Here is a 250764-nt window from a genome sequence, read left to right as displayed (position 1 = left end):
GAGTTCAGTAGCTCACCTGATATGCTAATGTGTTTTGGAAAAAGAAAATATTTTAAATATCAACGCCGCTTTAGTGAAGCAGCGCACCCCAAGTTGCCAGTTTAAAGCTGGCACATGACAACAACAACAACAATAACAACGCGGCTCTAATATTTCTCTAATCTCTAACTGATGAACAATTAACCAAATTTTTATGCCTGTCAAAACATGACAACAGGGTACTTGTTATATTTTTAAATTGAAGGATAATAATGAGGAGTATTATGTTCCACCTAAAAATCTGAAACTGAAATTCTTTCCGGCAAAATCAGTAACTCTAAAGTACGGAATCGTTAAAAAGACATTGCATTTAATATCTATAGCGAATTTATTGTCCCAAGCTCTTTTTTTTAATTATTAAACACAAATAGTTGAAGAAAGGGGGTGTTTGAAATAGCTCTACATACCTTATCTGTGTGTGTGGGGGGGGGGGTCAAACCCATTCTTTCGCGAAACATAAGCTTTTACTTGTTTCACAAAGAATGAATAGTGCAAAATATAATAAAAGAATAACAAATAGACTCGCACTACGCATGGCATGATTTATTTTTCATCAGTACTGCATCATGTAAAAAAATGTCGAAAAAACATTCAGTCTCGGTGATCTAATTTTCAAAATATTATTGGTTTGTGGATTGTTTAACTGATTTATGTTTAAGATTATGAAAAAAAAATACTTTTAACTACTGATAAATGGTTTTCCAAAGACTAGATATATTTGTCTAATAACGTAGTAGACAAAAATAAAATCATATAACTTATCTGTTGAAAAATAAAAATCTTTGCTGGGAGTTTTAGAGTAACTGATCCTTTTCTAACAGAATTTTATTATTTTGGAAAACGAAATGAAATATTACGTAAGAATAGGGGAGAGGGATTTGAAAAACCTTACGTACTTTTACATGGGGGTGGGGATGGGGGTCAAAAATTGCCCTTACGTTATTAATGAATGGCCCCTTAGTTTTTATGAAAATCTATTTTTTAGATCGGAGGATTTTTCCCCTATTTCGAACATCTTTGATCGGTAGAGCTCGGCGTCTTTTTGACTCTGGTTCCGTCGTGCGCAGCACGACCTTTCACATACAGGGTCCGATTTAGATAGCATTGGGCTCTAGGTCAAATTGTTTTTCGGGGCCCCTCTGTAGTCAATCCTCACTAAGTGATAAGAACAAGGGGACTTCGGGGGTTATGTTATGTAGTCAATCCTTACACTTTTAACCATTGACTAAAACAGTTTAGGTCATTTGGGGACTCCTAAAAAGCGGGGGCCCTATAGACCATGGCCTAGTTGGCCTATTCAGTAATCAGGCCCTGTTCACATATGGACGGCGTGGCCCTGCATGCATCTATTCTTTTGAGTTATCAAAAGGACATCCAATATTTGACATGGGAGAAGTTATGCAGTGCACTAATCGAATTTTTTTTCTTCGATTGATAGTTTTGACATATTTTACATTTGTTCATGTTGGTATCCTTAAAGCAGCACTCCCTTATTTAAATAATCTATTGTAATATAAATCAATTGAATATACGATTGAAATCAAATTTGATTGATCAAAGATCATACAGATTGCTAAAACTCTTCCTGAAACAAGGCCCGACTAGTATAATTAAATACTTTAAACTTCAGAGCTTTTTTTTTTGATAGAAATCAACATAGTTCAAATTCTGCTAGATAGGTGGCGTTGCAAACTGAAAATATTTTTCCATTTCATTTTGCCCCTCTAGTTCCCTCCATCCCACATTAAATACACTTAAAAATAAATAAATAAATAAATAAAGTCTCTAAACAAATTGGTAGGAAGTTGCAATTAGTCACTACCAAATAAACTGCATCAAATCTACTAAGAGCAACAGTAAGACATCTAATCCCAGGTAGCACAAACCATCGGATTTACGTTGGAGAAAGGTTGAAAATGCATCGCAATGGTTGGAAATATGTTTTGGTTAGATATTGGTTTTTTTCATACGCTCATCCGATCATTTGAAGCATCGGAAGATGGTTTAAAACCAACCTATATCCGACTAAACGCATTCCCAACTTATTTCTAACCTTCAAACCTGTTTCACATTTACGCCCGTTTATTGCAGGCTCGTTGCTGATTTGCACGTTCAGCGAAGCGTGCGTAATGCGTTCCATAAGCCCCCCCCCCTCTGCAGTTTTGTTAAGACCCCAGGACTTGAAAGGGGTGAGAGAGGGGTGCGCCGGGGCATAGCCATTTTCTTCTTCATTCCCAGGGTCTCATACACATTCACAATCACACGTGTCGTACTTGCTAACGGCGAGTCGTGTTGAATCCTCGCAAGTACTCAAGTCTTTCAAAGTAAATCAATTCATTTTTCCAACTATTTTTCTTTCTTTCAATAAATTTAAAACTGAGATAAAACATTGTTTTTTTTTTTGTGTGTGTGTGTGTGAGTGTGTGTGAGTGTGTGTGTGATTATTAAATGCATTTTACATTTATTTATTTTCCAAGCACGACAAATCATTGTGGGTGTGCAGGCCCAGATTTTTTCGTTTTAAACTACTTGAATTTTTTCTACAAATTCGTTTTGGCAGGGGTTTTTAGGGGGAGGTTGTTTCTAGGGGAATTTTCTCTTTTCGAGGGAGGGGGGTCTTCGATGAATCAAAATTCTTAAAATTTTTGCGCATATTCAAACTGTTTTTTTTTTTTTTTTGATTGATAGATGCTGTATCTAGTTTTCTGGAGAATTTTGTGAATGCTTTGAATTCGTTTCAGAATTTCGTGTTGTTCTTTGTTTAGCTTCGGTAATTTTAAACGCATAATATTTAAAAATAGTTTCCTCATCATACAAATTACATGTGCAATTTACCATAGAAATAAAATTGTGTCTTTGAATGAGCTTTTCTCGTTGATGGATAAAATACATTAAAATTCCATCCCTAATAATAAAAAAAAAATAAAAAAAAAATCAGTGAACTTGAACTTTTGAATGAAATGGGAGAGTATAATAGTTCGGCAAAACAATAAAATAAGTACTTTTCATAATATTCAAGTTTTACCCACGTCATTTTAATTGGCTATGAAGATTTACTAAATAAATGTTTACGCGTATATGTTTTTTTTTTTTTAATTTTTATTCTTATTTCAGGTCAAAGCAAAATTGAACCTTCAAACAAGCTAGGTTATTTTTCATGGCAGAATTTTAAAGTCAAAAATTTTATTCTGTCTTAAGAATAACCTTGCTGGTAATTAATATTTCCTGAAAAAGAAAAAAAGAAACTTATGTATGCTTATGAAGATAATTTTGGAGTAATTATTCAGAAAAATAAAAGGTAAGAATTATCAATATCTTAATTTTTGTTCATATTTTATTGAAACGTTTGTAAATGATAGGGAAATGATAAATTGTATTAAATTCAGCCATTTTATCATTTTATGTTAATATGACTGAAAATTATTCTTTACACTCGTTCTTCTAAGAGCACAATACTTATTTTATTAATGAAATGCTACAGTTAAAGTAGATAACATTGGAAGATAGTTGGTTTAGCGTTGAAATTCAAAGTGGAATAACGTTAGAAAATGTAGGTTAAGCGTTGTTTTTTTTACATCGAAATTACGTTTGGAAAGTGTTAGTTTACTGTTGTGTTTTACATTGGAACAACATTAGAAAATGTTGGTTGAGTGTTGCTTTTTACATCGAAATTACGTTTCTAAATGGTTAGTTTACTGTTGTATTTTACATTGGAATAACATTGGTTGAACGTTGTATTTTACATCGAAATTACGTTTGTAAATGGTTAGTTTACAGTTGTATTTTACATTAGAATAACGTTGGAAACTAACCAATAACCAACCGTTGGATAACCGTTTTCCGACGTACCGTTTTAAGGTACGTTCCGACGTAAGATGCCGACGCTGGTCCAATGTAATATGATAACGTTGGACCAATGTTCGTGTGCTAGCTGGGATACCAGGATTAACAGTAAGATATCCTACTGTTGCTCTGAGGCGACGATGTGGGACCTTGAATCTTTTGAAAACAAAGTATTATTCTGTGTTTTATAGCAATGAATTTAGGTTGCTTGATTTTCTCATGTTCAATTTTTGATTTACTGTCATTGCATTTCCATTAATAAATGCTTTTCCTCAGTACGTCAGTCGGAAGGATTTTATGATGTTTTCCTACAAATGGAAAATCGCTCGTAAATCTGTATCATAAACTATTAAAATCGAAAGCAATTTCAAATTCAAAAATGGACAATTTTGTTGTTACGTGAATCTGGAATGTCGTGAAAAACATACTACCCAGCTAGCACACGAACATTGGTCCAACGTTATCATATTACATTGGACCAGCGTCGGCATCTTACGTCGGAACGTACCTTAAAACGGTACGTCGGAAAACGGTTATCCAACGGTTGGTTATTGGTTAGTTTCCAACGTTAGTCTAATGTAAAATACAACTGTAAACTAATCATTTAAGAACGTAATTTCGATGTAAAATACAACGTTCAACCAATGTTATTCCAATGTAAAATACAACAGTAAACTAACCATTTAAAAACGTAATTTCGATGTAAAAAGCAACACTTAACCAACATTTTCTAATGTTGTTCCAATGTAAAACACAACAGTAAACTAACACTTTCCAAACGTAATTTCGATGTAAAAAAAACAACGCTTAACCTACATTTTCTAACGTTATTCCACTATGAATTTCAACGCTAAACCAACTATCTTCCAATGTTATCTACTTTAACTGTAGCATTTCATTAATAAAATAAGTATTACGAGGTGCTCTTAGAAGAACGAGTGTAAAGAATAATTTTCAGTCATATTAATATAAAATGATAAAATGGCTGAATTTAATACAATTTATCATTTTCCTATCATTTACAAACGTTTAAAAAAATATGAACAAAAATTAAGATATTGATAATTCTTACCTTTTATTTTTCTGAATAATTACTCCAAAATTATCTTCATAAGCATACATTAGTTTCTTTTTTTCTTTTTCAGGAAATATTAATTACCAGCAAGGTTATTCTTAAGACAGAATAAAATTTTTGACTTTAAAATTCTGCCATGAAAAATAACCTAGCTTGTTTGAAGGTTCAATTTTGCTTTGACCTGAAATAAGAATAAAAATTTAAAAAAAGAAAAAACATACGCGTAAACATTTAGTTAGTAAATCTTCATAGCAATTAAAATGACGTGGGTGAAACTTGAATATTATGAAAAGTACTGATTTTATTGTTTTGCCGAACTATTATACTCTCCCATTTCATTCAAAAGTTCATGTTCACTGATTTTTTTTTTAATTATTAGGGAAGGAATTTTAATGTATTTTATCCATCAACGAGAAAAGCTCATTCAAAGACACAATTTTATTTTTATGGTAAATTGTACATGTAATTTGTATGATGAGGAAACTATTTTTAAATATTATGCGTTTAAATTTACCGAAGCTATAAACAAAGAACAACACGAAATTCTGAAACGAATTCAAAGCATTCACAAAATTCTCCAGAAAACTAGTTACAGCATCTATCAAAAAAAAAAAAAAAAACAGTTTGATATGCGCAAAAATTTTAAGAATTTTGATTCATCGGAGACCCCCCCCCCCCCGAAAAAGAGAAAATACCCCTAGAAACAACCTCCCCCTAAAAACCCCTGCCAAGACGAATTTGTAGAAAAAATTCAAGTAGTTTAAAACGAAAAAATCTGGGCCTGCACACCCACAATGATTTGTCGTGCTTGGAAAACAAATAAATGTAGAATGCATTTAATAATCACACACACACACAAAAAAAAAAAAAAAAAAAAAAAACAATGTTTTATTTTAGTTTTAAATTTATTGAAAGAAAGAAAAATAGTTGGAAAAATGAATTGATTTACTTTGAAAGACTTGAGTACTAGCGAGGATTCAACACTCGCCGTTAGCAAGTACGACACGTGTGAATGTGTATGAGACCCTGGAATGAAGAAGAAAATGGCTATGCTCCGGCGCACCCCTCCCTCACCCCTTTCAAGTCCTGGGGTCTTAACAAAACTGCAGAGGGGGGGGGGGCTTATGGAACGCATTACGCACGCTTCGCTGAACGTGCAAATCAGCAACGAGCTTGCAATAAATGGGCGTAAATGTGAAACAGGTTTGAAGGTTAGAAATAAGTTGGGAATGCGTTTAGTCGGATATAAATTGGTTTTAAACCATCCTCCGATGCTTCGAATGATCGGATGAGCGTATGAAAAAAACCAATATCTAACCAAAACATATTTCCAACCATTGCGATGCATTTTCAACCTTTCTCCAACGTAAATCCGATGGTTTGTGCTACCTGGGATAGAGCATCGTTTTGAGATGGTTTAGGATACTACTCTGTTTTTCAAAATGGTGTCTACAGAGGCACCCCAATGGGAAGTCGAGAGAGGTCACAGTGACCTCCCAATTCTTTTTCTCAATCTGCAAACTTTTTCAGCAAATCTGGAACCAGTGTTGCAATACTGCCTTTTTTTAAAAAAATGTCTAATTGTTTTTTCTAATTATGCAAATAGGAGTGTATATTCGTGGCAAAAGCTTTTGTTCGGTGCGCCCTTGGATGTCTCCAACCAGAGAAAAAAGGAACAGTTCGAAATCACGGGACGCGGGAGCTTCCCGGCCGCCAAGAAAACCAAATGCCTACCGCCAAGAAAGCCAAATGTCAGTCTCCAACAAAGCCAAATATCCACCGCCAAGAAGGACGAAAGAAATTAAACACGCGACTAAGGACAGTATACAAAACAGAACAAGTTGGGGTTTTCATCCCTCTGTATCTCAGCCCCATGAAGACCTCCGGAGTTATTTTTGGTACACTCAATCTCTTGTGCCTTCCGACGAAATATACTAAAATACAATCTGTAGGACCATCAGGGGGAGGAGGAATTTAAGTTAGAAAATCGCTATTCAAAAACCTTTTCGTGTTCTTTGACAGAGCTACAGCCCAGACGAAAAGAGGGATTGAGCTGAAATTTCGCACACAGATTCCTTCTGCCCTACTGATGTGCCATTTGACCCCCCTCCTCCCTCCCCCTCGTTTCTATCCCCCCAAATCATAAATTTCTGGAGATCTGTAACAGCTCCCGGGGGTCTTCGTTAATGATTTTTTGAAAACATATTATTGGGGGGCCATTGAGGACATGTACAGAAATTAAACCCCCGGGGACATCATGAGTCGGAGTAATTAAAGTTTGAAAATCACTAATTTCCCCTAAATTCTTGTGTACTCTCATCTATAGGTTTGTTAATCTCTGACTGAAATTGCAAGGCTGAAACAGATCTAACAATTATTCGAAAGTTGTCTTAGGAAATGAAATTCAATCAAGACTAAAACAGATCCAATAGTTCATGGCCCCACTAGATGGCGCTATAAGCTTAAGCAAAATTTAGTGGGGCCATGAACAGTTGCATAGATCTTCTGACGCATCCAAGTTTAATATTTCGCAAAATAATTAATATAAGCAGTTAAAATGTAAAATAATCCGCCATATAAGAAAATAAGTCGTTAAGTGAAGTGAAAAGTTCAATTAAAATAACCCCCGCCAGTATGAAGACTGCTTTGTACTTTTCCGCTACAGGTACTTGATGTGGCTTATTTTTAACCTTTTGAAGATTATTTTTATTTTACTCATTGCCGCCATTACTTGTTTAGAGATACCATACGTTATTTTGTCTTGAACTTAAAAAAAAAAAAAAACAAAACAAAGACGTTAAACAAGACTCAGAACTGCTTTAAAAAAAGATAAATCACCAAAACAAGTAAAATTAGCCAATAAAATGTTAAATTTAAGAAAAGAAGTCACTGAATAAAGTGGAAAACCAGCTTAAAATCGCCCGCAAACTGTAAAACATTAAAAAAAACTTCATGTAAATTTCACAACTTTTTAGTTCAATTTTTTTTTTTTTTGCATTAGAAAAAGAAAAGCATGTGTTTAAAAACTTTTATTTATTTATTTTATTTTTGCAACAGAGAAGATACAAAGATTGCAATAAAATTTAAAACGGCTCACTTCTCGCGGAACGAACATAGAATCTAGCTGACAGGACGATAACATGACGTAAAATTAAGCTTGCCATTATTGTTTCTTTAAAACACAAAATACGTTGTTTCAACTGAAAATTTATGACTTGAAATTCTCAATTCAGAAAACACAGACAATGTAATAATAGCTTTGCAAAAAGATGTGATATCTCATCAAAAACAATCCTGGTGTAAAAATTTTCCCGCCAAAAAAACCTTTACCCGCTCCCCGCTCCCTACGAAAAAAAAAGCCTTCATCCTAAATCCAAAAACTCTCAGCCTTAAAAAGTTATGATATCTAGTTTTAACGCCAAGTATCTGCCGAACTTCCATCCTCCCTGTTTTCCTTTTTCATCACAACTATTTTCGCTAGAACTTGCCCCCATCACCAACTGCTTGCCAGTGATGATAGATCCTTTAAATTGTTTTGATGGGGGGGGGGGGCTGTTTGGCGGGAAGCTTTGTAAAGTGAGGCAGTTGCTTGGTGAGCAAAAAGCTACCCGTTAAACAGGATTGAAAGCAATTAAGTTATGCACTTGTATTAAATCTAGCATATTTATGGGAAAAAATCATCTTGTATCAATTACTATAATGTTAAATACTTTTTTGTTTCAGATTAAAAGTCAAGAGCATGCCCCGATCTCCGTACTCGCAGACCCCGCAGGGCGGCGGGAGGTGGAGGGGGCACGTCCTTAAAAGAGCCCAAAGTTAAAGAAATTGAAAAAACTAGCACCAAGACTTATTAACGTTGTAAATATATACACTGCTGGCCTCTGGGGGATTTTGTTGCAGGGGGACCCAAAATTTATATCCGGGCCTGATCAAAAGTCATCAAACGATTAAGCTAAACATTGTTTAGTTTTTGAAAAATTGCTTTTAATCAATTAACATAACAGACGCACACCCCCTAAATATCGCGAAGACCCCCCAAAAGCAAGAGCCCCCAATAGTGAAAAATATCCCTCCAAACACCCTCCCCACTAAAACTTTCAGTTGCGCAGTCTGCGTTATGACAAACCTTCCCCCCCTAGGCGGGCACCCCTGTGCATCACTTTAATTCATTAATGGAGCTTTTTTGTAAGAACATTATATTTATTTCTATAAGTAATTGTTTTGCTAATTTATTGAAAGCATTTAACAGTCAATATTTTTATAATAAAGAGTGTTACTTAAAACAATTACAATGTAAAAAGATACGATTTTGTTTTCGATTCCGTTGGCAATAAAAATGCTCGCCAAGTGAACAATTTATTCGCGATGAAAAATAATAAATGTCAAAAGATTAATTCATCTTCAAAGGTTTTCAATTAGTAAAACTTTCAAAATCAATCTTGAAACCAAAACAATCGCTAATTAAACAAGGATAATTAATCATTTAATCTAACAGAGCATAATATATCATCATGTGGGTGAGTGTTGATGCATTTAAAAATATCTTTTAATGGAAAAAGCAAGTATAATTGTCGCCCTAACCTGTAAAATTCTACAGCACTATCTTGTGTATACTTTTCATGGCATCCGAAGGCCCAACAGTACTGTACCATCCTTGAAGAGCTCTTAAAACAACAGGAACAGTTAAAATTTCTTAGTACTCGAAATCATCACAACGCAAATCCCATGCAGTCGACGGAACCGGTTACGGTTTGCCAGAATTTCATCCACAGGTCACGTGATTTCATCTTGGACACGACTTAGGGGTTGTACCACGCTCTCTACCCAAGTATCTCCCCTCTACGAAAAGACTCCCTTAGGAACATCTGAATGCAACCAAAAGGGAAGTGCACAACTAGACCCCACTAGGAGTCTACGTACAAAATTTCAACTTTCTAGGACATACCGTTTTTCAGTTATGCGAGATACATACGCAGATAAGCAGATACTTACATACACACAAACGCATATGCATACATACATACGGACGTCACGAGAAAACTCGTTGTAATTAACTCGGGGATCGTCAAAATGGATACTTCGAGTGTCTATACGTTCTTAGGCATATATCCACGTGTGGTCCGATTGAAAAAAAAAAAAAAAAAAACTCAACATTCATTCGGGGGCGAGGAAAATGGAAATTAAGGCCGATTTTTGAGTGAAACCTTTTTCGCGAATACAATACTTCCTTTTTTGTAAAAGGTGGTAAAAAATGAAAATGATTAAAATTTGCTCCTTCTTTAATGTTTAACAAATAGATATTTATCAAATCGGGTGCTTTCAATTTTTGAAAACTTAACTTTAGAGAAAAAAGCTTTCTTGCAAAAGTCAAAAACCTTTCTTGCGAGAGGACGGTCCGCACTGGATGATATTCACGAAGGAGGGGGGGGGGGGATATTCGGTAAAATTGTGGGGAAGGAGGATGCTATTGCATTTGAAGAAGATGGGTATGAGTCGACCAGGGGGAAAAACAAAAACAGAATGTCTCTCTTAGTTTCTGCCTCACCCCATCGTCAAAAGACAGATAATTGGAGCAAAAGTACAGTGCTGGTTAAAAAATATTGCATCACCCTCGCATTTTCACGACACTGGGATTATGTGAGAAGTTTTGGTCGACCGATTAACGATGAATGTATGTGAAATTCTGCAAAACTTATGAAATAAATATTTAACAGCAGGAATCCGATAACTATTTACGTAGATCGGGGCTGTTTCCGGGCCAAGGTAAACTGCTGACCCCATGCTCATTTTTCCATTTCTGAACCTGCGTGTGAGTTTAGGGAAAAAGATATTACTTAACCCCCATGTCAATTTAAGTCTAAAGGCAGGATAACGGTTTTAAAATTGTTACTTACCAGTTCTGCCCTATGGCAAGGAGCAGAATCAACCTGGAAAATGACGTTTGGATCTGAAGTCAAGTGATCCCGGATTGTATATATATACTCGTAGGAAGCAATTTCTCCTCCAAAATGCCAATATACACCTGAGCGTTTACTGTTCCTTGCACAAAGTGAAGCCCACCAACTCCTTGATCAGAAATACATCCCCAAATCACCTGGGATACGGGATGCTTGACTGTGTGTTGAATGCAGTTGGGATGATATTCCTTTCCTTTGTGGCGTCTAACTGTGTGCTGTTCGTCGGACCCATGTAGATTGAATTTGGACTCGTCCGAAAACACAACTGATTTCCATTGATGGACAGTCCACCCTTGGTGAGCTTTTGTTCAGTCTAGACGCTGTTTCTTAATTTTTTTTGGTCAACAATGGCTTCTTTCATGGTCGACGTACCACCAAACTCGCACCACACAGTTGTTTTCGTACAGTAGACATGGATGCGTGAACACTCGATTCGTTTTCCCATGCTGTTCTAAGGTCTGTGGAAGATATTTGTCTGTTCCGAAAACTGAGTCGTATCAAATACCTGTCCTGCGCTGTACCTGAGCGTTTACTGTTCCTTGCACAAAGTGGAGTCCACCAACTCCTTGATCAGAAATACATCCCCAAATAATCTGGGATACGGGATGCTTGACCGAGTGTTGAATGCAGTCGAGATGATATTCCTCTCCATTGCGGCGTGAGTGGTGCAATTTTTTTTTACCACCACTGATTATCCAGTGCATAATCTCCCCCAAGGACGATGGCGTCTCCCTTCAATTTTTACGGAGCACCCCTAAGAACAAGATGATATAAAAATGAGATAAAAAAACCCTCTAAAATGATCCCCTAATGGTGTAGTCTGTGCCATGACCCCTCCCCCTCGTGGGCTCTCGGTTTAATGGTTCTTCAGGTCTTAAGCACAAAACAATTCTTACATTAATTAGTAATATCTCAAACACTTGGAGGACATACTCTTTCAGTGACCGGATCAAGACCGCGCATCGCTGAACTCTAATAACCTTTGACGACAAATAAATCATAACGAAAAATATTTTAAATTTTGTCATTCAAAAATATCTGTTGATATACAGTCGAATCCCGCTACGGCGCAATTCGACTAACGCGAAATGGCTATAACGCGAGTTTTTCGCCAGTAACGAATTTTAGAGCTAACGTGAATGCCCCCTTGAGCAACTAAAAAACGCGTTGAATGCAGCATGACAATAGGTGTAAGTGAAACTTCCATGTTCAATAAGTACAGTTTTAAATCAAGAAAAAGGAAATTCGTAAATGTTCAGAACTTATTTTCAATGTTGAAACTAGCAGAGTAATGTCTATGAAAATGGAAGATGCTCTTGTATTGAAGGTTAAAGAGACCAGGAAGAGAGGTGTTGTCATAAATGGAAAAGTTACAAAAGAGAAGGCGAAGCAAATGTATTTAAAAATTTGGTTAAAATAATGATCTGGTTCTGGTATAAAAATCATCATCATCTTCATTTTTAATTCATGAATTTTACTACTGTATCTACTGAACAGTACTATTATAGTGCAGCGTTTAATTATTACTGCATACTGTATGTTCCGTGCTGTTTTATTTAATATGTTTCTCCCTCCTATTAATCATTCATTTTGTGCATCTTCGCAGTATTTAATGTTGAATAAAGCAGATATTTTTTATTTTTAAATATACAGTAAAAGTTCGGTTATTTATGTAAGAAACTGTAGTGTATAGTTGAGGAATGGTTTAAAGCAGTTTGAGGGGTGTTTATAAGAGCTTAAAAGAACTTAATATGTTTCTAAAAAAATCGTATACATTCATATTTCTACAACGCGAAATTTTGACTTACGCGAGGGTTCTTGAAAGGCATCCTTCGTGTAAGTCGGGACTCGACTTAATGAAAAATTTCACGTGATTCTCACAGAATTACACGACGAAGTTATAGATAGTTTCACAACTATCACGAGCTTGAGAAACATCTGAAATGTCTTCTTCAAGGTCGACACTCAAAATGCGAATTATCTCTTAACATTCAGCATTGTCACTGTTCATGTCGCAAAATAAATTCACACATTCTATGACACTTGAGGCATCGGTCTGAACCGCTTTTTACTGGGACTACTTTGGATTGACATCAAGGAAATGTTGATGGGCTTATTTCTGGAATGGGCATACTGACGGTGACATGGTCGGGTCGGGACGAGTTTTCAAAAATTTTGGTGAAACAGCCATTCTGAAAATTCCGTCAAAATGTAAAAATTCCTCCTAATAATTAAAATCAAAAACTGCGAAATGTTATAACAATCCGCAAAATAAATAGTAATTAAAAAATGAAATGACGTGAATTGACATTAATTAATCCATTTGCATGCAATATGCAAGATATTCACTTAACTAAATTAAACAACATCAAAAATTCCTTTATTTATCGGCAGTTTAACCAAACGACCAAACCCACCATTTTGGAGCTAAACGCCACTTCCTTCCCATGTCTGCTATGATAAAATAGAGTGTTTTACTTTTTGATTTTGGTTTCTTGTTAACTTAATCAGTCAATAACAGATTTTTTCTAAAAATACTAAGCACTTTTCAAAATGCACTCAAAGGGACAAAATAACTTTTCATGATCAAAAAGGACAATTTAAGTATTCCTTTAGTTTTCGAAAATTCCAAGAAAATGACACCACAAACGAATAGAAGTGCGGCTCAAGTCACGAAGAGAATTTTTTATCTTATCTTGCTTCCAATCATAACTTTGAGTGTTGAAACAAGCATATTTTTCTTATTGGGAACGTTTGGTTTAAAATGATTAGAAATGCACTTTTCTTCGTTTGTGGTGTCATTTTCTTGGAATTTTCGAAAATTACAGGAATACTTAAATTGTCCTTTTTGATCGTGAAAAGTTATTTTGTCCTTTTGAGTGCATTTTGAAAAGTGCTTAGTTTTTTTTAAAAAAATTCTGTTATTTTATTATTTTTAGCGTAAATGTATTTCAGAAATAGAATATTTTTACCATCACGAAACTTCACCTTATTTTTTCATACAAATGCTCGGTACTAAAAGGGGAAAAACCTATATACGTGTCAAAAACTTTAAGTAGTCGGCACTAAAATTTTATCCTTGTTCCTCTCTAGGATTTATGATTGCTAATTTCCTGCTTGCTTCAGAGAAGCTTTGGTTCAAAATTTTCATTACGATTGGTTTTTAACATTACTGTAGCAAGGCAACGAAATTTGTAACAATGGGTTTTATATTTAAACATTTAATGGGGAAATTACATGAAATTTGGTATTTTCCATCCTAACCGAAATAATTAGTTTATTTCAGAATTTTAATTTTTCAGCTTTTAGTAGTACCTTAAGATTAAGTAAATCATTTAGTGAAATCCAGAAGTCTCTAAGTAATCTAGTTGCTGAAATATAAGCAAAATCAAGCCTCAGATTACTCCGTGACAAACAGGCCAAGTATAATAAAAGTGCTTAAAAAGCACCACAATCAAGAAGAAAACACGCTATTGTCCGTTTTCCACTAAAAGACACTTGTCTCCTCCTTCGTCTCGTGGTATCCGAAGATTCTGTTTCGCTGTTTTCGGCAGAAGGTATATTCGGATCATAACATTTTGTTATGAAAGCAGCAGTTTTTAAAATGTAAGAATGATTAACATAACAACAGACTGAAGCAAGTGAATTAAAGGACACTAAGACTTTTTTGCTCATTTAGAAGCACATGGATTGCTTATTGATCACCCCCGCGTAATTCTGCGTTCGAGGAGACGTGGCGAAGTGCCCTCGTGAAAAACGGGCAATACTTCACCACAGCAAACATAGGAAAAAAGCGATGTTTAGCCCCAAAGATGGGCATGTCGTGTAGATACTTTAGCTGCGATTTAGGATCTAGGGCTTTGCTTTGAACCATTGGCTCTCGAACTTTTTTTGTTCCTTTCTGTTCCCTTGCTGATCAATTCTTTTTTTTTTTTTTTTTTTTTTGTGGACCCCCACCTAAGGCTAGTTCCGAGATTCTTAAACCAGTCGCAGAGAGATATTTATGTTTGTTGAACGTTCCAAAGCCAAAACAATGAATCAGGCGGTAAAATCCCTAAACAATTTTCACAACTGGCTGAGCGACTGAGTTTGATGGGGTTTACTCTGGTGTGGAAAACTAAAAAGAAAAGTAAGTAATATTTTTATTTGTATGTTTTTTCCAATCAAAACGCCACAAAATGCAAATCAGGTACGATTACTACAGAAAATAAACATGCAAAATGAGAACATTGACAAATAACATCACTGTAAATCTGCATCTTCAACGAAGATGCCCTCCTAAGGGATTCAGAAATCATGTAAGTGTTCCCCCCCCCCCCCAAAAAAAAAAAGATTTCTAAGGAAAGAACTGTAAAGTTTTGAGTCCTAGCGTGTATGATGACTTAAAACAACGCGATTAAAATTTTTTCAGTGCGTTTGAAATAGTTTTAAGTACTAAAATAAGCATTTTACAAAAAAATCAATGATTTGGTCAGTTTTTGGGTAACCCTACAAAACTTAAATCTCCTGCTCTGTTGTTATGGCCGGTATTCTGTTGTGAACGACACTGCATTTCATGGCACGAATGGATATTGAATATAGAAAAAATTAACTAAAATAGAGATAGAGAGAGAGAGAAAAAGAGAGAATATATTTTTCCTCAAAGAGAAAGAGAGAGAAAGCCTTATTTTCTCATCTTATCAACGCGGATACAATTTTTTGTGCACACTTTCACCAACAATTAAAATTTATCCCCCCTTCCCCGAAAAAAAAAAGAGCAAAAATGGAAAGGCCATTTGTGCGTTTACGTGATTCTTTTTTACGTAAATAGTAAAAAAGTGCATTTAAAAAATTTTTTTTTATAGCATTTAAAAAAAAAAAAAAAAAAAAAGAAAAAAAAAACAGGAGTTTTCAGCAAATTTGCACACATATTTTTATGATCTCAGTGATGCCCATTGCCCCTAGAGCAAAGCTACATCTCCCAAACCGTAAAGACCACCCAAAGAGCAAAAGTTCCCCCCTCCAAAAAAAAGTTAAAAATACCCCCCAAAACACTCCCTTTTGAAATTTAAAACTCGCAGTCTGCGCCGGTACAACCCCCCCCCTCCCCCAGGTGGGCACCTTTGCTTGTTGTGCATGTAATCCGGGTCCTACTCAAAATTTTTGCCGTCGAAATTATCTCTATAATACACGGTGAATGCAAAACCGACATTGAGCAATACTAACTGCTTCCAGCTAGAACAGAAACTGAAATGAAACGTTCCGCATGGACAGCTACTGTTTCGTTTCACCTGGGCTGACGTCACGTTTAGTGACATCACGCTGCGAGCCGCAAAGTTTTGCAGACGAATTTTATCGCAGTTATTTTTATTGGGATATAGAAGCAATTGGTCGCGTGTGTTGCCGTGTTTGGAGAATTAGCTCCATGTGGTGAAAATGTCTATCGGTGGGGGACTTTGTTTTTTAATTCGAGTGCCAACAGAAGAATACGAAAAGGAGGCCTTCGATTTTCGGAGAAAATCACCACAAATACTTACACCGAGTACAGGTAATTTTTCATTTTTAATACACCAATTAATTGAAATTTTGTTTAAAAATTTCAATTTTATAAGCATTTTTTTTTCTTTTACTAAAAAATATTTTATTCTTCTTATATGTAGCCGGTGCTCTGGCTAAAGTCACCAAGTTCAAAACTCTAGTTTTGAGGCATTGTTAACATTCAAATCTTTGGGGGGAAAAAAGAAACACACCATTAACTCGAAGAGTAAGTTTATACATGTAGCTTTTAATTAATACACTTGGTTTACATCAACATCATGAACTAACTAACTGTAAAGTCTAATTCATTACAGGTAGACATCTTTTTTTTTTTAATGCACTTAGTGACTTTTGCCAGAACGCTGACGATGTAATGATAAAAATGATACTCAAATTTGAAATTCACAAAGCAAAAACGGTTTTCAAATAAACTCTGCTAATTTTGATTACGTGTCGAAAAATAAAATGAAATTCATGCTTCATGCAAAATGGAAGGGATTATATTGGAAGTGAGGTCGCGTGGGATAGTTATATATCCTGTTCAATTGGTAAAATTCATAAAATTAAATTTAAAAATGACTAAAATAATAAATTGTTATCAGAACAAGGAGGGTAGAACATTGGCAACTTAACATTATGATGAATGATAAAACATGAAAAAACTTATGCATTTTTGTTTCTGCGTGAAAAATATTTTTACAATTAGGGGAAAAAAAAAAAAAAGCTGATTTTAATTCTAATATATTGTTTACAGTTTTGCTTGACAAGGCAGGTTTACACATTAACACTCTATAAGTGTACGAAATATATTCAATTTGACACTTTAAGAGGAATTTTACCTAAAAGATATAAATAGTAATAATATGTTCATATTTCGTGACAGTAGGCAATAGGATAACAAATTTAGATTCCGATGAATAACAGCATGGCTGTGTTGAATCCACTGTGTTATTATGAATATGAATTTTAGTTTGAATTGTGGCTCATCAATTGTGTGAGCAAAGAACCCTTGGCGAGATTTCGGATGTCAGCTGTAAATCATTTTTATTTTTTTATCATGTGTGGATTAAAATGGTAGAAAGATTACAGAATTCGATACATTTAAAGAAATAATGGAAGATCAATTAAAAAGAAAACTACCACCATGTATCCGTGAGAATTTTATTGATGATGTATGACAGAATTAAATCATAATTCAGAAATTAGAAACATGCGAAACAGAAAAAATCAAAATTTACTGATTCGGCAATTTGAGAAATAACTCAGCTACAAATGTAAAACAATTAGCGCTGCTGGCCAAACAAGACAAAGAAGTATCATCTTCCTCTTTTGATGTCACTGGTAAACATAGGTTTTGTTACGTGAAATATTTACAGTGTTCTTAAGGCCACAATGAAAATGTAGTTTCATCAAGAATTGATAAATATCGAAATCAACATCGGAGAAATGGCTACTTACAACTACGAACTACGAAATTTGCATTGATTTCTAACGTTTAGTAATGCTTCTTGAATTCTCATTTCTTTCCTCGTGGGTCAGAATATCCACAAGACTTTAAAAATTAATTTAAAAAGAATAAAACAAAAAAAGTCATGCATACAAACAACAATTACTAGGCTTATTGCATTTTCTACGCGCGTACGTTTGTTTTACCTTTTTCATCCACCGTTAGACGGTGACTACAGTGCCCCCTATAGTTTGTTTGAGTTACGAATTACAAGATCAATAGAATTTAAATGAAATCAAAAAAGCGGACGATTCTTTAAAACGTTGAAAAAATGTTTAGAATTTCCTTTTTGATGAGGTTTGCCGAGTCTAAAATTCAAATTTCTCTACACAACTAAAAAAGGAAAATATTTTTTTCCTTTCAAGCTTTCTAATGAAATGTTTCTCAAAATTATTTGGTCCTATTTCAAAGGTAACATTCTTTCTTGGTTATATAATGTTATATAACATATATACAAATTTAATTCCAAAAATTGAACAAAAATGTTTGAACCTATTACATTCTTATTTCATGATTTTTCTGATCAATTATATTGTGTGTTACATACATATTTTCAAAAAGTAATTTTAATTATACTTGTTATTTAAAATTAGGAAAAACACTTTTTAAAATCTAATTAAAGAACTTGTCAAACATTTAACACTACTTCGTTCGTTTCAACATGTTTTAGTTTGCTTTTGTTTATTAACACTTTTAAAGATAGTGAAATCATTTTTAAATACATTTTACATTGTTTAATAGGGCAAAGAGTTGAAACAAAAGTAAGAAACCTAAACATTTTTCGTAATTTAAAATGTGCACCAATAAATCACTGTTTAAGTGAGAAAAATTAAAAAAAATATATATATGAATTTTTTTAAAAAAAGAAAGAAAATGTGGGGCCGTTTTCAAAATTTTAAAAGTGTTTCTCTGAAAAAGCATGCTTAAAAACATAGGATTTAAACACTTTTTAAATAGTTTGACAAAGTTTAATATTTTTTAACAATAATTTTAAATGGTGCAATTTCATTGCTTACGCTTCTGCATATGACATCACAAATAATGAAATGCTATTCACTGATGCTATTAGCGCAAAGCGCAATATTTAATTCGCATCTTTATTCACGTGTACTGGCAACGATATGGTTGATAGCAAATATATATTATGATATTTAATTCGCTACTGAATTATCATAACCTGGAAACACGGTGGAAATGAAGCGTAAGCATTCAGCGCGCCAGTGGAGATGCGCCAAAGTACATCATTTATGACGTCATAAAGACCACGCATTATTTTCAAAATCGGAAATTTAAAAAAATTAATTAAAATCTAACCGTTGCGAAAATAAGAGTTTTTCCTCACTCCATGTTATTTTTTTCGCTCATTCTATCAATTTCAGGGACTAAAAGTAGTACTTTTTTGACTGAAGGAAACAACCCCATTGTATGTTATATTTATTACTAATCTAAAAAAAAAATAATGGAGCGCCTTGCGTTTTTAGATATAGCCTATTTGTTCCTTAAACTAATCAACCCAAAAATGTGCCTTGCTAGTCAATTAATTACTTACTTTTCGAACAACATATAGTTTGGAATTCATTACTCCTCGTTGTAACGTCAAAGAATTTTAAACTGTTTGAATCTACTGTTATACTGGAGAGTTTCATTTCCGCTTTCTTGTTCACAATTTTGAAGACAATCACACTTACAATAAAACATGCAGACGCACACACACCACATACAGACATTTTCCAAAAATGGTCAAAATGGGTTCACCCCACCTCAAAACGTGCAAATCTGTCAAAATTCGAAAATTTTCACGAATTCATTAGTTTCTTCCATATATTAGGATGAGAAGCAAGTATCAAGTTGAAATAAATTAAAGAAATATACAAGTTATTACACAGTAAAAACATATTATTTTTTTTCAAGCAGATTGTTATGAAATGGGGAAATGTGACTGTTGCCCCCTCCTCCCTGCCAAATGATTATTGAGCAAATACTCTGAATAGATCAAAAGATTTTTAGTTTAAGTATTTGTAGATTCATGTAAACTTCCTACTTTTTCATTGATATGTATTTTTTTATTTTAATATCTTTTTTTTTCGGAGGAGGAATGGTGCAGTCCGTCGCAATGTTGACAAAAAACAAAGCACATGTTCAAAATAATGGTGTTTATTTCTTGTTAATGTTTGATATTTACTCTCCTAAAAATGTCCTAATATTTTAAAAATCCCCACTCCGACCCCTGACTGAAACACTTCTGACACACTATGTTAAAAAGCCGAAAATAATGAATGAAATAAAAAGTTTTAATGTACCATCTCTTTCAAATGAACTAAAAAGTAGAAAATAATTTATTTTAGCTTCATGTAGATTTAAAGCCCTATACAAATTCAGACTGTCTTACAGCTTATCTGGAAAGTTTGAGATTGAAAGTTTTTAATAGCTACCAAAATACTTGTAAGTTTTTGAAGGAAAAACTAGGGACCCTTGTACTGTAGTGTAAAGGATAGTTATCAATGAGAAAACTTACACCTTATTTTATACTATTAGCAGAGCGCTAAAATTGTTAATTAAATTATAAATGCGTCAATTGTCTGTTGCGCGTGCGCCCTATAATTTTTTCCTTTTAAAACTTACAAGTATTTTGACAGCTATTAAAAACTCACAGTAACCAATTTTCAGACAATCTGTAAGAAATTCTGAATCTGTATGAGGTTTTAAATCTATATGAAGCTTTGAGAAATTAGTTTCTACTTTTTAGTTCATTTTATAAAGTTGGTAAAATTAAAATTTTTTTATTTCATTAATTACCTACTGTACAAAGCAATTTGTTGATTTAAAAAAAAATAGTTTATTGTTTTAGTTTTCTGCACGATGTAGGGGAGACTGGGCCAGTCACCTAAGGGGAAAAAAAAATGTTTTAAATTTAAAACGCAATCATGCAAAATTGCTTACATATAGTATATTTTACATATTGCAGACTAAAATTGAGCCTTAATTAATATTAACTATTAGAAAAATAAAAAATTTTGCAAAATCAGCTTTGACCTATATTACCCCTACTCTGGGGTAATGGCAATCAGTAATGTCATTTACTACTTAATGGTTGTAAAATAAGAAATATGAGGATTTTCAATGACATAAGCACGTTAAACTGAAATCTTTATGCTTATTTTGTTACATAATTCCGCTTTTTAGATATTGAAAACAAGAAATTGAAAACATATTATGAAGTTAATGATTTAAAAAAAAAACATATTTCCATGGTAAAAAAGGGATTACGAATACAAGGGCAATGCCAATATGTTAACACAAGTTAATGAGCTTTTAGAAGCTCAAGTTAATTTTACTTTCCTGAGCACATGTCACATAAATACCTCTCAGGAGCCGCAGCCATTACCCCCGAGTGTGGTGACCATCATTACCCCAACCGCATGTTTTCATTCAACTGAAATACCAACGCTTAAACGTTAATAAGGCACTACGTGGTACAACAATATGCTTACCAACGTCAAAATAGTATTTCTTACACAACAGGCTAATGACGACTGGCAAGGTGGCCAGCGCTTCAGTTTAAATCTGAGTTATTTATTTTACGCGAAATCGTAGTGACCGCCATTACTCCAATCTCCCTTACGTGTTATTTTAGCATTCTCAAAGAGTTTGACAATCTGATCACTTTTTTATTTCATAAATGGGATTGTTTTCGAAATTTTAAAAGTATTTTTTTCGGAAAGAGCATGCTTAAAAACTTAGGATTTGATCAATTTTTAAACAATTTAACAATGTTTACTATTTTTTAAAAAATATTTAAATTGTTACGCAGATTCAATTTTATTTTTGACGTTTCTGCACATGACATCAGAAATGATGAACTGCCATTCACTGATGCCATTAGCACAGAGCACAATATTTAATTCGCTTCTTTACACATATGTAGTGGCAACGATAGGGATGATAACAAGCGCAGAGTGCAATATTTAATTCGCTTCTGAATTATCATAATCTGGAAACGCGGTGGACAGCAAGCGTAAACATTCAGGGCGCCAAAGCAAAGATAGCCAAAGTACATCGCTTGTGACGTCATAAAGACTACGTCTTGTTTGAAAAATCAGACATTTTAAAAAACTAATTAAAAAATAATTGTTGAGAAAAATGAAGTATTTCTGATCCATGTTATTTTTTGCTCATTCTATCAACTTCAGTGACTAAAAGTAGTACTTTTGACTGAAGAAAATAACCCCATTATGTTATATATATGTATGAACAACTTTTGTTTATCTCAAAAAAAAAAAAAAAAAAAACCTACGCATTCAACTCTAATTGCTCAATAGACGATAAAGCGTTAAAGATATTCTTACTACGTTAAAAATTTAACCTGTTTTCCAGCGTTTGAATTTTTTAAAGCGTTGAAAAATTTTGTATCCTTACTATTATGTAAAAAATAGCTTTAAAATAAACCTAATTTAAAGCTGTGTGTTTGAAAATGTATGAACTTGAAAGAATAGAACGTAAGAAAATGAAAGTATAGCTACTTACACTATAAATTTAAATATTGAACGCTTCGACGCTTTGTAAGAACACTATGACTTCCGAACATTAATAAGAGACATCAGACGATTAAGGAACGGATCTTGAAAGTTTTCTACCTATGACTTCCTAACGTTAATAAGAGACATCAGACGATTAAGACACGGTTCTTGAAAGTTTACTACCTATGACTTCCGAACGTTAATAAGAGACATTAGACGATTAAGGCACGGATCTTGAAAGTTTTCTATTTATGACTTCCGAACGTTAATAAGAGACATCAGACGTTTAAGGCACGGATCTTGAAAGTTTCTATCTCTATTTTATAAATAGAATCTCATCAAAAACAACCCTGTTGTAAAAATTTCCCCGCCAAGAAAACCTGTATCTGCCAAACTATCATCCTCCCTCTTCTCCTTTTTCATCACAGCTACTTCCATTAGAACCTCCTCCCACCTTCAACTCTTCAGAAATATGGGTAGATCTTTTAAATTGTTTATCTTGTTTGGTGGGAAGCTTTTCAAAGTGAAGTGGTTGCTTGGTGAGCAAAAAGCTTCTTGCCAAACAAGATAAACAATTTAAAAGATCTATCCATATTTCTGAGGAGTTGAAGGTGGGAGGAGGTTTTAATGGAATTATCTGTGATGAAAAAGGAGAAGAGGGAGGATGATAATTTGGCAGATACTTGGCGGGCAAACTAGATATCATAACTTTTTATAGCTGAGGGTTTTTGGGTTTAGGATGCAAGTTTTCTTTTTTGTGCGGAAAAGTTAAACGTTTTCTTGGCGGGGAAATTTTTACAACAGGGTTGTTTTTGATGAGATATCATATCTTTTTGCATTGATATTATCACTTTGTCTGTATTTTTAGAATTGAGAACTTCAAGTCAGAAAATTTTCAATTAAAACAACGCTGTTTTGTGTTTTTAAGGAACAATAATGGCTAGCCTAATTTTACATCAAGTTATTTTCTGACTATTAAGATTCTATGTTCATTTTGCGAGAATTGGGCGGTTTAAATTTTATTGCAATTCTTGTATCCTATCTGTTGCAAAGAAAACTTCTTGGATAATAAAATACTAGATTTTAAATTACATTGTTTTCGAGTATTTTACAACTTCGCAATAAATTGTATTAGTTTTTTTATTTGACAGATTATTCAACATTTTCACGAAAGTTTCTTTAAATGTTTTACAGCTTGAGGGCTATTTTAATATAGCTTTTCACTTTTTGTTCAATTACATTTTTTCTGAAATCGTGGATTATTTTACGTTTTATGGGATAATTTTAATTGTTTGGTGATTGATCTTTTTTCTTTATAGAAGTCTTTGTCTTGTTAAATGCCTAGTTTTGTGTTTAAAAGTACATATAAAAAACGAAATAACGCATGTTATCACCAAGCAAAAAAAAAAAAAAAAAAAAAAAAAACTGAGCCATTAAATATTTTAAATTTGAATGTGTCAGAAGATCTATACAACTTTACTCGATGTCAAATCGCGGATATCCCAAATTTGCCATAGCGAATGCGCATGTTGCGCACGGACTAAGCTCATTAAAAGTCTTGCTTAAATTAATTGCAAAATTTTTTTCAGCTAACAAATTACTTCAAAGCACGGATATCCACACACATATTTCAGATATTTTCAATTCATTATGTGTTGTTTGTGAAAATTCCATTATTTTAGAAAATAAACAAACCAATAAAAAAATGCTATTTTTCGCTTTCAATTAAAAAGTTATATGTGCCGTATTCATATGCGTACAGTTTCATATAATTTGTGACGTAAAATATTGTAATGGTTTAACCCCAGTTTCGCGCCGACATTTAAAATTTCTTTCCTCCATAAATATATCAAAACTGAAAAACAGGGGGAAGGAAATTTCGTATCGGCAAAACTTTGGGGGGGGGGGGGGGAGGACAGCATTCTAATCTCATTCATAAATTTGTTTCTCTGCTTAAGTTTCTCTGCTGCTGTTCTCTTAACAAACAACATAGAATCTGAAAACAGAAAGCCCAATGAGCTATCTGCGCGCACGCGCAGTCGCTGTGGCAAATTAGTGATATCCGCGATTTAACGTCTAGTTGCAATTGTTGGATATGTTTTAGTCTTGATTGAATTTCATTTCCTAAGACAACTTTGGAATAACTGTTAGATTTGTTCTAACCTTGCAATTGCAGTACGAGATAAACAAACCCTATGAGCTGAGAGTAAGTACATAAGAATTTAGGGAAAATTAGTGATTTTCAAACTTCAATTACTCCGGCCCATGATGTCCCTGGGGGTTGAATTTTTGTATATGTACTCAATGGCCCCCCAAGAATGTGTGTACAAAAAATCATTACCGTAGCCCCCAGGGGGCTGTGATAGAACCCCGGGAAGGTATAATTTGGGGGGTAAAAACGAGGGGGGAAGGGGAGGGGGGGTCAAATGGCACTAAAGGCACATCATTAGGGCACAAGGAATTTAGTGCGAAATTTCAGCTTTATTCCCTTTTCGTCTGGGCTGTAGCCCTGTCAAAGAAAGCGAAAACTTTTTTGAACAGCGATTTTATAACTTTAATACCTCCTCCCCCTGATGGTCCAGGGGATTGTATTTTGGTTTACGGCGTCAGAGGCCACTAGAGATTGAGTGTACCAAAAATCAACTCCGGGGGTCTTCATGGGGCTGAGATACAGAGGGGTGAAAAACCCAAAAAACCCCAATTTGTTCTGTCGTGTAATCTTGTTCTTGGTCGCTTTTGTTTTCTTTCGTCTTTGGCGGTGGATTTGCTTCTGTTGGCTGCTGACGTTTGGTTTCCTTAGCGTAATTTTATTAAATCATTTTATTATAATTAAAATGATATTATAATTACTTAGAAGAAAGGTATAGTTAGAAATTAAGATTTCTCCTCTTCCCTCATCTCAAAAAGTTCGCTGTATAAGAACAAATCAAACCAAAATCTTTAAAATACCTGAGATTTGTCTGAAAACTAAAGTTATGGAAATTTCAGCTTTAAAAAAATCTACAATTGTCATTATTATATCTTTAGACATCTTTGCCGTGTTTTCAAAGTACCTGATTTTATGTTAGTTAAGCATATTTAGGCCTAAATTATGTAGATTGAAGACTAATACCTAGGTTCATATGAATTTCCAATGTAGTCCTGAGTTGCTGTGGGGAGATAAAATTCATTATCTGCAAGAATTTATTTTGAGATAGTTGAAGAAACGTTTTCAGGATTCCATACTAAAAATAGGGAAAAGTTGGAATTAGACGTTTTTTTTCGTACATTATTTTCAGCGAAAACCATATAATCAAGCTTATATAATAAAGCAAAAGTACAACAGATGAAAAAAAAAAATAAAAAATCAAAACAATTGCTGATACTGCCTTTTACCTTCCCACAGCAGTAAAGCTAGTTCTAAATTATTCAGCAGATTTAAATTTGTTAAATTTGTGCATATTTCAATAATGCTAAACTTGATAATGAAACGTAATAAGTACACTGAATTAAATTTTGGAATAATATAGTAAAATTGAAACAGTTCTTGTGTACAGAAGTTGACCTGTCTGCTTGTAAGAACATATAAGGCAATGAGAAGCAAAGGGATGTAAGTGGACATTTTCAAGTTTTGAGTAAAACGGGTTTAAAATTTTTGTCCTAGGTAGGCTTTCATTGAAAAGTTTTTCAAAATCATGATCTATAGCAGCACCTATCAGGGCTACTGGTACTGTCTTTTGCACAAAAGAAGAGGAGAGGTTCTCCTACCTTTTGTACTGCTTATCTCCAAATTTTTAATTTTCTCACTTACATCCCTTTGCTTCTTACTGCCTCATATGGTCTTGTACTGTTATCAATTTTACAAGTGTAAAAGTGCCATTGGGCGGGAAGGTAAAGGGAAACAAATCCTTGCTTTGGTAAAAACAATTATTTCCACGAGTAAATTTTAAGAGAAAATTATGCTTTTACTTATGTGTGAATTTTTAAATATAGTTTTAATGTAGCAATGCAAAATATAACTAGTTGATTGCTGCCAATGTTTCTGAAGATTTAAGATAGAGGTATACATTGAAGCTTGTTCATTGTGCGCTGTTGGAAGAGCAACATTTGTAAAAAAGTTAGACATTCACAGTAAACTTGCTCAATTAGTCCTTTTTTCCTTTAAGGGCATGAAATATAGATTCATCTGGGTATAATCCTTATGGTTGTGACACTGTTGTTATAGTTTTAAAAACCCGACATCAATTTTCTTGTTTAATGTTATGCCAAAGTGCAATCAACAAATCATAGTTGTCAGGGAAAAAATTATTTTTAATGATGAAATAAACGACAGCTAATCAGTAAAAAAAAAAAAAAAAACCCAAATTGTGGTAATTAAATTATGTAGAGCCAACGAGCAGAAACTTTGTGACTAAGGTTTTGCCGCTGTCTCAATTGTCATTTCATCTCTGCTGAACGTCCCAAACAAAAATCTTAAGAAAACTTGGATAATTTTAGTGTACTTTGATATTCAAAACTATTTATCATTCCCCAGGATGAGGAACACAATTAATCATTGAGAGAAACATTTTTTGTTCTTTTTTTTTCTCGAAACAAAAAGCTGCAAAAGTAAGCAAGTTCTTAGGTAAAGGAAAGCTCTTGGAACATTTTTGCTTTGTCATGTTTTGCCTCAGAATGTAACATATTTATCTGCTTCTAAGAATCAGTTTAGTTTTTTTTCCCTCAATGTCAACACCAATTGTCACATGAGTCAGTAGGAAACACTCTCTCCCGCTTCTTCCTTTTCCGTGCTCAGGTTAAATAATGACATAGTGAGATAGATGACCGGTTGAGTTGTTGTCCTCGGTTTCGTATTGACAAGGTTCAGACTTTCGCTTTTATGGAGGGAGGATCTGGCATTCTTTTTCTGGGATTTAACAGAAGGTTAAATCATTCAGATAGATGATATCTCTTATTATTGTTAGTCTTTGATCCGTACATTGCGAGCTCTGCTCAATACCGTTTGAAAGTATTTGAGAAAAAACAAAATCTTCTCCTTTTGTGGAATTTGAAAAACGATATCATGCTTTTGGGACATTTTGGACAATCCTTGAGCTTATGAAAAAAAAAAAGGTAAAACGTTAAATAAATAAATAAAAATTGGAAGGTTTTCTATGCATAAAACTGTTAGAATTTTAGCCTTGCAGTCTAATTTTTGCATAAAGTTAAAAATTTAACCTCAATACCATTTGAATGTATTTGAGAACAAACAAAATTTTCTTCTCTTGAGGATCTTGAAAGTCGAAATCATACTTTTGAGATATTTTGGACAACCCTTGGGTTAATGAAAAAAAGTATAACAGCAAATAAATAAATAAAATTTAGAAGGTTTTCTAGGTATAAAATTGTTAGAATTTGACTTTGCAATCTAATTTTTGCGTTTTTTTTTGGTATAAAGTTAAAAGTAAAAAAAAAAAACAAAAACTTCAAAGCTAAAAGAGAAAAAATAGGTATTTCGAAGAGCATTATGGGGGCTAATTCTCGAATTTACGCTAGTCACTGTCTTGGGCGCCTCAAAACCACACCATTATACTGTGGTTCTGGCATTCAGCACCATTTGAAACACAATGTAAAAAAAGGCAGAAAAAAAGTCTCAAGTCTGTTGTAATTTATTTCACTTTCAACTACGACACAAAAATTCGCTACCTCAGCAGGTTCACGTGCTCGTTACATTCTGTTGTTTCAAAGATTAAATCTCAGTCAGTAGATGCACAAGTTATGCACTTTTTATTTTCTTTGAAGTCCGCTGTCAGTTCCCGAATATTTATTAGCCATACAGCGTGGACATGAAAATAGCAATTTTTGCCATAAAACCAAAGTTGTTTCTTTCATTCCGCAAGAATTAATCTTTCATTGCATGTGCATGTACAAAGGAAGTATAAAACACGTTGGATTTGATTTTCTCTTTATTTATAAGCATTGTATAACATCTTGATGGAATTCTTTTTTATTCGGATGAACCGAAACATAAAAGAACATGGTTCAATGGGGGTAATTTAACTGTCATTGTTCAAAATCATTCAATCAGTTTAAATCGCACATCTAGTACAACACTGCTAGATCTGAAAAAACTACTTTTCGAGAAAAATCAATTTAAATGTAATGCGCCTTAGCTTAAATTCTCTTATAGAAACCTACTGCCACATCTCAAAAATAGAATTAAAATTACTTTTTTCGTTTGTGGCTGTCTTGCACTTTAATAACTAATAAAAATGCACAAGGACATGTATATAACTGAAAATCGACAATTTTTGACTTATGACGGTGTTGTATTAGGTACGCAATGCAACAACTTACCAATTTTTGAATTGAAGCACAAATTCATTTGCGTAGCGCGACAAAAAATCCGCGTACTGAAGATTCGTATATTTAATGTTGAAACGATCTTTTTCTAATATTCCAATTATTTAAAAAATTATCCCGGTTGTTGGAAGTTATTTATCAAAATAATTTTTGTCAAGTATTTTGTTGTTCCATGCTCTTCTACTTCAGGGTTGATTTGCAGCGTTTTTGTTCAGAAGCATTAAATTTTCGGTCGCTCCTGTGACTTGTAGCGCAGTGTATCAAAAACACATTTTTGTCTAAAAAAACACTTCAAGTAGAATAACTGAATAGGTTTTAAGCATAAGCAAGTTTTCTAATCGAAAAACCTAATTAAATTGTTTTCCAGTGCTACTATGGAATTTTCAATGTACCTACTTTTGTTTTATAAACTTCTGGATAATTATCATTTAATGCAGTGGAACTGGGGCTTCGACAGAGATTCAGAAAGTGATCAGTATTTGTTTACTAAAAAAGCTCATTAATTTTAATTTGAAAAATCGAATTCTCAAAAGTGGTTTGCTCGTAAAAATAAATGCGAGTAAATATTTTATTTACTGATTTTGTTTTTTATTCATAAAATGTGTTTTAGAAGAGCTACAACCCCCCCCCCCCCCAATAGCTACTTTATCATTTAGTAGCTTATTAAGATGTTTATATTATGATGGAATAAAGATCCAATAATACTTTTGCAAATTTGAGTGTGATAAAGCTTTTATACCCTATTTTTTCTTCTCTTTGATCCAGAGGTTCTTTCAAGAAAACGATAAGCTTTAAGGATTCCCCTAAGTGTAAATGTTCAATATCCCTGATTTAATGCATGAACTGTGCCATGATTGCTAAAAGTACTGCTTGGCTCTCTGCAACTTTTTTTTTAATAAAGATTTTAGTTTCTAAAAATACTGTATTAAGATGTCAATGTTAGTAATTAGTGCAGAGGTATCAAGTATTCCGAAATCAAAGGGTGGTAAATTGACAGACTGGATGCACAAACTAGATACGGCACAACATTTCAGTTCCTTTTTTGAAACTTTTCAAACTTAACTTTGTGGATTTATGACGTATTTTATCCTTTGCTTACACATATTTTTGGGTGTCAGGTAGACAGTTATCAGGTTTAATAATTGCTCGAATACAGATTATGATCATTTATAATTTCTAGATCAACACTTTTCCTTCAGCTTGAAGCAACACGTTTCGAGATAAGTACAGAAAGTTTTTCCGCTAGACAGGGGCGACAGTATACCTCTTTGTGTGAATCTCTGTATTAAGCATAAAAAGGTGCGTATTTGCACTCGAGAGAAACAAAATTTTATCTAATCTACAAAAGATCCAGTTTTTTGCAATAATTCCCTCTATCCATAGGTAAAGATGTGAGGTTTTCAATAATTCCTTCTATCCATGGGTAAAGATGTGAGTGACGGGATGATCGTAACGCACGAACTTGCGAAATCAAGTCCATTCACGTGTTTCGAAGTTATGGAGGATCCTTTTGTCAACGCGTAAACGATGAAATTTCAGGAATGACTTACATTCAGACGCTCACGTAATTTTACACTAACCCCCTTGACATACAATGACGTCTATTGTACGTGAAGTTAATGACATCTCGAAGACATCATTCTGCAACGAGACTTCAAATGAATGACATCTCGGAGAACATCACACGAAGTCTGCAAAGCCACGTGGAATAAATGAGATCTCCTATACGCCATTGCATGTTAAGAGATTAAAAATATTGTAAAGGTGTCATAACTGCAAGTGGTTTTACTGGTTTACCCCACTTTCGCCGACATTTAAAATTTTCACCCTCCCTTTAGTGTATCAAAAGACATGATTGAAATTGAAAAACAGGGGGGGGGGGAGGAAATTTCGTGTCGGCGAAACTGGAGAGTACTCTTTTATTAGTACACTGAAGAGCTAACAAAACTATTTATTGTTGGACCTAAATACGAGCATGCAATTAATTTTACACGTTGTACGCAGGGGTGCCTCGATGGGAGGTCACTGTGACCTCCCAAAAATTCCTTATTCGGCTATCTTTGCTGACGATATGACAAATTTTGAGACACTCTATTTAAAACTGAAATTCTTTTTTCTTTTTTGCTTTAAATTTTTAAATTGATTTCTAATGATGGATAATGTTCCCTCACATTAGATGTTATGCATGTATGATAGATATATGTGCATCATCGTATTTTATCATGCAGTAAAATTGGAATTTCATTCGGCAAATTGAGAATCTTCCCCTTCCCAAAAATTTTAGTTCGGGGCTCTCCTGGTTGTACGTCATCTTGTTCTCTGCTATTTCGAATTTTATGGAAAGACGAAATGTGTAAAACGTTTTTACGTTAATGGTATACTACCAAGTGGTACAACTGGTTATTAGACTCCTACATTTGCAACGTATTTTTTGCCCTTACATAAAAAAAAACTTCACATTTCTGCTCGTCATCGTTACAAATGAAATTCATCCATTCATCAGCCTTGAAACTCCGACTAAAGTTAACACCCTTACGCATGTGCATTCATGGTAAGTAGTACTTTCTATCGTGACCAACACTCCAAATTTTGCCAACCGTGAAACGGCACGTCAAACTATGATCAACTTATTTCGTGCCTAGCATTGAACACTTCCCGCCTAACTGTACTCTCTCGTCGCTTTAGCGTTCAGCTTTGACAGGATTTTTGAAGGACAAGCAAGAGTTTCAAAGTTTATTTCGCAAACATAATTGTCACTATTGATTTAACTGGTTACCAACTGATACAAAGTAAAAACATAATTATGATTTTTTCATAGCTGTTAAGAAAATTTTGAAAACGCTTTTCATGATGACGAACTTGTCTGTCTTTGTTTTGAATTGTGTTGTGCAAAGGATGTTGACGGCATGACGATGCATGAACTTAATTTATCTAAGCCAGTGTCGCCCAACCTACGGCCCGCGAAGATGATCCGTGTGGCCCCGTTGTTTGTTCAACGTTACAAATCGAAAAGCATGATTTGTGACAATGTCACATTTGGAGCCATATATTCAGAAATTGGTTTATGAAAAACATGCATTTAATAAAAGAAGCATCAAGTAATTGATAACAACAATTACTGATTTGTAATTTTCTTTTCTTTTTCATATTTTTCTTTGTTATTTAGAAAAGAGCAAAATATTTTTGAACTTGGTTTGTGTTCTGGCTCGCGAGAATGATTTCAATATGAGGTGCGGTCCTCGTGCAGAAAAAGGTTGGGCACCGCTAATCAAAACAATTGGAGTAGAAAACAATGCTTTTTCGGTTCAAGATAATTTTCAAATAGCGTTTCCCCGGATCAAAAAAGTGGTAAGGTACTTCTTGATAAAAGTTCAATTCCATCAAAAGGGCACTTTTTTTATTAGAATATTACTACAAAAAAGGTGGTTGTTTGTATATTTTTCACATATTATATATTTTTTATTCTGTTTTATTTATTTATTATTTTTGTATGCTTTTTAATGATAAACGATTTTTAATTTTTACTTAAAAAAACATTCTAAAAACAGTATTGACAATTATCCCACTTCGTTCTAGTGCGTGAGAGAATCAAAGGAGCTACATTTCATGGCCAGGATTACGTGTATTCCTTCCGAAAAAGCTTTGCTTCTGTGTTCAAGTTTTGTTTAAACTTCAAAGGGGCAAGGATTGAGAAATGCCAAAAAGAGGACAGAGCGCAACGAAATTTAGCTTAAAAGGTTCCCGAAGGGCAGCTCCCTCCATAAAATGATTAAGCAGAACCAGTGGCGCCGACTCCATGGGGCCTGAGGGGGCCCAAGCCCCCTCAAAAATATTTTTGAGGGGGCTGAGCCCCCCCAATAAATCAAGAAAATTATTAGTTATATTATGCTTTCTAAACTCATAAATTTAACTTTTATTTTCTTTCTTTGAAGATAGCTTTTCTTGTAAAATACATTCAGTAACAAGTTAAAACAAATAATTATTGCGGTAGTAAGCAGGTTAACTGAAAACGAGTGGAATGAATAATGATAGTGTTACGGTGCTGCAAGCACACTTAGAATTTGTCTCAGTGCGCGAACTTACGGGTCAAGTCTGTTGCTGGTGGGCAGCGATGCGACGCGCTCATCTAAGTGTTGCTGATCTGGAAAAAATATACGAGGGTTTGATTTGTATATTAAATGAGAGGCGTGATAGTTTTGAATACTTTTGAGTATTGTGTTTAAAAGAAAAATCTTCGCAAAATGAACAAATTCAACATCCTTCGTTTCCTCAGAATCGACGGATACCAAAGAAGTATGAAAACAACGAAGCCACACTTTCAAAATCCCAAAGGGGCCGTGGTAGCCCGATCGGTAAAGTGTCGGATTCGGGGCCGGAGGGTCCTGAGTTCGAACCTCGATGGTCGAAGATCCACCGTCGTCATTAAAGGGGACTGGGCGACGTTAAATATGCTCGTAGTCTCAATGTCCTCCAAGTGAAACAATACCTCTGGGGGTGCTAGCACCAGGTAGCTATTAGCTCCTGGACTAGTTCTAAATTCTCATTAACTGTTCAATCCGGTGATGGTGCTGCCATCTATCGGTATATAAAATAATGGAGGCAAGGCACTTAGTATGCAATCCTCGACATAAATACAGTTGTAGTCAGTTGTGACTCTGAATAGGAATAGGAAATCCCAAAGCACTACAAGGCAATACATTGATGAGGTTTGCGAAATGGCGCAATCTTGCATTATTGGGCGGTTTACATCAACTGAACTCCCACAGGTTATTGCAGTTGAACAAGAGTGCTTGCTTTTGTTAAACAGAGGTGAAACAAATTTTGAAAAATCAACTGCTTTTCAAAAATGACCTAGACATTGAGAGACTTGCGTTTACATATGAGTATGTTAGCCGATATCACTAATGAAAAAAAAAAAACTGGTCTTAAAAAACATGTGTAAATTAAATTACCTTTTTACAAAAAATACTGTGCATGTTTGTATTTATTTTTTCCTTTTTTCAAAGCCAAAAAATGTTTCAGGCTTGTCGAGTTTTCGGGGTTCTAATGTTCATTATATAACTTTGAAATGCTTTAAAATTCACTATTTTTCATCTCAATTTTAGAAAATTTCCCGCTGCAAGACCCTCCGGTATGCCCCCCCCCCCCACACACAATATATTTTTTTTAGTCCGCGTCTCTGGGAGTGCCCTTCTATGCAAGTCAAGTGCCCTACCTTTTTCAATGCCTAGCTACGGCACTGCATGACTCCCCGTAAAAATGAACAAAAAAATTTCTCTTACTAAGACAAGTGACATGATCTAGTTGAAACAGAAAATTTGTATACCAATTTTTAGATTGTTTTACTTTGAAAACGCCATGTCACATTTGTTTGTTTAAATTATACACACCAGAAAATATGTAAATTGGCATTTTCAAGGAACAAAAATCTGACCTTTATTGGGGGGGGGGGGGAACCTCCGTGGAAGTACATAACCCCCTAAGCCCCCGGTGATGTCTAGCCCCCTCAATAATTTTTGCAAGTCGGCGGCCCTGAGTGCAATTATAAAATTAAAAGTAGAAATAAAAAGTTTTAAAGGTTGGAGTTTCAAAACATTAAAATCATGTTAAAAAACATATCCATAAAATATGTGAGTACATAAATATTTTACTACGGGGTGACATCAATAAAAACTCAAAAAATATAACAGTTATAAAATATTTTTCGTCCATAAATCTTTGCTTTGTATGTATGTCTCCAAGCATTTCATTTGACTTTCCCATTGAGTTTATTTTCTACTATTGTATATAATAGTCTAATCATGCCCAATAGCATATTCACATTGTTAAATTTTATTACTTTTAAGTAAATTATGATCAAAAATTAGCTGCACCAATGTGCAATTAATTTTTCTTTTTTAGATTTATGAAATTCTAAAGCTAATGATCCTATTTTAATTATATTATATTCAGAATAGAATATTTATTAGAATAATATACTAATATTATTACACCATAACAATAAATTTATGTATATATAATCAATTTATTTTTCATTTCGTCTATTTTGTCCAGTTTCTTCCAGCGTCCCAGACTTTTTACAAAAATGTGGACAAAATAGCAACCCTAATCAAGATGTGTCCTTTTATACTTATTCTATTATGTTATGACAATAGTTAACATATGTCACTAATAAAATCTTGAATTTCGTGGAAACTTTTAAAATTTTTGTTTTCCCATAGCAATAACATGTCTACCCGGTTTAACCCCACTAGTAGGCACAACCGGGTAAAATGACTTTTTTTTACAAAAAATATTAATAAAAATTAAAAAAAAAAACATATGTTTTTGAAACTTTGGTTGCATTAATAGATAAGCAGTGCATAAAATTTTTGTTCCTCTATACTAAAAACTGTGATTTCTGAAAGCCTGCAAACCTTAGGGTCCCGGTTTTACCCCACTTTCCCGTATGCGTAGAGCTGAGGTAAAATTACGTGTGCACTTTTTTTATTAACGAAACAGAACATTTTTTTCTTATTTCAGAGTGGTAAGAAAAATTTACATAAGCCCAAAGAAGTTTTTTCGAACCTCATAGCACGAGCACAGCAGTGGGGGTACAGCTAGTGCAGTATAAAAGAGGGAAGAATACATATTTCCAAATAATGCAGATCTTTACCACTTACCATGACTCCTAATGTCTCATTTCCCCAACAACCATACTCAGATAATATGTCACAAACTTCTGGAAACACATACACAGCATCCCCATGTTGTATAGCACGGTTGCTTAAGGTGCCACCCTTAAACCTGAAAACGCAATTTTTAAATCATGATACCGCAGTAATAAGCAGTAAGTTACCACCCCTAAGACAGTGCTGACAATATGCAAAATACCAACAGCATGGTTATATGATACCCAGACTGCAGTTTTGTTCTTAACATGCAGTCTCTCGCTGGTGTGCTAAACTAATTTCAGCTGCTAGTTTGCTGCTAATCTCAGCTTCATTGAGAGAATAATTGCCTCCAGCTGGGTAATTGACTATTCCAGGCTAATGAGTCCATAACAAGGACAAAACATGCAGTTTCTGAATGTCAAAACCAGGCTGTCAGTATTTTCCATGAAGATACTCAAGTAGTTGTAATATTATTTTGGGAACATAATTCAACAAAGACAGAGGTTTCATTCTATGTCTGAGTCAGCTTCTGGGACAATATAAATGAGCCCATGAAAGAAAAATAAGCAACAATCTAAATTAAAATGCCATTGAAGTTTTGTTAAATTCAAAAATGATGATTAGCAACAGGCTCTGGATTCAACTAGACTGGTTCTAGGCTTTGAAGGACAGCAAATTCAAAACTGAATTTAAATATATGTTTTTTTTTTTAAATCTGCCTTTCCTTCATGTTTGGGCAATTTAAACTGTTTGATATTAGACTAAACATGTAAATTTAAATTATAAAAAAGTCCTGGTCTAACAGGAGCAATTTGTTTCAAATAACCTTAATTGTTAAAGATATTTTAGCATAGTAGATGTACGAGGGCTGTTCAATAAGTAATAAGACTAAATTAATAAAAAATACAGAACAACTTTAATCGTCATAATTTACATGATTCTTTTAAGAATAACTTCTGCAGGACTAAATGCATTTATTCCAACGTTCTGCCCACGTCTTAAAAACTTGTGAACGCTAAGTTTGTGAGAGCTATTTCAAAGCCGCCTCCGAAGAGTTTAGACATACTTTGTTGCTTTCAAAATATTTGCCTCGTGATAGTTTCTTAATTTGAGGAAACGGCCAGAGCTGACTGATGTAAAATAATTCTGAGATTCCCCTTGATTATAATAGCAGCAGTGTTAATCATTGTCTCTGTGATGGACGTTGAATGTTGTCCCTCACGCTGAATATCTTCCATACTCGGTCTGCCTTCTTAAAAGCTTTTTGCCAGCAAAGAGTACTTACTCTAAACATTGCTTCATTGTTAAAAACTTCACGTATCATATCAAAGATCTCCGATACTGATTTTTGAAGACGAAAACAAACTTTAATTGCATAACTTTGTTCCAACGACGCTTCCATTTTGACAACTGGCTGCGTCTTGTAGGCGAAGGCCAACAGGCTTCAATTCAAACACGTGATACTCAGGAACATGAGATTGTACGCGCCAACTATCAGTAGGTTTTGTTAATACAGACAACTGACATTTCTCATGCCACAGGAATTAACATTCCGATGAGTGGTTTGGCCACAATAAAATTAGTCTTATTACTTATTGAATAGCCCACGTATATCTAAATATTTTTCAATTTGGTTATTTCAAGAGCATTTTTGAACAACAATTCTTTTAACCATTAGTTTATATGGAAGAAATTCAAGGTGTTTTTATTTAGCAAACCACTAATACAAAAAATAAATCTACTAAATTTTCAGAAATCTACTTTATCCCCCTGAATAAAAAAGAATCTTTTAACTTTTGAATGGGGAAATAGTAAAAGTAGTGCATGAAAAGGGATCATTAGATGAACCTTAATCAACTCATTAACAATAACAGAATTACCACTGAGTCTTACTCAACCGGAGACCAAAAATCTCCCATCCTACTAAACCTAAGTCTTTTTAAGAAAAAGTAGGATGAAAAAATTAAAACAAAGGGGGTGGGGCGAGGCGGTTATAAAAAGTTTGGAATATATAATAAAAATGCATAACACGTAAATACAAGATAATTTTTTCCTTTCAATTAAATTAATATTAATTGCTTAAATTAATTTAAAACACTTAAATCATTTTACTATATTTATTATTAAGTCTTTGCTTACATGTTACAAAGGTTCCAATTTTATTAAGTAAATAAAAGTTTCACTAGATATTTTATAGTTTAGTTATGAAAGTAAAACAAAATCATCAAATACAATTTTATAACAACCCACAGAATTTAAGATCAACTCTTCAACTTAAATTTAGTTTCATAAAATATTTAATTTTGCCATTACATTAAAATATAAAAAGATAAATCTTACACACACATTTAATGTTTGCAATACTTCTGCACCAGCAGCAGCCCTGTGATAAACAATACTCAAATGGGGGAAGGGGGGGGGAAAGATTGATCATGGTTAAAAACTTATGGAAAATTTTCGTTCAGAACCACAGCTACAATAAATAATTTTCTTATTTACTCTAAGAATCAGTTGTCTGACTCCTACGATTTTACAATTTTTGGCAGTCTCTGCTAATCGGGAAGTACTGATATACAGTCGAACTTGCGCATAAAGAACACGAAAGGGCCAAGATATTGGCTCGTTATAACTGAGTGCTCGTAAAAAAACAGGTTCGTGAAAAAATCATAAAAATTTATACACGCTTGCTTTATTATTTTTATACTTCTGTATAGTATAAAAAAAATTGTTTTTTTTTTTAACTGTCTTATTGTTTCTTTCTTGTTATTGTGTTCCAGGAACGTGGGGTCCGAAAAACATCTTCATTTGCATCCGTGGCTTTTGGCTTCAAAATAGTTTGAGGTTTTTCTGCACTTTAGAAGAGAAGTATGTCGAGGAATATTCAACTTCAAATCCTTTACATTTATGGTGGTCACTTTCATTCTTTTTTTCTCTCTATTGTATCCTCGGAAGTACATCTCAGAAATGAGAACATTCTCTTCAACAAATACATAATTTTTAAATACTCATCTACTCTATGAATTTCAAAAAAAGGGTCTTATCGGCACTTTTTCTCATGATTTATATCTTATATCTAACTTTCGATTGAATTTAAAATTTTAATGGATTTTTGCCAAAAAAAAAATCCGTGAAAGAAATTAATAGACATTTTATGAATTGCAAAAATACTGCTTGTTTTAAACGGAGTTTGCTCATTAAAAGCTAGTTTTGTTCCCATAGACTTACCATTGTACCAACCAAATCTTTTTGATTTTCTCACTATACAGGGATGTGCCAGCTGCGCCAATTGCACCAATCGCCGATCCTGCGCCAAACTGCTCCAAAAGACCGCCAAATGGACTTTTCTGTGCCAAAATCGGACAAACTTGTGCCAAAACTGCAATTTTGCATTTAATGTTGCAGTTCCTTTAGCATATTTGGCAGTTTTTGCAGAATATGATAACTTACAATGTTTAAACGAAAAGCCGAAAGGCTAAATTCCGTAAGTCAGTCAACAATGTTACATGCTTATACAAGCAGAGATAATACCACACAGTGGAAGATGCAGAATCAAATGTTAATGTGAAGAAATGAACATTGGAAACTTGTTTAAAATCTTACCAAAAATTTATTGGTCCATAGAAACTAAAATAAATAAACTAACAAAATAAGTTTATAAGAATAAACCCTGGCCATAAGCGGAGGTGGAGTTCACAACTCCCCAACACCTACAAGAACCAACACACAAGAGACTGGCGAACACAAAAAAAGAGAAGAGAGAGAACGATTGGAATCATTCACTATTTATACTTGCCTCATTTGCATATAATTGGGCATCAAAGGATGCCAACCTAAAACTGAAACTTTACACGTGCCTAAAGAGTTGAGAAGTTAATCTAATTTGAATAAAGTAAATTTTATATTACATTACATTAGGAATGAGAACAAGGTTAAATATCGTTTACCGATGTCTATCAGAATATCATCAAGTTAATGCATTTGGAGCTTGTTTTTACCATTTTTCGGCCTAGTCCCGATTTTTTGCGCATTTCAAAATTCGATTGCATCCGCATTTGAAAACCTCGATCGTTTTAATTTTTTATGTGATTCTGTTCCTTTGACTAAAAAAATTTTGCACTGATCATTATTTTCAACCTTTGTTATCTTTTGTTTTCAGTATGAGGACTTGTAAATTCGTCTTCTTGCCACGCCCACTCGAAAATGTCAATCCAAATGCATCCAAATTGATTTAAGTGAATGCCATCTGTAAAAATTAATATTATTCACCAGTTTTAAATCTTCGGTTTCTTAAGATTTTAGGACAGAAAATTGATCTCTAGTTTTGGTTGGAGACACTTAAGATAGCAAAAATCTGGGAATTCTAATGCTTTGGGGTAATGAATTTGCAGACATTTCAAGTTTCTCACATTTAGGCATTTTTCCCATATTCTTAGTCTGTCTTAAAATTTTTATTTATTTCTTTTTTCACATTTTTTTCACGTGTATTTAAAAAAAATTTCCCATGACATCATTTCTCAAAATAATTTTTTTTCATTGTAATTTCGTTATTAATTTTGTGATTAAATATCAAACAGGTAAAAATAAAAGGTTTTAATGCTGCCTCTGCTTGATCTTCAGATTTGTTAATCAAGTAGTTCAGTATATAAACATATATGCCAATAATAATAATAATAATCATAATGAGATCAAATATAAGTAAATAACTTAAACATACCAAAAAAAAAAAAGAAAGAAAGAAAGAAAGAAAAAAAAAGAAAAAATCTAATAGCTCTTCAAAACTCACTTGTGTTGTTGTTGAGGTAAAGTTTTTTAATTCAACTATTCTTTTGTGCTTTTTTAAAAGCTTTTTTGAATATGTTACATAAAAGCAAACAAATTTTAAAAATAGGTATCAAAGCACTCTAACTTAAATGTGCACTAAAGCAGTGATGTATTACACAAAGTAAATGTGTAAACTAAAGCAAAAGAATTGTAAGAAAAAAGTAGAGCAGGACAGGACTTGTCTTTTGTGAAAAATACGAGACAAAAAAAAAAGTACTAAGAGAGCTTCAATTTGTAGTTGTAGTTATGGTGTTTTTACATCCTTAATCTCTTTTTTTATTATTTTATCATGTCACATGTGTTTCTGTGTGTTAAATATACATGGTTGCTCTAAATTGATGTAAAATTTAAATTTTTGCTGCTGCAAGCTGCTCCAAATTTGCAATTTTACTGTTCCAGGCTGTTCCAAATTTGCAATTTTGCAGTTTTACTGCTCCAGACTGTTCCAAATTTACCGGTTTACTGCTCCAAGCTGCTCCAAGCCCAAAATTTTCCTGCTCCGCAGATTGCTCCAAAAGCAAGTTTTGGTGAGCATATCCCTGGCTATATATCCAAGTGGTTCTCCTTAAAACAGGTTTCGAAATAAGCGAGATCGACTGTACATGTTACAAAAAAACATACTCTTCATTAACACTCCCAATGCAATCAAAAAATATTATGCTTCTACTTAAAATTGTAATACAGTTTAAAATCAAAACTTACATTGATATCGTAAAACCAAGTCCACTTGGTGCTATAAATTCCATTGGTTTTTCCCCAACAATTATATTTTTCAACATGGCCAACACCAGCTTAATGGTAAGATCAACAATGGTTCGAATGCTTCCTTCAGCCTAGAAGTAAAAAATACATTTCAGGTTTAAAAGAACTTCAATGAAAAGATCTAACTCTACAAGAAATAAATGTTGCGTCATACTTGTTCTCTTTCATGTTTTATAACAGCCTTTGTTAAAGCATCTTCTAATGGAATTGTTCCATCAAAAAAGCTATCTGGAAGAAAATTAACATTTACATAGAAAAAGAGAAAAAAGAAAAACAAAAAAGAAAGACTCCAGAACTAAATCCATGGAAATAGGAGTAAGAGGAATAGGCCTAGTGAGTTTTTTCTGAACTCTGAGTATTCATCTGTTGTTACTCTTGTAGTGTATATCCATACAAAGGGGGAAAAAATTTTGGAAGCAAGGTCTCTAGTGAGAACAATTTTTGCTTTCTTTTCTACTCATTGCATTCCCACCAAAAGTGAAGGTTTTTAGGTAATGTTTCCCCCATGACCAAAAAAAAGGGGCAGGGTGCTTCTAGATAAAAGGACACCTTTTAACAGGAAAGTTGTTTAATTATAACTTATTTTGTATACTATTTGCATACAAAACATAAGTATTTTTCAACAGTTTTTTCTTCTTTAAAATAATAAAAAGCTTTTTAATGCCAAAGGCTATTTAGTGTTAAAAAATACGCTAAAAAATACGAAAATTCAGATTCTCTCATTTCCAAATCAAATTTTAGTAGATAAGGGGAGGAAAAGACAGAGTTATGTTTCAAAGTCGGGCTTGGTTAATTTTGAGCAAACTGCTCAGATAACAGAACAATACTGCCGTGCTAAGCACAAAAGTGGTATTTGCAGCTGAGCTGTAAATGAAAATTGCGTTTTAAAGTTTCGCGCCTCCATATAATTGATTCAGATGCCACTTTTTCAGAATTTTTAAATAAATATTTCCCCATTCACAAATGGTCCCAAAACATTGTATCTGGCTAACGTATCTTACAAGAAATCACCTGCTGACAAACGCAGTTTTGCTAAAAAGTGCAGATATGAACGACTTTTGTGCTTTGAATGGCAGAATAGTTATGTAGCTTAGTTTCTTTCACAACCATACTTTATACAACAAAGCATTGTGGTTGGATTTTAGTTGCACAAACTAATACAACAAAGTGCAATTTTGAATAACACTGAGATTCAGTTCTACAAAAAACAAGTTGCCAGACGCCAAGTCTCCTAGTTTCTTATCTTCGTGTTTTTACCTCCCTTTAAAGCCATACCTCTTATCTTCTTTCTCCAGAGCTAAACTAAGAATAAATTTTCATACCTTTTTCTTCTTCGCCATAAAGGGGAATTTCAACATCATACTCAAAATCTAAAGCTTTGGCTCGATCAGTTGGTAAAACTACACCCGATATCAGCTGTTCTGTCATTCTCTGAAACATACAGGCAACATTAGTACTATGTGTACAACTGTAAAATACAGTAATCCCTCGTTATATCGCGCCTCGTTATATCGCTCATTCGGATATATCGCTCCTTTCTTCTGTCTCCCAAAAAATTAAAACCTAAAACAAAACCCTTGCTTTAAGCTTGAAACCATTCATGAAAACATATGGTATTACTCAGAAAAGGTCTTTATCTTCTTTATTTTGTCAATGAACAAAACGAAGATGCTCTTATTCTTCTGAATTCGCTGGAAAAGCAGCGGCAAACTTTTACTTTTCACATCCTTTCTACTGCAAAATGAAGGGATTAGAAAGTACTGGGAATAAGAGGGTGTTGAAATGCTCACTCTTATCACATTGTGGCTAATGAAGATAATCTTTATTTGCCATTTCATATTGACGCTGAAAATTTACTTTAATTTAAATCTTGTACAAGTTTCTATACGTGTGATAGTAGATTCGTGAACTATATCGAAAACATTTGAAAATCATGTCAAAAAGAGTGAATGCTAATTTACTTGTATGTGTTGGATGGATAACTATTTTTAATGACCTCGGTTACATCGTGCTTTCGGATATATTGCTCTTTTTCTTATTCCCCCGAAAAGCGCAATATAACGAGGGGTTACTGTAGTTTTGTTTCAATAGTCAACAGTAGTGTAACTATGGGGTCTAGCTAAACAAAAAACTAAAGAAATTGTGCCCCCCTCTCCCCAGAGTCGCCCATGTGGGAAATCACCAGAGGTCATTGTGACCTCCAAATTTTTTTTTGGACCATTTTGATCAGTTGATTCGACAAATAGGAGTCAGCATTGTAGTTTTTTTTCTTATTTTCTTTTTTAGAATTGTTTTCAATGATACTAATGTTCCTTCTCAGTAGATGTTATGTATTTGTCTCTAGCTCTTTTTCTTGCGTGTTTTTTTTTTTTTTTTCATTTTTTAAAGCATTTTTAAAATTCTACGATAAAAAAAAAAGAGAGAGAGAGAGAAAAAGAAACTCATAAATTTTTTATAAATCAGTTGAAATGCCGCCCCAATGGCTACTACGCCCCTGGTGAGAGCCACTTCTGCCAACCTCTAGTTACACTACTGATAGTCAATTTTACAAGCATTTCAAACAAAATCCTTAAGCTCCATTGCAATGCATATTTTGCTAACAAAAATAATGATTTAAAACTAACTTACTGCAACTATTCCACCCATAGTGCCGACTGCATACATGCAAAAATCTAGAAGTTGTTGTGGTGCTTCCACTTCCATATTGTATGCTAACTGTACTGTTTTATTCAGCAAACGAATGATTTCTTCCTAAAGGAATGTATATCAAAGACACATAAGACACAAATATCACCTACTATTCAGAATAATTTTAAAAGAAAAATAGAAGAATAAAAACATATTATGTAAAAAAAATAAATATAGTTCAAGCCGAAATAAAAAGACGATCAAAGATGCTTTATGCTAAAATAGGATTGAAATGAAAAAAAATTTTGAATTAAGCAAAGTTTTCTTGATAATCTGTGCTTTACTCAAATTGAGTTTTCATTTTAATCACAGTTCAAGTCTGATTATGACAATCTAGAATGTACAAGAAAACTTCTTCTAGTCATACCTTGTATGAAAAGTCACTGATTTTATTTATTTATTTATACCTCTGCCTAACATTTCATTTTCCTTCAACCTCTCAGTAATAAAACCTTATATAGTTATCATGACATAACAATTAACTTTAATCCTTTGACTTATGACATCTAGGAGACTTCATTAATTTCATGTGCCATTTCACTCATTGTACTAGCGTAGATAGAATGGGCAGTTACGTGTGTATAGTTGTGTATGTGTAGGCTTGTGTGTGTGCGTAGATTTGTATGTATGCACATTGGCCTGTGTGTAGTATGTATGTGTGTGAGTGTGCATGAGCATGCGTGTGTGTAGGACATGGACACCAGGGACCAGGAGAAGAGGCTGCTGGGAGGACATTGCTCAGGGCCTGAGGAGCTGCGCCTGCAGAGGACAGTGGGGCTGAAAAAAGAACCAAACACCAAGGACGGTCAAATGAAAACAATAAGCAATTGTGATTGCTCAAAAAAAAAAAAAAAAAAAACTGACTAGTGGCTGATTTTATCTCACAAAGTGTTCTATTAAGCTCAAAAAAAAAAAAAAAAAAAACTATTTTGAGACAGATAGTGGGCTGTATTTTATCTCACAAAGTCTCGTTACTTAACTTTCCCTAAAACATATAGGGGAGGGTGGGCCACAATGAGACAAAAACACATTTTTCTCATTTTTCGTATATTGGTGGGTTCTAAAGCACAGAAACATATTTGATTACATGAAAGGAATCAAATTATAGTATAATGCACCAAATTTAGCCCATTTAATGTTAGAAAAAAAAAGTTATGAGGCTTTACAAATTTGATGAAAAGTCTCATTGTGGCACAGTTATGGTAACAACATAAACTACAACACTTAGCTTAATTGTTGAAGTTTTTCAAGATTATGATAGATGCAAGAAATTATCCAAATAACTTTCAGTGTGTCCAAACAGTAACTAATTTTTTTCTACAAAACAAAAGCATAGAACAGCATGGAACTAGGAATTCTGGGAAGCATTTTGGTTATGTTTACTCCTCCTAGGTGGTGGTAGCTGTCAGAATTGTATTTATTTTTGAATTTACAATGTCTCGTAGCCCATGTCTCCCAATTGTGGTCCACTCACCCCTATATATATTCTTTTAAAGGTTTTTTTTTTCATGCAAATAGTTTTCAAAATGCTCCATAAAAATGGAAACCTTCTCAAAAATTTTTTTTTTTATTTTCATAATTTAAATTAAAAAAATTATCAAAATGTAAGAAAGCAAGACAATGCTGATAAGAATGCATAAACAATCTTGTTTGCTGGTGTTGTATTTTGTAGGTGGTTATACTTTAAAAATGAATTTAGTAAATGAAGCATCTTGAAGATTATCAAGTTACTCTTACATTTTGTTAGTGCAGAAAACAGCCTACTAATTACCTTTAAACCCGTATTAGGTACAAAATAATATCAAGACCTTGACTTCAGTGAAACTTTTCATCTCAAATTGGGATGACCATTTCAAAGTTTGAAACATTTTAATTAATTAAACATGAATTCAAAAAATAATAATAATAAAAAAGCTAACATCATTTCACATATGTACTATGCTGCTCACACAGTTTTGTAGAAATTATTGGGCCATTTGAAAATAATGAAATTAAAAAAGTTTATAACATATAGCAGGATCTGAAAACAAAGGTTTACAGTAAATTTTGAGGTAAAAAAAAACATGTGTTCAGGAAGAAGCCTAAAAAAGATAGTTAACAAAAACTCACCATTCCTTCATTGTCTATTCCATCGCCTTCTCCAGAAATTGCAGTTAAAGCACTTCCGATTTGTTCCAAATGTCCTAAAGTATCAGTATTCATTACACTGCCAACTGAACGCACCATTTTTAAACGTGTCTGGGCTTTTTGCTCGGCTTCCTTGTCCAGAAGACCTGGATCAGCTAGAAAAAGAAAGACTCTTTTAACCTTTAATGCAAACATCTTTGTAAAATGTAACACTAGCAGGGTTGGGGAATTGTACGATTTACTTGCCACTGTGAGTATAATTTAGTTCTTGATAAAAATTACAGATGCATTTTAATGCTATTTTAAGTTAATTGACTTTTGGTTCATCGATTCACACAATCATGGAAAACAAGGAAATAGTTTTCAAAGAACATGATAATTTGTTTTAAAGTAACTTCTGAGCGTTCCACAGATGAACCTGTAAATGTGAACAGAAAGCTGACGAAATCAGAATTAAGGGTTATTCGCAAGAAAAAGTTTTCAATGGTTTTTATCTCAGCATATTAGAAGTGACCTGGATAAGAATGGAAACATATGCGTCAGGATTGACCAGAAGCCACAGAAAGCAAAACACATGGATTAGGGTGTGAAGTTAATGATGCCGCGTGTTCTGTAAAAAAGTTTAAACGGAACTGCGCCATACACCTTGCCAGAAAATACGATCATAAATGGACAACCAAAGTGCTACATTAGATACTGGGAGTAATAAATGGAAATGCGCTACAATATTAATTCTTCACAAAATTGCAGACAGTTAAAAGTTCCCTGTAATTTTGTGTGAATTAACATTGTGATATTTCCTTTTACTTTTCTGCACAAAGAAATTTCTTTATTTCTTACTGAGAGTAATCAAAGATTGGTCAAAAAAAAAAGAGAGAGAGAGAGAGAGAAGAAGAAGGATTTAGTACTAAACCTCAAAATTTCATTTAAAGAAAACATTCAATATTTCTCACCTGAAATAATGTTTCAGAACTTTTTCAATACTTACAGGCAAAGAGCAGGGGGGGGGGGATATGGTCAGCCAAAATATTTGTTTTTCAACAGTAAAAAAAATGCAAAATGCTTTAAAGCCACCTTTTCTTTAGCTGAGTTTCCCCAAGCGATTTCTCCCAAATTTTTTTTTTTCTAAGTACAGCGCTGTCTACAGGCATTAAGCTCTACGAGAAAAATAGATTGACTTCCCATCGTAGGCGGCTTGTATGGGGGGGGGGGGGGGCAAGGAGGGCTCACTTTCAAAAGCAAAAGAGCCTTGCCCTCTAAATTAATCATTGATTGAAAAATGATTTTTTATAGGGTGGATTTATTCATTTCACGAAAGTAAAGACTAAAAATTCCAAACAAATGAACTCTTGTCATCTTATTTCATACTAGTGGTACCCGCACGGCTTTGCCAGTAATAGAAAAATTAAAAGGTCTTTTGGTTCGCCTGTATATTTACAAATAATGTATGATGAATTTTCTCACCAATTGGCTTGTACCCATGTTACGGTTCCACGTTATGATAATTTCGTATATCGCCAATTGGCTTGTGCCCATGTTACGGTTCCACGTTATGATAATTTCGTAATTTACTCGTCCATCTTATGATAGTTTCGTTCTTAAAATTGGAATAGAAAAAGAACCACATCGAATTTTCGAAAAATCGCTAAGAGGTGCACACCCTCATGCTACAAACTAACTTTGTGCCAAATTTCATGAAAATCAGCCGAACGGTCTAGGCGCTATGCGCATCACAGAAATCCAGACATCCTACAGACGTCCTCCGAACAGAGAGACTTTCAGCTTTATTATTAGTAAAGAAGAATGCAAATTTAAAATGGAAGAAGAAAGTCTACAGTGGCCATCCGTTCCGATTTTGTATGCCATATTCCAATTTTAGAAGTTATTAAATCAGTAAATTTAAAGCCAGTATTGAATGTAGCCCAATTTTACAAAACAGGCTCAGGGACCATGCCTCCTAACCCTACACTTCTTTTGACTTCCCACTTTTTTCCTGCACCAGCCGCCTATGCTTTCCATCCAAATTAATTTTAATGAACATTCAAGGATGAACTCTGTAGCAACATTGATCCAAAGAACTTACTTGTAGTGACTTCTTCAAAAGTGCTGTTATCATCCAAAGGCAGTCGGACGTTCATGAGCGAAGATAGTGCTTGAGACACTTGATTCATTCTGGCTTGATCACCAGATGCTTCTACTTGCTCCAATTGTCTGTTATTGATAAAGTTGTCATAATCTTGCTTGAAAGGAGGTTCAAGCTGTTTAAATTAGAAAATAAAAAAAACTTTCAAGGAAATTATTAACTATATAATTACATACATTTTATAATTAGAATATTGAGCGTGTATTCAAATGTGCTTGAAAATTACCTAAGTTTTACATCATTGGAATCACAATGAGACACTTAATTAGATTTTTTTTTAATTATGTGACATACATACACTAAATCCAAACCAAATTAATCTCAAATTACATTTCTCAAACAGGAGTTGCGCTTGTTTATAGCAAAAGGATTTATAGTAAATTCATGGCTATAACACAATAGCATCAATTTCACTAAACGTTTTAACTAGTATTATTTAACTTTTGATAACAAAGTATGTAGATGGCAAAATTTTTATTTGGTCTCTCTGACTTGACTATAAATGGATGTAAATGTACAATGCTACCAGAATAGTTAACATAGATTTGGTAATTTACACAATGCCTTATGGCTCTTCCAGAATTTTTTCGTCATTATTCAGTCAGTATCAAATTTACTAAAGTTCCATAAAAAAATTATTATTCCTTTTTGTACTTGAATCAATGGAGCCAAAGACAGTAAGAGGGGACATGATTCAGTTGCTTAAATTTATCAAAATGGAAGATGTTAATGTGTTAAATTTTTGCCTGATAAGCAGGACAAGGGGTCATTGTTTTACGCTATTAAAATCTCAGATTAACCTGGAAATTAGGAAAAATTACTACTTTAGTAGAGTTGTGGGTACTTGGAACAGCTTACCGGAAGAGGGGGTAATGAGCAAGGGGGTGGATAGCTTTAAGAGGGCCATTGATTTTATTGAGGATTAATAAACTAACTAGGACCACCCTAGCTGGGCCCCGAGCCTGTTGCTGGTCATCACATTTGTGTTTGTAATTGTATTATTGTGTTACAGAAGCAATTTCAAAGATAAAATGAAAAATGTAACTACCATCATAGTAGTGATATTGATTCTTGCCAAAGCACCTTCTTTATCTTTTATGTCCACACCTAATTCAAAAAGTCCATATGGTAGAACAAGAGACGCTTCGGGATCTGGACCAGCACTCAGATAAATCAAAGCAGCAGTGTCGTTATGAATGGCTAAAATAAGAAGTAATTGAAAATAAATAATTACAAAATAATATAAAATAATTACAAAAAATGTAATTATGGATGAGTTTCTCAATTCGCAAAGCATTTAAATTGTATTCTTTTGAAAATTTAAACAAAAAACCATAAATCAACACTATTTATTACAATTGATCTTGAATTAATTAGCCAAATTAAAAGTAGAATTTTGAGCCATCTTTTGGTTTATATATCTGACACTCAAGGCTGTACACATATCCTTTCTTTTACATCGCAATGAAAAGTTTCCATTAAATTTAAAATGGATATTATCTATGGGGGTATGAACATGGAAATCATAATACAGTAAAACCTGTCTACAACAATACTGTTGAGACCTAAAATTGTTATAGACAGTTTGATTATTCATGCTGACATTTTGCTGGGGCCAAAAAAAAAAATTTTAGACAGGTTATTGTTATAGACAGTATTGTTATACACAGGTTTCACTGTATGAACATGGAAGTCATAATGCAAAGAAAATTGAAAACACAATGACATCATAATGATTTGGGAAAATTCGAGCATACTTTGCAAAACTTTTACCTCGTATACCCTGAAAATAATTTTTGTCTAAAGCTTTCCAACGAAATAAGGAAGAAATTTGCATTAAAAATAATCACAGGACATTACAAAGAGATTATTACATTATGATTTGCTAATTTGCCCTGAAAATATCCATACTATACCACTTTTTACACTTCACTCATTATAACGACCTTCCGAAAAGTTTGAAATTTAAAAACACAATCTTGAAGTTTGGGTACAAGGTGAAAATTTGCTCACTTTTCTATAAAGTGACTGCAAAATTGAATGTATACATGGATGCATCAAACAACATTCAATAATTTTAGATATTAATAGACAAAAGTAAAAACCAAACATAAAACACATGTGCATTAAAATATTACTAAAAAGGTGAATTTGCACCAGTGCACATTAGGAAGCTCTCAATAACTGTAGACAAAAGTATAGATTTATTTAAATAACTAGCTGTTACACATAATACAAATATGTTTTACTATATTAGTATAAGAAAAGTATGCTCTTTTTTATTTTAAAAATCCTCTTCTATTTTTACCTCCAGACAGTAGCGGATTCAGACGATCCTGTTGGGAGGGGTGATTGAGTAATGCATTGGGGGGGGGGGGGGGAGAACTAATGAAAATAAAATTTAAAAAAGTTTAAGAACTGAAGCATGCTTTTTTTTTCGAATAATGTGTATTGTTTAAAGAGTTTGAATGAAAGCTATAAGTGTTTCAAGTACCAAGAAAAAAAAATTGAAAAAAAAAAGAGTTTCTATTAATGTTCTGGATCTATTATCTAAATTAAACCCTTCAACTTTTGATTTGTTTGAGGACTCGTGAAGTTTTTTCAGTAGCTATTCAGGTCCTCAATTGTACTTTTTTCCTTATCGAAGAAAGGTTGCTGTATTTAGATGGCATATCTTTTTACCAGTTTTCATACAGAACATAATAAAATATTAAAATTGCATTTGTAAATAAAATTTGAAGATAGTTATGGATTTGTTTGTTGATTGAGTTGTTTCATATTCGTGCAGAAGTAGGAGTGTTTGCAGGCTCTCCCCTGAGAAATTTTTTTACGAACACATTTTTAGACTATTTGGTGGTTAATAAGAGGAAGGGAGGTTTGGAGGTCCCTTTCCGGTTTTTTTTTTTTTTTTTTTGAAATTTAGGGGTATATTTTCGAAAACACAATTGTTTGCTACCTTTGTTTTCTTGAAGGGAAAGGATGAGATTCAGGAGTGTTCCCCAGTCGTTTTATGATATTAGAGCTTCAAAAATGCAAATTTGAGATATCTTCAGTATTGCTAAAAACCAGGGGGTTCGGGGGCTTTCCCCCAGAAAATTTTTTTGAATTGGAGTCCTAAAAACACAGGACATCTTTGATAACTCAGCAGAAGACATGGGGTTCCTCGAAACTTTTTGATGTAGGAGTTTCAAAAACTCTGTTTTAGACGATCTTTGAATGATGTTGAAAGATGAGGAAAGAAGGACATGGGGGCTCTTCTCCGGAATCCGGATATTTTTGGAAATTGAAGTCTCAAAAACACAGTTGTAAGCCATCTTTTATGACGTAGGGGAAAGGAACGGGGTTTGGAACGTTGCATTGGAAATTGTTTGAAATGGGAGCCTTGAATTGCAATGGTTAGACATCTTTGGTACCGTTAAGGGAAGGGATGGAGTCAAGAGTTATCACTCAACTTTTCAATATTGAAAGTTGAAAAATGCAATGCTAGTGGGTCTTCATTGATGTTAGGGGAAAAACTCAAGATTGAGGGCTCTCCCCCACAATTTTTTCGGAATTGAAGTTCTAAAAAAGTAATTGAAGGCCCTCATTAACGACATTTTCGAAAAAGGTTTCTATTGCAGAGATTTTTTTGAAAGTAAAGCTCCAAAAATTCAAAATTTATGACCATTTTCCATGACATTGGAGAGAAGGGGTCGAGAGACTCTCCCCTGAAAAATGTTTGGAATTAAAGTAAAGGCGTAGAAATACAATTGTAGGCAATTTTTTGTATTGTGTTGGGGGGAGAGGATTTTTTGAATTTACAAACCTTTTTTTGGGGGGGGGGGGGGCGATCGCACCAAACGCCCCTTGAGTGGAACCGCCACTGTCTCCTGATTTGTGGCATGCAATGTAAATGATAAAATATAAATTCATGTCACCGGGTTAGAATTGCCTTCCTTGATAAGACTCATGAATTCAACTCAACATGTTTGTTTGTATTCAATGGCTCAAGAATTTCAATATGTAAGAAAACACCAGGGGATGTATATCTTGTGATTTAAAACAGAAGAGAAGTTGCTCATTTTTTAAAGGTGGATGTCTGCATCTATGCCTCTGAATGTGTGCTTTACTTTTGTTTTAATAATATTATTTTAAAGTTGATTGGCTTGATTGGGCTTTGTGGTGCGAGAGCCTAAGTAGGCTATACTGCGCCAAAAGATTGTTCAAGTCCAAAAAAGGAGACAAAAAAGATATAACATTTAAGGAACAAAGGACATTATTGTAAAGCAATTCTATGCATTAAACTATACAATCTCGAGCACACAAATAAGGAATCTTGCTATGCCTTAGGATTTCAATGAAAAGAAATGCTTATACGGGTCATTACCATTATTAAAATACTATTTTGACTAAAATAAAATTTTTTAAATAAGTTATGAAATTAAATAGTAATACATACTCCAAAATGCAAAATGTTCTATTTCTTTTCCTTCGGGATCTGCCCAACCTAAACAACTAACGGTAAATACATCAATCAGAGCTCTTCCACTTTCTGGCACAATTGTACAATTACCACCTTCAGGGGGCTGGTTAATATGGAGGAAAAGATCAGCTTCACCACGAAGTCCATACTCATTTTCAGCAATCAGTTTTGCAATAAAATCACCATAAGTTGGATAATACTCTTTGAAAAAATCCTCACTCAAAGCCATTTTCTTTTCAGTAGCACCTGAAAAATAGATAAATATGCGGTGAAGCAAAATCAAATAAAAATTGCTGATTGGATGATGTATAATAGAACTGGATGAGCAACCAATGAGTTTTTTTTTTCTTCTTTCAAGCATTGACTCTTGTGCACATTATTTGCAAAATAGTATATGGTAACCCACACTTTATTTTATGCCTCATATTGCACTAGAACTAATATTACAAAAAGAGAAGTACAATACCATAGTTTTTTTTTTTTTTTTTTGTAAATTAATGGCAGCGATAGATTATCACATAGAATTTTATAAAGATTTTGTTCAGCAATTTATATACCAAACTTCTTCAAGCTTTTTGAAATTTTCAAGTATACTACACTGATGGTTGACAATTTTATTTGTTTTTTGGTTGCTCTTATCTTAAAAATATATTAGCTTTTAAATTTCACTTTAGTTTCTAGGTAACAGCAGAGTAAAAAACCTGAAAGTATATGAAATTGTCCATGGTCTATTATAAGACTAATTAAAACATCAGAGCTAAATAAATGTAACTTTGAATTGGCTAAATTTCAAGGTATATATTCATTTATACAGAATGTACAATAAAATGTACACATTCACTCTTTGAAAGAATATAGGAGTATATCTGAGGGTATACTCCCACTAATCCATTATGCACAATACGTGTATACGATCATATACGTAATATGTCATTATATGAAAATTTTTGAAGCTTGAGGGTATATGCTCAGTGTCTAAAAAATATTTGAGAGCATACGCCGTATGGGGAGTATACACTATGGGAACACCCCTTTAAATTTATTCATTTAATACTACTGCAGTTGGCTCTCAGTTTACCGACGCTCTATTTAACGACTTTCTCTGTTTAAAGACGGCTTTTTACGGCCCCAGATGGTCCACTATAATTTTAAATACATCCTATTTAAGGACGATTTTTGTGGTCCCTTGAAAGTCGTTAAACAGAGAGCCAACTGTATATACATTTAAACTTGTCTTCTGCAGTTCAAAGATGTTGCAGAAACCAAGTAGGTTTACTTACCAACAAGGAACTCTCCTGCTTCGGCTAAATATGTTTCATTTCCTTCAGAATCTACTCCAAAAACCTGCCATTCATATAGAAGTTCAGTGTCACATCCATCTTTACACAAACCAATCAAACCAACTCTAACCGGATTAATCCGTTGACCAATGGGGTCGTTCGGATAGCAGAGTTTCTCTGTCTGACACCTAAGTTAACAAAAAAATAAAAATTATGAAGATTAACATCACTATAAATGAATTAATATAAGAACATTTGAAAACAGAACAGAACCTTAAACTAATTTCCTTTGAAGTTTGAATAAAACAAATTTTTATAACAAAGAATTTTATACACTTGCAGTATATCATACTTAGCAGAGAATATGCCATAGTTACCAAGTAAAGCAATTTTCAAGCAACAAAAGAGTGCAACGAATAAGCTAATAATCTCAGTTGTTGGTAAGCAACAATTGCCTCCTGGTTAAAATTCACAAAAGGTGAGCACACTACATTTTAATGCACATAATAAATAAGACTAAAGGTAAGTACTGTTTTTACCCATGAATTTACCTCCATTTTATGAGTCACTAAGTTTGCGCATCCTCAGTAAAATGCTAAATTTAAATTTGACTTGCCATCTTAGAAGCTACCAATTTAAGTGGATTATCAGGTTTAAATGTCAGGGCAAGCCATGGTAAGAGAGTCACTGAGGTCTCCACAATTTTGAAAGGGCACTGCAGGGGAGCAAAGGGCTGCAATGCCTAAGTTAACTAATAGTGACTGACACCAGGATTTTTGGACCCACAGATTTTACAACCATGTTCTCTGTGGGTGTTTGGCTATGACAGACTCTGAACCCTCTTACTTTCAAGCCCAGCGCTATATCCATTAGCCTCCTGACGGCCTATTTAAACTTGGTTACCAGTGTGAAGGTAGTCTTAGCTTCAATGAGAAATTTACTGTGTCCAGCCCTGTTATGGCTAGAGATGAAAAAAATTCGGAAATTTTGAGGCCAGGGGAAAAACAAAACAAAAAACAGTTCTCTTATATTTTTTTTCCTCAAAAAAAAAAAAAAAAATGAAATTTTTGCAAATTAAAATGCATGTAATAGCTATGTTTTCTGAGAAAACATAAAAAATTATGAAGCTATAAAAGATCTATGCAATCCATGTTATTTTTTCCTTAAAACATTTACACAAAATGTTTACCATTTAAAAAGTAAAGTCAGAACCTTTTTTTGGTTCAGCACACCACAAATTATCTAAATTAGTGAAATCATCAATCTAATTGTAACTTTGAGTGAAATGTGGTTTCTGTCAATAGTAAAATGAAATTTTTTGACAGAAATTTCCTTTTCATCTTTGTTTTTTCTTTTGCAAATTGTGAGCTTTTAAACTTTTTTTTTCAATTAGTTCCATGCATTTATATGTATGTGTGAACATATCCCTGGTTTTGTGGAAAAATTCATTAAGTGCACTTTGATTAATTTCTGGAAATGTTGAAAAAAAAAAAAGGAAAAATCTGGTATTTAAAAAAAAAAAAAACTATGGGTGAATTTTTGTTGCAATATTTTTTTCTCTCGATGTTCAAGTTTTGCTTTAAGCCTGCATTATTGTAACTTTGGATTAATCATCCCAGCTTTTAGTAACCCAATGTGCTAACGCCTAAAATCGACTTAAAATGCACTTAGTGAGTTTCTCCTCTAAACAGAAGGTATTACACACATCAACTGAAAATATGTCAACATTTTTACTTAAACATTTCCACTAACTGATATTATATACTAATTATGTTCTGTATATACATTTAGTCATAATAAGAAAAGTAGCAAATAGTATTTTGCTGCATAGGGAAATTGTGTTATCTCGGAGCTTGCACTGAAGTTAATGTTTTCATGTGGGATACTGAACACAAAAAAAAAAAAAAAAAAGTATTCAAGTGTAAGTGTTATAAATTTCTGAATGCATGATTTTGTGTTAGAAATTTCTAAAATTTTCCCGAGTGAAGATAAACATTTCAAAAAAAAAACCCGGGAAAAAAACCATATTTTCCCCAAAATTTCCGTTCCCCCCCCCCCCCACCATTTCCATTTCTAGTTAATGCTTTTCTAGGTTGAGCACTCCTATCAATGGTGAAACTGTAATCTCTGGATGCTGTAAGGAGCAGTTTAGCACTTGCTCGTAGCTCTGCTTGAGCTCCAGCTAAATGACAGTAATTTTCAACTTATAACAAACATGCATAAAGTGAAATAAGAAATAACAACATCAAATAACACAACTTGCAGATTACTGCAGACATGTATTACGGCACTACAAGAAACGCCTTTTTCAATGCAAAAGAAATGAGCTTATGGATAAAAAGAAATCTGACAAAAGCGGCTTTTGACTTTCGTCGGATGTCTTTCCATCCATAAGCTTATTTCTTTTGCATTGAAAAAGGTGTTCCTTGTAACCAAGAAACAGGTGCCTGCAGTAATCTGCAATTTGTGCTATTTGATGTTGATATTTCTTACTTTACTTATTAGGCACAAAGGTATTTATTTAACTTATGCATAACGTATTTTATATATGTCTGTTTTTTAAAAACTTTTGTCTATGACCTCATATTTTTTGAGTACTAAATCATAGCCTAGGACCATTTTGGACCATTAATTTCATTGCTAGTATTTACCATACATTTATCAATTATTTTAATATAGACAGTTTAAAAGAAATGTTAGTTTCTAGATTTAGCAATACGTTGATTCAGTAAGAGGTTAACACTTCGCCAATTTTTACGTAAATACAACAAAAACATTTTAAATATCTTTACAAGTTAGTGCACATGATAATTATCATAAAAACTCACTCAACACTTATAACTGGTGGTATATGCTCCAGCAAGACAATTTGTAGACCACCCCAACATGGATCTCGGTCAGACATCTCTAATTTAACAATAATCTCATAGGTTACATTGTATTTTCTGAAGACTGTAGTATTCCAGTTGACATATCCTTCTGTGACATTGATCATACCTAAACAATTACAATGATTTTAGTGAGTAAAATTTGAAAAACTTTGAATTTCAAACATGACATTATTTTTCAGGATTTGAAAATATATCTTCCTCTCGAATAAGTGGAGATTAATTTGTATTAATTGTTTTTATTTCAAAATAGTCCTTTAAATATCTCTGATAAAAATAGTTTCATTTTTATTTGAGAATATTAAACAAATTTTTGAACTTGGCATGTTAACATTAAATTAACAACCTAATTCTGCAGATTATAGCTCTACAACATCAAAATATTTGAAACCTCAAATTAACAATGATTTGTTTTCTAATAAATATTTTTTGAAACTCCAATGAAATTCTCACTTTAATCGCATGAAATATAAAGCAACACAGCCCTCTATTTAAATTGCTAATTTTGAAAACTTTTTATTAATTGTTCAAATGTTTAGGAAACAGAAAATTATTATATTTGATATAATTACGGGTTTTTGCTAAGACATCCTTACAGTCTTTATAACTTGATATAAGAGCAGAAAGTGGGTAATATTTTTTTCACCAAATCAGTGACATTTGTCACATATTTTGTTCTAACAAATTTCTACATCAATGTCAACATATGGATACACAAGAATAATAATTTAAAGGATATACCTCAAATACTCATGCTGCACAAGTCGATGCATTTTTGATAAAAAATAGAAGCTAGAAAAGGGTGTAGACAAGTTCTCAAGTTCAAAAAACTTTAATGATTTCATATCAATATTTAAAATCTCACCAAAAATTATTGTTTTGAATTTTGAATAGCTTCGTTAATTATGAATCTGATATTGTTACTTAGACCCGAAAATCCACCACTTGCCACCTGGAGACTAAATAAAATACCTAAGTGGGCCACTTTCTAAAAGTCCTACCGGCATCAGATAATTATTTTTTTTATTGTTTTCTATTTTTTACAAGTCATTTCTCACTTGGTTTGAAATTTAGAAACCCTCCAAATTTTCATATGCATTCAAATTGCCGGACGGATAAAAAAATTTCACATAACTCCTAGTTTGCATACAAAGAATGAGGGTTGAAGCAATATTAGTTCTTAAATTTCCATTATCCCATTTTTTTTACAAAAACAGTGAAAAATGTTTAACATGAAAATGGGATAGGGGGAGGAAGGCAAACAAGAAATATTTTGTAACACAGTATACTGACCGTAATACCATTTTCTGGTAACCGATTCTTCATGTTAAGCGTTTCTAAAGTTAAACGTATTTCACTGTATTCATATGTATAATATTGCAGTTAGGTCTCATATTTACTAATGCTTTCATTAAAAATGTCCTGGATAAAGAGCTACTAATGATTAAAAAAAAAAGTGCTTAGTAAACAAAAAGTGCTTACCAGCCACTGGCAACTAACTGAAAACTTGAACTTTCAGGTCTATTGTTTCTCTGTCAGCATTGATCATATCTTCGGATTTCATGTTTATTAGCAACAATTCATTAAAGTTCGAGGGGGTGAAGGAACCTTCGTAGAAATGTAATTCCACTCAAATAAAGTTTTTTTTACCATTTTCCACCACCCAGCTTAATTTAGTGGGGCGATTTATATGTAAGTTTATACGGTAGTAACGAACAAAAGATTGAGCTTCCACATACCTGGACCTTTGCCAAAACATCCACCTAAATCTGGTTCTTCGAGCAAACCATCCTTTGGTTCATCTTCTTCACTACTTTCTTCAGAGCTGGGAGTTGGAAGACCAGTAGGACGCTCTCTGTACAGTACGCTGCGATCGAATATGGGGTCTGAAACATTTTGCATGTCTTCTGTCAAATTCCTGTTGATAACTTCTCCAGGCAACCGTCGACAGTACCATTTTACAGTAAAGTTCTACAAAATATACAATGCATATTAGTAAGAGAATATAACCTCAATACTTTTATCTATTAAATTCAAAATAAACAACGCTGTACAGGACAAGCTTGCAAAATAAATTGCATGCATGAACATTGTTTTACATATTTTTTTAAAAAATGCTTACAACATGTTATAAAATACAGGGTATTGACAAAATTCAGCCACCATAGATTTTCCCTGCTGCCTATGTACACTAACACTATGTACCTACCAGGAACTATAGTATACCTTAACCACTCTTCAGTTGAACATAATCTTACTTTATAATATTAAATCTTGAAACATACATAAAAATATGCAAATAGATTTTTTTTAATTATGGAAAGAAACGTAAAGAAAAGCAAAACTCTTTCTTTGGCACCTATTGGCTGTTCATTACCGAAGGGAAAAGCAGGCAATTTCTATTCTTTTACACTGCTCCCCATAATATTTGGGAGTTTAAATTGATTGACATGATATCTACGGTTAAAAACAGAATTGTTTAAAGAAATGCATGTTTAAGCTGTCAGCCTGAATTAAGTACAGGCTTTTAGATATCTTTAAGGTCCTTTGTAAGAAAATAAGGTGTTGTTAGGGAACCTTAGTTTTTTCAAGACAAGTACAATGTCTTTTTAATATTAGTCTCTGCTGTGGGTTGCCTTTATGGTTGGGACTGTTGTGGCTCACATCTTATACAGCCGTGAAATGTTTTCCGCCCATAGACATAAACACCTGATTTGTAATATTATAGAACCGTGGAATGTTTATGATATTTCCACACGTTGTTAACTTCCTTAAGTTTCGGTTAAGTTTGCAGTTCAGTTTCCATTATTAAAAGTCTCTTTTAGAGACTTTTGTCTGAAGTTGAGTACATTAAAACCCTATTCACAATGCTTGACTCTCTTGAGCTCCCATTTCTCTCATTTCTCACAATGTAAATATATTTTGCTTTCATTTTCATCATTTTTTCTTTCAAGGGGAAAAAAAAAAAGCAATAAAAAGTAAAAAAGAAAAAGTCAAAACAGATAAAGAAAACCATTAAAACCATGCATTATTAATAAATGTTTCCATTCTTAAAAAATGCTTATGCAAAACAATGAAAGTTAAATTTTGCTAAAATTATATTCAGTTCTTCAAATTAATTTCAATCTACATCAAAAATTATCAGAAAAATTAAATGTTAAGATGAGACAATAAGAAACAAATGGATGTAAGTGAACTTCTTTAAGTTTTGAGCAAAACTCGCGAAAAGTTCAAATCGTACGAAGGCTTTCATTGAAAATTTTCTGAATCAGGCTGTATAGCAGCACTTTTTTGAGCTACTACTAACATGTCCCCCCCTCCCTAACCGCAAACATATTTCAGTAACAAAAGAGTTTCTCCTACTAGGGAGGACTGGGTCCTCCAAAAGGGTGCTAACCTTGAATTTAAAAAGGGGGGGGGGGAATAATACAACGCACAGGTTTGAGGGCGCATAAAAAATAAAAAAACACACACACACACACAAAGGCGCACAGGTTCGAGGGAGCAAAAAAAAAATAAATAAATAAATAAAATAAAAAAAAAATTGTAGGCACCTAGGTTTGAGGGTACAAAAAGAAAAAAGAAACAAAGGCGCACAGTTTTGAGGGCACAAAAAAAAAAAAGTATATAAATAAAAGAAAGGAAAAAAAAAACAAAGTCGCACAAGTTTGAGGGCACAAAAAAAAAGGAGCACAGAGGGCATTTGAGGGCGCATTTGCCTGTAGGCCAAAGGGCCGACAGGCTAGTCTGTCCCGGTCTCCTACCATTTATTTATGTTAGCTATCTTCAAATTTTTCATTCAAGCACATACATCCTTTTGCTTCTAGGTGCTTCAAATAATACCTTATTATTTTCATCATCAGGGTCAATAGAATTTTGCGCTGGATCAAGAATTATTCCCTGTCCCCAGCCTCTGGTAACACGAGACTGGGCTCCCTCTGTAAGTCTCACAATCACAGGAGAAGGTACCACTTTTATATAAGTCTCCACGGATCTAACAAGCACTAGTGGCGGATTTTGTATGAACACTAAATAAAAATTAGAAAAATTAGGAATTATTTTATTTACATATTTAGTACAAGAAACTACATTTTGAAATCTTATTTCAATTTTTTTTTTCAACTGAACATTTATGTAGGGTTCTTGAGACAATTAATACAGTTAGTTACCATTTAGTTAGTTACCATTTACAGTTGTTACCATTTAGTTCTGCAATGGCAACAAGAGATATTACTGTGATCATGGCCCCCACTTGATTCTTATGGGCCGTGACAGTCGCTGAAACTCATGGCAACAAAGAGAGAGCTACAGGCAATCCTTGTTTTCCATTCTTACATTTAAAATGTCCATTGATTGGTGGATACACATGATTGGGTTAAGCGCCTGTTGCAGTCAAAATGGGCGACATGCCATTGATTGGTGGATACATAGGATTGGATTCAGTGCCTCTTGTGGTCAAAATGAGCGACATATGAAGTATTGCATTTTTCGAGAATTTCAAGAGTAGCATCTGTTTAACACGGAAAAGTCATAAATTGTCAAGGTCCGTAAGATTTAAGTGGGGCCATGCTGTGATCTAAATTGAAATAAATTTATTTTAATTAGCAAATATAAGTACCAAAATGTACTGATACTGACATATATACATTTAGTTATAACATTAAAATAGGTATAAGAGCTTATAAAGTAATTCTTCAGGATACAACTTTAAGAACTCAATCAGCTGATTTCAGCCCATATGAGATAACATGAAAACAGAAAAGATTCACCATCAAGAAGCGCAGAGCTCAATTAAACTGGTGCATATTTCCCAACCTAACAAATATTAAGTGTCTTCTTCTTTTTGACATTGCTTATCTCATTTTAAGTAATCCCAATTCAGCAAATTATTCTACATGCTTATAACTAATGCTACTCAGAGCATCCCAGCATTGCTATATTTTTCTTATTGCAAAAAAGAAAATTTATCTATTTCTTTTCAAATCAAAGTACTAATAAAAAGTACATATCCTCCAAGGTGTATCACTGTTAACTGCCTTAATGAAAGTAGTTTTTTTTAATAAGTTTGAAGATAAGCATTATAATCTTTTGACTCCCATGTGGTACAATGTAAGGAAGTACTTAAAAAGGTTAATCTGTTAACTCTAAATCTATCATTTCTGACAAAACTTTCTCACAATCATATATTACACTGCCAAAGATAATGTACGATTCTTGTAATTTATAGATAAGCTTATAGAGGTTCTTGCATTATGCGCAACCTCTCCTCATCCCACCTCAACAAACTCAGCAATAGCAACCCATGAAAATTATGACAAGCATTTTTAAGACACTTCAATATCATTGTCCACCCTCTGTACACAAGAAAATTTTGAACCTCAAGATATCTGGAACTCGGATAGGCTCTTTTACACATTGTTTGGCTTGATTCATTGAGAATTACATGACTTAAGCAGAGGAGATTGTGACCTCAAAGTTGAAAAATCTTGAAAACTGCCAATACTTTGCTACAGTATAACCTTGTTACATATATAACTCATTTTTCTTCCCATTGCCCTTCCTTTTCTAAGAGAGCAAAAAATAAAGTGCCTAACTACATTTTCTCAACAACCTTTATGATTATCCTGAAATTTTTAGAATCCAAATTGCAAAAAAAAATTTTGAAAAAAAAAAAAAAAAAAAAATAGAACCGACTTCAAAATTTTTCTAAAAAGGGAAAAATAGTTTTATTCTTTAAACACCATCGATAATACTTTCAAACACAATTTTTGAAGTTGACGCAAAAACAAAAAGTAAAATCCAGTGTAACCATGCTTCGTTCATATTTTTTCAGAAAATCATCCAAAGTTAGGAAAGAAACTTTTACATAGGTACTCACATATGCTGTCATCAATACATAATGTATGTGGTAGTGACGAAACTGGGCCTGGTTAAATTTATAGTTGTAGTTGAGTTATATCGTTGTGAATGATTTTATCAATCGTTTTTGCGATGACTTCAAAAATTGTGTTTAAAAGTATTATCAATGGTATTTAAAGAATAAAATTATTTTTCCCTTTTTAGAGCAATTTTGAAGTCGGTTCTATTTTTTTTTTTTTTTTCAAAATTTTTTTATTTCATTCTTTTTAGTGTGAATGCTTCAGAATTAGTAAGAAGTTACCGTTATGAAACTTCACCTTATTTTTTGCATAAAAATGCCCCATACTAAAAAACAAAAACTATGAACATGCCTTAAACTTTAAGCGATTGGCACTAAAAATTTATCTTTGTTCCTCCCTGGAACTCATTTGTGTGTTAATTTAATTATAATCATTTAAATATTACGTTTTCCCTAACTGATTTACATTTCACAGCATACAAGTTACTTGTGATGCAATCCTATATCTCCTTACTTAGCCCAGATCATCTGTTATTGGCATAGATGATAACGATAAAAATACTTCTAATAGTTCAGGCAAACCTAACCTGGTAGCATTGTGAAGGCTAAGCAGATTTTAATCACTGCATTATCTCGCTTCCAGGTTAGGTTTACCTAAAGCCGCTATATAAATATACCCCCAACTCCCCCTCTAAAGCAATGACACTGAAGAAACTTGATGCTTGCTTCAGAAAAGCCTTCATTCAAAATTATCACCACAATTACTATTAATATTATTGTTGTATGGTACCAAATTTTTGAAACAATGGGCTCGATATTTAATCATTTAATAAAGAAATTGCATGAAATTTACTGTTTTTTGACCATAACTTTTTTTCTAAAGAGCAAATATGGTCAAACAAAGTAATGGGACCGAAGTTGAGCCACCCCCTATCCATTAAAAGAAGAATCATCAAAATTGGTTCACTGGGTGAGACGCTGTGAGTGGACCAAAAAAAGAAAAAAAAAACATACATACGGTATGAACTGATAACCGCCTCCTTTTTGAAGTCGGTTAAAAAAAGCTAGAGATCTGGGTTTTCTCTGGAATCCAAACACTAAACACTACTACTTTATTTTATTTTAATAATAGGTAAACCTCTTTAATGAAAAATATTATGAAATATAGTTATTTTTAACATAAAAATTTGCTCCAATAAACAGAAAACTTATTCAATATTTTCTCTTACCTGTCATGTTAACCGTAAACTTGAATTTATAAAGGCCACCTTTTAATAAAAAGGGTTTTAAATAAAGCATGGATTTTCTGTAAGAGTCAACCATGGTCAAGTCTATTTCTTCAATTACTTGACCATTAGTTTCATTCAGTCTGTAACCACTCCAGCTTCTAACAGTTTCACTGGAATCATTACACTTCATTGTGGTATACGAGTAAAGTACAACTGGTATGGACCTATCAAAATAAAATACAACATTTAGAAAGACCTAACAACAATCAAATTATCAATCTTCATAATGAATATCCTTTTTCAAAATAAAAACATCAACAAGAATCAAATCTTAATCAGTGGAACTAAAATTGATCATCTTTTAAAGAACCTTATGCAATAACATAATCTTGCATAAGTAAAATTATCAACTATTTATCTAGAGAACATATGGATAGGATTTAGGAGAGGGTGTTCTTATTATTTTTGCTGACAAAAAAAAAAGAAATCAAACATTAATTCAGTTTTGTTTAACAATGAAAGATTACTAGCTGGAAAATATATATTTTCTTCCTCTGTTAATCGATTGTCACATATGAAAAAATTCCAAGCTTAGATAATTGAATTTTTTTTAAATTGTCTAGTTCCTCCTAATAGCAAAGCAAATGAAAAGCAATATCATGGTTTTAAGATTGGAAAATGTAAAAATTGTCTTGTTCTCTATTAATAGCATTAACACATGACAACCAGTTCTCTCCCTGTAAAAGAGAAACCTTTACTTATTTTTACTTTGTTTTATATCCAAAGGATGTTGAACAACGAAAAAAAAATTGTAAAGTTCAACAACATGCATTAATCTGTCAGTGACAAAGCATAACAAATTACAAGTCTAACTAAGAAAAAGTAATTTAGGGATGAGCAGAATAATCAGTAGGGGGACCAGAGACTCACAAGATTTTAATTAAAACATTTTTGATATATTTGTTTCCCTATATAGATGAATTTTTAGTGTCCTGACTATTTCAACATTTATTCATTGTTACTTTCTTTAAATGCATCCATAGGATGTCTGTGATTATCAAACATAATGCCTAAAACAAGAAAGGAAGTTAATGCACAAAATGGTTCAAAAACGGACAGAAGAGAGAATAAAGGTTTCGGTAACTTTGCCGCCAATTTTTTTTTTCATCCTCTTCATGGATGTTTGGTTACTTTGCTATAAAATGCTACCCCAAGATAATTTTTTACCAGAAACATTGCTCTATTCCATAAAAGTTTATAAAATGGCAAGAATCAAGTCAAAAACAATCAAGTTTTTGGCATAATTTAAATTGCTGTTGTTTATCATTTCAGCAAATGTTTTCTACTTTGCTTTGGGTCAATCCATTAGAGATCACCCAGGCATTGTTGCTCGGCATTTTTGATTTTCCTTTTTTACCAGTTATTTCTCACTACTAAGTGAGTTCAAAAGTGTTGAAAAAATTTTTTTTAGACTCATACTTTTTTTTTATGCACCATTTTAAGTTTGCTTAGTAGTCGTTTTTGAACCAAAAACAAGTTTTACGTAAATGCATCTAACTCGGTTAATTTAACAGCTATCAAGACAAAATAATATCTTACATCATCAGAATGATCAGGCCCGTGTCCAGGATTTCATAAAGGGAGGGGTTTTTGCAGGCCTGTCACTTCAAAATATTTTGTTTTGAAGGGGAGGGGCAAAGCGTTTGATCGATACATTTTATCTGAAAAAACAACAAAATATGTACAAAAATGCTTAAATTCATTATGTTTGCAGGGATGTGCCAGTTGCGACAAACTGCTCCAAAAGACTGCGAAATGAACTTTTCTGCTCCAAAATCGGACAAACTTGCGCCAAAAATGCGATTTTGCATTTAACGATGCAGTTCCTTCAGCATATTTGGCAGTTTTTTCAGATTATCATCAAGTTTAGGCATTTGGAGCTTGTTTTTACGATTTTTTTTATATAGCCCCCGAATTTTTGCGTATTTCAAAATCCGATTGCATCCGCTTTTGAAAAATTCAATCATTTTAATTTATTATGCGATCGTTTCCTTTGAGTTGAAAAATTTTGCATTGACCATTATTTTCAACCATTCTTATCTTTTGTTTTCAGAAGAAGAGGACTTGTAAGTTCGTCTTCTTGCCACGCCCACTCAAAAATGTCAAATCTAGTTGCATCCGAATTGATCTAAGCAAATGCCATGTGTGAAAATTAATATTGTTCACCAGTTTTTAATCTTGGGTTTCTTAAGATTTTAGGAAAATTGATCCCTAATTTTGGTTGGAGACACATAAGATAGCAAAAATCGGGGAATTCTAATGATCCTGCGATGAAAAAGATGAATGATTTAAAGTTTCTGAGACTCAAGCATTACTTTCCATATTCTGAGCCTGCCTCAAAATTTTTATTTTTATTTTTTCACATGTATTTTAAAATTCCTTTTCTTATGACATCATTTCTCAAAAGCATTTTTTTTATTGTAATTTCATTATTAATTTTGTGATTAAATATCAAATAGTTAAAAATTAAAGGTTTTAATGGTTTCCTTTGCTTGATCTTCAGATTTGTTAATCAAGTAGCTCAGTATGTAACATATATAACTATGTGTATAAGGTCAAATGTTAGTAAATAACTTACAGGTACGAAAAAAAAAAAAAAAAGATTAATAAATAGCTCTTTAAAACTCACTTGTAATTTTTTGAGGTAAATTTTTTAAATTTAACTATTCTTTTTTGCTTTTTTTTAGCCTTTTTGAATATGCTTTTGAGTTTTGTGTATATATATCTTGTGTCTTTTACATATATGTATGAACTACATAAAAGCAAACAAAATTTAAAAATAGATACCAAACACCAAAACTTAAATGTGAACAAAAGCAGTGATGTATTAAGCAAAGTAAATATGTGAACTAAGTTTAAATCAGTGTACGAAAAAAGTAGAGCAGGACATGGCTTGTTTTTTGTGAAAAATATTAGACAAAAAAGAAAATAAATAAATATAAAATAAAATAAAAATAAACAAATAAATAAATGTAACTAATATACAATAAATAAATAAATATAAAATAAAATAAAAATAAACAAATAAATAAATATAAAATAAAATAAAAATAAACAAATAAATAAATGTAATTGAGAGAGCTTCAATTAGTAGTTGGAGTGTTGGAGTTACGGTTTTTTGCATCCTTATTCTCCTTTTTTATCATTTTATCATGTCACATGTTTCTCTGCCTGAAATATACATAGTTGATACAAATTGATGCAAAATTTAACTTTTCGCTGCTGCAAGCTGCTCCAAATTTGCAATTTTACTGCTCTAGGCTGCTCCAAATTCACCGTTTTACTTCTCCAAACTCGCCATTTTCCTGTTCCCAATATTGCTCTAAAAGCGAGTTCAGGACGGCATATCCCTGTGTTTGTAAAATCCAGGGAAAGGGGTAGCAATTGACCCCCCTGATCTCCCAAATGACGGGCCTGCTTTTGGCTTCAATTATTTTCATTCTTACCAGGAAACATCACGATCAAGGAAATTCAAAAAAATTCCAAATTGGTGGCATTCGAAAGAGCATTGGAAAACATGTTTATGGCACTGAAACTACGTGCCCTCGTGACCACGTTATCGAAATAGGATGTCTTAAAAATTGCCGAAATTTTTAGTAAAGTCGCCAAATTTAGCGAGTTTTGTTCAGAAATGGAAGGTACGGCGCGAATTCAACATCTGCATCTGACAAGACATTTCACTTCCATATTTGGTCACTGTTCCGGGATATTAACGTGCAACTGTATAGGGGAAAACGCCACAGCCCGAAATATTTGTTTTATTTTATTGTAAAAACAATGGAATTTTTGGTTATTCTTAAGACTGTCTGTTAAAAAACTGATGTTTAAAATTTTTATGCTTCTGTGGGTGAAATATTTCCACTGAAAGAGTTTATTCGATGATGAAACTGTTTTGAAAAAAATATGATAACCGTAGAGAAACGGTAAACACACTTTAAAGTATTTTTTTTTTTTTTTGAAAAGTCGTAAATCTGAAGTCTTCAACAGTATCTAAATACGAAGAAAACAACATTTTTAAAGATTTCAAACCATGTTCTCAAATTAAAAAAAAATGATTTCTGTCAGTTATTTCCACTGTGTTTTTCGTTATGTGTATCGTTTTCAAGTTATGTGTAAACCCTCTAACAAGTCAAATAAAAAAAAAAAAAAACTGTATTGATTTTTATTTTGCTCGTATTTGAATTCCCTTTTAACGTGAAACATAATTGGTAAAAGTGACTTCAGTATTTTTAAAAATGACTAAATAACATGCAATATGATGTGCATTTACGTTATAGCGACTTTCAGTTGCAGTGACAGACTTTTTCGAACTACAGGGGTTGTTGTAATGAACGTCGACTATAAAATTTTTGATAAGAATCTGTTATGAAGTAATTTCCGACATCGTTAGTTTTGCTGTGCAAATTTTTGACATTTACTATCCGTTGTTTTCTTTTTTTTAATTATTATTTTTTTCGATATTAAATTAAACATTTTCGCTAGCAGTGGTCAGACAATAAAACTTCATGAATGATAATAACTTTTGAAAAAATAAATAAGAGCTGGGATACTACAATCCATGATCATGTTCTTTCAACATCAAAAACTATCCATTTTATTTTCAATATATAAGCTTTAATAAGCATGTTTTTTTTACTTATTCATATTAATTCTCGTACATAATTATTAATTACTTACAACACATTTCATTACAAGAGTACAAACTTAAATTAGTTAAGTAAAACACACTTGAAATGCACTTAAATTCTGAAATGCATTATTATCACGATTACAAAGTTAAATCCTACGTTCAATTTCATTATAAAGTTGTAGCTCCTCTGGATAAAGCTCACTAGTTTCCACTTCACAGGCTCCATAGTTACTTTTTAATTTTACCCACACAAGTAAAGGGTTAATTCGAAACATCGTTTACGCGCTTTGCAGATGACCAGAAATGGAAATGAGAGTCTTGCTAGACGCAGGCGATGAAATCACGTGGTATTTTCCATTTCTTGCCAAGTCTTTAAATTTGGCGAATTTTCGTAAGATTTCGACAGACTTTGACCCCCCATATCTCAAAAACAAAAGGACGAGGGCACACAATATTTGGGTCAAATTTTTTTCTAAAGATACTCTTTCGAATGCGACCCTTTTTAACTTTTTTCATGATTACTGAACTCGTGATGTTTCCTGGTTAGTTGCATTGTCAGGAAAACATACTTCAGTGTGCAAATAATTCTTCCCTGTTTAAGGTCACAATGAGGGGCTTAGCAGTTTGGAGGGGAGGGGGGATGGTTCAAATTCACAGAAGATTAGGTTTTAAGTAATATACTACCTATTCTATTAATGTATTTTACACACAGCAGAACCTCGTTTAGCCAGCGCCTGTTTATCCGGATCAAATTTGTAGAAAAAATATATTTACGTAAATAATAATTTAAAATTATGATTTCAAGTTTAAATGCGCCAAATACTCGGTTTCATTTCAATTAAGCATACTACTCCTGCAAAGGACGTGCAATAAAGTATAGTACTAATTTAGCAAACAATATGATATACTCTTTGGATGTCAGCCCAATACTATTGCAGCTGAATAATAACTGATGAAGGAATTGAGAAAAAATGGTATGACATAGTTTTGTTAGAAAGCATTGTTTTTTGGTGCAATAAAAGATACGTCTGCATATTTAAGAATATTATTGATTATTATCAGGACTTTCGTTTATTTGGATTGCCTTTGGTCCTATCTAGTCCGGATAAATGAGGTTGTATTGTACATGTAAGGATCGTTATAAACCCCACCTTCCAGAAGGAAATTTCTGGTTGGGCAAGAAAACCTCAGTATTTATCCATTTTACTGCTTGTTTAGATTCAAACCTATTATCTGTTTACAGTGCAATATATTGCAACAAGTACTGAGAAAATTTCACAAACTCTTTTATGTTTTCAGGTTTTAATATTGTAAGATAATGCTTAGCAAACTAAATAGGAAGAGTTTTGATGCAGATGTAAATTACATTAACAAACGCAATTACTATGCATCTACAGAGCGGCAACAGTTATCGCTTTTTGTGAAACGCCTCAGATCAAAACCCTTTATGAGAAGCAATATTAAACAAAGTATTGACAGCCCATTCAACTGTTCCAAAATATGATTTTAGTTGATTAAGAGAAGACAGTGTCGTAAGTTACCAGGCAACTTCAAAGAGAATGCTTTTTAAAAAAAGTTCTGTACACAAATTTGAACATTAAAGCTAATTTTAAGTCAAATATGCACAATTCTTCATTTATTTTTTTATTATTTCTCCAATGGGAGGGGTTTATCCCCTAAAACCCTCCCCTTGGACACGGCTCTGAGAATGATGCCCTAGATATGGTTTGTTTGCAAAATATTATTTAAATGGTGAGAAAGGGGAAGAAAAAAATTCACAAATTTAATGACTGAGACTCAACTGGTACTAGAGTTACAGTGCATCAAAGTTGGCCAAATATTGGATTACACTTACAAAGTTTAACATTAATTCATAGAAAAACTCTACTTTCCAAACGTTTAACAGCAACAAGAGTTCTTCTCATTTATTAAATTAAATTCATTCAATAGAAATATGTACAAAAAACAAGTGAATGAAATAAGATGGATGAGCATTGTAAAGAATATATATAATAATATAATGGGAAACATTATATTTTTAAAAAATCATATTGTTTACCTTTCTGTGATTCAATAAATTAAATTCAGGCAACAGAAATTTGTGTTAAATAAAAAAAAATAACAAAATAATTATTCAGTCTTGAATATAAGAGATAACTTAATTATTGTGCCAGTTCAGTTGACTTTAACAAATAGTTTATTATTGTCTCCCATTTTAATTTATAGCCTGTGACAAGAGTTTATCTATAGTTGCTATGGTAACAAAATTTCTTTTAATGAGTTAAACCATTTTTTTTTGGGGGGGGGGTTGAGTTACTGTTAATTTAAGTGTTTGGTGTATTTGACATTAAAATTGATCTCAGTTGCTGTAAGTTCTTTTCTGAGTATACAAATGGCAGTGTTGTATATAAAGTTTTATATTCAGCATATTTTTCAACTTTTTATTTCAAAAAGTATTTTTATATTTTTATTGCGAAATGTCACCCAATTAATATAATTAAAGTTATAAGCGAGATAACTTCTTAATGACTAAGAATGTTTTCGTGACAAAAAGCACAAAAAAAAAAGAAAAAGAAAGAAAGAAAAGAAAAGAGAGAGAGAAACTGAGCACCGAAATTTCAACATTTTCAATACTTTGAGAAAGTTATAAATTTAACATATTGACTGATTAAATCAACACGTACTCTACTTTTGTCACACTCAGATCCAGTGATATTGAGTTAAAATGTGCATTATTACCATTAATGACGCTAAATGTTATGTATATGTAAGATGCAATATTTGACCAAGTTTAATGTACTATAACTCTAGTACCAGTAGAGTCTCAGTCATCAAATTGCTATCATATTTTCATATCAGTAAAAAGTGTTATCTGAGTTAGTTTCATTATTTTTCACTTAGTCCCTTTTGAAATATGTCACTTTAAACTTTGCGAAAGTGCAATATTTGGCCAACTTTAATGCCCTATAACTCTAGTACCAGTTGAGTCTCAATCATGAAATTGTTAGCATATTTTCACGTCATGAAAAGGTGTTACCTGTATCAATTTCATAATTTTTCACTCAGTCCCTTTTGCGATATTTTACTTTAAACTTTGCCAAAATACAATTTTTGCCATTTTTGAAAAATTGTACAAAAAAAATGGACAAAGTTCTCAAGCTTAAAATTTCTACAACAAGTAGTCCTATATTATATCTACACAAGAAAATAAAATTAGAGCTCAGACACACCTCCTTTTACTAATTTTGCTGCACTAAAACCTCGTATTTTATCCTATTTTTCGCTTTGTAGTTGTGAATTTTTTTTTCCTCTTTCTCACCATTTAAATAATATTTTGCACACAAACCATATCTAGGGCATCATTCTGATGATGTAAGATTTTATTTTGTCTTGATAGCTGTAAAATTAACCGAGTTAGATGCACTTATGCAAAACTTGCTTTTGGTTCAAAAACTAAGCAAACTTAAAATGGCAAGTAAAAAAAAAGTATGAGCCTTTTTTTTTTCCCAACACTTTTGAACTTACTTAGCAGTGAGAAATAACTAGTAAAAAAATTAGGAAAATCAAAAATGTCAAGCAACAAATTTTATTCTTTTTGAATGATTTTAAATGGATTGACCCCTTTTTGAAATTTTTGGTATATTTTCAAGATTCTTTTCTTGCTTTTTGCTTTCAAACTATTCTGGATTCCTTTATCCTGACAAGAATAAACTACAAACCAGCATTTTATTTTTGATCATCAAAAATGAGACTCTTTAACTTTAATCTGCTTAACTCAGTAGAGAGTTCAAATTAAAGTAACATTGCTCATTTAAGCTATACCAAAAATCAAGTTAAGATGCTGATGAGATAAACTTTTTTTCATAAATACCTATATGACTCTGGAGCTAAGTAATAATTTGGAATCCTATTTCTGATTGAAAGATCAGGAGCTTTACAGGTTTGGTTTGTAATGAAAAATCTAACAGTTGTGTTGACTTCAGAAATGGCATTGAATGCTTTAAAAAAAGCATCCATGTATCCCTTGGATATGTAAGTGTGCCGAATGATGAGCGGATTTTCCAGTTCACCTTCCCACACTACTTCCTCGGCTGTATCATTGCATGTTTCTCCATTGCCAAACGCCCTCAGTACTGTACCATCATCATAATCTACCAAGAGGCAAGTATCTGTACCAACACGTTCAAGATATACCTAAAATAAATGAAATTTTTTAGACAAAACACTGTAGTAAAAAAACAAATAACTATTTGAGAAGCAAATGGTAACCATAATTGGAAGTTCAAGGAAAAAAATCCCATCAGCCAAAAAAAGCTATTTTTGAGAAAAATGCATTTAAATGTTTAACTCACTGGATTTTCCCAGTACTGCATTTTTTCAAAAAAATATTTCAGCTGACTTATGGGTTTTTGTACAAAAGATAGTAGACTATTAAAAATGAATACTTCAGCACATAGGGAACTCGTACGAGGGGGCAAGGGGGGGGGGACTGCCCCCTCACTTTTAAAAGTAAAGGGGTCTTGCCCCTCCACTTTTCTAAGTTCAAAATTAACGATCAAACAAAAATGATAAAAGTGATCAACTCATGGGTTTAAAGAAGGAAGAACTGACTTAATAAGTGTGGATATTTTTATTTTCTCAAGTTATTATTTCATAAAAAGTAACATGGTGCTTAAATGAGACAAAATTAGTTTACTGTGGAAATCCATCCCGATTTTAGAGGTCGCGTTCCTAATTTTTTAGAGATCATTGAATCAGTAATAATGTTAAACTTTAATTCATAAACAAAAGTCAGCAATAGGGACACCGCCCATCTAACCTCACCCCCCGCACATCCTATGACCCCCCTCCCTTTTTTTTGGTGCACCAGCCACCTATGCTTCAGCAACTACAAGATAGCAAAAACTGACTAGTGGGGTCCTTCCCCTGTGCCCTTCAACTATCAAAAACAAGTAGGGTTTTCATGCTTTTACATAATTCTTGCACTGAAGATAGCAATAAATTTACTAACACAAAACAAAATAATTCTAATTACTTTGTAATAAAATACTTATCTTTAAACAAAAAATTTCATTTACATTTCCAAATTTTACTTTGTTATTAAAAAATATCGATCATTTGTCTGGTATGATAACAGAAAAAGTTTAGCTCAAATTAAGCATCTAATCTCTTATGAAAAAAAAAAAAAAACATAATATATTTTATAATTATCACACATTGGTAATTAAAATCATATTATTGATTTGAATGCAAATTAAATGACAATTCCACGCAAAATATTAAAAAATAAATAATTTTAAAAAAAAACAGTAAATCTTAAACAAGATGTATCTAATGGTCTTCAAGCGAAATTTACTGTTCATACTAGCAGAAAATGCACCATTTTAAATGCCTGACTAAATAATTATTACCAATGGTAAATCAAGTTGCAAGGTTGAGTATTGCCAATCATTGCAAGATATGGAATGAAAACCTATGATGAACAAGACTCCTTATTTTATTGCAAGGAATTAGTAAACTAGTTTTAAAAGCATTTAACTCAAAAATGATGTGCCACATGAAAACTGGATCAACATCTCCATTTTTTGTTTTAAATTGCACCAATGAAAAATATTCAAACTATTTCATCAGTTCTTAAAAACTGCTATTTTTAGCAGCACAATATATTCCTGTAAGTTATTATAACAAGTTATATAAGTTATAACTGCAAAGATAATTGTAAAAATAGTACCATATATAAGTTTTTTTTTTTAAATATTTTTTAATTACAACATAATATTAGAAAAATTTTATGATCAAAACTGAAAAGAGAAAGGGTAGATAAGGGTTAATGAAAAATAATAGTTTTAAATTTTCAAAGCTTTAAAATTTTACTATAAATAAAAAATTTCAAAGTTTAAAATTTTTTGTGAAGGATATCATCACACTGATACATATACCTATACATTTTTAAAGTTTTATTTTTTATTTTTTACTTTAAAACATTTTAAATAGTTTCCAGAATCAGAATATTGGGAAAGACATTCTGCTCAATCAATAGAAAGTTTTCGATTGCAAGATTTCTAAAAGTAATAATGAAATGCTATTCTTACTCAAGCATAGGATCACATTAAAAAAAAAAAAAAAAAAAAAAACTTATAACCAGCAGCATGTTTTAAATGCAACACAAATTTAACATTTCACAGAAAAAACTGCCATCTTTTCTCTGTTTTATGTCTCATTTTGCCATTGAAAGAATTTTTTCTTTGTCCCCTGTATCATCCAGTCTGCATTGCTGCATGTATGTACATGAAATGTTTTTAGCAATTATTAGAAGATGTGTGTGAAAAAGTACAAAAAGAAAAAAAAAGACCAAACCTCAAATTCCTTATCCTCTTCTTCTTCTAATGTAGCATTAACATTATCAATAGCAATCAGTCCTTCTACAGGTTCCATCAAATACAGGAACAGGAAAACAGGGTCTGTTGTTTTTTGGACATGATTGTATGCTGACACAGTGAAATTATAATATCCAGGCTAAGGGAGAAAAAGTACTGGATTAAGCAAAAACAATTTTCACATTTTATCATCATCTCTGACTAAAAAGGAAGGTTTAAAAATGTAAATTAAATATTTCAAACAGAATAAATTAAATGATAAATCAAATATTCATTTTTAAAAAAAAAAGAAGTATTTTAATAATATGCAAATTCTGTGACACATACCTCTTGAAACATCATAGTGTAAGTTGCATCAGAGCTATTCATCAAAGTTGTACCATTTGCCATTTGTACAATATACAATTCAACCTCACCTAGTGATAGAAATAGAATACATTCAACAATGGACTATATATAAGGAAATAAGACAATTTTAATGAAAATTACTAATGCACATCACAGGCACATTTCTATGCAATTGAAGAAGCTAACAGCTTATTAAGCTCAATCAACGATTGCTCAATTACTTTACGAAACGTGCAATACAATAAAAGAAAACTTTTCTCCGCAATGCCGCAAAATGGCCATATTTTCCCAGAAACAATTGTTCTCAACAAAGAAACAACATTAAATGAGCTTCCATTTCATAGTCAGCTGGTCAACAACTTTCTGGTCCAGAAATACTGAAAAAAATCATTGGTGACCGATACAATGGTCAAAGGAATAAGCAGACTCATCAACCAAAGAATGTTGTAATTAAGTCAGAAAGTTCAAACAAGATGGAATTTCTGAGTCATAGGAAAATAGGAGAAGACAGGGCAGAATGGAACAATGTGAGGCAGAAAAGAAGCAACCCTTTATTTGCACTAAATGATTTAGCCAATTGGTGAGACATACTGGAACTAATAAATAACATAATGAGCAGGGCCGATCCTAGCAGGTGTGCAGGGTGTGCACCGCACAAGGGCGGCCAAAGCAAGGGTCATCAGGAATTTCTGAGAAGATAACTTTTAACTAGTCGAATAAATATGCTGAATTTTAAATGCTCAATTATCAAAGTAAGTGTCAATTTCCCGACAGCATAGCATAGTTTAGGAAAAATAAAATGTTAGGGAACATTTTGTTGGTTCATTGTCCATTAATATCTACTCTTTACACACATGCTTCATTTGGTTGCAAAATTTGTGACAGAACCGCTAATCAGGCATGGATACAGGGGAGGAGAAATGAGGGAAATGGCCCCCCTCCTGAAGCATGAAAGTTGCCTTCTAAAAGTAGCACCGAGGGCGGTCACTAATGTTTACCCCACAAACTTTTATAGACCTAAACAATGAAGACATATTTTATTTATATAAAAAAAAGAAGCTATACTGATTAGATACCCTCGCAAGCATTTCAAACAACAAATTATGTGTTCAACAATCGCGGATGCGTGAAGAGAAAGTGGAAAATTGCGACTTCCCTGAGAGTCAAACAAATTTGAATGATGAACTAAAATTTTGTAACTTTCCCCCTTTACAGCATTTTTTTCTAATTAAGATACCAAATAAACTTCCCGAATTCTGATCAGGTAGGAGGACAGGACTCTTGCACTGGGAAGTAAATTTAAATGTAACTCCAAAACGAAGATCCAAAAGGATGCCATGACCTCCTTGACGAGACTAAAGAAGGCTTGAAATTTTGTTTCTAAGACTTAAATTTCGGAAAATTTTGCTGGTTGAACCACCGATCTTAAGGACCCAATTATGTCTCTGATTCACCCTTTCCACCTTAACTTAATCAAACATAGCCGAAAATGTTGGCTCTAAAATCCAAAATGTGTTTTCAAAGGACAGCTTTTTCTAATGTCATCAAAAATTGCTTAATGACATTTTTCGGATTTCTTTTTCTAAATTTTTGCGATGGAGGGCCTCGAAATCCATTCCCAAACATTACTACCAAAGACCGTCTCAATTAACGTCATTAGAGAGGCCTCTAATCCCACCCCCTCTTACTTAACGTATTGAAAAACAAACTAAAATTGCGTTATTCAAACATCAGTTTCAAGAACTTTCGGAGAAGGACCATTTTTTCTTCAACCCAACCACTATATACCTCAAAATTTCGTTTTTAGACGGTTCCGTGGAGCCACAGAACCCATCCTGCCTAAACTAGCCTGAAATTGATTTCAGTTCCAAAAAACAGTTTGTGAGGGCACATTGAACCCCCGTCCGCTCTTAGTCTCATCGTTCTCAAACAATGCCTAAAATACGATTTTGAGACTTCAATTTCTAAGAAATTTCGGATTAGAACTGTCTGACTTGTATAACTTTTCACGGCGCTAGGGCATACCCATCAATGATCGAGGTAAGGTGGACAAAAGTCAATAGTTGTATTTTTTTAATATTAATATCGAAAAACATCCGAAAGATCCGCCGAAGCTTCCCAGTTTCGTTAACGTGACCAAAGATTGTATATAATTGCGCTTTTAGAAATATCCGCTTGGGAGCCCCAAAACCCTTCCTTCCCAAAAATAGCCCATAATGGATTTTAGTTCCGATTCAGAACATTTTCACGTTACCCGTATCGTTTTCAAATATAGCGAAAAATGGGTTTTTGGAACAATAGTGCCCAGAAACTCCCGGAGGAAGGCCCCCAGATCCCCTACTGTAAGCAAAGACAGCCTAAATTTCCGCTTTAAACTTCAATTTCAAGAACTTTCGATGGGAGATGATTGAATCTCCCTCCCTCTAGTAACGTCAACAAAGATAACCCAAAATTGCGTGTTTAAAACTTCAGTTTCGGGAAGAGCGCCGATCCTTCCTAAGCTACTCTCACCAAAAATTGCTTCAAATTGATTAAAATTTTGAATAAATTTTAGGAAAGAACTCCAACATTACTTTCCCCTGAAGTCTCGAAAAACTTCCTGAAATTGCGATAATTTGATGTCAATTTTGAAAATTTCTCCATGTACCCGCCTCTTTTGTCCTTACACCGAACACAACCAAAGATGAATTAAAACTATTTTTCACACCCCAATTTCGATAATCTTCTCGGAGCAATCCCCCCTCCTCCGTCCTTCCTTTGATGTCAACCAAGACAGACTATAAAATGCGTTTTTACAACTAGTAAGTTTTGGCATCTATTACTTTCTTCAAAGATAAAAATTGTACCTAAGGAGTACAATAAAACTTTTCTTCCTTCTTACAAGTTAATCATTCTTCTGCGTTTTTTTTTTTTAAATTAAAACTTGGTATAGAAATTTGAAGAAAGATTTATATGGATGTTAAAGATTAGTCAAAATATGCAAATTACTCTTGAGGGGCGGCACATTAGTTCTTTGCACTCGGGCGGCCGACACCCTAGGATCGGCCCTGATAATGAAACTTGCTTAAGAGAGGTTTCAACATTTTGAGAAAATCCTGTACTAGATTTATTGTGTTTCTGCAAGATTCCCCTGTTTTCTTTTTTTTTTTTGTAATTATTTAATTTTTCAGAATCTATAGTAAGCATTATGTATCTTGAGCATAAATAGTTTTCAAATACAAAGCAGCATATTGTCGAACCTCGTTATTGCGACACCTGGAATTCACGACACTCCGGATGTCACTCCAATTTTTCCAAGTCCCGAACTTCTGCTATACAATCTTAATAATAAGTTGCTCCGGATCTTACGACAGTGTTTCATGGTGAAACTCCAATTATGACGACATTTTGAGCTACTCAAACAGGATTGAAATTTTCTCTGCAATTGAAATATTTTTAGTAAAATAATGAAAAGATCTGGAAAAGTTTATGGTAGGAATTTCTGACTCTGACAAGAGAAAAGAGACAAGTGTTAGATCTTATAGACCAAACATGCGACCTCAAGAATAGCGGGGGGTGAGTAAGATAAGTTCTGAAAGCTACAGACTTTAGATTTTGACAGAAAGGACAACCAAAAGGTGCATTTTAATACTGGACAAGGGAAGCAGCAGGAGATGAGAAAGATCATAGCTGTATGTGGTCATAGCAAGCTTCTCCCATTAGAGAAAAAGAGATAAAAGCTCCGCAATATATTGAAAAGGAACATATAGCTGCCAACCTCAAGATAAAAAAAATAGGAGCACTTAAGGGAAAAAATAGGAGCAATGAGGGTTAAAATAGGAGCACCAAATCGTAGTCCTATTACTATTAATATATTATAATCCTATTAGTAGTAAACCTTCTGTACCGTAAGCTTCTATAAATTCTAAGCACCATTACAATGCGTTTCTGAATTTTCATGTTATATTTTCAACAAAACTACAACCAAGTTTAAAATAAAATTATTTTACATTAAAAAAGCATCATTACGTAGGTACATATTGAAAAGTAAAAAAAAAAAAAAAACAAGATTACTGTTTGATTTAATAAAACTGCAACCCTTTTTAAAAATATTCTTCTTTCATACATATCCTACATGTATTGAAAATGCATTGCATAAGAACATATTGAAGATTTTAAAAAAAAAAAAAAAACATGATTACTTCTTATACTTGGAAGTAAAGAAAATTCATAGTAAAGGTAAAGACTCCGAAACCTTCTAAGTGGCCAGTGGCCACTAGACTCCAAAAACTTAGTGGCCACCACTGTCGCCAAGTTTTGAAACACAAACTGGGGGGAGGGGGCAGTTTTTACAACTTTCATTAAAAAAATAGATGAATAGGACTTTGCACATTCTAAAATAGAGTTATTCAATACTTTTTTTGTACATGGAAAATTCAAGTTACAACAGGTTTCTGATTTATTTAAAAAAATAAATAAATAAATAAATACATAAATGAGAAGTCAGCAGGAACTTTCATTTTAGATGAAATAGTTTCAGTTTATAACAAAGACTCCGAGACAATAAGGATCAAACACATAAAATTTCCGTTTCAAAAAAAAAAAAATAATAATAATAATAAAAACATAACTTTTTGCCTTTTGTTATTTTTAATAGTTTACATTGAGACAAACAATCAATTCTGTTTTCGGAAACTTAGGCTAATAATAGTCTTGTCTACTTCCATGTTACAAATGACCAAACATGGCAACAACGCGAAAAATTTAAGATGATAGATTTTTGAATTTGTTGCATTAAAAGTAATTATAAATAATTAATAATCCTTAAAAACTAAAATTTAGATGAAATAGACAGTTTTTAGCACATTAGCATCTAAACCAATGAGGATAAAATAATATTCTGAAGAAAAAAAAATTTGCATTTTTCAAGAAAAAAATTAAGAATTTTCCGAAAAAAGAAAAAAAAAGCCCATTTTGCATTATTTTCAATAGTTTGCATTGCAATAAACATCTAATTCCGATTTTGAAAACTTGGCCACTTTAAGAGTCTTGTGTACTTAAATCTCGCAAATGACCAAATATGGCGACTAAGTCAAAAATTCAGATATAAAATTTTGAATTTGTTGCATGAAAATAATTTAAAAATAAAAAATCCCCATTACACTACAATTTAACTGTGAAGTTTTAGCACATTCGTGTCCAAAGCAATAGGGATAAGATGAAATTTTAAATAGTATAATTGTTTTCATTTCTCAATAAAATTATTTAAAATAACCAGAAAAAAAAAACATTTTGCAGCACATTTTGCTTATTTTTATTAGTTTGCAGTTAAAAGAAACCCCCAATTCTGTGTTGTCTTTGAAAACGAAAGCACTTAAGCATCGTCTACATCCATCTTGTGAATGACCAAACATGGCGGCTACGTTTTGCACGTAACTGAAATACTCGATGAAAAAACGATGTTCTCCGATCGATCAAACGCTCCCGCTCAATGTTTATCCTACACTAATGCTTCCAGAGCATCAAATTGCCTCCTTTTTTGTTGAGTTTGTGCACAATTCCTGCCTTAAGGAAATTTCTTCTTTTTCCTCAGAAATCGAAAAGTGTACAAGCAAAGTCAAAAAAACGGAGTTTTTTGGAATAAATCGGATTTTCGGAGTACGCAATAAAAATCGGAGAAACTCCGGGAAAAACGGAGCACTTGGCAGCTATGGACAAACAACTTAACAATGGAGAAAAGAATTAGAAAGTGTTTTTCCACTTGCAAAAGGTGGAGTTTAGCTGTCAAAAACTAATACAATTGCGACCAAAAGTGGAAGTTTCCTTCTTGGTTTCTTTCTTGCTGATAATTGCAGGAAATCTTTCTGTTATTTACTTAATAACCAACTTTGTGGAAAGTAGGGGTGTTAAAAATGTTATTCAAAAACAAAGTAAACCCTTATTGGACAATATTTTCAAATAAAAAAAAAGTGAAGTATATTCTTGTCTTACAATTTTAGTTATACCTGCCAATAATTCAAAACTACATAAGTTAAATCAAATTTAAAAAATGAAAATATTACTTTTTTTATTAAATCTGTAATTTTATAACAAACTAATGTTTAATTTTGAATTTTTAAACTGTTCTGGTTATGAGGTCGCTCTCCGGCTATGACGACACTTTGTTGACAGTCCCCATAACGAGGTTCGACTGTGTGTGTGGTTTTTTTTTTTTTTTCATGACTGCACATTCAAGCTGAACTGCAATTTATCAAAAAAAAAAAAAAAAATGTATATGCTGTTACAGAAATTAAGAGTGAAGTTTTTAGAAATTTGAAAATGGGATATCAAAACAATCTTACCTGTTGCTACGCTCATATGCATTGTAACGTTACGGTCTATTGGGAATTTATTTTTTTCAGAACCATAGCCAGCTATTTGATCATGACTGCTAAGTAAAGGACTGTACAAAACATTCACAGCAAGATCTTTAATACGGACAGCAGTTTCAACCTTCAGAAAAAAAAGCTCAACTTTAGAAACAAAAGTATGTATTTAATTACTCTTTTAAACAAATTACACAATCAAAATACAAATAAATTTTAATGTTATTAACTCAGATACTGTAGACTATAACTTCAACTGAAGTTCTTCTACACGACTTGCTTTTTACTTATTTATTATCTTTTTTTTTTCTTAGAGTTGTACACTTATTTTTTATTTTGCACATTCATTTATTTTTAAATTCCTCTATTTAATTTAGTTGATGTATGTATTATTTATCTATGCATCTTCTACTTTCACACATTTTAAAGTTAAATTATGTAAATTTGCAAACTGTGACATTGATAAAAGTTAACTACAATGAAGCACCATTTATATGTTTTTAAAGGGTATGAAAACAATGTGCAGGTCTGATCCCAATTCAACGAACCTCTATTTAACGAATTTTGAGATTTAGCAATTTTTATTTTTCTTCAACTAAAATGAAAGCAAAAACAAATATTTAATGAATAATAAACCCCGCATTAACAAATCATTTGAACAGTGAAAAAAATTTTTTTTATTGATTTGATTTAGGAAATATTGTTTTCCAAATGACAATTCCATATTGTCAGAAAACCACTTTTATTGGAATCTGCAATTTTTGACGAGCAAGGGCGCAACCAATGAATAGCGATTTCGATGCAGAAAGCGATAATGACACTTCCATTAAAAATTACTTTTTCAAATGCCTTATACTACCTGGAAATTAAAAACGTTCATGCTTCATGCAGCAGGTTGTAAATGACACAGTACAGTGTCATTTACAACCTGCGTGTGGTTTCCTGTTACAGTACCCTGCTAACACGAACTCGCTTAACGCAAAATTTCGCTTAGTGGGAAATAAATGCCGTCCCCCGTCAGATAAAACTGCAAATTAGGTTTAAAGAAATCGCTTAACACAAAGAGGATTTAAACGAAACCCTGAATAAGACAAAGAAAATTTTAAGGTCTTGAAGAAAAAAGGGGAAAGAAAAAATAAATCCCCATACTTTTACATGATATTACTAACGAAAACCAAAAGATCTGCACTTAAATGCAAGCAACATGGATGTTAGTGAGAAAATTCCTCTCCTTGTGAAGGAAAATCAGGAAAATCACGTTGCTTCAAGAAAGTATGAATTTTAGTTGTAGACTATGCTTACAGTAAAAAAAGCTTGGATGAACAGTGAAATCTTCACCAAGTGGCTGAAAAACTAGATTTAAAATTTCCTCGTGAAAAGAGAAAAGTATAATTCTGAACACCTGTTCTACCCATGTAGAGGCTCAAGGTCTAAAAGAAATAAAGTTTTTTTCTACTCGCAACACTGCAGCAAAAATACAGTCTTGTGTTCAAGAAAAAATGAGATGTTTGAAAATGCAGTCGTAAAGAAATGGTTCCTATAGCCACTGAATGTTTTGAATTACTTGTGTTTCTTCCTTAAACTAAAAATTTGAATGCTTGGGTGTACATTTTTGTACAAAAGTAATTTGGATTCTATATTCTCTGAGACACAAAAACAAAAAAAAAATTGTCTGCTAAAACGAAATCCGGTAAACGTCGAAATCGGTTAACACGAAATTTGGTTAACATGAAATATTTTGGTGTCCCCTTGGAGTTCATGTTAATGAGGTTTGACTGTATTTTCTTCTCTTCATAGAGTCAAAAGCAGGCCCGGACTGGCCATAGACTTGACCGGGACATTTCCCGGTGCGCTTTCTCGAAAGGCGCCCTTCTGTTGCTTTCTTATTTTCCAAAACAATGTTTTAGCAATATGGCAATAAATTATGTAGATTCAAGAAGTGATTTTGCATGTGAATATTTTCACATGCAAAAGCAATGTTCTTCTTCTTTATATAAATGTTCCCTTTTATTACCCTCATAAAGGCAATCGGTCCCCCTTCGTTTCGTAAACGGTCTGCTCCCGTTTGTGTCTTATCTTTTGCCCCAAGGTTCAGTTCTGAGGACAAAAGCGGACCCATGGTGTTTCCTCAATAAAAAAGGGATGTGAGGATGAAAGTGACAGCACACATATCTATGGTCAAGAATGATTTGATTTATTGACTGTACTTAAGTTGCTGTCAGAGCGGATAGCTGGCATGACTCCTTGTTCTGATGACGATCATGAGTGCAATAGAAGCAAGTAAGATTAAAAATTATGTTAATTTTGGAAATCGGCGCACTAAAAATAGTATTATGTCGAAAAAGGCCGCACAAAATCAATATTTTAGTGGATGGATGCACACAATGACAGATGTCGCATTTTTAGTCACTTCAAAAAAAAAAAATAGGACAGAAGTGTTCGGTGATTCCTAGGCTTTTTGAGTCAAGGCGCCCTTTTCAGAACTTGGATTTTTGCATGGCACACTTCTCAAAATAAAAGTATGACTCGTAACTGACAGTCAAAAATAAATATGAGTCTTGTGTCTGCATTGAATAGCCCTTATTTATCCTGCAGAGGTTCTGCAAAACATGAAAAAAATGTTTCATAAATAATAAGTCTAAATTAGTTGAGAAAAAAATAGTAAAATTTCAAAGTGGTCCTAGGAGAACTGCAGGGCTTCTCGGGGCACGTTTGGGGAATTACTGGACTAAAAACAATAAAGATGCCGGAAAGTTTTTAATATAAAGCATTTTTTGATTTTAAACTAAGTTTTGTCAGTTAAAATCATAACAAAAGTTAAAGTTCATTGCCGTTGGCAAGCTTTGTGTTCAAAACATATTCCAGTTTTTGTAACTGGACTTAATTCCTTCACTGTCTTAGTCTTTTTAGCCAGAGGTGTGCACAAAGGAGGGGGGTCATGGCATAACCTTTGGCATTGAAATTTTTAGGGGTTCACTTAAGATTTTTTAAATCTCATGTTAAAGGTTACATTTTCGGGGGAGGGGAACGCTGCGTAGCATTTGCAGGGAGTTCGTCATTGCCCTGGGAGGGGGGGTTGTTGCCCTTGTGTAAGCTACAGTACTAACTTAAAAATATTTATATTTGAATTTCTGCATAAAATCGTTATATTATTGCATTTTATGCTGCCTTTCTTTAGCTATGTCATTTTGAGACGTTTTTTAATCTGTGATTTCTCCTCATATATGAAGCTCGACACCCTCCTCCCCCTTGTGAAGGTTATTACTAAGAAATTTTGCATCAATGAAACAATACAAATCATTATGAGTGAAACGAAATTTGAGTTTGAAGAAGGAATGCATAACGAGTAAAATGCAGAGGTATTACTAGTGGCGTCGCTAACGGGCGCGAAAGGGGGGGGGGGTGTCCACTCTGGATGTGATATGTCTGGGGGGTGACACCCAAAGTGTAATTGCAAGTTTTTGAAAAATACGAAGCTGAAATGCACTTTCAATAGTACTAATTTGAAAATTTTCCAGGGGGTGGGACCGCCCGAACCCCAGTATTTCCCACCTCACATCATGGAATTAATACTACTATACTCAGAATTAGGTTCATGTTGTCAATACTTAGGCATAGTAGTGACCTCTTATACCAACAAACTGAAAACCCATTACGTTGTGTGTGTGGGATACGTTTAAAGTAATTACGGAGCCAACAATTTCATATAGACCCCCTCACATTTTAGATCACTCGACGCCCACATGCGTCTCGGGCAAGTTACATAAAAAGCAGTCATAGTTTTTATTTGTCTTCTGTATATTATCCCACTAAGAACACTTTGTTTTTCACAAATGCAGTTGTTTCCAAAAATTTTAAGATTTTCATATTTACATAGAATTTAAAAACTTTTTTTTTTCATTTTAAAGGGGGGGAGGGGGGTGATATCACAAATTACCGCTCCGAGTGTCACCCATGCTCAAATAGTAAAACAGATTTAGATCAAGTGTGTCCCTCTGAACTATTTTTTTTTCCATTCTCCCTCTCTTTTTAATATCATTGGTTTATTTCATGATGGCTCTTTCTAATTCGCGTCAGTTTTCTAAAACAAAATTTTACACTCAAAAAGTTTTCCAAACTTCAAGACAACAATGCCATAAAAATGAGTGGAAACGTTTTAAAAATGTTCGTTTGCTATTATGTACTTTTAAAATATAACACTTTGGATAGCGAGAATTTCTGAAACTAATTTTCAGAAATTAGATCCTGTTCTGAGAATGGGGGGGGGGGGTATCATCACGAAACACCCTCCTGTTTTCTTACCCTGCGGAACAAAAAACTTGTAATTTTAATTTTACGTCGAAGAAATTAAGGAATTCTTAAATGAAAAAAGGTGGCAAGGGGAAAATTAGACAAGATGGTCAAGAAATTTATTTGTTCTTTTAAATTGAAATCGTTGAGTTTTCTTGCAAAAGTTTTATTAATTAATTTATTTATTTTATTAATTCATTTATTCCTTATTATGGAATAAACAACAATAATAGCAATTTTAAATGCATATCCATACATAAAAAAAATGATTCAAGCTTTTCCCAATAGTTGCAGTGTTATCAAAATGATATTATTTAATACGTACTGCAAAGAGGCAATCAGGTGCATTGGATGAGTTTAAAGTTCGATTGGTTGTATTTTCTTGTAACTTTGACCCAAGATATTTGCTATGACATTGTCATGTTCATAGCATAAATGAGCCGATTTCATTACAAATGCATATTTCGTATCAAATTTGAGGTTTGAGATGCAAAAAAATAATATTATACTTTAAGTACATTTTTTAAGGGCTGAAATTAATTAATCACTAGTGTCATTTCTCATGTCATATCCCTACTAAAGTCTTCATCTTAATTACTCTTTATTAATTTTCATTTTTGATAAATTATAATATTTTTTGACTTACCCAATTCGTAAAATCATGTTTTCCCTTCATGACTGAATGCCTTTTTTGTAAAAAAAATATATTTTAAAACAGTCTTTGAAAACGGACAACAGTTTCAAACGTGATATACATCTCTTTTTAATTTTGAATTGCAGAAGCATTTTGTCGAAAATGACAAACTAGCATATGCTGGAAAAAAACGAAAAAAAAAAAAAACCTGGGCATGAATTTTGATCGCACGGAGAAAAAAAAGCTCAACAGCTTTAAGAATTGAAAAATTTAGGTGAAAAAATGACAGCATCATGTTTTAAAACGGCAGCAGATACCAGTGAAAAATGTTCAATCGACAACACAAAAAATAATGTATCCCGGCAAGAGATGTTGTCTCCTAATGCTATTGAACTAGTGAATGATGCATTTCCAGAAGAAAGATGAACAAGCAATGAATTTTCGGAAGAAGTGCCTATTGATAACTTTTAGCAAAACTTCTCATTCTTAGAAACTAGAAAATATCCCCCCCCCCCCCAGCGTTCTTCAAATTTTCAGGAGGTATTTTGGGGTTTTTCCTCTCTTTTCTAGAGAGGGTCTCTTTCTAGGGGGTAATCAGTAATATTTAAGGGAGTGTGCTAACACTTTTGGGGGGGAGGAGGCCTCTCCTACTATTGTTGAACTTGCAAAAAATATGACTTCTCTTTTGGACATTTTCTGTAACAAAAAGGGCTTTATTTACTTCTCAATGATTTTTTTATCCCCTTAAAATATCCGCACTATCTCTTAAGTCCTTAGATATTGAGGCAAAATCGGCGCCCTTCAACTTCGCTTTCCCGCGCCCTTTTGACCACCCAGTCCGGCCCTGGTCAAAAGAGAGCTATTTCGATTCAAGTATGGAGGAAATTGTCAAACATCTATTACTCAGTACTTTAAAATTTAAAATTAACTAGCGTGCAATGATTCATGGAATTCTGAACAAAACATGCACACTTTCTTCATTTTGGACATTTATGCTCAGTTGCTTATTATGGCTTATAGATAAAGTAAGTGCTTTTTTTTGACACCCCAATATTACGAATAACCCTGATTTAAGGTATAAAAGTTTTAGTCACAATGAATTCGTTAAATCGGGGCCCCACTGTATGTAATATACAAACATAGGAATACATTAATACCTATTGGACTCTGCCGGGACCGATTCAAAAAAAAATGCAAATGATAGAAACGTATAAAAGAGAAACATATAAACGGTGCTTCGCTGTATTTGTTTTTTTCTGCAAAAATAACACTACAGTTTAAATAAAATCATTCTTACTTCAGTTAGAAGTGTGTATGAAGAGACAATGTTTGATATCCGAATATTGACAAGATAGACTCCAGCTTTTCTGTATTTATGTTCAAATGTTTCCTGAATGCCTTCTCCTTCCTTTGGAATGTTCCACTTCCAAGTTTTCTTGTCACCAAATGTAAAGACAGCAGTTGCATTTGTTGGTAGTAATTCAGAAGGTGGGTAAGTCAGTTCGAATATGATAGAACCTAAAAAAAAATTGCTCAATTTAGTAAAAATATATCAACACATACTTCCAAACAAAAATACCTTTTATCTTAGGTAGGCTCTGGTTCAAAATTTATTATTTAGTTTTAATTTATAATGGAGTATTGATCAAGTACAATACTATCCAATTTTTAGTCCAACAGTTAGTTTTAGGTTTTTAAAATAATAAAATGTTATGGCACAGACAAAAATGATCATACTTACTGATATTATAAATGCGAAAGTAACTTTGTATTTTTGTTTGTTACCTTTTCACGCCTTAACTGCTTAATGGATCATCATGAAACTTTGTATACACGTTGTCAGGGGTGCCTTTCATTTAGAAAAAAAAAGTATTATTCTAATTGAGACTTTTGAGGAACTTATTCAAAGAAGAATTTTTTGACACTATTGCTCTAATTCTGAAGGGGATTATAAGAGAGAATGTTTATGTTATTTTGAATTTTTTTTCGCATTCTGAAAGGGGTTTTTAGAACTATTTTCCTAATCCAGATATTTTTAGAGGGGCTGTTAACTTTATTTGAAAACTGTAACCCTTATTTTAACTAGGAAATTTTGACACAGATGCGTTTTCATAATATAACGAATTTTAAGGAATGTTTTTCTTCTTCTAATGGAGAGTTTGGGAGACCTTACTCGTATAAGAATCTTTAAGGACTGATGTCCTCACTCAATAAAGGATTTTTAGAGATTAATGTCAAAACTGTACTGGAGATTGGGGGGGGGGGGCTGTTGTCCTAATTTCAATGAGGATTCAAAGTTCTGTTGATGCTATTGTGAGACTGTTGCCTTTATTCAAATATTTATCATTTGTCTACATTTATCTTTATCTTCATTTTGGTATTTTGATTTTTTAGGGGAACATCAACTTTATTTATGCAGTTTTCTAATTTGAATGGGAATTCTTAGGGACCAATTTTAATGGTATTTTTCAAACTTTCACCATTATTCTGTTGGAATATTTAACAGTGTTTTTTTATTATTATTTAACACTGATTGTTGAACATGCGTCACTTGAGATAATTTCATTTTTGAATAGGCCGCACAACCCCGGGCGATGCAGCCAGTTGTAAATACATTTCATTGTTACCAAAAAACATTTGAGCATTTTCACACACCAACATGCACATATATAGGAGAAATAACATATACAACATACTAGGAAGTATTTGAGGAGTATTGGTGGTGACTCCATATATAGGAAGAACAGGTCTTTGAGCTTTTAATATATGAACTTGTGAAAAATTTGCATGAGGATTAGATGCATGCACTCGAATAACATAAACTCCAGGCTGTGGGTACTTGTAAGTTTTCTCATATTTTCCGCCTTTTTTCACCTCTGAAAAAAAACATATTTCAAGTAAACCAAGTTAAAACATTTTTGACCACAATTCATAAAATAAAGCACATCAAAAAACATCAGAACTTTACAAGAATAGAGAAGGTTTATTACAATATAACTTTTATCTTAAAAATATAGATTTAAAACCATGGGTCAAAAGGTAAAAACCAAGGTATTAAATTGTGTAGTACAAAACATTTATGAAATCTCTGAAGCATTTATCGCGACAGTGATGTTTGTTCATTAAAATTGAAAGATGTGACAGTTTAGTACTATATTTACTTTTCAAATAATATTTCTCAAGAAAAAGAAAATCAAAAAATAATTTAATTAAGTAATTTTGAAGAAAATCTTTTTATGTTATGAAATATTTTGAAAGAAAACAAAGAAAAAAAAAGAAAACAAAATGCAAAAAAGAAAAAGAAAATAATAATAATGCATTAAAAGTCTCCAGATTCAAATACATAATATTTCTTCACAAATATTTATAATTATATTTTATAAATATTCATAAAATGACAAAGAATCATTACCTGCTAAAAATTCTTTCTTAGTTTTCCCATCACCAAATTCCCATAAAACATCGACAAAAGTACCACCACTTATTTTTATTTCAATGGTTACTTGTTCTGTAGTTGAAGCATCTGGAGGATTAACACTTAACTTCAATCCAGCAAGAGGTCTCTGAGAATCGACTTTTTGCTGTCGAACAATGGGCACAGTAGAAAATTTGTTTGATAGCTTCATAACAACATCATGCATACCTGGGGGAAAAAAAGTCATGAGTAACTAATTACGAATAATTTTCGAACCATTGTCACAACAACGCCATTCGCGTTTGTCAAGTGACAAACATAAATTGAGAGAAAGTGAAATTCTTATCTTTTTCAAATAAAATAGCAAATAACATCAACCCAATTATTTATGAATGGCATCACTATTTACATTGATCGATCAAAATAAGAAATGATCTTGAAAATTACTTTCCAAGCAAAGTGAAATTTAACCTATTTTATTTTTAAAAAAGTTTTTGATGAAACTCAGATCTTTTAATTAGACTAACATATTCAATCTTTTGATCCTTATGCACACATAAAAGTTATCTTTAAAAAATATATTATTTGTTTGTTTACAGGATTTTGTGTAAAGGAGCTTTTGTTTTTCATGAAAATATTGATGTCTATTTCAAAAAGTCAAAAGTAAACTTTATGAGTTTTATTACGAATTTTTCAAAAACAAAAGCAATTCTTTTTAATGTCAACAGTGGGTTCAAGTATAAAATAGTCAGATACATGTAATAAAAATTTAAAAGCTGCTTTAGATTAGTAATCAAAGATAAGTTGCCTAAAGGCATCCTTTAAACAAATTAAGAAGCAAACTTTTCTTATTACAAGACAAAGCTATAAGCAATAGCGTTAATTTCAAGAATGACATCTGAATTTAATAGTGAAATGAACTCTCAATATAAACTAATTATGTTTATTTATGGTCTCACAATAAAAATTGAAAATAATTATGAAGTAAGAAAAGTCACAGACACAGTATGAAGATTTGTTGTTCAAAAAATAAAAACCTAGTTTGATGGAAATAGGAAAATGGAAGGTAAGTAATAAAATCACAAAGAATATGGGGTTAAGAAACGGGGAAGAGCAAACAGTTTGCTTAGATTATGATTTTTATATCTACTTAATTACTTGTAAATTAGAATTACATTAATTGATGACCATTTATAAAAGAAAAAAAAATCCTTAACTGTTTTTTTTCTTTTCTTTCTTTTTTTTTTTTTTGACAAGAGGTTTCAACCTAGTTTGAAAACTAACATCTACTGAAACAAAAATATATGTGCCTTAAAATAACTAATCACTTTTATTAATTCAAAATGTATGTTTTCAAAAAAAAAAAAAAAAAAATCAACAGCAATTACTTGATTCCTCTCATCTTCTTTTTGCTTTATTTACTTATTAAAGCAAATCATTCAAACATCATAAAAACCTTCAATCAAAAATGCTTTAATTGATTTTGCTTGCTGTGTCATAGCTATTAACACATTACTTTTTAATTTCAACAATAAATAAACTCAGTAACTTACCAATTTTTTTACTAAATAAATATTGCACTCCCATTTCAATTGGATTATTAATTATTGCTTGAAAATAATGCACTTTTTGTGTGTTAGATAAAATGTCTTGTGGGATAACAGTTTCTTGCATATCGAATGTTATTCCTCCTAAATCAGTAGGTTCCTTCAGAAATGGTTTTCTATAGGGAAAAAGAACATTCATTAAAATCTTAGAGACACTTATTGCATATGAATTTTACAAAAACTGCCAGCAGTACGAAAAGCTTGTTTTCTAATTTAGAAAATACTACACATTGATTTAACAGCAAAATGCAGACTAGCACGGGAAAAAAATAGTTTGGATTAATTGTGAATATTACTCAGTGCAACTATTATTGAGTGAAATTTAATATTGTTGTTTTAGGCTCAAGTGACAGTAGGGGCGGGTACAAAAAAGGGGAAAAGGGGGGGGGGGAGGGTATGCTGAAGAATGACCTCCCCCCCCCCCCCTATGAACGAACCTATGGTTTAAGGTACGAAAGATTTTCTGAAACTGTTTGGTGGTCAATTAAAAGTACCAAATTGGAAAGGAATAAGGCACTTAATTGGGGATAAACATTACAAATTAATTTTATAAGCAATGAAACAAAGTAGTAGTCCAAATATTTACTTCCAAAAATAACTAATGAATTGAAAAGATACTGTAATCGCTTATATTTTATGCATAAAGTGTTTGAACGCACTGAGGACGTATACTGTGGTCAACAGTTTAGGGGGATCATGTAATACTTATGAAAATGAGCCAAACAACATAAGATATTCAAAATACATAAGGATCAAAAGTCACACATCAAGGGCATAAAATCTAGGGATAAAAATTAAAATACTTTCAAAAAAGCATAAAATGATTTATGCAGTGGCAAACTAGTAACTTAATAGAACATTCCGTCACTTGAGAAAAATTGTATGACAGACAATTACAGACAGAACAAAACAGAAATTAACTTTTTTTTTCTCACTAAATTAAAGAAATAATACAAAGAAGTTTGCATATGAATTGCTTAACTTGATATCTTTCTACTGCTAAACTAATAAATAATTTAATTTAAGGTAGATTGTTGAAAAGAGGGAGAAATTAATGAAAAACCCTTCCTTCTACATATATTAATTTGCAACCTACATTTCAAGTTTGTGTACTTGATCACAAAGAACCTGTTTATGAATTCATATCCAATTAAACATATAGTACGTAAGGTTCATGGTGTAGGACAGAATTTACAGCAGAGAAAAAAATTATAACCAGGGCGAGACAGGTCGGAATTGAATCCACCATCTTGGGATTATGAGACTGACATTCTGCCAAACTTTACTACAGAGGCCCTCAACCACACATAAATGCCATACACATACAGATAACAATACAGAAATAATCAATTTCATAACTCACCGATAGGCAACCTTAGCCATTGCTGATATGAAAGCAATTATGTCACCAGGATAAACTTCAGGTGTATCTGTTAAAGAAATGTACTGGTGGCCAGTTTCAACTGTTATTTGTACAACATGAACAATTTCAAACTCTAGGACTTTGGCAAGGTTGTGGTGTGGGCACTTAATTATTTTGTTGCTGGTGCAAGTCTGTAACTGAGCACAGAAAGATTCTTCTTTGCTGCAAGTGCGAACGTCCCGTATGACAGGACAAACTGACCCTTCTGGGCATTTTTTTCGAAGAACCTGAAGAACAAGAAATCCAATATTACACAGATATTAAAAATAATGTACTTAGTTCAACAGCTCATAACAAAAATTTTTTTTTAGTCAATAGGTATATCAAAACTAAGGTGAGCACATCATGAAATATTTAAGCAATGTGTTAATGTTTGCTTGTTGAAATTCCTTAACAAATACATGCGCAAAGTAACAATTACTAACAATAAAATCCTTTTTCCCCTTTGTTAATAGGCAGCTAAATAAAATTTTACAGCCAGCTTTCATTCAGTTAAGCAATGTAAAGTGCAATTAGAATAATTTCAGTTTAAAATATGATCATCTAAATGGAATTGAAAAGTAACAATGATTTCATCGGAAATCCATAAATGACATATGGGTGATTGATTTTTGAGAAAGCATGATTTTATCGGGATAAAAAAAAAAAATTCAAGAGGAAAATTTCCTGCCATGTATCATAAAATTTAGGCAATTAATGTTTATTTGAAAAATTGTGAAGCATAAAGGAAGAGTTATTTTTACAGTAAAACTAATTTTAACTAAGAAATAACACATGAACTTTAATGAAAAGGGTGATCTTGATGTTGACTTTTCAATAAAAGATATATTTATTTGAAGTTACTTAAAATTATTTGCAAATCACCTTATTCCAAATCATTTACATTTTATTTATTTCTAGATTTTTATAAGTAATTATTTAAATGACTAAACCCCGACTTCACTAAAAAAAAAAAAAAAGAGCCTGGAAATTCAACAGGTAAAGCAGTTCTCAATGTATGAGACTTATTGAGAATGTTTTTTTCATTCCGAAAAATGTTGGTCTCTTCGTTCAGAGACTACTGAAACTGCGACAGAATCATAACAGAGCCATTTTTTAAACAAATCTACAGCAATCTCGGATTTCTTTTCTGCATGGGAGCTATTACAGCTGGATCATGGTTCTAATTTCTCAATAAAACACTAAGTTCATTTGACCTAAATTTGCTTTGTATTTGGACTGGACCACCCTCAGTGAGCCCTATCAAACCCCTAAAAATTTACCAACCCCCTATAAACCCCATTGAAAATTTCATTGACCCCAAAGGGATTGGTATCGATCGCTTCAGGGAAACCCTGAGGTAGATGGAGCACAAAACCTTTGTATTAATTATATTCTTACGAGCTACGTACCATAACAGCCATTGCTCCCGATTCCAAAACCCACAAACGAACAGCCGAAAGTCTCCCCTCTGGTGTCGACTGGCTCAAGCTGAGGAATGACGAGCATATAACCTGATTCTTTCGGTGACATATCAGGTGTCTCATGTTGAGGTATCAATGGTCCAATTGCTTGAATATTGGTATCTTAAAAACAAAAATCAAGTTAGGCAAAATCAAATAAAACTTAAAAAATTGCTTTAATTTATGGGATGGAGTTGACAAAAGAACATTTAGATTGATGTGAAATAATTGAAATTTCAATTTTGGTGGCCACACATTTTGCAAGTGCCATTTTCCGAACTTAAATCAGGGCAGTGGCAGAGTGTGAAATCCCCTTAAGTTTAATATGCATTACCAATCCAAATGTAGGAGTTTATAAACAGGTAAGGACTTTTATCACATCCATGAGGTGGATTCTAGCTGCACTATGAATTAGGGCAACAATTTTATGCCTGCTTATGCTCTTTAATTAAACCTGGTCTCGATTTATCTTAATAATGATATAGTTTTTGACCTTTTACATAAGGTTATAAGCATAAACTTGCTTTTATTTGTCAGAATTAACAGTCAACAAATAAAACTAATGAACAAAGATGATACAGAAAAAAGTAAATATGAAGATCCTTAAAAGTAAGAACCATTATTTTAAAGAGCACTGGCATGTCCTCTACAGCTAATCACTGAGCCCAACAAGATGCCAGTGTGGTACTTTCAGAAATTAAAGATGTAAGTAAAAATAAGATGAAGGCAAGTAAGTGGATCCAAAGCTTTAGTTCAATGAGTATAACTGGTTTAAAAGTAAATCAGTAAGATCAATATGGATATTTATTTTTATATGAAGAAATGACAGATGCAACAATATTCAACATTTTGTTTAAGAATGCGTATGAGTTAATTACATACCAGGTAATCCCATCATAACTTTAGATTCATCACCCCAGTCTATTTCCATGGTAACAAATCCACCAGTCATTGTCGTCAAATTGCATGTGACTACAACAGTGGGTTTTACAACGGGCGGGCAGCTAAACACAACTGTCTTATTTTCAATACTGTCTGTAATTGTCACCTCAGTACTTGCCAGTACTCGATAACTCTGAAAATATAATGATTTGTTAGAGAAATCTTGAATGTACACAAGATTATGAATTCCAATTTTCTTCAAAGGCAATTCAGATTTTCCAATTTCTATCTATCAAATCAATTTTAAAATTTTGAACAGTGTACATGAAAGTTAATGATGCTTTTATTTTCAACATTATGCTTTTTGCTATGAATGAATGTTATTTAAAAACAATTTTATGTTATTTTTTTTATTTTTTTAAATCTACAGGTCTGCATATTATGACATAGGATTCTTCTTTTTTCCTATTAAATTGCACTTTTTGAAAACAATATTCTGACTAGCTGTTAGGACTTTTTCCTCAGTCATTAGGTCTTAATTAATTTATTTTAGAATGCTCAATTATTTATTTTTATTTATATATTTGCTTAATTCATTCTTTTAACTTTATCTTTCATTTTGTTATTTTATTTATTTTCAGACTTTCTCCTAAGTTATTAAAAACTTTCATGTGTTCAACATAATTTGTCTGAGGTAATACAGACTGTTGTCCAAGGTAATACAAACGCACACACATACTCTGTGGATGGATATTCACTGCTGTGCAGATACATTCGCAGCAGATATGTGTATTGCTCGATAATTTTTAGCTAACATCAATGTTAAACATTAATTAATGATTACCTTCTAAGTTTGCAGAAAAATTAATGCAAAACTTATTTTTATGGAAACATGACTGAAAACCAAAGTCATCTTAGAAGATGATTTATCTACCCACTTTTTGTGTTTTTTATACCTGCAGATAGTTTTGAGTTGCATGAGCAGATACTTTATATTTTTATTTTACTATGGTGGTCATTTCTGAACCTTTTGCTCAGACATTTTCAGTTTAAACACAAAAGAACATAAGTTACTAACTATATTCAATAATAATTATTATTACAATTGTATGAAAAGTTGTTCGTGTAATGGAAAAGAACTTATCTCGGGCACGGGGCCCGTTGGTCCTCATTACGAAGTTCTGTTAAAAATTTAATCTAAAAAAAGTTAATGAATAGAAAATTTTAAAAAGAAATCTGGGATGACAAGGGATATTTAATGAAATTTATGGTAGGAAATCAAACAAAAATAGTAATTTCAAAATGGAATACCTCAGGTGCACCCCTGGGCTTTGCAGAAACTTGCACCCAATATTTCCCGGGCACAAAGAACTTATGAGCTTGAACGTCATGAACATCATTAAAAGCTCCAAAACTACCATCACCATAGTCAATGGTAAATTCAACATCATCCCCAGTCTCATAGCTGACGGAAAATACAACATCTGTAGCTGTCTGAGAAACATCATCTGATGGTTTAACAGCGAGCCCTGTAACTGATATAATGATGTTTGACCTGTAAAAAACTAGAAGATCTGGATTTGTTCCACATTCACTTGCAGGTGCAACAGGTACACTTTCGACTAAAAGATAAAACAAACAATTAATAATTATTTGCTTCTATAATTACTATTAAATAATACAACAGCAGCATTAATACATTCCAAATTTTAAAATCAAGCAAATAAAATATTTTTTTAGATTACCAAAATTTTTATTGATTGAAAATAAAATATATGAAATATTACATCATTCAGCAACTTTCACCAAATAAAACAAGTAAATAAATTATGGGTTATTTTCTTCCGCATAAGTAGAACTATTTTATTGCAGAAATGAGTATCAAGCGAATATCATGCTTAAAAACAAAAATGAAAAATGCGCTTTCACAACAGAATCTCGAAACCAAAAATAATAATATAAACACAGTAAACACATGTTTTCATTTAGTCCCACAAATAAAAACAAATCGGTACATGGGAATAACAACAATGAAAGTCACAAAAATCGTCAATCAGGAAAAGAAACTATAATTTCTTAAACTGTATTTGCTAAACTAGAGCACAAAAAGATCAAAATAAGAATGTATTTGCATTTACTGAAATTACGTTGAACGGTAAAGCTGAGGAATTACTTCTGGAAGTACTAAATATTTCGATGAAAAATATTTTTATCGTGAAATTCTAAACTAAAGAGAAAACGTGTCACTCACTACTCACTTATGAAATGAACCGCTTGAAAATCGTACACATTGATTGTTTACATTTTTCCTACTCGCAGTTAACAGTTTATTTTTGTCCTAGAAACTGAGTAGGAAAGGAGAGGCATTTCAAAGCCAAGTTTTCGGAGACAATCCTGAATTTCAGATTTTCTTTTGACGTTATGTAACCAAAATAATATTCGCTCCTGGTTCTTGGGGACGCAAGACATTCCCAAATTAAAACCACTGGCATTTTTTTCTGCCGATTTTTTACGCTATACGATTATTTGTGCTGCTATGGATATATTTGTAACAGTAACCGGTCGACCGCGATTAACCAAGCGCATTCGAAATCAGCTACCGGCAAATGAAACCATCCCAGAATAATAAGGGCACCACCTCCTATATAACTGATCATAGAAGGTGGTGGGAAGGCCCCTCGCATATTGACCGTTCCCAAGCGGTAATTCTGTAATCCAGGCTATGGCTTGGTTTCTTCAATGCTCGATAGATGCCGCCACTACCTTTTTCATGATTTTTTTTTTTTTTGCTTCTTTTTAAAAATGTCTTGTGTCTTTTGAAGTTTTAACCATGGATAGCTTATCATCCGGCTTTACTATTCAAATATTAATATTACAAACGATCAAACGAAAATTTAACTTACAGAGTAAAGAAATCACTGATGAAAAATGCTGCAAATGTAAGTTTTAAAATTTGCGGATTTAATTTAATTGCGGATAATCACGAAAAAAAAAAAGATGTTATTAAAGGGACAGAACAGCCGATTTAAATTATTGGAATTAAAAAAAAATGTGAAAATTCATATGCCTAAAGGTTTATCGTTGTAATTAATAATTTAATCAACGGTCTAATTGATACAACTATATCAATTAGATAACATTATATGCAGTATTCGGGGGGGGGGGGAGTACATGTATATAGTGTGAAATGTAAGTCAGAACAGCTCTTTTACAAAAGTACTCCAATAGGCTTTCTAGTTTTTTATTTATTTATTTATTTATTTATTATTTTTTTGAAAAACACAAAGACACACATATATATATATGCCAATGATTTTTTTTGTGGTGGGGGGGGGGGTGATTGCTTCCTTTTGGGGGGGGGGGACACATTCACCCTTAGTTTTATTTACCCATGTTTTGTAACACTTTTTAAAATTAATTTTCTGTTCAGTTTGTTCTTTAAGTTTTGTTGTTTTTTTCCACCAGTACTTACATGTTCTTTACTTAATTGCTATGTTGGGGCCTTTTTTTGGTTAAAGATTTTTTAGATTGTATTTGTGTTTTAATAAAAATTGAATTAACTTCTCTTTTGATTGCTTATACAGATTTAACTTAAATATGCTTGTTAATTTTATACACAGAACTGGTTACAGCAACACAGTGAAGATACAAAAAGTACTTGGCGTGTTGCAACAACATATCCGAAATCAGGGAGATTTAATAAATACAAAATCAGCTATCGCTGTGTGCATGACAGACAGAATAGTTTCTGGGGATGTTCCTTCAAAGCTTATAGGATGCACTGCCAAATTGACAATCACAATACAAAGGCAAGTACTTTCAATTAAATGTATATATAACAGAGTTTGAAATAGGGTTCAATTTCTAGAAGGGGAATGTCCCCCTTTACTTCAGATTCCAGGGGGGGGGGGGACTTTTTGAATTTCGGGGAGAATTTTTATAAGTTCTGAAAATTTGTTTACATTTTTTTTTTATAATTCATTTTTATTTCATTTTTCTATTTATTCATTTTTAAATTATAATTTTTTTGGTGTAATATCAGTCCCCACACATTTTCAAATAATTATTCCTTAATTTTGCAATTTTACTTTATTATTTCATTTTCAATAAAATATTTTACAACTAAGTAACATCACATACACTCAATTATTTTTTTTAAATAGAACATTTTCTGGTTCTAATTATCCGAATGGGGTTCGGTCCCGATTGTTTAGAAAAATATTTCTACTGAACAAAGATTTTTTTACTGGCGATGAAAAAGTTAAAGTAAATGCTATAATTTTCCAAAACGGACTGTCGTTTCCACAGTTTTCGGATCGCATTTCGACCGGCGGATCGGAATTAGTTGATATTGACGGATCGGAATCGGTTGATGTAACCAGTTCTGTGTATAAAATTAACAAGCATATTTAAGTTAAATCTGTATAAGCCATTCAAGAGAGAAATTAATTCAATTTTATTGAAACACAAATACAATCTGAAAAATCTTTAACCAAAAAAGGTCCAACATAGCAATTAGTAAAGACATGTAAGTACTGGTGGAAAAAACAACAATCAAGTTCAAAGAACAAACTAAACAGAAAATTAATTCTTTAAAAATGCTACAAAACATGGGTAAATAAAACTAAGGGTGAATGTGTCGCCCCCCCCCCCCCAAAAAAAGGAAGCGATCACACCCCCACCACCACCAAAAAAAATCATTAAAAATCATTGGCATATATATATATATATATATATATATATATAATATATATATATATATATATATATATATATGTGTGTGTGATGTGTGTGTGTGTGTGTGTTTTGCAAAAAATAAATAAATAAATAAACTAGAAAAGCCTATTGGAGTACTTTTGTAAAAGAGCTGTTCTGACTTACATTTCACACTATATACATGTACTCCCCCCCCCCCCGAATACTGCATATAATGTTATCTAATTGATATAGTTGTATCAATTAGACCGTTGATTAAATTATTAATTACAACGTTAAACCTTTAGGCACATGAATTTTCACATTTTTTCTTAAATTCCAATAATTTAAATCGGCTGTTCTGTCCCTTTAATAACATCTTTTTTTTTCAGGATTATCCGCAATTAAATTAAGAAAAAAAAAATAAAACTTACATTTGCAGCATTTTCATCAGTGATTTCTTTTACTCTGTAAGTTAAATTTTCGTTTTGATCGTTTGTAATATTAATATTTGAATAAGTAAAGCCGGATGGTAAGCTATCCATGGTTAACACTTCAAAAGACACAACACATTTTTAAAAAGAAAGCAAAAAAAAATCATGAAAAAGTAGTGGCGCCATCTATCGAGCATTGAAGAAACCAAGCCATAGCCTGGTTTACAGAATTACCGCTTGGGATCGGTCGATATGCAGGCCCCTCAGGACAAAAACCACGACTTCATCAAATCAGCCAACCGGTGCAATTGGCTCCTCTAGAGCTGCTATATATATAGGAGCCTGTGCAAAAAACCGAAGACAAGGCAGATTCCTGCAGAGCTATCGGTTGTAAACTCATGAAAATATCTTATGAACAATTCGCAACTCCAACGAACTATAGGGGGCACTGAAGTCACTGTCTAATGGCGGAATTAAAAACTAAAACAAACGCACATGGTAACGAAGAAAATGCTAAAAGTGTTGTGATTTTTGTTCGTACGTATGATTCTTTCGCTTTATTCTTTTTAAATTAATTTTCAAAGTCTTGTGGATATTCTGGCCCACGTAGAAAGAAATGAGAATTCAAGAAGCATTACTAAACGTCAAAGATTAATGCAAACTACGTAGTTCGTAGTTCTAAGCAGCTATTTCCACGATGTTGAATTCGATATTTATCAATTCTTGATTAAAACTAAATAATAATTGTGGCCTGACAAGAATAACAATTAATGCTAGAAAATTCAATATGACATTACAAATTGTTATCGAAAGAAGATGATACTTTTTTGCCTTGCTTGGCTAGCGCTTATTGTTTTCCATTTGTAGCTGAGTTCGAATTCCCGAATCGGTTAATTAAAAAATTTTCTGTTTCGATTTTTCTAATTTCTGAGGTTACGATTTAATTGTGTCATGTTATGCAAATCATCAACAAAATTCTGACGGATATAGTGGTGGTAGTTTTCTTTTCAGTTGATTGACCATTATTTCTTTTCACTTATCGAATTCTGTAATGACATACCACTTTTATTCCACTCATGATTAAAAATTAAAAAATGGTTTAACTAAAAACGCGAAATCTCGCCAAACGATACTTAGCTTGCACAATACCTAAGACTAATAACCCTAAACAAATTTGGCGAAACCTTTCAGCTGAGAATAAAAGGAATAAAGTAAATTCTTTCTCGGTTATTCATTTTGTTCTACGATAATCTATTCAAGAAAAATATTTTGCATACTGTCCATTCCAACTAAATGCTGCTGTAAAATATGGTAAGTTTAATTAATTTAAGATTAAAAAAACCCCCCATATTTCTTACAAATTCATACAAAAACAATAAAAATTTTTTACCTTGTATAACGTTATCCAAGTTTGTTAATCCAGAATTTTCGCTTTCACCAATTATTAAGGAAATAATGAAAAACTAACATTATTTTGAGAAGCTCGAGAATACTACTAAGGGACGAATTAATTTCTGTAGCTGAAAGCAAACTAAGACACATCCGATTGCGTTAATAAATACTCCAGAACAAACTGCCTGTGTTTACGTCAACAGACACACGTGGAACGCAACGTGGCAAAGTTTTAGTTTCACTTGCAGTTTTGTAAAATCGCCGCAAGGTAGCGTATTCGAGCGCTGGAGTTCCGAATAACCGCGACGTTATCAAATCAATGAAGGAGTCTGCAATTTACGGCCTAAATCTCTAACCAAATCTGGTCAGCGAGCAAATTTTTCACTGTCCACAGGAAGCTTTACAACATTTTTTTTTTTGATAAAAAAATATTCTTACGTGTTAAAGAAAACGTGAAAAAAAAAATGCCCAGAAAATCTCACACTTTTGAGCATGGGCGTAGCCGTAGGGGTGGGGGGGGATGGTGAACTGCCCCTCCAAAGAGTCTGTCGACCTTCACTTTGGGCCCAGCATGAGGCAAGGGAGAAACCGTGGGCCAGAGCATTTTTTAACATAGGTACTACGCGACACCAATGTCGCGTAGTGAAAAAATTCTGTCGCCTAGAAGATGCAAAATCAAACTACTGGGGCGACATTGAAAAATTCAACAATGGTTCCACTCCTCGTTTTTGTAAAAGGATTTCAAACCTTTCTTTTCTTTCCTCTTGAGCAACAGAATTACATCGGGCATTTTCCAGCTGTCAACCAAAAGCAGTTTTTCTCTTTTTTTTTCCTACTCGTTTAAACAACCGCCCCGACTGGTTACGAAAACATGTCATCCTCTGCGGGTTAAGGGGGTGCTAATTGTTGTCGCCATCCAGTCATCATTGTACCGTACAATCACTCAGTGGTGGACTCAGTGGTGTAAATTCCAGGACTAATCAGTAATTCACTCGGGGTGTGATGATTTTTAGCGGGAACTTGAGGGCTTATGAACAAAATAGCCAGTTTAGAGTAAGAGTTTACGAACGAAAGGCGCTTTCGTTGACAGATTTTTTTTTTTCTCTCCCCACCTCACCACTCAGCATGAAACGTTGTTCTTTCCTTCATCAAAAAGGTAAGAGAAATAAATGATTATGCTTTGATTTTAATTTGTTATTTAATTCAAATACATACGCTTTTGTCTGAATAAGTAAGAAGAATGTCGGGATATGGTTTAGAGAGGGGTTTTTCAACCTTTTTTACTCATGAGCCACATTGCAAGTTTTTGGAGATGAGGCGGGACAACAATACTTTAGTTCATATGGTTTAGTTCGCACTCCCCCCCTTCCTTCCCTCAACCTGCCACATTCATCCATAACTTTTTTTAGAATAAACGCTCATTAGCATGGGACAGGGGCGGATACAGACAAATCTTTTGAAGGGGTCCGGTAAATTGAATGCCCCTACACCCACACACATACATTCGGTGTTTCATAACAAAGTTTTCATGAATGTATTTTAAAATGTTTTATTTTTTTATTTGTTTATTTTTTTAATATTCCTTCTGTCAATATGAATCTACTTCTATAAGTTCCTGAATATTATTTACTAACTAGAAAATCGCCCGTCAAGGTATGACGGGTGAAAATTGCTTCTAAATTTGAACAAAGCCATTGCCTGTTTGGTGATATTTTGATACTTAAAATTGTAACCCTAACTAAAGTGGATTAACCCAAAACTCCAGTAGGTAGCGTTCATTTTTGACCATTTTTTCTTTTCTTTATTCCCCTGAAATGACACAGTCTTACCAGTAAAATTGTTAAGTTGCCGAATCGAGTTCAGCCTTGTCACAGTAAGATCTTTTCCAGCATGTTAAACATTACCAAAACATATTATCAAATTATCATGCTGTGGCGCAAGTTTCATTGTTAAAACACGCGGGTTACTCGATCATTGGTTATTATATATATGAGGATATGATCCCTCCGAAACTAAAAACTGGATGCGACCATGCATGTATTTGTCTTCTAGAAAGTGGTAAATGCTAGCCAAACGTTCGTTTGTATCACGCCTCGACATATTTAAACTTGACGAGGAAGCAATATTCCCAACAAAAACGAAATTACACATGCAAAAACTTGACCACCATCCCAATGTCTGAATTATTGCAAAAGCAAAGCAAAGAGCGAAAATTGAAAGTTATTTTAAAAGTCTTGCTTGAATTAATACGTTCGGATAAATCTGCAACGGTCTACCTCTGACGTCACAAGAATGGGTGGAGCTAAGGCCCCTATAGTAGAGGAGCCGACGCAACCGCCATTTTGGAGCAAACTTGATCCAGTGCTTCGTAGCCATAGCATTGCTGCTGATGTTTACATTTCTTTAGCTTGTGTTAAATTGAGTCAAAAGGATGGTTGTTCGGCTGTTAATTGTGCAAATACTATAAGAAAGGATTTCAGCTCTTCAGATTTCCAGCAGATGCAGAAAATGAAAAACGAAATGGATAATTAATAGCCCGCGAAGTGCCTGGTAGCCTGGAAACGACGCCAACTGTTTCCAAAATTTCGCCAATGTTCGCCTTCGCTCTCCGACTCTCTCGTTCCCTGTTTGGCGAATGATTGCCAATAAAGGTAGCTTTCCCCCCGTTGTACGCTTGCTCCAAAATGGCGGATGCGTCGGCCTCTCCAGCTATAGGGGCTCTAGGTGGAGCTACGTAACCTTCTGACGTCACATCGTTTCTTTTGCTAGTTGATTTTCGCGTTTGATAATTTTTTCTTTTCGCTTTTCGACCCCATTTTTTTTTATTTATTTCTCTTTTTTATCTTTATTTCCTTTTTGTTTTTGTTATAAAACAGAAAGGGAATTTATTTTTTAAAGCAATAACGGTTTTACTTCATATTTAATTAAAATATTATTTTTTTTTAAGCTATAAATTTGGAGTTCTAAAAGATATGATTATTTTATTCGAAAAATGGGAGGGGGGAGGAAGTATCAAGATTAGTTTTTCAAGTTATTTACCAAAATATGTTTTATTTTAGCTGTTTAAGGGAAACATTTTATGGGGGAAAATAGGTTTTACGTTTCTGTAAAATAAAACGGTATCGAAAGAAGAATGGAAAAAAAGTTCGAATTTTTTTGTTAAGAAATAATTTAATTCCTGTGAGCCGAAAAATAACAGGAAATATCTAACGTTTATTAGCACAAATAAATAGATTGTTAAATAAACGTGTTTCGGGGTTTCCAGGAACCCCTTTTTCAATTCAAAGTTGTGAACTTTTGGATGTAAAGACATCCGGTAAAAATATGTTTATTTGTATTAAAAAACATTGGTTATTTCTTGTTAATATTATCATTAAAGTTTAAAATAGGGGGTGGCGATTGTCGAAATAAGTTTATCAAGTTACTCAACCATTATATTTTTATTTTAGCTATTAAATAAAATTTAATAGTTAAATGGGATAAATTAAAGCTAAGTTTATGGGGAACAATAGGTTTTAATAGCCCGTGAAATAAAACGGCTGACAAAAAAAAAACAATGAAAATGGAAGAGCAGGGGGGGGGGCAATATTGTTATACAAAATCCAAATTATTTCTAATGAGGAATAAGAGGAAACAGAGGTATGGATTAAAACGAAAAATATACATTATTGAAGTTTAGTGCATTTGTGCTCAGGCATCCTAACTTCTTTAAATGACCGCTTTTGACAAAGTTTCGTTTTTTCTGTATTATTTTATGGAATAAACTAGGATGATTTGAATAAGAGTCCCCTGCTCGTTTCGTACGCCGCAGACCCGGGTTCTATGCTAAGGTTGGACACGGTCAACTCGGCCTTTCATTTCTTCAGTGGGTCGATAAAACGAGTACCAAGTGTGCTTGGAAACTAAACTCTGGGGCTCCGCGTTCGGCTGAACGGAACGTCTGATTTTAGCACCCCAGTGCCAAATGTTAGTCCATAAGTTTGGATGATTTTTATTTCAAGGATATAAAGCTAGCAATACGTTTTTTAAATAAATAAACTTGTAAATATAGGATCGAATTGAAAAAGTTTAAAATCTTCGGGGGAGGGGGAATGAAATGAAATGGAAGTGTAACTTTTTTTCTCTAGCAAATACTTGGTAATAGGTTAATAGCAGATTAAAGTAGCAGAAATAACAACACCTCCGTAGTCAACATATTAAATAACACTAGCCTACACTCCAGGGTCCCCCGTCAAAGGCGCCATATAGGGGCAACTGGGAGCTCAAGCTCCCCCCTCCCTAGATATTAGAACCTCCTTGCTATTAGTACTTTTTCCTTTGCAAAAGTGTAAAAACATTTCTTCTCTAGCCATCAATAAATAATTTATTGAAAATGTCACACTTCCCTAAATCTAATCTGCACTGAAATCGGTTTCTATGGGGAAAATATCCTGCTGAACCACGAAGAAAATATCTGAGCCCCCCTCCCCTTAAAATTATGCATATGGGCGCCCATGTTCCCGTACCTACCGCATACACATGGTTTCAATGGTCAGATGGGACCCTGAAAACAGTTAAGTTTTTTGATCCAGACCAGGAGCCGGACAATCCCTGATCCAGCACCCTCGGAGATATCGATTTGGAATGGAAACTTTGGAATGGAAAATGGAGGTCTTCGTGATCACGACCGATTAAACGTGACGTGAACCTGTCACCATTAGCATACACTGAGGATCTCCGACCAGCTGCATCGAACCCGCGACGCTGCAGTTGCGACTCCAACGCCCTACTGATCAGGCGAATACGGCCCGGTGTTAAGAACATGCAAAAAGGTAGCTGTATCATTTACCTGGGGACCCTACTCAATGGGCTTCTTTTTTCCTACCAATGGATTTTACCGCAACGCTGTAATGTGAATTCTTGACGTCAAAATTCAAATGAATGCCTGGGGCTGGATACTGGATGTTATGTGTTGGATGTTGCGTGCTGGATACTGTTTTCGCTTAAAAAAGATGTGTGAAGTCGAAAAGGTCGTTAATAAATAATTCGATTTCGAGGTGCACGGACGCTACCATCCAATGGAAGGAACATGCTAGCGGGGGCCCGTGGATCAGAGGACATGGACGTGCTACCACCTAAGGAGGAGGGACATGCTCGCGGAGGCCCGAGGACATGGGTGCCACCTATGAAGAAGATGGACACGCTCATGGAGGCCCGTGCACCAGAGAAGTTCGCATCATAAGCATAGAAAAATGAAATCAAAGGAAATCAACTATTGTCAAGTAAAAACAATAAACAACCGCGATTGCGAAAACATATTTATATTATATTAACTTTTTTATTTTGCATTTTTTTTTAATTCAGCAATTGCGAATTGCTTATCGTTCTCACTTGACCGTTTTGGGCGTCCGTCCGTCCTTTGATTTTATTTTTGCCACCACCGGAGGATTTTTGGAGGGACTCCACCTTGGCCACCTACTCCCCATACTGCTACTCCAGCGGGCACCGTCTCCAGGTTGCACCCAAATCCTACACACGCACAGATGTCTACACACACGCGCCTGCATACAAGCTCACACACCTACATATACACGCTTGCACACAACTACATGCCTGCAGATAGGCTTACACGCACACGCCTACATACACACACACACACAAACTCGTGATTGCGAAAGAAATAGTCAAAATTAAAATTAATTTTTATTTATTTATTTATTTATTGATTTTCCAATTTTTAAAAAACTATGTGAGTAATTATTTATTCATTTAATTCTATTCAATTATTAAGTTCAAAAGTTACATTTTTCTGATCACAGTTTTTCTTGCAGTTTTGTATTTGCCCTTGGCTTAAAATGCAGTTATTTTTACGTTCTTTCTTATTTAGTATTAATAATCATTAAAAACATGTTTAAAAATATTTTAAAAGTATTAAAAAGTTTTTGTTTTTAAATTATTGCAATTTTATTTTTTAAAGTCGACGGGGTGGGGGGGGGCACCTTCTTGCCAATTCAGGTAAACATAAGCGATGGAATAATACTAATCGTGATGTATTTTGCCGTTCTTTAAGATATTTTGTAATTTTTCAATATGTTTAACTAATCCAATTTAGTTTTTAAAAGTCAAGGATGAAGAATGCCCCTAAAAATAATTTAAACACCTAAATAAAAAAGAAAACCTAGTGATTTATGTTTAAATTACTTATAAATTACTAGTAAAAAGGTTAATATAAAAAAATGTCTTTTGAAAATTGATATTTGATTTTTTTTTTTTCAAAAGCCGTGAGGTATAAGAAATCCTCCTTGCAACCCCCCCCCTCCTTGCCGGCACCCTTGTGCACATCTCTTACTTCCTGTGGAAATAATAGGTATCACATCATTGTCGTATTATTAAAATTACAAAAGTATAAGAAAAAGAAGGAAAAGAATGAGTAAAAAAATAACGAGAAAAACAACTTAAATCCACTTATTTCAGACCGGCTGAAGAAAACGTAGCTCCACCCATTCCGATGACATCAGAAGGCAACGTAGCTGTGACGTCAGTGGTAGACCGTTGCAGATTTATCCGAACGTGAATTAATTACAAATGTTTTATTTGTTAACAAACATAAGATGGCAACAGTTAAAAGTTTTAAATCATTGAGATAATATTTCCGATCATTTCCATACAATTAAAATCACGAGAAATACGCAGACGACAATTTATTACGATTTATCTTTCTTATTGTTGCATTAATAAAAGTATTTTTATTCGCTAAAAAATAATGATAATAAAAATAAATCAGCACCTCTTGGCGCGATTGGCGCCAAAATTGAACCAAAGCCTGTTTACATATGGATTCACATATGTTCCAAATTTCAACCAGAACGTAGCATTACTTCTTGAGATAGGGCACTCACAATGGAAAAAAAGAACGGGAGATTGCGCTACCCCCTTTTTAGCTGTTGACACCAAAATAAAATCAGCTCTTATACCTACTAAGGGCTACTCCAGTTTAATAGGTGCCTTGAAGTAAATGGGGTGTGCTGATCACGAATCTGAGCTTAATTTTTTTCCAGCACGTCAGGTTTTCAAGAAAAGTGTGTCAGACATTTTTCATAGAAACTGCAAAAATACTGAGAGAATATTTATTGAATCAATATTTAATAGAAAATTCTTACAAAATTGAGTTGTTCAAAGAAAAAAAAAAATGCAGTTTTATCTACGTTAGACAATCGTTATTTTGAATAAGATCCAACTTGTTTTGTCATGTAAACTATCCTTAGTCGCGTGTTTATTTTCTTTCTTCTTTTTTGGCGGTGGATATTTGGTTTTGTTGGTGGCCGACATTTTTTTTTTTTTTTTTTTTGGCGGTAGAACATTTTAAAGAAATAATCTCAATGCAATTTGGAAAATATTAATAAAATGCTTTTTTGCTTTAGTACAAAATATCTCATAAGGTTTTTTTTTATTTTGTGAAAAATCTTGACGTGATGGGCTCAAACCAAATTCATATTCAGATTCAATGTACTCGTATTAGCTAAGAACATTTATCAAATTCAAAAAAAAAAAAAAAAAAAAAAACATGCAGGCCTGTGTAATTTCTAAATATGTGATTGATCTTGATTTTTGATTTGTGACATTGAACAAAATTAAGAGCCCCACGGGTTATTTTCGCAATCTCAAGTTGCTTACAGGTTGCGGGCTGGTCGCCGTTGATTAATTGCTAGATTATTTGTTGATATCTATCGTCGAGGGCACGAACATTCCGTTCTCACCCTATTACAGGAACTGATTTTGCTTTCACTTTTTTTTCCACAGCAACATGCCTGGTTTATTCATCTTATACCATTAAAAACTGGTAGAAAGAAAAAATCCTTAAGCGTCTGATAATGAGTTATGTTTTCACGGATACAGACTTTTTCGGATGAGACGTGAAAGGTGCTCTTAGAAATTTAAAATGTGATCCAACGAACAGGATAAATGACTTTTACGATTCAATGCGGTGCTTTCAGAAACCCAATTATTTCATGGAAAGCGATCTAAGGAGCAATACATAAATAACGCTTTACGATTCAAAATGAACTTGCCGCTATCGCAATAAAAAATTCAACCGCTTGTGCCCTTTTTAATCAAATTTAAAATTGTTTTAACTGTTTTCCATTTAGCATACTAAATATACAAAACACGAAATTTTTTTAAATTCATTTTGCAGATCCATCATATACGAAGTGATAGATTTGAAGCTTTGAATTTGAAAGTATCGGCATTCTCTCGCGCGATGCATTCGACGTTAGAAAACACGAGTGCTTTAAAAACAAACAAAAGATAGGGGAGGTAAAACCGTATAAGGATAAGCTGTTTTTACTTGTTTTTTATAGAATGAATAGTGTAAAATATAATAAAAGAATCGCACTGTGTATGGCATGTCTTATTTTGAACTAGTATCGTATTATATACAAAAAATAATTATCGGGAAAACATTCAGTCTAGATTCCTCTTAGTAAATAATTTTTTACACCAAAAGTTTTTAAAAAAAACAAAACAATTCCAGCGATGTAAAATTTGTTATTTTAATGTTTTGAAAATCGAAATGGAATGTTACGTAAGACAAGGGGGGGGGGGGGGTAATGAAAAATCTTAATTACCCTTACATGAGGGAGGGGGGCGAAAGTGGCCAAAATCATCCTTATGTAAATAATGAATTGCCTCTAGCGATTCAAACTGACTTACCCGGAATCTATAAAACCATAAATTAGTTTTTCGTCGACGAGAAAGGGATATACTTTAATGTTTCACATAATGCCGAATTACAAATGAGTTACAAATTAGGAAGATGCGAAATCTATTTTCTGTTCTGAAATTGCCTCCAATAGTAAATTTTGAAGAAAAAATTATTTTGAGACTTTTTTTTAAAAAAAAAAATAAGATCTTCTATTGAAAGTGGTACTTTAAAACTGAAAAGTCCCCGAAAAAATTGCGGAAAACGAACCGATAGTGATCTTACAGGATGTGCCGGTGGGAATTTCTTCCCCACAAAATGGCGGACGATTGTTGGTTGAAAAGGAATCACTTTTCTACCACAGGATGATCCATCTAGTTAAGTGAGCGGGAGCGAACCGGTTCCCATGTCTATGGTTCCTTTAATTCCTTCGAATTTCAAAAAAAAAAAAAAAAAAGGCTTTTAAAATCACCGGAAAAAAATTAAAAAGCAGTGCTAAGCCTAATTCGGAACTCCAGCGCTCGAATACGCTACCTTGCGGTGATTTACAAAACTGCAAATGAAACTAAAACATTGCCACGTTGCGTTCCACGTGTGTCTGTTGACGTAAACACAGGCAGTTTGTCTGAGTATTTATTAACGCAATCGATGTGTCTTAGTTTGCTTTCAGCTACAGAAATTAATTCGTCCCTTAGTAGTATTCTCGAGCTTCTCAAAATAATGTTAGTTTTCATTATTTCCTTAATAATTGGTGAAAGCGAAAATTCTGGATTAACAAACTTGGATAACGTTATACAAGGTAAAAATTTTTATTGTTTTGTATGAATTTGCAAGAATATGGGGGGTTTTTTAATCTTAAATTAATTAAACTTACCATATTTTACAGCAGCATTTAGTTGGAATGGAGGGTATGCAAAATATTTTCTTGAATATATTATCGTAGAACAAAATGAATAACCGAGAAAGAATTTACTTTATTCCTTTTATTCTCAGCTGAAAGGTTTCGCCAAATTTGTTTAGGGTTATAGTTTTAGTATAGTGCGAGCAAAGTAGCCTTGGCGAGATTTCGCGTTTTTAGTTAAACCATTTTTAATTTTTATCATGAGTGGAATAAAATGGTAGTAAGATTACAGAATTCGATAAGTGAAAAGAAATAATGGTCAATCAACTGAAAAGAAAACTACTACCATATATCCGTGAGAATTTTGTTGATGATTTGCATAACATGACACAATTAAATCGTAACTCAGAAATTAGAAAAATCGAAACAGAAAATTTTTAAATTAACCGATTCGGGAATTCGAGAGAAATAACTCAGCTACAAATGGAAAACAATAAGCGCTAGCCAAGCAAGGCAAAAAAGTATCATCTTCTTTCGATAACAATTTGTAATGTCATATTGAATTTTCTAGCATTAATTGTTATTCTTGTCAGTCTACAATTATTATTTAGTTTTATCAAGAATTGATAAATATCGAATTCAACATCGTGGAAATAGCTGCTTAGAACTACGAACTACGTAGTTTGCACTAATCTTTGACGTTTAGTAATGCTTCTTGAATTCTCATTTCTTTCTACGTGGGCCAGAATATCCACAAGACTTTGAAAATTAATTTAAAAAGAATAAAGCGAAAAAATCATACGTACGAACAAAAATCACAACACTTTTAGCATTTTCTTCGTTACCATGTGCGTTTGTTTTAGTTTTTAAGTCCGCCATTAGACAGTGACTTCAGTGCCCCCTATAGTTCGTTGGAGTTGCGAATGGAACAGAAATTTTAAATCGAAAAATTAATCGTTTGCGTGATCTCATTTTCAATTAGTGTTCAGAAGGTTGCCACTTTTTTTCTCGGCTCGTTTCTGTTTTGAGGTAAAAATTTCCCCTTTTGATTATTATTCGGCGAGTAATCTTCTTTCCTTTTATTTTTAGGATTTTAGGTGTTGCGTTTAATTTATTCGGGAATTTTTGATTTGCCGTTTTCTTTCTTTGAGAATGATTATTTTGACGGGTTAGTTTATACTATTTTTTCTTCTGTAATTGAAGCCTGATTGTTGAACATGCGTCACTTGACAAAACTTTTATTTTCGAGGTAGACCGCGCAAAGCCGAGTGACGCAGTTATAGTGAATTCAGCAAAAACTCATAGTGAAAGTAAACAAAGCAACGCGACAATTAGGGATACCGTTGTCTGATTGGCGATGGGATGGCGAAAACAATGCCAAACAAAAAAGCGAAGTGTTCCTGAGAAGAATTGGCAATCCAATGAGTATTTCATAACAGTGGGATATGTTGGCGCCAAAGAGCAATCCTCTTTGTTTACTTTCTCTATCAATTCTCCCTGAATTAGCTATAGCATGTAATAAAATGCAGATCGATTGGTAAATACATACTCCTTCTATCGCAAAACGCAACTTCCCAATTTTTAATTTTTTAAAATTTAATTAATCATCTTTGAGAGTCGAAAATCGCCCGTCAAGGTATGACGGGTGCAAATTGTTTTTTTTTTTTTGAACTGCTTCGTTCAAATGTAAAAGCAATTTTCACCCGTTGCCTATTTGATGAAATTTTGATAGTTGAAATTTTAACCCCAACTCCAGAGGATTAACTTGAAACACCAGTAGATAGCGCGAATTGTTGACTACTATTTCGTTTCTTCATTCTCCTAAAACGAGTCTTAACAGTAAACAGTTAAGTGACCGGATCCAGTTCATCCTTGTCAAAATAAAGCCTTTCCCTGCCTGTCAAACATTTCCAAAAAATATTATCAACAATAAATGACTTACTGAGTTCTTAGTGCTTCAAAAATGAAATAATGCCGTCACGCAAGATATAGCGCGAGTTTCATTGTTGATGACGTCAGACCGTTAGTCGATCAGTGAATTGTCTATTATATACATGAGGATGTTTCTGAGATGCATTGAGCTTTCTTTTACCGAAAAGTGCTGCAAAAAGGAAGAATTCCGGTATCCCATTTGCAATGATGGATAATGTGCTGGGCAATTCCACGGTGTCGGACGTAAAAATTGCACGAAATTTGCTTAAAAAAATAATTAATTTTGCTGGTATGCAATTTTGTAACTGATCAAAATATTTTTTTAAATACTTACCCATGTGTGTAGAATTATTAACCATAAAAAGAATTTCTGACAAAAATTTTATTTAGACAAAAATATTATCAAATTTTGGTGTCGGACGTATGAGCTGAATCTGAAAAATGAGACTTGCAAAACTGAAATCTAAGATTCAGGTCAATGGCTTAATCCATAATATTGTAACTACTTTTATGCCAAAGAAACAATGATGAAAGATAAATAACACATTGAAAAAATTTTAATTTTGGAAGTATTAAGACTTGAAATATGGAATTTGGTACTGGTGTCGGACGTAAAATCTTGGTGTCGGACGTAATATGTACAAAACTACATATTGTCGGACGTAAATAAAAGTTTTAAATACCAAGTTAAATGAATTTTATTTTCATTTTGAATCTTAAATAATATGGTAAAGGACAATAAATGAGAGATATTACAATATTACTTTAAATATTTTCATTAAATGTGAATTGACCTCTACTTCCTATTGGGATAGGTGGACAAATTTTTTTAAAGATATTTTCTTTCAAGTAAGAGATTTTATCCTCTTTCTTTTGGCCATTTAAAGTGACCTTCTGCCCTATGCATCACTGAGACTTCAATCTCTTCAAAATTTAATTGAGTGATGCATCCTGGGTAACGTACAGACTCATACCGAACGATAACCCAGTCATTTAATTTAAGATTTGAAATAAAATCCATATCTTCAAATTCGTCGGAGACATCACTGTCAAACACTTCTTCTGTAAACAGCATAACAGTCTTTAACGTTTTTGAAGAAGAGGTGTCTGAAATAAATTTAATTGGAAAAAATCGCTTTGACACTGTTGCACGGATTGAATACATGGAACTGGAAGGATTTTGTCCCAATATTGGAGCAAAGTTGCGGAATCCTGCATGATTTCTTCCGATGATATGTAGTGTGCATGCACGATTTTTATTATGAACACCTTTCCAGCTCTTACATTCCTTCAGACAGTTCTTTTTATTGTTCCACCTATGCCATCGACAACCCCTTTCCCATGGGACGTCGCAAAAAAATTCCAGATTAGTTTCATATTGCACTTCTGTTCAAATAAATATCTTTGTTTAAATTGTGAACTAGGACCATCTGAGGAAATTTGAATGTTTTGAATACTTGGGTAGTTGGCTTTAAGGTAATCTAAAAGGTAACTTACAAATTTATGTATAGTGATTTTAGTGTGATTTAAAGTATCGGAAATTATGGCAAAACTTTGAGTGATTTCTTTGGAAATCCATGCGCGAGCTGTGAAGACTGTGGCTTGGGCATGTGCCCAATGTGCCGATTGAATTTCATTTTGCTGTAATATTATAGGGTTTTCAGAAAAATCTAGCTGCGTTACAACATTTTCACCATTGACTTGAGATTTTAACTGCTCAAATGTCTGAGCTTGCTCTCGTTTAACAAACGTGTGAAGGAGAAAATTTCATTTCTGTTTTACAAGTTCCCCAAAAGTCTCTCTGCATGTACAGTCATAGAAAAAAAAAACGAAACACTCGATCGAATTTAAAGACTATTGACACTAGAGACACGTGTGAGGTGTCATTGTTTCAGGAATAAAAAGTTCTACATAATTATGTTAAAAAATCATTGTTAAGGGGTCGTCTTCATATTAAAACGAGCATCAACTTCAATTTTTTCAATAAGAACCCCCTTTTTTTATCACATATTTGTGATCAGCATTCATTTTTAACTCTGTATACAAAATTTTGTTTAATTTGAACCAGCCGTTACTTCAGAATTGAGTTCTGAAAAATTCCTCTCGTAATGTTAAAACGTATTTTGATATTTTTACTCATAACACAAAAACTAGATTAGGCACGGCAAAGATTGTTTTTTTATATCAAAATATGAATCGACTCAATAATAAAAACGCCCTTTACAACACCTAAAATGTAATTTTAGTTTTTTTTATGAATTATTTAAATATTTTTTGAAAAAAATATGATCTGAAACCATATTAAATTTTACCAGAAAAACAATCTAGAAGAGCTTTTATGCGGGAATCCAAAATTTGAGCTCAAAATATTCAGTAGTTTTTGCACTATGCTTAAGACTTCATTTTTTCTCACTTTAGGGGACCGTATACTATTTTAAAACAGAAATTATGAAAGTTAGTTTCTTCGTAAAAAAAGAAAAAAAAAATGTTCAACAAAATAAGCAAACCAATTATAACGTGGTTTTTTTACATTAGAGTTACGTCTATGAATTTTTTAAATGCATAAATTTATTCGCTGTCTCTGCAGAAAAACAACACAATATTGCAACTGTCAGTTTTTTGTGGATATCATTCAAACGTCAATGTGTAAATAATGCGAAACACTACTTCATTGTTTAATAAAAGAATAGTTTATAGAACTCTTTTAATTAAAAGCTACACGTAAAATACTTCTGTTTTTTTTTTTTTTTTGGAATAGACAGTGTAGAATTAACGACTCTTCCCGGTAATAATTTGCTAAAAGGAAGAATTATTGCCTTGTCTAAATCGGGAAAAAGCACTCGAAAAATAGCCGACGGTGTGAAGTTTCGCCTTTAACAGTATCCAGATGGGTCAATAGGTAATATTTGCTCTTAGATAAGTTTACTGGTTTTTAGGAATTATTATTATTATTTTTTGTAAAGTGTTTGAATAATTTTCAATGTGGTAGGAGAGGAAATTTTAGCAGCAGTAGAGGGCCGCGTGCTTTGAGCCTCATTCTGCACGAAAGTAGTAGTTGTAGCTAATTGTGAACTTTTTTTTTTTTTGACTTCGTCAAAAACTTAACAAAACATTAATTTGCGTGTTAGATTAAGTTGAGTTTTTGTCTATTCTTAATTATAATTTAAATACCTTTTTTTTTTCTCTTTATTTTCTCGGTCATTGTCCGTGCATTTCACATTAAAACTATTCTCGCAAGACAAAGATAAAATTTCAATTTTTTTTTTTTTTTAATAACGTGGAAAAATATCGACAAAAAAAAATAGAGTTGTAAAAAATTATTGTTTTCAACTACTAGATGCCTATCTTATTAAATGCATGTTTTTCAGAATCCAATATCTGAATATTCGTCCCCACCTTTAGGACACTGACACTCTATTTTAACTTTCTGGTCCTATTCTTTAAGCAAAGGCCACATGGACCAACTGCGAGGGCTGAATGCGGCCCGCGTCTCCACTGCGGTTTGGTTGTCCTATTCGATGACTGCAGTGCGTCCTAATAATGAGCACAACAGCCCTGCACCGAACATCTGGTTTAACCGAACAATGAAGCAGGTGTCATGTCATTGAAGCCAAGAGTGCCTAAAAACTGGTGGATGAAGAAAATTTATCTCACCAGTGAGATGTCGTAAACATACAGCAGATAAATTTACTTTATCTACCAATTTATTCGCACTCTCAACTTCAATGAGGTGACTTCTGCATCCCTCACGCTTAGTTTCGATTCCAGTCTACGAAATCCGTAGCAAGGACGAAAGTGTAGTCTCTGGATAGATTAAACTTATTTGTTCAGTTATGCTTTGTGTAATATTGCTCTAGGTGTGTCTGCCTATAGCCTCACACTATAGGAAATGTTCATTTGCAAGTATATAGACCGCGAAACAAAATTAAATAATACTAAGCTTTGTTTGCATAATGCTAAGTTACAAAATCAGAGAAATGACAAGAAGTCTGATTTCGATTCACCTTGGTTTAAGCTAAAATAACTTTTGTCTTTTTAAATTACGAGCTGGACCACCTCGAATCTCGTTGCTAGAAATAGCATTTGGAAATTACTTTCCTAAATTGCTTTTAAGAGCCATTACATGTTTAGCTAAAACCGCCAATTGTGTTATGATTTTTTAATATTACCACGCATTATGATCTTCCGCATCAAATTTGGATTTGAAACAAATTCTCTTTTTTTTTTTATTACAAAAAAGCCGCTAGAACAATTACCGTGTTTGTCCACTGAGTTAATTCATATAACCAAATTTTTACCAAATAAAGTTCGAGTATGAACAGTTTGCTCAATAACGGGTATTTATATTCTCCTGTTTCTGTTTTATTTTTCAGATTGTTACTTCGTTCATTTTATGTATATGGAGCAAATTTTCACGGAATAAATAAACCTTGCTTCGCTTGTGTCTCCAATCTATTTAATGCTGCGTCTTCCCACGTTGTGCGGTATATTTTTTATATTTTTGTGTGCGATGGCCTAAATTTCTGCCGATGTTCTGCGAAATTAAAAACGCGCAATTCCATTTTACATCAAAAGACTTTCTATTCATTCCAAAATAAACCTGTAACATAGGTGCAATACATTTATCAAACATATTCACATCATGATTCTTGGTATAAGATTGGATATTTACATTTTTGTGAGGCTAATTTGTTGAATGATTATATAAGCAATACAATAGGTTCATATTAGAAAAGGCAAAAAGTTCCATTAATTTTAATTTGTCCTTATTCGATTTACTAAACAACGATCTATACGATGAACCAGTCAAACCCAGTCCGTCATTCTTAGGTTAATTCTGATAGACAAAAATCTGTAAATATTTTAACTTTTTTTCAAAAAAAAAGTTTTTGACCGTAAATCGTTTTTTGGCGCAACATTATCGGCCCATAAAGTATCGAATTACGGAAAAAGAGAGAATTTCAAAAAATCATGAACTGAGCTGGATAATCTCGATCTTTTCTTTGTTTACATTCCGTTACTTGATAAGCCGTGACCTTGAAAGAAGCGTTTTCAATGTGGTGACGGTCCCTAAAACGTTTTTCGTTAATAACTCCTGTTCTACTGCACGGAATGCAGTGAAATTTCGTACCCTGGCTGTATTTTGCGGTCTAAACATAATTATGTAGCAAAAAATAGGGGTTCCCATTTGAAAATCAAGAGTTGGTGCTAGTTTTGCTTTGTATATGGTCCCTTATCAAAATTTTACCTATGTAGTTTTAAAGAAGACTTTAAACCAAGTCGGATGACACCTTTCTTTCCTTTCTAGCATGAATAATGGCCGAATAAGTAAAAGTGTTTCGTTTTTTTTTCTATGACTGTACTAAGTAATTCTACTTTTGACATTATATCATCACCTTTTTGCCACTGAAAATATCGTATTGGGGTAGATTGGATGTCTGCTTTTGATTTGAACAAGTGAATTTTATAAATGCAAACCTCACAATGAGTACATGCACTCTTTTATTCCAGGATTGCAAGTTATTTGCTCAATAAAACTTGAGAATTCTACATTAAGGTCTGAGCCGCATGTTTTCAGCGCTTGTAAGATCAGCCTTACATTCTCATAGTAAATACAAAAGCATACATTGTGCGGTATATATTATATACTGCTGAAGAATGAACACTGATTTAACTCATGTTCAACACTGAACTTTGCGGAGTTGAGTTGAGATGTTTGAAAAAAAATGTTTATTCATAATTCTTTTTTAAGTTCAATTCTTCTAGAAAAAAAATATTTTGTAAAAAATTGGATGAGTAATGGTTAATCTATTTCCTGGTTCATTATTAAAAAGAAATCTTTTAAAGGAAGTGCAACTATTAATAAAGACATTTTTAATGATTACAGTGCAAATAAATGAGATTACTGCAGTCCCACACCTCCTCTGTTTGAATTTAGAGAAATCCCATAGCTAGAACTAGGTATTAAATTTTAAAATTTTGGTGTCGGACGTAATTTTTATCTTACGTCCGACACCATGAAAAAACAAAAAACTATTATTTTGAATTTCGATTGGATTGCACATTTTCAATAGTAACTGATGTTCTGATTTGCAAGTAAAATGTTTTGTAAAATATTCCATCCAATTTTACACAGCACAGACATTTAGGTAATTTGGTGTCGGACGTAATTTCATCAAAGTGCCTATTATAAATGGGCTTCTACAGAAAAAAAAAGAAACATTCAGGTCTCAATTTTTATGCTACATTTGTTCTACAGTGTTGTGGCAAGCATCTGAAGTAGTTACAATTTGAAAAATATTGCAATTATAGCTTAAAATACTAATTCAATAAGATATCAAAAAATGAGTTGTGGCAGCGTGTCGATTATACCTTTGTTTAAAGGCTTGTAACTCTCAAATGATTGAAATCTTGTGATAATTTGTGTTATTTTCTTATACTGCAACTCATAAGCTTCAAAATGATACCTAATTTGTGAGAAAAATATGATTTTGAAAAATTGGTCATCAGTTCCCCATTTCTGTGGAATTGCCCTGCTTCACCCTATCCGTCCATACTAGTCTTGTAACACATATTACTGCGAGATTATTACTTAACTGCAGGCATGAAACATTAGTTCACACCCACGAACAGGAAGGGTAAAACTGCTTTACGTAATTAATATATCGCAATTAGCCAATATTCATTTATTTACAAACATAGATTACTGTCAAAACTAGTAGATACAAAATAAACAGTGTTACCCGGAATCTAAAAAGGCGCAGAGGGTTAAAACTTTTTCTGATGAGCTGTATTTCAGGTATGGGGTGTTTTTTGTAGCAAAAAACACCCAAAGACAAATACTACTTTGTCGGATGCCAAATAAGTCTTTTTTTCATTATGTGTTTTTCTTGCAATGCCCATGTCTTTTCTCGTCTTTTTAATGTTCTAGCTTTTATTTTTTATTTTTTATTTTTTATTTTAAGGATTGACCTTGGAAGTTAATGGGTATAAGAATTGTAATTCAGTGATCCTCTTTAAGTGGAGTATGAATCACCGCCCAGATTCAGGGGGTCCCTGGGGATATTTTTAAAAAAATGCATATTTTTAAATTCTGCATTTTAAGTAATTTGCACCTCCAGAGCGCGATTATCGCTACCTTGCGGTGATAATCAACACTACCAAAAAAGTAAAACATTCCACTCTACGTGTTTTCTTTGGGGGTAATTTACAGACTTCAGACAGTTTATGGTGTAATGTAATTTCAGAAGAATAGAAAAGAAAGCTTCCCACAAACACGTTGAAAAATTAATGTCATTTACTAAGCGTCAAAGCAAGTTATAAGTTACGGCATTTGTTTGTTTTACCCTTTCCATCCGCCATTAGACAGTGACTGCAGCGCACCCTATAGTTTATTGAAGCTGCGAATTAGGGCTGCAAGAATATCAAGTAAAATTAGACCAACAAAAAATTTCAAAAGTTGTGCATTCTTTTACAAATTAAGATCAATCAAAATAAAAATTGCTCCTGGTTTGGCAATTCACTGACATTAATGGACACAGAAGCACAGTGAGAGAGGAGAAAAGTTTGCGCATCGTCACTTGCTCACATCGAGTTTTAGTAAAGTAAGTTTTTGATCATCTCCCCAACCCACCGACAGACACCACAAACATAACAAATGAACTAAATGTAAAATGATCAAACATAAAAAATGCATAAAATGCTTTAAAAGAAATGGTGCAGAGATTTAGAAAAGGTAATGAGAAAATAGCCTCCAGGGTCATTGGAACAATTAATGGTTCATACACTAGATAAGAAACAAAATCGAAGCACTTTTCAACTACTTTCAAGGACTTTAACAGTGTATGGCACTTCATTTACACTTCCCAGTTTTTGATATTTTAATACTTGATTATATAGTTTTATAGAATTGTTCGTACTTTCTAGGAAACTTGTGTTTTAAGTACAAAAAACTAGATATAACTATAGTTGGGGCAAAATTATCCTGACAGATGCAGCTCCTAATCGTTCCAAATAAGTTGCATGGTTATTTGTAAGCAATATTGTTTTTCCTTCTGCCATATTTGCGAAAATGTCATATGAGCTCTCCTGGTAAATCAGGAAGCTGCCAAGCTATCAGTTATTCCGGAAACGAAACAGTCGTATACTCTGGCTTCTTCTGGAAGAATCCACGTTGATTAGAGGAAGGTTACTGACTTTTATCTAGGAACTTTTCTGTGTTTCAACAGATTTGTTACTGGCAGAAATTAGACGCACTACGACCACACTGTAAAAACGATTCAGAAACGTTCCTGGAAAGCAATAGACAGCTGTTGTGTCCAGTTTCAGCCAGTAACATATCTCGCAAAACCCAGGAATGTTTTCCGTTAAAAGTCAGTAACCTTCTTGAAATTATCCCGAGAAATCCAGAACTCTTCCGGTTTAAAACCAGTCGTGTCTCTAGAACTTAAAAGTAATCTTAGGTAGGGATAATATAACAGCTACATTAGCAGTATTACAATCAATGGCTAAAGCTAAATCAGATTTCAAGTAATGATTGCAATGCTTGCAAAGTTAAGTAGGCCAGAGACTTATCGCTTCCTTTGAGAGCATAATCAGTCAGGACGAGCCGTAATTGAACCAAGTCGATATACGTTAAAAATACTCTCAGTTAATCTTTAAACTGGGAGCTATAATTTTTTTTACAACAGAGAGAAATCTGCAGTCCTGCAACTTGTAGCCATTCAGGAAACTTTTTGACAATGTTACTTGATGCTTCCAGTAAGCGGATAAAACCCATTGAAATCCTGAAATGTTACACGGAAATACTCAGTAACGTTTCTGAATTTTTTTACCGTGCATAATTTTCCAGAAACGTTTGTGATTTGTTTTTTGCAGGGCCCAGGTTCCAAAGTATGTACAGTACCTGAAACAACGATTAAACAATTGGTAATCACTTAAAACTTACCTCTTTTGTCTTTTGCACAAAGGCATAATTTTTGCCTCAGGATTCCAGAATATGGTAAGAAATAAGATCCGCATTTGGCTTTGCAGTCGGCATCGCTCATCAAGTGACTACCAGGATCGTAACCACCTGGCGAATAGTGAAAATATTCAGCACCATTTAGATAGATGCATTCTCCATCTTCCACGGCAAGAACATCTGAAAGAAACAAGATATAAATGAACAAATAAATAACAAAAGTAATTTTACTTTGTTTATACATCAGATGTTCTCAATGTTTTCCAACGTAAGTGCCTATTCTGTTGCTTAGCAGCCTATTTTATAGCTTTTGATATAATTTAGCACGAAGTGTTTATTTATGCGAAGTGTCATTTCCATGGGTGAGTAAGTTTTACTTAAGCCCTAGATCGTACAGTTAAAGCCCTAGATCGTAGCTTAAAGTGGGCGAATTCCCTAAGTTTCGGGGGGGAAAAATAGATCTTGAGATTTTGAGAAATTTAGACAGCCCTAGTGTTCTTATTTCTAAATCCGCAATTGTTTTTTAAATCGACGAGTTATTGAGAAAACTAGAAGAAATTTATTAAACTCAAATGCACTGCTTATAACTGATATTCACTTTTTCTTTCTTGATTTTCTCATAACCACATTTTCAAATTTTTATTTACACCAACAGCTCTAGCGGAAAAAGTATTAACTTTAAAGATTTTAAACTATTCAAACATGGTAACTGAACAAATTACTGTGATATAAACCTCGAAAAGTTAATGTACATGCAATATGTTCTTTTGAAATAATGAGCAATTAAACTTTGGGGGTAAAAGCGCGTTTTTCGGGGGAATTTTTCAAACATTCACCCATAAAACCTTTTTTTAGTTAATTATATTCTAGTTGGAGGGTCATATCACTCTCTGGTATCAAAAAGTTTTTAAAATTATGAAAAAATGAAAGCACTAGAAGTGTTAAGGAAATGTTAGTTTTTTGCTAAAAATATGGCATTAAAAAAAAAATCTATCGATTTTTTTTTTCAACAAAGCAGACAAAATGTGTTATTTATGTCATGTTCAATAATCGTATAAAGTTTGATAAAATTACAGTGAATATTGAAGAAAAAAATATTTAGGGTGCTCGTCTACCTTTTAAAGTAGCGACACGTCAGCCATCTCGTGACTAAATGCAGCTTTCTCCCTATGTAAATAATTCCGATTCCGAGTCACAACTGACTACAACTGTATTTATGTCGAGGACTGCATACTAAGTGCCTTGCCTCCATTATTTTTTATACCGATAGATGGCAGCACCATCACCGGATCGAACAGTTCCTATTCCGAGTCACAACTGACTACAACTGTATTTATGTCGAGGACTGCATACTAAGTGCCTTGCCTCCATTATTTTATATACCGATAGATGGCAGCACCATCACCGCATCGAACAGTTAATGAGAATTTAGAACTAGTCCAGGAGCTAATAACTACCTGGTGCTAGCACCCCCTGAGGTATCGTTTCACTTGGAGGACATTGAGACCATGAGCATATCTAACGTCGCCCAGTCCCCTTTAATGACGACGGTGGATCTTCGACCATCGAGGTTCGAACTGAGGACCCTCCGGCCCCGAATCCGACACTCTACCGATCGGGCTACCACGACCCTTCTCCCTATGTCTACTATAAAATGAAGTGGCGTGTTTTGCTTCTTGATTGTGGTGCTTCTCGATTGTGGATTAACATGGAGTTGATAAGAAACCACAATCAAGAAGCAAAACACGCTACCTCTGCATGACAGGTATAGGAAGAAAGCATCATTTAGCCCCAAGATGGTGGACGTGTCGCTACTTAAGCTACGATCTAGGGCTTTAAGTTACACGACTAACTCTTAGCTAACTTCGTTACTGCTCACAAATTAAAGGGAATTAGTTTGGAAAATTGTGTGAGCGACACGTTTATATACAACATGAAAAGTATTTTTTATTGTTATTTTTTTTGACATTAGTAATTATCTTCCCGAGTGTTCCACTGTTAGGAATGCTACTGACTATATAGTTATCATAATTTTCCTTTCGATTTCTGCAACAATGCTTGGTTTGATGTAGTGTCCACGTAACTTTTTCACGATGATTCAATTGGAAATAAGAGGTTCTGACGTAAGCAAATAAAATTCTGGTTAACGTGTTTAATTTTCTTATTTGAAAATAATAAGAGATGTCCTGAGCGTTAAAAAAAAACGAGCTTGCTTTTATGAAAGTTTCATCGATTTTTATAAAATTTGATCTTTAAAATGAAATTTGTAACTTATACAATTTCACCATAACTGACACTATTCTTGCATTTATGATAAAATTTAAAAATAGGTACTATACATACCCTGTTAAAACTACAGTTTGCATTTGGTACCTTTCAGGGGTGAAACTCTTGTTCACCAGCGGCACCCGACAGAGCCGAAATTGCACTCTTAGCTAGGCCAATTCACATGGCGACCGAACCGTCCGTCCGTTCCGATATTTTTGCTGCCAAACTGGTTTTCGGAATCCGTTGCCATGACAGCACGCCGAATTTCTCGGCTCCCGTCACGTTCTGGCGATGCTGGATTTTGACGGCCGTCCGATTCGGGGAGCGAATGTGATAGCCAATCAAAGGAGAGACGCCGTTTTTACTTTTGTGGGAATATTTCTCGTTTTGTTTACTGCTAGTTTCGTACAAAATTTGTGGTTATTTTTCAAAAGACAGTTGATGTTTTTCAAAATGAGAATGCCTAGAAGTTATATGAGGGTTATTGCTTAATTATCTTTATTTTGCGTGGAATGCTTAATTAGATATAATTACGTGAAAATTTAGTTTTGCAATTTGTTTTTTCGTTAAAAAATAATTCCACAGCTCATAGTAACTTGCAAAACCAGCTTCTAACGCTAAACATTGGCAGTGGGACCATTAACGAAACCCATTATTATTATTATTATTTTTAAATTAATCAGTAGAAGTTTTTGAATCTTTGTTTGAATAGTCATTGTTTCGAAATGTGATGAAGCAAATCATATTTTAACCAAGAAAAAAAAAATCATACAAGTTAAATCTTTTATGGTTACGCGTTAAAATGTTGTCAGATCCTAATGATATTAAACTGTCTTAAACATTTGCTGGACTTTTCAAACTTTTGAATAAATAGGCTTTGCCACGAACTTATTCATGAATATAATATGTGCTATTTTGTCAGAAATATTCTGACATTTTCAAAAATTGTCACTTTTTTGGATTTCTGGATAAATATAATAATCGAATTCTTTTGTAGCTTTTGTCATTTTAAGAGTATGCTTTAGCTCACTTCCCAGTAAAAATTTAGTTACGCAACATATTTAAGAATCCAACAACAAATTGAAGAAGTCAAAGTTTTTTATCGATCATCCTGAATCGTAAAAAGAGGAAATTTGTACCCAAATTTATCTCAATATAAATATTTTAAGAACACTGTTTGTAAATTTAAGAAATAAATAGTAATTCAAGTGAAAATCCATGTTAAAATATAGAGAAAACTCCTTTATTTAAAGAACAATGTTTATATATTTAAGGGGTTTTTTTTGCTATTTTTAACAACATTTTTTCAGTTCTTAAGAGCATTTTTATAGATTTTTTAGGCCATCAAAGTCCGGACCTAATCATATAACGCTCAGTTATTACTAAACGATTGAAATATTAGACCAAAATTTTTTTTAAATGTTTAAAGAGACGAAGAGTGCTCTAGCTTGAACTTATATGAAATATCAACACCTATTGTAGTAGCATCGAATCGAAGTTTCATCTGTTGCATGCCTAGATTAATTTCAAACTATATAGATTTTTTTATGTATAGTTGTCATTAAATTTTTACTTTTTTGCGAAAATTTCAACCAGCAAGTTTTTTCAAAATATTTGAACATTTAATCTTTTCTCATATATTCTATTAAAGATCAGGAGGGGGGGAGGGAGGAGTGGAATGTAGTACAGATGCTTTTTTTTTTATGTACAATTCTCATTCAATTTTTACTTTTTTGCTAAAACTTCAACCAACAAGTTTTTCAGAAAAAAGGAGTATAATAATAATAATAATAATAATAATAATAATAATAATAATAATAATTCTCTCTTAAATTCTATTAAATATAAGAGGGTGGGGGAGGTGTGTAGACACGTTTTTGACAGAGATGTTGTAGACAGAAATTTGATAAATTTTCTGTTACACTACTTGCTTACCCTTATCATTCGGCCATTTTAATTTCTACTGCCCCAAATTCTTTCAAACGTTCAGAGTGATCCTACTAACCGCTTGCTTGACGTTCGTGACAAACAATAATGTATTTTTAAAAGGCTTATTGCAATCACAGCAACATCGCTTATAACTTCTTGTTAATTTTATTTTGATTAGGAGAGCGACAAAAGAACGGCATTAGATCCGCGGTCTTCACCCCTAGCGGGTGAACACCTTCACGTGGCTATCGGGCGGAGCTAGTATGAATGTTGCAATATTTTCACACCTATCCGTCACGTCCGATAAATCGGAACGGGCGGACGGATCGGTCGCCATGTGAATCGGCCTTTAGCAAGGGTGAAAAACTGGCTCCCTTCACCCAACGTGCACCGGAGGTGAAAGATGGTACCCTATGTGAGAAAAATGGCCCCTTTATTGCTTCCTATAGCGATTCCTGCCCCCCCCCCGTGTTGTGTGCGTTTTTGAATACAATTGTGTTTCATTTATTTTGATTTATATATATACGAAGGCATTTGATCACATTTCAACTTTCGAACATAGTTTAGAAGTGTTCATGACTTTAATTTGTCTGTTCGTGCACTAACTTTCTTATATCCACACTTGGATTGCTCAGTAATTAATATGTTGTTGACATCTGCTACAGCATGAACCGTACCGAAAATGAACAGGGAAGGTATTTATCAATCATTTGCCGGAACAACCAGAAATACTAAGTAACATTAGATTAGGATCATGGGAAAATAAAAGCGTTTCATGAAGGCTTAAAATTTTAATCGTATCAAAACCTATTAAAAGATTCGACATTTGAATATCCTCACGCGTTTAAAATAAATAATCTAAAAGCCCTTCTTTTCAGTGTCAAGTTTTTCGTTAGATTAAAAATAAAAACGAGTCTAGAACTACATCCGCTTCATGCAATAACGCCAAAGAAAGGTACAATGTGAAAGTCATGAGTCAAACAGTGAAACATTTCTTTTTGTTTTTTCTACGTAGTTACTTCATTGTGAAGAAATTGACATTTGGCAAATCTGCTCACGTCAAAGCGTTTTTATTCCGGAATTAGCTATTCAATTGTCAGCTGATTTAAACGTTTTTATTTTTAATGTTGTTGTTGTTGTTCAAGATAGTACTGATAGATAGTTTTAGGTAACAGTTTTGCAGGATATAAATAGCAAGACATTAAATGTGTAATAAGGTAAACGGAACAATAAGCAGTTGTCAACATATTTTAAACACTTTTAAAAATGTTCGAAAGCTCTAAGAGCTATAATATGATCAAATGCCTTTGCTTACGCTAGATTTCGAAGATTAATCCACGAAATTTTCAGTTTTCTACTTCATTCAATGTGAAAGTATATTTCGTTCCAACTTCCAACGTCCGCCATTGAAGTTGTCGTTAGAGTTGTTGTCAGGGAGCATGCGCAACGAGTCGCCTTCCTATTGAATGGTCTTTTAGCACTTGAGTTAACGTCGTTCACCCACTGAGGAACCAAAAGCACCTTAACGACACTTCCTAGCCTCCGTTGCACCCTGAGGCACCGTTTTTTCACCCTAGGGTGAAATTCTTTATCCCTAAGGCACTCTTGGTTTTAACAGTGTAAAAATTCAGAAAGTAATATAAGAGTATTTGTAATTTCGTGTTTTATGGCAATGTTACTTTTGCGAGTTATTTATTAGTTTTCTTACGGTTGAATCGAAACCTGTAAAATGTTGATAGTGTTTACAAATATTTTCTAAAATGCGACTATGTTTAATGGAATGGTATTTCGTTCAAAAGGAAAACCAATCTAATAAGAGCTGCTGCTGAACTACAGAGATAAGATATTTTATAGTTTAAATAGATGAACAAAGTGAGATTAGATTAGTTGCTAGAAACTTATCAACTGAGAGACGTATGGAATACCCTGTTAAATATCATTAAACAATTAAAAGAAAAAGTATTTCATATTGCAGCTATTGTTTCAGAAGAAAAAAACACTAATACTTTCTACAAATAAATCATATTAACTATCAATGCTTTTCACTCAATTACGAAAAAATATTACTTACTTTTTAACTGAATTGCAATCAGAATCTGCAAAATAAAGTGCACAAAATTAGTATGTAAATTAACATAGGAACTTTTGTAATATGCATTTGTACAAAACAATTGCTACTTTTGATTATGCTCGTAAGAATTCAGAATCTGGTAAATAAAATGCACAAAATTAGTATGTAAATTAACACGGGAACTCTAGTTAGATATAAACAGTTTATACTAGTAATAATATTAGGAAGAGTTCTAATTGATATTACATTTTCTTTTTGCTGTCTTTTCAACCATTGTTATTGGCAATCAAAAGGGGTGGGGTATTTGGTAGTAGTTGGAAAAAAAGTATACACACACACGGAGACACATATGGAAAGGGGGGCACATGCGAACAATTTTTTTCATTTCTTAATTTCTCAAAAAATATTATCGATTTCTCAGAGCAAAAGTGTCTCCATGAATGGCAGTAGCCTTTTCTTTATGCCCTGATTTTTTTTTAGATTTAGAGAAATTTTTTTTTTATTTCATGGACTTAAAAAAAAAAAAAGTTCAATTGTGTTTCAAAACGAGGTTAGATAAATGGGATTCCACCCCCATTCCTGTATGCTACTTTAATTCTTATGCTTACGATTGAGTCCTTACACAACTTTCTGGTTCGGTGATGAGTTTTTTGTACTCTTGAAGAGAGGCTCCATTGTGGGGCCGTGGTAGCCCGATCGGTAGGGCATTGGACTCGGGGCCGGAGGGGCTCGGGTTCGATCCCCGCTGGTCGAAGACCCACCGTCGTCATTAAAGGGGACTGGGCGACGTTAATTATGCTCGTGGTCTCAATGTCCTCCAAGTGAAACGATACCTCTGGGGGTGCTAGTACCAGGTAGCTATTAGCTCTTGCACTAGTTCTAAATTCTCATTAACTGTTCGATCCGGTGATGGTGCTGCCATCTATCGGTATATAAAATAATGGAGGCAAGGCACTAGTATGCAGACCTCGACATAAATACAGTTGTAGTCAGTTGTGACTCTTGAATAGAAATAGAATAGAGGCTCCATTGTAGCCTCGAAAGAGCTATATGCTGTATTTTCTTCAGAATTTGTGCTTCATTTACGTAATGTTTCACTTCAATCGTATTAGTAAACCCCGCTGAGGGAGGGGGGGGGAGGTAGCGCTCTTAATTAAGCCTATGCTGGTGTGGCACATTTACAGAGGAGCTGGCCTAGGGCTGGGAGTAGGGATTTCCGATAACACCGTTCACCTACTGTCCGACCATCACGAGAAAAGCCACCGCCGAAATATCTGCGCCTGTCTACTGATATAATAACGAGGCGCGTATCATTTTTCCAAGGGAAGCTTAATGTTGGAAAAACCCGTGCGACTGCACAAAGGCGAGCAGACGAGTGGCGAAATGGCGCCAAAAAGCCTTCTTGCTAACCCTTGCAGAAAATGGACGAAGTCCGTTTCTATGGCAGTAGGCGAGCTCAGACTTGACGGCGGGAGCTTTTCTCGGGAAAGACAGACAGTACCTACTAGCAGTTCACCAAGACTACATTGAACTAACTCCCTTTCTTCCTGGTAATTGGTAGGACGAAAATTATATTTGCAACTAGCCGCCTGCGGCGACCCGCTGGTCCGCCTTTTTACGCCATTCGCCTTTTTACACCAATGGTGCCGCCTTCGGTGGCTGCTTAAACAATTTAGCGACGACATTAATCAATGTTTTTCTCTATGAATCAGTATTATCATTCGTTTTTTTACGCCAATGTTGCCGCCTTCGGCGGCTGCTTAAATAATTTTCGTGGCGGTATCAATCAATCTATATCTATCTATATCATTAATAATTTGAATAAAATATTTTCTAGATCTGTCTCCAGTTTCGTCGTTTGGAATATTTTTAAAGGAGGGGGAGGGGAGACACAAACGACGTACTCTTCATGCAAATTTTGTCGAAAAATAACAAAAAGCACTTCCACATGTGGGGGAGGGAGGGGGGCATTGACACCCAATGTGCAAGCAGTCACCTACGGCGGCTGTTTGGCTAACTTGTCATTTACCTTTTTACTTCAAGTTTGCCGCCTTCGGCGGTTGTTTAAATAAATTTGGCAGCAGTATTAATCAATCCATGTCTATCTTTTTTTTGTGCCATTCACATTTTTGCGCCAAGATTGCCGCCTTCGGCGGCTATCTACCCTTACAATCTATCTCTACATTTTCTTATCCATCTCTATTTATTTTGACTTCCTCGCCCATTTCCTAATAAAAACAAAGAACACTCGAAAAACCGCTTTTTTTTATTTAAGTAGAGCAAAACAAAAAAAAAAAAAGCTCAAATTCCCCGTAGTGTGCAAAAAGTAGCGTTTGACAAAGATAACAAAAATCTCGCTGTTTTTATTGAATTAATGCGCACAACTATGAAATGTAACATAATATAGATACAGCGAAAGGTCCAGCTTGGGGGGGGGGATGGAAAAAGAAATAAATGCAATCCCTAAATAAAACAAAAAAAAGGAAAGAAAAAAAGCAAGCGCTGCCGAAAAAACACGTGGTCATCACGTCAGAAAATGTAGAAGTAAGCTATATAGTAAAAAAAAAGATTAACATTGCTTGCGATTAAGATTCCATCGTAAATATCGAATCGAAACCCAAGTAGTGACGTCACAGGCATAAAAGATTGAAGAACGCTTTTTCGACTGATGCGTGAAAGGACAGAGTGTTCAGCATTAAAAAAATTGTAAAAAAAAAACTATTGCGTATTTTTAAGAACTTTTTTCTTCCGAAGAGGGCGAAATGTTTTTAAAATTTCAGAAATGAGGCTTTGATACTTCTCGCAGGATGATATTAGAAAAAAATAAAACCCAGGAAAACATGCAAATTAAAGGTTTTTTGCTCTATCTTCAAAATTGTTTTGTTCATCATATTTAAAATTAAATTTCCGACACTATAGTACCAAAAATATTTGTCTGGCGCGATTGGTTCGGGGTCTGTGAGGTTAAAAGTACTAAAAAGTGCTAAAAATCACATAAAACATTAAATAACTTTTTTTCTAATTAAAATATCAAAAATCGAAGCCCGAGGTGCACAACTTCAGCAAAAACTACACCTGTATACCAAATTTCATCTTTCTAGGCCTTACCGTTTTCCCGGGATGCGCGCCACACACACACACACAGATACACACACACACACACAAACATCTTATTTTATTATATGTATAGATAGATGAATCGCTTTTATTTACTGTTAGTATGATTACTTTTTTACGCAATCAGGCAGTACATTCATAGGGAGGAAAAAAAAAACGTAACACTCTTAATTATTCGGCTATTATACGGGCTGTAAAAGAAAGAAAAGTGTCATATATGCAAAATGGATTGAAGTCTTCTTTCAAATTACGTAAATGAAATTTTCATAAGGGACCACATACAAAGTAAATTGAACACAAACTTAGAATTTTCAAATAGGAACCCCTATTTTACTACATAAATGAGTTTACAAGTCAAAGAGCACCTAGGGTACCAAACTTCATTGCATTCCGATAAGTAGAACAAAAGATACTTGCGTGAAACGATTCAGGGACCATCGACGCATTTTAAACGTTACTTTCAAGGTCAAAGTTTACCGATTAATGTAAACGAGTGTAGTATTTTTTCAATGGAAATAACTAAAGCTACTCGCTATAATACATTGACTTTAAGTAATCAATTGCTAATTTTTAGATTTTGTTAAAGTTATTTATACCTAATTTGAAAAAAAAAAGAAAAAGAATATCAAAGTTATAGATTTAAAAAAAAAAAAAAAAAAAAAAAAAAAAAAAAAACTGTCAATATTCCAGCAATTTTTGGTTGAAACTCAGTTGTAAATACAGTTGGACCCTGATTTAACGAACCTCAATTTAACAAATTTCGCGATTTAGCGAATTTTTCTTTTTCCCCTGCTAAAATGAAGGCAAAAACCCCTATTACCAAATAAAAAAACTCCGAATTATCAAACTATTTTAACAGCCGATTTTTTTTTTTGTTTATTTGAGTTAGGAAATATTGGATTGTTTTCCAAATATTCTATCCATATAGTCCGAAATAGAAAAAGGCTTTTCTTGGAATCAGCAATTTTTGACCGCCGAGGGAGAACCAACGAATACTGATTTTGATGCAGAAAGCGATAATGAAATTCCCTCTAAAACTTACTTTTTCGAATGCTTTACATGGTCTGGAAACTAAAAACATATCTCATGCAGCAGGCTGCAGATGACACAGTATTTTCTTCTTTCCAAAAAGTCGAAAGAGAACTATTTTGAGCAAATTATCAAGGAAATTGTCAAACGTCTACTACTCAGTAGTTTAAAATTTCAAATTAACTAGCGGGTAATAAGTCGTGAAATGCTGAATAAAAAGTGTACACTTTCTAATTATGGATATTTTTGCGCAGTCGTTTGTTAGGGGTTTTAGATAACGTAAGTGCAGATTTTTAATTTTTTTTAACACCCCGATATTACGAATAACCCCAATTTAACGTATAAAAGTTTCGGTCCCGATGAGTTCGTTAAATCGGGATCCTCTACATGATAGCGCAGCTAGAATATACCTTCGGGAGGGAGCTTAAAAGACTCTTACATGGATATAAACTACCGTACTAGGATTGGAAATAAAGTTAAAACCAAAGCCACTCGAGGAGAATTTGGTGCCACTGCCTCTACGGTATGTCACTTCTTGCAACATTCTCAGTCTGAAATCTAGAGAGCTCTTGAGAGTTGTATATGGATCACGTGTTTGGTTTTTTTTCAAGACACAGAAGCAGCAGCCTTAAGTTTATCTTCATTTAGATATCGCTGTTAGCTAAGCTGGTTTCATTTATAATGCCAATGCAATTTATGCACGATCTAAGCCTGATGCGTTACTCAACATTTGAATCGCATGTATCCCATTGCCTTCCTGTTCAGTTCAAGTCCTATCCTCCCCTCCTCTCCGACCAGAAACATGTGACTTAAAAATATCTTTTGTGCAATTGTACTAATATTATAGGTGGTTACATTCTTCTGTTGACCAGTTTTAATCCTTCTTTATATTGAAATCAACTACTTGTATTTCAGTTTGAAAACATTGTATGGGCCCTCAAACGGAAGAAAAATTGATATTTTAGCATATCGTAAAAACTACTGAATATTTTCAGCTCAAATTTTAGATATTCATGTAATTTCTCTTCTAGATTGTTTACCCATTAAAATATTGTATGGTTCTAGATCATTTTTTTTTTCGAATATTGATTTAACAATTCATAAAAAATTTCATTTTCATATAGTAAATGACATTTGTGCTGTTGGACTAGTTCTTACTTTGATATAAAAAAGCAATTTTTGCCGTACCCAACGTAGTTTAGGACCTTAACCACGTTGGGTGGGGCAAAGTTTTTTCTCTTATACCTAAACTTTAGGTATTACACGCTGAAGTATCAGAAATCCTTTTAACATTACGAGATAATTTTTTCGCAATTAAATTGTAAAGCAATGGCTTGAGCAAATTAAGCAAAATTTCGCTCAGAAATATAAATGACTAGAAAATCGCCCGTCAAGTTACGACGGGTGAAAATTGCTTCTACATTTGAACGAAGCCATTGCCTGTTTGGTGATATTTTGATAGTCAAAATTTTAACCCCAACCATAGTGGATTCACCCTAAACTCCAGTAGATAGCGTTCATTGTTGACCACTTTTTCGTTTCTTCATTCCCCTGAAATGAGTCTTACCAGTAAAACAGTTAAGCTACCGGATCCAGTTCAGACTTGTCACAATAAAGCGTTTCCCTACATGTTAAACATTACCAAAACAAATTGTCAAATTATCATGCCGTGGCGTGAGGTAAGGTCACTATATAAGAGGAGCTGACGTAACCGACATTTCGGTTCCAAAACGATGGAGGGACAAAATTAGTCTTCGTACAAAAGATTCGTTGCAGAAAACTGGTGCTACAGTTTTACATGTGTTGCCGTCGATTGATGTTTGATTATTTTATTCCGTAAATAAAGAAGATTTATTTAATACAAATTTAAAACAAATAAGGAGTGAAAGATTTACCTTAAGTGACATTTTACTCAACCTATTATCAATTGTTTTACGACATTGCAACCAGCGAATATTATATCGTGTTTATAAATACTAGAAACAAGGCTGGTTCCAAAGCAGTCTTGAACTAAAATGTCAGATAAGCTGGCTTGTCCTCTTTAAGGGGCTTAAGCGCGAGGATTAATTCCTGATGAATTCAGGAGCGTTACTCGATCATTCGCTTTAATATATGTATGAGGAAGACGTTGGTCACAAATATGCCATAAAGTGCATATTTGTGATGCTCTTATAAAATTTTGTTGCTAATGCACTTTTTATCATCAGAACGACCTCCCAAACTCGTTTTCTATCTCTTACGCTTCCAAGCACGTCATTTCTATCCGCACTTGCGATTTTAAATGGCCGTTGAAATGAACTACCGTTCCGTCGAAACGAATCATTTATTTCAATTAAATGTTACATCTTAAATTAAAAAACTGGTAGTGCAATGTATTTAAAAGTATAAAATAACTAGGGTGTTCCGAGAATGACTGATACATTTGAAAAATCAGTAAAAACTAAATGTTCAGCGACAGAAAAAACCGTTTGAAGCATTTTGCTTACGACACCAGTAAATTTTCAGACAAATTGTAAAAATTAGTTACAACGTTCCTCAACAGATGGCGATGGCCAAACAGATATGACGGAAAACGAAGTCTACGATCGCACTATACCAGAAGTGACTGGTATTTGAAAAAATAAATAAATAAATAAATAAATAAATAAAAATAAAAATTAATTTGATTTTTGACATCTGGAATTCAAATTCTGTTTTTCGCAATCACGATTGTGTGTGGTGTGTGTATGTAGACGTGTGTGTTTGTATCTGTGTGCAGGTATGAGTGTGTGGGTAGTTGTGTGTAAGAGTGTTTGTGGTAGGTGTGTGTGTATGTGTAGGTGTCTGTATGTATGCGTGTGTGTGTATGTGTTTGTGTATGTGTGTAGGTGTACGTATGTGTGTGTATGTGTTTGTTTGTACGTGCGTGTATGTATGCGTGTAAGTGTAGGATATTGACGCAACCTGGAGTTGGCTTTCGCTAGAGTAGCAGCATCGTGAGGAGCCGGTCGACGGTCACGCTGCAGAGGGTGCTGGTGGGAACATAAAATCGTAGGACATCAAAACAGTCAAATAAAAGCAATAAGCAATCGTGATTGCTCAAAAAAAAAAAAAAAAAAAAATCGAGCAGCATCGATTTTTCAAATATACCGACCATTTTGGCGATCTTATAGACTGCATTTTCTTTCACACCTTTTAAAATACCGCCAACGCCATCTGCATAGGCGGATTTAGGTCGAAATATTTGGGGGTGCAACAATAACAGGAATCTGTGGAGGGGGGGGGGGGGTATTCCCGGAATAACAAGGCAGTGGCGAAATCAGAAAATAATTTTAGGGCGGGACACAATTTTAAGTCCAAAAAACGCGATGTAAAACATATTTAGTAAGATTAGGGGATGAGCAAATCTTAACATTTCAAGCTGCAGAAAAATTCTGAAACGAAAGTCGATATTAGAAGCAATGGGTGAATCTAGCTACTGGTTTGGAATGGGATTCACGTCCCAGAAAAAAATTTAAAATAGTAGTTTTGAAAAGGCAGTTTTACAGTTCTTGGTGATATTTTAGAGGCAAGAAAGGTACATTTGGCTCCAAGGCTATTTTTAGAAATTTTAGTCTTATAAATGTGATTATAGTCCATATTTATAGTTTGGGTTATGAATGAGACTCATAGACCGTCTCCAATCGATTTTTTGAAACGCAGATAGAAATACGTAACCCCGCCCCTCCCCCACGCTACATCTTTAACTTTTCATATTGAAGTTCCAAAAACACTACGGAGGACAATTTTTGATGCTGTTACCGGACGGGGTGTTCTGGAGCTCTCCCCTGGAAAATTTTCGAAATTGAAGTCCTAAAAATGAAGTTCTTCTGCAATAATCCATGGTATTAAAAAAAAAAGGATTCTCTCACTTAAATATTTCGAAATAGTAGTTTTTAATAGTAGTTTTCAAAACCAAAATATTAACACTCTTTGATGATAATAGAGAAAGGGGTGTCAGAGGCCCTTGTTCGAATATTTTACAAAATTAAAGTCTTAAACACATAAGTGTAAGACCATATTTGGTAACGTTAGGGACACTGCAGTTTTTCAAAACTGTAGCTCCAAAAACGCAATTTTAAACGATTTTCGATGTATTTAGGTGATTAGAAGATCTTCCTTGGAAATTTTGCGAAAGTGAAGCCCAAGAAACGAAATTTGAGATACTCTGTAATAACTTTAACTGGGGAAAGGGCTTTGGAGAAGAAACATTTTGAGGACTAGTAAGATTTTTTCCCAACATTCTTTTTTTTTTCGTAAAATAACTGCGTTTTCCCAAAATGAGAACTTTTCTTCTCTTCAGTAATAAAGAATATTTTTTTAAAAACATCTACTCAGCATTTTGCGGAGAAGGTCACCAGTCTTGTGCCCCTTCCCCTCTGGATGCACAACTGCAGCAAAATGTCCGGAAGTCCTCCTTCAAAAATTTTTGATTATTTATCTTAAAATTTTTGGTTTTCGATTGATTTCGGTGTAGATTTTATTGATAAAGTTTCTTGCAATAGCTATGTTTTTTTTTTTTTTTTTTTTTTTTTTTTTTTTTTTGGACTTTATTAGCCATTGTTGTTTTAAAATAGAAGAATTTGTATCGATATACAAATAAATACCCAATTACAGAACCAATTATTCTATACAATAACACAGCACTGAACAATAAATTGTTTGAGAAGTTTCTTTATTTGCATGAAATTATTTATTAGGTTTTTTTTTTTCCAAATGGATAAAATTACTTTAATTCTTAATATGAGCACAGTTATGTTTTTCTTGCACTAGCGACGTGTGGTGATACACTGGATTCAAGTAAATTTACTAGTATAGTAGCTATGAATTTCCCCCCCCCCCAACTGCGTTTCTGAGTGAAATATATTAAACTAATTTTTTTTCAAAATCCAACCAAAAATTTTGGGGGTGCGGCGCACCCCCTGGCACCCCCGTAAATCCGCCTATGGCCATCTGTTGAGGAATATGGTAACTAATTCTTACCTCTTGTCTGTCTGAAAATTTACTGTTATCCCGAGCATAATGAAACACACGGTATATTTCTATCGCTGCCCGTTTAATTTTTAATGATTTTTGAAATGTGTCCGTCAATCTTGGAACGCCCTGTAATAAAGTTCTTCCCGTTTTTATTGACAGAAAAAAATATGGCTTACAGAACGTATAGCCAACTGTTAGTCCTCGAAGTAATCTGTATCGTCATTGAGGACCTTCTGCCAACGTGCTCTAGCTGAGCAACCCCTTTGCGGTAAAATTCGGGTGTCTTGGATGCAAAGAAGTCTGTAAGTGCTTTTCACTGGTCAACTTTTGTCATGAAGGATTTTCTGCGAAGGTATAGGGAGTGAAAGATGTGGTAATTTATTGGCGATAGATCGGTGAATACAAAGGATGCCGCAAAGTCTCCCAACCAAGTCGTCAAACGGTTTCCATTTCCACTCGTGCCATATGCGGTAGTGCGTTATCATGCCGGAAGAGTAATCCTTAGCAATTCACCAGTGATGGCTCCTTCGTTTGCAATGCTTGTTGTACACGTTACAATTGCTGCGAGTACATGGCCGCGGTCGTGCGTTTGGGACGTAGGAAGCAGTACCCATTCTAAAATCCTAAAGCAAACAACACCGAACGAGCTCCTTTGACACTTCCAGTTCATTATCCTACTGTACGGGTCCCGCTATAGCTAGTCTCACCCGACAGGTGTTTAAAATACGTGATACACTAATTTAAATATCTGTCAGTTGATTAAACTAAGTGACACAAGAATTTTGCATACCTATTATCACTTCTTTCAATGGCAAAGTAAAAACGGCAAGAACTTTATTGGTTACCTTATAGTAACCCTAGTCGGGAGCGGCTCCAGGGTCTGGAAATCCGGCTAACCACCCCATTCCGCGCACAGACTGGTATATCAATCAGTCAATCCCCTATTAATGACATGCTATATTAAGTGCTACTGATTTATTTCTTAAGAATTTTTAATCAGCTTAAGCTGGTTAAAAATTCTTCAGTAGTGTCTTAGCTGTAGGAGTTAAGAAGATACTTATGAAAAAGTAAAAATGGCTCTCACTTTAGAGATATCCTCGCTCAAATACTACATCAAAACTGCTAATCATCGAGCTCTTAAGAGATTTGTTTTTGTAGAAAATTGATCACGATAGTAAATGATTGGTGTCATTTAGATGGGTTTCGCTTGACAGTGTACCGTAAAGTGAATTTCAAAGAGCAATTAATAATTAATTAGCACATCATTTCATAGTGTGAAAAAAAAAAGAAGAAGACATTTTTAAAAATGTATATTTGAGGCGGATTCGTGAGCACTTGCAGAAGACATATGAAAAAGGGAGAAGCAAAAGGATATCAGTGGATATTTTCAAGTTTTGAGTTTTACGCGTTTAAAGGTAACGTCCTATGCAGGCTTTTATTATTTTTTTTTTCTAAATCATGTTTTACAGCAGAACCTAACTGAGCTACTAGTGTTATTTCTTGCCCCAAGACGAGAATTAGGACAAGAGGTTCCCCTACTATTTGTACTGGTTATCTCCAAATTTTTAATTTTGCCACGTAAAGCTATGTGTTAAAAGTAAAGCTTTTTGTTTATTTAATCATTGCTCCAATGAAAGGGGTTTAAGCCCTAAAAAACCCCATTCGGCACGGCCTTGGTAGCAATATTAATTGCGGTTACTTTTATTAATTAACGTACGTATGTTGTTTAAAATTTTGTTTAAAAAGTTGTCATTGAGTTCTCTTTTTACTTTCTTCTATATCTAATATATAGAAGAAAGTATTGGATTCGTGCAAATTTTCGAATTTCGAATTTTGACGGATTCGAACGTTTTGAGGTGTGCTGAGTCCATTTCGACTATTTTTGGAAAATGTCTGTCTGTCTGTGTGTGTGTATGTATGTGTGTATGTGTGTGTGTCACGTCTGTGTGTGACCAGTTTTTTGTGGCCGCTCTACAGCAAAAACTACCGCACGAAATCGAACGAAATTTGGTACACATATGTGCCCCTATGTGAACTTGTGCCCATTGGTTTTTGGCGCGAATTCCTCCAAGGGGGGTGGAGCAATGGGACGTTTTTTGAGTTACGCGTGCTTGCTTTTCCTCAGGAAGTAACTGGCGGAATCAAACAAAATTTGGACCATATGTTGCCATTAACAGGAACAGGTGCTGATTCAATTTTGGTGGCAATAACTCAAACGGGGGTTGAGCTATAGAACGTTTTTTGTCGTCAATTGTGACTGCTGTATCTCAAGAAATAATGAACGGAATGAAAGAAAAATTTATCGGCAAGTAGACCTTAGTGGGTATAAGAGCTGATTTTATTTTGGTGTCAAAAGCTGAAAAGGGGGGTGGCGCAATCGAATGTTCTTTTTTTTCATTGTGAGTGCCATTTCTCAAGAAGTAATGCTACGTTCTGGATGAAATTTGGAATAAATGTGAATCTATTTGTAAATAGGCGTTTTTTCAATTTTGGCGCCAATCGCTAGATGGGGGTCTGATTTTTTTTTTGTGTTAATAAAAATAGCTTTATAAATGCAACAATAAGAAAGATAAATTACAATATTCTCGTCTGCTTATTTCACGTGATTTTAATTTTCGGGAGATAATCGGAAATGTTATCGCAATGATTTAAAATTAATAACTGTTGCCATTTTATGTTTGTTAACAAATAAAACATCTAATTAATTCAAGCAAGGCTTTTAAAATAACTTTCAAGCCGTTCTTTGCTTTGCTTTTGCGGGAATTCAGGAATTCGGACGGTCGTCAAGTTTTTTTTTTTTTTTGCTGGGAATATTGCATTCTTTTCAAGCATAGGGATTGATCAGAATTCACAAGAAAGATATAGAAGAAAGTTTCGTGATGGCCACAACATACTAGTTTCAAAGTTCGTCGTATTTTCATGTGTTACTTTTCGTAACTTGAAATACTATATATATGCTAGCAGTATCCGCCCGGCGATGCTCGTGTTAATAATTTAAAGGAATTCCGTTGAGTAAAAAAAAATCCAAGCCCCCCCCCCCCCTTTGTAAAATAATCATTTTTCAAAAACACATTTTAAAGTCTTTTTGTAATTTAAAACAATTTGCCAAAACATTTTAAAAGATTTACAGAAGCTTTAAAACTCAAAATAATCGTCCAACTGTCGTTCATCGCTTAACGCGCCAAAGTTCCACGCTAACATAACCCTGCTCTTTAGCGAATGAAGCGCTTTTTATCTGCAATTTTAAATGTTTCAACAAATAACCAAAAAAGACATCAAATAGTATCTTTCAAATGTAAAATAATTCCGCATTTCTATAGTTTGTTGCCAAACTCGGCAAGCAACCACTCTACCGTAACCCAGCTCTTAGTGAGCGAAGCAAACTCCGATTGATTAGCTATCCCATCTGTCTAACGAAAAAAGAAAAAAAAATCTCGTGGAATATTCGAAAATCGTCGGCAGAAAAAAAGAAAAAGTCGTATTTCATTCGGTTAAAAACAAACAAAGGTTTCTTTGGAATTCAAAACAATTTGCCAAAACATTGAATCAGATTTACAGTTGCTTTAAAACTTAAAATAATTTCCCAACTATGTTATAGCCTAACTCGCCAAACGACCGCGATACCGGAACCCAGCATTTTTGCGAGTGAAGCGGATTTTTTTTTTTTTTTTGCAATTAAAAAGTTTCGCCAAATAAACGAAAAAGGAGTCAAATTACATTAACAGTAGCTTTCAAAAGTGAAAAATTCCGCAAATCTATGTTTATCGCCAAACTCGCCAAGTGACCCCGCTGCCGTAACCCAACAGATTAGCGAGTGATGCAAACTTCGATCGATTAGCAACATGATCAAAGAAAAAAAGTTCCATGAATAAAAGGAATTCCTCTCCCCCCTCTAATGTAAAATAATCAATTAAATTTACTAAATGCGTAAAGAGCCTTTAAATAGATGAAAATAATTATTTGCAATTTTAATATTTCGCCAAGTAAACAAAATATGTATCAAAATTACATTAACAGTAGCTTTTAAACTGTAAAAAAATCCTGCAATTCTATTGCTTATCGCCAAACTCGCCAACCGACAGCGCTACAGTAACCCATCCAATAAGCGAGCGTAGCGAACTCCGACCAATTAGCGATCCCATGTTTTTAACGAAAATGTTTAAACGAAAATTACCCAGCAGAAAAACAACGTAATTAAAAAACACAGTACATCTACAACGAAATGGAAATCTTGTATCCCATAACCCGTAAAATGTACACCGTAAAAACGATTCAGAAACGTTCCTGGAAAATAATGGGCAGCTGATGCGCCCAATGTCTGCCAGTAACATATCTTGCAAAATCCAGGAACGTTTTCCGCTAACATTCAGCAACCTTCCTGATGTTATACAGGAAGTCTCCTGAAAAATGCAGAAACCTTTCCTTAAAAGCCCGTCGAGTCTCATAGAAAACTTAGGAAGGTATAATATATTAGCTTGGCATCTTCCTGATTTACCAGGGTTCCAAGAGCGTTGTTGCAAAAATGGCCAAAGCTAAGCCAAAATTGCTGGTAAGTAACGAGAATTTTACTCGCCGTCAATTCTTGCAAAGCAACGTGGTCCATACTTATTCGCTTCCTTTGGGAACTTAATTAGCATGGACGGACCATAATAGAACTGAAACCGGTACGCTGTATAAATACACACAGTTAATCTTTAAACTGGAAGCTAAAAATACTTTTCACAACAGCGAAAAGTCTGCATTCGTGTAACATGTAACAATAAAGGAAAACTTTTGACAGTGATACTTGATTTTTCCAGGAAGTGGGTAAAAACCATTAAAATCCCGAAACGTAACACGGAAATACCCAGTAACGTTTCGGAGTTTTTTTACAGTGTAAGAAAATTTGAAAAATATGCGGTATAACTTTGATATACCCCCCCAAAAATTACGCGCCAAATCTGGCACTCCCTACGGACTTTTTAGGGTTGCTGTTTCTTATTTTGGTGTTGCCAATTTAGGATTTTTCAGCTTTTAGGTTTTTGCTGTTGCCAAATTTAGTATTTTCTTGTATTTTGTACCATTTTTTGAGTTTTTTTGAAGTTTTGTTGAAAGTTTTGTGGCAACAATTTTTGGATTTCATAATGTTTTAGCGCCATTTCATTCATTCGCTATTTCTTTGTGAAGTGATCAAGCAGATTTCTGACTTGCTGTATTTTTCCGCAAATCTGGTTGTATTTTCCAATTATATTTTTTTTCTATTAATTATTTTTATCTTTTAGCTTTCATTATGCCTACTGTATATGTTGTTGTTGAAAACCAGGTATTTTGCTTGGCGAGAAAAAAAGTCGCCAAATTTCCGATTTGGGGGGGTATATCAAAGTAGTTCCAAATATGCTTACAATGGAACGTTCGCTTTTATTTATGACTCGATTTAATCATTTAACAAATAATTTTACATCTTAATGGATCATTTAAAGCCTATTTGCCGAATTACTGGGATTTTTCATCTGGCGGACTTTTTACTTTAAATGGCTTGATTTAATTATTTAGAAAATTACATTTCATTTTATTAGTTTTGTTTCAATCCTTGTTTTTTTGTTCAAGAAAAAAAAAAAAAAAAAGCACAGTGACAAAATAATGCATGGTTTCGCCAAATAAATAGTTTCTGCGTATAGGTATAATCAAACATGCTAACAGTAAGCTAAACAAAAACAATCGCCAAGATTAATAATGCGCCGTAAAGTATCTATAACGAAGAAAACGTGTCTCCGATAACAGTTTTCAAAGAGAGTCGACGGCAGAGCCGGCCTTAGCACATGCGGGGCCCGATTAGAGAAATCTGGCGGGGGCCCCTTACAGATTGATCGTACAAATTCGAGAATTGCTGACCGATTTTTTTTTTTTTTAAATTCAGGCAAGGATTCGAAACTTCCGCAACTATCCGTCTTCCTTCAAATTTCTATATCACGTTCGATTTTTACTTTTTTTATTTCTTAAGAAAAGAATGAATGAATGGCCACAAAAATAAGTGTACATTTTAAAAACGTAAGAAAAGTAGCTCTGAGAATCTTTATACCCAATCACATGCGGTTGGTGCACGAGAAAATTGGGGTGTCAAAAGAAGTGTGGGATTGAGGGAATAACTTCCCAGATGCTGATTTTTTCTTCCTTTTTTTTGTAAAATTGGACGATATTATGGGAATTTAACATGACTGATTAAATAAACTCCAAAAAATGTGGAATATTGTCTCCAAAACCGGGACGGATGGTCACCGTAGACTTCTCCCTTCCAATTCTTAGTTCGCTTATTGTGAAATAACTTGATAAAAGTCCATTCAGTTGGAGTTTTTAATTTTTATTTTCATGAAATAAATCAACCCACCCAGTAAAAAATCATTTTTCTATCGATCATTATTGTGCAACTTTGAGAAGTGAGAACCCCTTCACTGTTGGAAGTAAGCGGGTAGCGCAATTTATAACTTAGGACAGAAAAGGAAAATGCACCAAAATGTATCTGTCCTAAAAAAAGTAATTTCTGACCACAAGCAAAAGACCAGACGTTTTTGGGGTGTCAGAAGTGGAACGGAATTGCAGGGAACGGGGGAGCTCTCCTTGGAAATTTTTCGAAATTGAAGTTTAAAAAGGCAGTTTTGGTACGGAGATGAGGTTTGAGGGGGGGGGGGGAGAGAAGAGGGATATTAGAGGTCAGATAAAACACCCACAGTCCCTGGAAGAGTCTTCAAAGCTGACGTCTAAAATCGCCACTTTGAACAATTTTATGTAAACTGAAGGGAAAGGGGGAGAGGCGGAGGTTCCCCGCCTACCAAATTTTATTTTAAAATTTAAGATAAGTTTAGATTAATTTTGGTAACGATAGGGAATTGAGGGCTACTCTCAGAAATTTTTGTCCCTATTAGATGATGTTTGATGAAAATGGAAAAGAAAGGAATTTAGTGATCTCCTACGGAAAACTTTCAAAGTAAAGGGTTTTATGGCGCAAAAAAACTCAGTTTTATACCCTGTTTGGTAACGATAGGGGAAACGGGAGGAGTTTCCCCCCGGAATTTTTTTCGATACTGAAATGAATTTTATGCTATCTATTTGAAGGAAGGGTTCGAGTGTTTTCTTGTGGTAGTATTTTCTAAAAGGGAAATTTTAAGCTATTGTGCTGATGCTAAAGAAAGGGGTCATTAGATAGTAAAAATGTTTCAGAGACCTTCCTCATGAAATATTTCGAAATTTGAATCTTAAAAACACTATTTTAGGCTACCTTTAGAGACGATAGAAGAGAAGAAGGAAATTTATGAATCTCTTCCTTCCTTGGAAATCCTTTAAAATTGAAAACTGAATGATGTAATTTTAGTCAGTTTTTTTGTGATAACGTTGAGGTCAGGGTGAGCGTATGAGTAGCCTTCTCCTGAACTTTTTTAAATAAAGGTCTTAAACACGCATCTTCAGTCACGTTAAGAGAGATGTCAGGGTTTGGTTGGCTCTTTGTAATTTTTTGACCTTGAAGATTTAAAATCCAAATTCCATTCTATATGTATAAACGTTAGAAGAAGAATGGCAATTTGCTTTCTTTAGAATTGTTATGGAGATGTTTTCCGCGTATTAAATACGCAGTATTTGAAGTTTATCATTTATTTATTTATTTTTCAGAATTGCACTTACGTTGGTGTTAATTGTGTAGTAAAAAAATTGGCATTGCTGCTAAGTTTTAAGATTTTTTTTATCAATACTAATAAAGAAAGTAAAAAAATAATAAAAGTAAATATATAAATGAAATTAAAAAGATAGCTTTGGAAATTCCTGAAATTTCGGAGTTTCATGTAAATTTCCACGTTGCCCATGTAATACGAGTAGATCCTGGGATAGGGGTCCTTGACCCTTACGTTATTGCGGACTGCTAATAATCATTAAAAATTTGTACTTTGGTTCCCCACTACCTAGTTCCTTTCTCTTGATCGGAAGTTATAGGATACAGCAGATACCACCTTAGATATGGATTTAAAATTTTTTAGCTGGCTATATGTTTTATTTTTTTCTTCAGGAAATTTATTTGAGACTAGTAGTTTTGGACTTAATAGGGATGCTAAAAGCTTCAGGAAATTCCCCCTATACTACCTCAATTGCACTGAAAGTAGCTCCATACCCGCCAGATTAAATATCAGTTAAGCATATTATGATTAATATCAGTTAAGTTCGTTTGAGCCTTATATTTCCTTTATTTTCTTTTGTGAGGAAAAAAAATATTTTTTTAGAGCGGGGCCCCTGCTGGCGCGGGGCCCCATTGGGATCTTTTGCTCTAATCGGCTTAAGGCCGGCTCTGGTCGACGGCACTCTTTAAAACCTTCGTCTGGAATAGTTTCGAAAATATTCATCAGAATGGGTCTAAGAGCATAAAAAATACCTTTCAAATCAGAGAAATATTCCTCAGTATCGCCATTAAACTAAAATATATCATTCATGCTTTAAAATAACGTAAACAAAACCAGTAAGATTTTTTTAAAGACTACGCATCCATTAAAAGCGCACATGAAAACATCGCCTTGCAAAAACCTAATCAACAGGGAATATATTTTAAATGCCCTACTACAGACAAAGCCCCAATGCGTTAAAAACCAATTGCAAGAAATTTTACTTTGCTATACTCAAGCAAGAAATGGCAGCAAATAATAATGTTCAGCTTTTCTACAAGCTAAAATTAATCTCGCGCGAAAAATGGAGGAAGAAATTTCTTTTTGAAATAAATTAATTTTTACTTCAAACGCTTGTAACTTTTTTGTAGTCATTTTTCGATGTCCGCTGTTCTAGTCCTTTCGGATATTTTCGAAATGATTATTTTTACAGGCTTTCCAACGGTATAAAAACCGAAAAAATCGGACCATTTTTTGGCATAGACGTATGTTCAAGTAGACATAAAATTGAATTTTTAATTAATATCTCCGTTAATTAGCATCCTACGTGGATGAGGATGAAATATTCGTAACCCTCGTAAAATTTCGAATTTTTTAATACCTGGTTCGACCCTGAACTCGAGCCCGTTCATGAGAAACATGATGCAGAACATTCCCCATCCCGTTTCACACCCTTAAAATCAAAATTTCGAAAAATCCTTTCTTAGCACGCGCTTACGTTATAAAATTGACCTATGTTCCAAATTTCAGCTTTCTAGCCTCAGTAGATTTGGCTGTGCGTTGATTGTCAGTCAGGACAAGCTACTTTATATATACAGATATCTTTTACGATTCGTCAAAACAACATGTGCATTTAAATCATAAAATTAATATTTGATTGCAAAACCTTTTTAAGTGTCGAAAATATAGATATTGTACTGTATCAGAGTAGTAACAATATCTTTTTGACTTCTACAATCATTGTGTTACTCACAACATTACCACACAGTGGCATTCGCATCTGTACATGCTAAAAAATGTGCTGAAACAAGTATCTCGTTCATGGAAAAAGACTTTGTGTTTCAAACAAATGTTCCAACAAAAGGGACAAACTATTTTATTTTGTTATTTGTGTATGTTTTGGCGGCAGTAAAAGCAAGATTAAATGCAAGGATGAAAGTGAGAATGAGCAATATTCAAGTGACTCATGCCAGTGACTTAATTGCAAATTTGAAATTATTAATGCTTGATATTAATGTTAGACATTCAGGTTTCAGTATGGTCGCTGGGTAATCAAAAAAAAAATTATGTTTAATTTTAAATTTATTGTTTTACTTTTACATTAAATTTTCATGATCATGATATATTTGGTGGGTTATGAATATTTTAAGGCATCCACGTCATTCATTTGCTAGAAGTCTCTCACTGCTTGACAGAATTTGTTATTAACTGCCTAAAAATTTCAAGGGGGCATTTTCATCACTTTTAAATTTTAAAAATCTTGTATTTTTTTCAAACTAATATATATCTTTTAATGTTAAAATTTAAAACGAGAAAATGTAAAAAAAAGAAAGAAAAAAAAAGAGAGAAACTTTAAAAAACTGCCAGAAATACGCAAAAAAAAAAAAAAAAGAAAAGACTCAACAATTTTATTTTGACTTGATAATATCAAATGAGCTTCAAACGGATATATTTACAAGTTTTAACTTACTTTAAAGTTGAAAAAATACGAAAGATTTCAAAAGAAACACGAAGAATTTACAAAAAATTTGCTACCAGAACAACTCAACTTCAGCGGCCTCTAAAAAAAATGTGCTACTATTTTCGTGAGAACATTGTATTTTCTGACCAATTATGCTTCCAGGCTTCTGAAAAATAATTTTTTTCTTAGTTACCGAATGTGGTAATGACTGAGGAATGATAACAAAATGCCTCGAGCAAAAAACGCTATTAAATCAACTTATAAACACTGCTACAAACATTGATTCCAAATTATTGACTTTTATGAGGTAGTGATGCATGTTTCGTTTATCTGGTACTTTAAGTAAACGCGATGCATATTTCATTTTTGTCTTCCCGATATAGAACAACATTTGTCAGAAACGCTTCAGTACATAAACAGACAAAATTCTCCGGAGATAGGAAAAAATGGCTCATTACATTTTCCAAATTGATCTATCTGGTGTTTTTTTTTTCTTTTCACACTGCTATAACATCTATCATTCTTCGTTATTAAACGGATGGAGTCAGATTTCAAATTCGGAGCCAGCCAAGGCGTAACTAAATAGTAAATCGATGGTTAAAATGGCCGCGGTTGCAGTGACCTTCACGGAGCAGGAGGGAAAAAAAAAAAAAAAAAACTCGTTCCCTCTAAATAAATTAATTCTCGATTGCCCCGTTCGACATTACACGCACCGACTTCGGTGGAAGATATAATGAATCTCAAAATACCAGATTTTTCACGGCTTGCTGAATCCATTTCATTTCGTTAAACGTTTTGACTGCCAATCAACTTGATGGCTACTGTGACGTCAGAGCAAATGCGAGCCACACCCTGCAAGCTTTATTATCCAGTTTGTTTATTTTGTAGATTTAAAAAATTGAGAGACCTTAAACTATTTTAGCAATAACACGAAATACACATGTTAGTTTTATGAACGACAAGATTTGTTTCCGATTGAAATAGTAAAACAGCTGGAAATTTCTTAACTATTGTTGTACAAGAAGCTAATCAGCTTTATATAAACAACGTTTCATTACATTACGCACAAGGGTCCACCATACTTACCACTATTATGGCAACCATAATTTGAATTCAAGACGTCAAAATTCAAATGAATGCCATAGGTTGGATTCATGATGATATGTGATGGATACTGTTTTGCGTAAAAGAATTTATTAAGTTTATAAATAATTTGAATCGGTAGCAAATGGACGCCTGCATTAAAAACATCCTCATATAAATAATAGCCAATGATCGAATAACCCGCGAGTTTCAACTATGAAATTCGCGCCCCGGCATGATAATTTGATATTATGTTTTGGGAATGTTTATCATGCAGGAAATGGCTTTTTGTGACAAGGCTGAACTCAATCCGGTAACCTAACTGTTTTACTGGCAAGGCTGTGTCGTTTCAGGGGAATGGAGAAACGAAAAAATGGTCAACAATGAACGCTACCTAGTTTTTGGTTAATTCACTGCAGTTAGGGTTACAATTTCAACTTTCAATATATCACCAAACAGGCAATGGCTTCGTTCAAATGTAGAAGCGATTTTCCCCCGTCATACCTTGACGGGCGATTTTCTAGTAGAAAAATAAAAATCAATAGACGGAGGTCATTTAACCGTCAAGTAGAAACAATAAGCAGTTCGTGATTCCTCAAAGACAAAAAAAAAAAAAAAAAAAGAGCACATCTTTCAAAATATCTTTAATTATTTTTTTAACGCACTGAAGTGATTTTAAACGTTTATCAATAATCTAGCGTTGAAAAGAGATTTTTAAGGAAAAAAACCAACACTTAGTGCAATCAAGCTTGTTGAATTTTATACAGATTTTAGTTGCTAAACGACTGACTTATGTTTCCTTGAAGATAATGAGAGAGATGCAAATTAACATTTTGGTTTGGTATGTCAGGTTTCAATTTTCGTTGGGATTTGTTTAGTTTTGTTTAGAACTGGGGTCCAACGCTCGCGGGGAGCATACGGCTCATATTTTGTGTTCGTCCGATCCGCTGACGAAAAGGGAGTAAAATGCTTGATAAAAAAAAAAAAAAAAAAAAAAAAAAAACCTAAACACTGATCAAGGTCAAAAATATTGTTTTAGTGTTTAGTGTTAAATCTTGTTTTGTTCTCGAATTTTTCTCCCATTAATGCAAAAAAATAAATAAATAAATAAATAAAAATAAATAAATAAATAAATAAAAATAAATAAATAAATAAAAATAAATAATAAAATAAATAAATAAATAAATTAATACATAAATAACGAAAACAATCACTAAATGAAATTTAAAAAGATGAATAAATGAATTAAAAGATAAATAAAAATAAATTAATAAATAAAAGACTTCGGAGATGCCAAAACTGAGACCATTGTTTGATTTATTCCGAAATGACCAAAATACTAGCACAGCGGCTCGTCCAGACCTTGTTCAGATTAAAAAATTATCTACCATAAATAAACAGAATGCAGGTACTTTTTAATTGAAAATTCAATGTTAAACAAAGTTTTTTTGTTTCGTTTTTATGAGATTTTGAAACAAATTCTTTTTTCTTCTCATTTCCTGAACAAGATAGACCAACGTAAAATTTAAACTGAATAATAATACAATCTTCCCATATGTAGCGTTGTATCACGTACCGTTGATCGAACTTTTGATTTGAGGATGGTGATGACATAAGACATTTTTATTGGAAATTGTAATCACTTAAGTTAGAAAAGGCAGAATATGCAGGGATCAAGGAATATGAGCCAACTGACCTGCTGCTGGTGATGTAAGAACAATACTCTAAATGATATTATTCTGCAGTGATTGTAATTAGCATCCAACTCTATTGCATAGATTAGATACGATAACCCGTTTTCCACCAAAAAATAAGTGAAAAAAAAATGTAAACCAAACTTGTAAAAAATAAAAATAAATAAAATAAATTTTTTTTTAAAGGATTTAAAAATGTTTTTAGAAGGAATATCCATATTCATAGGTGTATAAAGAGGGTAGAAAAGGAGGGCAGCTGCCCCCTTCCAAAAATTTTTTTAAACAAGTCCTCCCCCCCCCCCAAAAAAAAAATCACATAAATTGGTGGTTGCTTCAATGTCTAAGTTTATCAATGAATTCAGGTGTTGTAAAGTTGTCACTAAGTTTGAAAGTGTATACCTCTTCTTTTGCAGCCAGCCCATTGAAAAGGGAAAGCTATTGGTATTTAGTTGGAGAAAATTGCTGTCATTTTAGAATTAAATTGCTAAAAAAATCTTGGAGGGAAGCCGGGGGAGGGGGGCAATAGACCAGTCCCCCAATTGCTCAAATGATTGGTCTGACCAGGGGGCCGCCGAACTTAAATTTTTGGAAGGGTGGAAACTCTAACTTTGCCAAATGGTACTCCAAATTTCGCCGAATGCTGATAATCTTGCCGAATAGAGCTCCAACTTTTATCGAATGATGATATTTTTGCCCAATGGTCAGAAAAATTTACCAGTAAAGGAAAATTTTGGGAGGTCACAGTGACCTTCAGTGACTTCCAATCGGGGTTCCCTTGGGCCTGCCCCTCCCTTCCATGTTGAGCTTGCCCCCATGAGTGTCAACCTCTACAAATGTTCATACTTTTGAAATTTCACCTCTCTGACCCCTCAGAAAAAGGTTAATGGTTAGTTAAATGCATCCTTCCCTTTCAAGTAAAATGTATAACTATGAAACTGTCGAAAATTGAAAAAAATTGGTGAGAGCCATTTCCAAACTGTAGGATATGACAGGGGAAAACGGTGGGCATGTTTGAATTCAGGGGGTTATTTTATATAAGAATTGGTAAGCGGTCTCAGAAGCATTTTGTAAGGTTTTAATTTTTTTGAGCAATCACGAATTGCTTTCATCACTTGTCCAAAGTTGATGTTGCTCTGATTTTTCAGATTACCATGGCGACGAGAATAACTCTAGCTCGTTGTTTTAATATTTAATAAGAGGACAAATTTTTATCTCCACGGATACAAATCGTTTGTGTTCATTCAAGGCTTAACTTAAGCATAAAACTTTGCAAACTCCTGTATCCACCAGCCTTCCCTGGCGGGCCTACTCCTGGGTGGCGGCGTCTACACACACACGCCTGCACACACTCATGCTAACACACATAAACGCATACACACATACCTACACGTATACACACCTGCACACACACACACACACACGCCAACATACACACAAACACACGCATAAACGCACACATACATGCCTGTACACATACACGCCTGCACACACACAAACACACACATAAAAGCACACACACATGCCTACTCATACACACCTGCGCACACACACACAGCATCATACAGACAAACATACATATAAACGCACACACACATGCCTACGCACATACACACCTGCACACACGCGCACACGCCAACATACACACAAACATTCACATAAATGCACATGCCTACATACATACACGCCTGCACACACACACACACACACGCGCCAACATACACACAATTACACGCATAAACGCACACATACATGCCTACACACATACACGCCTGCACACACACACACACCTACATACACACACATAAACGCACACACATATACACACGCGCGCACGCCAACATACACACAAACATTCACATAAATGCACACACACATGCCTACATACATACACGCCTGCACACACACACAGACACATACGCCTACACACATACACACACGTCTATACACATACACGCCTGCACACACACATACACACAAGCTCACACGCCTACACACATAGACACAAACTCATGCTAACACACACATAAACGCACACACACATACACACCTGCACACACACACACACACACGCCAACATACACACAATTACACGCATAAACGCACACATACATGCCTACACACATACACGCCTGCACACACACACACACACATATACACACCAGCACACACACACATAAACGCACACATACACGCCTGCACACACAAATGCACACATAAACGCACACACACATGCCTACTCATACACACCTGCACACACACACAGCATCATACAGACAAACATACACATAAACGCACACACACATGCCTACACGCATACACACCTGCACACACGCCAACATACACACAAACATTCATATAAATGCACACACACAGACCTACATACATACATGCCTGCACACACACAAACACACACGCCTACACACATACACACACGTCTATACACACACACGCCTGCACACACACATACACACAAGCTCACACGCCTATACACATACATGCAAACTCACACGCCTACACACATACACACAAACTCACACGCCTACACACATGCGTCTGCAGCCTACATACACGCACACACTTGGGATCACGGAAAACATAATTTTGATTTAAGACGGCAAAAGTTAAAATGTCCTTCTTTTGCCCCGCAGTGGAATTGCTCTTTCTGGTTCAAGCACGTGTGTCGCTTGAACAAACTACGGTCAATCGAACGCGTTATATTTTACAGTTTAGTTGAAGTGGTATTTCTTACATCACTAAAATTTATTATACTTCCTAAGCAGGAGCTGTACATTAAATTAAAATAAAAAGCGAATGTTGGGAGTAGTTACGTTCCGACTATCACAATGTAGAATTATCTGTACAAACGTAACATTCTTGAAGACCCCCTATCCACTTGACCCGTAGATCTTGGTTAACGGGGATCTTCTGAATTGATGATTGGTTCTTTCTTTTTTATCCCTCTCGCACAAATGAAGAGAAACATGCTTGAACACTTTATATTCTTTAAAAAACAATACACATCTGATCAGATTGTTTCACATATATATAAACAGTTAGTCATAACACTAACTGGTAGTTAATATATTAATATGGACTGATAGATTAAAATAGGTTAAGGACAGAACAAAAACATCCTTACGATTCAAATATTCATGTTATCGGAGGATGATTTGCACTTTTTAAATGCATACTTTTTCTTCCGAACTTATAATTTTTTATGACTTCCAAAACTCGTTCTTGCAGTTACCCAAGTGTAGAAAATATAGAGTGTAACACTCTTGGAAATTAGCCATTTTCATTTCCACCTGAAATTAGAAATTGCAATAAAGGGCCGTCCATAAATTATGGCACGCTTGAGGGGGGGTCGAAAATTGTGACAGTTTGTGACAAAAGGGGCGGGAGAGTAACAACAAGTGTGACATCTCGGATTTTTTTAACAACAAAATTCTTATGAAAAAGAGCGCGACATGTGACAACGGGAGTAGGGGGTAAGGAGAAGTGTGTCACTTTGTGGCACAAAAAGGGGGGGGGGTCAAATGTTTTGAAAAAAAGTGGGACATCATTTATAGATAGCCCCTAGCAGAAACTAAATGGAAGATGGAAAAAGAAGATAAAAAAATTCCGTAGAGTGAGGACTAGAACAATTTAAATACTTATACACCTTTATTAGTGTGTTGCAAACCGATGTAAGAAGTTTTTGAGAGGTTTATAACAGAAATATCGATATAGTTTATTGGTTCAGCGAAAATCTCGCAAAAAATCATCAAATTGACACTGGATTCGACATCAACATCATTTTGCGCCGAATTTGACGCCAGCTTGGTAAGAAATCGCCAAGTAGTGTCTAATTCATGATGAAACTTCCGTTTGCGCTGACTGAGTTGCCGGAAACAAAACGAGTAAAGAGTCCTTCTGGAACTTCCGATTGCAACTGAAAATGTAGGTGCACAGCCAAACGTTACGCAAATCCTACATTCAAATTTTCAACATTCCACATGTAACCGCTTTTGAGTTGTGCAACGTATGCACATAAAAATCATCGTTCATACGGACGCCAAAACAACAATCGTTAAAATGTTCAAATGCATGTTTCGATTGCCCATACGTTCGTACACCCTTGTGCGAATTAATGGAACTAAGTTGGGAAAATTTAATTTTCGAATTATTTAGGTTGTTTAATAGGGTGGGCCGAAAAAAAGATATTTTCGAGAACCAACTTCTAATAGTAAAAAAAAAGTTGTGTATTGCCATCCTAAACATGGGAAAAATAATAATAAAAAAATAAAATTTATGTCTTCAGATCGCGCATTGGCAGCAAAGTTTGAAAAAAAGGTAAAAAATGGTCAACTTTCAAATGTTTTTATAAAAATCCAAATGTTCAAATTTTTTCTTCTAATCCCATTTAAATTCTTCCTTTTAATAGTCTTTTAATATATCTTCGAAAATATTTACATTCCTTAGCAGTTCTTAGTTCGCGCTTAAGCCACAAAATTACGTGAAATTAACCAAAAATTGACGTTTTTAGCTTTTTTTTGCACATTGCAGTATTTCATCTTTCAGATCCCAGTAATGTTTTTTTTTAACAATAAATGTACAGTCAAAGAAAAAAAAAACGAAACACTTTTAATTATTCGGCCATTATACATGCTAGAAAGAAAAGAAAGGTGTCATCCGACTTGGTTTAAAGTCTTCTTTAAAACTATCTAGGTAAAATTTTGATAAGGGACCATATACAAAGCAAAAGTAGCACCAACTCTTGATTTTCAAAGGGAACCCCTATTTTTTGCTACATAATTATGTTTAGACAGCAAAATGCAGCCAGGGTACGAAATTTCATTGCATTATGTGCAATAGAACAGAAGTTATTAACGAAAAACGTTTTAGGGACCGTCACCACATTGAAAACGCTTCTTCCAAGGTTACGGCTTATCAAGTAACGGAATGTAAAAAAAAAAAAAAAAGATCGAGATTATCCAGCTAAATTCATGATTTTTTTAAGTTCTCTTTTTTTCCGTAATTCGATACTTTTTGGCCGATAATGTTGCGTCACAAAGCGATTTACGGTCGCAAACTGTTTTTTTTTTTTGAAAAAAGGTTAAAATATTTACTGATTTTTGTCTATCTGGATTAACCTAAGAAAGATGGATGGTGTTTGGCTGGTCCATCGTATAGATCGTGGTTTAATAAATCAAGTAATGACAAATTAAAAGTAATGGAACTTTTTGACTTTTTCTAATATGGACCAATTGGATTGCTCATATAATCATTCAAGCCTCATAGAAATGTCCATAGAAAATCCAACCTTATACCTAGAGTCATGATGTGAATATGTTTGATAAATGTATTGCACCTATGTTACAGGTTTATTTTCGAATGAATAGAAAGTCTTCGATGTAAAATGCAATTGCGCGTTTTTAATTTCGCAGAACATTGGCAGAAGTTTGCGCCATCGTATACAAAAATATAAAAAATGTACCGCACAACGCGGGAAGACGCAGCATTAAATAGATTAGAGACTCGAGCGAAGCAAGGTCCATTTATTCCGTGAAAATTTGCTCTAAATACATAAAATGAACGAAGTAACAATCTAAAAAACAAAACAGAAACAGGAGAATATAAGTACCCGTTAATGAGCAAACCGTTCATACTCGAACTTCATTTGGGAAAATTTGGTTATTTGAATTAACACAGTGGACAAACACAGTAATTGTTTTAGCGGCTTTTTTGTAATCAAAAAACGAGAATTTGTTTAAAATCTAAATTTGATGCGCAAGATCATAATGCGTGGTATTATTTAAAAAGCATAACACAATTGGCAGTTTTAATTAAACATGTAATTGTTCTTAAAAGCAATTTAGGAAAGTAATTTCCCAATGCTGTTTCTAGCAACGAGATTCGAGATGGTCCAACCGGTAATTTAAAAAGACAAAAGTTATTTTCGCTTAACCCAAGGTGAACCGAAATCAGACTTCTTGTCATTTCTCTGATTTTGTAACTTTGCACTTGCAAACAAAGCTTAGCACTATTTAACTTTGTATCGCGCACCATATACTTGCAAACGAACATGTTCTGTAGCATCAAACATTAGGCTGCCGCATCTGTAGGGGAACTACACGCAGCATAACTGTCAGGCGATTTATTCGATCCAGAGGCTACAATTCCGTCCTCTCTGTGGAATTTCGCAGATTGGAACCGAAACTTAGTCGTGCGGGATACAGAAGTCACCTCACACCTGATTGAAGCTGAGAGCGCGAACAAACTGGTAGGTAAAGTAAATTTATCTGCTGTATGTTTACGGCCTTTCACTGGTGAGATAAATTTTCTTCATCCACCAGTTTATAGGCACTCTTAGCTTCAATGACATGACATCTGCTTCATTGTTCGGTTAAACCTAACTCAGAGCTAATATGTTCATTATTCGGACCAAGAGCAGCCTCCGAATGGAATAACCAAACCGCAATTTTGTCGCAGAGAAGACGCGAGCCACATTCAGCCCGCGAAGCTGGTCTATGTGAACCGTTGCTTGCTTAAAGTATAAAATCTGAACGCAGAACTAGAGTTCCAGTGTCACAAAGTTGGAGCCGAATATTCAAATGTTAGATTCTGAAAAACATGCATTTAATAAGATAGGCACTCAGTAGTTGATAACAATAATTTATTATAACTTTCTTTCTTTTTCGATATTTTTCCGTGTTATTCAAAAAAGGAGAAAATAATTTGAAATTTTATCTTTGTCTTGCGAGATTGATTTTAGTGTGAAATGCAAGGACAATGACAGAGAAAGTAAGTAGAAAAATAGTATTTAAATTATAATTAAGAATAGACAACAACTCAACTTAATCTAACATCCAAATTAATGTTTTGTTAAATCTTTGACGAAGTCAAAAAAAAAAAAAAAAAAAAAAAGTTCACAATTAGCCACAACTACTACTTTCAAGCAGAATACGGGCTCAAAGCACGCGGCCCACTACTGCGACTGACATTTCCTCTCCTAGATCTTAACACATTGAAAATTATTCAAACACTTTACAAAAAAAAAAAAAAAAAAATAATAATAATAATAATTCCTAAAAACCAGCAAACTTATCTAAGAGCAAATACTACCTATTGACCCATCTGGATACTGTTAAAGAGGAAATTTCACGCTGTCGGCTATTTTTCGAGTGCTTTTTCCCGATTTGGACAAGGCAATAGTTTTTCCTTTTAGCAAATTATCACCGGGAAGAGCCATTAATTATACACTTGCCTGTTGCAACATGACTAGCAAGACAATGAGGTTTTATTGTATGTTTCTATGAAAAAGTTGTGCATGTTAATTTTTTTTTCTGGGTTATTGTTTTACAAAGGGCAATGGCTAAATGCATAAAGGAAAAAAAAACACAGAAGTATTTTAAGTGTAGATTTTAATTTTAAAAGTTCTATGAAATATTCTGTTATTAGACAATGAAATAGTGTTTCGCATTGTTTACACATTGACGTTTGAACGATACCACAAAAAACTGACGGTTGCAATATTGTGTTGTTCTTCTGCAGAGACAGCGAATACATTTATACATTTAAAAAATTCATAGACGTAACTCTAATGTAGAAAAACCACGTAAAATAATTGGTTTGCTTATTTTGTTGAACACTTTTTTTCTTTTTTTACGAAGAAACTAACTTTCAAAATTTCTGTTTTAAAAAAGTATACGGTCCCCTAAAGTGGGAAAAAATGAATTTTTAAGTATAGCGCAAAAACTACTGAACATTTTTAGCTCGAATTTTGGAATCCCTCATAAGAGCTCTTCTAGATTGTTTCTCTGTTAAAGTTTAATATGGTTTCAGATCATATTAAAAAAAAAATATTGCAATAATTCATAAAACGATTAAATTTACATTTTTGTTGTTGTAAATGATGTTTTTATTAATGGGTCGATTCGTATTTTGATATAAAAAACCAATCTTTGCCGTGCCTAATCTAGTTTTTGTGTTATGAGCAAAAATATCAAAATACGTTTTAACATTACGAGAGGAATTTTTCAAAACTCGATTCCAAAGTAACGGCTGGATCGAATTCAACAAAATTTTGTATACAAAGTTAAAAAAAAGGGTGCTGATCACAAATATGTGATAAAAACGGGGGTTCTTGTTGAAAAATTTGAAGTTGATGCTCGTTTTAATATGAAGACGACCCCTTAACAACAATTTTTTAACATAATTATGTAGAACTTTTAATTCCTAAAACAATAACACCTTCCACGTGTCTCTAGTGTCAATAGTCTTTAACTACGATCGAGTGTTTCGTTTTTTTTTCTTTCTATGACTGTACATTATTTAGCTCTTTGCTGGAAATGCAATAATATTGTTTTTCATTAACAACACAGAACCAACCCCAAGTAGGTAGTTGCACTTTCTGTTTCACCCTGCAATTCCCAAGAAGACTGGACTTATTGACCAGATTTATACATTTGCAAAGTAACTTTCATGATAACTATATGGTTTTAAACAAGTTTCTACGTTTCGATCAAGGTGTTAAGCTGGACTTACAACTCAGTTTTGGCACTGATGTTTGAAAAATATAAAGGTTTTCATATAAATCCATCTCTTCCGTTTAATACCTCAAATGAATTTCTGCAGATTTACTGAACAGTTCCACAATCTATTCCACTGCCCGTGTGTGATATGGGAATTTTAAGAATACATACGTAAGCAAATGTTTAGTTCCTAGAAAGGATAAAATATCCTTGTTTTTCACATCATCACTGAAGCCTGAAGCGGAGGAAGTAAACACGTTGACCTGTCTACTAACTGCTGTAGTTCGAAGCTTCAAATCTTAATATTGATTGAAGAAATTCTCATAGCTAAAGAAGTGTTTCTTTATTGGTAGTCTTTTGCGTTGTATAGATAGATACCTTACTGTAATCCAAGTGCTTTTTACTTCCTTTTACAAAAAGGAAGTATTGTATTCGCGAAAAATTTTTCACTCAAAAATCGACCTTAATTTCCATTTCGCTCACCCCCCAATGAATGTTGAGTTTTTTCTTTTTTTCGACCGAGTTCTTTCTAAGTTCATAATATTTAATTTTACAAAAACAGTTGATGCTTTACTCATAAATCAGTGAATCTCTTTTACACTACGGATATAGAAGGGGTTATTAAACTGGTTAGTGAGTCGGTAGGTAGGGTGCTTTGGGCTGAGACAAGATATGGATTAATTTGAAAACCTTTATGCTCGCGATCCTCAGTGCGGAAATTGAGTCACAATTCCAACTTCAAACCTTGATCTACACTGTAAAAACGATTCAGAAACGTTCCTGGAAAATAATGGGCAGCTGATGTGCCCAATTTCTTCCAGTAACATATCTTGCAAAATCCACGAAAGTTTTCCGCTAAAATTCAGTAACCTTCCTGATGTTATCCTGGAAGCCTCTTGAAAAATTCAGTTAATCTTCCCATTAAAAGCCTGTCGAGCCTCAGAGTAATCTTAGGAAGGTATAATATATTAGCTTGGCATCTCCCTGATTTACCAGGGAAGTTCCAAGAGCATTATTGCAAACATGGCCAAAGCTAAGCCAGAATTGCTGGTAAGTAACGAGAATTTTACTCGACGGTAATTCTCGCAAAGCAACGTAGTTCATACTTACTCGCTTCTTTGGGAGCTTAATTAGCATGGACGGGCCGTAACTGAATTGAATCCGGTGCGCTTTATAAATACAGACAGTTAATCTTTAAACTGGAAGCTAAAAATATTTTTCACAACAGCGAAAATTCTACATTCGTGTAACTTGTAGCAATTCAGGAAAATTTTTGACAGTGATACTTGATTATTCCAGGAAGTGGATAAAAACTATTAAAATCTCGAAACGTAACACGGAAATACCCAGTAATGTTTCGGAATTTTTTTACAGTGTAAACGTAGAAACTTGTTTAAAACTAAATAGTTATCATGATTGTAAGTTACTTTACAAATGTATGAGTCCTGTCAATAACCATTCTTCTTGGGAACTGCAGGGTGGAACACAAAGTGCAATCACCAACTTGGGGTGGGTTCTGGGTAGTTAATGCAACATAATATAATTGCAGTTCCAGCAAAGAGCTGTATAGTACACATTAACTGTAAAAAAATAAATGACTGGAATCTAAAAAAAGATAAACTACAATATACAAAATAAGCTAAAAACGTCGATTTTTGGTTGATTTCACGTCATTTTGCTGCTTATGCGCGAGCTTAAAACTATAAAGGAATGTAAATATTTTCAAAGATAAATTTAAAGACTACTAAAAGGAAGCATTTAAACGGAATTAGAACAAAAATTTTGAACATTTGGATTTTTATAAACATATTTGAAAATTGACGATTTTTTACCTTTTTGTCAAATTTTGCTGCCAATGCGCGATCTGAAGACATAAATATTAATTTTTTTGATTATTTTTCCCATGTTTAGGATGGCAACACACAACTTTTTTTTTTTTGCTATTAGAAGTTGCTTTTCAAAAATTTCCTTTTTTCGGCCCAGCCTATTGTTCAATCTTTGTTTATAACAACTGTTTAGCCTACCAGTTGATTAGGTGCTATAACCTCACGTTTTTTTTTTGTCATAAATATTGTGTTTTGTTTAAGTGTTATAAATGGGGGTCTGCCTATTTTTGCTGTTTTTTCTCAATCCAGTCACTTTTTTATCTTTTTGTTAGCCATGGATATTCCTTAACGAAAAAGGCAGGCCATTGTGACATTGAGTGAAAATCTGATTGCAGAACAAAAGAAAAAATGATTTGTGCTTTGCTGAAAACATGATTTAGAGATCAAGAATTCAAAGAAAAGTGCAAAACTGTAGTTGACTATATGCCCAGTAGAGTGCGAATGGGTCTAGACAAAAAGGGTGGGCATACTAAGTGGCGATTCTGATCTTATGATTAAATGATGTAAATAAAGGTGATTTTGTAAAAAAAATGGCTTGATTCCATTAATTCACACAAGGATGTAAGTTTATATGAATGTACGAAGGTGTCATACTAAAAAAAAAAAAAAAAATATTTAGCTGTAGTTGAAATGGAAAAAAAGGTTGAAGTTTAAGTGAAACTTTTTTTTGTGAATAAAATATATGCTTTGATACACGGATGTAAAAAGTTTATTATTTGGAAAAATATATCTATATTTTAAAAATAATAAACTTTTTATTTTCTAATTTATATATTTTATTATTATTACTGTTATTGGTATTTTATTCCTTTATTATTATTTACTTATTCTTTTTATTTTTTTAAATTTTTAAAGTCGAAACAAGTAAAAAACCAAGAAAATATTTTGCTTAAAATATTTTTATAGCTCTACCCTGAATTAAGAGACTTCCTTGTTCCTGCTAATACACCTCATGAAAATAGTCCAGAGCTTTAAACATGACTTTTAACTTCACCGTTTAAAACAGGCCTAATAACAAAGACTTATTCGATGTCCTGACTTTCAGAACTCCTAGTAGCACATCAGAAATTATTATTGATTAGTTACTTAAATGTGCATTCTGCAACAAGTTGCCGGTAGGTATTGAAGGTGATGTATTAACCTGTTCCGCTAACCAATGTCATGTAAAACAATTCCAAGAAGAAGACACTCAATCATTGATAAATAAATAATGATGTTGTCAAAGACAGAAACTGCTGAGAATGTTTTCTGTTGTTGAGAATCCTAAAACAGTTGTCGTGATGTAAAAAGAAGAGAGTTCATCTTTGTTTCATGATCATATTTCCGAAAACTACTTGTTTTTGGGTTGCAAACACATCGTACTTGTCATTTTGTGCCCGTGTGAGTTGATGAATTAATCATTTTTTTTTTTTTTTTTTGGAAGTAAAGGAAACGAGTTTGAAGAAGTTGTTGCCTTGCTAGTTTGAGTTTTTTTTTTAGTTTGGATGGGTTTCTTGGTTCGGTTTGAGTAGTAATTTTACTTACTGGTATTAAAATACTTAGAGAGGCTGGTTATGAGGAAGACTGAAATAGATGTGCCCTCTCTTATTTGACCAGAAGTTAAAATATGTATCAAAGTTTTCTATTTAGGCATTGGTGTTTGCCATCGTCCTTATGATCAAATCCTGACTGCTTTGTTACTTCTACAGCCCTTAGAATTTTCCACTTTGTTATTAATATATCATTGTTCAATATACGTAAGTTATTGTATATTGTTTAAGTAGTTTGGATGGGTCTCTGGGTTCATTTTGAGTAGAGTAATTTTACTTACTGATATTAAATCACTAGAGGGGCTGGTTATAAGGAAGACAGGGAAACCGATGTGCCCTCTTTTAATTGACCAAAAATTAAAATATGTATCAAAATTTTCTACTTAGGCATTCGCTTTTGCCATCGTCCTTATGATCCTGATTGCTTTGTTATTTCAACAGTCCTTAGAACTGTCCATTTTGCTATCAATACAGTCGAACTCGCTTGTAACGAGCCCGGATTTGACGAGAATCCGGATTTAGCCAGGAAATCGAAAATATTTGGTGACAATGTGAAGTCTATGGGAGCATAGCTCGCTTTTAAGGATCAAACCCCGCTTAAAACGAGCAATATTTTAGTGATAAATGAGATTTATAATGACTTTTTAGCTTCGCTTCTCCTTTCTCGGAAAAAATCTTTTAATGTTCCCAAGTCAACTGAAATTCTATGATGAGTCATAAATCCTGAAAGCAAGTGGTAATGGCCCTTTTTTGTTTTTAGTTTTTAGAGTAAAGAAGCACTTAAAATTGCATCTGTATGCATATGTGTATTCCTAAAAGCAATGTGACACAGGGAAGAGATATTCAGACCGTTCAAAGCAAATTGACTAACTTCTTTGGTACTGTACAGAACTTAAAAAAGAAGAAGTAAAGCAACTGTGATGAATTTTTATGAGTTGTTTCACGAACTTGCTTTTTACGAGCACTCGGTTATAAGAGAAAATATCATGGTCCCTTTGCGATCGTTATGAGCGAGTTCGACTATCTTTCATTGTTCAATATACATAAGTCTTAGTGTGATATTGGTAAATTAGAGAGGTCCTCATATGAGTGTTTAAAAAAAAAATTGTAAATTTTCAATTTTTGTTTTTTTTACAGTGAAACCACGGTATACACGGAAACACGGTGAAACCACCGTGGTTTCACTGTAAAAAAAAAAAAATCCGAAACGTTCCTGAGTATTTCCGTGTAACGTTTCGGGATTTTAATGGTTTTTATACACTTCCTGGAAAAATCAAGTATCACTGTCAAAAAATTTCCTGAATTGTTACTAGTCGCACTAATTCAGACCTCTCACTCTTGTGAAAAATATTTTAAGTTTCCGGTTTAAAGATTAACTGAGCGTATTTATAAAATGTATCGGCTTCGTCACGATAGCGACCCGTCAAGACTGATTAAGCTCCTAGAGGGAGCAAATAGGTATATGGACTGGGCAGCTTTGCGAGAATTGCAGGCAAGTAAATTTCTTGATACTTGTTGGTAATTCTGGCTTAGCTTCTGGTTATGTTTGCGATACTGCGTTTGGAACCTTCTCGATAAATCAGGAAAGTGCCAAGATATTACCATATGCCCACTTAAGTTTCTCTGAAGTTTCGGAGACACGACTGCCGTTTTACGGAAAGATTTCTGAATTTTTCAGGAGGCTTCCGGGATAATTCCTTTAAGGCAATTGAATTTTAGCGGAAATCGTTCCTGGTCTTTGCAAGATACGTTACTGGCAGAAATGAGGCACATCAGCTGCCCATTCTTTCCCAGGAACGTTTCAGAATCGTTTTTACAGTGTTTAAATGAAAATCAGTCACATTGGAATAAAACAGAAACCTCCCAGGAAAATTTGTTCATGTTTGCAGTAATCGTTCGGCCGCATTCTGACTTTTCAGGAAAGCTCCTATCCCATTTTAGCATATATGGCCACACCTAATGCAAAATTGCAAGGAAATACAGAATACTTAAATTACCTGCAATTCTTGCAAAACTACAGTATCCAGAGACGACATTTTCATCCTCACCTTGGAACTTACACAGTCTGGGCGGGCCATATTTGAAATGATGGCAAAACAGGTAATAAAAAACGCCGAGTATATTTTAACTCCGATAGCGATTTTTTTTTTTTCACAACTGTGAGAAGACTGTATGCAAGGCCACTTGCAGCAATTAGAGCCACTTTTTCCCCGAAATACGTTTCGAAATTTTCTTAAACCTCAAAACCTCCACAATCTGCTTAATGTTAAGAAACAAAACTATTTTAATTGGTACGTTTTCATTGCATACGCTTTTGCCGATGCCACTTTACTTAAGGTTCCTATATAAGGGGAGCTGACTTATCCGACATTTTGGCTCCAAAATTGTTGAGCGAAAAAAAATTGTATTTGAACAAAAGCCTCATTGCAGAAAACTGGTGTCCAAGCTTTAGATGTGTTGCCTAATTGATGTTTGCTTATTTTATTCTGTAGATGAAGACGATTTAATTAATACAAATTAAAAACAAATAAGGTGTGAAAATGAGGTTTATTACAGTAAACATTTCCCGATACATTTTTGTTGAATTGTGAACTAAGTTATCTTTCTTTATTCACCTTTAAAGTAAAATTTTACTCAACTTATCATCAATTGTTTTACGACACAGCAACCAGCAAATATTATAACATATTTATAAATACTTGAAACGAGGTTGGATCCAATTGTGTCATCGAACCAAAATGTCGGATAAGTCAGCCTGTCCTTTTCAAAGGGCTCTAACTTCACTTATATGTGCTTGCAACGATATGGTTGATAGCAAGCGTAGAGCGCAATATTTAATTCGCTTCTTGATTATCATAACGTGGAAACGCGGTAGACAGATGCGCCTAAGTATATCATTTGTGACGTCATAAAGAACACGCCTTATTTTTAAAATCGAACATTAAAAAGAATAAACTAAAAATTAAGCGTTGGTGAAATGAAAGTTTTTTTTTTCCCGCTCCATGTTTTTTTTTTTTTTTTTGCTTACTCTATCAATTTATATCTATCACTTTATAATTACTGCTAGTCATTTTTATTTTTGGCAAGGATTAAAGCACTTCTTATCTTACCAAACTGACGGCGGAAAAGAGAAAGTAGAATAAAAGCTTTCAAAAAAGGCTTTTAAAATAAATTTGCATGCAAAAAAAAAAAAAAAAAAAAAAAAAAAAAAAACGACGTCTTATATACTTACCAATGTATAAGCCTTAAATGAGAGCAATATATACATGACTAGTAGAGCTACTGCAGGTATAGCGCTAAACTAAGCCGTTATCACATCCTAATGTTCACAGAGATTTTTCTTACTTCAGGGGTGATTCGAAACGAACGGCACACTGACCAACCTCGGCAATATCAGCGAGTTATAATAAAAATAAAAGGGCGAATTACGTAACTGTTGCGGTCAAGCGAGCAATTGACTTTTCCCTCTCGTGGGGATTTTTATTGTATTGATTTAGGAGAAAAGGCCTTAAGTAAGAATTTTTGTGATTAATATTTTTTAAGCAAAATACAGGAAAAGTTTTTGTTTTTATTAAAAAAAGAAAGAAAGAAAGAAAAGAATTTTTTTTATTGCTCAAGCTGGTACAGAATTTTTACACTTAACATGATATTCAATAAACAATTCTCAAACCTAGAAGGAAAAAGTGTTGAAGGCCAAAGGAAATTTTTCAACAAAAAAATAAGAAATTTCAATTTGAATTGAATTGAAAAAAAAAATCAAATAAAAGTCAAAAATGGAACAAAACATTATATTTCTCGCTATATTCTTACTAGTAAATTGTTGAAATTAAAAATACATTTGATTAACGAACAAAGGTAACTAAATAGGAGGTTGCGGGAGGTCACTATGACCGCCTGAAAATATCCTCAAAAAATTTTGCTGACGATTAGGCAAATTTGGAGAAAATATTGAAACATTGAGATTTCTTTTTTCTTTTGTTTGAAGTTTTTTAACTTGTATTTAATGATGCTTGATCTTCCTTTTCATTGCGTGTTATGAATGTATGGTAACTCGGTAAAATTGGAATTTCATTCGAAAAATTGAGAATATTCGCCCTCCCATAAGTTTTTGGTCGGGCGCTCTTGTTTACGCAACATAAAATAATTTTTTTATTGGTTTTGTACATTTTTTAGTGCGCGCTTTAGTTCCCTCGTTAATAAACGATATCTTCATCGAACCCTTTTTTCACTTCCCTCTGCAGGGTGAGCTTAAATTCTAGGGCAAAACTTTCAGGGGTGTTAGATGAAAGGATAATACTTTTAAAAAACATAATAATACCATTCAAATGCTTCCTCGTGACACTTTTTTCACGTGTTTTATTTGTAGTTAAAAATAATATCTCAATTATATTTCCATCAAAAGTGTGTACCGGAAAAAAAAGTTTAAGTTTCCCGCGGGCCGGACAAAATCTGTTTCTGGCCGGATCCGGCCCGTGGTGGAAGAACTTCTCTTAGAGCAGGGCTCTCCAACCTACGGCCCGTGGGCCGTAGGTTGGAGAGCCCTGCTCTAAGAGAAGTTCTTCCACCAGTATTAAGTTTTGAAGCTTCGAGCCATGAGAGCTAATTGACGATGCACGTGTTTATTTTCCTACAATTCAGTGATGAGGAAAAAAACCCTAGGATATTTGGTTGTTTCTAAAAAGTATATTAGCTTAAGCATGCAATATAAGAATCTCTTTTAAAGATCTAAGAGAATTTCTTCCGCCAGTATTAAGTTTTGAAGCTTTGAGCCATGAGAGTTAATTGACGGTCAACGTATTCATTTTTCTACAATTCAGTGATGAGGGAGAAAAAGTAAAGGATTTGTTCATTTTTAGAAAGTATATTAGCTTAAGTATGCAATATTAGAATCTCTTTTAAAGCTCCAAGAGACTTTCTTCCACCAGTATGAGAGTTAATTGACGCGCAACGTGTTCATTTTCCTGCAATTCAGTGACGAGGAAAAAAAGAGCCAGTCTGCTTTCGAAGGAAGTTCGCTAAGTTTAATGTCGTTTGTTACATAATTCCAAAGCTACCGAGGACTCCATACGCATCACTGCGAGTGACAACCGAGCATTTCCCTAGCTTGCAGCTATCAAGAGACTTATTTTTAGCTTCCATTACGAAAGTTCGCCAACTAAAAAAAGATGCATTTAATAAATACACTCAGTTAATCTTTAAACTGGTAGCTAAAATATTTTTCACACTAGTGAGGAGTCTGCATCTGCATGCGTGCGACTTAAATCAATTAAGGAACCCTTTTGAACTTGATTTTACGGGGAAACAGATAAAAACCTGTGAAATCCAGCAACGCTCCAAAAATTAATGACATTTAAGATTTATTTTACAGTGTAGGAAATGTAGTCATAAATCTAGAGAACTTCTGGAGTTGAAGTATCACATGACGTAGCATTATTTGATTGTCGAAAATTATAAATACGCTTTTAGTTATTAATGGGTCATTGATAATTAGTTTGTGATTTTCAATACATCTAAAACGCCACTACCCCTCCATACGTTTATGAGCTTTTTTTTTTTTAATTAAAATATCAGAATGGGATAGTAAAAAGTCACATAACTGCGCTGAAGTAGGCCAAGACCAAAAGACTGAAGAGGTCATCTAAGTGAAAATGTTAAAAGGTCCGAACAGGGTTACGAAAAAGGATTTAAGTCACTTTTTTTTTCTTTTTTTTTAAATCAGAAGGACAATATATTAAATAAGAATAGAATGTATTTCTATGACACTTAAAAGCTAGTATAATAACGAAATCTCCTTCTTTATCTTAAATGCTTGGGTTGCATGTATTATTTCATCTACCCGTTTGGCGTTATCTCCAAATTCGAGTCCTAGTGCTATTATATTGGCGAGATTTACTGTAAGGGCAGAACTCGTAACTTTGGTACAGTTTATAGTTAGCGTAAAGATAATATTGAAAATATTTTCCCAATAAAGTACTGTGTTTATATGCGATCAACAACTATAGATAACATATTTATTCACGGCAAGAAAATAGGGAGGGGAAACTGAAAATTCGTTGTGCCAGGAAAAGCTTCATGTTACAGATTAAAATGAATTCCAACAAAAATTATTTTATAAAAAAACAGACAAATTGGCAATAGACGAATTAGTTTTAATCATTGAGCTTTTTAATAATCTGCGAAAAAGAATCCCTGAAGTTTGCAAAAGTCTAGTTTACGAAATTCAAGTCTGCGAAAATTTGTAACCAATCTCTGAGAAGATTCAGCAGTTCGGCAGAATCCCAGAATATATCACTGGATCTCACTGACTTATGATAATTATTTTCATTCTACGATAAAACATAGTAATAAAATTAAAAAGAGCCAGGAGCTGTAATTTCTGCGCCCTATTTAGTTTCAGTCCTTCACAATCAGAGCCTTTCATTATCTACCAGTCTTAGTTATAATGTCCAACTTTTATATCGGCAAGTAATTTTTTTTTAATTGAACGGTACTCAGTGCTTATATTCCAGATTATTCAATTCTTCTGTCATTTCAATTATGTAATCCCTGTAAATATGTATATAGTGTGGCTCTGAAAAGATTCCTTTTTTTTTCTACTCCATCCCCCCCCCCCTTCACACCATTTCAAAACAACTCCTTTATGACTTTCCCTCATACAGGGTAAAAGAGCCCATATAAATTCCTATCTGTATCTGTAACTAAACGGTTAGAAAATTGTTCTCCCTCCCTAAAACGTGTATGAAAGGTTCTTGCCGGGGACACCATAGTGTTACCAGATTGGGGGCAGTTTCCACATTTTAGGGAAATCTTTTTGCTCTTTGGGGAAAAAAGTTCAGGAATAAGATTTTCTTCGTGTTTAAATTCATTTAATTTTATTTTCTTTACACCTGGTATAGTTACATTGTTTGCATCAAACAGCGTTGATTTAGCTTTGTTTAACTTTATGGAATTCGCATTTTGCATTATGTGGAATATTATGCTACGGAATTCGCATTAATGTTCTGCGTGAGTAACTAGTTGATACGTGAAACGGGGTAAAAATAAGTGAGTTTGATGAAAAATGTTCTTGGATAAAAATATACAAAGTTTGTAGTTTAAATGCACATACAGAAGCAGAGTAGTAAATATGAGTAGAAAAAAAATATTCGGTTAATTCTCATCTCTCGGTCAGGCGCTTGTATTTATGAAGACAAAAAAAAAAAAAAAAACATCAGGACCTTACTCATTAGAGTTATTGTTTCTAGAAACGGCTCCTATACCCCAAGCTTGCCCCTCCTCCTGGACGGTTACGTGTAATCCCAATCTGGATTTGACTATCTGGCAACACTGGGGGCAACACTGGGGACACAAAGCAAAAAGTACTTTCTGACATTCTGCTCAATGTGTATTGAAGAACTTGGACATGGTAGGCAAGTAAACTTTTTCTGGCTTGAGATACAGAACGCCAAAGGCCCGTCAGTCATCTTTTCTCACTTGTGATTTTCGACAAAATTGCGATTTTGACAGTTTTGTTAGTAAGTTTGGTATGGTTCCAGAATATACGCTGGGTAAGGTTAGAACTCCAGTTCTCACAAACAGATTATCACTAACTTTTAAAATTATTATTTCACTCTACAAAAAATATAGTAACGAAATTTCAGCAGCCAGGATTTCTAACTTTAGTACCCCATTCAGTTTTAGTCCTTTAGAATCAGAGCCATCTACCAGTTTTATTTATAAGCTCCAACTCTTATATATGTACTCGTTAAATACTCGGGGAAAGTGCCAGTAAAGTCGTACAAACTGTAGTTCATAAAAGCCCTTTACCGGGGGAAAAAAATGATGAAGTTATGCTTCTTGACATTCTGCTAATCGTTTATTAAAAAACCTAAACGTGTAAAATGTATGGAGTATAGGAATTAAACTAGAAGTAGGTGCTGTTTAATATCTATTTACAGTGGACTTTCTCTCATTCTGAACACTCATGGGATCGAACACAAGTGTTCATTATAGAGGGAGGCTGAACAATTCATATATATTATGTATTCTATTGCGTCTTTGGACTATGTTCAGTACTTTGCCCAGTGAGCTATACCAATTACTGAGATAGAGGCGCTGAATTTTGGATTGGTGGCCAGTGCAATATCTAATTCTACTCAGTAGGACTTAAACTCTTGCATTTATTAAATTATTGTTTAATTTAAAAAGTTTGACGTAACAGTCAACAATAAAATATTACAATTCAGCTATCGGTACAATACCTGGAAAACAAAAGTTATTTTAAATCTGTTTTTGCATTGTGTATTCCCATGCAAGGTACGTGTTATCACATAAGTAAAAATTTTTCCTAGCGATTTGCATTTAAATTTGGTATCAATGAAAGAGGCTACGAAAACTAGATTAACCTACAAATGCAACTTGTATAGATTTATCAATTTCTGGCCTTAGGTAGAAATTATAGAAAAAAAACCACCAGTCATTTACTTGTTAAAAAACATAAGAAGTTGCAATAAAAATGTCATAGTACCTTCGCGAGTGCAGTCACTTTATACAACAATGTTCATGCTACGACAATAACGTTTTATAATTTTCGTTCCATGCCAAACAAAATCGCTACGGAGTTGACCATGCTTGGCAATGTACGATTATGTCTTAGTTTGTACATAATGATTATTTTACATAAAGTAATTTTAAATTTGACTTTTAAATTGTCGAGATCTATTTAGTAAAAAATCAAGTGGTATAAGAACTAGCTTGTATGAGAACCGCACAAGAAACTCACGAAGGCCACGCTTTCCCCCAAGCATACAGGGGACACACGTTTCTCTGCGGTCCCTCACAAAGCAGCCTATGGGCCAAGCTTTCCCGCACGTACACAAGGCCACTATTTAAGTGGAGCTGACTTATCCGACATTATGGTTCCAGAATTGCAGGGGTACAAAATTGGTTTTTATAAAAAAGCCTCGTTGCAGAAAACTGTTGCTCAAGCTTTAGCTTAACTTAATACAAGTTTATCTTACTTAGAGCTGCTCGAAAAAGACAGGCTGACTTATCCGACATTTTGGTTCCAAGACAAAATTGGATCCAACCTCGTTTCTAGTATTTATAAATACGTTATAATATTCGCTGGTTGCTATGTCGTAAAGCAATTGATGATAAGTTGAGTAAAATGTCACCTAAGGTAAATCGAGAAAGATTACTTAGTTCACAAATTCAACAAAAACGTATCAAGAAATGTTTACTGTAATAAACCTCATTTTTTCACCTTATTTGTTTTTAATTTGTATAAATTAAATCGTCTTCATCTACAGAATAAAATACTCAAACATCAATCAGGTAACACATCTAAAGCTTTGCCACCACTTTTCTGAAATGAGACTTTTGCAAAAATACTATTTTTTTCGCCCGACAATTTTGGAACCAAAATGTCGGATAAGTCAGCTCCCTTTATATAGGAGCCTTAATCTTACTTAATACAAATTAAAAAACAAATTAGGCTCGCGAAAAACTGGTTGGGAACCGCTACGTTTTCCCCTGCAATACTTTTACACCCATCTAGTCTCTCTGGCATTGCTTCAAGAGAAAGTGCCATTGAAGTGGTGTAGTGAATTATAGGCTTGATACAGTGTGCTCGATGCGATTTGTTTTTTTTTCCCTTAAATAATAATAAAAAAAGAAATAAATAAAATATAAAAAAAAAGAAAAGAAAATAAATAAATAAAAAATATAACTGGTAGATAAAAGATAAATTCAGATTGACTCGTACAATAATCGCCACTTATAAAATCACTGGAATTTAAAGTCAGCCACTTTTTAAAATCAAATCTGGAAGAACGAAATCAATGCAACATCAAAATATTTTAAAACCCCCCTTTAAGGGGACACTGGACCTTGAAAACAAACTTTTTTAATTATTGATAGATTTGCATGAAATTTTAACCATATACTTTAAACACTAGTACAAACTTAATTATAAAATTTCATTAAAAAATTTTAATTAGAAGACCAATTATTTAAAAAAATGTAAATAACCTTAACGATAATTAACAAAACTTTGAAAAGTCCCTTGCGTAAGTATTTTGATTTCACAACACTGAAACTTATTTTAAGTCATTCTCTATACTATAATAAATAAAACAAAAAACTCACAAAATTGTCCTCATATTCAAATAAATTCAAAAAAATAAAAATTTTGAAAATTTGACAAAAATTTCATCCTTTTGAACGTCCAGTGTCCCCTTAATAAAATCACTATCGCCGTTTTATAAAATCAAGCTTTTGGACACCATATGTAAACTAGTATGTTGTGGCCATCACGAAACTTTCTTCTATATTTTTCTTTTTTTTTCTGATCCCTCCCCATGCTTGACGAGGAAGCAATATTCCCAACAAAAACAAAATGACACATGCAAAAACTTGACGACTATCCCAATGTCAGAATTATTGCGAAAGCAAAGCAAAGAGCGAAAATTGAAAGTTATTTTAAAAGCCTTGCTTGAATGAATTACAAATATTTTATTTGTTAACAAACATAAGATGGCAACAGTTAAAAATTTTAAATCATTGAGATAATATTTCCTACCATTTCCATACAATTAAAATCACGAGAAATACGCAGACGACAATCTATTACGATTTATCTTTCTTATTGTTGCATTAATAAAAATATTTTTATTCGCAAAAAAAAAAAAAAAAAATCAACACCTCTTGGAGCGATTGGCGTCAAAATAGAACCAAAGCCTGTTTACACATGGATTCGCATATATTCCAAATTTCAACCAGAACGTAGCATTACTTCTTGAGATAGGGCACTCAAAATGGAAAAAAAGAACGGGTGATTGCGCTACCCCCTTTTTAGCTGTTGACACAAAAATAAAATCAGTTCTTATACCCACTAAGGGCTACTTGCCGATAAATTTTTCTTTTATTCCGTTCATTATTTCTTGAGATACAGCAGTCACAATTGACGACAAAAAACGTTCTATAGCTCAACCCCCGTTTGAGTTATTGACACCAAAATTGAATCAGCACCTGTTCCTGTTAATACCAACATATGGACCAAATTTTGTTTGATTCCGACAGTAACTTCCTGAGGAACAGCAAGCACGCGTAACTCGAAAAACGTCCCATTGCTCCACCCCCCCTTGGAGGAATTCGCGCCAAAAACTAATGGGCACAAGTTCACATAGGGGCACATATGTGTACTAAATTTCGTTCGATTTCATGCGGTAGTTTTTGTTGTAGAGCGGCCACAAAAAACTGGTCACACACAGACGTGACACACATACATACACACATACATACATACACACACACACACAGACAGACAGACATTTTCCAAAAATGGTCGAAATGGACTCAGCACACCTCAAAACGTTCGAATCCGTCAAAATTCGAAATTCGAAAATTTGCACGAATCCAATACTTTCTTCTATATATTAGATATAGAAGAAAGTAAAAATGGAAGTAAAATAATCAGTTTCAGAACGTACGGAAATCTCAGTGTCAAATTTGTCCTCCTCAATAGATGACAGAAAGCGCTTGATGTTATACGATGCACTTCAGATGGAAAAAAAATAATATTTAGAGTTACAAAGCATTTTGTAAACTTTCAAACGATATTGGATCTTTACTCTCAATTCTGTTATAAAAGAATGGCGTATTGTTGTTTGATTAAAAGTTTTCTGCAAATAATAAAATTAAAAAAAATATGTATCTCATGTTTATTTAAAATATCAACTGTATTTTGAAATAATTAAAACAAAGATAAATGAGGCAATTCATTTCGTTTTTTGAGCGTTGAAACTTCAAAACCTTTCATTTTTACTTTCTTCTATATCTAATATATAGAAGAAAGTATTGGATTCGTGCAAATTTTCGAATTTCGAATTTTGACGGATTCGAACGTTTTGATGTGTGCTGAGTCCATTTCGACTATTTTTGGAAAATGTCTGTCTGTCTGTGTGTGTGTATGTGTGTGTGTCACGTCTGTGTGTGACCAGTTTTTTGTGGCCGCTCTACAGCAAAAACTACCGCATGAAATCAAACGAAATTTGGTACACATATGTGCTCCTATGTGAACTTGTGCCCATTGGTTTTTGGCGCGAATTCCTCCAAGGGGGGTGGAGCAATGGGACGTTTTTTGAGTTACGCGTGCTTGCTATTTCTCAGGAAGTAACTGGCGGAATCAAACAAAATTTGGTCCATATGTTGCCATTAACAGGAACAGGTGCTGATTCAATTTTGGTGTCAATAACTCAAAGGGGGGTTGAGCTATAGAACGTTTTTTTGTCGTCAATTGTGATTGCTGTATCTCAAGAAATAATGAACGGAATGAAAGAAAAATGTATCGGCAAGTAGCCCTTAGTGGGTATAAGAGCTGATTTTATTTTGGTGTCAACAGCTAAAAAGGGGGCAGCGCAATCGCCCGTTCTTTTTTTCCATTGTGAGTGCCCTATCTCAAGAAGTAATGCTACGTTCTGGTTGAAATTTGGAATATATGTGAATCCACATGTAAACAGGCTTTGGTTCAATTTTGACGCCGATCGCACCAAGAGGTGTTGATTTTTTTTTTTTTTTTTGCGAATAAAAATAGCTTTATTAATGCAACAATAAGAAAGATAAATCGTAACAGATTGTCGTCTGCGTATTTCTCGTGATTTTAATTGTATGGAAATGATCAGAAACATTATCTCAATGATTTAAAATTTTTAACTGTTGCCATCTTATGTTTGTTAACAAATAAAATATTTGTCATTAATTCAAGCAAGGCTTTTAAAATAACTTTCAATTTTCGCTCTTTGCTTTGCTTTTGTAATAATTCAGACATTGGGATGGTCGCCAAGTTTTTGCATGCGTAATTTTGTTTTTGTTGGAAATATTGCTTCCTCGTTAAGCATGGGGAGGGATCAGAATTATAAGAAAGATATAGAAGAAAGTTTCGTGATGGCCACAACATACTAGTTATAAGTGGGTCCTCAGAAGGAATGTGATTTTGATAAGCGGAGGGCACCGTACTGATTTATTAGCCTTTTTTCGCTTTCTCATGCTTTTCCGCCTACTTTTCCAATAAAAATTCAGAGAAAAATGGAAAGAACATGAAAGAAAGCTTAAGCATCTTAAAAATATTGCGGAAAACCAAAAAAAAAAAATCAAAAATTAATAAAAGAATTAAATAAATATTGAAAATCAAAATATCGAAAATAGGGTGGCATTGCTTCAAGAGAAAGTGCCATTGAAGTGGTGTAGTGAATTATAGGCTTGATACAGTCTGCTCGATACGATTTGTTTTTTTTTTTTTTTTTCTTAAATAATAATAAAAAAAATATATAAAATATAAAAAAAAAGAAAATAAATAAATAAAAAATATAACTGGTAGATAAAAGATAAATTCAGATTGACTCGTACAATAATCGCCACTTATAAAATCACTGGAATTTAAAGTCAGCCACTTTTTAAAATGAAATCTGGAAGAACGGAATCATTGCAACATCAAAATATTTTAAAACCCCCCTTTAAGGGGACACTGGACCTTGAAAACAAACTTTTTTAATTATTGATAGATTTGCATGAAATTTTAACCATATACTTTAAACACTAGTACAAACTTAATTATAAAATTTCATTAAAAAATTTTAATTAGAAGACCAATTATTTAAAAAAATGTAAATAACCTTAACGATAATTAACAAAACTTTGAAAAGTCCCTTGCGTAAGTATTTTGATTTCACAACACTGAAACTTATTTTAAGTCATTCTCTATACTATAATAAATAAAACAAAAAACTCACAAAATTGTCCTCATATTCAAATAAATTCAAAAATATAAAAATTTTGAAAATTTGACAAAGATTTCATCCTTTTGAACGTCTAGTGTCCCCTTAATAAAATCACTATCGCCGTTTTATAAAATCAAGCTTTTGGACTCCATATGTAAAAAATGGAAGTAAAATAATCAGTTTCAGAACGTACGGAAATCTCAGTGTCAAATTTGTCCTCCTCAATAGATGACAGAAAGCGCTTGATGTTACACGATGCACTTCAGATGGAAAAAAAATAATATTTAGAGTTACAAAGCATTTAGTAAACTTTCAAACGATATTGGATCTTTACTCTCAATTCTGTTATAAAAGAATGGCGTATTGTTGTTTGATTAAAAGTTTTCTGCAAATAATAAAATTAAAAAAAATATGTATCTCATGTTTATTTAAAATATCAACTGTATTTTGAAATAATTAAAACAAAGATAAATGAGGCAATTCATTTCGTTTTTTGAGCGTTGAAACTTCAAAACCTTTCATTTTTATAAGTGGGTCCTCAGAAGGAATGTGATTTTGATAAGCGGAGGGCACCGTACTGATTTATTAGCCTTTTTTCGCTTTTGCATGTTTTTCCGCCTACTTTTCCAATAAAAATTCAGAGAAAGATGGAAAGAACATGAAAGAAGGCTTAAGCATCTTAAAAATATCGCGGAAAACCAAAAAAAAAAAAAAAAAAAATCAAAAATTAATAAAAGAATTAAATAAATATTGAAAATCAAAATATCGAAAATAGGGTGGCATTGCTTCAAGAGAAAGTGCCATTGAAGTGGTGTAGTGAATTATAGGCTTGATACAGTGTGCTCGATACGATTTGTTTTTTTTTTTCTTAAATAGTAGTAAAAAAAATATATAAAATATAAAAAAATAAAAGAAAATAAATAAATAAAAAATATAACTGGTAGATAAAAGATAAATTCAGATTGACTCGTACAATAATCGTCACTTATAAAATCACTGGAATTTAAAGTCAGCCACTTTTTAAAATCAAATCTGGAAGAACGGAATCATTGCAACATCAAAATATTTTAAAACCCCCCTTTAAGGGGACACTGGACCTTGAAAACAAACTTTTTTAATTATTGATAGATTTGCATGAAATTTTAACCATATACTTTAAACACTAGTACAAACTTAATTATAAAATTTCATTAAAAAATTTTAATTAGAAGACCAATTATTTTAAAAAATGTAAATAACCTTAACGATAATTAACAAAACTTTGAAAAGTCCCTTGCGTAAGTATTTTGATTTCACAACACTGAAACTTATTTTAAGTCATTCTCTATACTATAATAAATAAAACAAAAAACTCACAAAATTGTCCTCATATTCAAATAAATTCAAAAAAATAAAAATTTTGAAAATTTGACAAAAATGTCATCCTTTTGAACGTCCAGTGTCCCCTTAATAAAATCACTATCGCCGTTTTATAAAATCAAGCTTTTGGACACCATATGTAAAAAATGGAAGTAAAATAATCAGTTTTAGAACGTACGGAAATCTCAGTGCTAAATTTGTCCTCTTCAATAGATGACAGAAAGCGCTTGATGTTATACGATGCACTTCAGGTGGAAAAAATAATAATATTTAGAGTTACAAAGCATTTAGTAAACTTTCAAACGATATTGGATCTTTAATCTCAATTCTGTTATAAAAGAATGGCGTATTGTTGTTTGATTAAAAGTTTTCTGCAAATAATAAAATTAAAAAAAAATATGTATCTCATGTTTATTTAAAATATCAACTGTATTTTGAAATTATTAAAACAAAGATAAATGAGGCAATTCATTTCGTTTTTTGAGCGTTTAAACTTCAAAACCTTTCATTTTTATAAGTGGGTCCTCAGAAGGAATGTGATTTTGATGAGCGGAGGGCACCGTACTGATTTATTAGCCTTTTTTCGCTTTTGCATGCTTTTCCGCCTACTTTTCCAATAAAAATTCAGAGAAAGATGGAAAGAACATGAAAGAAGGCTTAAGCATCTTAAAAATATCGCGGAAAGCCAAAAAAAAAAAAAAAAAAAAAAATCAAAAATTACTAAAAGAATTAAATAAATATTGAAAATCAAAATATCGAAAATAGGGTGGCATTGCTTCAAGAGAAAGTGCCATTGAAGTGGTGTAGTGAATTATAGGCTTGATACAGTGTGCTCGATACGATTTGTTTTTTTTTTTTTCTTAAATAATAATAAAAAAAAGAAATAAATAAAATATAAAAAAAAATAAAAGAAAATAAATAAATAAAAAATATAACTGGTAGATAAAAGATAAATTCAGATTGACTCGTACAATAATCGCCACTTATAAAATCACTGGAATTTAAAGTCAGCCACTTTTTAAAATCAAATCTGGAAGAACGGAATCATTGCAACATCAAAATATTTTAAAACCCCCCTTTAATAAAATCACTATCGCCGTTTTATAAAATCAAGCTTTTGGACACCATATGTAAAAAATGGAAGTAAAATAATCAGTTTCAGAACGTACGGAAATCTCAGTGCCAAATTTGTCCTCTTCAATAGATGACAGAAAGCGCTTGATGCTATACGATGCACTTCAGATGGAAAAAAAAATAATATTTAGAGTTACAAAGCATTTTGTAAACTTTCAAACGATATTGGATCTTTACTCTCAATTCTGTTATAAAAGAATGGCGTATTGTTGTTTGATTAAAAGATTTCTGCGAATAATAAAATTAAAAAAAATATGTATCTCATGTTTATTTAAAATATCAACTGTATTTTGAAATAATTAAAACAAAGATAAATGAGGTAATTCATTTCGTTTTTTGAGCGTTGAAACTTCAAAACCTTTCATTTTTATAAGTGGGTCCTCAGAAGGAATGTGATTTTGATAAGCGGAGGGCACCGTACTGATTTATTAGCCTTTTTTCGCTTTTGCATGCTTTTCCGCCTAATTTTCCAATAAAAATTCAGAGAAAGATGGAAAGAACATGAAAGAAGGCTTAAGCATCTTAAAAATATCGCGGAAAACCAAAAAAAAAAAAAAAATCAAAAATTAATAAAAGAATTAAATAAATATTGAAAATCAAAATATCGAAAATAGGGTGGCATTGCTTCAAGAGAAAGTGCCATTGAAGTGGTGTAGTGAATTATAGGCTTGATACAGTGTGCTCGATACGATTTGTTTTTTTTTTCTTAAATAATAATAAAAAAAAAGAAATAAATAAAATATAAAAAAAATAAAAGAAAATAAATAAATAAATAATATATCTGGTAGATAAAAGATAAATTCAGATTGACTCGTACAATAATCGCCACTTATAAAATCACTGGAATTTAAAGTCAGCCACTTTTTAAAATCAAATCTGGAAGAACGGAATCATTGCAACATCAAAATATTTTAAAACCCCCCTTTAATAAAATCACTATCGGCGTTTTATAAAATCAAGCTTTTGGACACCATATGTAAAAAATGGAAGTAAAATAATCAGTTTCAGAACGTACGGAAATCTCAGTGCCAAATTTGTCCTCTTCAATAGATGACAGAAAGCGCTTGATGCTATACGGTGCACTTCAGATGGAAAAAAAATAATATTTAGAGTTACAAAGCATTTTGTAAACTTTCAAACGATATTGGATCTTTACTCTCGATTCTGTTATAAAAGAATGGCGTATTGTTGTTTGATTAAAAGTTTTCTGCAAATAATAAAATTAAAAAAAATATGTATCTCATGTTTATTTAAAATATCAACTGTATTTTGAAATAATTAAAACAAAGATAAATGAGGCAATTCATTTCGTTTTTTGAGCGTTGAAACTTCAAAACCTTTCATTTTTATAAGTGGGTCCTCAGAAGGAATGTGATTTTGATAAGCGGAGGGCACCGTACTGATTTATTAGCCTTTTTTCGCTTTTGCATGCTTTTGCGCCTAATTTTCCAATAAAAATTCAGAGAAAGATGGAAAGAACATGAAAGAAGGCTTAAGCATCTTAAAAATATCGCGGAAAACAAAAAAACAAAAAAAAAAATCAAAAATTAATAAAAGAATTAAATAAATATTGAAAATCAAAATATCGAAAATAGGGTGTTTGTGGCCTAAAAACGATATCATCAATGGGATTGTTTCCTTCAGTCAAAAGTACTACTATTAGTTACTGAAACTTATAGAATAAGCAAAAAAAAAAAAAAAACATGGAGCCAGAAAAAAACTTTTCTTTTTCCAACAGTTGTTTTTTCATTTAATTTTTTTCAATGTCCTATTTTGGAAATAAGGCGTGGTTTTTATGCCGTCACAAGTGATGTACTTTAGCGCCCTAATCCATTGCCGCACTAATTGTTTACGCTTTGCTGTCAACCGCATCGCCAGATTATGATAATTTACGCTGTGAGCTAATGACATGTGTGAATGGCATTGCGTCACTTGTGATGTTATGTGCAGAAGCGTGAAAAATGAATCTCAATCTGCTCACCGATTTATTTAATTGTCAAAAAAAAATACTCTTTTAAGATACTCACTGTAAAAATATTTCAAAAACGTTACTGATTATTTCCATGGAACGTTTCGGGATTTCCCAAGTTATCATATACGTTTTGGGAAAATCAAGTATCTTTGTCAAAAAGTGTCCTGAATTGCTGTAAGTTGCATATATGCAGAACCTCACTGTTGTTAAAAAATATTTTCAACTCCCAGTTTATGAATTAATTGAGCGTATTTATAACACGTATCGGCTTCCTTACGATTAGGGCCCGTCCAGACAGACTGGCTGAGCTCCCAAGGAGTGTGAATAGATCTCTGAATTCAGTAGCTTTGTAAGAAGGCCGGACGAATTAGGTTCCTGATTTTAACTTATAACTCTGTCTATTAGGGGTGCGATGTCGATGATTTGGAAACATCATCGACATCGCACCCCTTTGTTAAAACATAGATGTTTTTAACATCGTTTGTATTTTAACTGAAAATTATAATAAAATTTCTCACAGAGAAGCAACATCGATTAAAAAACATCGACCTTCAAAATGAAAAAAAAAAAAAAAAGGAGAAATGATGGTATCTATAAATTGACTTAAAAACATGAACTCTCGGAAACATCAAATTCACCTCAATAGGAAAAGTGCTGGAGCTGAGCTCTTGTTAGCTACCATGCAAAATAAGCTCATTGGGCTTGCCTAAAGCCGTGAATCGTTGTTTAAGTAGCGATTTGTCTTGCCATCTTGGTGCTAAACGATGCTTTCTTCTAAACCTGCTATGGTGAAGTAACGTATTTTGCTTTTTGATTGTGGTTCCTTATGTGTATCTATGTTCATTCACAGTGAAGAAGCAGCAAAATTAAGAACCAAAACTTGTTACTTCCCCATAGCAGACATAGAAAAAAATATCGTTTAGCCCCAAGAGGGTTTTTAAACATCGATGTTTCAAAACATCGATGTTTTTTTGGTCGATGTATCAATACCAACATCTGTGTTTTAATTTCGAACGTCGATGTTTTGAAACATCGATGTTTTGCCATCGATGTCGCACCTCTACTGTCTATGCTCCATTCTTGTAGTAATGCGAGTGGAGCTTTCTGTCAAATTATTTTAGTAAACCCGCAGAAGTTTTTCTTGAAGTTTCCAGAGACACGACAGGCTTTTTAAGAAGGAAAATTACTGGATTCTTCACACAGAAAGATTCCAGCATAATTTCAAGAAGGTTACTGAATTTTAGCGGAAAACATTCCTGCTTTTTTTTTTTTGGCAAGATATATTACTTCCAGAAATTGGGCACATTAGCTACGCATTATTTCCCAGGAATGTTTTTGAGCTTTTACAGTGCTTTTTTTAAGTCTCGACCTCTGGGTTTAGACAAGTCCGTCATTTCAAAATTTTCCAGAGGGGAGGAGGGGAGAAGGGCATAGGGTTTGTGTACAATACACTTAATGGTGAAAAAACAACAAAAGACGTCCGAAAATGGCTTAGACTTTAGAAATTTACTTCTAAGTAAATTTTATTTCTGTCCATTTTCTAGTGTCGATGCTGTGTACCTTCACCAAAGTCACATATTATTTTTTAAACAATTTAAAACTTGCGTTCCGATGCATTTCAAAGCATTAACACCTTTTCCCTCAGAAACATTATATAACGGTTTTGAATTCCCTGCCTTAGGGATTACCACAGTTCTTCATGCATGCGAAATTAAGACCAGAAATATCCTCTGATATTAAAAGACATTTTAAGGTTGAAGCGTTACTACGACAACAGTTACGGTACATAAACGCAATTTGTATCGGGGGCAATTACTTTGTCTCGGTTGGCTTAAGTCATCAGTATTTTCGTAATAACATTAATCTAATAGGCAAGTTAAGGTCTGTTTTCTACAAATAAGCGTAAAAAATATTGACTTTGAAAGAACAAGTTAGCACCGGCAAAATTGGACACATCAAAGAAATCGTACTTGGTACCCGCGCAAGTATTTGTAAATCCTCAATGAAACAAATACGGTGTACTCAGGGGTGATTATGACTCCATGAAAAAATACCTGAACTTTTTTTTCCCAAGAAGAAAAAGTGTTTTGATGGTCATACATACACATACGCGTATGTACACATTATATCATGTATATAAATAATTTATGTACATAATTATATGTTGGGGCTAAAAATCGAAGTTTTAATTGAACTTAATTGTCGTGAACAGCTGCTCCCACGCTCGTCAAGGTCGCCTCTCACACCCCTCTTGACTCCTGACCGGATGTGGGGGCTCTTTTCGAATGGGGTTGGTGGGAACCGGGTGACTGGACGAAGGGGAGAGATGCGGAGAACAGGACGAGAGAAGGAAGGATGCGATTAGAGCTCCGGGTCTTGTCTCTCGTTGACTTTCTTGAACAATTCTTTTTCGAACAATCATACTCTACTAGATGTATATAATTTATGTGAATTGTGATGTGTCCCTTTTTCTATGTCAATAAAAAAACTTGGGACTAAAGTGCTGATTCTCACTTACATATCGGAGCGGCAAACCATCCCAAAAGTATGGAAACTTACCCAACGCGGTACTCCGAATAAAACGATTATATGAAAGAGCAAAATTCGCGACAATGGTGGCAGCGGTGAGGGATTGGTTTGGCTGCGACGATGATCTGATGATGAGAAATAGCTCCAACGGAGTGCAGTTTACAGATCTGGTTGCTGGCAAGGATTATAAGACGTGGCTCCAAATAATGACCGTTATTTAAGCCGTCTTCTGATGATGACGCCAAGATGTGGATCCAGTGGACCGTTATTCAAGCCGTCTTCTAATGATGATGCCGATAAGGGTATCCGATTGACTGTCGATTTAGCCATCTTCTGTTGATGACGTCGAAAAGTTGCGCCAGTGGACGACTGATGAGCCTCCATTCCGTTCGTAACGATGAGGACAGAAGAGCCCTTCGACTAGCCGCAAAGTGTTCTTTTTCGTGTTTTGTGGAAGAATTGGTATCCAGCAGAAATTGTGTGCTGCTAGTGATTCGTGTGTGACCGTCTTCGTGGTGATTAAGTTGAAACTCTCATCTGTGCACGAGTGTTAGTGATGATCCCGAAGTCTTCAATCGAGTGTGGTGAGTGGCATTTGCTTCTTTTCATTTTATTTGCTTTTTGCAGGGATTCTATTCGATCTTTAATTGTGTGTCAGTAATGTTTAACAATGTATTTTTAATAGAATTAGAATGCTCTAAGAGGTGGCAAATTTAAAAAAGAAATTTTAATGTCATTCTTAAAGTAAAATATATTCTTATCTGTAATTCTGAATGCATTGTTGGTTAATGAAATAGCTTTAACGTAAATGTATTTTTGAACATATTTAAATATTGTCACTCGGGAAAGTTTTAGTTGAAGTATATTTCTTTTTGCTATTGTTAAAATAAGTAAATAAAATGGCTTTCCTAAAGAAAGGGAGAAAGGTAGATCTAATGGTGTTAGCAGAAGAAATGGGCTTGCAGGTTACACCTAACAGTAAAATTTGTGAGTTGATAAAACTAATTACAGAAAGTGATGATTTTAAAAAAGATGAAGAGGGGATAAAGGATATATATGGGAGTGTGGTGGAGGAAAGATTACGAAGGGAGGAACAGGAAAAAGAGGAGCGAGAGCGGGAGCGCGAACGTGAAAAACGAGAAAGTGAAGAGCGCATTGAATTGGCGAGAATCAATCAGCAGCGGGTAATGAGGGAACGTAGGAATTCTGATAGTGGAGAAAACTACCAGAGAGAGAGGACTTCGGAAGAGATAGTTAGAGCAGTTCGAGTCCTAACTCTTAGAGTCCCGAACAAAGCGGACGGGTGGAACCATTTTTTTCATAGCCTGGAAAGGGCATTCGTAAGCGAAAAGGTAGGGTCAGAACACAAAGCTAAAGTACTTATAAACCTTCTGGGAGAAAAGGCAGCCAATCTCTTAACCTATTTAGTTGACGACAAATATGATGATTATGCCGAATTGAAAAAAATAGTGCTTAAAGAGTATGAACCGTCTCCGCAAGTATGCTTAGAGAATTTCAGAAAGGCCAGACGGAGTGATGGGGAGACTTTTGGTCAATTTTCAACCCGACTGACCACGTTATGGCAGTATTACTTGCAGTTAAGGGAAGTTAAAGATTTTGATACACTGAATCAGTTGATAATTGCCGACAAAATATACCAAGGGCTGGACGAAGAAACAGCGGTGCACATAGGTGTACGACAAGAAAGCGGGTGGTTTAAGCCGGAAAAACTAGGTCGTGAATGCGATGTGTTTTTTTCTGCTAAGGGAAAATCATATGGAATTCAAAAAGGACGGGGGGCCGAATTTTCAAACGGAAAGCCTCGGGACGAAAAGGGCACGGAAAAGAAAAACTTTGCTTCAGTTAAAACCGCGGCGCCTCAGTTTGATCGAAGTAGGAGCAAACCAAATAATTTGGAATGCTATACTTGTGGTTCAAAATTTCACCTGAAGAGAAATTGTCCTAAGGAAAATTCACAGAGGAAAACTGTAACCTCGGAATTTAAACCAAGGGCCAATGTTAATCAGGTTAACACAGCAGAAGGGTCTGTGGATGAGGAAGTGGTAGTCGCAAAGGTGGTTTCATTGGGTATGCCTATTCGTAACCGAGAAAATCGGTTTTGCAAATTAAAAAGGGTGCCCGTTAGTGTGAATGGGAAGCATGCAAAGGCCTTATTGGATTCCGGGACGGAAATTACCGTCATTAGACGACAACTAGTAGAAAATATCCAAACTAAGGGAAAACCCGCAATATTTTTAAAGGGTATTTTTGGTCCAGCAGTAAAATGTCCGTTGGTGAATGTACCGTTAGGAATAGTAACGGGAGAAGGCATCAGCGCTCATCGAGAAGTGCTCTGCGCGATCGCGGATGAGTTAGCGGAGGAAATTTTGCTACCCCCGGAGATTTTTGAAATGCTTGGCGAGGGAGGTGGGATTTGCTCACCCACCCCAGTGGAGGAGTCGTTAGGAGAAAAAACGAACCCTAGTAGGGCAAGAAGAGAAGAACGGGAGGAAACTCAGCAGAGTTTGCCACGAAAGGGGCTTTCTGGTCAAGCGGTGAAAGAAGTAGTGGGGGAGGAAGATTTAGAGGTCACCTCGGGAAGAGATACGCGATCGGCGGATGGAGGGAGCACCGGAAGAGAGCAGAATTCGGGGGAAAATGGGATAGAAGAATTCGGTGGTCGAACAGCTGACCATTTTCGCCGGAAGCAGGAGCTGTGCGAAGGACTCGCTGAGGGATGGAAAAAAGCCCAAGAAGGAAAGGGAAATTATTACGTTGTAGATAACGTTTTATTTCATAGGGATACGGTTTTGGGGGAAAAGGTGGGACAATTGGTGGTCCCAAAGGATTCCAGAGAAGAAGTTATGAGTTTGGCCCATAATTCCGTTTTCGGTGGTCATATGGGGGTGAGGAAAACTCTAGAGAGAATTAAATATTCATTCTTCTGGGAAGGTCTACGCTCCGATGTTCAAAGGTTCATCGCAGCCTGCAAAGAATGCCAATTGAGGAAACCTATTAAAGTGTCAGATAGGGCCCCAATAACTCCTGTTTCGCGTCCAGATTTACCGTTTCAGGTGGTCAATGTTGATTTAATTGGACCAATTGAGCCAGCCAGCTCACGGGGTCATAAGTATATTTTGTGTTTGGTTGACCAACATACGAGATGGGCAGAAGCCGTACCGCTTACTAGTATTACCGCTAAAGCTACTTGTGAAGCGTTACTAGCAATTTTTTCACGAACAGGAATTCCAAATGTTATAGCTTCGGATAATGGCCCGAACTTTAATGCAGAGTTAACGAAGGAATTTGAAAAAAGGATCGGGTCGAGCCCTAGATTTTCCACGCCTGCATATCCTTTGAGTAATGGATTAGTGGAGAGATTTAATCAAACTTTAAAAAGGATGTTACACCATGTGATCAGAGAGGAAGGGAGGCGGTGGCACCTACAAATTCCTTATGTTCTTTGGGCATATAGGGAGGTACCCAATACTACGACGGGAGTTGCGCCCTTTCAACTCATGTATGGCAGGCCGCCTCAGGGTCCCTTAGCAATCCTAAAAAATACTTGGACGGGAAAGTTTGATAATTTGCAATTAAACACGACTCCGGTTTCAAGTTATTTGCAACAGCTAAAGACTAGGTTAGAAAATGCGGCAAGAGAAGCGGAAATTACCGCGGAAATCGCTCAAGAAAGAGCTGCGCATTATTACAATTTACGATCATCGGATAGAAAATTTGAGGTAGGAGAAAGTGTCGTGGTTTTAATTCCCGATTCAACAAATAAAATTTACGCGCGTTGGCAGGGGCCGGCGACGATAGTGGAAAAGAGAAACAAGCACTCTTTTATTATCCAAATGCCCGATGGTGCCAAAAGACATGTGCATCAAAATAAAATACGACATTATATATCAAGAGCTAATGCTGTAAACGTGATTTTTGAGGGTGAAGAAGAATTTGGGAAAGTAGAATTAATGCCAACTACAGAGAAAGGCAGTAATTTTCTGAAAGCGGTTAGTGATTTGAAAATGCCTCATTTAACTCCCTCACAGACAAACGAGGTAAGGAACTTGCTTACCCAATATGAATATGTTTTTACGAAAACAGTTCAGCCAGCTGGGGTTGGATGTCATAAAATTGAGCTAAAACCCAATTTGGAGTATAAGAAACCGCACTGCTACAGCATCCCTGTTGCTTATAGAAGGGAGGTGGACAGGCAAATCCGGGAATTACTAGAGTTAGATCTAATTGAGCCATCAAAATCAGAAATTGCTCATCCCATTGTTTGTGTGGCTAAAAAGGATGCATCTATTAGAATGTGCGTAGATTTTAGGGCATTGAATGCGGTAACGAAAATTCCGGTATTTCCAATGAAAGACATGCAGGAATTAATTTTTGAAGCTGGATCTGCACAATATCTTACAAGCTTAGATTTATTGAGGGGTTATTGGCAGATAAAAATGGATGAACGGAGCAAACATCTAACGGCGTTTGCAACTCATTATGGGGTTTATCAATGGAAAACCATGCCCTTCGGGCTTGCCGGGGCCTCTGGTACCTTCCAAAGAGAGATTAACCGGGCGCTAGCTAAGCATAAAGATTACGCGCAAGCATACATCGACGACGTAATAATTTTCTCAAAAACATTCGAAGAACATTTGATACACGTAAAGGCGGTATTAACGCACCTGCAAGATTTAGGGTTTGCTGTGCGTTTTGACAAATGTATTTTTTCGGCTAGAAAAATCAAGTATTTGGGTCATACAATAGGGAGTGGAGAGCATGCGCCGGACGAAGAAAAAATAGGGGCGATAAAAAGATTAACCAGGCCCACTACTAAAAAGGGGGTAAGATCGGTGTTAGGACTGATGGGGTTTTATCGAGAATACATACCTCATTACGCTGAGATAGCAGCCCCGCTTACGGAACTAACAAAGAAAAAGTGTCCGAATTTAGTCAGATGGGGAGAGGTGGAAGAGAGAGCCTTCGAAAGTTTAAAAACTGCTTTTTGTCGGGTCACGGCGCTATCCACCCCGAATTTTGAGGAACCATTTCAGGTGCACTGTGATGCGTCAGACTATGCCGTCGGTAGTTGTCTAACACAACTAGATACGGAAGGAAATTTCCGACCTATCGCTTTCGCTAGCCAAAAATTTTCAGGTAGTCAGAGAAATTGGGCTAGCATTGAAAAGGAAGCTTGGGCGGTACTCTTTGGGCTAAATAAATTTGACAAATGGATTTTCGGGTCGCAGGTGGAAATTATCACTGACCATAACCCACTGAAGTATCTTAATGAGACGACTCCTAAGAGTCCTAAATTAACACGCTGGGCATTAGCTTTGCAGCGGTGGAGCCATTTTATTACCCACCGTCCTGGGAAACAGCATTTAAGCGCAGATGCACTCTCCAGGCTGGAGTAGAATATAATTTTAAATGCTTGTAAATATGTTTTCCATAGTAATGTGTATCCCTGCAGATTGCAATTAAAATATTGTAAATTGAAGCATTTGTCATTTTGCCTGATGTGTTTTGTTCCAGTGTTAGACATTTGTGCTACTATGTGCAGTTAGTGAAATTAAGCCCCTATAAAAAGGAGCTAATTTTCCCTCTTGGTGGGGGCGTGTCGTGAACAGCTGCTCCCACGCTCGTCAAGGTCGCCTCTCACACCCCTCTTGACTCCTGACCGGATGTGGGGGCTCTTTTCGAATGGGGTTGGTGGGAACCGGGTGACTGGACGAAGGGGAGAGATGCGGAGAACAGGACGAGAGAAGGAAGGATGCGATTAGAGCTCCGGGTCTTGTCTCTCGTTGACTTTCTTGAACAATTCTTTTTCGAACAATCATACTCTACTAGATGTATATAATTTATGTGAATTGTGATGTGTCCCTTTTTCTATGTCAATAAAAAAACTTGGGACTAAAGTGCTGATTCTCACTTACATATCGGAGCGGCAAACCATCCCAAAAGTATGGAAACTTACCCAACGCGGTACTCCGAATAAAACGATTATATGAAAGAGCAAAATTCGCGACATTAATATGTCCATGTGCATGGTGGGAATGAAATTGTTTTAATTTTTCTCATTTCTAAAAATTTTTCAAAGAATGTTTTATTTTTCTCCTTTGTATTTGAATCCTTAACCATTAATTACATTCAGTTACTAAAACAATAAAGCCTAATACACCAGCATTTTTAAATGACTCCCGGTTTCTTTTAAGAGTATTTGTAGAAGAATGTTGCAATAATGCCTTCACACCATCATTAGCATATGTAAAGGGCAAGAAACACAAAAACAAAATCCAGCCCTATCAATTTTTTACACCATATTTCCATCTTTTCATTGTAGGAATCCACTGTTTAACCATTCAGAATTAAAAAGTTCAAATGAATAAATTTATCAAACAAAAAAAGTAGCGAAATGAAAAGTAAGAGTTAACTAGTAAAATTTAATTAAACTGATTTATGTTTACGAGGAGCATATTAATAACGATAAAGTATAATTTCTTTTGTTCAATAACAACAGAACGCACGCAGATCAGGATCATAAACCAGAACATAAAATAATAAAGAAAATATTTTCATAGGATAAATTCCTCCAACTGCCATAAAAAACAGACAGGAGTCGAAGCTCTTATCACTTTTCTCTTCCTACCTTCCCCAAAAGAAAATAAAACTGGCCACCGACTTCACCCCTTCCTAGTTTGACCTTGAAGCATGTGTGAAGAATACCCTTTCTATGGCAGAAAAAAAAGCAAAAAAAGGAAAAATGTTCGGAGGAATTCTGATGAATCTTTTTCTTTTCAAGCGCTACACGTTAGAACAGCTGACCTCAGTAGAGGATAAAAATCGTTTACTGCAACCCTTCCCAAAGGGGAAAAATAATCTATCAAGTAACCCTCCTTAATCTTCTTACATAGCCTTTATTCCGGTGTTCTCCCATTTGGTTCAAAAATTTCTCCACGGGGGGCTTCCACCCAACTGACCGGGAACACGATTGACCAATCGGGTGTCTTCCAACTCTACGTAGGGTTTGAAGGGAGGGGCTTAGGTGCTCGGACATTCAAGGCTGTTTTCAAGAGTAAATTTCTAAGCTTAACAATCTGGCGCCTTAGCTTGGCGCAATTTTTAGCACCATTCGGGGTTCAGGGCGTGGGTTGCCATTGAAAAGTTCAACGTGGTATAGAAGAGAGCAACTGGGCTAGCACCATTCGGGATTCCGGGAAAGGGCGGGGGGGGGGGGTCCATTTGAGAAGTTCCACGTGGTGAAACTGGTTGCACGTGCCTATGCAAAATGGGAAAGTTCATTGAGGGTAGTCGTCAGGTTAGCAGACTGGAAATAACATTCCGCTCAGGCATCCAGTTCCAGGGAGAACCGGCGTCTTCAATTAATTAAAAAAACACCCTAGTAATAAAATATTAATTAATTCTAAAGAAAATAATAAACATTTATAGTTTATTTTCAACTGAAAAATTAAGTATAATGACTTTATTAATTATTTGTTCAAACTAAAAAATCAAATGCTAATTTAAATAATAATCTAGTTTATTAAACCGATAAATAATATTTTGTTAAAAAAGCGCAAATAATCGCTTTTTTTTAAATAGCTAATTTTAGTGTTCATTGAATGATTGATCAGGAACTTGGAAGCTATTTTCTCTAAATTTTTCTGAATAACAGTTGTAAATAATTGATAAATAGTTTGTAATAATTGATAATTAGTATTATGCACATAATCAGTTGTGCATTTAAGCAAAATTCAGCGGGGGAGGAGGGTGAGTCGTATTTCACGACTTTGCCAACTAACTTTAAAATATATTTTCATCTCGAAAACCGCGTTTCTCATCTCATATGGTTCTAAGTTCCAAATAAAGTTCAGTATTATTAGCCGATCGGATCAAACTATTCACTTTTGAATGTAGCAGAGAATACTGTGCGTTTAAAGATGAACACCCCTGCAAAAGTCCCTCATTTGTGTTCGACTTTTTTAAAAAATTCAGTAAAAAGAAAAAATGATCTTAAAAAAAATTGTATTGTACTTTTTGTAAAATGTGCAGAAAAAAGTTTACAACTCGTATTAATTTATAAACACAAGCGTTTAGTAAGCCGCACTTACATTGTATGAACCTCAATAATTTTATTTATATTTTAGCACAAAGGCAAAAATTGGTGGGGTGCATGGGTTCAAATGCCATTTTTTTTCAAACATATAGTAACTTTTTTCAAACAAAACACTCTCTCTCTCCCACTCATTAAAGCAGCTCCAGCTTCCACTTTCGGAGAAGTCATTATTAGCATATACAATAGACAAAATAAAAATGAAAAAATCAGGAGAATTGCGTTATATTAAATGACTAACTATGGGCATGGTTTAGGGTTTTTTTTTTTTAACTTAGATTGATTTTGAACTGTGATGTTACAGGTACTAAATATATTTCAACCCCCTTTTAAAAATTTCGAGCCCCCCCTCCCCTCCGCCCTGTGCACGCCCCTGAGTTACAGGCCAGGGCCGTACTAAAAACTAAAACTGGTCATACTCGCTGAGTTCAATTATTTTCAGGAAATACACAAAAATTTGTTAAAACTTACTTTTTTAGCAACATCATCAAATTTCAAGCAACTAATTCCGGCGTATTTTAATTAAAAATTGGATAAATAATCCCCATTTTTATTAAGCACTTTTATTACTTGCCATGGAAAAATCTGAGGCCTGCTTTCGCTTATATCTCAGCTACTTAACCACTTTGGGATTTTACTTAATGATTTGCTTAATTTAAAGGTACAGCTTAACGCTGAAAAATTAAAATTCTAAAATAAAATTATTTTTTCGTTTCCGATGGAAAACAGCAAATTCCATGCACTTTCCCCATTAAATATTTGAATATAAAACCCATTCTTACAAATTTTGTTGCCTTGCAACAGTATTGTGAATAGTAATCATAATGACTATTTTGAATCAAGGCTTCACTGGAGCAAGAATGAAATTTATTCACTGTCGTTGCTTTTTTAGAGTTTTTATCCTCATCCATGCCAATAATCGATAACAGGGCTAAGTAAAGAGACATATTAGGTTCTTTATCACAAAACGTATGTTATGAACCATTCTTTTGCTTATATCTCAGCAACTAGACGGCTTCGAGACTTCGGAATTTCACTAAATGATTTGTTTAATCTTAAGGTACAACTTAACGTAAAATAAAAATTTTATTTAAAAACAAAAATCTTCAATATAACGGATTAAAAAAAAATACTAAGTACTTCACATGATGCACTCAAAAGGACAAAAAAACTTTTTTGGTTCAGAAAGGCAATTATATAAGAAAGGACAAAGTATTTCTGTAGTTTTCAATTATTCCAAGAAAAAGACTTTACTAATGAAGAAAAGCGCGCTCAAGTCATTTCAAATCAAACTTTCCCATTAAGAAAAATATGCATGTTTCAACCCTCAAATTTATGATTGAAAGCTAGAAAATGATAAAACATTCTCTACATGACTTGAGCCGTACTTCTCTTCGTTTGTGAAGCCTTTTTCTTAGAATAATGGAAAACTACATGGATACTTAAATTGTCTTTTCTGACCCGGAAAAGTTATTTTGTCCTTTTGAGTGCATTATGAAAAGTGCTTACTTAGTATTTTTAAAAAAATCTGTTACTAATCGCATTTTTCAAAAGCGATTTTTGACAAATCGCTTTCAAAAGGTTCGCTTGAACCAGGGCTGCGGAGTCGGAGGGAAAATGGCCGACTCCGACTCCTAGATTTGTTTAAATCTATTTATTTATTTTTTTTTTTTTCAATCCACTCCCCCTAATGGGAAGGGGGAAAATTTCAAAACATAGGTTGAAATACTAATTCCTTTTTATGAAAATTTAGCGTTGTATTTCATTGCTAAACTAAGATGCATACAACGTTAGAAACTAAACGTGAATATCAAGTTTTCCAATGGTTCGGATTTTATAAGTAAGAATACTTTTAAATCCCATGCTTTAAAATAATTGAAAAGAATTAGTTTGCTGTGTCATAATATATATTTATGTCATAAATAATCCTGCATTTATCTTACTCACAAATACAAACCCCAGTTGCTTAAAATATCATTACAAATTAGAATTTATTGAGGTGATTTGCTGCTACTCATCGGTAACTTATAAGCAATTTTATCGATAAAATTGTGAAATGAAGTTTGAAACATTGTCAAGTGCTTTCATTTTTTGTTATTAAGTTCAAATTAAACTTTGATTACAAAGACTAATTCTTAATAGGTTGTATTTTTAATCAATATTTAATATTTCATAAGGTGTAAAAATTAGAAATTAAAATGCTACAAAATTTAAAATGCAAGTGCTTTTCTTTTTACATTACATCCATGATTTTATGTAAAAAAAGTAGCAGTTAATGTAAACTAGCAATAAGTTAATGTTTTACATTTATTACTAATTAACATTACTGAATTTTTTCTATTTATAGTGTCATATTTGTTTATAATAGTAAAACTAATGTAATGTGTCAGAAGATTTAATAAACATTGAAAAGCAACAAGATTTAAATTTAAGGTCTAAGCATTTTTTTAAAACATTTAAATTAAATTAAATGAGAAAAAAATCAGCGCCGTGTCCAAGGGGAGGGTTTTAGGGGTTAAACCCCTCCCTTGGGGAAAAAATAAGCAAAATGAAGAAAATGTATATTTGACTTAAATTTACTTTAATGAGAAAGTTTGCGTTCAGCGTTTTTATTTTATTTTAATTTTCTCTCTGAAGTTTTTTGCGATTTACAACTGCTAAAGCCTTACAAACTGATGTAATATTTCGGAAAAAGTATGGCGGACGAACCGCTGAATGATCTACGAATGCAAAGAAAGAATATTGCTTATTGTGGGGAGCTTATGGTGAATTTGGCATATGTTACATCTATGAAGATGCATTAGTGATTGTGCTTGGCTATGTAATTTGCATCTGCAAAGAGCTCTTTCTTGTTTAGTTTATTAAGCATTATTTCAGAACAGAACAACCTGATATACATTCTACATTATAAAAGAATTTGTGAAGAGTTTTTAATACTCATTGCAATATACTACATAGTAAACAGATTTAATTAAAAAGAAGCAAGCAAAGTTTGATTAAAGCGAATCTGTGAAACGAAGGAATACTTTGGTAACTTGTACAGCTAGAGGTATCCTTCAAGAATACAGCAGTCCTTACATATGAATAAACGCCATACTGGGATCGGCAATTTGTAGTAAAACTAAAAGCTGTAAGGGGGTTGAATTCCCCCCCCCCCCCACTGGTAAGATTAAAACCCCTTCCTTTATGAAAATCTGGACACGGGCCTGAAAAAATAATAAGTAAGAATTTTAATTAATATTGTGACATGGCATTATACTGATTCTTTCATTCATTGCATAAAAAATGTTTCTTTGGGAATTTTCGAAGTTTTAAATTTGTTCACTATGCGGTTGTCGAATGTTGAAGTAGGGGAATGTGGGACAAAGTGAATAAGAGGGGCAAAGTGAAATGGTGAAATATTTACTCTGCTGTTAGTGCCACCTATCTAGTAATATTTTAACTATGTAGTAAAAAATATAGCCTATTCTAGCTAAGAAAAAAATAACTCTGAAAATCATAGAATGTGATAACACAAGCAATTTTCGAAAAATGATTCTCATATTGTAATATTTTATTGTAAGTCGAAAATTATGCTAGTTATTATTAAATGATAAATTTCTTGCAATTATCATTTGAAATATTAATTGAGACCTAATATTCGATGCAACATTTATTTAGTTAATATTAAGCCCATTAATATTTTAATTATTTTGCGCAGTCAGACAAGTACATGCGGGAAAAGTGAAAAATTAATTTCGTTTAATTATTCAATCATTTATTAAATCTTTTACGCATTTTATTAATTACTTTATTAACATACCTTAATTTAGTAATTCAATTATTTATTCATTCATTCACTGTTTTACTCACTCGTTTATTTGTCCCCATACATTAATTAATTTATTTAATTAATTATTAGTTTATTTCTTTTAGCATCTTTTCATTTATTCATTCAACCTTTTATTTACTGATTCCTTTGATCAAAAATATTTTTTATAATCCAATAGAAAATATTTTATTTCAAACATATTTCATTTTTCACTTTGCCCCATGAAAAAATAAAGCGAAATTTTTCCACTTTTTTTTTGAAAGCGAAAATTCACCGGCGAAAATAAAAAATACCATTTCAATGCACGTTTTATTATAAAATACAATGTTCTTTCATGTACTGTAATTTTCAAAACAAATTTCCAATTTGTTCATTTTGAAAAAGCTCAGTCAGCTTAACCATTTCACTTTGCCCCGGGAACCGGACATAACGTCCAGATCCATAACGTCCACGGACATAACATCCATGACCAAAACGTCCAACGGACAAAACATCCGAGGGACAAAACGTCCGACGGACATAACGTCCAACGGACATAACGTCCAACGGACACAATGTCCGACGGACAAAAGGTCCAAGGACAGAACGTCCACATTTTTGGACAGCTAGGACATAACGTCCAGTTTTCTGAGCAGGCTGGACAAAACGTCCGGATTTTAAAGTTTCCCCTCCTCCCAAAACAAATAATCGGTTTGTCTGCTGATATACAGTATACCGAATACCAAGTATTCCGTGTACAGTCGACGCCCGCTACAACGCGATTCGACTTACGCGAAATGGCTACAACGCAAGTTTTTTCCTAGTAACGAATTTTAGAGCTAACGCGAAATTTCGTCCACAACACAAATTATTTTGGAAGGAAGTATCTGCTTCGTTATTGGCTACAAAATATTTATTTTGTAAATGTTACTACATCACTTGAAGCATCACTGACAGCGAAAGTTCTCACACCAAACTAATCTACGCATCGCGTTGTTAGTGCATCAAAAAACCACTCAGCATCTTTCATTTATTCATTTTTTTCATAATAAATCTTAAAGTGTATGAAATTTCTGGCACTTCAGTGGCACCTTTATCTAAAGTTAGTGAAGATGGGAAGAAAAAAAAAGGTTCTGATTTAAAAAAAAAAGGGCTTTAGATTTTCGATAGACTTGAACAACTACAAAACGTCGACGGTAGCACGACATTAATATGAGTGAATTTTCCATACGTACAATTAAAAGTCAAAACAAAAAGATATTCCTAAAAGTTCATAACTTAGTTTGAATACTGAAGCTTGCAGAGCAGTCTAGCAAAGTTAATTTAGAAGCTGCTCTTGTATTGTGGATTAAAGAGATAAGAAAGAGGGGCTGTTGCCCCAAATTGAAACGTTATAAAAGAAAAGGCGAAGCAACTGTATTTAAAAATACATTAGATGAGAATAACGATCTGATCATGGAGCATACATCATCATCTTCATTTTTTAACTCATAAATATTATTACTGTATTTGCTATACAGTACTATTATAGTTCAGCATTTTATTATTAATACATACTTTGCGTACTGTGTTGTTTTATTTTATGTCTATATCTCCATTCATTTTGAGCACTTAAAATATTTCATATTGAATAAGTTTTTTTTATTTTTAAATACGGTAAAAGTTCAGTTCTTTATTTAAGACATTGTGGTGTGTAGTTAAGGAATTTTTTTAAAGCAGTTTGAGGGGTGTTTATAAGTGACTAAAAGAATTTGGTATGCTTTAAAAAAATGTTTTTCATATACTTTTCCACAACGCAAAATTTCAACTTACGCGAGGAGTCATGGAACACATCCTTCGCGTAAGTCGGGACTCGACTGTATCTCTAAAATAATAATAATAAAGAAAGAAAGAATGAATCATCAAAATTCAAAGAACTGGGTGGATAGGTTTTCAAGAAGTTGTTTAGAATTTTATGCTATTTAACATTTATTTACACGGGATTGCTTTTTTAAAAACTAATCTAAAGTTTGTTACTTTTATTTTATTTTTAACCTCATTCTTGTAACTTTATCAAAATAAGTTTTTCGTTTTAGTTTTCCCTTTATTTATCCTTGTTGATTTCTAGCTACTTTTTTTCATTGTGCTGTAATCTAATTTTACAGTCTGGACATAAACTGCAAAGTTTTGATAATTTCGATAATTTTGTAACCTTCTCTATGGGAAAATCAGTGTGCTTTATTGAAAAAAAAATAGCATTTATAATCAGTTGATCATTAATTTGTCACTAAAATAATTTTAATTCACTTAAGGCATTAATTATGCAATTAGTTTATTATTTGGAAATTTAAAGCTTAAAATATAATTGTGTTTTCCTTTTCTTTTTAATTTCCTATGTAGGCAATAAATACTTTCATTATCAATTTGAGCGAGAAAAGTAAAACACGCGAAATTTTCGCCATAGTAATACGAGTCTTTTCCCCCTTTCTCACCACTCAACATGGCCTCCACTCACTCACAGTGTACTTCTAACTGGACAATAGGAGTAGATAACACGGCATGTTCCACTCCTGTATTCCTACCTCCACGGCAAGAAATCCTTCCACTATGTATTGGCATTTATCGATATTTAGGGATCGCCAAAAAAGTTTATTTTAGACAGTGGGCAAAGATGGCGATGGAGTGGCTCAGACTTTCAGATCTCTTTATTAGGAGGGAGGTGATCGCCCCGTGACAAGCTTATCTTGATGTGTTTGACAGTTTGGGCCAGTTGGAACCTGGCCCAAACTGTCAAACCCCCACTCCAGCTGTTCTTCGATAATTACCATAGAGTTTACAAAACATGACCGTAGCTTACGCTTTATTCCAAACAAAACGTCTTCAATTTGGACTTTTGGCGTTTCATTAAACATTGCCCTATATTTTACAAAAGTGGGTTTTTCTGAAAATACAGAAGTTCCGGTATTTTCGAAGATGAAGATACTTGAATTCAAGATGAAAATACCGGAAATCCGGTAAAATACCGAAACATAATCACCCCTGGGGTGGTTCAAAAAAACTTTTTTTCAGCTAGAGTCCAGGACATCCCCTATTTTTTTTACTTACTAATAGTTTTATGCTGTAAAAGTTTTAGGTTCTTACTCAAAATTTAAGACGGTTCACAATGACTCCTTAATTTAACATTAGACGCAGCATAGAAAATGTCGCAAATTTAGACACATTTAATTTACCCAGCTGTTTTTTTTTTTTTTTTTGTAAATAATTATTTTAGTGCAATGTATATGCGCATATTACTGGTGTATATTATAATACGTAGCATTGTTTTTTCAGTTGAATGTATTTTTTTAACCCTCTTCCCCATACTTATGAAGTTTGGATGAGGAGGTTGAGCACCCTCTTTTAGTTGAAATAGGAAGCTAAAATTCTTCCAGTATATTACTACCTACAAGTCTAAAAATATTGAGGGGTGTCCTGTTATCTAGGCGAAACTTTTTTTTTTATATGTATTTTCGAACTACTCTAATGTACTTGTTGATTAAAAATTGCGGCATTAATATATATAATAATTGAAAACTGATCGTATCCATGTATCTATGTATGTCCAAGCTTCTTCTCCCGAACGACAGTGAACTGACCATCGAACCAGGTATCGATGGATTCGTAATCTTCCCGTCTTCATGTTTGGTTATTTAACATAATCCTCCGATAATAATTAGCGGAGATATCAATTAAAAACTATTAATTATGACGCTTAGATTTTGACATAAAATCCCTATTTTTCGAAGGCTTTCCTCCATTCAGATTATTATTCAGTGCTTCATCTCAACTTTCCGCAAAAATGCTTTTATAAATTTTAACAGTCGAAGTCGGTTATTTTACCTCTTACTGCGGTATGTATGGAACCCCTTGAAAAGGACAGGCCGACCTATCCGACATTTTAGTTCAAAGACAACTGGGGATCCAACCTTTTTCCAAGCATTTATAAATACTTATAATATTCATTGGGGGGCTATATCATAAAACGATGATAAGTTAAGTAAAATATCACTTAGGTAATTATAGAAAGATATAACACAAAATTTACGTTCAGAAATTGGAATTTGGAATAAATATGTCCGATGAGTCAGCTCCCTTCATAAAGTAGCTTTAGACATATACGCAGGAAGCAAAAAGGAAACTATACAAGTTTTTGGAGAATATGGAAAGGGAATTTTTAAACAACTAATATATCCTGCGGTTCCCATCTCGATGAATATGCTGCCGTCGGTAGGTTAACGGTAGTATCTGCAGAAATGAGTTTTTGAGATATTCTAAGAAACATGTTTTAGATTCAATACTAACAATTGGGAAAAGCTGGAAATAGACGCTTTATTCGCTCCTTTTTTTCAACGGAAACCAAATAGGCAAGATTGCACAAGTAGAGGGAAAAGGACAGTTCTGGGCCAGGAGGCGGCTCTGCGGCTCATAGCCGCCTCCCACTCCCCCTCCGACCTTGGGGATGACCTTGGGCTGCCCCTCCCACTCTTCCTCCCACCGCCTCCTCCACTTCCTCCCCACCCCCTCCCGACCTTGGGGTTGACCCTCCCCACGACCGGGGCCGCCGCGAGAACCCGTAGAAGGTGACGAGGGTTTTTCCCGCGTTTTAGATATTTTTCCCGCGTTTTCGGACTTAGAATATTTTGAACTTGTTGTCATGGTATCCACAAAAATTTTACTTTTTGGATGGCAACACTTGTTTGAGTTTCGGTTTTGGAATGGCAACACTTGTTGTCATGACAACCAGAGTTTTTAGTTTTCGGTTGGCAACACTTGTTGCTATGTTTTAACTTATGCTATGTTTAACGTCGGTGGCGCCATCTATTGAGAGGTTGATTTTTTATTTCCGGACTTTGAATATTTCTGCGAATTTAATTATTTTTATTTTTACAGAGTGTTGAAGTTGGGAATCGAACACCCAAACTTTGAGTTAGCAAAAACGTATGCTAACCACTATGCTATATTTTTCATTACTCTTTCAGTCTTAATGTGAATCTGTACCATGACAACGAATATTACAATTAAATTAATTTTAAAACCATCAGTTAATTTACTCTTTAGTACTAATCATGGCATATCATTAACTGAATTTCAGCTCATAATTGAAACTATCATCATTATTATTATTTTTCATAATAACAAAGTTTTCACTTAAGTAAAGATTTATTTAAATACAACCCATTCGAGATTTTAGATTTGGTTCAATGCTTTGTGGACTTGAAATATATTTTAAACTTTGATTTTCTTTTTCATGCATTTCAAACTTTATCATTTTTATTTTTTCTAACTTGTTAAATTTTCTTAACTAATTTCATTTTTCTTTGTCAAATTTACAAATATTTTTTCTAACTTGTAAAAATTTCGAAGAAATAATTTTCTTAACTAATTTTTTTTGACTTTCATACAACAAAATATTTTTTCTTACTTGTTAAATTTTCAAAGAAATAATTAACTTAAATATTCTTTCACACATTTTGAACTTTAACGTTTTTTCCTGTCATTTAGCACTTTGATTTTTTTTTTTTTTCACTATTTTAGCGTTTTTCAATTATTTTCAGTCTTTAACTATTTTCTTAACTTTTTAGTCTTTAACTAATTTCAAGCATTTCAGACTTAGATTATTTTTTCGTGATTTCGATTTTTTTTTTTAGTATATTTTAGAGTTTGATCATTTTCTCGCTTGTTTTTACTTTATCGTTTTTTTTTTTTTTCCCGATATTTTTAAACTTAGAAATTTTTCACAAGTAGTGACAGGAATCGAACCTTCAAATTTTTCAAAACGTTATCATGTCTTCAATTTTTGCAATCATGTCAAACTTGCAATCAATTTACTCGTAGTAGTAATTAACACTTATCATTAACAAATTTTCTCAGATTTTAAAAAAATCAACTTAATTAATTTTTTCCAGTAAGCAAATTGCGCACTCAAGTTACATTCGAACACTGCATATATGTTTCAAGAGTTTCATTGAATTTATCACATTCCATTTAATTAACTCTAATAATTACTTTTTCATTAATACTTAACTTAATCATTTTATCATACATTTATTCCAGTTACAAAATTATGCTTAAAAGTTATTTATTTTTCTTAGCACAAGAGATTTTAACATGTTCCTACTAAAATGCTTTTCACTCTAGTTTGAGTTTACTAAAATAGCAACTCATTTACGATTTAGATTCATTTAATCGTCTTTGATTCTTTTTTCATTGTTAATATTTTAAATTATCACATACGTTATTATTTTTATACATTTATCCATTTAATTTTCGAAAATCTACAATCAATTTACTTTTCGTATTAATTAACACTTATCACTATCAAATATTTTCATGAATTTTAAAAAATTATCTTCTTAAATAATTTTTTACTGTAACCAAATTTCCCACTCAAGTTATATTTTATCACTACATATGCTTTTCATGAGTTTCACTTAATTTATCGCATTTCATTTAATTAACTCTAATAATTATTTTTTATCATCGATATTTAAGTTAATCATATTTTCCTTTCTTTATTTTTTTTTCATGCAAACACTCTTGATGGAATAAAACAAAATTTTCAACTTTCATGAATTAAATCCCCTCTGAATATTTTATTTTACTTTACCATACTTTACTATTTTACTTACTGCGTTTTACTATTTATCATTCATTACAGCTTTTCCAAAATATTACTTTACAACCAACCAATTTCATTAACAGAATTTTCATTACAATTTATAAATTTCACTTTTATTTAATTATTTTTACCTACGGTAAAATAAAACACATAACACAAAAATGTTAAACATCAATGAAGTACCCAAGAAATGTTAAAATTATAAGTCGAGTATCAAAACTTCATGTCAGCAAATTTTAAAAATAGACTTACCGAAAAATAACTTCTACTGAAATTCATTTCAAAACTTGGAATCAATTTACTCTTAGCATTAATAAACACTTATCATTAAGAAATTTTCATGGATTTAAAAAATCAACTTATTTAATTTTTTTCCAGTAAGCAAATTTCGCACTCAAGTTACATTTCATCACTTTATATGCTTTTCAAGAGTTTCATTTAATTTATCACATTTTATTTAATCAACTCTATTAATTATTTTTTTGATTAGTATTTAACTTAGTCATTTTATCGCATAGTGTTTTACTTTATTATTTTTTTTTTTCATACAAGCACTCTTGTTAGAATAAAACAAAATTTTCAACCTTCATGAATTAGAATCACTTTGGCTATTTCATTTTCCCAATAATATTTTACTTTAACAACTAATTTCTTTAACAAAATCGATATCATTTATTTTAGTCTTTATCCTTTTCGAACGATACATTCAAATGGACAGCTATACGTTAAATTAAGAAACTTAATCTAAATTTTGACAAATTAAGTTATAGCTAAATACTGACTAAAATTAAGTACAAAAGACTAACCTTTTTGGGGTGAAATCCCTCAAGTACCAGCTATCGCGAAGTTATTTAAAAACAGTGAATGAAATTGTAATAAGTGGATTGTTAATTATAACTCAATCTCACAAAATTACAATTACATGCATGTTTTATTTGAAATCGCTGCATACGGCTGGCTGCCCATCGTCGATTTGCAGAACGCATGCCGTGATATCGCAAATCAACTCGGCTGTTGAAAGAAACTACCGTAATCCCACAGCACTTCGGATCGTCCACACACACGCATCGAGGCGAATTGAGAAAATGACTTTATCAATATTGCTATCTACCCCTTTACCGATAACAGATAACAAACCCCACGTGCTAGTATTATTCACCACCTGGCCTACGTCTTTCAAGTGATGTCACTGTTTCTGACCAATTAAAATTAGTTCACGTTTCTCAAATATCAAGCACATAGATCGGCAATAGCCTGATGTCAGGTTTTTCCAAACAAAATTTTAGATTTTAATTCGTAGTTTCGAATTAATTTCTTTTTCATTTCAAACTTATAAAAAAAAATTTCCAGCTTGTAAGAATATTTCTTTCAAAAACAGATTTTTGATTCAAAACAGTATTTTTTCAAACTTGTAATATTTTTCTACTTAGAAAATGAAATCAAAAATTTTTGTTTTCTTTAATCATATAAAATGTTTTTAAGAAATAATTTCTCAAACTTGTAATATTTTTCCACTAATTAAAAAAAAATCATTTTTTTTTTTCAATCATATAAAAATAAATTTTTAATCTTACAACAGTAAATTTTTCCGCAAAAATATTTTTTTCAAATCAAAATAATAATAATATTTTTGTAACATATTGTTTTTTTTCCTTTCAATCTTTTTTTTTTTTTTTCAAAAATTTTCAAACTTACGAAATAAAATTTTTTCAACTGAATCTTCAAACGAAATGCTTTAATTAAATTTAAAACTCAATATCACTTTACTCTTAGTATTAATAACCAATAGCACTTAACCATTTACTCTTTGCACTCTAAGTATTAATTAACACACACGCATTAGAAATAATAATAATAATGTTTAAGATACTTACAAATCACTTACTCAAGCTTTCAAATATCCATCTAGCATGTTATTGTTCATTCGTGTGAGGGAACTTGTAATAAAACTTTACTTATCAACCGAAATTATAAGCGAAAATATCGCATTTTTTAGCACTTAATATAATCCTACAATTAACAAATTGGTTTTAACTTTGAATTTAAGAAAAATAAAAACTATTACACACTTAGTAACATATCTATCGATGTATATTATTTCATGACAAATCACAAATAGGTGAGGATCTTTTATCGATCATGTGACCAACTAAGTTAAGAAAGAGCGTTCTTATCTCATATGAGAATTTATAAGTCTTTAATATTTCTCTTTAATGTAAGTGTATTGATACGTACGAGTTTGTGTATGTGAATATAACTGTGTATTGTTTTCAAACCATTGTCATGTTTAAGCTTTACGGTTCTAATTTTGACTTTCCACTTAGCATTATTTGAAGTCCTTCGCATGCATTAAACTATAGAAATATTACAAAAATTATATTTTCATTCAGTCTTAATTACAAAACCATACAATAAGATGAAGACAACACCGATAGTATAAAGATTACTTACAATAAAGTGCATATAAAAAATATATGTAAGAGTGATTTCAAAGTATAATCCATCAACCATATTCAACAACTCAATCAAAACACAAGTCTCTTTTAAAATGATAAACACAATTTATTCACACACACAGTAAAAGACAATTAAAAAAACTTTCATCTTTAAGTAAAACTCTTCAAAACTTTCAAGCGTATTTTTAACATCGATTGCATCAAATAAATCAGACACATGACATTTTAAACATGGACTATCAACATTCAAAGCAACGAAGTCACGAGTCAAGTTTTCCCAATTAACATTAAAAAGAGCCCGTTCGAAAAAAAGTGTCGAACTTTCGACCCCTTGTTAATGATTCACATTCATGCACTCTCATGTAAAAAATGAATCCATTTTTACAATCCACACATTCTTTTTTAGAAAGGTAGTTTATGTTGCATATGAGCTCATCAAATAGTCACTTACGTAGAGAATCAGCCAGTTTACGAACTTCTTGTGATGTATATGTGCTGATTTTATCACATCGACAATCACAGGGATATTTTTTCTCAATTTCCGAAAGGATGTACTCTTTTAGAGTATAAGTCATAAGTTTGTCTTTGACACTACGTGAGATACAAGGGGATGCGTAGCACAATTTGTCAATCTGGCTTTCCAAAAGTAGAACTCTATCAGGCATCAACTGGAACACTTCTCGTTTCAGTTTGAACAATCTTTGCACACTAACACAGATGTTACCATTCGCACTCGACTCTCCTTTTTTATAACAAAAGCGAAATCACGGTCTTCGATTAATTTTTGATTTACATTTTTACGTAGGCTTGAAATAAGTGATCTCCACACATCTGGTTCTAAGGAAATACCATCCATAGTTGGTCGAAAAATACCATCTTTCCCACACGTATATCTTCTAATATGCACGCGTGTACGTTTCCGAAAAGTATTCACCTAAAGTGAAAATACAATCACCCAAGTGTATCATATCATCAGGCTGTGGAGAAGCCTCAATGTTCATTTTCATGTTCGTTGCATCCCATCTGTTCATCTTCAGGCTTCAAAGTTTCAGAATGATTTTCACCAGCGTTAGTCATTCTTAACTCTCATAGGATTAGGAGTCACAATACTAAAACAACTTCCTGTGAACTTAAAAAATAAATCAAACTAGGTTTTAACACTAGCTGGTGAAGAAAAATCCTAAGTACATAGAATAAAATTTCACGATCTCTTTCAAAGCTCAGAATCACCCTGAAAATGATTCTCCAAACATCCACTATAAACCAATGAATATTCACTTTAACCAATGAGAAGTGTACATAAATCTCTTGCTACTGACGTCATAGAATATCACATGAACTTTTGAGCAGAATTGAGTTGTTTTACACAGTATTCAGATTTTTAGAAAATGCCAACACTTTGACTTCCAAATTCATCCTGACCTACTACGAGTAATTTTAAGATGGTAGCAGGTTTTCACATCACATCGAATGCCGATGACGGTTTCGCATCTCATGTCATGCGTGAGATGCGAAACCGTCATCGGCATTCGATGTGATGTGAAAACCTGCTACCATCTTAAAATTACTCGTAGTAGGTCAGGATGAATTTGGAAGTCAAAGTGTTGGCATTTTCTAAAAATCTGAATACTGTGTAAAACAACTCAATTCTGCTCAAAAGTTCATGTGATATTCTATGACGTCAGTAGCAAGAGATTTATGTACACTTCTCATTGGTTAAAGTGAATATTCATTGGTTTATAGTGGATGTTTGGAGAATCATTTTCAGGGTGATTCTGAGCTTTGAAAGAGATCGTGAAATTTTATTCTATGTACTTAGGATTTTTCTTCACCAGCTAGTGTTAAAACCTAGTTTGATTTATTTTTTAAGTTCACAGGAAGTTGTTTTAGTATTGTGACTCCTAATCCTATGAGAGTTAAGAATGACTAACGCTGGTGAAAATCATTCTGAAACTTTGAAGCCTGAAGATGAACAGATGGGATGCAACGAACATGAAAATGAACATTGAGGCTTCTCCACAGCCTGATGATATGATACACTTGGGTGATTGTATTTTCACTTTAGGTGAATACTTTTCGGAAACGTACACGCGTGCATATTAGAAGATATACGTGTGGGAAAGATGGTATTTTTCGACCAACTATGGATGGTATTTCCTTAGAACCAGATGTGTGGAGATCACTTATTTCAAGCCTACGTAAAAATGTAAATCAAAAATTAATCGAAGACCGTGATTTCGCTTTTGTTATAAAAAAGGAGAGTCGAGTGCGAATGGTAACATCTGTGTTAGTGTGCAAAGATTGTTCAAACTGAAACGAGAAGTGTTCCAGTTGATGCCTGATAGAGTTCTACTTTTGGAAAGCCAGATTGACAAATTGTGCTACGCATCCCCTTGTATCTCACGTAGTGTCAAAGACAAACTTATGACTTATACTCTAAAAGAGTACATCCTTTCGGAAATTGAGAAAAAATATCCCTGTGATTGTCGATGTGATAAAATCAGCACATATACATCACAAGAAGTTCGTAAACTGGCTGATTCTCTACGTAAGTGACTATTTGATGAGCTCATATGCAACATAAACTACCTTTCTAAAAAAGAATGTGTGGATTGTAAAAATGGATTCATTTTTTACATGAGAGTGCATGAATGTGAATCATTAACAAGGGGTCGAAAGTTCGACACTTTTTTTCGAACGGGCTCTTTTTAATGTTAATTGGGAAAACTTGACTCGTGACTTCGTTGCTTTGAATGTTGATAGTCCATGTTTAAAATGTCATGTGTCTGATTTATTTGATGCAATCGATGTTAAAAATACGCTTGAAAGTTTTGAAGAGTTTTACTTAAAGATGAAAGTTTTTTTAATTGTCTTTTACTGTGTGTGTGAATAAATTGTGTTTATCATTTTAAAAGAGACTTGTGTTTTGATTGAGTTGTTGAATATGGTTGATGGATTATACTTTGAAATCACTCTTACATATATTTTTTATATGCACTTTATTGTAAGTAATCTTTATACTATCGGTGTTGTCTTCATCTTATTGTATGGTTTTGTAATTAAGACTGAATGAAAATATAATTTTTGTAATATTTCTATAGTTTAATGCATGCGAAGGACTTCAAATAATGCTAAGTGGAAAGTCAAAATTAGAACCGTAAAGCTTAAACATGACAATGGTTTGAAAACAATACACAGTTATATTCACATACACAAACTCGTACGTATCAATACACTTACATTAAAGAGAAATATTAAAGACTTATAAATTCTCATATGAGATAAGAACGCTCTTTCTTAACTTAGTTGGTCACATGATCGATAAAAGATCCTCACCTATTTGTGATTTGTCATGAAATAATATACATCGATAGATATGTTACTAAGTGTGTAATAGTTTTTATTTTTCTTAAATTCAAAGTTAAAACCAATTTGTTAATTGTAGGATTATATTAAGTGCTAAAAAATGCGATATTTTCGCTTATAATTTCGGTTGATAAGTAAAGTTTTATTACAAGTTCCCTCACACGAATGAACAATAACATGCTAGATGGATATTTGAAAGCTTGAGTAAGTGATTTGTAAGTATCTTAAACATTATTATTATTATTTCTAATGCGTGTGTGTTAATTAATACTTAGAGTGCAAAGAGTAAATGGTTAAGTGCTATTGGTTATTAATACTAAGAGTAAAGTGATATTGAGTTTTAAATTTAATTAAAGCATTTCGTTTGAAGATTCAGTTGAAAAAATTTTATTTCGTAAGTTTGAAAATTTTTGAAAAAAAAAAAAAAGATTGAAAGGAAAAAAAACAATATGTTACAAAAATATTATTATTATTTTGATTTGAAAAAAATATTTTTGCGGAAAAATTTACTGTTGTAAGATTAAAAATTTATTTTTATATGATTGAAAAAAAAAATTGATTTTTTTTTAATTAGTGGAAAAATATTACAAGTTTGAGAAATTATTTCTTAAAAACATTTTATATGATTAAAGAAAACAAAAATTTTTGATTTCATTTTCTAAGTAGAAAAATATTACAAGTTTGAAAAAATACTGTTTTGAATCAAAAATCTGTTTTTGAAAGAAATATTCTTACAAGCTGGAAATTTTTTTTTATAAGTTTGAAATGAAAAAGAAATTAATTCGAAACTACGAATTAAAATCTAAAATTTTGTTTGGAAAAACCTGACATCAGGCTATTGCCGATCTATGTGCTTGATATTTGAGAAACGTGAACTAATTTTAATTGGTCAGAAACAGTGACATCACTTGAAAGACGTAGGCCAGGTGGTGAATAATACTAGCACGTGGGGTTTGTTATCTGTTATCGGTAAAGGGGTAGATAGCAATATTGATAAAGTCATTTTCTCAATTCGCCTCGATGCGTGTGTGTGGACGATCCGAAGTGCTGTGGGATTACGGTAGTTTCTTTCAACAGCCGAGTTGATTTGCGATATCACGGCATGCGTTCTGCAAATCGACGATGGGCAGCCAGCCGTATGCAGCGATTTCAAATAAAACATGCATGTAATTGTAATTTTGTGAGATTGAGTTATAATTAACAATCCACTTATTACAATTTCATTCACTGTTTTTAAATAACTTCGCGATAGCTGGTACTTGAGGGATTTCACCCCAAAAAGGTTAGTCTTTTGTACTTAATTTTAGTCAGTATTTAGCTATAACTTAATTTGTCAAAATTTAGATTAAGTTTCTTAATTTAACGTATAGCTGTCCATTTGAATGTATCGTTCGAAAAGGATAAAGACTAAAATAAATGATATCGATTTTGTTAAAGAAATTAGTTGTTAAAGTAAAATATTATTGGGAAAATGAAATAGCCAAAGTGATTCTAATTCATGAAGGTTGAAAATTTTGTTTTATTCTAACAAGAGTGCTTGTATGAAAAAAAAAATAATAAAGTAAAACACTATGCGATAAAATGACTAAGTTAAATACTAATCAAAAAAATAATTAATAGAGTTGATTAAATAAAATGTGATAAATTAAATGAAACTCTTGAAAAGCATATAAAGTGATGAAATGTAACTTGAGTGCGAAATTTGCTTACTGGAAAAAAATTAAATAAGTTGATTTTTAAAATCCATGAAAATTTCTTAATGATAAGTGTTTATTAATGCTAAGAGTAAATTGATTCCAAGTTTTGAAATGAATTTCAGTAGAAGTTATTTTTCGGTAAGTCTATTTTTAAAATTTGCTGACATGAAGTTTTGATACTCGACTTATAATTTTAACATTTCTTGGGTACTTCATTGATGTTTAACATTTTTGTGTTATGTGTTTTATTTTACCGTAGGTAAAAATAATTAAATAAAAGTGAAATTTATAAATTGTAATGAAAATTCTGTTAATGAAATTGGTTGGTTGTAAAGTAATATTTTGGAAAAGCTGTAATGAATGATAAATAGTAAAACGCAGTAAGTAAAATAGTAAAGTATGGTAAAGTAAAATAAAATATTCAGAGGGGATTTAATTCATGAAAGTTGAAAATTTTGTTTTATTCCATCAAGAGTGTTTGCATGAAAAAAAAATAAAGAAAGGAAAATATGATTAACTTAAATATCGATGATAAAAAATAATTATTAGAGTTAATTAAATGAAATGCGATAAATTAAGTGAAACTCATGAAAAGCATATGTAGTGATAAAATATAACTTGAGTGGGAAATTTGGTTACAGTAAAAAATTATTTAAGAAGATAATTTTTTAAAATTCATGAAAATATTTGATAGTGATAAGTGTTAATTAATACGAAAAGTAAATTGATTGTAGATTTTCGAAAATTAAATGGATAAATGTATAAAAATAATAACGTATGTGATAATTTAAAATATTAACAATGAAAAAAGAATCAAAGACGATTAAATGAATCTAAATCGTAAATGAGTTGCTATTTTAGTAAACTCAAACTAGAGTGAAAAGCATTTTAGTAGGAACATGTTAAAATCTCTTGTGCTAAGAAAAATAAATAACTTTTAAGCATAATTTTGTAACTGGAATAAATGTATGATAAAATGATTAAGTTAAGTATTAATGAAAAAGTAATTATTAGAGTTAATTAAATGGAATGTGATAAATTCAATGAAACTCTTGAAACATATATGCAGTGTTGGAATGTAACTTGAGTGCGCAATTTGCTTACTGGAAAAAATTAATTAAGTTGATTTTTTTAAAATCTGAGAAAATTTGTTAATGATAAGTGTTAATTACTACTACGAGTAAATTGATTGCAAGTTTGACATGATTGCAAAAATTGAAGACATGATAACGTTTTGAAAAATTTGAAGGTTCGATTCCTGTCACTACTTGTGAAAAATTTCTAAGTTTAAAAATATCGGGGAAAAAAAAAAAAAAACGATAAAGTAAAAACAAGCGAGAAAATGATCAAACTCTAAAATATACTAAAAAAAAAAATCGAAATCACGAAAAAATAATCTAAGTCTGAAATGCTTGAAATTAGTTAAAGACTAAAAAGTTAAGAAAATAGTTAAAGACTGAAAATAATTGAAAAACGCTAAAATAGTGAAAAAAAAAAAAAAAATCAAAGTGCTAAATGACAGGAAAAAACGTTAAAGTTCAAAATGTGTGAAAGAATATTTAAGTTAATTATTTCTTTGAAAATTTAACAAGTAAGAAAAAATATTTTGTTGTATGAAAGTCAAAAAAAATTAGTTAAGAAAATTATTTCTTCGAAATTTTTACAAGTTAGAAAAAATATTTGTAAATTTGACAAAGAAAAATGAAATTAGTTAAGAAAATTTAACAAGTTAGAAAAAATAAAAATGATAAAGTTTGAAATGCATGAAAAAGAAAATCAAAGTTTAAAATATATTTCAAGTCCACAAAGCATTGAACCAAATCTAAAATCTCGAATGGGTTGTATTTAAATAAATCTTTACTTAAGTGAAAACTTTGTTATTATGAAAAATAATAATAATGATGATAGTTTCAATTATGAGCTGAAATTCAGTTAATGATATGCCATGATTAGTACTAAAGAGTAAATTAACTGATGGTTTTAAAATTAATTTAATTGTAATATTCGTTGTCATGGTACAGATTCACATTAAGACTGAAAGAGTAATGAAAAATATAGCATAGTGGTTAGCATACGTTTTTGCTAACTCAAAGTTTGGGTGTTCGATTCCCAACTTCAACACTCTGTAAAAATAAAAATAATTAAATTCGCAGAAATATTCAAAGTCCGGAAATAAAAAATCAACCTCTCAATAGATGGCGCCACCGACGTTAAACATAGCATAAGTTAAAACATAGCAACAAGTGTTGCCAACCGAAAACTAAAAACTCTGGTTGTCATGACAACAAGTGTTGCCATTCCAAAACCGAAACTCAAACAAGTGTTGCCATCCAAAAAGTAAAAACTTTGTGGATACCATGACAACAAGTTCAAAATATTCTAAGTCCGAAAACGCGGGAAAAATATCTAAAACGCGGGAAAAACCCTCGTCACCTTCTACGGGTTCTCGCGGCGGCCCCGGTCGTGGGGAGGGTCAACCCCAAGGTCGGGAGGGGGTGGGGAGGAAGTGGAGGAGGCGGTGGGAGGAAGAGTGGGAGGGGCAGCCCAAGGTCATCCCCAAGGTCGGAGGGGGAGTGGGAGGCGGCTATGAGCCGCAGAGCCGCCTCCTGGCCCAGAACTGTCCTTTTCCCTCTACTTGCACAATAAAGCTAACATACAACAGATGACAAAAATGAAAAAAAAAAAAAAAAATTAATAATAATAATTTAAAAAATAAATAAATAAATAAATAAATAAACTTCCGAGCTTTCAAAATTAATTTGAATTCTGAAATTTTGAATTCAAATTATGTTTTTCGCAATCACGAATTGCGACAGGGCCCTACTCATTGGGGCTATTTTTTTTAGAAACAACTCCTGTCCCCCCCAGGCTCTTCCCTCCTCCTGGACGGTTACGTGTGTATAGTTGTGTGCGTGTGTGCAGGCGTGTGTGTATGTGTAGGCGCGCGTGCGTGCATATGTAGGCTTGTGTGTGTGTGCGTAGACCTGTGTGTATGCATCTAGGCGTGTGTGTATGTGTTTAAAGGCTTGTATGTATGTGTGTGTGCATGAGCGTGCGTGTGTGTGTGTTGGACATGGACGCCATCGACCAGGAGAAACGGATTCCAGGAGACAGTGCTCGGAGCCGCGCCTGCAGAGGCCGGTGAGCGGTGGTGCTGGTGCCCCTGGTACAAGCTGAAAAAGGTACCACAACATCAAGGACGGTCAAATGAAAGCAATAAGCAATCGTGACTACTCAAAAAATAAAAAATAAATGAAAAGTTTGCAGTTACTGCCTTTTACATGCCCATGGCAGTATGGGTTGTGCTATTGTTTTTTTTTTTTTTTTTCAATTTTAGCATTGTTTTTCTTTATTCTTGTGATTTCCCTATGAATGAATGTAACGATCTTCAGATGCTGTGAAAAATTGAGACTGCGATTTACTGCGTTTTCGTACCAAATTTTTAATATCTAAACTCTGCATAAACGTTTGACCTTTTTTGCAATTGTGAGTATGCGTCTGTTAGCTTAATGCTTCCTAAAATTGAAATACACAACTGTCAAGTGGAAAGATAACACGCTATATAGATGTAAATGTCTATGCATGTACTCATCCAGGTATGCGTATGAGTTTGAGAAGATAACATGTATATCATGCATGACTCCACTTTCCATGAAAAAAAAAATCTTCTCAACGTCCTGTCTAAAGCCTGCTTAATTTTTAAGAACAAAAATAAAGTAGAAAATCTTTTCCAAGCGTAGAAAATCTTTTCCAAGCATAAAAAATAAAGTTATTCATATTACAACACTCTATATACTGATGGAATATATTTTTCGGAGTTAACTTCATCCTATAATCGCTTAGTTATTTTATGGACCAATTTCTAAAAATACCATAAATGATAGGATTTGTTACAGATGCAGTTAAAAATAACATAATGGAGAAAAGTTCTATTTGCTCGGAATGTATGAAAGCGTGTATAGAAAATGTAAGACTTCTCACGCCTACGGATTAGGACACGGGAGACTACGTATGTTATTATTACAACAACAATACTTAAATTGTGTTAATCATGTACGGGTCGCGAGGGATAAAATTGACATTTGTACAATAGCCTCGTTGCAAAAAACTGGTGGTCAAGCTTTTGATGTGTTGCCTGATTGATTTTTTATTATTTTATTCTGTAAATGAAGAAGATTTAATTAATACTAATCAAAAACAAATAAGGTGTGAAAATGAGGCTCATTGGAATTGCAAAATACATTTTCGTTGAATTTGTGAAGTAAGTTACCTCTCTAGATTTAACTTGAGTGACATTATACTCAACTTTTCATCAATTGTTTTACGACATAGCAACCAGCGAATATTATAACTTATTTATAAATACTAGAAACAAAGAATAAAAACTTCCTCGGAACATGTTAGGATAAAAACTTCCTCGGAACCAAAATGTCGGATGAGTCGATGTCCTACAGCAGTTAACATAAGGAGCAGATAGAAGCGAGATCCTAGTAACCGCATCGAAGACTTGCGATTAACAGGGTGTTTTGTTTTCACCTACAAGACCTTTATTTTCGCGACAGTTAGTCCTAGATGTATACTTCCAATTGCAAAAAAATGTTCAAAATCTGATGCAAAGTTAAGATATTGAAAGTTTGAAGTGAAAATAAAAATAAGTCAAAAAATACAAAATTTAACTTTTTATGCGGAGCCCTGGTTCCCCAACTTATGTTTAAAGAAATAATCTGCATTGAAAAGTAATTTCAACACAAAAAGTTTGAAGAGCATTTATAACAAACGGAAAATTGTGTGCCGTATGTAAGGGAATGTGTGGCAAAGTGAAATAGTTAAGATGACGGAGTTTTCCTAAAATTAACAAATAGGAAATTTGTTTTGAAAAATACAGTACGTAAATGGAGAACAATGTATTTTATAGTAAAATTTGCATTGAAACAGTACTTTTTATTTTTGCACCTTCAAAAAAAAAAAAAAAAAGATGGGAAAATATTTACTTTTTCATAGGGCAAAGTGAAAAATAAAACATTTTTCTATTGAAATATTTTTTATTCCACTAGAACACATTTTTGCTCTAATGAAAATTTGAGCAAGGTTTGGAAATTTGGTATGTGCACAAAAATGACTTTAGTATGAAGTCCGGCTCCTCGGGCAGAAAAAGGTTGGACATCACTACAAAAAAGAAATCAAGTAAGTAAATATTATTTTTTAGAAAGTCTTGAATAGGTTAAATGCATTTTTTAAAGATGGCAAAATCTTCATAAATTAAACTTATGTAATGTGTCATATGAAAATAAAGGATGGAAATATGGTTAGTTCCCATTTTTACGATTTCCCCTACTAAATTAATTTTAAAAAAAAGAGGTTTGCTGAAAAAACAGAAAAAGTGCGATTCTAGTCATTTCAAACCAAGCTTTCCCAATAAGAAAAATATGCATGTTTCAATTCTCAAAGTTATGATTAAAAGCTAGATAGTGATAAGAAACTCTCTTCTTGATTTTAGCCGCACTTTTCTTCGTTTGTGGTGTTATTTTCTCGGAATTTTTGAATACTACAAGATAACTTAAATAGTCCTTTCTGACTCAGAAAAGTTATTTTGTCCTTTTGATTGCATTATGAAAAGTGCTTAGTATTTTTTTTTTAATTCTGTTATTTTTATAATCAGCAAACTATTACGGCATTTGAAGTGTTAGTTAAGTGTTACATTTTAGTGCTTTTTGCCATAGTCGGGTTTCAGTTTTTAAAACCTTTTTTTCATCTTTCGAGTTCAAAGAACTTTCTGCTTTAGGTAATATGAAAATTATAGCAATAAATGGCAGCGCGAATGCAGTTCTCGTGTTTTTGGACAAGCACAAGAGAAGCGCGATAGCTATTTGTGCCAGTCAAATGGTAAAGAAACAAAACATCGAAAATTAATTAAAGATGCTTCAGACGTTCACATATGCTTCATGTAATGTTTTCACCAAGTTTCGTTGAATCTTTCGATCAAACTGAGAAACCCAAAGCATTCATGATTCATATCCTTCCGTCAAAATACATTGCGTTCAAACGCTAAATGGCAGTGAAAAAGAAAATGAAATCAAAGATTCCAAATGCATTTTCATTAAATACAAGCAAGCAAAGTATACCAAAGTCTTACTTCAAGGACTAAATTGATTTCGTGAAATACCACTTGCCTCAAATAACTTCCTTCTTGTAATTTAAACAAATGTATTTAAGAAGCTATCGAAATTAAAGAAGATATGAGGCTTTTGAAGAATCCACTCTTTAAATAACTGAAGAACAAATTAGATGCTTTCTTGAAACTTATGTATAATGATAAACTAAAATTTTGCAAATCTTGAGTTAGCATATTTCTATGGATGATTTTATGATGAAACAATATTATGGACGCAAGTTAACCTTTGCCACCGCTTTTATATCATTGTAGAAATGCCATATTTTCTTGTGTTAGAGTTTAAATGATGGTTAATATCTCAAAATTCTTGAAATTCTTCGAATACTTTTAAATATTTTGTGTCAAAAAGTAGAGCTGAATTTCAACATTAAGGTTGTGTGATTACTTTTGTATTATAATTTCAAAGGAAAAAGAATGGGCTACATGACATTTGAATCGATTATTTCAGAAAGGGTGTAAGTTTAATAGATTTCCGTAGGACTTATGCCCTTTCTGAAATAATCGATTCATTTAACAACCAACCCCAAAGTAGATGGCGACGATAACAACTTCAAAACAACCAGAGACATCAGGTTTTTGTCACAGTGATATGAATAATTTATCTCGATTGGTCGTAATTCTAAAACAAACTTAATTATTAGTTTTTGTGTGTTTGAAACAAACCTTAAAAGAAATCCCTTAAAAATGTTTATTGCTATTGCTGAAAAACATAAATTCGTGTCTTCCATTTAAACTTGATATAGTCTCCCGTGAAAAGCTTTAATAATGACGAAGGATCACGAATGAAAAGTAGACCGCAGGACGAACGTGAAAGATGCCGAGAAATCAAGTTTCGTTTACCACATTCGGTAACTAAGAAAAAAAGTGTTTTCCAGAGGCCTAGAGGCATAATAGGTCAGAAAATATAATGTTCCAACGAAAATTTTTTCGATTTCGATTCCGAGTCACAACTGACTACAACTGTATTTATGTCGAGGACTGCATACTAAGTGCCTTGCCTCCATTATTTTTTTATACCGATAGATGGCAGCACCATCACCGGATCGAAAAGTTAATGAGAATTTAGAACTAGAGCAGGAGCTAATAGCTACCTGTCCTATTAGCTAATAGCTCGAGGTTCGAACTCAGGACCCTCCGGCAACGAATCCGACACTCTACCGATCGGGCTACCACGGCCCCCCACGAAAATAGTTGCACATTATTTTTTTACAGGCCGCTGAAGTTGAGTTGTTCTGGAAGCAATTTTTGCAATTCCTTCGCCTTTCTTTTGAAAACTTTTGTAATTTTTCAACTCTAAAGTAATTTAAAACTCGTAAATGTATCCGCTGGAAGCTTATTTGGTCAAAATAAAACTGTAGTGTCGTTATTATTGGGTACTTCTGATAGTTTTCCATTCAAAAGTTCAACTTTTTTTCACATTCTCTCGTTTTGAATTTTAGCATTAAAAGCTATATATTGTTTTGATAAATAAAAGATTTTAAAATTAAAAAGTGCTGAAAATGCCTCCTTGAAATTTATAGGTAGTTAATTACAAGTTTTGTCAAACAGTGGGAGACGTCTAGCAAATAAATGCTTGGATGCCTAAAAAAATCTTCATACTCATTTCGCCACCAAATATAGCATGATCAGAAAAATGAAAGGTGAAAGTAAACCAGTAAATTTAAAATTAAAAATAAAACTTTGAAAATTACCGAACGACCATACTGATACTTGAATGTCTAGCATTAATATCATTCATTAATAATTTTAAATTTGCATCTAATTTAAGTCACTGGTAAGTGTCACTTGAATATTGTTTATTCTCATTTTCGTCTTTGCGTTTAATCCTGCTTTTACTGCCGCCATAACATACGCAACAACAAAATAAAATAGTTTGTTAATTTTGTAGGAACATTTGTTTGAAATACAAAGTCTTTTTCCATGAACGAGATATTCGCTTCAGCATATTTTTTGGCATGTACAGATGCGAATGCCACTGTGTAGTAATAATGTGGGTAACGTAATGACAGTAGAAGTCAAAAAGAAATTGCTACTACTCTAATATACGTTTTATAAAATATTTTCGACACTTTAAAAGGTTTTGCAATCAAATATCATTTTATGATACACACGTTGTTTTGACGAATCATAACAGATATATATATATATATATATATATATATATATATATATATATATATATATATATATATATATATATATATATATATATATATATATATATATATATATATATATATATAGTTTTTAAGTAACAAAAAGTAACACATAAAATTACAAAGAACGCAATGACAGCTTTTTAAACAAAATTTTAAACAATAAACGTTAGTTGATAAAATTAACCGCAGTTACCATTGCTATCAAGGCCGTGCAGAATGGGAGGTTTTTAGGGCTTAAACCCCTTCCATTGGAGCAATAATTAAATGAAGAAATAGCTTAACTTTTGATTTAGGTTCAAATTAGAGATACTGCGTAAGTTTCAGCAATATATCTTACCACTTCGCAGCTAAATAAAGTTTAGCTAGAGAAACTCAATGACGAAACTACCTTTGAATCAATCTGGCAAACATTTAGGTTAGTATTTGTATTTCTTGTGTAAAATAGTAATACCTAAATTAAAGGTAATTAAAATTAGGTTAGTGCGTATATTTCTGCATTATATTATAACTTATCCCTTCTCAGTTAAATATAATTTAATCGGTGAAGTTCAATGACGAAAAACTGGTTGAAAACAGACTGATCTAGTAAAGTTAAACGTCTGAATACTTTTATTTCTTCTGAACGAGTATTTTAGATGAATTTTGTCTTATGTAAAATGTAGCAAGAATAAAAAAGAAAAGTATTCAGGCTCGTCATTTAGAGGGGTCAGGAGGGAACAATAGCCCGGCACCTCTACTTTTGAAAGAAATGTATTCACATACAATTGGGCATGATTTTTGCGATTTCCCGATACGTTTGCGTTATGTATATATTCTTTGACACTCCCAAATTGTGTGGAAAACAAAGAGCTTTGTTAAAAGAAGTCTGAAAAATTAGTGCACGTTTTCATCGTCAACAAATTACTTAATAAGTTTTATCAAAAATTTTTTTAAATTTATTTTCGTTTCATTTATTATCTATCTTTATTAGTTTTTTTAATTGCAGTTGTTAGTTTTTGGTACTGTCACCAAGGATGGAAAATTCTTCAGAACTAATTCCGCAAAATTCTATGAGAAATCCTAGTCTTGGGCCTAATTGCTACAAAGGATAATAGAAATGATGCTTTTTTTTTACTTAACAGTCTAAGAACTGAGTCCACAAACTCTAAAATAGAAATAATGTCACTACCAATCGTTGGATTTTTTTTTTTTTTTGTAACGAAGCACAACTACACCTAATTTATCACAAATGTAGTTAACTACAACCACAGCTATTTTGTTTTTAATGAAGTGACTACAAGCTACTTTTGAAATGTAGTCCCTACTTCGCTACTTTTTAAAAAATAAATAAATAAAAAGCATACACGCACACCGTTTTGAAGATTGAACGAAAATTGGATCAAATTAATTAATTAGCTCATTTGAACACGGAATATTACTTGGAATTATTATTTCTTCCTTTTTTTTCTTTTTTAAATCATCTTTACGAATATTCGTTGTAAGAAAGGATTAAAAAGAACGATTTAAATTTTTACAATTCAAATATTTTAAAAATGCAAATATATAAGCAGCAATAATTTCATTTAAGTTTTACATTGCCATACATATTCATAAAATTGATTAGATGGGAAAAAATCTTTTAAACAGAGGAGAAAAGTAAATTTTCTATGTAGGAATTAATTTCATAGGAGCTTATATATATTTTGTAAGGTCTAATTAATTTAATTTTGAACCTCTAGCTAGGTGCCTGGATCATTACACCATCCTTTTTCTTTCGCTGCTGATTAAAATGTTTTTCTTTTAAAATTAATTAAAAAATTGTTTTTAGAAATCGCTTCAAACTTTTTTTTTATCGAGCTACTAGCATTTCCATTTTTTTTTTTTTAATAGTGCACTACACTACAAAATATTTTAAAAAGTAGCATTCCACATGATGAGAACAACTGTTCTATATCAAGCCACCGAACATTATATTTCTTTAGCAAAACTTTTTGTTAAAGGAGAATTAAGTTTCTCGTTTCAATTCTCAATAGCGAACAACACATTGCTCCTTAGTTATCGGCATGTTAAAAAAAAAAAAAAAAAACTACTCTATTGATCAAAAATGAACTATAAACACGTTTTTTTTAGTCAGATTTCGATGAAATATATTTATTTTAGAGTAAAAAGACATAAAATATCATTACTCTTTATTAATTTTATTTATAAATCCCGTGTAAACTACTATTTTTATTCAAAATTGCACTAGGCGCCGCGCCATCTTTTGAAATGAATTCGTTGTTATTAATGAAGTCAAATCAATTTATTGTGACGTTTTTTGTTCTCCGTTTGCAAAAAAGTGTGCAAATTTGTTTGTGGGAACATTGCAATTTTTTGTTAAGACCACTCCAACGATGGCAAATACAAAAATTCACGTAGTTACAAGATATGGTAAACGACTTGTTACAATACAGGTTTCGTCCCACGGTTAAAGTTATTTATAAGTAAGCGAACTCATGCTTGTAGTTAATGATTTAACTTTAAGATGGCGCAACTGAAATTAGGTTGCGTAAGTAATACGTTTTATTTTGCCATCTACAATCTAACTAATTAACTATACGTACGTTTTTTTTAATAAACAAATGTACATAAATTATGTTTTCGGAACTTGGATCGATAAAACTAATTTTTTTATCATTCATATGTAAATTCTAAGATCCTTTCGCACCTGATTCAAAAAATGTTTATCATATTTCACAGATGATCCAACATAAGTTTAGCGATATACTTCACTTATTATTTCCACCAGTTTTTAACTTTACGTTTTATTTATATAAAGAAAAAATATATTTCGCAGAGTTGGTCTCTTAAAGTTATTTGCAAAGGTAAATTAAGTGTGCGATATCAATTTTGTCGCGCCTGCATTAACTCAAAGTTTTAGCCAGAAACGAAACTGTGGTGATCGTGGAATAATATTTATCTCAAATCGAAGTTTCTGACTTTCACCTGTGCAAGGGGGGGGGGGGGACCATATGAATTTCATTACGCTGAATCGAATTAAACCATCATAAAAATTCAGTTGTTTCCAAAAAAATAAAAATATTAATTTGAATTTTTGGCATCTTGAATTCAAATTATGTTTTTCGCAATCACGAGCGCGTGTGTGTTTGTGTAGGCGCATGTGTGTGGATGCTCGGGTGTGTGTATGTATGCATGTGTGTGCGTGTTGTGCATGCAGTGCTGTGTGTAGGCGTTCGCGTGTGTATGTATGCAGGCCTATGTGTTTGTGTCTGTGTGCAGGCATGAGTGTGTGTGTGTAGAAGCGTGCGTTTGTGTCTGTGCGCAGGCATGAGTGTGTGTAGGCGTGTGTGTGTATGCGTGTGTGTGTAGGATATGGACACAACCTGGAGACGGTTTTTGCAAGAGGAGGAGCAACATTGTGAGGCCGTGGGTGCTGGTGGGAAAATAAAATGATAGGAGTTCAAAACAGTCAAGTGAGAACAATAAGCAATCGTGATTGCTCAAGAAAAGAAGGAAAAAGAAGAAAATATATATCTATCTATATATATAAAAATCTCATGTCACGATGTTTGTTCGGGGTAAACTCCGAAACTACTGAACCGATTTTTATCAAATTTCATACGTATCTGTAATTTGGTCCAACTTAAAAGATAGGATGGTTTTTATAATTTTTAATTCCAAATAAAATGTTTATTATACATTAATAATGTGTATTGATTGTTTGGTTCTGTAAATTCTTACTAGATGGCGCTGTAAGTTAATTCATACTCAAAACTTTTATTCTTAAGTTAATTAAAAATTAAAGATGATACTATGTTACGGATATTGATGGTTAACAACAATATCGCCATAGAAAGGAGGAGTACAGAAGTCACACTTTTCAATCTAAATATCTAATTCTACAAATCAAGTTGAAATTGATAAGCAGCGTGTAGTTCCATACTCACCACTGCTTTTAAAAACGTATGAAACTCATATAAATCTCGAGTTTTTCAGTAAAGTGTAATCCATTAAATACTTCGTCAAATACGTTATTAAAGGTTGTTATTAGGTAGCATTTGAAGTAAGAGATATGCACAAAATTGCCGAAGAAACGCGCTGAGTGGACATAAAAACTGCAACAAAGCTATCTGACTTCCCCATATACGAAAGAGACCCTTCTGTACAGCATCTTGCAGTACATCTTGAAAACGGTCAACGAGTATATTTTCCGAAGATATTTTCTACGGAGAGCACTTGAACATCAAAAATGACCTTGATTTTTTTTTTTTACTTTGTCAAAAACCTAATGTGTTTGGCCCAATTCTCAGAAATAAAATTATTTACCAATGTTCCACGCTATTTTACACGCACCGTAAACAAATCCGAAATGTCACTGATTATTTCCTTGGAATATGTTGGGATTTCACAGATCCTCAACAATTTTGTTTAGAAATCAAGTATCTGCTTCAAAAAGTTTCCTGAATTGCTACAAACGTCATGAATGCAGACTTCTCACTGTTGCTAAAAATATTTCCAATTTCCAGTTTAAAGATTAACTGAGCGTATTTATTAAGTGTATCGGCTTCAGTTCGATTATGTTCAGTCTTCATTGACTAAACCCTCAATGAGAGTAAATGAGCCTCTGGATTCCGTAGCTTTGCAGGAATCGCAGACGAATTAGACCATGATACTTGCTTGCAAGTCTGTCTTACCTTTTGCCATCTTGCAGCATAAGTGTTGGAGATTTCTTGGAAAAGTAGAGAGGTGTCAAGCTTTCCATTGAACTTACCTAATCTTTTTCTGAAGGTCCCGCGACACGATTGACTTTTAACCTGGGATAGAACTGAATTCTTCAAAGATTCCAGGGTAATTTCAGGAAGGTTAATGAATTTTAGTGATGAACTGACTTCATTACCGTCGTCGTGGCCAGATTGACATAACTCGCAAATGGGAGGAAGGAAGTCTCTGGATTCCGTAACTTTCCAAGTGTAAAAAGTTTTTGGTACTTTCTTGGTGAGTCGAAAAATTTGCCAAGCTATTAGTTTTAATTTTACTTCGGTTCTCTCTAAAGGTTTCAGAGAAATGATGTTCTCGAATCGGAGAGATTTCGGAATTCTTCAGAAAGATTTCAGGATAATTTTATGAAGGTTTCTAACTTTTAGTGGGATACGCTCCTATTTTTTTTCTAAGATATGCTACAGGCAGAAATTGGGCGTATTCGCTGCCCATTATTTTTCAGGACGTTTCTTAATTGTTTTTTACTGTGTTGAATAAAATCAAAAAAATCATGGAAGCCATGCAAACAAAGAACACAACATTCATCAATCTCAGGCATAATTAAAAATTAAAGTCAAGAGATTGGGACCAAAACTCCATCCAAAACAAAGTGAATGTTGTTTTTGCATTAGTTTTCGTTAAACATTCCCTAAAAGACGGGAATATTTCGGACCGTTAATTGTCGAATGTTTAATACATATCACGATACATTTCGCGAATAGTAATTATTGGTAGCACACAATCATTAGGAGATTAAAAATATAAAAATTTGTATATTATAATTTTTTTAATTAAAGGCTTAATGAAATGTAAGGCTTAATGAAAAAATGAGATGCAGAATACGCCTGAACACTTGAACTAGGTTTGGAAGAAATTTCTGCAAATGATATAGGTAAATAAATAGTAATAATAAATTGAGCGACATTTCGTTATTTTGATGTCATGCAGAAACATATTACTGGGTTAAAAAAGAATAGGACCTTAAAAAATTGATGTTTGCTTTTTTTTTTTGTAACCAGTTAAACTTTTTACTTTTTGTAGAATGGCTATTTATATCTGAAATTTGGCTATCAACATTGATTAGGCATATCCAACACATTTAATGTGAATATCATATTAGGTTGCTAAGTTGTTTCACACAATATTTCTTTAAATATGTGATCAAAATGCAATTTTTGGGAAAAAATTTATTGTTTTGTATATGGTTAGTTATATACATAGTGGAATACATACAGAAAATTATTTTAGTTGAATATAAATTTTTTAAATTAATACTCAGGTGAATACCCATTTTGGGTATTACCCGGGTATATACCCTGGGTATTTACCGCTAAAAATAAATACCCGGGTATTTTACATCACTAGGAGAAATAGATAATGTCTTTTGATTTGAACAACTTTCCGTTAAATTTTCAAACAGCTGTTAAACAAATTTTTCTTAAAAGAATAGAAACCTAAAAAAAAGAAAAGTTTGTGAGTGTTTCAGGGGGAATTAACTTTGCATAATTTAGGGAATTAACTTTGCATAGAGAGATTTTCTTGTCATACGTGAAATGCTTCATTTCCTATTTGTTGAAAACTACTTAAAACACACACACACAAGAGATATGAATTTTGATTTAAATCCACCTTAAGATGAAATCACCCAATCAAAAGTCCAAACGATCAAAGTGGTTACCGCTTACCTTTACCGAAAAAAAAAAACGTAAATCAATTACCTATTAAACAGCATTCATTATCTTTTCTTTTTTTTTAATACATGGGTATGAAATAATATTTAGTTTAAACTATTTATGAACAAAAGCTCTAAACAGTTCAACGTGTTTCTTCCGAAAACTTAGTGAGGAAAAATATCTACAAATCAAAATGATTCTCATACTCACAGATCAGTAGCGGGTTATTAGGAGCAGAGTCCCCTCCACCCCCAAAAAAGGATAAATTAATTAATTTATTATTTTTAATTGACTTCTATATAACATATTTTTTTTATTTAAAAAGAACACAAAACAAACACAGCATATTTTGAATAAAAGCACTTTTACTCACTGGTTTCGAATTCAAGGAAACGTTATATCGCGATTCGACCATTAATTCTTCTTTGATGGAATCAATATTTTTTTTTAAAAAAATGTGTAGACGTTCTTAAAAGAGACATTTCGATCAGGAAGCTTTTTTAGAAATAATGCAAAATGAAAGAACTCACATGGCAGTTTCTTTGCAAAACAATTATATTAATGGAAACAGCAGGTAGTTTCAAAATGTCACCTCAACTGCATCATGGCTTTAAAAACAAATCAAAAACTGCTTTGAAATTCGCAAAGAAATAGTTTCTGCAGGCCCGGATCTGAAAATTTTGGGCCCTCCTGCAAAAAATCAGCAATGCCCATAATCTTCTACGGGATTGCTCACCTCTCACTCCCCCCCCCCTTAATAATGAAAAGAGTGATTGTTGTATATTTTTAACTGCTTTAATATTTCTACCTTCTAGATAGTTATGTGGACTTTTTAAGCCCCATTTTTGAAAACTTATTTTATTTATAAATTATGTCAGCAAAGAAACAAGTATCCCATAAATTGACATTGTCCTCCTCTCCCGAAATTCAAAACATCTTGTAATTTCAATGTCGGCTCCTATAGTTACGATTCGTTATTGTTCTGGATGCGTGATATGCGTGGAGTTCATAATTTTCCTGAAATTGTTACTAAAACATTACCAAAATATTTCCATCTTTTAAGATTTGAGTAAAGGTTCCTTTTATTTTTTGATTTTTTCTTGGTTTCTTGGGCCGTGGGCCCGTTAGTGGGCATGCGGCAAGACCGTATCCAGAATTTTTTTTCGGGAAGGGCCCGTTTTCGCTCTTTTCGCACATTGCCCTAGCACTCACACATACACACGTTTTTGTTTCGTTTTTTAATGCTCCCCGCTGTTTTTATTTTAATTTCTTATCATTTTTAATTCACCTTGTAACCGGCGAGTCGCACTTTAAATGGGATGTAGAATATGCATAATTTCAAGGGCTCCAGGAGTTTCTCCGACGAGAATATTTTTGAAAAATAGATATAAAAATCTGTATTTTGAGGCCTTATATGGTGATAATTGAGACTACAAAATATGAAGGAAAATAGGCAAACAAAACCTTTTAAAAGCTATGCACACAACAATAGTTGAGTTCACAAAAATTTATCTTAAAAAATATGCTGCAAAAACGCGAGAATCGTCGTTTTTGCTTTTACGCAGGATGTATCAAGGAGCTGAATTAGGTGCATCTTAGTAATCCGACACTTGCCTAATCAGAAACTAGGGACCCGACCCTTAGGGAGTCCCGAAATTGGCGTACTGCAAGTTTTATAAGAGTTTTTGGGCGAGGAGTGGAAGTCTACCAAACTGACCAAGGGCCTGCCTTGGTCCTGGACGGCCCTGAATTTAATTGGGAAAGAGAGCATGAAGTACTAAAAAGTGTCGAGAAATTTTAAGTATGGTTTGCAGCTAATGAGAACTAACTGCTTATTCTGTTATTTCTTCAAATTTTCACTCGTTTAATAGTTACACAGTTAAGACTTAAAAAAAAAAACTTTATTCTGTTTTATGTTGCAAAAAATTTCGGGTTTCGGGGGGGGGGGGGCGTCGCCCCCTCCCCCCTGTGGATACGTCTCTGGCCTGCGGGTACGTAGAGCCAGACCTGAGTTTCTGAATTCTTCAATAAAACTTATGTTTTATGAAGTTATGATTTTCCTAATTACATGACATTTTACAACTAAAATATAAATTAATTTATAAAACTCAAATGAGGTATGGGTTTATTTAATAGCCTTGCCCTCGTGTTATAATCAGTATGACAATGTTCCTATTTAAAACCGTTCATTTTATAATATCTTGGTGATATTATATTGGTTTTAGTATTTAATTCGCCTCAGGGGTGCCCATCCCCCCCAAGCTCAACGGCATGACTCCCCCCTTTTTTCACAATCCTCTTTCCATTTTTTTAAATTTTTTATTTGATTTTGCCCCCTTTTTATTGTATTTATTTTTTTAATTAATTAATTAATTAATTTATTTTTAATTGCTATTGTGATTATTTTATTAGAAAAGCTCTGTGCTACGCCAATGACACACACACATACACACGCACAAAAACGCACAAACACACACACACACTAAATAAATAAATGAAATAAAATATAAACAGAATGAAATGAAATAAACAATTTAAATTAAAAATAGATCAATAAAAAATCAAATAAATAAATAAAAACATTAAATTAATCCCCCCCCCCCCCCACAAAAAAAAATTGATGGTGCAACTTGCGCCCTAATCCCTTCCTGTGGGCATCCCTGATTCACTTGAAATGTCAAAGATATTTTACGTCCACATTCAAAGCATATTAGTGCATAATACTTATGCAAATAAAAGTAGACGAAAAGGCCCTAAGTGATCCTAAAAGAAACATTTAAAAATAAAATCATGAAAACTTTGGTATGAAACATTGTATGCAAGGGGGGGGGGGGAGTGCGCTAGTCAATTTCCGGACCCCTCCAGAAGTTTTTTCTGTATCCGCCCCTGTCACAGATAAACCGTTTTCCCTGAGGTTTTAACATTTTGATGCTTGTATAAGAGTATTTATATGCACTACAAGTTGACATTGATTTAAAACAATCTGTACGCATCCGATTTAAAATCCAACACTGGAACCGGAACCACATTGAACAATGCAACAATGAACAACAAAAGAGCCCTCGCCAAAAGGCATCTCTGCCAAATATCTGCCAAACCAGCGATAAAGTAGCCAAGCTGGGAGCTGGAACCACACCCAAAACCCTCTCCATGAAGGCCTCGAAAGGCTTCCCCCGGCTAAGGGGAGTGAGCTATCCAGATATTCTAGTTCAGATCAGTGATTGCCAGCAGCGGCGCTTACGCAGAGCATAAGCAGCATTGCGCTCCGCAAAGAGCAGCATTGCAAAATTCTCGCCAATCATTTTGGCAGCTTTCGAATTTCGCCAATGCACTGCAATTGAGAGGATTTCAAAATTCACTTCCCGGCGCCCAAAGTTCCCGGCTTCCTAAATGCTCGGCGCCCAAAGTTCCCGGCACCCAAAGTTCCCGGTACCCAAAGTGCTCGGCGCCCAAAGTTCCCGGCGCCCAATTTACGATGTCCAATGTGCGGCGCCCAATCTTCCTAGACTGAAATTTTTACGGGCTGTTCAAAGATATGAAACACAAACAGTACATAATTCGTATAGAAGAGAGCTTATATATGCAAATTTATGGCTGTATATTAACTTTTGAACACTTTGAGCATTTTTTTAAACTCAATTGATTGCATAGTGATACAAATACGAACAAAATATCAAAATTTTAAGACTCTTGGTCATCGGAAAGCGAGTTAAAAATCAATTACAAGATTACACAGGAACAAACACAGAAAACCAAGTTATTAAAAACACGAAAAAAAAGCTCTTAACTTGCAGGAAACTAGAGTACTTGTTTATCATAGTAAAAGTAACACGTAACGTTTTATTTAAAAATTACATAGCAACATTCGCATTCAGGCTCGAATGCGATGGTTTACGGCAACAGACTAAAATAAAAATTTAAAACTGTTTCTTACTTCGAATTTGATTTTTTTCTTCCAGTCTCATTAAGAATTGACACCAATTCATTTCACGGCAGCGGGATCTTAAAAAAAGGGTCGCATGTCATTTATTTATTAATTAATACTCCTATGGCTGCACGCGTCCGGCGTTTGTCATTATTCAGTTATTTTGGAAATGGACTACGCGTCTCTCGTCACGCCATTCACCTAAAGTCACCAAAAGTAGGGTTGTAATATTTTGGGCTTGTGCCACGCATGCGCAGAAGCGCGGAATAAAGTTATACTGAGATCCTTCCCAAAACATGCAAAGAAAAAGTTTCGCTTTTTAAAGCTCCAGCAGGTGAAGAAGAACTAAAGAAGTGGAACTCGTTAATTCCCAGGTTAGATAAAGTTTTTGATAAATATTGCTCAATTTGTGCTCTGCATTTCGAAAAACATTTTATTGAAACGCATTATAAGCATATTATAAATGGTGAGGAAGTTTTGATTCCTCGAGGAAAACCTTTTTTGAAAGATGAGGCAATTCCGACAATTTTCCCAAATCTGCCAACATACTTTACTAAAAAATTACCAAAGCAAAGGTCCATCAGGAATTATGCAGTTAAGAAAAATGTTCCCTGTTTGAAAAAAATAAAACTTGATCTTTCCGCAGATGAAACTGAAATAACCACGTATAAATCTATTATAAATGAAATTGTTCTTAAAAGTTTTCCTAACGAATATTGGATTTGCATGAAATTTAAAAAATCTCCAAATATTGTAGTTTTTGTATATAATGAAAATTATGTGGAAAATAATATTGACGATAAAAAGATCATTATTGAAGTAGAAGAAAATTTACAAATCAATGCTACTATTTTAGTCAAAGGTGTAAAAGTAGATTATCCTGTCCTTAAATCAGTTTCGGATGCCTGAAAACTTTTTATCGACGTTGAAGCTAGAATCGTGTGCAATGGGATGGGTGTATCAGAGGAATTTAAATTTGTGTTGCCTGTAATGAAACCAACTGAATATTTTGTTGATGGTTCATCTTTAAGGACACTGTAAATGTCAAGGTTTTGTATTGAGTGAAAAATTAAGTTACAATTTTTCTAAAAAGAAACGTAAATATTTGTTGACACAGAGAGCTCTGCAAAACAAAAGAAATATAGCAAATTTACAAAGAAGTATGGTTGCGAAAAAATTAAAAACATGCGCAGTTATTAAATACTTAGGGGTTATTCATTAATTACGTAAGGATGATTTTGGTAATTTTTGATCCCCCTCCCCCCATGTAAGGGTACGTAAGATTTTCCACCCCCCCCCCATTCTTTCGTAAGATTCCATTTCGTTTTTCAAAATGATAAAATAACAAATCTTGGAATCGTTACATCACTGGAATCGTTATTAAATTCACATTATTAAATTAAACCTTTTGCGTAAAGAAATAGTTACTGAAAAGTTAGAATCTAAACTGAATGTTTTTCCGAGTTTTTTTTTTTGATGTAATATTAATTACAAATAAAACATTATCTTATTATATTAACTCTTATTATATTTTACACTATAAATTCTTTGTAAAAAAAATAAAAAAACATCTTATCCTAACACGTTTCTTACCTTCCAGACGCAAATGGAACATAATTTCTGCCAAATCACTTGACCGCGCAATTTCTAATGTGAAATACCGAGTTGGAAAATATTACGGAAGAATGAGTTTGACCCCCCCCCCCCCCGTCCAAGAAAGGGTACGCAGAGGCTTTTCCAACCCCCCTCCCCCTCGGGACCCTTACATATTTAATGAATGGCCCCTTATAGTCTACTATTTTCATTGAAGATAAATTAGCATAAGGTAATTTTATATGCTTCAAAAAATAAATGAACATCCATGTAACAATTAGCACTTATTACAGAACTTGTCTTTTGCGCAGAAATAAGTTCAATCCGAAAAATGGGGCTTTTAAACTGCGAAATCAGCATGCAATAGCTGATTTAAAACGAGTCTGATTGAGGAGCATAACGTACTCCTGGAGGGCAGCGCCATCTGGATTTTCCTCAGATCTGACTAGAGTCCCTAGGGACTCTAGATCTGACCTCACCTTTCAGGTGGACGGTACGTCTCCTTCGGCTGAAGGATCTAAGGAAGTGACGACATTTTAGCTCCGCCTTTTTTTCCTCCTATGTTTGCGGCAGAAGTTGTTATCCGTATTTCGCTGTCTTAACAACAGGAATTGGTATAACAAACGGAAAAGGGCATGATTATTGAACTATTTTATTATCCCCCCCCCCCAGCCGGATCCGAGAAAATTTATGAGAGCATTAGAAATGACGGGCGTGATTAACATACAAGTGTAAAAAATATATTTTCTGTTCTATATTTTCCAAAAGTATTTTCAGTCGTTTTTTGATTCTGATAAAAGAACATACTTTATTTTTAATGATATAAAGTAATATCTTAATTTTTATTTGTAATGTACAAAATATAAATAAATAAAATAACAATAATAAAAATTACCGTTCTTAATTTTTAAATGTGTTTTCATTAGTTTTTTATTTTGAATTTTTAAAGAACCAATATTTAATTTTTTTAAGTATTAACTCCTGAAGAATGAGGAAGTGTTATTTCGCAATATGGGGGAATGTGGGGCAAAGTAAAAGAGTTAACATAACTTATACTTAAAAAAATGAACAAGTGTAAAATTTGTTCTGAAAATTGTGGTTCATAAAGAAAGAATAATATATGACTTGCATTGAAACATTTATTTTTGATAGTAAATTTGTGTATCTCCATAAAAAAGTGGAAATTTATCACTTCTTTTTTTATATTTTTTTATGGGATCATTTAATTAGTTTCATTTAATCGGACAAAATAGCCATTTCTGGCGAGTAACTTAATTTCTTTGCACTGAAGGCATTGCATTTAACTCCAAAATATTTTATTTTCGGGTAGTTTTTATTTCCTGGCATTGATTGGCAAGGGTGTTCCGAAAATTTCAACACATGCCTACTATATTTTCATAGCAAGTTTGTGTCTAAACAGTAAAACACTGTGCTTTAATTCAAATTCAGAATTTATGCGATTATTAGACAAGGTGACAAGGTAAATTTACATTTTCCTATGTTCTGAAGAAGAGATTGGCATTGCAGAGCTATCAAGCAGATCACACCATTAAAAAGTAACCAGGTTAGGTTTGCCCCATTCATAGCAGAAAAATGATTTTTGTTTATTTCAAAAATTCATTGCATAATGTAAATAAAAAAAAAATCAACTTGCAATTAAAGAGTTTAACTATTGTTTTTTTTTAAAAAATGTGTAAAGCATAGGCTTGTCAAGACTCCCTCCCCTCAATGTGTACAGCATAAAAATAGATGTTACATTTTACTATCTTTAAAACTCGCAACTAAGTATTCAGAAATAAGTGCATAGTAATATATTTCGCCCTGCACTCTCTTTACATATGGAGCTTTCTTACCCTTTGTATTTCATAGTGTCATATTTTATGAGTCAAGCAGCAGTAAAGAATTGTATGCAGTGCGTAGCCAGGATTTTATTTCGGAGGGGGTCCAATCAATGGCGTAGCGAGATTTTCATTTTCGGGGGGGGGGGGGGGGGGGGGGGGTCAAAGGAAATTTGACAAATTAATATGCAGATCTTCTAAAAAATAGAATTTAGAGATGAAAAATTTATTTAATTGTATAGTCTCAAGTAATAATTTTGAATACATTTGAATTTAAAATAAGCAGCAAAATTTAATGCTAGATTCCCCATTTCCCCAGGAAGCCCACGCAGGGGCTATATTCCAAGAAATTTAGAGGAACTAAACAAAGGAGAAGTGACTTTTGTTCGATTCTAAACAGGTATATGTTCTCAGAATTTTTATCTACGAGTACTTCAAAAGACACAAAGGTTCTACGCCTTACGTCGCGTCGCCCCCTCATTTCGTGCCCTGCTCCCCATTTAGTTGTTCATAAGATGAAACATATCCAAAGTAAGGAGATTCGCATTTGAGAAACAAATTTCTCCCAACATTGAACATTATCGTCCATTTTTGACACATTCATTGTGACAGCCCTATTTCCCGCTCGCGTAGGGATACTTCTCTGGTGGAAAGCTCGTTACGTCACTTCCTTCGATCCTTCAGCCGAAGGTGATGTATCGTCCACCACTTTTTCATTAAATTTCACCAGTCAATGCGCATGCATCTTGGCGCGTGCTTGGCGAAATAAAGAGCGATAAACATACAAATTGTCTTATTACTTAAACGACGTTATAGATCGCAACACTGCAAAACGGATATCTGTTGTATTGCTAGTAAAAAGGCGGTATTTGAAAATAAATAAATTATTTTATAAATAAAGTTTAAGTTCCTCCTTTTCTTTTGAAGATACTTTTCAGCAATAAAAAAAGGTTAAACACAATTAAATTTCGAAATAAGTAAAATAATCAAAGCAGAAGCAAGTAAAAGCAGGAATATAGCTTCTTTTTGTTTCTAAATTAGTTTTTTTCTTAAATTTAGGAAAATCTTGTTTTTAATTTTGTATTATTTTCTCATTTCTCTTTTTGAGGATATTTTCGTATTATAATTTTCTGCTTTACCTTTTAAGAAATAGTAATTACTTCAGAAGCTCAGAAAATAACGCAACAAAATGAAAAAAAAAAAAAAAAAAAAAAAACAATAAGGACTGAAATCACGTGTTTTGGGCATCAAAACGCTGCTTTTTTTAATGCAAAAAATAAATGAACTTATGTTACAAAAATTCTTAATAAAGTTTGAAATAACGTTTTACTTGATATATAAGCATTCATCTTTCAGGATTTTTCATTTTGTACACTTTTATGAATTTGCTCCCTTGCTAAAAGTACTTAAATAGGGTCCTTTATAGTCTTTTATAGTCCTATAGACTGCAAATGTCAGCATTTGCGGAGGCATTCCTCTTTTTAACAATACGTCATTTTATAATATCCGGTTGGATGACATTTTCTGAATTTCGTCTTTATTTGTCCCCACTTTTGCAAAATTTTCCCAGTCGTCTTCCCAAGACGGCTGAAAAGCTTCTTAAAATGTCCCAAAAATTCCTGATTTTAGCAAGGTCTGGTGACTTCGACAAAAACGCCACGGTCCCATGCATTAGAGGTTTCAGGGTCACGGATTTTTCAATCAGCCTTCTTGGCAGCCAGTATTCTTGGAAGAAAGTCGCTATGACTTATTACACACCTAACACAACACAAGTTCCCCTCATGCAAGCGATTTACCTCTGAAGTTAAGTCAGTCTCAATTCGAGGCTCCCTAATTTTTGTCTGAGGGTTTTTTTTTTTTTTTTTCTGATTCTACACATATTGAAAGCAAATGCATTGATGCTAGAAATATTGTTCGTAAAAATTCCTCCTTCGCCCACTTACATAAAATTTAGTTATGCATTACATGATTACAATGATATTCTAGTTATTTATTGAATCATATGCTTGGACAGAAAGAAAGACATAGAAACTTTCCTGTTTTAACAAGGGGCAGTTCTTCAGTCTTTAAGAGAATAATAAAGTACGCAGAGCCCGATTAAGATATGGAGGGGCCCCAGGCAAAATATTTTTTGGGGGACCCCTGTATTAAAACTTTATAACTTCAGCCGTTGGCTGAAACAATTTTAGCCATAGACTAAAGAAATTTCAGCCATTTGGGGGCCCCTAAATATCCGGGGACCTAGGCCAGTGCCTAGTTGGCCTGTTCAGTAACCAGGCCCTGAAAGTATACATGAATTTTCCACCTGGGGCAAAGGGTCCCGACTAGCTCCCCCCTAGAGCCCTAGATCCGGTGCTGATAGGGCTTTCATACTTTTTTGTAAAAATCAAGCTCTGGATACCAATTGTAAGGCAACTGCGTCAAATAATACATCATTCTTCCAAGGTTCACGGCCTAGAATCTCGCACATTTGTGATCTGATTGGCTCCATCAAATTTTGCATTCACTAGATGACTCATAAAAAGTAAGAAATATTACTTTCCTAAAAAAAAAAATAAGTTTAAATTGTTTTTTAATAGTTTCAACGAGGCAACTGGATGTAGTCTAAGTCAACTCTGGAAAAAAAAAAAAGAACATCCAAATGGGAATTTTTTTTAAATTGTCAATTGAAAAACGTATTAAACCGAAACCACATTTAGGAAACTAAAAATCATAATCGAAACTTCCATATTTACCTCAATGGGAAAGAGAAAGACAAATTGTCACATTTAGGGCACTGATAAGTCATTATTTTCTGTTCTTTTGTCACTTCTGCACATATACTGCAATAGCACTTATTTTCACACGGCGTTAATTTTCGCGAACCAATCAAAATAACGCGAAAATAAGTGTTTTCCGATTATATATCCTTTTGTCATTATGAGGTCAACCATGGCCTTTTCTAGGTTAACAAATCATAGGTATGCAACGAATTTTATTTTTTATTCACTAAAGTAAATTCTCGATAATCCGCGGCCTTTGGCGCTTTCAAAAAAAAAAAAAAAAAAAAACATTTTTTGGCGGTGATTAACTGAATGCAGTTAAATGCACCCATATTGATTAAACAAGTACAAAATCTGTCTTTAGAAATTGCTATTTCTCTTACCTTTCGTTCCAATGACAAAATGACCATTTTACTTTTCTTGGTACCAAAACAGTTGCAAACCAATTTTTAGATCTACACTTTTTACGTGCGTAAACGAATGACCAGACCATTCTTGAAAAAATCCTCTCCCTTCTCTTGCTCGTTTTTGGTGTAACCTAGCTTGATCTGTTGAAATTATCTGCTTGCACGATTTGCTGGCATATGTAGATAATTCGATTGCAATAATGAGAGATGTTTTAACCTTTTTAATGTATTTTTTGCATATAATATTATCGTATTAGCTATTGTTTAAATGTGAGCCAGTGATAATGATCCTTTCAGCTATAGTCTTTTTAAGCTACTAAGCATTTGCGTTGTTTTCTTTTAATTTAACAGATTATCCACGGCTATCGAGCCACTTTAATCTGCAGATAATAGAGAGTTTACTGTACATTAACCAGACCTTAAGAACAAGGAACAACTTTTTTTATACAAGTAAACTACAATGAACCAAGAATAAACAAAACGTACTGTAAAACAAGATCAGGTAGTCTTGACGTGTTGCATGCGTACTTGTATTGCCCGATGAGAACTAGCTACTTATTGACAACGCTTTATCATTTTCTGATGACGATAAAGTCACGATCTAGTAAACTTTTATTATACTATATCAAAAATGAGAGACAAATCCTATAATTTGCACACCCACTTCATACAATATTACAATTCAGAAGGAAAAGTGACGATGCCCTTCATTTTAATGGAGCTATAATAATGGATTTTAACACCACAATCCATGAAACGATTCTCTTAAAGATTCGGGAAATCACCTTAGAAAGCAGAAAAGATGGTTACCATAGACTCCTTTTATCTAATTCTAAGTTATATTTCAATTCCTATGAAACAATAGCAAAACATTCTTATTGAGTCACTTCTCCTTTAAACTTGTGAATCAATCAGCACTTTGGTTGAGGCGAAGGGGAAGTCCCCCCCCCCGCGTTCGTGCGAGCAAGCTAAGTGGAACAACTATTTCAGAAAGTTTGTTCTAAAAGTCGATTTGTTAAGATTTTAAAAATCTATATTAATGTATGCAATAGATATATGTGGAGGAAAAAACTCCTTGGGGCATGTTCTAAAAGAGTAACAAAATACTATAATTATATTCTCAAATTAGGAATGGATTATTATTTTAAAGATATGATAGTGACCATATTCAAAGAAAAATATGCGCACACTTTGACATTTGTTGCCTTTCCTGCACTGATAAATTTGGTCAGCATGTATCAGAAAGAGCGCTCACTTCAACAAGAAAATACTGTTACTAATAATATTATCCCCTACTAAGTTTCTAAAAACACTTTTTTCGCTCCTGCTTTTATACTTTTAGGTTTTCTCCTTGATAACTGTTTCTTTTAGACCCTAGAATAAAACAAGTGTTTCTATTTGCTGTCGGGAAAGGTGTAATTTATGGCTTATAGTCAGTTAAAAAAAAGTGTACAAATCAAAATGTCCTTGTTTTTTTTTTTATTTTTTTATTTATTTTTTTTATTTTCATGAAAATGTAGGAAATAGTAAAGCAAACAAATGAAACTCAAGTGTTTGATGTCTTTTACAATGTGTTTTGAAAACAAAAGTTATTTTCCACTTTTACAGTCTAATGTTAAAAATCTTTTTAATTCTTCATTTATTAATATTTCTCTACAGTATAATTCATCCGAACAGGATATAAATTACCCAAAAAATAATTTTAAAATAAACAGAAGATTTATGTATTCATATAACGGAAGAAAATTCTGTCATCAAGCATATATTTGTGTGTATTGTGCATTTACCAAATGTTTCAGAAAATAGTACACTCTTAGCTTTAGATTTTATTTCAACTAAAAATGCTTTCGCCATTGCTGCAAACTTACAATACAATCTGTCTATAGTTTGGGCAAACATAACATGGCAGCATTGTGAAGGCAATGCAGATAATAATCACAGCATTATGATGCTGCAGGGTTAGACTTGCCTGAAACCATAGCATTCTAAACTAAAATAACATTAAACATATCTTCACAGAAAATTACTGAGAAAGCAATGCACAAAAGTAAACCAAGAGCATCTACATGAAACACAATTTACAATACCTGGGACCTGGGAAGGTTATAAGAATATTTAGGAAGCATCTGTGCATGATATTTACACACACACACAACTTATATAACTTGTTTTAAGAAACAGCAAGAAGTATTACGTTGTTCAAATGAAAAAAAAAAAATTTCTTATAGCATAGCAGCATGCTTCATGCAATAAATGAGCAAGTATTTAAATAGTTCAATAACATTTTTAATGGAAAAATAATTAGTTAAATTAGCTGTATTTTTTAAACAAATAAACAAAAGAGGAATATTTACTAGAGTTCTAGACTTTACAACACAGGCCATATTGGTATATTAAATGTAAATCTAAGTAAATGCAAATCAGGAAAAAGAAACACATTTAGAGCTACAAGGTACCCATTTTTCAATGCAAAAACACGTGAGCTGATTGAAAACATCTGACTAGATTTTGTCTAACTTTTTAAAGCAGGAAAAAAAATCTTACCAGAAATTTTTATATTTACAAGCTCACACCTTTTAGCACTGAAAAGGTAATGCCAAAACATGCAATAGCAAATTTTTGCACTTATAAATTTGTTGAATATATCTGCGCCTCTATATTATCTAAGTATGGATTGAAAATGGTAAGGGAAAAAAAGATGTGTGCCATTTTGATTTTTAACATTTTAGAATGTTTGACATTTTTAACTTAAAATAAATACAATGAATGTAATGCATTAAAAAATGAAATTCTTTTGTCTCCCATTTTCCGTGATACAATTTTCCATTATATCTGGCTACTACAATATATAAACTTGATATATTGCACTAATGGTATCAAACTTGAGAAAGACATGTATTTATATAGTATGACTTAAGATCAATACCTTTAAACTTACAGCAGTAACCTAGACACACAACCTTAATATATGGCACCCAGCAAAACAAACTAAAATTTATAAAACCAATATCTATCGACAAAACATGTCACATTACTCCACTTCAAAAATCTTGAGAAAAAAAAAAAAAAACAAATAAAATGAGTAGGCAACATACGTATTAAATAATTTTGAGGAAATAATTAAAATACACGTACGTAGATTTTTAACCCCATTACCAATAATTATAGTCCATTTAGCGAGAGCTGATAGTAGACGTAAACAAAGCAACGTGACAATTGGCGTTACCGCTGTCTGCTTGGCGCTGGGATGATTGAAAGCAGCGCCTATCAGATAAGCGAAATGTCCGCGCTTTCAACGCGAACAGCATTGCCAAGCAGGTGAGTAAGTCATGGAAGTAGTAACCTTTGTTTACTTCTTCTATCAGCTCTCGCTGAATTGAGTAGAGACCAGGCAAAACACGTGCTGCATATATGCTTCCTTATTCTATGCATTGAAGAAAGGGCTCATCACAATTCCAACACATGCATGATATTTGCTTTGCATATTTATGTCTTACGTGATTCTTCTTTTTTTTTCAGATTTTACTGAGCTCAAAAGTAGTCATTAGCAGTACATTAGCTGATGGAGATAATAGGTACACAATGTACCTAAATTGAGGGGGGGGGACGTAACAAAAGGAATACCAAATATACTTTATTTTTTACAAAAATTGAAATTAATATACTTCCATGCGACTGTTCACCTTCATGAATGGATATATACTCAAATAAAATAATAAGTTTCAACAATTGCTTACATTTCTTTATTTGGAACAAAATTAAAACCTTGAGTTTGAATTTTGCTTCAATTTCTAAAAGCAAAATCAGATCAGTACAATGTTTTTTTTTTTTTTTTTTCCAAGCATGTCCGAATACAAAAGCATCAATTTCATATTTTCGGCTTTCAGTGCGTGAAATACGCTTGGAGATCATTAATAATACTGTCAGGATTTTAAAAACTACATAAGATTTAAGAAATTGATGCTTTGTTAATCTGAATGTAGGTGCGTTAAATCCAGCGGACACAAAGTAAAAAACAGTACTATTGAACAGTTTTTTACAAAACATATTTTGCACTAAATAAAATCAGACCTTAAATTTCGACTATGAAAATAAAATCAATGGGGGTCCCAATCAATGCTTTCTCTGCACAGTAGGAAATCGCAAAAAATTCAAATAATACAATAAAATTCCACATGTAGGAATGTATTACTTAAAAACAGGAACATCATGCAGCAGAACTTCGATCAGAATAAGTAGTAATTTAAATTCAGTAAAACAATTTTACGCCAAGCAAATGATCCATTATTTCAAACAACAAAAATACATTTTAATGCATAGCAGATAATTTCAATTGGAAGATAATTACTAAAAATATTTGATTATAATAAAATAACAATATTTCCCTTTTACTTAAGAGACAAACATGCTGCATTCCTTTCACAAGAAAACACCACAACATGAAGCAAATATTCCGTCAAGGTTAACATAAAGTATTTAGTTTGGCGAGAACTAGTTCAGCGAGTTTACTCCATGCGCATGCGCATTCGACTGGTGAAATTTAAGGAATTAGAGCCTACTCACTTTTTCCCAGTCCATCGGCACACTACTCTTTCTAGGCTCTATACTCCTTAGTTATCGCCATGTTTAAAAAAAAAAAACTACTCTATTGATCAAAAATGAATTTCGATGAAATATGTTTATTTCAGAGTAAAAAGACATAAAATATCATTACTCTTTATTGATTTTATTTATAAATCCCGAGTAAACTACTATTTTTATCCAAAATTGCATTAGGCGCAGCGCCATCTGATGAGAGAATTCGTTGTTATTATTGAATTCCATTCAATTGATTGTGACGTTTTTTGGTCTCCGTTTGCAAAAAAGTGTGCTAGTTTGGGTGTGGGAACATTGCAATTTTTTGATAAGACCACTCCAACGATGGCAAATACAAAAATTGTATTTGCCATCGTTAAACGACTCGTTTACGTTAATCGGTAAACGACTTGTCACAATACAGGTTTCGTCCCACGGTCTAAAGGTATTTATGAGCAAGCGAACTCATGCTTGTAGTTAATGATTTAACTTTAAGATGGCGCAACTGAAATTAGGTTGCGTAAGTAACACGTTTTATTTTGCCATCTACAATCTAACTAATTAACTATACTTACTTTTTTTTAATAAACAAATGTACGTAAACTACGTTTTCGGAACTTGGATCGTTAAAACTAATTTTTTTATCATTCATCTGTAAACTCTAAGATCCTTTGCACCTGATTCAAAAAATGTTTATCATATTTCGCAGGGTTTGGGGTCAAAATGTCGCCACCGAAATGTCGCGGGACAAAATGTCGCGGCCAAAATGTCGCCGGTCCAAAATGTCGCCAGGCCGAAATGTCGCTTGTAAAAAATGTCGCCAGGCCAAAATGTCGCCGGTCCAAAATGTCGCTTGTCCAAAATGTCGCCAGGCCAAAATGTCGCCGATCCAAAATGTCGCCGGTCCAAAATGTCGCCGGGCCAAAATGTCGCCTGTCCAAAATGTCGCCGGGCCAAAATGTCGCCGATCCAAAATGTCGCCGGCCCAAAATGTCGCCGGGCCGAAATGTCGCCGGTCCGAAATGTCGCCGGTCCAAAATGTCGCCGGGCCAAAATGTCGCCGGGCCAAAATGTCACCTGTCCAAAATGTCACCTGTCCAAAATGTCGCCGGGCCAAAATGTCGTAGAACCAAAATTCGCTCATTCAGTTGGTAAGAAAAATGCAAATTTACAAAAATGCTGTTTAACACCAAATTTGCAGAATAAATGATTACTGCCTTTAATGAATGTCTTCGTTGAAAATGGGACTGAACTAACTGAGTTTCTTGATGAATTCTAAAAAGATTATTCCGTTTTGATTCGCAACTCTCGGCTGTTTTTCAGCAAACAAATAGAATACAAGCGTTACGTTATCTTATTTCTTGTGACTCGCTATCTACCAACTGTAAAACGTTCTGACGGCGTTCAGTTCTGACGTTCGATAAATTTTTTAAAACTTTTCTTCAAGAATAGTGTGCGTTTGTATGTGACCGATTTTTTGGGGCCATTCTACGTCAAAACCTGTGGTAAGAACTCGAACGATACCCGCAAGTACCCATATATGATTTAGGGCTGCGTGGTTTTTTTGCGTCAATTCGTTCAAGATAGTGGAGTAACTGAACGTTTTCATCGATATGCGTGACTGTCATTGCTCAAAAAATGATGAACGGAATCAAATAAAATGTTAGGAAGCAGCAGGGGGACAGATTTTGGGGCCAATAACACCTGAGGGTGGAGCAATCGAATGATTTTTTCCTTTCTTTTTTTTTATCTGTGACTGATATATCTCAAAAAGTAATACAGTAGACCCTCGTTTTCAGCAGGTTTATTTTACGCGGTTTCGATTATACGCGGTTGAAGATTTGACACCTTTATTTTATTTACGCAGATGAGTTTCGGTTTTACGCTGATGCGGCAATGCAAACAGGTAACATTTTCCTCTCTTTCAAAACCCAAGCTCCTATAGATTGCAGATTACTCGTAACTAACTGCATTTAGGCGTGCTAATAATCGAACTTGGGTCCTTGGAGACATTTTATGCAATTGGTTCCAGAGCTTTTTCCATTATAGAAGTAAAGTGATTAAAGTCACACAGTTCAGAACTCACTGGAAGAAGAGCTTTTAGGAGTGACAAAGGAGGTCAAAACCAACGAGGATACCGACTCCGGTGACACACAACCAAAAACGCTCACATTGAAAATTTTGAACCATTCGTAGACAATAGAAATAATCTTTTTTCTGATTTGTTAGTAAAGGAAGATTTTATCAAGGAAATGACGCAAGTGGTCATGGATGCGTTAATGCTCAGCAAAGAATTAGAGGAAAAATTCTTAATGACTACCAAAAGACTATCATAGCCAGCTCTTCTTCATAAACAGAACACGAAATTAGTTTGTTTTCTTTATGCATATTATGCATAAAAATCGATATAAGTACACATTAAACTTTTCATACAATTAGTCATCACTAGAATGAAGTATTTTTTTATCTACGGAACCTAATCCCTATTTTGAACCCATTCCCTATTTTTGATATTAGGTCTCAATTTACGCGGTTTCGATTTACGCAGCATTTCCGTGGAACATAACACCCGCGTAAAACGAGGGTCTACTGTACAAGGGTTAAGACAAAATTTGGTCTACAGGTATATCTTAAAGGGCGAGTTGCTCATTTATTTTTGGCTTCAGTCATCCCAAAAGGATGGATCACCGAACATTTTTAATCGTTTTATGTGACTGCTATATCTCAAGAAGTAATGCGAGGATTCATACAAAAATGTAGTATGCAAGTGAAATTGAACGAAAACAAGCCTTATTTTCGTTCTAAGTTGAGTTTCGTAATCGTTTACGTGAGTCAGTGTAGTTAAATAAACAATGAAAAATATACTGAATTTAAATATGAGAGGTTGAGCAAGATATCAATAAAATCTAAATTAGCCGTGTATTCCTCTCATTTTTGTAGCACTTTAACTAGCGTGGGTGTTAAATAAAAACTGAGTTTGCATTCTTATACAATTTGCGTAGTAAAAATTCAATAATTAAAACAGCATTTTTTTCTGAGAGGGGAAAACTTATTTGTTTATTATTATTATTATCAGTATTCTTTTCTTTCTGAATTACCAAGCTATATTGAGCTAGAACTATTACTTTTTGAAACTCATTTTAAAAATAAGTATAGGTCAAAATTGATCTGAATAATCTCATTGATATCAGTTATTTCACCCTACATTGTGAAATTTTTTCTTTTCTATTTAAAATTGGAAAATGTGATTCAGCTGACAAGCGCTACTTCGCAAGCATGAAAGTATCCTCTTGAAAACCTCTAATAAAATAGCTGTTCTGAAATTGTCCCCCTTGATGACCTATCGAATATATAAATTTCATGAATGTTGAGAATTGAAAATATTTGTCATCGCGTAGAGTCGTTTTTCAAAAATCTGAGTGAAAGACACCTGTTTTAGCAATTACGGGTTTCATTGATTTCAAAAGATTTGACGGTGAAGATTTCGACGTAATTTCAGAATTTTACTCATAAGACAGAATTTCCACGGCAATAATCTGTCATCTCTGTTAAACATTTGTTTTGCTGTCCCAAAATCCCGGTCGCAAAGGACATACAAATGTCCTCTCAGAGGAAGGTCTCGAGCAGTCTTGTTAAACTTCTTCAGTTTCATTTCCAGAAAAAGTCTCAGAACAGTTTTTATCTTACTTTAACCAACGTATATCTCACTGAAAACGTACAGTTTTTTTTTACAGTTCTTAGGGTGATGTTAAAAAATCTATGAGAAAATTAAATTTCATTAAGATTCCTTTCTACTTGATTTCCACCCTGGCCCGTGATTTCGAATTTTTCTAGTGAAAGGGGAGAGGGAGGATAACGGGCATATAACCAATGCAAATTTCATAGGATTGCTATAAAAAGCACTTCCACTTGTATATATAAAAAAAAAAATTCAAAGTCGGGGGCCATTCCGCCTGATCCCCTAAATTACTGACTTGTCGCTAAGGTAATAATATGCTAGAGTGAAGGAGTTATTTGTTTTTACTTCATTACGCCAAAAAATACAAACCGCCTATTCTCTTGCCATATTCACATAGCGCCTCACTATTCTTTCATTCGCCTTTAGAACAGTTTAGTTTTACTTCCATACCAATTTTTTGTCTGAATCCTTGCGTTACATCTTGATCCTTTGCTTTACATCTTGAGTATTATTATTGATCAGATTAAACGAGAAAGAGAAATCCGTTGCAGCAGCCTTTCGCATGTTTACGTTCTTAATAGTATACAGAAAAACGTATGTTTTTCTGAAAACTATTAATTTTCTGGAATTAATCTGATGCTTACGAATTAAGACAGGAGAAAACGTTTGGAATTTTTGAAGGAACTTACTTTGAAAGGCAATTAATATTCTTTCGCAACTTTTATGCTGAAAATCATCGACGTACATTTAAATTTTTCGTACCAATTGAACTAGCGAATTTTGGGCCGGCGACATTTTGGACCGGCGACATTTTGGACCGGCGACATTTTGAACCGGCGATATTTTGGACTGGCGACATTTTGGGCCGGCGACAATGTGGACTGGCGACATTTTGGACTGCCGACATTTTGGACTGGCGACATTTTGGGCCGGCGACATTTTGGGCCGGCGACATTTTGGACTGGCGACATTTTGAACCGGCGACATTTTGGACCGGCGACATTTTGGACCGGCGACATTTTGGACTGGCGACATTTTGGGACGGCGACATTTTGGGCCGGCGACATTTTGGGCCGGCGACATTGTGGACTGGCGACATTTTCGACTGGCGACATTTTCGACTGGCGACATTTTGGGCCGGCGACATTTTGGCCAGCGACATCTTGGCCGCGACATTTTGGGACGGCGACATTTTGGACCGGCGACATTTTGGACCGGCGACATTTTGGGACGGCGACATTTTGGACCGGCGACATTTTGGGACGGCGACATTTTGAACCGGCGACATTTTGGACCGGCGACATTTTGGACCGGCGACATTTTGGACCGGCGACATTTTGGACTGGCGACATTTTGGGACGGCGACATTTTGGACCGGCGACATTTTGGGACGGCGACATTTTGGACCGGCGACATTTTGGACCGGCGACATTTTGGGACGGCGACATTTTGGGACGGCGACATTTTGGCCGCGACATTTTGGCCCGCGACATTTTGGCCGCCACATTTTGGGCGTATACCATTTCGCAGATGATCCAACATAAATTTAGCGATATACTTCACTTATTAATTCCACCAGTTTTTCAACTTTACACTTTAGTTATATAAAATAAAAAAAAAATAGTTTCTTATTATACGCAGATAGAAATGTATTTATTGTTTGTTAAATAAGTGGGCGGGAACAATGTGTCGCGCCTGCATGAAATCCAAATTTCTGGCCTAGAAAGAAACCTTGGTGATCGTGGAATTATTTTCTTTTCAAATTAGTACAGGACCTGACAGCACTTCTGTAGGAAAGTTCGAGTAGGGAGAGTTTCTTTTGAAAAATGTTTCGTAGGTGTCCTAGAAAGTATTTTGGACTCGGGTGGACATCCGCCACCTGGTCACTTCTCCTGCTATGACGTCATCAAAGATGGCGGCCGCTCGCTCTCATAAAATGCTTAGTACTTCGATGGGAAGATTGAGTACGGAGAATTCTGCTTCAAAAATGTTTAGTAGGTGTCCTAAAAAGTATTTAGAGTTCAGGCCCGTGTTCAGGATTTCATAAAGGGAGGGGTTTTTGCAGGCCTGTCATTTCAAAATTCTTTTTTTTTTGGGGGGGGGGGGGGGCAAAGCATTTTCTCGATACATTTTATCCGTAAAAGCAACAAAATATGTACAAAAATGCTTAAATTCACCATGTTTGCAGGGATGTGCCAGCTGCGCAAAACTGCTCCAAAAGACTGCTAAATGAACTTTTCTGCTCTAAAATCGGACAAACTTGTGCTAAAAGTGCGATTTTGCATTTAATGTTGCAGTTCCTTCAGCATATTTGGAAGCTTTTGCATATTATAATCAAGTTTATGCATTTGGAGCTTGTTTTTACGTTTTTTTAAATATAGTCCCGTTTTTTTTTTTGCATATTTCAAAATCCGATTGCGTCCGCTTTTGAAAAATTCGATCGTTTTAATTTATTATGTGATTCGGTTCCTTTGAGTTGAAAAATTTTGCATTGACCATTATTTTCAACCATTCTTATCTTTTGTTTTCAGAAGAAGAGGACTTTTAAGTTCGTCTTCTTGCCACGCCCACTCAAAAATGTCAATCCAGTTGCATCCAAATTGATCTAAGCAAATGCCATATGTAAAAATTAATATTGTTCACCAGTTTTTAATCTTGGGTTTCTTAAGATTTTAACACAGATCCCTAATTTTGGTTGGAGACACATAAGATAGCAAAAATCGAGGAATTTTAGCGATGAATATCTAGACATTTAAAGTTCCTGAGATTCAAGCATTATTTTCATTATTCTGAGCCTGCCTCAAAATTTTTAATTAATAATTTTTTCATATTTTTTTCACACGTATTTTAAAATTCCTTTTTTATGACATCATTTCTCAAAAGCATTTTTTTTTCATTGTAATTTCATTATTAATTTTATGATTAAATATCAAACAGTTAAAAATAAAAGGTTTTAATGGTTGCCTTTGCTCTTGATCTTCAGATTTGTTAATCAAGTAGCTCAGTATGTAACATATATGTCCATGTGTATGTGTATAAGGTCAAATGTTAGTAAATAGCTTACAGGTACCAAAAAAGATTAATTATAATAGCTCTTTAAAATTAACTTGTAACTTGTTGAGGTCAAGTTTTTAAATTTAACTATTTTTTTTTGCTTTTTAAATTTTTTTTAAAAGCCTTTTTGAATATATCTTTGAGTTTTGTGTATATATATCTTATGTCGTTTACATGTATGTATGAACTACATAAAAGCAAACAAAATTTAAAAATAGATATCAAAGCACCAAAACTTAAATGTGAACAAAAGCAGTGATGTATTAAGCAAAGTAAATACAGTGGCTCCCAAAAGTGTTCGTACACCTTGAAATTTTGTAGTAAAATCAAAATAACGCAAAACTGAATTCGAATATGAAGTCCATTTTTTTTTCACACCATTCCTATGCCATTCTGAATAAAACCCAGTAGTTTTTTTCAAAATATTGCCAGATTTCATTTTTGAAATTTGTGAAAAAACGAAGAGACAGAGAAAAGATACGCAAAAAAAGTCATCGTACACTGAAATATTTTGGAATAAATTCATAATTAAAATTATCATATGTGTTTTTTTTATTATTATGTTTGCATTGTAATGATACTATAAAGTCATTTGCCTTTAATTTTTTGTGTATTTATTCCCTAATATTCTGTTTATTATTTAAAAATGGCAGGTATGCGAAGAAAACAACAAACACGATTCGAAATTTGATTTTTCCCCCCTCACAGTAGCCGTAAATTGGTTTGAAATGTCTCTAAATTGGTTAATTTATACCATTCTATAGTGCTTGATAAAATGCTTTTAACCCAAGAATCGGGTCGAAAACAAGGTAAGAAAAGTTCAACTGGCAAAGTTAACAAAGCGTGATCGGAGGTTTACAGTTAAAAAAAACATGAAAAATACACATTTCAGAACTGAAAAATTTCTGCAGAATTGAATGATTCATTTTACGTAATTTTAAGTAATATACTACCTATTCTATTAATGTATTTTACACACAGCAGAACCTCGTTTATCCAGCCCCCGTTTATCCGGATCAAATTTGTAGAAAAAAATATATTTACGTAAATAATCATTTAAACTTATGATTTCAAGAACGGAAGTTTAAATATGCGAAATACTCGGTTTTATTTTAATTAAGGTAACTACTCTTGCATAGGATGTACAATAAAGTGTAGTATTAATTCAGCAAACAATCTTACTAATATTATATATGCGAAAGTTTGTCTGTATGGATGGATGTATGGATGTATGGATGGATGTATGGATGTTTGTTACTCTTTCACGCAAAAACTACTGAACGGATTTTGATGAAACTTTACAATAATATAGCTTATGCATCAGAATAACACATAGGGTAGTTTTCGTCCCGTTATGGGGGGCAAAACCCCCTTAGGGGGGCAATAAAACACAATTTTTGTATAAATTCTCTAACATTGGGATGAAAAAATACTTGCACATATTTACATTATATGTCCATCGAAAGCTCTGATTTTTCTGCTGAAGATGACACCTGTTCGAAATTTCTAAGTAGAATAAAAAACGAGTTATGAGCTTTTTAGATCCATGTTCGAAGGCTTTCCTCAACTCAATACAGTATTTAGTGTATCATCTCAACTCCCTGTCGATAGCGACAATTGTTGTATTGTTGACTTTCTTTGCTTTTCGTGATTGTTCAAGGCTTTTCTCAAGTCAAATCTTGAAGTAAGATTTTTGCACAAGATTGGCAAATAATACATGATTTGGCTGATGATTTTCCATTTAAACGGAACTTTAAAGTAATTAATGGTTTTTATTATTATTTATGCTAATTGAACACTTACTCATTATCCAAACAACCAGCAGATCGGCAAAATTTTTGCAGAAAGATTTCCGTAGCTGATGCATTTGGCAGTTTTTTCAACGTTGCTGTTTTTGAAGCCGAAGACTACGTCATAATGTTTCTCAGCTTTCACCATGTAAAGAAAATATCGCCAATCAAAGAATTTTCAAAAGACTTTTTTTACTGTGTTAAATAATCCAGCAACTAAATTAGGCAAATCCATAAACAGCACAAAAACTTTCATTAATTTTCCTTTTTGCACAATTTCAAACAATCACCAAATTTTATTACTTATTTTGGTAACATTTGGGATGAAACTGTTTAGCGCCATTTTATGGTGACCAAAAATATCTCAGCATCTGGCGACGATATCTCTGTAACGAAAATTAATATCATATCGTTTTACAAAGTAAGGAAAGAATGGGGGAGCATCATCGAAGGTACCTCGAAACGACTTTCGCAAATTCGGTAAAATCGCACCAAGAGCCACAATGATTGAAATTTCCCGAAATAACTAAAGCAAGTATAAGGGGATTACGAGCGCAGCTACTTTTTTTTAATCACTTCGTACTTCATTAGCCATACAGAGAAGGTTTTCGACTCCATGTTAAAAAAAAAAGTATCAACAGATTAATCTTTTTAAACATGAGAAGATTAATTTCATGTTTTTTAAATTTGTATATGCTTAAATATAGTGCTTTCGTTTCTTAATCAATACTAATTTGTTTTTATACTGATTGCTATTTTAGTTTTATGGGTAAGGAAGAAACTCGATTTTTAATCACGTCAAAAAGATGTGTTTTAAATTCTTTTACTTAAAACAGAAAACAAAAGCAAGTAACGATTTTTTCTAATAATTATTACTGACCCAGGCAACGCCGGGTATTTTTGCTAGTATGATATACTTTGGATGTCAGCCCGACACTACAGCAGCTAAATTATAACTGATGAAGTAATTGAGAAAAAACGGTATGATATTGTTTTGTTAGAAATCATTGTTTTTTGGTGTAAGAAAAGATAAGTGCATATTTAAGAATATTTTTGATTATTATTAGGATTTTCGTTTATTAGGATTGCCTTTGGTCCCATCTAGTGCGGATAAATGAGGTTGTATTGCATATGTAAGGATCGTTATGAATACCACCTCCCGGAAGGAAATTTCTGGTTGCGCAAGAAAACCACAGTATTTTTCCATTTTACTGCTTGTTTAGATTCAAACCTATTATCTGTTTACTGAGCAATATATTGCAACAAGTACTTTCACATTCTTTTATGACATATGTTTTCAGGTTTTAATATTCTAAGATAACGCTTAGCAAACTAAATAGGAAGAGTTTCGATGCAGATGTAAATTACATTAACAAACGCAATTACTATGCATCTACAGAGCGGCAACACTCATCGCTTTTTGTGAAACACTGCAGATCAAAACCCCTTACGAGAAGCAATATTAAACAAAGTATTGACAGCCCATTCAACCGTTCCTTCATCTCTGTTTTTCCAAAATATGATTTTAGTTGATTAAGAGAAGACAGTCGTAAGTTGCAGGACAACTTTAAAGAGAATGCTTTTTAAAAAACGTTCTGTACACAAATTTCAACATTAAAGCTAATTTTAAGTCAAATATGCACAATTCTTCATATATTTTTTTCCCCAATGGGAGGGGTTTAACCTCTAAAACCCTCCCCTTGGACACGGCTCTGCTTATGTGGACACCTGCCATTTCGTACATTTTTTTAGCTATGACGTCATCAAAGATGGCGAGCCCGCGCTTTCGTCCCCATATAAGCCCAAATTTATGTTAATAGTACTTAACCAACAAAAATGAAAATTTGGCCAGTAAGTTACAATTAGTGTTTTTAAGGCGAATAGCAATGTATTTTTTACTGCTGCTATTAATAACTATTTTTTTTTGTTGCACTTAATAAAATTATATTTAAAAGGGGTTGTTACAAGTTGGTTTCAAACCAAGCGCGCCCATATGCAAAATAGTGTGGGGGGGGGGGGACTTAGATATTTTCCCCATGGGTTAGGAGGGTATTTTCTCCTTGGAAACCGATTTTAGGACAGATTAGAGTCATTAAAATATTTCATTTTTAATAACTTATTCATTAATGGCTGGAGAATAAATGTTTTTACATTTTTGCAAAGCAAAAAGTGCCAAAAGCAAGAAAGTTCTAATTTTAAAGGAGGGGGGGGGTGGATAGCCCCTTGCCCCCTATATGGGGGCCCTTGTTGCAAACCCGTACTATTACACTTACAGAAAGAGCAACAGGTTACTTCATTTGATCTACAAGTACAGGAAGATTTGGCACATTTCAAGCAATTACATGCTCCAGTAAAGTCGGTTGGAAATCTCTGTAAGTTCTTTTCTGGCATCAAATCATCATCTACCACTGCAAAACCAAAATCACAAGGATCTAAGTCAACAGCAACATCGTCAATACAATGTCGTTGTAGGTATGTGTAAAAATATGATTTTAATAAGTGGCTCTTAGCACTTCTGCTAGTAGGTGGCAAGTTATCAGTGTCAATATTTTTCGCATGATGATACAGCCATAACCTAAGTTGATCTAAAGATTTACAGAATGACCCTTTCCGCAGTACTTGCACTAAGTATTTTTCTGCTGATTTAAGGCTTTGCTCTGTATAAATCCAGTCAGATGATACACCAAAGCTCTCCAAATACTCTACAGATGCACAATGAAGAGCAGATTTTTTGGTACGAAATTTATTTGTTTAATCTGATCCAGGTAGTGCGTGGAGGGCAGGAAGCAACGAACATAAGTTTTCACCTTTTTTCAGTGAATATCATTAACAGATAAGAATCGTGTGAAATCATCAACTCCAGTACGCGCCCAAAGTTCCTGAACACCAAATCGTTGAAGAGTAAGATAGTGAAACAAAGTTAACACCATTTTATCAGTGTCGGCGCTAGTAATAATGATTTTAGTGAACACACACAGGGATGCAAGTTTTGAAGGAATCGACATTCTGAATCCAGCTTCCTCTACTGTCAGACAGTTTAACTCTGGGTTATTTATCTGTTTTCTACTTTGCACAGATATACAGTTAAATATTACATCATCCTCTTCATCACCATGAAAGGCACTAAAAGTGGTTGGTATTATGTGGTGTTTGGAGTCAAAGAAGCTGTCACTGTATCGGCAATGAACTTTTGCAACATCAGTTTGTTTGTTGAAGATCCCCAAAAACTGCTGAGTCGGACAGGCAATGGAATATATCTTCTGAGATTTTGACCACATCTATAACGATGCTGCTACCTTGT

The 250764-nt window shown here is 33.5% G+C and overlaps 1 protein-coding gene across 1 annotated transcript; it reads right to left on the bottom strand.

The window, feature by feature from the left end:
- Positions 1 to 32902: 32902 nt before the first annotated feature.
- Positions 32903 to 146556, bottom strand: LOC129227962 (uncharacterized). Its single transcript, XM_054862587.1, is given in 30 exon segments — positions 32903 to 32917; positions 35439 to 35562; positions 40953 to 41083; positions 41167 to 41240; positions 42335 to 42443; positions 43641 to 43763; positions 45810 to 45982; positions 47911 to 48085; positions 49019 to 49170; positions 52409 to 52678; positions 53713 to 53900; positions 56541 to 56709; positions 58340 to 58571; positions 60444 to 60628; positions 63708 to 63931; positions 72269 to 72591; positions 74755 to 74913; positions 75102 to 75190; positions 81443 to 81593; positions 87688 to 87908; positions 89087 to 89266; positions 89803 to 90033; positions 91359 to 91528; positions 92776 to 93062; positions 94227 to 94283; positions 94285 to 94400; positions 95160 to 95352; positions 96471 to 96781; positions 122081 to 122275; positions 146505 to 146556. Coding segments are annotated over 30 exon segments (5079 nt in total).
- Between the last annotated feature and the right edge of the window lie 104208 nt (positions 146557 to 250764).

This window comes from Uloborus diversus, chromosome 8 (assembly GCF_026930045.1).
Source record: "Uloborus diversus isolate 005 chromosome 8, Udiv.v.3.1, whole genome shotgun sequence".
Taxonomy (NCBI): Eukaryota; Metazoa; Arthropoda; class Arachnida; order Araneae; family Uloboridae; genus Uloborus; species Uloborus diversus.
This window is presented reverse-complemented; position numbering and strand designations above follow the sequence as displayed.